At 45.0% G+C, this 226,961-nt stretch overlaps 1 protein-coding gene across 1 annotated transcript; it reads left to right on the top strand.

The window, feature by feature from the left end:
• Positions 1 to 30,046: 30,046 nt before the first annotated feature.
• On the top strand, positions 30,047 to 182,709 carry tmtc1 (transmembrane O-mannosyltransferase targeting cadherins 1). The gene is made up of 19 exons (XM_067999888.1): positions 30,047 to 30,499; positions 46,900 to 47,077; positions 55,292 to 55,365; positions 57,268 to 57,444; positions 93,079 to 93,160; positions 99,034 to 99,137; positions 100,667 to 100,856; positions 116,693 to 116,814; positions 126,755 to 126,922; positions 129,691 to 129,804; positions 130,679 to 130,822; positions 149,789 to 149,897; positions 156,869 to 156,971; positions 160,164 to 160,299; positions 165,314 to 165,458; positions 170,720 to 170,857; positions 176,570 to 176,692; positions 179,013 to 179,090; positions 179,792 to 182,709. The coding sequence occupies exons 1-19, from the start codon at positions 30,207 to 30,209 to the stop codon at positions 179,951 to 179,953; spliced, it is 2,640 nt and encodes an 879-aa protein (XP_067855989.1). The 5' UTR covers positions 30,047 to 30,206; the 3' UTR covers positions 179,954 to 182,709.
• Positions 182,710 to 226,961: the final 44,252 nt, after the last annotated feature.

Here is a 226,961-nt window from a genome sequence, read left to right as displayed (position 1 = left end):
AACTACAGACACTAATTTTAATGTGTAGCATTTAATGCTGTCTTATGAGACTTTCATTGACTGATATACTTCCTTAAACATTCAAAATCTGTGGCTCCCAAAGACCTTGTTTTACGCGTGAGGTGTGTATGTAGTTGTGAATGTTTCGTCAAATGTGCTGATCTGGAATTCGCCATTCTTGATTCGTGATACTTACCCATATGTGTTTTTTTTAAATGAGTAGCCTGGTCTTTGAAGGTCCAAGCACAACTGACCTTTTTATTTGGCTGTTCAACTGTGTGAATCTTCCCATTTCTTCCATTAAAAGGAGCTACTTTTTGGCATTGCTGCGTGCGAGAGGAGAAAAAAATCAGTCCTGCTGCACATATTGTGACTAATTCTGGTCAAGAATTCTACAGTCTCGTTGAGAAGTTGGTAGCCTCACTCAACCCACCCACCCAGTGATGGAGAAAAACTCGACTTAGGCAAGGATCTGGAAAGGGGAAATAAAAATGTTGGCTGAATAATAAATTCTGGATGTTCACCCAAGGTACCATCACTGCTTTACTGTCCTACTTCATAGAATGAAATGCAGAGGGAAGTTGAAGCATCATTTTTGTTTACTGGGCTGCAAGTGAGTGCTGAAGGAACTGACTTGCTGGGGTATGATTGCACAGATGCAAGGGAAATATGGGTTTCTCACCCAAGCATCCATTCTTCATGACTGTTGGCTGGATGTTTGACTATGGGAGGCTTCACACCCAATCCCATCCTCACATCTACACTTGCACACTGGATCGTGATCAGGAGTGGGAATCTTGGCTGATTTTCTCCAACCCCGCTTCCCCTTCCTAGCTCAGGAAACTCAGACCAATTGCCACCCCACCTAAGATCATCTAATTGCGCACACTAAAAATGAGGCCTGGGATCTTCTGGTCTGAATAACTCAGCTACAGGCTACCATTACCATCCACATCATCAGAGAGAAAGGAACTTAATATCTGTCAGATTCAGTAGCTAGTTAGCATGCATCCTGTTGTTTTACTTCATCGCTTCTGTCCACATGGCTTAGGGACTGTTTGGCAGGAAGCAATTAATCCTAGAGGATTTCTCTGGAGTCACTGGTACTGAATGAACCCTGCCAGCGTTGCATTGTAACCTGATATTTGGGAGTTTGTCAGCCTATTTTTCTTTTCAAAAGGACAGAGCGAGCAATATTGGCCCCGTGCGAGGACTGATGCAGTGATTAAGCCAGCCGACCAACACCAGTCTGGGTTTATTAGCTTAAAGGTGTAGAAGAAAGATTGTTTTTTTAAAAATCCGTTTTTAGATGTTTAGACATAGTACAAATAAAGTTCTTTTGAAGATGATTACGGCTTTTGATTTTAAATGTCATTGTTTAAACATGACAAGAAACCAAAATTCTAGTATGTTTTGGGCATTGACTATGATCTTAGTGCTGTGACATACATTGTGTTTTGGGCATTGATTATGATCTTAGTGCTGTGACATACATCGTGTTTTGGGCATTGACTGTGATCTTAGTGCTGTTACATACATTGTGTTTTGGGCATTGATTATGATCTTAGTGCTGTGACATACATCGTGTTGTGGGCATTGACTGTGATCTTAGTGCTGTGACATACATTGTGTTGTGGGCATTGACTGTGATCTTAGTGCTGTGACATACATTGTGTTGTGGGCATTGACTGTGATCTTAGTGCTGTGACATACATCGTGTTGTGGGCATTGACTATGATCTTAGTGCTGTTACATACATCGTGTTGTTTCATGATCATTCTCCTTCATTGATCTTCCACCAATCATGTGAATAAGACTTGGCTTGATTGGTCCAGGGGAAATCACTTGCCTGGCACACATGTAAAAGTTTTTTCATGATGCAGCAACTAGGCAAGTGGTGTTCGACTCCTGCATTTAAAAGAAACCTCAGGACCTGCACCATTATGCCACATGGTTTATCCCTAGCTCGAAAGCAGGTGTTCTCGCTTCTTGCTTAGGAAAAGCCTCAGCAGTAGTTTTGATTAGGTAGGCTGTGTGCACAAGTTTATTGTTTCAACCAGTCTGTATTTTTCGACTTCTTCAGGCTTTGTTTCCCCCTCCCAGGTCTGCATCAATATGGCCAGTGAATACCAATAGAAATGGTGCTGTACTCATCAAGATGTGCATACATATAAAAGAAGAATGTAAAACGCAAAGCAAAATAAGTTTGTACAGACATATTCCACAGAGTAGGTTAGTCCTAACTCCTGTCCTTTACATTCTGGAATAACCATCAGCATTTGTGAGAAGTTGGTTTAAAATCCTGTTCTATCTTTCACGACCCACTCATTAGGAGAGCATCTGTTGGAATCCCGTTTTGTGGCAAACTTTGGAAATTGTGCCAAGTTAGTCCTTCACTGGTTCTGAATCAGGACATGAATTTAATTCGTGAGTTAATATACCCAGTGTCCAATTCTGTTGGATCGTACGATCTTAAATTTCCTGCAAGGAGAACTACACTGTTGTTTGGCCTTAATTTCAGCTTGCAGAGCTAATAAACTACAAGTCCCTAATTGTAGATCAGTTTTATTTGGCATTCTCTCACCCTGATTTCCTACCCAGATTGCATCCTGGTAGAATTCTGGGCTGAGAAATGATTCTATCATACACTAATCAGAAGTGGAACACTGGGGGCAATTTTAACACTCCCCGCCCAATGGAAACTCAGACTTCCAGATGGGCAGATATGTTGCCCGCCTAAAGCCGGCGGGGTCCTTCTTTATATATGCAGATCAGGGTTCGATGATGTCGTCGGGCCCTGGCTGCAATTTTAGCTGCAGCCTGAGTGGGGAAGGTGCTGTGGCTTTCCTGCCAGGTGAAGGCCAGTCAGGATTTGCCAGGAAGAAGAGGCCATAAAAGGTAAGTTTTTATGCTTTCCTTTGTGGGGCCAGGAAGTGCAGGAGTTCTCCTGTGGACCCCACAAAGAAAGTTTACGCCTACCCTGGCCCGGACTCCTCCCACCCCAATGGCCCTCTTCCCCTACCACGAGACCTCATGCGTCCCCCTTTTCCCCACACTTACCCAAGTGCGAGGGCTGCCTGATTTTCCAGAGGCCAGCAGCTGCTTCCCGCCCGGTACAACGGCATGCTAATGAAGTCTTGGAGTTAAAATGTCCTGTTTAACTCACCCGTCCAGAATTCAAATCAGGGCCATTACCTTTTTTTTTTATTCGTTCACGGGATGTGGGCGTCGCTGGCAAGGCCGGCATTTATTGCCCATCCCTAATTGCCCTTGAGAAGGTGGTGGTGAGCCGCCTTCTTGAACCGCTGCAGTCCGTGTGGTGACTGTTCTCCCACAGTGCTGTTAGGAAGGGAGTTCCAGGATTTTGACCCAGCGACAATGAAGGAACGGCGATATATTTCCAAGTCGGGATGGTGTGTGACTTGGAGGGGAACGTGCAGGTGGTGTTGTTCCCATGCGCCTGCTGCCCTTGTCCTTCTAGGTGGTAGAGGTCGTGGGTTTGGGAGGTGCTGTCGAAGAAGCCTTGGCAAGTTGCTGCAGTGCATCCTGTGGATGGTGCACACTGCAGCCACAGTGCGCCGGTGGTGAAGGGAGTGAATGTTTAGGGTGGTGGATGGGGTGCCAATCAAGCGGGCTGCTTTATCTTGGATGGTGTCGAGCTTCTTGAGTGTTGTTGGAGCTGCACTCATCCAGGCAAGTGGAGAGTATTCCATCACACTCCTGACTTGTGCCTTGTAGATGGTGGAAAGGCTTTGGGGAGTCAGGAGGTGAGTCACTCGCCGCAGAATACCCAGCCTCTGACCTACTCTCGTAGCCACAGTATTTATATGGCTGGTCCAGTTAAGTTTCTGGTCAATGGTGACCCCCAGGATGTTGATGATGGGGGATTCGGCCGTTGAATGTCAAGGGGAGGTGGTTAGACTCTCTCTTGTTGGAGATGGTCATTGCCTGGCACTTATCTGGCGCGAATGTTACTTGCCACCTATCAGCCCAAGCCTGGATGTTGTCCAGGTCTTGCTGCATGCGGGCTCGGACTGCTTCATTATCTGAGGGGTTGCGAATGGAACTGAACACTGTGCAGTCATCAGCGAACATCCCCATTTCTGACCTTATGATGGAGGGAAGGTCATTGATGAAGCAGCTGAAGATGGTTGGGCCTAGGCCACTGCCCTGAGGAACTCCTGCAGCAATGCCCTGGGGCTGAGATGCTTGGCCTCCAACAACCACTACCGTCTTCCTTTGTGCTAGGTATGACTCCAGCCACATAGAGGCACAGATCCCTCAGTTACTAGGGTTAGAGTTCAGAAGCTTCAACAGTTACTCATTTCCTGTGATGCAATGACTAAAGGCAAAGCAATGACCAAGCATTGGTTAGCTACGTGGAAGATTGAGTGCATCTGCATTGTAATTATTATGCAAGAAAGGCACAAGAGACAGGTTAGAGGTCATTCTATCAATTACATAGCCTATTTCTGTGCTGTAAATTCTATTTGGCCCAACTGATTTATCATAGAATCATAGGTTACAGCACGGAAGGAGGCCATTCGGCCCATCGAGTCTGTGCCGGTTCTATGCAAGAGTAATCCAGTTGGTCCCACTCAGCTGTGCTATCCCTGTAGCCCTGCAAATTTTTTTACTTTCAAGTTCCCTTTTGAAGGCTAGAATGGAATCTGCCACCACCTTCTCTGGCAGTGCATTCCAGATCCTAATCACTCACTGTGTTTTTAAAAAAAAGAGAAGTTTTTCTTCATGTCCCCTTTGGTTCTTTTGCCAATCATCTTAAATCTATGTCCTCTGGTTTGTGACCCTTCTGCCAATTGGAACAGTTTCTCTCTTATCTATTCTGTCTGGACCCTTCATGATTTTGAATATCTCTATCAAATCTCCTCTCAACCTTCTCTGTTCCAAGGAGAACAACCCCAGCTTCTCCAGTCTATCCACGTAACTAAAGTCCCTCATCCCTGGAATCATTCTAGTAAATCTCTTCTGCACCCTATCTAAGGCCTTCACATCTTTCCTAAAGTGCAGTGCCCAGAACTGGATGCAATACTCCAGTTGTGATCGAACCAGTGTTTTATAAAGGTTCCTCGTGATTTCCTTGCTTTTGTACTCTATGCCTCTATTTATAGACTCCAGGATCCCATATGCTTTTTTAACTGCTTTCTCAACCTGCCCAACCACCTTCAACAATTTGTGCACATATACCCCCAAATCTCTCTGTTCCTGTACCCCTTTTAGGATTGTGCCCTCTAGTTTATATTGCCTCTCCTCATTCTTCCTATCAAAATGTATCCCCTCGAATTTTTCTGCGTTAAATTTCATCTGCCACATGTCCGCCCCTTTCACCAGCCTGTCTATATCCCCTTGAAGTCTATCACTGTCCTCCTCACTGTTCACTACACTTCCAAGTTTTGTGTCATCTGCAAATTTTAAAATTGTGCCTAAGTTCAAGTCATTAATATATATCAAGAAAAGCAGTGGTCCTAGTACCGACCCCTGGGGAACACCATGGTACACCTCCCTCCAGTCGGAAAAACAACCGTTCACCGCTACTCCCTGTTTCCTGTTTCCTGTTTCAGAGCCAATTCTGCATCCATGCTGCTACTGCCCCTTTTATTCTATGGGCTTCAATCTTGATGCCGAACCTATTACACTGCACTTTATCAAAGGCCTTTTGAAAGTCCATGTACACCACATCAACTGTATTGCCCTCATCTACCCTCTTTGTTACCTCATCAAAAAATTTTATCAAGTTAGTTAAACACGATTTGCCTTTAACAAATCTGTGCTGGCTTTCCCTAATCAATTCACGCTTGTCCAAGTGCCTGCTAATTCTGTCCCGGATTATCGTTTCTAAAAGTTTCCCCACCACCGAGGTTAAACTGACTGGCCTATAGTTGCTGGGATAATCGTTACACCCTTTTTTGAACAAGGGTGTAACATTTGCAATTCTCCAGTCCTCTGGCATCACCATCTAAGGATGTTCAGAAGATTATGGCCAGAACCTCCGCAATTTCCCTCCGCAACCTAGGATGCATCCCATCCGGACCGGGTAACTTATGTACTTTAAGTACAGCTAGCCTTTCTTGTATCTCCTTTTTATCAATTTTTAGCCCATCCAGTATCTCAACTACATCTTCCTTTACTGAGACTCTGGCAGCATCTTCTTCCTTGGTAAAGACAGATGCAAGGTTACTCATTTAGTACCTCGGCCATGCCCTCAGCCTCCATGAGTAGATTTCCTTTTTGGTCCCTAATCAGTCCCACCCCTTCTCTTACTACCCGTTTACTGTTTACGTTCCTATAGCTAACTTTTGGATTCCCTTTTATGTTGGACGCCAGTCTATTCTCATACTCTTTCTTTGCCCCTCTTATTTCCTTTTTCATTTCCACTTCCCCTCTGAGCTTTCTATATGGTTCTCACGTGTGTTATCAACCTGACATCTGTGATATGCCCCTTTTTTCTCCTTCATCTTGCTCTCTATCTCTTTTGTCATCCAGGGAGCTCCAGCTTTAGTTGCCCTTTCTCCCTCGTGGGAATGTACCCAGACTTTACCTGAACCATCTCCTCCTTTAAGGCTGCCCTTTGTTCAATTACAGTTTTGCCTGCCAATCTTTGATTCCAATTTACCCGGGTCAGATGTGTTCTCATCCCACTGAAATTGGCCCTCCTCCAGTTGAGTATTTTTACTTTAGAGTGGTCCATGTCCTTTTCCATAGCTATTCTTAACTTTGTGATACTATGATCGCTGTTCCCTAAATGCTCCCCCACTGACACTTGCTCCACTTGGCCCGCCTCATTCCCCAGAACCAAGTCCAGCAATGCCTCCTTCCTCGTTGAGCTGGAAACGTACTAGTCAAGAACATTCTCCTGAACACACTTCAAAAATTCCTCCCCCTCGGCCCCTTATATTACTATCCTAGTCTATATTAGGGTAGTTAAAGTCCCCCGTTATCACTACTCTATGGCTTTTGCACCTCTGTAATTTCCCTGCAAATTTGCTCCTCTATATCCTTCCAACGAGTTTGTCTGTGTTTATGCTCCACACGAGCCTCCTCCCATCCTATTTATGACCCCTAGTTTTGGATTCCCCCACAAGTGGAAACACATTCTCTACGTCTACCCTATCAAACCCCTTCATAATTTTAAAGACCTCTTAGGTCAAACCTCAGCCTTCTCTTTTCTAGAGAAAAGATCCCCAGCCTGTTCAGTCTTTCCTGATAGTTATAATCTCTCAGTTCTGGTATCATTTTTGTAAATCTTTTTTGCAGCTTCTCCAGTGCCTCTATATCCTTTTTGTAATATCGATTCCACAACTGCATCCTGGGCCACTTTCAGTTATGTAAAAATGCCACACATTTACCCAGCATTCCTGCTTCAGATTGGTCTGCTGAACGCAATAATGTCTTTGGATTTGTCCTAGCAGCCGGTGTTCCAATTCCTTATCAAGGGATCCTGTGTGCTCCTACATTGTGTGGAGGATGCTTAATGAAGGAAAAAAGATGGATTATACTTGCCTTCGAATGGTCTGCATTCTCTACACACGACAGTCCCAAACCACCCTTTCATTTCCTTAGGCGATGTAGGGGCATTTTTAGCTTAGCTTCTGATCGAAATGAACTGATGCACGTCCTAGGACGTTATGCAATATGCAAGTGGAAAACCAAGAGTGGCACCGCCTATTTATGATTACATGACATTCTGAGGCAGGTGGTTTCCTAAATCAGTTAAGCTGGGCTTTATTCAGTGTGTGGACGATGCAGACTACGTGAAGAACGATGAAGACCCTATAATATAGGTCGTCTATCTTGTTTTGCTCAGTGTGCACAGTGCAGACTGAGCAGAACAAGATAGATGGCCTAAATTATAGGGTCGTCTTTGTTCTACTTTGCTGGGTACATATAACTACTTTATTGTCACCTCTAGACACATTCTCCAATGTCCTCCACCCTCCTAACTCCTGTATCCTGCCCCACACTAAATCCTAGTTCTCTACTCTTTTCTGAGCTGTGTAGTTTTGGAGGGTAAATTTCCCTTCTTTGGGAGGTGTTAAACCGAGGCCCCGTCTGCCCTCCAGGTCGATGCAAAATGTCCCATGACAATTTCGAAGAGGAATAGCACCAGTGACTTGGCCAATATTTATCCCTCAAGCAACACCACTTTAAAAAATAGATTTATCTCATTGCTGTTTGTGAAATTTTGCTGTGCGCAAATTAACTGCTGTGTTTCCTACATTACAACAGTGACTACACTTCAAAAATACTTTGTCGTTGTAAAGTGCTTTGGAACGTCCTGAGGTCATGAAAAACACTATATATGTGCAAGTCTTTGTTTCTTCTTTCATCCAGGTTGGGTGAGTTGTAAGCTGCCGTGCCACTGCTAGCGTTACTCTTGGCCGAGAGGTGAGCAAGAGTAATGGTGTAAGTGCCAGTGCAAACCATACAGCTGCACTTTGGAAATTGTCAGCGTTCAGGATGACATACCGTACATTTGTAAAGACCTTTTTACAGATGGGGGGGGGGGGGTCACAGAGCAACAGTGAGTTCCGTGGCTCGATAGGGTTTGTAACCATCCACGCTGTCGCCAAAGGGCCTTTCACATGTCGCAGACAAGGACAGTGCAATCTCCACCACTGAGGAGCAGGTGAGGTAGAAAGAAATAAGGTACGGCAGTATGAATGCTACAATGAACCCGTACAAGAGCAGAACGCAGAGGAAGCCCATATACAGTGAAACCTGTACAAACGGACAGCGCCAAAAAACAGACACTTATTGACCGTCCCAAATAACTTGTTTTATTATTCGTTCATGGGATGTGGGCGTCGCTGGCAAGGCTAGCATTTATTGCCCATCCCTAATTGCCCTTGAGAAGGTGGTGGTGGTGAGCCGCCGCCTTGAACCGCTGCAGTCCGTGTGGTGAAGGTTCTCCCACAGTGCTGTTACGTAGGGAGTTCCAGGATATTGACCCAGCGACAATTAAGGAACGGCGATATATTTCCAAGTTGGGATGGTGTGTGACTTGGAGGGGAACTTGCAGGTGCTGTTGCTCCCATGTGCCTGATGCCCTTGTCCTTCTAGGTGGTAGAGGTTGTGGGTTTGGGAGGTGCTGTCGAAAAAGCCTTAGCGAGTTGCTGCAGTGCATCCTGTGGATGGTACACACTGCAGCCACTGTGCTCTGGTGGTGAAGAGAGTGAATGTTTAGGGTGGTGGATGGGGTGCCAATCAAGCGGGCTGCTTTGTCCTGGATGGTGTCGAGCTTCTTGAGTGTTGTTGGAGCTGTGCATTCATCCAGGCAAGTGGAGAGTATTCCATCACACTCCTGACTTGTGTCTTGTAGATGGTGGAAAGGCTTTGGAGAGTCAGGAGGTGAGTCACTCGCTGCAGAATACCCAGCCTCTGACCTGCTCATGTAGCCACAGTATTTATGTGGCTGGTCCAGTTAAGTTTCTGGTCAGTGGTGACCCCCAGGATGTTGATAGTGGGGGATTCGGCGATGGTAATGCCGTTGAATGTCAAGGGAGGTGGTTAGATTCTCTCTTTTTGGAGGTGGTCATTGCCTGGCACTTGTCTGGCGCGAATGTTACTTGCCACTTATGAGCCCAAGCCTGGATATTGTCCAGGTCTTGCTTCATGTGGGCATGGACTGCTTCATTATCTGAGGGGTTGCGAATGGAACTGAACACTGTGCAGTCATCAGCGAACATCCCCATTTCTGACCTTATGATGGAGGGAAGGTCATTGATGAAGCTGCTGAAGATGGTTGGGCCTAGGCCACTGCCCTGAGGAACTCCTGCAGCAATGTCCTGGGGCTGAGATGATTGGCCTCCAACAACCACACTGACTGCAGCAGTTCAAGAAGGCGGCTCACCACCACCTTCTCAAGGGCAATTAGGGATGGGCAATAAATGCCGGCCTCGCCAGTGCCGCCCACATCCCATGATCAAATAAAAAAAACATTACCATCTTCCTTTGTGCTCGATATGACTCCAGCCACTGGAGAGTTTTCCCCCTGATTCACATTGACTTCAATTTTACTAGGACTCCTTGGTGCCACACTCGGTCAAATGCTGCCTTGAAATCCAGGGCAGTCAATCTCACCTCACCTCTGGTATTCAGCTCTTTTGTCCATGTTTGGACCAAGGCTGTAATGAAGTCTGGAGCCGAGTGGTCCTGGCAGAACCCAAACTGAGCATCGGTGAGTAAGTGCCGCTTGATAGCACTGTCGACGACACCTTCCATCACTTTTTGCTGATGATTGAGAGTAGACTGATGGGGTGGTAATTGGCCGGATTGGATTTGTCCTGCTTTTTGTGGACAGGACAAACCTGGGCAATTTTCCACATTGTCGGGTAGATGCCAGTGTTGTAACTGTACTGGAACAGTTTGGCTAGAGGCCAAGGCTTCAGCACTACAGCCGGGCTGTTGTCGGGGCCCATAGCTTTTTTAGTATCCAGTACACTCAGCCGTTTCTTGATATCACGTGGAGTGAATCAAATTGGCTGAAGACTGGCTTCTGTGATGGTGGGGATATCGAGAGGAGGCCGATATGGATCATCCACTCGGCACTCCTGGCTGAAGATGGTTGCAAACGCTCCAGCCTTGTCTTTTGTACTCACGTACTGGACTCTGCCATCATTGATGATGGGGATGTTTACAGAGCCTCCTCCTCCCGACTTACATTGTAACAGATACAAACAGCACCTTGAAACCACAGAGACTGGCAAATTACGAACTACGGACAGCCTTCAATGCACCGTTTACAACTTGAAACACAGGACACACAGGTAAGTGCGAGGGGGCAGCAGGTGAAAGGAAACGGCTTTTGTGGAAGGGAGATCTCTACCCAGCATCCATAGCGGCAGAGAAACCGCTCGATGTCTGGGATTGAATGCTTGCATAGCTGTATTCCAGGGATATAGCTGTTTCTCTGTTGCTATGGATGCTGGGTAAAGAACTCCCCGTTCCACAAAAGCCAGGAACTGGAGGGGGGGGAGGGGTGCAGATATATATGTATCAGATGTCATGTGATCTGATGTCACATGGTTCAGATGTAGTCAAAACATCACACGATCAAACCTCCAGGAATGCCTCCAACCAGAGTTGGCAACCCTACTCCACCAGTACGTCAGGTACTGATGAGATGTTAACATCCCCCTACCCACCTCCCAGCACTTCAAACATTAGCAGCTGCAGCACACAGAGGGAGGGGTTCTGGACAGGGGTCTTCAGGACATTAATCCCCCCAGTTTGCGTGGGATCTCTCAGGCACTCTGCTTCTACAGTAGCCACCTCCCCCTGTCCAGGCTGCCAACGTAGCAAATCCCAGGATCACAACATCCCTCCCTCAATGGAAAAGGACCCCAGGATAACAATGAACTGGGAAACCCAATGAACAGAAAATTAACTGAAATCACATCCTGCTGGCAGGGTTCCAGAATTAGGCACAAACCCAGGTGTAGGTGAAAAAAAAGGAACGCTGCAGGAGATGTTCAATCATGGGATATTTGGCTTATCCGGTTTACTGTACATACAATGACTATTTTGAAAATAAGGACACCTGCAAATAAAGGACACCTGATGCAAGTCCTTTAGGTGTCTCTAATTTACAGGTTTCACTGTATGTGCCATACCTTTTACTTTTAAGTGTCTTGCAGCCATAAGCACAACCTAAATTAGGGGTGTTCTTGAAAGCAGTTCAAACAGCCAAATAAGTCATTTACAACCAGTAGTGTAGAACAGACCTCCCAAGAAGGCAGAGTAATGTCGGCAAACTCTAAAGCATACTGGATAGTTTTGTTTTTTTAGCAAAAGGAGAGATTAAGAGTAGGGAAGAGAGTATAGTGTGGCATTTTTCTGAACCTTGGCACCAGTCTGATGGAACACAGTGGTCTTTTCTGGTCCTGTATATTCCTTTATATGTGCAACTACTGTTTAAAGGGAGGAGGTAAGAGGGTTCTCCTAAGGGTTGAGGTGGCTCCAAGTTGAAATGCTAGGCAATTGAAGTTTGGAATCAAATCAATCCTCTGTATGGCTGATTTGGTGATCCGGCACCTGAACCAGGCCGGTCTCCTTTACCTGAGGCATTGTTGATGATTGACCAGACAGCCTGCTCTGTCTGGAATGGGGAGAGGTAGATCTGTCAATAGGGCTGGGATCCTGCCCATTCAATTCCAGGGAACGTTGCAAGGCAATGCCCTAAGGAGTAGGGTAGTGGCTAGCTGGACAAGCAGTGGGAAGGTTACCTGTGCTCTGTTCTGCTAACCATGTAGCTTGGCTCTCCTGTATACCGCATTGCATTCTATCTGCGCTTTACTGTGGGGGCTGTGGAGAGGCATCATGAGGCAACCTAGCATTATCTGGTCCTTGTCCCCTGGCGGGCATCCACTGAGCCTTTGGTGCCCTCAATTAGACATGAGATAGTAGACTGCTTCAGGTTATGGGAACTGCCAGGAATCCAGGTATTTAGATGCATCAATTCGACCATCTGATCATAGACCTTCTGTACAGTGAGTGAGTGAATGCTCTTCTGTTCACACACTGCATCGCACTCATGGAGGTTCCCTAATTGCTGTATGGTTGCTGTCTAACACCTGAGGGAATCACCTGATGCAGCTGGGCTGTAGAGAATCACATGATTGCACAGTGTTCAGTTCCATTCGCAACCCCTCAAATAATGAAGCAGTCCGAGCCCGCATGCAGCAAGACCTGGACAACACCCAGGCTTGGGCTCATAAGTGGCAAGTAACATTCGCGCCAGACAAGTGCCAGGCAATGACTATTCCAACAAGAGAGAGTCTAACAACCTCCCTTGACATTCAACGGCATTACCATCGCCGAATCCCCCACCATCAACAGCCTGGGCCTCACCATTGATCAGAAACATTCACTCCCTTCACAACCGGCGCACAGTGGCTGCAGTGTGTACCATCCACAGGATGCACTGCAGCAACTCGCCAAAGCTTCGACCTCTACCACCTAGAAGGACAAGAGCAGCAGGCACATGGGAACAACACCACCTGCACGTTCCCCTCCACGTCACACACCATCCCGACTTGGAAATATATCACCGTTCCTTCATCGTCGCTGGGTGAAAATCCTGGAACTCCCTTCCTAACAGCACTGTGGGAGAACCGTCACCACACGGACTGCAGCGGTTCAAGAAGGCGGCTCACCACCACCTTCTCAAGGGCAATTAGGGATGGGCAATAAATGCCGGCCTCGCCAGCGACGCCCACATCCCATGAACGAATAAAAAAAAATCAGTGGTCGTGATAGACATTCTGAAACACTGCCTCAGTCACCCACTGAATGGAGATCTGTCCTGAAAGAGGGCCCACTGCACTAAAGTTGCTAGTTCCCTGGAAGACATAAACATTCGGGTCAATTTTCTGCTGCAAGGAGACCAGTGCTCACTCTACAGATCAGCCTGGATGAGGTGGCAAAAGACAGTCAGTGCTTCCCAAGATGGTCTCGATCTTATTCTGCTTTGGTTCTCCATGTGCCCCATGTAATTTTTGGGGGGCTGTCTCATGATTTGTCTCCACTGTCTCCATTGTCTGCAGAAAACAGGTCCCTAGGTTAATAATTGAACTCTTTCCTAGGCCTTCGTTAGTGGCTGCAAACTTGTTTCTCCTTCACTTTATTTCCTAATTGCCCTATAAAACAATGCTTTCAGAAAGCAACCAGTACATTTTGTCCACTTTAGAAATATAGCATTTTTTTTAAAGATCTATATTTTTTTCCCTAAAGTGTTATAATTAAACATGTTAGAGGTGTAAAGCGCTCAAAAGCTTTGTGCGAAAACAAATACACCAATATTGCCAAATTTCTGAAATGATTTTGAATTATCTGGAATGCACTGTCTGAAAGGGTGGTGGAAGCTGATTCAATAGTAACTTTGAGAAAGGAATTGGATATATACTTAAAGGGGGAAAATTTGCAGGGCTTATGGGGAAAGATCAGGAGAGAGTGGGACTAATTGGACAGCTCTTTCAAAGAGCTGGCCCAGGCATGATGGACTGACTGGCCTTCTGTCCTGTATGATTCAATGATTGATTTCCGTTACGTCTTAGGTCAATTTTTGGAGTAGTTGATTTATGTCTCCCCCCACCCCCACATCTTAAAAGTTTTCATTTTCTTCTGAAAGGCTCTCTGTCCCTGCCCCTCCAAATGCCATGTGACAATTGCCCAGCAGAGAGAATGGGCCAAGCAACTTTCTTCGAAGCCCGTAACCGGCTGCTGGGAGGATGCATGAGCAGATTACGGTCGATCCTTACTCCATCCGCATGTCCAAGGGGAGGGATCTCGCATGTCCAAAGTGGGGATCGCAGGCGGTTCTGTTTTTCAGGCCGTTGCAGTGTCTTATTGTTCCATTACACTATTCAAAAATAAATTTAACCTAGCTTGTTTGTGCATTTTTAGCTTGAAGGAAACTCCACCCAGTCGATTATGGCAGATAAATGGAAAGGTCATTTTATGAGCATAATTGTAAGTGTCGAAAATTATAAATGGCTCACTCCAGGAACTGGTGGGGAATGCCCTGTTCTTCATAGTTGTGCCAAGGCCTTTCCTTTACACAATGAGGCAGGTCTACTGGTGCAATGTTGACACTGTCTGGAGGCATCATTTGTTGCTGCCACTCACGTCAGTGTTGTCTTTACCACGTAATTTGTTTATGACCAATGTCAATCACTGGTAAAGTGATTGACATTCACAGGATCGCAGCAAAACCAACTGGAGAAGTGGCAAACCAAGCTGCACGTATATCAAGTTGCTTCTCCTATTCAGGATTGATTTCAAGATCCTCTTTGCTGCCTTCAAAATTGTTGACCAAATCATTCTCCTTCACCTACAAGGCATTGCTCTTTTAATTTCATTCTCCTTGTTCCAATTCAGCCACAGTACCTCCTCAAATAACCTGTGCTCCAAAACCTGCTTGGTCATGTTCAATGTGCCTCAGAGCTCCATCCTATGAGTTCTAGCCCTCATCTCCATGCTGTCCCCTTGATGACATCTGCAGGCATGAGATCAAGCACTACATTTACGCCAAAGACATCCAACTCTATGTCTCCATCACCACCTTTGATTCCAGGGCTTGTTTCAGTACAATACAACTGGCTGCCTCACATAAAGCCCTCGATGAGGTCAAAACTTCCAATTTTTCAACTCTGGTAAAAATCTGTAGTCATTGGTTGAATGTGCCCAAATTATTGTTGCTTTCTTGCCTTAACCATGTCAACCATAGACATTTCCATATTGATATCTGATGTCCCTAATCGGCCCTTGCAGTCTGTTTATACCCAATACTTTCTGCCAGAACATCATTTCTGAACCGAGTGTCTTTCATTTACGTTCCACCTCCAATGCCCATGCCTCAGTACCACAAACGATGACTAGGATAAAGAGAAATTGACAAAGCCATGAATTCAGTTTCATAGTCATCATTGGGCACTGAGACGTTGACAAAGCACAGTTATCCTTTCAAGGTTTTATCAATGTCTTGCTGTCTCGAAGGGTGCATCTGACAAAGAGAAGTTGTTGTGATTCATAAGTTTTTTAATGTGATTATGAATTCCTTGCAGTAAGCTGAAATGGCAGGCAGATGGGCACCTTTCTCCCAATCCTGTGCCAGTGCCATACTTGGTAGGACAGTTGTGTAACATGCATAGGTTACCAGAAATATCTCTCTTGCACACGTGCACTCTGTGTCTTTCTCTCTTGTGTGTGCGTGTGTGTGTCTCACTTTTTTTGGTGGCTCATCTAAATTATGCCACCCTGTCACTCTTTGATGGGAGTACCTGGCCTCTCTGTATGGCACCTCTTTAGTGGCCCATCTGAGAAGGGCAAGCAAATACTGTTCCACCACTGCCTAACAGAGCATATCAGCACATTTTCTCAAAGAGTTAATGCAAACAATGCAGTTTTTTTATGCATTCATGGGATATGGGCGTCACTGGCAAGGCCAGCATTTATTGCCCACCCCTAATTGCCCCTGAGAAGGTGGTGGTGAGCCGCCGCTGCCTTGACCCGCTGCAGTCCGGACTGCACATGAACGAATTTTTTAAAAAAGCCCTTGTGGTGAAGGTGCTGTTAGGAAGGGAGTTCCAGGATTTTGACCCAGCGACGATGAAGGAACGGTGATATATTGCCAAGTCGGGATGGTGTGTGACTTGGAGGGGAATGTGCAGGTGGTGTTGTTCCCATGTGCCCACTGCCCTTGTCCTTCTAGGTGGTAGAGGTCTTGGGTTTGGGAGGTGTTGCTGAAGAAGCCTTGGCAAGTTGGTATGCAGCTGGTATGAGACTTGGTGTATCACCGTTAAACCTGAGTTTACTGATTGCACTGGATACAGCTGACAACATCCCGACTATAGTGCTGAAGACATGTGCTCCAGAACTAGCCATTCCTCTAGGCAAGCTGTTCTAGTGCAGCTACAATACTGGCAAAGTGGAAAATTGCCCAGGTACGTCCTGTCCACAAAAAGTAGGACAAATCAAATCCGGTCAATTATTACCTCATCAGTCTACTCTCAATCATTAGCAAAGTGATGGAAGGTGTCGTCAACAGTGCTACCAAGTGGCACTTACTCAATAATAACCTGCTCACCGATGCTCAATTTGGGTTCCGCCAGGACCACTCGGCTCCAGATCTCATTGTAGCCTTGGTCCAAACGTGGACGAAAGAGCTGAATTCCAGAGGTGAGGTGAGAGTGACTGCCCTTGACATCAAGGCAGCATTTGACCGAGTGTAGCATCAAGGAGCCCTAGTAAAATTGAAGTCAATGGGAATCAGGGGGAAAACTCTCCAGTGGCTGGAGTCATACCTAGCACAAAGGAAGATGGTAGCCCATATGCAGCAAGACCTGGACAACATCCAGGCTTGGGCTGATAAATGGCAAGTAACATTTGCGCTAGAGAAGTGCCAGACGATGACCATCTCCAATAAGAAAGAGTCTAGCCACCTCCCCTTGACATTTAACGGCATTACCATCGCTGAATCCCCCACCATCAACATCCTGGGGGTCTCCATCGACCAGAAGCTTAACTGGACCAGCCACATAAATACTGTGGCTACAAGAGCAGGTCAGAGGCTGGGTATTCTGCGGCGAATGATTCACCTCCTGACTCCCCAAAGCCTTTCCACCATCTACAAGGCACAAGTCAGGAGTGTGATGTAATATTCTCCACTTGCCTGGATGAGTGCAGCTCCAACAACACTCAAGAAGCTGGACACCATGCAGGACAAAGCAGCCTGCTTGATTGGCACCCCATCCACCAACCTAAACATTCACTCCCTCCACCACCGGCGCACCGTGGTTGCAGTGTGTACCATCCACAGGATGCACTGCAGCAACTCGCCAAGGCTTCTTTGACAGCACCTCCCAAATCAGTAATCTCAACCACCTAGAAGGACGAGGGCAGCAGGCACATGGGAACAACACCACCTGCACGTTCCCCTCCAAGTCACACACCACCCCGACTTGGAAATATATCGCCATTCCTTCATCGTCGCTGGGTCAAAATCCTGGAACTCCCTTCCTAACAGCACTGTGGGAGTACCTTCACCACATAGACTGCAGCGGTTCAAGGCGGCTCACCACCAACTCAAGAGCAATTAGGGATGGGCAATAAATGCTGGCCTTGCCAACGACGCCCACATGCCATGAATGAATTAAAAAAAACCTCAATTAATTTCTGATCAGGTCCAACAAAAATCAAAATGGATGTAAATAAGCATTACATCACTGCACACAGTGCTATCCCAGATACTAAAATTATTACTTGATCTATTTTTCAGATTATCGACTGAGGGTAATATTAAATTGTACCATTTAAAAGAAATTTCTGAATGCATTGTTCTTCCTGAGGTTTGAACTGTTCCAGAAGTAAATTAGAAGGGAACAGTTGACAAATTTTGTGTGTTAGCCATGGCTCAGTGGTAGCACTCTCTACTCTGAGTCAGAAGGTTGTAAATTCAAATCCCACACCACGGACTTGAGCACAAAATCCAGGCTGACACGCCCAGTGCAGTACTGAGGGCATTGCTGTGCAAAATTAAGGTGAATAGCCAACACCAAGGTTACAAAGAGTATGATCAGAAATAGTGGCTTTGTGATGCCACACCTGGATTCTAAGAGTCTTTAGCTTGTCGGGCAAAGGGAATTCTATGGAAGGAAAAACATTCCACAGTTTTCAGCTTGGAAAGAATGAGTTAGCGTAGGATACAGTGCAATGAGTCCTAAATACAGCACGGTGAGGATCGGGAAGTCTGTATAGGATAGTGCATTTGGAGTTTAGGGAGAAAAAAAGAGGAAAGCTTAGAAGACTATGATCAAAGAGAGAGATGAGGAGGTTCTATAAAACATGTGCAATTGCTTTTACGTTTGTGGAAAGACTAAATGCTATCCCTTTGTGGGTTGTGGAGAGTGTGATTATTGACATATCTTCAGTTCCACTTCAGTCTGGTTCTCCTCAACTGGCCCGTCACACTTTCACTGTTCTGCTAGTGCAAGGCACACTTTTAGCTGGATGAGATAGACAATCTCCTTTTTTTTTTACCTCCTCTCTTCCCAGATAGAATTTTCTACTTTTCAATAGACTCCCAATTGAGACTCGTGCCCAGGGTGAGCATCAATAGCATATGATTGTAAAAGATCCCATGGACGTAAAAGATCCCATGGTACTATTCAAAGAAGAGCATGGGAGTTCTCCCTGGTGTCCTGGCCAATATTTATCCATCAACCAACATCTAAAAACAGATGATTTTGTCATTATCACATTGTTATTTGTAGGACCTCACTGTGCACAAATTGGCTGCCGTGTTTCCTACATTACAATAGTGACTACACTTCAAAAGTACTTCATTGGCTGTAAAGCGCGTTGGGACGTCCTGAGGTCATCAAAGATGATGTATAAATGCAAGTCTTTTTATTGGGAAGTTGGTGCTGCTGCTATTAAGTGGCCAGGACATGTTCTGGAGATGCTGATAATTTAGCTGCCCAGATGGTCTCGTCGAGTGAAACATCTGCCATCAAGTCTCATAGGACACTGTATTTCTGTGAAATGTGTATTTGCGCCATCACATTAAGTGATGTCATGTAAGCAAAGATTTATTGAAATAAGGTATCCTACAAGACACCACAACAGCTGCTTCGTAGCACCATTTGAAAGACTCTGCGCCTCTGTGACCCACTTTAAATATAACTCCAGAAAGTGGGAATGAAAGCCTCAGCTCTCTGATGGTTAATGAAAGATCTTGTGTCATCCTAATCAGCTGCTTTGGATGACTGTGCAACATCTTAAACAGTTTGCAGCAATTCCACTGTGCAGTCGATGCCAAACTGACTTTGCAAGTGCTTTCAGAGATCAGAAATGAAAGCAATTCTTAGTCCTAATCAAGAGTGGATGTGTTTTATTCAAACTGCATGTTAACTTTAATCCTTATCCTTCTATTTAATTATTTGGGGGAAGGAGGAGGGTTATTTTTGTATTTCCAAGATGTAAAAAAAAAGGCACCCATGTGTAGACAAATGGAAAGCAAGCAAAGCTGAAAATTGCTGCAATGCAGTTCCAGGAATGTTGGAATCTGGAGGAAATCATTAAAGAGGAAATGAAATCCATTCATGCCTTGCAAGTGATTTGTCAAAACTCAAGACATTTGTTCCTCTCGACTTTATTTATGGTGAGACGTGTAACCAAGAATGAAAGCAGCTGAGGTGACAAAAGATTGGCGCAGTGAGCGGGAGGGAATCGGTGAAGAGCACTGTCAGGGGATAACTATATCAGGGCAGCTGAGGCACATTATTAAAGGGGCAATCCAAACATATTTACTGAAAGCAAATCTGGAGATGAATATACCCTAGTGTACCAGAAAAGGGGCATTATATGTTACATAGAATTTACAGCACAAATCAGGCCATTTGGCCCAACAGGCCATACGAGCCTCTTCTTACCTTCGTCTCACCCTAACATATCCTTCTATTTCTTTCTCCCTCATGTACTTATCTAGTTTCCTCTTAAATGCATTTGGACCATCATACCTGTGCCAGCTCTTTGAAAGAGGTATCCAATTAGTCCCACTCCCCTGCTTTCTCCCCATATCCCTGCAAATTTTTCCTTTTTAAGCATTTATCCAATTCCCTTTTGGAAGTTACTATTAAATCTGCTTCCACCTCCCTTTCAGGCAGTGCTTTCCAGATCATAAACATCTGCTGTGCAAAAGAAATTCTCATCTCCACTCTGGTTCTTTTGCCAATTATCTTAAATCCCTGTCCTCTGGTTACCAACCCTCCCACCAGTGGAAACAGTTTCTCCCTATTTACTCTATCACAATCCTTCATGACTTTGAACCCCTTTATTAAATCTCCCCGTCTCTGCTTTAAGGAGAACAGTTCCAGCTTCTCTAGTCTCTCCACGTAACTGAAGTCCCTCATCCCTTTAATTGGTGTTGTTGGTGACTGCTGCTAACCATCTGCCAGTTGTTTTATAAAAAAACATTTTCTAAAATGTTTGTTTTAAAAGTTAAATTCAGCTGTTAGCTGGGATGGCAGTAAGGTCACTAGCAAATGGCCTCAGTGCCCCCGGGTTAGGGAGAGGAAAATTGGCCTGGTTTCCTGCTCCTGATTCCAATCCATCCTCTCTGCTCAAAGTGCATGTGTATAATTCCTGGGTGAAGACTTGGGTTCTAAAATCAACGAATTGACAACCCCACGTGTTAAAGGCAAAGTTTTTAAAAAATCATTACTAATATATGTAATATCTTTTGTCGAATCACTTGGTATCCATGGAGTAACAGGACACCAGGACATTGTGCTTTGGAAAATTCAATTGGTGAATACAGAAGGGTAATGTCATGAAATATATTACTGCAGTGTTGAGTTGTATCTAATGACTGCTGGGGGCGAGGGATGATAAATAACCTTATAATGCTCCACAGTTATGTGTCCTGCATTGAAAACAGTGTCAGCTTTTCACTTCTCAAATCCTGAATTGATATTTCATTTTTTTTCTTTCTTTGCAGATTCGATTTCCAATACTCTGCATTGACAGAGAATGATGGAAGGACTTGCAGCAAAGTGATGATGGAGGAACATCCTGACGTGATAACGCTGGACATATTTGTTTGCCTTGCCATATACTTAATCATAGGAACTGTTAATGGAAACAGAAGGGATCCCTTGCGTGTTAATGAAGAGTCAAAGCGCAAAGCAGGACAGCGGGTGATGAATCCGTACACATAGAGCACTAGATAATAATTGGAACAGCCTTTCTGAAGTGAATGGGGTGGATCTTGGACTTTGTGTGATAGTGTAAAATGGGTGATAGCTATCACCCGTTTTACACTATCGCACAAAGTCAAAATCTACTCCAATCTCTCCTCACAGAGCCATCCATAAAAAGCACAAACTGCTGGGACAAATACACACAGCTGTCATGAGGATTTCATTAAATCTAAAAGTGGGCACTTGATCAGTTTCGTGCCGCACCCAGTTCAACTGTAGAAAAACAGCCAGGAGTAGGATTCTAAATTTTGCCCTTCTAAACTTGGGTTGTGTTTGGAGGAAGCACTTTGAGCTGCAGGAGACTAGGATCAAGTACTGGTGGCTGCAGGTCTGTCACTGGTAGCAGTGGGAGCAACCTGAGGTGATGAGCATTACGCAATGTTGAAGAGTTGACTTCAGTGTAGTTTTTGTAAAGTCTTTCCTAGGTGCTGATTTGGGGGAGAAGGGGGAATATTAGGGTGCAATACCCCCCAATCTAAAACAAGGGGGAGCAGTGTTAATATTGGGGTGCAATACCCAACAATCTAAAACAAGGGGCAGCAGTGTTAATATTAGGGTGCAATATCCCCAATCCAAAATGAGGGGCAGCAGTGTTAATATTAGGGTGCAATACCCCCCAATCCAAAATGAGGGGCAGAAGTGTTAATATTGGGGTACAATACCCCCCAATCCAAAATGAGGGGCAGCAGTGTTAATATTAGGGTGCAATACCCCCCAATCCAAAATGAGGGGCAGCAGTGTTAATATTGGGGTACAATACCCCCCAATCCAAAATGATTGTCGTTATCCCGGTCAGGACTGGCTCACTGAACTTCCCAGTGGGTGCTGTACTTGTCTTTTATATCCAGTTAACTCAGTCTATTCAAATTTCCTTCACTATACAGAGCCAGCCCATTAGTCGCGGGAAATTCAAGTGGACTGATGGTTGCAAAGGACAAGTTGCAGGTCATGGTCTGGGATGTTCAGACAGCGAGACTTGACCAAGGCAAAGAATATGATTAATCTGATCATTGGGCAAGTAGAGGGAGGGGAGAGAGGGGCAAAACATCATCCCAAGTGTCAGCCGTGGCTCATTAGCAGCACTCTTGCTTCTGAGTCAGAAGATCATGGTTTAAAGTCCCCCTCCAGAGACTTGAGCACAAAACCCAGGCTGACACTCCAGTGCAGTATTGAGGGAGCGCTGCACTGTCAGAGGTGCTGTCTTTCAGATGAAATGTTAAACCGAGGCCCTGCCTGCCCTCTCAGGTGGACATGAATGATCCCATTGCACTATTCGAAGAAGGGCGGGGGAATTCTCCCCGGTGTCCTGGCCAATATTTATCCCTCAACCAACATCACAAAAACAGATTATCTGGTTGTTATCTCATTGCTGTTTGTGGGATCTTGCTGTGCGCACATTGGCTGCCGTGTTTCCTGCATTACAACAGTGACTACACGTCAAAAAGTACTTCATTGGCTGTGAAGTGCTTTGGGGCATCGTAAGGTTGTGTAAGGCCTTATATAAATCAAGTATATAAATCAAGTCCTTTCCTTTCTTTTTCTTTTAACATCAGGCAGCTGGCAGAGTGAAGGGGAAGGCACAGCATCAAAGAATGAGTAGTCAGGGAGACAAGAATATGAAGTGGAGTCTGTTTCTCTCTCCCAAGTTAATGCTTATATGCAGTGTATTGTACCAATATGCTAAATATGCCTCGTGGCAACATTGAGCACACGTGTCTCAACTGCTCCAGGCTCTGAAAGAAACTGTGCGAGCTGAAGGATGTGTGTGTGTTCTCAAGGCCAAATCTTTAGGAGATTATGGCCACATTGTCAGTAGCAACTACAGGGAGAAGAATCAAAGGCTTTTTCAATATCGTGCTAACAAAGGTTCCATCTAAAGCATTAATATGTCCTTTCTTGTTACAGATGGTGATGGTCCCTGTTGTGCAATTCCAGCATTTTTGCTTTTATATCAAATCTGCATTATTCACAGTTTGTTTTTTTCCTTTTTATCACCCTAAAGGATGGCCCTGAATTTTTTCTGTCTTCAGTATCTCTGGTGGAACCCACTGGGAAACAACAGGGAGCCGGTTGCCTTTTCCTGGAGCTCGGAGAATCACTACGCCCTGTCGGGACTGGCCTAGTAACGGAGGCTGATATGCTGAGTTGGATGACGTGTACCTGCCTCCAGGTGGGTGGAAGTGGGCACCACAAGGGGATCGTGGAGTGGGCGGGTAGGGCTGCAAACTCTCCAGGATTGTCCTGGAGTCTCCAGAAATTAAAGATTAATCTTCTGGACACTGCTGCGAGCAAACCCAGGAGAAAAATCATAGGGGCATTAAACAAAATTGTGTGTTTCTTTCATTTTCATTGAACACTTTCATTTATTAGTTATAAAATATTAGCGATGCGGGGGTGGGGGAAGGCTGTTTGACTGACAGTCAAGAATTGTCCAATCAGGTAACAAAAGAGTCTGTTTGCTTTCCAATTGGTGTGGGAAGGCGGTGCACCGTGAGGATGGACGTATCGGGTAACCAATGGTGGGAGCGTGGGGGCGGGGCGGCTGGAGGTCATGTGATGAACCCTCGAGGAATACGTCCAGCCCGAGTTGGCGACCCTACATGGGGGGTGGAGTGGGGCGGCAGGCCATGGAAGTGGATAAAAATTACTCGATCAAACTTTGTTCAGGTACCAACAGGGATACAGATCATCATTACAGTATGTGCTGTCCTGCCTGTGTGCTTCGGATGCAGCTATCCAGCAAAGTGAATCTGGTGCTCCAACGGGTACCACACTAAACCCATCCGGGACACATGAAGCAGCTCCTTCAGGCGTTTGGGAAAGCTGTCAATATATCCACTCCGTTCATAGCGTTGGAACGAGAAGTCAAAATGGCTTCCAAAGGTCAAGGGGTTATTAAAGAAGGCAGGGTACAATAGTGCAGTGGTTATGTTACTGGACGACTAATCCAGGGCACGTGAGTGCAAAATCCCACCATGGCATTTTGAGAATATGAATTCAGTTTAAACAATTTCGAAATAAAAAGCTGGTATCAGTAAAAGTGACCATGAAGCTGTCGGATTGTCGAAAAACCCAACTGGTTCATTAATGTCCTTTAGGGAAAGAAACCTGCCGTCCTTACCCGGTCTAGCCCATATGTGACTCCAGTCCCACACCAAAGTAGTTGACTTAATTGTCCTTTGAAGTGGCCTAGCAAGTCACTCAGTTGTATCAAATCGCTATCGAGGGCAATTAGGGAATGGGCAATAAGTGCCGACCTTGCCAATGACGCACACATCCTGAGAATGAATTTTTTAAAATGTGCCCCATGTGATTTGTGACACCTTTATCAGGCCATTCAATCTGAGGAAATTGTTCTGATTGTGAAGATTCAAACCTTGAAGGAGTGAGATATGGCTAAAGTTGCTGCAGTTTCGGAGGGGCTGCCTCCAGCTGTCACAAGCCTTTCATTTATTCTGTTTGATAGAAAGTGTACAAGGAATGAGATAAGTTTATGTATATTAAAAAAATAGAGGTGATTGCTCAGAGATAATATTGTGGCCCTTGTAATGAAAGTGAATAGGGAAGCCTGCTGTAATTTCACTTCCCTGTTTACTCTGAGAGGCTGCTTTCACTTCCTGTTACCATGAGCACGAGGCTCAATAAAAATGAATTATTTGTTTCTCATTACTGCTCACCTCCTCTTGGGACATCGTCCCTTTACACATTCTACGCAATGTGTTTGACTTCTAAACACCAGCTCTACTGGATTTCTATCTTTAAAAAAGTAACAAAAAGTTTTCTATTAATGTTCTATCACCTTGAAAATGAAGCTGTAAAAATGAAACGAATCCTCCCTCATTGATTGTTGGTGTCAATTTAGCCATCGGTCATGATCTGCGGTTCTGGTTTATTGATGGGTTTGGCCGAAAGCCAATGGGCACTAACTGCAAGTGTCTCCGTTGCCTTTCTCTGGGTCTCACAATACCTCCCTTATTTATATCATAAAAGTGGCCTGAAAGTTGTTGAACTTGGTGGGTCAAGAGGCCATCTTGAATCACCCCAGTGTACCGCAGCAACCTGGTTCATCTGTGAAGAACCTAGCACCTGAGAGATTAATATTGTTGAATTACTTTTACAAATCGGATTTGTCCTTCATGAGACATTAAACCAAGGTCCTATCTGACAGTTGCGATGGTTAACTGGATTCTCTCTTACCTCCAGGCTCAAATTCTCCTCGCTGGCCTCCTTAGCTCCACCTTTGTAAAACTCCAATTCAACCAAAACTCCGTTGCTTGGCTCCTGAACTGTACTATGTCCTGTTAACCGATCACCCTATCCTCACTGACCTCCATTGGCTCCTTATCCCCTACTGCATTGTGATCACAAAGTTCCCATTCATCTCTACAAATCCCTACATGGCCTTGCACCTCCCTTCCCCCTGTAACCTGAGCTGCACCCTCCACTCATCCAACTCTAGTCCACTGTGTTCTGCACCCCACCCCCAACCCTTCACCATGTTTTGCCATTGGTGCCAAGCCTTCAGTGATCATGTCCCCGATTCTGAAATGCTTTTCTTAATCTCCTTTGCCTTGCTTCATCTCCCCCCACCTTCTAAAGTCTCCTCAAAACCTATCTTGTCAACCATGCCTTCAGTAAGCTCCCCTAACTCTTGCTTGATCTTTGTCCCGCTGTCCCCTCTCCCACCCTGGTAAGGCTGTTTGGGACATTTTACTATGTTTAAAAGTGCATGTTATTGATGAACCCAAGACACTTTGAAGAAGAGCACGGACATGTCCGCGGTCAATGTTTATCCCTCAACCGTTGACTGGCTATTTATCTTGCTGTTTTTGGTGAGCTGTTGCTAACACAATATGGCTGTTGTCTGTCCCCACATATCAGCGGCCACTGCACCTCATTGTGTGTGAAATGTTGTGAGACATTTCATCGCGATAAATAAGGTGCTACGTAAAGGCAAGTATTATTTATTAAACCTTAATCTGTTTGTCCAACTGATGCAAATTGTATTCGCTGGACATCTACACAAGCCACAAAGCAGAGGGATGAGCCCACTGCCATTATCATTTCTTACTGCATAACAACAACAATGTGCATTTATATTGCGCCTTTAATGGGAATCAGACAAAAAATTGCCACCTAGCCAAAGAAGGAGACGTTAGGACAGGTGACCAAACACTTAGTCAAAGAGGTAGGTTTTAAGCAGAGTCTTAAAGGTAGAGAGGTTTGGGGAAGGAATTCTAGAGCTTAGGACCTAGACAGCTGAAATCATGGCCGCCAAGAGTTGGAGGAACATAGAGATCTCGGGGGGTTGTAGGGCTGGAGGAGGTTACAGAGATAGGGAGGAGCGAGGCCGTGGAGGGATTTGAACATGATAATGAGAAGTTTAAAATCAAGGCATTGGTGGACCGGGAGCCAATGTAGGTCAGCGAGCACACGGGTATTGGATGAACGGGACTTGTTGCAAGTTAGGATACAGGCAGCATAAGCTCCTCATTTTCATCAGTGAACTTGCTGGCAGAAGCCAAGTGCTGTAGGAGCTGCAGCTATTTCTGGCATTCAGGAGGACTCTTCTCCAGCACTTTGCTGCGCTACGTCGAGCGTGACTGACTTCGCTGGAAGATGTACATTCCTGTTATTATGATGTAGGTGCAGTTTGAATGTTCTATAATGACCTACTTGCACAATCCCTGCAACTGGGTCAGACTCCTACTGTGGTGTAATATTGTAGTCATACACTCAGCAATACATTACCTTCGTGCTGGGGTGCAGTTACTGCTGCTGGGGGCTCCATGCCATGGACACAGAGCCAAGATAAAGGTGGCCAAATAGGACAGAAGTTGAGAAATTACTGAACTTGAGTGCATCGCTTGCCAGTCAGGCAGAGGGCAGACGACCAGCTCATCTGTGCACACTAGTCTTCTGTGTGCTAAATATGTCCTTGTGTGAGGAAAGAAAAGTGCGCTCACTTTTGATGCAAGAAAACTAGGCCTCAGAATCTTTCTGCAGTCGTACTACACAATGTTCAACCACTCCATTCAAGCTTTGAGGCAAGTTTAAAGTAACCCTGTATTTTTTCCTCCACTATTCCTATGTAACCTTGCTGTTCTTTTTTTATTCCTTTGCCGTAGAACTGCGTTCCTTGCACTCGTTACCTCATGGATGTAGAAAACTCCCATCCCTTAAAAGTGCTGACTCTCCCTTAGCAACAGTCCCTTGGGCACCAGCAGCCCTCCACAACTCTTCATGTGCAGATCTAGACGATGACAAAGACTGTTGGCCGTCTATTCAACTGTAGGAGGCCACACAGCCAAGTCCAATCATGGTGCCCACGTGTGGTGCAGTGAGGCTCACTGGATAGTTTCCTTTCTCCAGCCCAACTGTGTTGAAACCAATTGTTGTGCACCTATTATTACCTCAGCTGAGACAGAATGGAAGACTAGATCTCCTTTAAAAAATTGAAGAAGAAAAATCATACACGAGTTCATGTTACAGAAGTACATTTCTTTTGCTCATTTACAGGGTGGCTCATTGTCAACTTTGTAGTGAAAGAACTAATGACTTGCATTTATATAGTGTCTTTCATAATCTCAGGACGTCCCAACGCACTTTACAGCCAATGATGTACTTTTGAGGTGTAGTCCCTGTAATGTAGGAAACACAGCAGCCAATTTGTGCACAGCAAGGTCCCACAAATAGCAATGAAATAAATGACCAGACCATTACATGGAATTACATAGAATGTACAGCACAGAAACAGGCCATTCGGTCCAACTGGTTCATGCTAGTGTTTATGCTCCACACGAGCCTCCTCCCACCCTTCTTCATCTAACCCCATCAGCAAAACCTTCTATTCCTTTCTCCCTCGTGTGCATCTAGCTTCCCTTATAAGCAGACCATCGGTTTTAGGTGTTGGTTGAGGGTTAAATGTTGGCCAGGACACTGGGAGAACTCCCCTGTTCTTCCTGGAAATAGTGCCATGGGATCTTTTACACCCACCTGAAAGGGTAGACGGGGCCTCGGATAACGTCTCATCCGAAAGACAGTGCAGCACTCCCTCAGTGGGATGAATCAGGGTTACTACTGGAAGTGCTTTGCCCATAGACCATTAAAACTTTGCTCTCTGTGGCCATACTGATGTATAGATGTAGGAAAAATCCCATTCCTTTTCGTGGGAGACGTTTGTACTGCAAAAAGGACTGAGTATATTACTCCAAACTAGGCAGACTTGCTCCTGTAGAGCTAGTGGATCTCAGTCCTGTCAGGAATCAGCATCCTTATTGCAACTCTGAATTTTCCATCATCATCACCACAGTTAGAGACTAGTTAGCAAGTTGACATGACCAAAACACACAAAGTTATCAGTGGATAGTGGAAAATAAACTGCCTTGTAATCCTGTGCACATCACCCATTCTCGTCTGCACTGCTTGTAACTGATGCAGTCTGGATACAACTGGATGGTTTCTTTTCAATAATCAGTGTATCCCTATTGTTTATTCTGTGTCACTAGTGACGCACGCTGTTGTTGAAACTCTGGCTGAGAGAACAAGTATTGACCAGCATCTGGCTTGGCTGCAGTGATGGGGGGGGGGAGGGGGGTTGGTACAATGCAATGGCTGTGGTTGTCCACCAGAGGGCTCTATCATGACTGACACTGATAACTTCCTCCTTCCCCTGGCTCAGGAGAGATTATCTGGTCATTTATCTCATTGCTGTTTGTGGGATCTTGCTGTGTGCAAATTGGCTGCCACGTTTCTTACATTACAACAGCGACTATACTTCAAAAGTACTTCATTGGCTGTAAAATGCTTTGTGATGTCCTGAGGTTGTGAAAAGTGCAATATAAATGCAAGTCTTTTTACTTTTTAGTGAAATGGTTATGTTACTGGACTACTAATCCATAGGCCTAGACTAATAATGCAGGAATGTGAGTTCAAATCGCACCATGACAGTTTGAGAATTCAAATTCAGTTTATAAAAATCTGGAAATAAAAAGATGGTATCAGTAAAAGTGACCATGAAGCTGTCAGATTATCATAAAATCCCAACTGGTTCACTAATGTCGTTTAGGGAAGGAAACTTGCCGTCCTTACACAGTCCGGCCGAAATGTGACTCCAGTCCCACCCCAACGTGGTTGACTCAAGCCTAGCAAGCCACTTGGGATGGCCAATAAATGACACCCACATCCCTGTTCCATGTGCCCCCTCTGGCTGTGTGCCCAGTGCACCCTCCCTCCTTCCTTCTCCCTGTTCCCAGTGCCCCCTCCCTCCTTCCTTCTCCCTGTGCCCAGTGCACCCTCCCTCCTTCTCCCTGTTCCCAGTGCCCCCTCTGGCTGTGTGCCCAGTGCCCCCTCCCTCCTTCCTTCTCCCTGTTCCCAGTGCCTCCTCTCCCTGTGTTCCCAGTGCCACCCTCTGGCTGTGTTCCCTGTGCCCCCTCTCCCTGTGTTCCCAGTGCCACCCTCTGGCTGTGTTCCCTGTGTTCCCAGTGCCCCCTCTCCCTGTGTTCCCAGTGCCGCCCTCTGGCTGTGTTCCCTGTGTTCCCAGTGCCGCCCTCTGGCTGTGTTCCCTGTGCCTCCTCTGGCTGTGTTCCCTGTGTTCCCAGTGCCGCCCTCTGGCTGTGTTCCCTGTGTTCCCAGTGCCGCCCTCTGGCTGTGTTCCCTGTGCCTCCTCTGGCTGTGTTCCCTGTGTTCCCAGTGCCGCCCTCTCCCTGTGTTCCCAGTGCCGCGGCATGAGTCGCTGCTCCTCTGGCCCCGTCTCTCTGCTCGGTGGGTTACGGTAACCTGTGCCGAGCTTGGCCCCGCCCGGAACGCCTGCGTTGGTGGGCGGCCACCGTTCTCCGGCTGGCCGGCGAGTCGCAGTGTGGACCGGCTGCCTCTCTCCCTCTCTCTCTCTCTCCCTCGGGCTGCCAAGGATGCGATACCCGGCGAGACATGAGAGTGCGAGCGGAGGACAGGGAGCCCCCGGCCGGGGCTGCGAGCGCTCGCCCCTCGCCGCCTCCCCTTAGCCTGTATCACGGGCTGTGCGCGGCTCTTTGCACCGCCGCTTACTGCAACGGGCTGACCGGAGAGCTGGTGCACGACGACGTGTGGGCGATCGTCAATAACCCGGACCTGCGAGCCTCCGCCCCGCTCCCGGGCATCTTCCACAACGACTTCTGGGGCAAGAGCATGAGGGACAACAGCAGCCACAAGTCCTACCGACCCCTCTGTATCCTCACCTTCAAGTAAGTGTCTCTTTCTCTCCCCCCCCCTAGTCGATTGCTTAGTGTTGCCTCTCACTCTTTCTCTCCCCCTACTCTATCACTTGGGATTGTCCTGTAGTCTCCAATAACTTGCATTTATGTAAACAATTTTACAACACCAAGTTATAGTCCAGCAATTTTATTTTAAATTCACAAGCTTTCGGAGGCTTCCCCCTTCGTCAGGTGAACGATGTGAAAGGGAGACGAAGGGGGAAGCCTCCGAAAGCTTGTGAATTTAAAATAAAATTGCTGGACTATAACTTGGTGTTGTAAAATTGTTTACAATTGTCAACCCCAGTCCATCACCGGCATCTCCACATCATGACTTGCATTTATGTAGCACATTTAACGTAAAAAACATCCCATGGCATTTCACAGGAGCATAATCACTCAAAATTTGACACTGAGCCACATTAGCAGCTATTAGGGCAGATGATCAAAAACTGGGTCAAAGAGGTAGGTTTTAAGGAGGGTATTAAAGGAGAGAGAGAGAGGCAGAGAAGGAATTCCAGAGCTTAGGATCTGGACAGTGGAAGGCAATGGTGGGGCGATGAAAATCGGGGATGCGCAAGAGGCCAGAGTTGGAGGAACGCAGAGATCTGGGAGGGTTGTCGGGCTGGAGGAGGTTACAGAGACGTGGAGGGATTCGAACACAAGGATGAGAACTTTAAATTTGAGGCGTTGCTGGACCAGGAGCTAACGTAGGTCAATGAGCACAGGAATTAAAGATTACTCACCTGGACACTGGCTGCAACCAACACCTGGGAGAAAAGTCAGAGTTATTAAAAAAAAAGTGTTAAATTTTTTCTTGAATGCTTTTGTTTATTAGTTCTAAAAATATTTGAGATGTGGGGGAAAAAAAGGCTGTGTGACTGGTAAGGGTGGTTGGAGGTCTTTTGATGATACAACCAGACTTGGCAATCCTCGACTCCTTCTATCACTGAGCAGACCCTCAGAAGCTGAGCTGGGACTCAAGGGTCAGAACAGAAGAGCAAACAGTTTAAAACATTTATTGGAGAGTAAGTGAAGTTTTTTCTCTCCCCCCCCCCCCCCCCCCCCGAGTTTTATTTGTTTTAAATTTTAAAAAACACAACAGATTCAAAGTCAAATTCATGTTTTTTTTGCAATATTTCATACAGTGTAACTAGATTTAAATTAAAATCATTATTTCTTAAGCCCCCAATGGGTTTTAAAAAAAAAATCTCTCCAGTTTGCCACAATGGTTTATTGTTGCCAAGTGTGAATATTGTGGTTTTTTAAATCGTGCCTCCCTGTTCTTTTACGAGTGAGGGATTATTTTGGAGAATCCTCCACTTGCTTATATAGAGAGCAGGCTTCCCTTGCGGTGCTTGGAAGGGAGCTGAAGAAATGTAACATGTTAAGCAGCAATCGGACAGTTTGATTATATTAATCGTCTTGTTAATTATTTTCTAACTGCTTAATGGCAGCTGTGTAAGTCTAGGTTGGCAGTTAAAAGCAGATGTTTTAACCCATGCTGGTAGGAATTAGTTTGCCGTACAATTGTTTAGGTGTTTATATAAATGTGTACATATATTCTAGTAAATCTCCAGTGAATTGTCTTAGAAAAATACATTTGTTAATGCTGCAAATCGTATGTCAGTTAGAATATTCCCTAGTGTCTCTAGTAAGTGAGACCCTTAGAATTCTCAGTGGGCCAGCTGTTAAAGGCAGTGTGAGCTGGATAACAGTTCGGGGAGCGACAACAAGCCTTGCCAATCCTAACGAGGGGTCACTTCGGCCAAGGTTTCCACCCCCTGTGTGGGCCACAACATCATTTGAGCGCACAGTCAGGCTTGGCTGTGAGGCATCACACGGTTGAATACCCCACAGACACTCACTCTCCTGGCCCACATTTGAAGAGTAAAAATAGCCACTTCTGTATAAGGCACCTGAGAGCGTTTGGTGCCTGTGGAACTGCACACCAAGATCAGTCAATGCATAATGCATTTTAAATAGAGGAGGAAGGGAGGGAAAAAGATTGTCAAATGGGGAAATTGTGGGGACATTCTGCCTTTATATCATGGGGCTGGTCCTGCCTTTATAACGTGGGGCTGGTCCTGCCTTTATAACGTGGGGCTGGCTCTGGCCAGAAACAAAGCACGATACATTTCTCCTGGCCAGGCAGTTTTTTGCCTGATATGCTGAGTGTAACTGTGACTATTTTCTGCACTGTACACGTTCACGAGAATGTTTGATGCAGAGCGTGTGACCGTAATGGAATGTCGCAACATTTGTAAAGCTGGTGGTTGAAGCAATATTTGTGCTTCTGAGGGACAAAGTAATTTTGGTTGCAATTACAATTTTTATTTTTTTATTTTATTATCAATGTAAAGCACTCAAGTCTGAAACTCTGAGCTCTTGATCTTTGAGTATCAAATATAGGGAATGCTTCAGCCAGCATACAGCACAAGATGAAAAGAAAAAAAACTATAAACATCGGAAGTCTGAAATTAAAGACCCTGTGTTAGAAATGTATGGCACCTAAAGATAGAAAATAGATTGTTTAAATCATCAGATTTTAAACTGCAGCCACTTCCCTTATATTTTACATAGTCATCGGAACTCCTCAGAGATTACTGTCTTATAATTACCCCTGAGTGTTCCTTATTCTCTGTAATTAATGGTCAGATATCCAGTATTTTGTATCATGTACTTCTAAAGATATGACATTCCTGCAGTTGATTTTGGGTGGCACAGTAAATTGGTGATGCTGTCCACACCAGGTGATGGGAAGTGGACCTGTACCTGCCACGCCCAGGTATTGGTAAATTGCCCATACTGTTGAGGGGAGAGCAGTCTTAGCAGAGACTAAGTGCATCCCTACAGAACAGGGGGAAATAATAAGTGGATAGAGGGAGGGAAAGTCACTCGGCTTCTCAGGAGTGACACAGTGAAAGTGTGTCAGTATTGCTTAAAGGGTTAAATTATGAGGCCAGGCTGCATAAACATGGTTTGTATTCACTTGTTTAGAAGATTGGGGGGTGATCTAATCGAGGCCTTCAAAATTATAAAATGATTTGATAGGGTAGATACAGAGAAGCTATTTCCTCTGGTGGGGGTATCAAGAACAAGGAGGCACAATCTTAAAATTGGAGCTAGGCTGTGCAGGAATGAAATCAGGAAGCACTTCTTCATCGAAAGAGTAGTAAAAATCTGGAACTCTCTCCCTCAATTGGCTGTGGATGCTGGGTCAACTGAAACTTTCAAGACTGAGATCAATAGTTGGGTAAGAGTATCAAGAGATATGGAGCAATGGTGGGTAAATGGAGTTGAGGTACAGATCTGCCGTGATCTAATTGAATGGCGGAACAGGCTCGAGGGGCTGAATGGCCTACTCTTCCTATGTTCCTATTATTGGCTTGGGGTTGATATGAGCCTCGGCAAAATCGAATACGTAGTAATATGGAGAGAGAAAACAGGGGCAGAGAATCTTCCTGTCTTGGATATAAAGCACCACAGCAAACTTCAAACAGATTGCTTTTCCACACAACATCAAAGAAGATTCCTAATACAGTACAGATGATGGTGATGGATCTGACGGGGGTGAGGGGGGGGAATAGGAATAGAAAATGAGTTCAGGGATCCTGTGAGTGTGCTCCAGCCTGTTTCTCTCTGTCCTAATTGGTGCTGTGCATACACATCAGGTATAGAGGGGTATGATGGTGTTTCAGAAACCAATGAGGTAGCTCATGTAATCAGCAGGGAACTATACCGAGTCAGTACCAGGAATATTACTGCATATTGTGGAGTCCATCAGTTACATGATTGTAATGATCTAGAAAAGAGAAGGCTCAGGGGATGACCTAATAGAGGTCTTTTAAAATTAGAAGGGGTTTGATAGGGTAGTTGTAGATGTTTCTTTCCACTTGTGGGGGAATCCAAAACTAGAGGGCCATAAATATAAGATAGTCACTAATAAATCCAATAAGGAATTCAGGAGAAACTTCTTTACCCAGAAAGTGGTTAGAATGTGGAATTTGCTACCACAAGGAATAGTTGAGGTGAATAGCATTAATGCATTTAAGGGGAAGCTAGATAAGAACATGAGGGAGAAAGGAATAGAAGGATATGCTGATCAGGTTAGATGACGTACACACCACGGTGAAATAGTCTGCTGTCCAGGCTCACACATGAAGAATGGCTACTTAAATTGGACTTACAACGAAATTACCAGATTTTTAAAAATCTTATAGCACAGAAGGAAGCTATTCGGCCCACCTTGCCTGTACCTGCTCTTTGAAAGAGTTATCCAATTAGTGCCACTCCCCATCGCCCCCCCCATGCTCTTTCCCCATAGCCCTGCAATTTTTTTCTTTTCAAGTATATGTCCAATTTGTGGGCTAGCACCAGAACAATTACCAATGAAAGTTGCTGGATTGTAATAAAAACCCAACTGGTTCTTCAGGGAAGGGAACCTGTCTGGCCTACATGTGACTCCAGTTCCCAGTATGTGGTTGACTCTTAATGCCCTCAAGGCAACTAGGGACGGGCAATAAATACTGCCTTGTCAATGTTGCCTACATCCCAAGAACAAATGAAACAAAATAGCCTGGGAGGGAACTACCCTTTTTCAGAGGTTGTGCTTTTGGTGTCTTACTATCGCTGTGTTGCCCACAATCTGTCACATTCTGGTGTGTAAATGCTGCGATTCTCAGAGGATGTTTTTCACACATGAAATTGTGAATTACAAGCGTTAAAAAAAAAAAAAAAATTCTTCGAGGATGGAAGATGAGGCACAAGTGTTGGCAAGACTGATGTCACATTAAAAATAGTTTGTTTTCAAAAAATATTTAACAAACAATGGATATAACAGTGCCCTATTAAAGCAGAAATCTTTTTAAGGGACAGCAAGTCTATTTAATCACCCTGTTCCTATGGTCAACTGTTTGGAACATTGCAGAGCGGTCAAGGGTGGACCCTGGTCACAGTCACAGAGGCTGCCATTTGTGCCTTGGGGTGGGGCCATTTCAGTGCTGAGAAGGGTGGAAACCCGATTGGAGGGATTCAGACCCGGAGTTGTGGGAGAAGTGGGTACGGATCTGGGAGGTGACAACATGTTGAAGGACCTTGGAGAGGAAAGGGCGGTTAGAGATGGGATAGTAATTAGTGAGGATGGAGGGCTCAAGTGTAGCTTTTTTTCTGAGGAGGGGGGATGAAAGGGAGGAGGGCAGTGCCTGGAAAGAGGGAACCATTTACCATATTGGCTAAAATGGTGGGGCTAGTTGGTGTGAATAGAAGAATGAAGGGTTGGCTTATTTGAGGAAGGGATGGTAACAGCAGTTTTGAAAGAGGGAGAAAGCGAGATGGTGCCTGCAGGGAGGGGACCATTAACAAAGCCAGCTCGCGTTGGGAGGTTTTAATGAACACAGTGCCGATGTTCATCTTCACTTAAAATCCCTGGTGGACAACAATTCAGCACAGCAAGTCTGATGTCTAATTAAATGTCACATTGTGCCGAGGAAGATAACAGAAGTCTGAAGTTTGTCATTACTGAAATTAGCTTCAGAACACCACTTGTCTGCACAACTTGTCCCATCTGTAGTTAATTTGAATAAACAGTAATTAGTCAAATTAGAGAAGGATGGTTTGCATTATAGGTTTAGCTGGAGGTTTTGGTGCCTAAGAACCTATTTGTATTACAGAAGTGGTTCTGTAATCGTGCAGATTCCCATTGTTGCCGACTAGTCCTGCTTATACTGCAGTAGGTGGGGGGAGAAGGAAGGGGGAAGGGATAAGAAAGCTTTGGTTAAAGGGAAAATTGATTTTTAAAACTTCATTCTCTGGACGTGAGCTTCACTGGCAAGGCCGGCATTTATTGCCCGTCCCTAATTGCTCTTGAGAAGGTGGTGGTGAGCCGTCGCCTTGAACCGCTGCTGTCCGTGTGGTGAAGGTGCTCCCACAATGCTGTTAGGTAGGGTGTTCCAGGATCTTGACCCAGCGACGACGAAGGAATGATGGAGATATCTGTCCAAGTCAGGATGGTGTGTGACTTGGAGGTGATGGTGTTCCCATGCATCTGCTGCCTTTGTCCTTCTAGGAGGTGAAGGTTGCAGGTTTGGGAGGTGCTGTCGAAGAAGCCTAGGCAAGTTGCTGCAGTACACACTGCGGTCATGGTACGCCGGTGGTGAAGGGAGTGGATGTTTAAGGTGGTGAATAGGCTGCCGATCGAGCGGACTGCTTTGTCCTTTCTAGTGAGTACAAAGTAATATAAACAATATTGGGGCAGGCTCATATAGGCAGCAATGGTGAAAGTGCACTGCTGGGGCCTGTACAGGCAGCCAAGGGAAGCCTATGTGTGGCCACATTTGGCACAACGACCATGTGGTGCACAGGGGTTGCTTCTCTTGGAAATCTCGCCGACAGATGACCTGCTGCCAGGCTTCACTCAATACAGCTTTCTAACCATCTCTGGGATGTGGGTTGAAGCTGTTAACTTTATTTTGGTGCCTTGCCCGAACAGAACTTGATGTCAAAAAGTATAATCTTGGGAGGTATTGGTGGCGTTAGCTATTGGCAGTGTAAACGTGGAAGTGGACTCAAAGCTTGCAGATGTTCCTGGAAGCATGTACCCGATGAAGAATAAGAGGGGACTAAGGTTAGAGTCCTGAAGCAAACCAGAGAATACCATGCAAGTGCAGGTGAAGGAACCGTTTGAGGAGCTGTGGTTGTGTTGGGCCAGATGTGGAATCGCACAGTGGTGCCATGGAGACGGGCTGTGGAGGAACGGTCGAAGACAGGAGAAGGGACAGTGAACCAGGATGCCAGTTGCACTGGATTTGGGTGACTTTGACCAGGGTGTGTTAGTGATGTAGGCCTGTCAGAAGGTAGACTGCGGGAATTGGAACAGGAAGTGATGAAAGAGGTGAGTGTGTAGTTTTAATGTACATTGGACAGAAACTTTGGTAAAACCATCCTTTTTGAACCCTGCTAACGTCTGTATGTCTCTAACCCCAGTCTCTCTGGCTTGACTGCTCTGGCTAACCCAGGTGCTGTGCAACATCTATGCTCAGTCTGACCTTATTCCACATTCGATGGCTCACCAAGACTATACTCTCACACTTCCGGAGCATTTATAGCTTGCCTGTACCATTCCTCCTTTGCTGCTGAAACCCTAATCCTCATCTTCTTCACCCCAAGGACTAACTTGTCAAATGTTCCTCTCACTGACCTCCCCTCCTCCAGACGTCACAATCTTCAGTTAACTCTGTGGCCCGACACAAATTTTCACCTTTTGTCCTTGCCAGTCACCAGTGTGTCAACTTCAAGATCATCATCATCTCTTTCAAATCCTTCTTTGGTATTCCTCAGGTAGCTGAGTGAGCTTCAGTCTGCACCCTCTGTTCCCCCAGCTCTGGATTTACTACTCATCCCTTGTTCCACCATCGGTCAGCCATTCAGTCACTACGCCCTGGCTCTTTGAAACTCTATTCCTCTCAAAACCTATCTCCGACCTTGTTTCCGGTTCTCCTCTTGTTTAAGATGATTAAAAGATTTGATAGGGTAGATAGAGAGTAACTGTTTCCTCTGGTGGGGGAGTCCAGAACACGGGGGCACAGCCTTAAAGTTAGAGCTAGATCGTTCAGGGGTGAAGGGTAGTGGAAATCTGGAACTCTATCCCCCAAAAAGCTGTTGAGGCTAGGGGTCAGTTGAACTTTTCCAAATTGAGATAGATAGATTTTCGTTAGGTAAGGGTTTGAAGGGATATGGAGTTGAGACACTGATCAGCCATGATCTAATTGAATGGCGGAACAGGCTCGAGGGGCTGAATAACCTTCTCCTATGTTCTTCCCTCCCATTGTCCTTTCATGTGATTTGCTCGGTGTGATCTTCTTCCCTTTGTAAACCACCCTGTGACATCCCTTTACATGATGGATGCGGTCACTTTCAGTGTCTGTGCTATGTATCCGTGGAGACCGTGTGCACACACTGTCGTCTCCAGTAATCTCTCCTTCATCCGCTTCCCTCCTCACAAGTTTTGATGAACCTTTGGATTGGTTTTCTGTCTAGTTCTTTAAACTACCGCGATGTCTATCATTCAGTTATTCCTTCGATTAAATTGAGCAGTGATAGTGGTCTGCAGCACCGACAAATAAATGTTCAGCTCCAGGTTTGGAGCCTGTCAGGAGATTGAGCAAAGATGGCTGCTGCTATTGATGTGATTGGTTTTCAATGAGTTTTTAAAAAAAACTGCACATGAGATGAGTGTAATGGAAAGCAGATTATCTGTCTGGGTTGTAATTAGTTGGAGGAAAATGGTTTATAACGTCTAAACCCTAATCTCTGGAAATCCTTCCCTAAATCTCTCCTCCTCTCCACCACTCTTCCCTCCTTTAAGACGTTCCTTAAAACCTGCCTGTTTGACCAAGCTTTTGGTCTCCTGTCCTAAAGTCATCTCCAGTGGCTCGGTGTCAAATTTTATCTGATAATCGCTCCTGTTGAAGCACCTTGGGATGTTTTACTACGTTAAAAGTGCTAAAAGTTGTTGTTGGTAAACTTCACTGTCACTGGGTCAAAATCCTAGAACTCCCTACCTAACAGCAATTTGGGAGTAACTTCACCACACGGACTGCAATGGTTCAAGAATAAGGCCCACCACCACCTTCTCAATGGCGACTAGGGGTGGGCTATAAATGCTGGCCTTGCCAATGATGTTGGGGAGGGGAGGGGTTGCTCTGACTGCTTGCTTCTCTTCCGTGTCATGTCTGCGCCCGAGTGGCTTGGGAGAGGGATCACGGGATGCCCGCCGGCATGCTTGAAGCCTACCACTGCCGGTGGGCACCGCAGGGTGTTAACCACACGCAGCGAACTGGATTATGATCTTATCCACATATCAGTTTGGGTGGACCATTTGAGTATTAGCACATTAGTGGTGACCTCCTAGTGGGTACATGTAGTGATGTTTATCTCTTGGTGGCACTGCGTGAAGCCCAGTGTCACTCTACTGGTCTACTCCAAAATAGGCTTGAGACCTGCGCAAGTCCAATCCTTCAGTCTCTGTTTACCTCTGTATGTACACATCTATAATTGAGATTAATAATTTGATATCTCACTATTCTGCTCCTGACTTCTCTCCATTCCCTCCGCCTCCCTCCCTCTGAGGGCACTGACTCCTTGCTGGGGTAAGGTGGTACAGGCTCGAGTTACCTTCCAATACTTTGACCAACTGTCCTTCCTTCACGTGGGAGTCCAGATACAGAGTTTCACCAGGTTACAGCCAAACTCTCTCCTCCCTTGACTTTGGTGCATGCTTACTTCTACCAGGAGGCTGCTGCACTGCAGTCAGGAGCAGGAACCCTGACAGACTTCTTGGTTTCCCTTCATTACAATTCCTGAAGTGCTCCCGAAGGCCTCCCCAATTGAGATAAGCTACCTCATCACAGATTGTGAATCCTGGGACCTTCCTGGTTTGTAAAGTTGAGCTGTTAGGTAAGGGTATCAAGGGATATGGAACCAAGATGGGTATATGGAGTTGAGGTACAGATTAGCCATGATCTAATTAAATGAAGGAGCAGGCTCGAGGGGCTGAATGGCTGACTCCTGTTCCTATGTTGCTGTGATCCAGTCTTTCCTAGCTGAGTTGTCAAGGAAGTGTCTCTCACCTGGTTAGGTATGAGTTGGAAAAGGCAGGGTTCAGGTTTCAGATAAATCTGACTGGTGATTGCTTTAAAACAGATGTGACAACTGAGAATATTCAAAGAGGAAGCCTCGAACTTGGCCAAAGTCAATAGCACCACACAATGGAACATTCTAACCCCCAAAAAAGTCAGTTCACACCATTGCTGCCCATCCTGAGGGTAAGCGGCTGCTAATGCTTGTCCAGCTATGCACGCCTCGTATTGTACTGGTGCTAGTGGGCTTCTAGAACGGACCAGCTTAAGTTAGAACTGAGCTGGGTTCAGTGTCATGCACCTATGTGCCAGCAATTGAGCCTGATTTTTCAATGAAGCTTTAGTTGCATCCTCCTCTATTAGATACAGGACAGGCTTTTGAATTATGTGGAGCAGTGCTAGGTGTTCGGAAGGGCCTAACCAAGGTAAAGGTACATATTTCAGATTGCGATAGATGAAAGGTTTACAGACAGTAAGGAAGCTCCATGTAGGGTTTCAGTCCACACAGACGATTGCAGGCTCTTTTCACAACCTCGTTCAGATGACACCTCAGCTCATTTTGCTGGTAAAAGTCAACCTGGGTAACTGCAGCTCCCCATCGTCATGAACAGTGATGAAAGATTGGGCCCAAGGGTCAGTTGATTTGGTAAGTTTCATTTATATTTGTTCTTGAGGTGTGGGTGATGCTGACAAGGCAGCATTTACTGCCCATCCCTAGTTGTCCTGAGGGCATTAAGAGCCAACCACATTGTGTGTGGCTAGAGTCACGTGTAGGCCAGACCAGGTAGGGGTGGCAGGTTCCCTTCCATGAAGGATATTAGTGACCCAGTCGGGTTTTTGCAACAATCCGACAACTTTCATTGTTGATTTTTTTTTTCTGGTACAAATGACCAGATTTGTTGAACTCAGTTTTACGTCTTTCTATGGTGGGATTTGAACTCATGATTCCTGGAGGGGTGAGGTGGAGGGCAGCTGCTTCTTGTATTTGATAAAAAACAGAAGCGCTCACTGAGAGGAACGGAATTGATCTAGGGCAGTCAGGAACTTTATAGCAAACAGGCTAAGAGTGCCATCTGTGTGCGCACACATTCGGTTTTGGAATGACGCCAGTTGCTGCGGCGACTCAGAGAACCAGGGGAACAGCAAAATCCCTGGATGGTCGCTGGACACGTTTGCTCCCGTGTGCAGCAAATGGCCTCAGGCGGTCTCCTGAATCAGATGGGAGTTCTGATTGCCCGTCTGAGGTTTCTGCATCGCGCTCTGGATTGCCATCAATTCCAAGTGCGTGCAGCTAAACACAGCTGATGCATTTGCACAGATTCAAAAAGCAGAATGGATGGATATTTGTTGACATCAGGGAACCAGATTTTATTTATCTCGCCACGACTGACTTTGTTATTGGCCTGACATTTCCCTGTGTATCATTTGAGAAGCCTGCTTTTCTTGAAAAACATCCACATTTCAACAACTTGCATTTATATAGCGCCTTTAACGTAGTAAAATGTCCCAACGTCTTTTACAGGAGCGATTATCAGACAAAATGTGACACCGAGCCACATAAGGAGAAATTAGGACAGGTGACCAAAAGCTTGGTCAGAGAGGTAGGCTTTAAGGAGCGTCTTAAAGGGGGAGAGAGAGGTTTATGGAGGGAATTCCAGAGCTTAGGGCCTAGGCAGCTGAAGGCATGGTTGCCAACGGTGAAACGATGAAAATCGAGGATGCGCAAAAGGCAAGAATTGGAGGAACGCCGAGATCTTGGGTGCTAAACCGTTTTGCAACTTATTAGGAAGAATTCTTTTCATTAGATGATTTCCGCAAAGATAATTCCCTGTTTTTTTTCTCCCCTCCCCCGCCCACCACTTAGATTTCTAACCCGACTCCCTTGATGTTCTTCACTCTTGCTGAAGTAAGGTTTCCATTATCTCAGCAGCACGTCAGTACCTCACCCCTGTGACCTTGCTTCTAGTGCGAGTTCAGATGGTGGGCTATTCGACCGCTTGGGGCATCATGGTCTAGTATGTGCATTCTCCAGCAGCAGTCAGATGATGGCAGTTACGGCCGGCTGACGCTGGCTCGTTTCCCCTTTCCCTGGCACAAGGGCATTTGAGGGCAGTTGTAATGCTCAGCCTACCTGCCCGGGGGGGGGGGGGGCGCGATTGGGTTATTTAGACAAAGACGGGGGATGGAACCCTGATCGGGTCTGCGCTGAGCTTAACAGATACAAAACATATGAAAATGACGGGCAGCAAACGACCAGCTGGTCCATCAAGCCTGTCCCAAACTCATGATGGCTGAAGCATCGTGACTGGACACTTCCTATCCTCCCGCAGCCATGCAATCTCCTGGGGGATGGGGGGGGGGGGGAAAAATCAGAGGTAAAACCCTGGAACCCGTGGGGATTATTTAATGGCTAAGTGGAGAAGTGCCTTCAGGAGGGAGAAACATTAAGGACCAAAATGCAATGTTCAACTGGCGAGTCCAATCTCTTGCCCTCATCACCCAGACGACCCTCCACACTGGCCCTAATCCCAAACGTTTTATCGAAAGAAAATGTCAACGTGTCGAAGAACAGCAGAAAGAAAAAACACTCGGCTAATGCACGTTATCATCGCAACAAATAGCGGTGTTACACAGGGGAGCAAGGCGTGCTCGTATACACACTGTCTGAAAGAGATGAAATTTGCTTTCTCTTTTGTTGCAAGGAGCCTCTTAATTCTTATTATCTGCTGACATGTAGCACAACACCATCTGGTGCACAGACGGGGTGGGGGGGATTAGAGGTTTGGAAAATGAATTCATTTCTGACGGACTTGTACTTGTATCAGGTTCCGGCCATAAAATAAGTCAAAGATCATTGGTGTCTCCATGTGGGTCTGTTTCCTATAATGAACACTCCCGAGCAGATCAGCGAGGAGCCACACATTCCTAAACTGAGGCACTTGCTGGGCCGAATATTAAAGGCTGTTTTTTGCCAAAGGGTGCTGAGTGATGTGGGCACTTTGGTCAGTAACGCGCCAGTTTCCGTAGTTTTTATTGGAGCGTGTTCGGTGAGGGTATTGGTAACGCTACATTTGAAGATGCAGTCCAGTCTGCTGGCCAAGGGACTTTGTGTCCCTAAGAGCATGGATAGACCCCACCTCCTCTTCCCAATAAACCACTAGCATGGATAGACTACCCCTCCTCTCCCCTAATAGACCACCAGCATGGATCGATCCCACCTCCTCTCCTCAATAGACCACCAGCATGGATCGATCCCACCCCCTCTCCCCAATAGACCACCAGCATGGATAGACCACCCCTCCTCTCCCCAATAGACCACCAGCATGGATAGACCCTCCATCCTCTCCCCAATAGACCACCAGCATGGATAGACCCCCTTCCTCTCCCCTAATAGACCACCAGCATGGATAGACCCCCTTCCTCTCCCCTAATAGACCACCAGCATGGATAGACCCCCTTCCTCTCCCCTAATAGACCACCAGCATGGATAGACTCCCCTCCTCTCCCCTAAGAGTCCACCAGCCGAGTCTTTTCTTTACATGTTTATTCATTGCACGCTCTTGAATATTTTACTGCTGGAATAAGATAATTACGATGATAGAGTGATGGAATTGCTGGGAAGACTGTGGATGCTGGGACAATTGGGGATTTCAAGACAGATCAATAGATTTTTGTTGGGTAAGGGTATCAAGAGATAGGGAGAAAAGACAGGTAAATAGAGTTAGGTATAGATCAGCTATAGTCTAATTGAATGGCGGAGCAAGCTCGAGGGGCTGAATGGCCTACACCTTTTCCTGTGGAAGATAAGAATAAGAGAGGTCAGGCAGAATAAGTTCCCAGTAAGTTCTTTACCCAGAGAGTGGTTAGAATATGGAACTTGCTACCACATTGAGTAGTTGAGGCAAATAGCATAGATGAGTGCATGAGAAAGAAAGAAATAGAAGGATATGGTGATAGGGTTAGATGAAGTAGGATGGGAGGAGGCTCAAGTGTAGCATAAATACGGGTATGGACCAGTTGGGCCGAATGGCCTGTTTCTGCGATGTAAATTCTATGTAAGTGAATAACACAAATGAGTTTGAGGAGAGAGTGGAGGATGTGGGGAGAAGGCTCATAGGTGGAGCTGATCGTTGAAGAATAGGCTCGTTGGGTTTAATTTTCTGAAAAATTCTCACTAATTGCAACTGATTGTGTCCCTTAAGTTGTGTTGGTGTGAATGTAATGTAATGAATGTACCAAGTTTCATTACGTTATTATCAATAATTGCTACAAGAGCAATCTCCATAGCAACTGTTGTTATTAATAGCTGATACATAGACCACACAAATAACATGTTTTAGATTTTTTGTTTCAATTTTTCTCCCAGATTCTGATCGACACTTGAGGCTTGTATCAAAAAGAAAATGAAGACTGTTATTTATACGGTGCCCTGTTACGTCCCCAAGTAATTAACATCATAATGAATTACCTTGAGTAATAGTGACTGCTGTTATGCAGGCAAATGAGGCAGCCATTTTGTGCCCAGCAAGTTCCCACAAACAGCAATGAGATGAGTGACCAGTTAATCTGTTAATGGTATTGGTTGAGGGAGGAATGTTGGCCAGGACACTGGGACAATGCCCAACTCCTCTTCCAATAGTACCTTGTTCAGGTACATCCACCTGATCAGGCAGGCTGGGCTTCAGTTTGACATCTTGTGATGGTTGGAGGAGTGCCAGCTCGGTGACAAGGTTACCTTCAGTGCAGATCAAACCAGCAATATTATCAAAGTGTGCAGGGAGCCCATGGCACTGTTTTGAAGAGCTGGGGAGTTCTCCTTGGTGTCCTGACCAATATTTATCCCTCAACCAACATCACTAAAATAGATTATCTGGCTGTTATCTCATTGCTGTTTGTGCTAGGAGGTCCACTACTTTTTTTGATATATATTAATGACTTGGACTTGGGTGCACATGGCACAGTTTCAAAATTTGCAGATGACACAAAACTTGGAAGTGCAGTAAACAGTGAGGAGGATAGTGATAGACTTCAAGAGGACACAGACAGGCTGGTGGAATGGGCGGACACGTGACAGATGAAATTTAACACAGAGAAGTGCAAAGTGATACATTTTGGCAGGAAGAATGAGGAGAGACAATATAAACTAAATGGTACAATTCTAAAGGGGGTGCAGGAACAGAGAGATCTGGGGGTAACTGTGCACAAATATTTGAAGGTGGCAGGACAGGTGGAGAAAGCGGTTAAAAAAGCATACAGGATCCTGGGCTTTATAAATAGACGCATAGAATACAAAAGCAAGGAAGTCATGATGAACCTTTATAAAACACTGGTTCGGCCACAACTGGAGTATTGTGTCGAATTCTGCGCACCGCACTTTAGGAAGGATTTGAAGGCCTGAGGGCGCAGAAAAGATTTACTAGATGGTTCCAGGGATGAGGGACTTCAGTTACGTGGATAGATTGGAGAAGCTGGGGTTGTTCTCCTTAGAGCAGAGAAGGTTAAGAGGAGATTTGATAGAAGTGTTAAAATCATGAAGGGTTTAGATAAAGTAAATAAAGAGATACTGTTCCCATTGGCGGAAGGGTCGAGAACCAGAGGACACAGATTTAAGATGATTGGCAAAAGAACCAAAGGTGACACGAGGAAAGACTTTTTAACGCAGCGAGTGGCTATGATCTGGAATGTGTTGCCTGAAAGGGTGGTGGAAGCAGATTCAATCGTGGCTTTCAAAAAGGAATTGGATAAATACTTGAAGGGAAAAAATTTGCAGGGCTACGGGGAAAGAGCGGGGGAATGGGACTAACTGGATTGCTCTTACAAAGAGCCGGCACGGGCTCGATGGGCCACATGGCCTCCTTCTGTGCTGTAACCATTCTATGATTCTGTGCTGTTTGTGGGATCTTGCTGTGCGCGTTTCCTACATTACTATAGTGACTACACTTCAAAAAAAGTACCTAATTGGCTGTAAAGCACTTTGGAAAGTCCTGAGCTTGTGAAATGCGCAATATAAATGCGAGTTCTTTCTTTTTCTTTGAGCGAGGCACCAGAGGGTTACTGGAGACCATGGAATCATACCTCAGCGAGGAGTCAATGCCTTCAGGGGAAAATTGGTGGGGAGAAAAGATAACTAAAAGCTGACCCACACAGTATAAACGTTCTTTGGAAAGGTTCAGAATCAGCTGCTGCTGGTCCAAATGATCTTATGAAACATTATAAACTTCATCCCTGCCTCTGCCCATGGTGTCATTTCTGGCTCTTCGGTGATGAATAACTGAACAGGCTGGGGCTGTTTTCTCTAGAAAGGAGAAGAGTCAGGGGTGACCTAATAGAGGTCTTTAACATTATGAAAGGGTTTGATAGAGTAGACGTAGAGAAGATGTTTCCACTTGTGGGGTAGTCCAAAACTAGGGGCCATAAATATAAGGTAGTCACTAATAAATCCAATAGGGAATTCAGGAGAAAATTCTTTATCCAGAGAGTGGTGGAAATGTGGAACTCGGCACCACAAGGAATGGTTGAGGCGATATCATAGATGCATTCAAGGGGAAGCTAGGTAAGTATATGAGGGAGAAAGGAATAGAAGGATATACTGATAGGGTGAGATGAAGTAAGGTGGGAGGAGGCTCGTGTGGAGCATAATCACCGGCATAGACGCATTGGGCCAAATGGTCAGTTCCCGTGCTGTACAAATCCATGCAAATTCTAGGTCATAATTACATGTATTTCATTTCCTTTGCATGCATTGTCTTCCAGGTTGAATATCCTGCTGGGTGGCATGACTCCCTTGTACTTCCACGCGGTCAATGTGTGCCTGCACTGCGCTGTGACGTCACTGTTGCTCTACACGTGTGACAAGGCTGTGTTCCGGGACAGGCGCCTTGCATTCTCAGCTGCTCTTCTCTTTGCCGTGCACCCTGTCCACACAGAAGCTGTAAGTAGCTGTCTGAACCTTTGGGAGTAACATCGTAATGTGGGTTTAGTACAAACATTCTGCTTATTGCTGTCTTATAGGTCCATAAAAGTTTACGGCACAGAAGGGTCATTCCTGTGCCAGCTCCTCCTGTGCTAGAGCAATCCAAAGCTAATCATAGAAAGTTACAGCACAGAAGGAGGCCATTTGGCCCATCGTGACCGTGCTGGCCAAAAAAGAGCTATCCCGCTTAATCCCACTTTCCAGCACTTGGTCCGTAGCCCTGTAGGTCACGGCACTTCAAGTGCACATCCAAGTACTTTTTAAATGAGTTGAAGGTTTCTGCCTCTACCACCCTCTCAGGTAGTGAGTTCCAGACCCCCACCACCCTCTGGGTGAAAAAAATTCTCCTCAGCTCACCTCTAATCCTTCTACCAATTACTTTAAATCTGTGCCCCTGGTCACTGACCCCTCTGCTAAGGGACTAGGTCCTTCCTATCCACTCTATCTAGTCCTGTCATAATTTTATACACCTCAATTAAATCTCCCCTCAGCCTCCTTTGTTCCAAAGAGAACAACCCCAGCCTATCCAATCTTTTCTCATAGCTAAAACTCCCCAGCCCTGACAACATCCTCGTAAATCTCCTTTGTACCCTCTCTAGTGCAATCACATCTTTCCTGTAATTTGGTGACCAGAACTGTATGCTGTACTCAAGCTGTGGCCTAACCAATGTTTTTTTACAGTTCTAGCATAACCTCCTGCTCTTATATTCTATGCCTCAGCTAATAAAGGAAAGTATCCCATATGCCTTCTTAACCACCTTATCTACCTGTTCTGCTACCTTCAGGGATCTGTGGACATGCACTCCAAGGTCCCTTTGATCCTTTACACTTCCCATTTATTGTGTATTCCCTTGCCTTGTTTGCTCTCCCCAAATGCATTACCTCACTCTCCTCTGGATTGAATTCCATTTGCCACTTTTCTGCCCACCTGACCAGTCCACTAATCCCACTGCCCTGCTCTCTCCCCATAGCCCTGCATTATCCTCTGCTTCAAACATTGATCCAATTTATTCAGTAGCCGCTAATAAATCCAAGAAGGAATTCAGGGAAAAATTCTCTTCTCAGAGATTGGTGAGAATGTGGAACCTGCTACCATATGGAATAGTTAAGGCGAATAGCATAGATGCATTTAAGGGGAAGCTAGATAAGTACATGAGGGAGAAAATAATAGAACGGTATGCAGATAGGGTGAGATGAAGTAAATAGTGTGGGAGGAGGCTTGTGTGGAGCATAAACACTGACATAGACTGGTTGGGCCGAATGGCCTGTTCCTGTGCTGTAAGTTCTATGTGACTCTATATAATTTTTCCTTAAAAATGCAATGGTCTCAACCAGTTCCAAATGGCAAAGCATTCTATGCTCCAATGACCCTCTACGTAAAGAAATTTCTCCTGACTCTCTTAGTTATATTTTTTTAATTGATGACCCCTCGTTCACTGACTCCTCAAGCAAAGGAAATAGTCTGTCCCTATTCACCCTATTGAAACCTTTCATAATTTAAAAAATCTCTATTAAATCTCCTCTTAGCCTTCTCTGCTCCAGTGGGAATAGTTTCAGTATCTCAAGTCTCTCCTCATAGCAAGTCTCCCAACCTCAACATCCCGATGAAACTACGCTGAACATTCTCTACGGCTTTAATGGGGTGCCCAAAACTGCACATACTACTCTAACTGTGGCCTAACTAATGCCTGTACAACTTTGTCATTTCTATCTTACTGTTGCACTATATGTCCCTATATAGAAAACCCATTGTCCTTTCTTAAATTGCTTTATCTACCTGCACTCACACTTTCAGGGAATTATGTATTTGAATCTTTAGGTCTTTCTGTTCATCCACACCCTTCAGTGTCTTTCTGTTCAGTGAATAGGCCCACTCCTTGTTCAAAATGTATTAACTCACGATTGTCCACATGAAATTGCTTCTTTCACCTGCCTGTCCATTCTGCTAAGAATATTTTTTTTAAGTTGTACTCATCAAGGTGAGGTACATTAGTGTCGGAAAATAGAGCACCATCCCATTTCAGGTCCCCAGCTTACATATCGAACATTCCCAGAACTGGTTAAATTTGGAGTGAAACCTGGCGATGTGCCTCAACCACAACCTCAAAAGAGCACCCTCTACTGTTCCAGTATGGTGCTGTGAGCCCACACCCAGTTGGAACTAGATCGAGACAGCCCAAACTTGTTTGATGTCAAGACCTTTATGGCCATAGACAGAGGAGACTCCTATTCCCTTAGCCTGGCCTGGATTGAAACACAGGACCCAGAGGTGAAAGGTCAGTGCTGACCCACAGACGGTGCCAGTGCCCTTTACGCCAGATAGTGGTAGATTCATCTTTGATCTTTGATCTTTGATCTTTGATCTTTGATCTTTGATCTTTGAAGTTGTAGGTTTCAGAATGAATTATTAACCATTAGAATTGAAGTTGCCTTTGTTTTCAGTTTTTTTAAAAAAAAGCCTCATTAAAAAATACATCTCCCACTTTTGCCGCTCACACCATCTTCTGGCTGAGTAGATGGCCCAATACCAAGTTTTAGCCTATATCATACTATAACCACACGAGGGTAGGAGAGGATATGGGCATAGGAAAATGAAGGCTAGGAAAACACCAGCTGGTTCATGGAACCTCCAATATACTGTCATGGTGTGACTCTACACACTGTCACCCCGATCCACCCATCCCCTCCCCCACCCAGCCACCACCCATGTAATCTCCTGGGAGAGGCAAAAACCAGAAGCCAATTTGGGAAAAAACTCTCAGAAATTCTTCTCTGACCCTCCAAAGGCAATCAAACAAGTCCCAGGAGACCAATGTGACCAGGAGCCACCTTCCCACTATCCGCCTACCTTCTCTTGTGAGCTGATGTTGGCCACACTCAGGAGCTTGTCCAACTCTCTCTTGAATGCTTGTGGTTGATCCACACTCACAGCCCGTGCTTGTTCCAGACTAGGTGTGACTTCTCCCTCGCTTCATCCCACCAGTGTGTAGTTCAAGTTCTCAATGTAGAAGGTGACCAATACTCATTAAAGATAACAAAATATTAACTGGTATCGAGTTTTACTGCAGATTAAGTCAAGGATGTAAAACTAGAGGACATAAATTTTAATCAGTGGAAAGTAACATTGAAGTAGCTACATTAAGAAGGATGTGTAGACCCCGAGCGATAAATGTTTGGAATAAGCTGCCAGGCAAAACCACAAGGGATGTTCCAAGTGCATTCCATGATGGGGAGGTATGATGGGCAGAATAGCCTTTTCTCTTCCTTAGGCTCGCTTGTGTTCACGATTGCTGTGGGGTTGGAAGAGGACATTACACAATAAAATGGCCAGGTTTTCCATGGTGGCCTGTTGGGAAATTGAAAATTCAGTTGACGATGAGATGCAGTTGTGAAACAACGTAAGAAAGAAAGAATGTGCATTAATATAGCGCCTTTCTCAACCAAAGCGCTTTACAGCCGATCAGGTACTTTGGAAGTGTAGCCATTCCTTTTTTTTAGGCAAACGTGGCAGCAAGTTTGTGCACAGCAAGATCCCATAAACAGTAGTGAAATTAGGTCATCTCTTTTTGGGGTGTTGGTTGATGAATAAATGTTGGTCAGAACATTGGGGAGAACTCCCCCGCTCTTCTTCGAATAGTGCTGTGGGATCTTTTATGTCTACCTGGGAGGGCAGGCGGGGCCTCGGTTTAACATCTCATCCGAAAGATGCACCTCCGACAGTGCAGCATTTCCTCAGTAACTGCACTGGATTCTCGGCCTGGATTATGTGCTCGAGTCTCTGGAGTGGGGCTTGAACCCATGACTGTCTTGATTCAGAGTTGAGCATGCTACCCACTGAGCCACGGCTGACACATGCTTATGATGAGAAACGTGCTTTAAAAAAAATCCTTGAATCCTAATGTGTAATTTAATTGCAATTCTTGTGACAAACAGATCTCCTGACCTTTTCCTTGCTTCCCCCCATCCTCCGATGTTTTGATTGAGCTTGCAGATGATTGGTCGGAATGAGTTTCGAAACCCGCAGGAATGCTGGTGTTGAATTAAATATTTGTTGTTTTGCCGGAAATACCGAGTCTCGTTTAGAAGGCAGAGATCTAAAATGTGTTTTGATGAGCTTTGAAGATTTAGGCGAACTGAGATTGGCGCCTGCAACAGTAGAGATGGAGCTCTACGAAAGAGCTGATCAAGCAAGGCCTTCAGGAGTTAAAGCCTGGAACTTCAAATTGCTTGCTGAGTGAATCGCAGTGTGAAGTTTGTGTCTGGAAAGGATTCACCTCAAGACGGCCAATATATAAAAGAAAAATAAGTCCCTGTACAAGATCCCTGGGGAGGTGTGACTGGAAGAGGCAAATAGGAAGAAATGAGCTGTGGTAGAGACCTGGAAGGACAATGAAGAAGGGAAATTTTTCACGAGTGCGTTTTCAACCTTGTTATAAAAATTGAGATCAGTGCTAGTTCTGAAATAAACTGCAGCGTACAGAGCTATTTTCCCCAGGGAGGTTATGTTCCAGCTCAGACTAGGAACAGCATGCTCCTGGCTGGATTTTGCAGTAGAATTGGCACATTAATTTATATCTCTACATAATAGCACTTTTAAAATGCCTGTCCGATTTCTTTCATACGAGCCCGAGAGGTCCTGCCATCTGCTCTTCCGCCCCTCCCCCCACCCCCACTGCCATTTTCTTTTTCTCCGTCAAACTTCTCTCCGTCACAATTCGAGCCGCCCCATGGAAAAGGTCTGCTCCACGGACAAACGGACAATCCCTGTGACCTGAAACATGACCTTGCGTGCAGTGTCATCAGGGATAAGCAGGTCGCAGTTATGCCCCTCTTTTCACTAGAAATCCACACTAAGACAAAGATCAGAAAGGCATCCTTCACAACTAAGTAAGGCTGATCACAAATAGGTTAGAACTCGTTCCCATCCGTCCCCCCCAAAGGCTGTGGATGTTAGGTCAATTAGAGCTTCCAAGATTGAGATCAATCAGATTTTTATAGGTAAGGGTATCAAGGGATAGGGAGCAAAGGCGAGAAAATGGAGTTGAGGTACAGATCAGCCATGATCTAATTGAATGGCAGAACAGGCTCGAGGGCTGAATGGCCTACTCCTGTTCCTTTGTTTCTGTTATGTTATAGAGGCCCAAGTTCTTTTGTTCTTATTACAAAGGCACAGAAGCTGCCTGACAGATTTCACCCAAACAATCTATACCTCTTCAGGCACATAGCCAAACAGCGAGAGCCTTGATTGCAGGACCCTGTCATGGGACAATCCAAAAAGGTCATGGACAAATGTATAAGTGGTTGATGGCCTAGTGATCAATCCCAATTGTTCCTAGCACCTGGGTGTACACATATGTCTGGTAGTAATCTTGTCCAGTTATCTTGTCCTGCCGGTTTTGTTGTGTATTCTCACCTTCGCCAAGTAGCCACTGTTCCTGTGTGAGTTTGGATGGAGCGTTAGCAGTCTATGGAACCCCGGAGGCTATCCCAGCTCATCCTTTCCTCACCGATCCCAGCTCATCCTTTCCTCACCGATCCCAGCTCATCCTTTCCTCACCGATCCCAGCTCATCCTTTCCTCACCGATCCCAGCTCATCCTTTCCTCGCCCGATGTCTTCACCCCGTTCACTTTTCAGGAAGAGTCACTGAGGAGTGTGAGCACCTGACTGATTTTCCTCTCTGTGCTGAGCCTAGCATTAGTGTCTCAAATGCTGTCCCAGCTGATCTACGTGAATTCAGTATAGGGTGAAGGTGAAGCCTGGTGCCTTCTGGTCCATATTGGCTTTGAATGATACTATTGGACGGTGTGTTTACCCAAACACCATCAGGAAAACTATGACCACCATTTTCAATATGAATGGCATGAAAGCACCAGCAATAAGGAGGGACCGAGCTCGTTCGCTGGGCAGCCCGGTTTTGTTGGAGCTAAATTTTGAAGTTGTGGAGCAAAATAATACACTTTTTATGTTTCACGCTCACCAAGGTGAGCGATGATAATGCTGGGGAATGGGACTCTTCCGATTTCAGCCATCAAGCATTCCCAGGTCAGGTATTAGCAAAGGCAGGTTCAGAGTAAAGCTCCTAGTAATCTGTCTCCAACAACCTGCCTCAGCTCTAACCTCAGTAGAGCACCTCCTACTGCACCAGCAGGGCAGTTGTTCTACATTTCCTACACCAGCCATCCTGCGGCCTCTCTGAGTGAGACTGCCAATTAGGGACATGCTCGCTGGGGACTGGATTGAGGCTGCACTAAGTTACTTCACAAAGGGCCCTTGCAGCCAGCAGCGAGGAGACTTTCACTGTGGGCTGGTTTTGGTCCCGGGTGCCAGAGGTGAAAGGTCAATGTCTAATCCACGGAGTCCCCCATACTGTCTTTGCTGAGGCCTCACTCAAATGGCATGTCTAATTATATCAACAAGCTTTTAATTTTTATTGAATATCATATTTTAAATTCTCCCCCCCCCAATAAAAACATGCTTAGGAGGCTCAGAGTAAAGAGAAACAAATGACGGTTTGTGATACTAAGAGTTAAATTGATTTGCTTCAGTCTTACACAAAAGCATCTACTATAACTGGTAGTATGTTGCTTTCAATGCTGAACCTAAGTAAGTTAAATTCAATTTTCTAAAAAACTGATCTGTAGTTTACTAACTTTCATCTTGTGCCTCATCATTCGGTCATTTTTATTCTGGTGCAGGTCTGGGCATTCGCTTCTTTCCAGTAGTTTAGTGCATCAGCAGTTTTACTTCTTAGTTCTGGCTCACTTTCCCAGACCGTAGACATCTGAAATCTAAATTGTTCCCAGCAAAATGCAATACCCGAGCAAGTTCAGAGATCTCCACCCAGAAAAGAACAATGCTTTTTACATTGCAGGGTCAGCGATTGTAATTGATTGATTAGTCCATTGAATAGCAGGGATCGATCAAGTTTTTACTGTAGCACTTCATGTGACTACTTTACAATGCATGAACGGAATTGAACTGGATGAAAAGACTGAGCTAAATTTATCCCGAATGCATTTTAACATCCATTTATGCGAATTATTCTGTTTCAATTTAGCATCTATTTTATGCAAATTATTTCCCATTTCAATTGAACATCGATTTATGCAAATTATTCCCCACGCATTTTAACATCCATTTTCTGCAACTTTCTTGCACGTTTTTTTGACCAGGAAAGGCGTGTGGGATAAGGAAGTGAGAAGAAATGGGGAGGCAAAAAAAACATTGAAGTGGTAAAGTTATAACTCCTTTGAGTTCTTTAATAATTGCCCCCTCTCCAGCTGTGCTTCTACTGGCGTAGTAAGGTAACGTCCAGCAAGGTATGGCACTGAGTCTTACTTTACACTTGATTTCAATCCCTAAGTCTGTGCTCATTGAGCCAGTCCTGGGGCACTACCATTAAAAAGGGAAAAGAAAAACTTGCATTTATATAGCACCTTTCACAACCTCAGGATGTCCCAAAGCGCTTTACAGCCAATAAAGTACTTTTGAAGTGTAGTCACTGTTGTAATTTAGGAAACACGGCAGCCAATTTGTGCATAACAAGATCCCACAAACAGCAGTGAGCTAAATAACCAAATAATCTGATTAAGTGATATTGCCTGAGGGTTAAATATTGGCCAGGATTCTGGGCAGAACTCCCCTGCTCTTCTTCGAATAGTGCCATGGGATCTTTTACATCCACCTGAGAGGGCAGACAGTGTCTCAGTTTAACTTTTCATCCGAAAGATGGCACCTCCGACAGTGAGTGTTGGCCTAGGTTTTGTCCTCAAGTCTTTGGAGTGGGACTTGAACCCATGAATCAGAGGCGAGAGCACTACCACTGAACCAAGGCTGACACCTAAAGCCATAGGCTGGAGGTGGGGAGGGGGCGAAAAGGAAGGAATGAAACCGCCAAGGTTCCCTATCCTATCCTGATCACTTTTTGTGGACACAGAGTGGGACAGAACAAACGTTTGTGACAGGCCTTGTGCTTGGATAGCCTTGCTAACACTCTCCAGGGTTTGTTGGTGAAGAGGCTCTTAAAGCCTGCCGCTGATTGTGGAACCGTTCCCAGTCTGCAGCTGGCAGAAGGGATATGGGAGGGAAAGCAAGTCCTTCTTCTCTGCCGCCAGTGTTTTGACTTTCTGCGTGGATGTGCTCCTCAAGTCTGTGGTTGTTGTTTTTCCAGGTGACGGGGATCGTGGGCCGAGCAGACGTGTTAGCCTGCGTCCTCTTCCTATTGGCTTTTCTCTCCTATCTTAGGTGCGTACAGCTGCGTCATTTCTCCATTAAACTAATGAACTGCATGCAGAACTGTCTTTTAATGTAAAATGACCTTTTTTTCTTGTTTCTGAACATTGCATTTAAGTGTTTTGTTACTCTTTGTCCTAGAAAGGGATTGGTAGTTTAAGCTATAAGATATTTTTGATACAAAATCAGATTCAATATTCTAAACAACAACAACAATTTGCATTTATATAGCCCCTTTAACGTAGCGTTTCACAGGAGCGTTATCAAACAAAATTTGACACCGAGCCACATAAGGAGATATTAGGACAGGTGACCAAAAGCTTGGTCGAAGATGTAGGTTTTAAGAAGGGTCTTAAAGAAAGAAAGAGAGAGTTAGAGAGGCGGAGAGATATAGGGAGGGAATTCCAGAGCTTAGGGCCGATGAAAATCGGGGATGCACAAAAGGCCGGAATTGGAGGAGCGCAGCGACCTTGGAGGGTTGTAGGGTTGGAGGAGGTTACAGAGATAAGGAGGAGTGAGGCCATGGAAACAAGGATGAAAATTTCAATTCATTAAAGATTGATTCCCAAAGTCCACCTGGAGTCACTGGAACACCACTGGCCCCCATATGGGTGAGCCATTAAAACTAATATCAATATCCGTTTGATTCAGTGGAGGTCTTTTAACACATTTGAACATTTTCTAATGATATTTACCCATGTCAGAACAGCTTCATTCATTGGAGCTCAGTCGGGGTTAGTTGCCAGGGAAGTACACACCTAAGAGGCTGGCAGTCAGTTTGAATGGCAGCTCAACTGGCCAGTCCCTGGGCGCAGAGAGTTGGGGGTGGACCAGAGGTCAAGCCTTTGACTCCGATCCGGCTAAGAAAGAAAAGCACTTGTTGAGAGACCGTAAGAGCTGGTAATGACTTCAGGCCCAGAGAGAGAAGCTCTCCTTACATATAGTGCTGACTTGACTCGGAGGGCGCTGGTCTGGAATTAAACTGATAATAAGGTAGTGTGGCTTGTGTCGTTATTTTTCTATATTACGAGGAGCGGTATGAAATAAGTTGACCCTCGCTATAATTGTCAATCTGTTAGTTCACATATTACATGAAAAATGAATTGGCTTGTTTATGTAGAATTGGTCTGATCTTACTAGAGTGTCCATCAATTTGTCCTGCAGAGTGGGGAGAACCACACATCGGGGTAATTGTGAGATTACAGTATCCAATTCCTTGCTATGACACCCCACACTCCGTCCCACAATCGTGTAACTAGACATTGGGCAGTATAGGTAAACTCCCGGTCGTAGGGGACACAGAGTGCACTTACAGGAGAGACCGCTGACGCTGAAATTAAGAGAATGTTAGGGTTTAGCCCAAACCCAAAATTTGTACCCGTTACCTTCCATTTTTTTGTGTCGTCACCGGAACTTGTAATTAACGTGAATTTGACCATCAGTAAGGCAAGAGATTTGGTTCTGTGTGTCATCAATATGAAATCCCACCAATTTCTCCATCGCTCGCATGCAGTTAGACCTGCTGCTCGAGTATTGCGAATTCTGCAAAGTCCTGCAGGAAGTGAACGTGTTTCTGAGCAGAGTCAGATCACCTGTCCTAAAAAAAATCATTACGTGAATATTAAAATCTTTTAAAAAAAAATCTTGTCAATGGGTCAAAATACTATAATAAAAACCGAAAGTAGATTGCGGATTACAGCATCTGTAAAGAGACAGGTTAATAGTTTTGGTTGTGACCAAGGGGTTGTTTGTCTAACAGTTCTGCTGGGCGTTTCCATCCTTTTCTGTTTTTATTTCCAGCATCTGCAGTATTTTTTTGGTTATGACTTCGGTACAATACTGTATATGGTAAAGTAGCCGTGAATAAATTGAACTGTTGCACCAGGTATTTGAAAATCTTTCTCTTCTCTGCAGGAGTGTGAACTGCAACTATATTGGGGAATATTTTCCTCCCACCAGCTCTCCGTTCTATCTGTTGCTAAGTCTGTTCCTGGGGACCTGTGCGATGCTGGTCAAGGAGACGGGAATCACTGTCTTTGGAGTGTGTCTCATCTATGACCTCCTCGTTCTGTGCTCTAAAAGTCTTCTGATGTAAGTTCTAATGAGTTTCTTATTACACATCTAGCAGGTACTTTTTTTTTTAAAGAGATGATTGTTTATTCACAAAATTGAATTTGCAATTGACTTAGGTACTGCACTAAAGTCGCCAATTTTTACTAAGCCCAAGACCAATCTGGGGTCTGGATAGGATGGGACAAGGGATGTGATCATGTCATTATTGATGATGAAAATTCATGGTAACTCGTAGTAACCTTGTATTATTGCTGAAACATGCCACACTTGTCAGGAATCAAATCATTTCTTTCTAGCTCCAGTATCAAGTAAGAACATAGGAATTGTTAGACAAAAAAAACTAAGATTGATCTGGTTTGCCTTCTACCATCCTGATAGTCACACGGTACAACGATAATGGAGTTGTTGACTATCCGTGGCAATCAATTTCTATCAATTAGTCTACAACAGACCCAGATATGAGGTGAGGTAATCTCCAGTGGTGGAGAGCTTTGGGAACCACAGGTCCAAAGTCACCCGTTCCTCCTGAGCATGCTACACTTAACACATGTCATGCATTATTCAGACATCTGCTTCAGATATTGTGGTGATGTCTGGAATGTTGATGTATTGTTTTGAATAATTTACTAGCAGTGAATCAGAGGACAAAGCTCATCCTCGTTCTCTTGCCGCAGCCATACAACTATCCCTGTTTACTGTGTCCATGGACAGGAACTGATGATGAAACCTGTGATCCCAAATGTGAGTGTGTTTAACAGCATTTACCCGCTGTGCACTAGAGATTGAACAAACACCTACGCTAAGATTCCAGATCCTTATTTCCTTCAAATATCCATAATTCCAAGTACACCATGGAAAATGGCAATTCAAAGCAGATGGGGATGGAAAGAGATCTTGCTGCTTTTGAGCAACTTAATCTTCAGCAGAATCTCTTCCGGCGCTTGGATTACTTTTGATCTTATGCTGACACTTTTGTGGTGAGATTACCATAAATGCAGTTTCTGTTGGGAAGTTCTTGGGTCTATGCGGCTTACAGACCCTGGATTTGGAAGCAAACGGCTGTCCAGGCCTCCTCCTCTTAAAGGACATTGGAACATAACTTTTGGGAACGGGCAAAGGCCATCGGGCCTAACATGCCTGGCCCTTTTTTCATAGATCAATCCCGCCGACCTGCATTCTCAAAATATCCCTGAGCCTCCTCTCTCTAGAACTACTTCTGCTTGACTTCCCTTCTTACTCACTCCTTTCTAATCTTTAGCTCAGGTTTTTGAGCTCCTTTTGCCACTGTCAACAGTTTGCCTGGATCAGTTTTGTAAGTTCCCTTCCTAATCCTGATAGTTTTCAACTTCGTCATCTCCCCTTTTCTAAAACAGGTGACAGCAGATGAATTTAGCCAGGGGCATGATAATTTAATTCCTTCATGTGAATTCCTGGCCACCTGAATGAATCCCTGAACGTAGCATCCATAAATTACACCACATGCACTGCCTGTTATTAATGTCGTCATGTTGCTCTTTGCAAGCTATTGCCAACCAGAGTCCAAAACACAGTCGTGAAACGGCTAAATGATCAGGATAGCATCCTTGGTTGAACTCGTCTGTTGTCACCTGCTGGGACTGAGTGCTGGATTGATTCTTAAACTGAGTGGGCCTTTTGAGAGTGACATATCCCAATTATATTACAGAACTGCTTCTGAGAATAGAGCTCTGTTTCCTTGCTGGCAGCAAACACATTCCTCGCGTGTAAAGCCGGGCTGAGAGGCCAGACTCAAGATGGCAGATCCAACACGCATGCCTGCAGTAATTGTTTGCTGTGGTGACAGTGGCACCTAGCTGCTGGAAGCACTCTGAGAAACCCTGTCGGTAAGAGGACTTTGATGGCTCTTTGGGGTATTGGATCCTGGGCTTGTTACTCTACAGGGTTGCTACTGTTGGGAGGAACAAGTGACTTTGGACTTCTGGTTCCCAAAGCTCTCCATCACTGCGGTTTTCCTCACCTCATGTCTGGGTCTGTTGTAGACTAATTGATGGAGATTGATTGCTATCCAACTCCAATATCGTGTATCCTGCGACTACCAGGATGGTAGAAGGTGAATTAGATGGACCTTGGTCTTTTTTCATTTAATAATTCCTATATGTTTGCTCATCAGAGACAGTCTACAAGCAATTAAGGCACTGGTAACCTACACAGTCCTACTGACCGTGCAATACTATACCCCACAGTGTTTGTGTAAATTGTTGCAATGCAAAAATGATGACAGCAGTGCCGTAGATTTAGTGAATCAGGTTTTCACGTTCTTGCGACTTTAAGCAGTGGTTTTATTTGAGGCCTCGGAGAAGAACGACATTTCTGTCTGAATTAGGACCCTGTGTTCCCTTTGCATTCGGCCCCCCCTCGGTCGCCGTAATTTTGGTGGAGGATTGGCAGAAACCTCGACCACGCGTGTACCTGTGTTGAAGTAACGGCGGCCAATTGGGAGATGCCCACCCGGAAATTCCCTGCAACTGTTTTTCCCCCCCCCCAAAAAAAAACTCAGAGATCTGCTTGTGAGTTTAAAAAAGAAAAGAAAGACTTGCATTTATATAGTGCTTTTCACGACCTCAGGACATCCCAAAGTGCTTTACAGCCAATGAAGTACTTTTGAAATGTAGTCACTGTTGTAATGGAGTTTAGTGCATTATCGAGGCCAAGGGTGATAGAAAATTATTAGATCCACAGAACGATTAAGGAGTCCAGTCCCCTCATTTCCAAAACGGACTAAAACTTTGTTCTAATGACTGACTAGTTACTTCAGAATGTTACTCTTAAAAAATAACGTTGCTTTCTTGTGATGCTTGAGGGTCAACTTTTTCTCTGTTTCCTTTTCTTTGACCTCTCCAAGTCTTTGACTGCAAGTGCAAAGGTCGGTGGGTGATGTACTATCAGGCTTTTATCAATGCAACATTGAACTAGCACTTCCTGGTCTCAGGTCTCCTGTTCTTCCATTGACCCCGGCCACACCATTGCTAAGTGTCTAGCCTCCTCGATATGGACGAGATTGGGAAGTCAGCAGCCTGTATCTTGTCACTGAGAGGTGCTGCTGAAACTATATGTATTTGCGCATGATGGATTCTTTAATGCAAATAAATAAAACTCAGATGGGTACATACTGCTGGTTGCAATCCTCTGGGTAATTACACCCAGTTGCCTTAATGTAATGTGTTGCAGTGGACAAAATAATTACCTGATTGGATGATTTGGGTAATCAAGTGAGAAAGATGGTGATCTTTTTATTTTTAATTTTCTCCACTTGCTGCCTTTTGCTGGGATGCGGTTCCAGAGGTGTGTACATGACACACACACGTATTAATCTTATTGCCTGAGGCTCAGTGGATTGTTGTTTTCGTATCTTCGCACTCTTCTCTTGGAGAATAGTGTGAGACAGGATTAGTGAACAGTCTGACAGGCCGTGACGTGAACGCGCCTTCCATGCCCACAACCATCTTTATACCAGTCGATAGAGTGGTTAGTTCTATACGGTGGGAGGGTTTAATGGGCTCCCACAACCCACATGATGAGGGGCGTCACCCACACCCACCAGACGCGAGTGTCTCGCTGGATATCAACCTAGAATTCAGAGCCGGAGCTCCGGTCTCCACCTACTGGGATTGTCTGGAGGGGGTTCGAGCTCTGAGGCGGGAATGCTACCTCTAAGCCAAGGGCTCCCTCCCAGCTCAGTGGGTAAAACCTGCTTCCCAGTCTCTGTTGGTGACCACCTTGAGCCACTAGCAGGCACACAGTAAGGATCCAATGACTGTTCTCTATCTGATTTTCACCTTCCCTCCATTTTCTCTCTCCTCCACAGCAGCACGGCCCTGATTGGGAATCCCAATGTAGTTGGGGTGGGGGGAGGGGCAGTAGAGTTGCCATCCCTGAGTCTCCAGGAATTAACTAATCTCCAGGACACTGCTGCGAACAATCCAGGAGAGAAATCTTAAGGGCAATAAAAAAAATCTGTTTCTTTAAATTTTCTTTTAACACTTTTTATTAGTAGTTATAAAAACATTGGACATGTGAAGAAAGGCTGTTTGACTGAAAGTCAAGAATCATTCATTCGGGTAATGAAGAGTCTGTTAATATCCCAATTGGTGTAGGAAGGCAATGCACTGCGAGTATGGACATGTTGGGTGACCAATGGTGGGAGTGTGGGGGCGGGGCAGTTGGGGACAGGTCATGTGATGAAACCTTCAGGAAAGTAACCAGAGTTGGCAACCCTAAGGGACAGTGAGAGAGAGAGAGAGAGAGAGAGAGAAAAAGAGACCCACTTCCTTTATTGAGGTTCCAAGGTGCCTTATGTTTGGGTTGTGAAGCTGAATCTGGTTCTGTTATAAAGGATGTGATAACAGGACACTTAGAAAATATCAATGGGATTAGACAAAGTCAACATGGATTTATGAAAGGGAAATCATGTTTGACAAACCTACTGGAATTTTTTGAGGATGTAACTGGTAGAATAGGTAAGTGATGTGGTTTATTTGGATTTTCAGAAGGCCTTTGATAAAGTCCCACATAAGAGGTTAGTGTGCAAAATTAAAGCACTTGGGATTGGTGGTAATAGACTGGCATGGATTGAAAATTGGTTAACAGACAGGAAACAGAGAGTAGGAATAAATGGGTCTTTTTTGGGGTGGCAGGCGGTGACTAGTGGGGTACCGCAGGGATCAGTGCTTGGGCCCCAGCTATTCACAATATATATCAGTGATTTGGATGAGGGAACCAAATATAATATTTCCAAGTTTGGTGACGACACTAAACTGGGTGGGATCGTGAGTTGTGAGGAGGATGCAAAAAGGCTTCAAGGCGATTTAGATAAGTTGAGTGAGTGGGCAAATACATGGCAGATGCAGTATAACGTGGATAAATGTGAATTTATTCACTTTGGAAGGAAAAACAGAAAGGTAGAGTATTATTTAAAAGGTGATAGATTGGGAAATGTTGATGTACAAAGGGACCTGGGTGTCCTTGTACACCAGTCACTGAAAGCAAACATGCAGGTGTGCAGCAAGCAGTTAGGAAGGCAAATGGTATGTTGGCCTTCATTGCAAGAGGATTTGAGTACAGGAGCAAGGATGTCTTACTGCAGTTATACAGGGCCTTGGTGAGACCACACCTGGAGTATTGTGTGCAGTTTTGGTCTTCTTACCTAAGAAAGGATATACTTGCCATAGAGGGAGTGCAGCGAAGGTTCACCAGACTGATTCCTGGGATGACAGGACTGTCATATGAGGAGAGATTGGGTCGACTAGGCCTGTATTCACTAGAGTTAGAAGAATGAGAGGGGATCTCATTGAATCATATAAAATTCTGACAGGGCTCGACAGATTGGATGCAGGGAGGATGTTTCCCCTGACTGGGGGGGTCCAGAACGAGGGGTCACAGTCTCAGGATACGGGGTAGGACATTTAGGACTGAGATGACGAGAAATTTCTTCACTGAGGGTGGTGAACCTGTGGAATTCTCTGCCCAGAAGGCTGTGGAGGCCAAGTCACTGAATATATTTAAGAAGGAGCTAGACAGATTTCTAGACACAAAAGGCATCAAGGGGTATGGGGAGAGAGCAGGAATATGGTATTGAGATAGAGGATCAGCCATGATCATATTGAATGACGGAGCAGGCTCGAAGGACCGAATGGCCTACTCCTGCTCCTATTTTCTATGTTTCTATGTTTCTGGTGCATGGGGCCTGTGGGAGGTTGGAACTGTTTGGTCTGTGTTGTGTGGAGCTGCTGTTAACAGCAGATGAAGGTTGCCCTGGTTGTTCTTGCCAGTTAGCATCATTTTGTGCATGATGTTTGCGTGTGAGTGAGATGAACATTGCCGCTTTCCTCATGGAGCTCAGGCATCAGCTTGGAGACAACCGAGCTGAAGGTTTAGCGAACAGTCTGAAGTCTATATCTCAGACTAAGAGGCTTCTGACAGTAGAGCTGTCGATCCATGTCAAAGAAAGAAAGAAAGAACTTGCATTTATATCAGGCCTTTCATGACCTCAGAACGTCCCAAAACGCTTTACAATCATTGAAGTACTTTTTGAAGTGTAGTCATTATTGTAATGTAGGAAACACTTTGGCCAATTTGTGCACAGCGAGGTCCCACAAATAGCAATGAGGTAATGACCAGATCATCTGTTTTTTCAGCGATGTTGGCTGAGGCATAATTATTGGCCAGGACACTGGGGAGAATTCCCCTACTCGTCTTCGAAATAGTGCAGCAGGATCTTTTACGCCCACTTCAGAGGGCAGATGGAACCTCAGTTTAACGCCTCATCTGAAAGGCGGCACCTCCGACAGTGCAGCACCCCCTCAGTGCTGTAATGGAGTGTCAGGCTAGATTATGTGCTCAAGTTTCTTGAGTGGAGCTTGAACCCACAACCTTCTGAATCAGGTGAGAGTGTTACCAACTGAACCACCGCTGACACCATGGAGCATCTTGAGCACAGAATCACTTGACAAGCAACGGTACACACCTAATGCAAGACTCCCAAATGTGAGCCCTCCACATGGTGACTGATTTGCGAATTTCAAGCCCCTGGCCTTGGTCCTGCAGAGAGAGCAAAGATTATTTTGATGGCTCATTTCAAACTTGCATATACTCAACATTTCAAAGCCAGGAGAAACCCCCCTGATGTAATTCATGTCACGACTTCCTTTTGCAAGTCTGGCAGGGCCTTAAAGCTCCCAGAAAATTGTGTATAATCCTGAATGGTATTTATGCATTTGCTTCAACCCTGGCCCCAGTGCTGAAGATTAGGTGCCCTTTTCTTTGTAAATTTGCAGTATATGCCTGCTAATAAAAAAAAATCAGGTGAAAGGTTTTAATGCAGAAATGTCATAACATGATACAGGACGGAACTCTGCTTCCGTCACAACGAAATCAGCTAACTCGGTGTAGACCAAAAACCAGACATGATTCTGATCTGTACTGCTTAATATGACATCAGGCAATAGCCTGTCCCTAATAGGAAAGCTGAAGTGATTATATTTGCATGCTGTATATTTGCATGATGAGCTGCTGTGAATCACTGATACTGTTAGTTGTTTGTGCTAGCAGAATAAGCTTTGATGGGTTGAATGGCCTTTACTTGTGCATGACTTTCCTTCGGTTAATATGTGTCACATATATTGGTTAAACTCGTCTTATTTGCCACTCTCCCATTGTTGAGCAACTAAGCCATTCAGACCAGGGAGGTCCCAGGTTTGGTCTCCTGCCTGTGTGTGAAGTAAAGGGGCAGCCGATTTGCATGAGCCGTTCCTGAGGCCAGGCTGGGAGCGCGTGTGGGCATCCAGTGAGGACAGGATTCGGCTTTGCGTTGGTGCACTCTGCAGTCGAATAGCCCACCAGCACTCACTGTGGAGGCTCACGGGTGGCCACTTGGGTGAGATGCCATTGAACTGCTGTTTCCTCTTGGATTCGTACCCAGCATGGCAACAACACCTTGGGGAGAGGTGGGGGGGGGAAGAAAATTACTGGAAAAGGGAGGAGAAAGAAAGAACAGCAGCGGCTAAAGGCGTGTGTACTGCATCAGCAGAATTCATGTCAAGTAATCCTAGTGAGTGCTAAATGTATATTAAATACCAAAGACTTGACATTTCATTATGATTCAATGATCGTTAATTGCCTCATTGAGAAGTCCTGTTGCCTTTGCCCTGCTGTGCACAGCCATGCTGAGTAGGAATGTGAAGGAAATACCAGAGATTGTTTCCCTGCAAAGGGAAAAGAAAAAGGTCAAACATTGGAGCCAGTGTTATGTTCTGTGCCGATTCTTGCAGTGAGGAAGGCCAAGGTTGGAAACATGCCCAGAGTTTCCGACAGACGAGTTCAATTTTTTTTGACTCCTAGCCCAGGGCCTAACTGAATCTCCTTATGTGAAGCTACTCGAGCTTTGGTTACTAGAATTCCACATACAACTGGCTCCAACAACTCGTCGCAATTTAAATCTATATACATTAGTGGCATAGTGTTGCTGGGCTTATTGTTATAGAACCTGCACCAGTTTAACTATTAGTTCATGTAAAAACTTCAGATCGCCATCTCCTCTTCTTCCTGCCCCCCGCCCCCCGCCCCCCCTCCAAGGTACTGGTGAACTTTTCCAGGGCTGCCTTTTAACTGTTGCAGATGTTCCATCAATTGCAGTTGAATCACTCACTGCTTTTGTCTGAAGCCTTTGCTGCTGGGTTTCACGAAGGGGAGCGAGAAATGGACTGCACAAAATACGGCGATTGATTCTTGGAGTGTGCTCAGACAGATTGACTGAGTCAGGCATGGCTCAGTGGTAGCACTCTCACCTCTTGAGTCAGAAGATCGTGGGTTCAAGTCCCATTCCAGTGACTTGAGTACATAATCCAGGCTGACACTCCAAGGCAATACTGAGGGAGTGCAGCACTGTCCGGAGGTGCCATCTTTCGGATAAGACGTTAAACCGAGGCCCCGTCTGCCCCCTCAGGTGGATGTAAAAGATCCCATGGCATTATTTGAAGCAGCCAGAGACAAGGTGGTAGGCCTGGAAAAAGATGCGGCTGGAGGTGAGTGGAACCATGTCAGAAATATTGAGATGACACCGGCAGTGGGGCCATTAACACTACCACAGCTCTCTCTCGTTGCTGGGGCAACCCCCTAAGATAAAGGGAGCATCACAGGAGGTGGGGAGTAAAATCTCATCATCATCGCGATCAGGAATTTTTTTTTCATTCTCAGGATGTGGGGATCGCTGGCAAGGCTGGCATTTATTGCCCATTTGATGCAACTGAGTGGCAGTTAAGAGTGAACCACGTTAGTGTGAGACTGGAGTCCCCATATAGGCCAGATCGGGTAAGGACGATAAATTTCCTTCCCTAGAGGAACCAGTTAGGTTTTTACAACAATCTTCATGGTCACTTTTACTGACTTTGTAACTGAATTCAAATTCTCAAACTGCCATGGTGGGATTTGAACTCACGGTCTCTGGATTACCAGTTCAGTAACATAACACTACACTAACTACCCTTTAATTCACCACTTATGGAAGCGAATACATAAACCAGAGCACTTTGGCTCTGCTGCAATGTACGTTAAGCCCCTTTACGTTGTACAGGCAAAGGTACAGCTCCTCTGCTAAGTATTCCAAACCCTGTGCTGCTGAACAGGGTGAAATGTAGCACCTTAATCTGGCGCCTGGAGGAGGTATTGCCCTGAATTTCCTCGGGCTTTCTGCCGCGTGCACCGCCGTACTTTGCTGGACATGCAGTGCGGTTTATGCCATGCTTCTGACAGAGTTACGCCAGTCCAGCGGCAGAAAGTCCGAGGAAATTCAGGGCTAAATTGCTGCTCTGTCATGCAGTGCATTTGGTATAATGTATGATGAAAGTGCGAGATACTCAGGCTGTAGTTTTTTCTTCCTTGGGCTCTCCGTGCATTTCACTTCACTTCACAAAAAAGTGCAGCTCATAGAAAGAACTTTTATTAAAATTGCATGCAGACATTGAATTTTAGATGTAAAATACAATTTAAGACGTTTTCTCTTTTTTAAAAAAGTTCTCCCATGCTCTGTTTGCTTTTCCCCTCGTCCTTTTCCTTGCTAAAAATATTCTTGCACTCGGCTTTTCTCTAATCCAGGTCCTGTTGAAGGGGAACTGTTTCTTGTCAAATTGATGGACTAGTATAACAAGAAACAGATTCCAGGTGGGAGGTATTGGTTGAAGCATTCAGCTGGCAAAGTGCTTGCTCCTTTATTGAGGTAATCAGGCAAGGTTTACCCTGTTACCCAGGTTAACTTATGTATTCTCCATCACCTGGAACTATTTTGCCCCCTCTCTTTTTCTCCTCTTCAACCACCGGCCTATCCTGTCATGCAGGCATTGATTTGTTGCTAGGTAACTGTTCCACAGCAACCCTCTGGGGCCTTGCCCAACTAGGCCACTCTTTGTATGTGTTTAAGGGCCTGGACAGTCGGTGTCTTTTTTTAAAAATATATAATTGATGCCTGATTACAGCAACCAAAGAGAAAGCTTGATATTTTTTCTGGTCACAAGAACTAATCTAGCAGCAAAAAAAAAGGCAAGCACAAAAGAGAGAACCAATCAGAACTGGTCAAAGAAGCGATGACAGTTCCTTTCACTTTGTGTCATCTCTTCTTTGTCCAGAAGGAAGAAATCCAATAGAAAGGAACCCATTGAGACATAATATCACTTTAAGTAGGGTTGAATTCTTCTTTAATGCTCAATGCCTCCTAGTAAAATAGTGCAGTTTAAAAAGTACTTCACCATGGTTTGGTACAGTGCCTCAGAATGGCTTCTTACTGTTCTCTTATTAACACATCATTTAAAAATCATTTTCTAATTTGAGCAAATATATTTTTCTCCCCCCTAGTCACAAAACATACAAGAGTATAACAAAACAAGGGGATTATACATTCTTATCTTGTGAAGCGTTGACTGCACCCACTGACATATGCACTGGTGTTTTGATTGAGAGCTCAGTAGTTGGTCCTGTTCAGAGTTTTTGGACAGGGCCTGGAGTTTCCTCCTTTTAGGGTAACCCGAAACTGAGCCCATTTTGCCGATGTCAAGTCACACCCGAGTATTCTCCCAATCTTATTAGAATATGTCTGAACTTAAAATGGGTGTAAATCATCGTAAATAATCAAGACCTAAGGAAAGGCCGCACCCACACCAGTATATTTCTTCTTCGGGTCTTAAAATGTAAGTTTCAACTCGTTTAACCATCATTCATTCACATCAAGCACAGCATGTTTAAGAACCTGCAATCAGGGAAGCTTTTCAATTTTTAATGTGACTTACGCTTCGCCATAAAAATGCATTAAAAGAAACAGAAAATACAGAGCAGGTCTCAGTGAGGATAAACTATTGAAAAGAAACCTCACAACATTGCAATTAAGAGACCAGAAGAATGATTCTTTCCTGCTGTGCTTGAAAATCCGGTTGCAATGTTGAGACCCCCTACGAGCAAGTGCAATTAGAGGATATTTGCATTTGAGCGTCAGGGGCATGGCCAGTTTTGTGGACGGAGATTAGTTCGGACGGAGGGTTTGATGGACGAGTGCAAATTGCATAATTGTGGAGACTTGGGCGTATTGTAGTTACGTGTGTAACTCACTTACGCCCAAAATTCTGCGATCTTTTAAGCCACGTGATTTGTTTGCACTTACGGGTGTATCTAGGCGCAAATGCTGTTAACTGTATCCATACGATTTATATCAGTTAGTGTTAATTGTATTCAGCTGGTGTGTATCAATTGGGGCTCTCTTGTATCCATATACATGAGAGCTTATCTAGGGTGTGGTGTGTGTAATGTGGAGCTCCATGAATAAAGGCTCGGAAGCAACTGAACTCCGGGCTCTAGTTTTCTATCCTTCACCACCGGGCTATCCAGTTTAGAACAAATGCGGCAAAAAGCCCAGGCCTACTGATTGCAGTCCCTCAGCAATCTGGTGAGAAAGGTCCCAGCAACGACCTCTCTCCTCTGCTGAATGAGTTGGATTCCATTGGATGAGAGGTCGATATTACAGTTGGCCTCCGCGTTTCTATGGAAACCAGTCCAGGTTCCTGTTCCTGATGGCTAGCCCGTGAGGCCTGCTGGAAAGTACATATGTGGGTGTTGACGGAGGACTGGATCGGGTATGTCTATGATGCTGCATGTTCCGATAGCCTGTTTGCTATTGTTCTAAATATTGTAAAATTGGTTTGAGCCACCATCTTGAATTTATTTTTCCAGTCAATATTTAAAACATAAACCCATTAAAAAATTAAATATTTCCTAATAAAATGCTCATGCTATACTTAGTTGCCTGTACGCTGTTATAAACTCCTGAAAAACATTTTATTGGAGAGGCCTATTCCTTTGTTGAGCGCCTGAGAATCAATTTGGAGTTCTTGGCTGGTGCATGAATTATTGGGTTGAGCTCCTTGACTTTTTAATCTGAAAATACCTTGGTTCCTCCCATTTGGTTGTTGGCAATTCAAATCACTTCAAGACCCTCCCTGCATTTTTACTCCAGCATGGCCCAAAAAAGTTATCAGATATTGGAGCAGGGGGTTATATGGCACACGTTTTTTCTGTACCTAGCCATTCACAGAGCATGCCAAGACTTGCTGTTTGTATGCTCTGCCCCCTCCCTCTGCTGCTTAGTGATGGAAATGCCTTGAAGCCTATGAGGTAACAATGTAAACCATAAACCTTTGGACTTTATCTGAGGTAAATGATACAAGAGGTTTGTTTATTTACCATCCCAGAGACAGAATCCTCTGCTCCTGACCATTTCTCAGGAATATTACTCTGGTTTGGTTTTTTACTCTGAATGTGCAAGGCTCAGGGTTTAGGAGAGAGGGAAACAGAAATGGCGGGAGAAAAAGAGAGACTGACTCTTTTTAAAGACTCATCCTTTCTCCTGGCTTCATTCGCTTCCTTGTCTTTCCTTAGTCCCACCCTTTCACAACCACACTGACAGCCATTCCCCATGACCATCCTCCTGTGCACCCTCGCCCTTAGATAAGGAAAGGGGAATAGATATTGGATACATCAGTAAAGCAACATGTGTGAAGGCCACACAGACATTGGAGACATAGAGCGGGGGCAGACAGTTGGAGAAACTTACAGAAAGAGTGAGAGGGGATAAAAGCTGTGAGGTTTGATTTGTGGGTGGCCAAGTTAGAAAAAGGTGAGATGCCACCACAGTGAGAAAACAACTGCCAAACAGAGAGAGAGAGAGAATAGTTTGGAAGACAGACAAAGAAGAAAGCAGAAAAAAAATTGGAGTGGGGGGGGAGAAAGTAGCATAACCTCTGACTCATTGTGAGCAACACCAAAGCAGATCCAGCATTGAATTATTTTGAATCTAAGGGACTGATTTTTGTAGCCTATTAGTCCCTGTGTATAAACCACCGGCCTACAAGGCAGCTACAATCACACTTTGAAGCCAGCTGGAGTTTGGCTTTGGAACTGAAGAATTTAAAAAAAAAAATACTGACCTGAAATTGCGAGTCCAGTACGATTCACAAGGAAAGCTATCTGAATTTCCACGGAGCAATATAAACTTGTCGTGGGAACCCGCTCTGGTTTGACTGCTCAGCTCCTACCGAAACCCAGCGCCTCACTTGTTCAGCTGGTGGAACCACGTCCCGTCTCTGACAGAATCTTACATAAGTTGTGATGATACATCACTACATTGACACTGTCGGTCCTAGTCCAGCCTCCATAGTAGGTGGTCAAGTTAGAATTGTTGTGCGACCTATGGATGCTCTGTGCAGTATCTGTGAGGTTGCTTTGTTCAACCTACCACACTTGGACTGGCCGGCTAAATGTCACAGGGTTAAAAGGGAGAGGCAAGGTGGTGTGCACCGTCACTTAGAGATGCTAACATACATAGCCTGTCTGTCTGAGGTGGAGGGGGAGTTGGCAAATGTTGTCTCATCTTGAGAGGCACAGAGAACACAGGAACATCTCTAAAAACAAAATCTGCAAAAGGAAGAATAAGCATAAGACGGGTTGGTGCAGAGAAGATCTTTTGGCTCATTTAGAAAGAAAGAACTTACATTCACACAGTCAATGAAGTACTTTTTTGAAGTGTAGTCACTGATCTCATTCTTTCAAAGTACCAACCTTCTTTCCATGGCAGCATCTAGCTATTTCTTATCTTCCTGGCAACCATTCATGCCGTTAATCACACTCTATTTGAAAAGGTAATTCTTGGTCTCTGGGCTCAACTTGCCCTTGGCAACTGGAACCTGTGCCCTCTCGTTTTGCTGCCTTGGGTATCTTAAAGTGTTGTTCCAGGTTTACTTTGGATACCCTGTTAAATATCTTGATCCCCTCTAAGGTTCTTTGAGATGCCTCTCTCTTGGAGGCTGCTAGTCCAATTGTTGATTGGCGACTGGAGCTGCACACAGTGGTCCAGGTGCGGCCTGCTCAGAACACTGTGCAGCTTCAGCGTAACTGCTGGGAATTTGAACTCCAATGATTTGGCAGTAGGAACAAGTTGCTTTGTTTATTGGCAGCTCACACTGTTTGGACGTGGATCCTTGGCAAGTTCGAGGCCACCTGTGGAGTCATTTGGATCTGAAATCATCATCTCCATGCTGGACAATGTTAAGTTTTTTTTAAACTAGGTTTTGTAATGTTTTTTGTTTTGTTGTAGAAAATAAAAACCAAGACATTTTCTTGTGGAATTTCTGTTGCCAGTCAAATTTCCATCTGCCTTTTGCTCCCCTGTCAATATTGGTTTTAATTAATTTTAATTAAAGATCTGGATGGTCAGTGAAGGGGAGTATTTTTTTTCCCGCATCCTGCATTAGCAATCCCAGATATCGCAGGGATTGGATGCAGAGCAAGCTACCCTCTAGTCTGCCAAGAGAAGCCTTGAATCTTTCACTCCCCCGCCCCTCCCAAACCAACCAACCAACTAACTAACTAACTAACCGACCAACCAACCATCCTTACACCCTATTTGAGTGTCACTGCCAATTAAATGCCACATTATGAGCAGTTTGGTGATATGCATTAGCAATGTCCTGGCAACTGGATTGAGATCCTTTCAACTAAGGAATCTTCGAGTCCTCAGCTGATACCTTTGTTCAGGTTGATCAACTGGATTTGGACCCAACTCCTGTTGATGAAGAGGCGAGTACGTGGATTGTTGCCTCATTCAGACAAGAAATAAACAGCCAGCTGCCGGGAGGGGCAGGGAACAGCAAATGGAATAATCTAACCAGATGTACAGCCATCCATAAAGAGACTAAACAAAAACTGAAGAGCGGTAGGAAGGCACCCTGTTGCATTTGGAGGCTTCACTGCCTGTTCTGGTGGTTCAGATGGACCTTAAGGATGCCATGGCACCATTTGAAGAGGAGCTGTGGGTTTTCTGGTGCCGTGGCCAACGTTCCGCCCTCAACCTCTACCAACACCGCCAGAACAGCAGATTAACTCATTTGTCCCACTGGTGTTTGTGGGATCTTGCTGTATGGAAAATGGATTGTGCATTAGGCTGCATAACAACGGACACTGCACTTCAAAGTATTTCATAGTAGGTGCAGCTCTTTCAGATCTATCTGAGAGACGTGATATAACTGTAAATCTTTTCTTTTTCTTTTAGTGCTCTTTTTAATTCAGGCTGAGGTGTTTTCGAAGTAAAACGTTTTTATTTGAAGATCAACGTTTAGTGTATAACCAGTAGAATCCAGGAATGGCATTCGATGATGTTCCCAGCATTATGGGTCACAGGAGGACCTAGGGTTGCCAACTCTGGTTGGCCATATTCCTGGTGGTGTCCTCACATGACCTCCTGCCTCCAACCCCCCACCCCCACACTCCTGCCATTGGTCGCCCAACTTGTCCGGGCACCCAGTGCATCACCTTCCCACACCAATTGGAAAGCGAATAGACCCATTACCTGAGTGGATGATTCTTGACTGTTAAGCAACCTTTTTGCCCCCATCTCCAATATTTTTATAATTTTATTAAAAGTGTTCAAAGAAAATTTAAAAAAACAACTTTTTAAATGCCCCTATGATTTTTCTCCAGGGTTGGTTGCCACAGTGTCCTGGAGATTAGTTTGATTCCTGTAGATTCCAGGGCAACCCTGGAGAGTTGGCGACCCTCAGAGGACCCCGGGAAAATTGGCTTCACAAGGCCTTTCTCACAGTTTATAATTAAACTCTGTGTTGGCCGACATTTCTGCTCTGTTCGGTGATTTGTTGCAACAGACTTTCCTCTGAAGTGTGACATCACTGAGATCACCTGAGCATCGCTGTGTCATGTTTACTGTTTGGTCGAACAATTTTCTTTTTTTGGCTTGCAGCCAAGAACTTTCCAATTCCTTCAAAAGACAGTTTATTTTATGACAAAAGAAAGCTTTTCTAGTTCATAATTCTATTTCATTATTTTTGCTACTTTGCGGTTTCTCATATCCAGTGATCTGTACCCCTCAGTTCTCCTCTTATACCACTATCCCCCCACGAGACCCCTCTTCTGCATCTGGAGAAGTGAGTGTTTTTCTAGTGTCGACTGTGACTCACTGGTAGCGGACTCGCCTCTGAGTCAGAAGGTTGTGGGTTCAAGCCCCAATCCAGAGACTTGAGCACAAAATCTCGGCTGACACTCCCAGTGCAGTACTGAGGGAGAGCTGTACTGTTAGAGATGCCGTCTTTCAGATGAGATGTTAAACCAAAACCCCGTCTGCCCTCTTGGGGACATAAAAGATCCCACGGCACTAATGGAAGAAGTTCTCCTCAGTGTCCTGGCCAATATTTATCCCTCAACCAACACCTAAAACACATTGTCTGGTGAATATCATATTGCTGTTTGTGGGACCTTGCTGTGCGCAAATTGGCAGCTGCTTTTCCTACATTACAACGGTGATTGCACTTCAAGAAGGACTTCATTGGTTGTAAAGTGCTTTGGGAGGTCCTGAGGTTGTGGGAGGTGCTATATAAATGCAAGTTATTTCTTTCTTTATATACTGAGACACTCGGTGTCTCCTGCCTCACAAGTTGCGTGGCCTTGCAGGTAAGAAAGTGACTCTCATTGAGTGGAGGGAGGTGTCACTCGATAGCCAGCCATTAGAAATGTTTTGTGACCTACCCTTTGATTTCCCCTCCTTTCTGGGGAAATGCTAAATGTTTTCCCCCAAAGGATTGGCTCAAGGAAGCAACTCACAGTCACTATCTTTCATTTAAAAAGAAACAGAAAGAACTTGCATTTATATAGCGCCTTTCACAACCTCAGGACACTCCAAAGTGCTTTTCAGCCAATGAAGTACTTTTGAAGTGTAGTCATTGTTGTTGAATAGGAAATGCGGCAGCCAATTTGTGCACAATAAGCTCCCACAAACACCAATGAGATAATGACCAAATAATCTGTTTTAGGTGTTGGTTTTGGGATTAAATATTGACCAGGACATTTAATGATGAGTTGATCACTAAGTTCATACTCATCCCCGCTAAGATCAGCAACCACTTTTTTTTTTCCAAAGGCTTCAATACAATTTAATTTAGAACACAAATCGATCAATACAATGTTTTGTGAACAACTTCAGAGCTTCATCTCTGGAGATTCGTCCAGACCTATCCAGTTGAGCTTGACTGCATCGGTAATCCTTGGATGCTGAGCACGTTTTTTATAACAAGTATTCAATATTTCAGTGAGCAAGTAGTCAATCTATAGAACGGACTCCCTAAGGAGATGGTGGAAGCAGTTAGTATCAATTCATTCAAACGCAAATTGGATAGATTTCTTTCAGAAAATAACATTTTGGGATACCTTTGAGACATGACATGTGGTAAGTGTAACATCCTTGAGATGAACAGGTGACTTTGAACCTATGGTTCCCAAAGCTCTCCACTACTGGGGTTTTCCTTGTCTCATGTCTGGGTCTGTTGTAGACTAACTGGTAGAGATTGATTGCTATGATTAGTCAACAAATCCATTATCGTTGTACTATGCGACTACCAGGATGGTAGAAGGCGAACTAGATGGACGATGGTCTTTTTTAGTCTATCAATTCCTAAAATGTTTTCATAATTCAATTTTTAAAAAATTCATGATCATGCTACACCTGCAGTGGATGCACTATAATATGCCTATAATATTACAGAAGTGTATAGATGGCATGCATTTCCTGCCTGTCGCATTTCTCTGACGCGTTTGAAGTGTAGCATGTAAATTTTTGTCATATCAAAATAAAAGTAAGAAAAATAAAAAAACTACTGCAGGAACACAAAATATCAGAGCCAGAATATCTGCAACCTCTTAATAGGTCCCCCCCAGTGCTCACCTAACAGAAAATGGACTTTATAGACTTAAAGTGTTGTCTTGTGTCCCTTTATCAGCAGAAGAATACATTGTCTTTTACAAGATGTAATGTTTCTGTGCTTGTAAAACATCCTGTGACTTATTTGAAGTGGTGCTATGGGAGCTTTGCAAGTAATATATTAAAAATGGCATCATTGTGTGCAAAAAGCACATTCCAGATGTCATTCTTTATTACAGATGCAAAACAATCTTAGGAAAAAGAAAGAAAAGCTCGTTACTTAATATGAGACTATTCCTGACCTGGAGCACAACACGATGAGCATTTTACAAATTGCAAAGTTCCCTGGCTGAGCAACCATTAAACTCTGAGTGACCTGAGCATGTGTTTACTTGATGATAATTGTTGCCTTAATGGGGCACAGATCCACCTTTACAGAACTGTTCACTGAGCCTTATGAAGCAGTATACCCTGGGACTTATCATGAGCAATGCCACGAGAGATCTACTGGCATGTCATGTAAAATAATGAACCATTGTAGATCATGGCATCAATACGAGCACTGTATCCCGAAAAAGATAATTGCTCCATTAGAAACAAATCTGGCACTAATATAGTATTCACTTGTTCCCGATTCGAAATCATAATGGCCCGGATTTTCCCCTGAGCGGCGAACGAATGGCGCCTGCCACGCATTAGACTTCAAGTTACCCATAAACTTTTCTTGGTTTATTTCACGGCAAGTTCCTCTCATGGGGCGCTGAATCCAAAACGGCACCCTCTCCCGGGCATCTGGGAGCTATGTGAACGGGGCAAGCAACTCTCTATCCCCTTAAACAATCAGATTAAAGCCTCTCATGAGCTTTTTTAAAAAAATGTCCAACAATTAAAATCTGAGGGAATGAGACTCCACACTTGTAAAAGCTAATTTTTACTGCCAGAGAGGTTGTCATTAAGACTTACCACGCCGTTAAAAGGTGAAATAGGTGGAAAAGTAAGTTGTGAGGAGGACACAAAGTGTCTGCAAAGGGATATAGATCGGTTAAGCGAGTGGGCAAAAAATTTGGCAGATGGAGTATAATGTGGGAAAATGTGGTAGGAACAATAAAAAAGCAAGATATATAGAATCATAGAAGTTTACAACATGGAAACAGGCCCTTCGGCCCAACATGTCCATGTCGCCCAGTTTATACCACTAAGCTAGTCCCAGTTGCCTGCACTTGGCCCATATCCCTCTATACCCATCTTACCCATGTAACTGTCCAAATGCTTTTTAAAAGACAAAATTGTACCCGCCTCTACTACTGCCTCTGGCAGCTCGTTCCAGACACTCACCACCCTTTGAGTGAAAAAATTGCCCCTCTGGACCCTTTTGTATCTCTCCCCTCTCACCTTAAATCTATGCCCCCTCGTTATAGACTCCCCTACCTTTGGGAAAAGATTTTGACTATCTACCTTATCTATGCCCCTCATTATTTTATAGACTTCTATAAGATCACCCCTTAACCTCCTACTCTCCAGGGAAAAAAGTCCCAGTCAATCCAACCTCTCCCTATAAGTCAAACCATTAAGTCCTGGTAGCATCCTAGTAAATCTTTTCTGCACTCTTTCTAGTTTAATAATATCCTTTCTATAATAGGGTGACCAAAACTGTCCACATTATTCCAAGTGTGGCCTTACTAATGTCTTGTACAACTTCAACAAGACATCCCAACTCCTGTATTCAGTGTTCTGACCAATGAAACCAAGCATGCTGAATGCCTTCTTCACCACCCTATCCACCTGTGACTCCACTTTCAAGGAGCTATGAACCTGTACTCCTAGATTTCTTTGTTCTATAACTCTCCCCAACGCCCTACCATTAACGGAGTAGGTCCTGGCCCGATTCGATCTACCAAAATGCATCACCTCACATTTATCTAAATTAAACTCCATCTGCCATTCATCGGCCCACTTGCCCAATTTATCAAGATCCCGTTGCAATCCTAGATAACCTTCTTCACTGTCCACAATGCCACCAATCTTGGTGTCATCTGCAAACTTACTAACCATGCCTCCTAAATTCTCACCCAAATCATTAATATAAATAACAAATAACAGCGGACCCAGCACCGATCCCTGAGGCACACCGCTGGTCACAGGCCTCTAGTTTGAAAAACAACCCTGTACAACCACCCTCTGTCTTCTGCCGTCAATCCAATTTTGTATCCAATTGGCTACCTCACCTTGGATCCTGTGAGATCTAACCTTATGTAACAACCTACCATGCGGTACCTTGTCAAAGGCTTTGCTAAAGTCCATGTAGACCACGTCTACTGCACAGCCCTCATCTATCTTCTTGGTTACCCCTTCAAAAAACTCAATCAAATTTGTGAGACATGATTTTCCTCTCACAAAACCATGCTGACTTCCTAATCAGTCCCTGCCTCTCCAAATGCCCGTAGATCCTGTCTCTCAGAATACCCTCTAACAACTTACCCACTACAGACGTCAGGCTCACCGGTCTGTAGTTCCCAGGCTTTTCCCTGCCACCCTTCTTAAACAAAGGCACAACATTTGCTACTCTCCAATCTTCAGGCACCTCACCTGTAGCTGTCGATGATTCAAATATCTCTGCTAGGGGACCCGCAATTTCCTCCCTAACCTCCCATAACGTCCTGGGATACATTTCATCAGGTCCCGGAGATTTATCTACCTTGATGCGCGTTAAGACTTCCAGCACCTCCCTCTCTGTAATATATACACTCCTCAAGACATCACTATTTATTTCCCCAAGTTCTCTAACATCCATGCCTTTCTCAACCGTAAATACCGATGTGAAATATTTAGGATCTCACCCATCTCTTGTGGTTTCGCACATAGATGACCTTGTTGATCCTTAAGAGGCCCTTTATGTATTTGCCTTATCTGCCAAAGAGCTTCTACAAAGATGAATCCAAAGCAATCTCATGTCCCCTTTTGCCCTCCTGATTTCTCTCTTAACTCTACTCCAGCAATCACTATACTCTTCAAGGGATCCACTTGATCCCAGCTGCCTATGCATGTCATATGCCTCCTTCTTCTTTCTGACTAGGGCCTCAATCTCCCGAGTCATCCAAGGTTCCCTACTTCTACCAGCCTTGCCCTTCACTTTATAAGGAATGTGCTTACCCTGAACCCTGGTTAACACACTTTTGAAAGCCTCCCACTTACCAGACATCCCTTTGCCTGCCAACAGACTCTCCCAATCAACTTCTGAAAGTTCCTGTCTAATACCATCAAAATTGGCCTTTTCCCCAATTTAGAATTTTAACTTTTGGGCCAGACCTATCATTCTCCATAGCTATCTTAAAACTAATGGAATTATGATCACTGGTCCCAAAGTGATCACTCACTAACACTTCTGTCACCTGCCCTTCCTTATTTCCCAAGAGGAGGTCAAGTTTTGCCCCCTCTCTAGTCGGGCCCTCTACATATTGAATGAGAAATTCCTCCTGAATACACTCAACAAATTTCTCTCCATCCAAGCCCCTAATGCTATGGCTGTCCCAGTCAATGTTGGGAAAGTTAAAGTCCCCTACTATTACCACCCTATTTTTCTTGCAGCTGTCTGTAATCTCCTTACATATTTGCTCCTCAATTTCCCGTTGACTATTTGGAGGTCTGTAGTACAATCCTATCAAAGTGATCTCTCCCTTCTTATTTTTCAGTTCCACCCATATAGACTCCGTAGGCGAACCCTCGGATATATCCCCTCTCACTACTGCCGTGATGTTCTCCCTAATCAAGAACGCAACTCCCCCTCCTCTCTTACCTCCTGCTCTATCTTTCCTATAGCTTCTGTACCCTGGAACATTGAGCTGCCAGTCCTGCCCCTCCCTTAGCCATGTTTCAGTAATAGCTATAACATCCCAGTCCCATGTACCCATCCATGCCCTGAGTTCATCTACCTTGCCCATCAGACTTCTTGCATTGAAATAAATGCAGTTTAATCTAGACTTCCCTTGGTCTTTGCCCTGCTTTCTCAGACCATCTGTCCGGTCATGTTTTGTACACTCTCCCTTACTGCCTTTTGTTTCTGTCACCACTTTACTTCCCACTGACTTCCTGCATCGGTTCCCATCCCCCTGCCACTTTAGTTTAAACCCTCCCCAACAGCACTAGCAAACACTCCCCCTAGGACATTGGTTCCAGTCCTGCCCAGATGCAGACCGTCCAATTTGTACTGGTCCCACCTCCCCCAGAATCGGTTCCAATGTCCCAGGAATTTGCATCCCTCCCTCTTGCACCATCTCTCAAGCCACATATTCATCCTAGCTATCCTGTCATTCCTACTCTGACTAGCCCGTGGCACTGGTAGCAATCCTGAGATTACTACCTTTGAGGTCCTACTTTTTAGTTTAACTCCTAACTCCCTAAATTCAGCTTATAGGACCTCATCCCGTTTTTTTACCTATATCGTTGGTACCTATATGCACCACGACAACTGGCTGTTCACCCTCCCCCTCCAGAATGTCCTGCAGAAAGACTACAGAATGCTGCGGTATAGAGGGATTTGGGTGTCCTCATACATGAAACACAAAAAGTTAGCATAAAGGTGCAGAAGGTAATTGGGAAGGCAAATGGAATATTGGCCTTTATTTTAAGGGGGATGGAGTATAAAAGCAGGGAAGTCTTGCTACAACTGTATGGTGTGCTGGTGAGACCACAGCTAGAGTACTGTGTACAGTTTTGGTCCCCTTATTTAAGGAAGGACATACTTGCAATGGAGGCGGTTCAGAGGAAATTCACTAGATTGATTCCGGGTATGGAAGGGTTTTCTTATGAGGAAAGATTGAGCAGGTTGGGCCTATACTCACTGGAGTTTAGAAAAATGAGAGGAGGTCTTATTGAAACATACAAGATTCTGAGGGGACTCGATAGGGTAAATGCTGAGAGGATGTTACCCCTCATAGGAACCTAGAACTAGGGGGCATCAGTATACTTTCAATCAGCAAAGTGATGGATGGTATCGTTGACCGTGCTATCAAGCGGCACTTAACCCGCTCACCGATGCTCAGTTTAGGTTCCGTCAGGACCACTCGGCTCCAGACCTCATTACAGCCTTGGTCCAAACATGGACAAAAGAGCTGAATTCCAGAGGTGAGGTGAGAGTGACTGCCCTTGATATCAAGGCAGTATTTGACTGAGTGTGGCACCAAGGAGCCCTAGTGAAATTGAAGTCAATGAGAATCAGGGGGAAAACTCTCCAGTGGCTGGAGTCATACCTAGCACAAAGGAAGATGGTAGCGGTTGTTGGAGGCCAATCATCTCAGCCCCAGGACATTGCTGCAGTTGTTCCTCAGAGCAGTGTCCTAGGCCCAACCATCTTCAGCTGCTTCATCAATGATCTTCCCTCCATCATAAGGTCAGAAATGGGGATGTTCACTGATGATTGCACAGTGTTCAGTTCCACTTGCAACCCCTCAGATAATGAAGCAGTCTGTGCCCGCATGCAGCAAGACCTGGACAACATCCAGGCTTGGGCTGATAAGTGGCAAGTAACATTCGTGCCAGGCAATAGCCATCTCCAACAAGAGAGAATCTAACCACCTCCCCATGACATTCAATGGCATTACCATTGCCGAATTCCCCACCATTAAGATCCTGGGGGTCGCCATTGACCAGAAACTTAACTGGACCAGCCACATAAATAATGTGACTACGAGAGCAGGTCAGAGGCTGGGTGTTCTGCGGCGAGTGACTCACCTCCTGACTCCCCAAAGCCTTTCCACCATCTACAAGGCACAAGTCAGGAGAGTGATAGAAAACTCTCCACTTGCCTGGATGAGTGCAGCTCCAACAACACTCAAGAAGCTCGACACCATCCAGGACAAAGCAGCCCGCTTGTTTGGCACCCCATCCACCACCATAAACATTCACTCCCTTTATCACTGGCGCACCGTGGCTGCAGTGAGTACCATCCACAGGATGCACTGCAGCAACTCACCAAGGCTTCTTCAACAGCACCTCCCAAACCCGCGACCTCTACCACCTAGAAGGACAAAGGCAGCAGGCACATGCGAACAACACCACCTGCACGTTCCCCCTCCAAGTCCACACCATCCCGACTTGGAAATATATCGCCGAACCTTCATCATACGGACTGCAGCGGCTCAAGAAGGCGGCTCACCACCACCTTCTCAAGGGCAATTGGGGATGGGCAATAAATACTGGCCTTGCTGGCAACGCCCACATCCCATGAATGAATAAAAAAAAAGTCTCAGAATAAGGGGTCGACCATTCAAGATGGAGATTAGGAGAAATTTCTTCTTTGAGGGTTGTGAACCTTTGGAATTCTTTGCCCCAAAGAGCGGTGGAGGCTGAGTCATTGAATATATTCAAGGCTGAGTTCGACAAATTTTTTGATCAGCAAGGGCGTCAAAGGATATGGGGAACAGGCGGGAAAGTGGAGTTGAGGCCAGAATCAGATTAGCCATGATCTCATTGAATGGCGGAGCAGGCTCGAAGGGCCAAATGGCCTACTCCTGCTCCTATCTCTTATGTTCTTATGACTTGACGTCCCTTTTTTTTGGCAAGATTAGTTCATATCCATCAGGTCAGTGCACCGTTCCATTCATTTGAGCGAGGAGTCAGCCGGCGAGACGCCGTTCTCGCGGAGTTTACGGAGGAGCCCGGCATCTGTTCGCCAGAAGTTGCTCTATCATTTGCGCTGAAATAACAGTGAGCCTGGTTAGCCTCGCCATTATTTTCACAGGAAAATCTGGCCCATTATCATCAGTCTTAAAATCAAGTCCCAGTGTTCAGCGTGTAATTCTGATGGAACCAGCCCTTAAAATCACGCAGCAGGATATTAGTAGGTTGTCGTGGCAGATGATTGAAAATGAACGGAGTTTCAGGAACAGTGGTGAAACGTGCAAGTAAAACAGAATCGATGAGGATGTTAATCACTCGAAGGGTGTTCAGTACTTGCTGAAAAGGAGCCAAGACTCCGGTTTCCAAAGTGTTTCAGCGGGTTGCTATATTACTTGGTTCATTAGCTTCCAAAAGTGCTGCAGGGGGTTTGACTGTTAAACATAAACAAATGGGGATCAGATGGCAATTTTAAATAGAACATACATCTCACATCCTCCACACACTGAGGAGAGGAGACCACGCACTGCTCTACTCATCTACAGTGTTACGACATTTTGATGAGTGTACTCACCATGAGACTTTCTCAGAATCTATTGAACTGGGCTATAATTAGAGCTCATATTTCTAAGTTACATAAATGAACTGGATGCTGATACCAATTGTTCGTTTGTTAAGAAATTTACATGAAACATAAGATAAATCTGTGGAGATGGATGATGAAAGGGACAGGTATGCATTGGAGAAGGTGTAGAGAAAAGCAAGAAGAATTATCTGAAGTTTAAAGGAAAGATTAGAGAAGCTGTTTCCTTGACCTTGACTGTTAGGTTCTTAAGTGGTCTCTCTCTGGCTAAGTTCCTATCCTGGGACTGGCCAGGAACTTTGTCATTGATGTTGTGTGCCAGTTACTTGTGCCAAAAAAAAGTCCTTAAAGGGGAGTGGGGAGGAAAAATGCACAATTAGCAGATTTGGCAAGTGCTTGGGTTGGCAGAGTAGTCTCACTGTTGCCTTTAATACAGCTCAAGAGACGCTGCCACGGTCCCTGCAGTTAGAATGAATGGACGTGCAAGTCGTGTTAGTTCTCCTCAACTTCAACATTCGAGGCTCTGTGCCAGTGGTATTGCTGGAACAAATGGGCCGTCTTTACGTCCCTGGGGCGAAACTCCAGTAAAGTTGGAGTATTACCATCAGATGGAGTTGACATCTCCAATCATTGCTATTGCAACATCAGGATCCGGGGGGTAGGGGTGGGGGTGGGAGGTGGGGGTAGTCTGCTTCTAAAAAATTTCCATTTAGTTTCCTGCCAAGCACATTGTCAGAATTCTGGAGTAGCCCTTGCAACAGAATGCCACAATACCCCTCTATCTAGCCGTAGCTCAGTGGTAGCACTCTCTCCTCTGAGTCAGAATGTCGTGAGTCCAAGTCCCACTCCAGAAATTTGAGCATAAAATCCAGGCTGACACTCCAGTGCAGTACTGAGGGAGTGCTGCACTGTCGGAGGTGCTGTCTTTCGGATGAGACGTTAAATTGAGACCCTGTCTGCCCTCTCGGATGGATGTAAAAGATCCCATTTTGAAGAAAAGCAGGGGAGTTCTCCCCGTTGTCCTGACCAATATTTATCCTTCAACCAACATCCCTAAAACAGATTATCTGGTCATTATCGTTTGTGGGAGTTTGCTGTGTGCAAATTGGCTGCCATGTTTGCCTACATTACAACAGTGACTGCACTTCAAAAGTACTTCATTGGCTGTAAAGCGCTGTGGGACATCCTGAGATCATGAAAGGCACTATAGAAATGCAAATCTTTCTTTATCTGGCATTAAAGCAACAGTTTATTGTGGGAAAGGACAGCGTTATGTAGGTTTCCAGAATGACTCAGCGTGTTTACCCAGTGAGCAGTCAGAGGCCGGGAAGGTCACGAGTTCAATTCCCAGTCTAGGCTCAGTTATGCTGATCTCGGCAAAGGCAGGGCTCGGGCCCTACATTTGGCCGCAGCACTGCTGGGTGAGGGAGGGAGAAACTGGTCACAGTTCCCATCATTAATCACTATCCACCGTCCGCTGCTGGAGGGAAGCACTGATGGGAATGGGTTCAGGCATGGTGTGATGCCCCCTCAGTAGTTGATCAGCCTCCCGACGCTCACTGACGGAGCTTGCCTGGGTAAGGTTTCCATGGTGACAACTAGGGCCCATGGAGCTCAGTCCAATTGAGGGACTTTTTGGAGGGAAGAAATTGGTGAGAGAAGGGACAAAGAAAAGTAAGAGTCCAGCGAACAGAATGCACAGAAACTCTTCATGATGTGTCGACACAGCAGCAATACAGTACAGTATAAGTGGTACAACAATATAATTATAAATAGTTTAATTTTTCCATCACAAAACCTCCATTAATTTTTGGCTCAATTGCATTCTATTACCTGACTGCATTTAGATTCCGTGCAATGTTATGTGTAATCTTCCAGTGCAAATAAACTGAGTGAGTTGCCACAGGCAAAAACATTTAGGAGCTAATGACTAAATCTTCAGGATAAGAAGTTTTAAACAGCGTTAATTAATTAAGCAGTCTGCCCCTGGGTGCACTGATGAACAGGTGGATGCGTTCACCTAACGCTGCTGGAATTTCAATCTCGAGATCGGTTGAGGATCTCCTGAAGGTACGGGCTCTTTGTTTGGGCGTATGGTCATACAGGTAGGTGGCAGATGCCCTTCAGTGTCTTGCCCAAGCGGCTATGCATCATGCTTGAGTTTTGACTGCGCGTGTCGGCGAGCTGTTCAACCACAGGGGGTATCGCAGTCCAGCCTGATCCTGACCTGACCCAGAATCCACACGGCAGCAGGGGCCACTGGATAGTGTTCAGGAATACCAGCTGGTTTTTAACGCCCTCCCTAACCCTGACGTCAATTGTAGCACTCCTACAAAGAAAGAGTTGTATTTGTGTAACGCCTTTCGTGTCCTCAGCACGTCCCAAAGCACTTCACAGTCACTGCTGTTATAGAGGCAAACTCGGCAGCCAATTTGCGCACGGTCCCACAAACAGCAAATGAAATAAATAACCACTTAATTGGTTTTGAGGGTGTTGGGTGAGGGAGGAATGTTGGCCAGGACACGGGAGAATTTTCTGCTGTTTGTAGGGTGCCTGGGAATCCATCGGAACCACTGGCACAGGTTCAGAGGAGCTGGTCACCCAGACATTTCCCCCCTTCATTTGCCCATTCTCTTGCGTTGTTTTATTATGCACTGTATGTGTGTGAAAATAATCATCCCTTCAACTTACTGCTGTTAGTCCTAGGTATAAATACCATGGTAAAGTTTGCTAAACAATTGATGGCTATTTGTGTCCTTCCCTGGTTCTGTTTTCTGATGCATCAAAGCTCAGGACTCCACTGCTCTGGAGACTACAGCTGCCCACGTCCCTTCACAATGTCCCAGACGCTATTTACCTTCTCCCGATTACCCTCTCCAGATGGCATTGCCTACTGTCATACAATTGGGTGCACTCACCCTGTTTCTCTACCTGATTCGGCTGCCGTTGATACTTGGGCAACTTGCAGTTATGGGTGAGACAGTGTTGCCCATTCCTTTTGTCAGTGCCTAGTCAAGTATCATATAAAGAAGATACAGTTACGCTATATAACTTGCATTTATATAGCGTGTTCACGACCTCAGGATGTCCCACAGTGCTTCACAGCCAATTAAGTACTTTTGAAGTGTAGTCACTGTTGTCATGTAGGGAAATTGCACACAGCAAGGTCCCACAAACAGCAATGAAACAAATGACCAAATCATCTGTTTTTTACTGATGTTAATTGAGAGATAAGTGTTGTCCAGGACACACACATTTGAAAAGGAAAGATTTAAAAGGGAAGGGCAATGGGACTAAGTGGATAGTTGTTGCAGAGAGCCAACACAGGCAAGGTGGGTCCAATATCCACTTTGCACAGTCCGTGATTGCAGTCCCAGTTTCTACATATCCATCTATGTGTCCTTGCACTATGCGGCAGATGGACTTGATGTACCTGCATGGCTTCAGCAGGTACCGTGGAAACCGGTTCATGCTACATGTGACAATGATTTAGCGGTGGCACACAGGAGATTTTTGCAGTACAGAACCGTGAGCTTTATACCGAAATATTAATGATAGCAGTGCACTCCATGCTAGACCGTAGATTGGTGCCCTAGGCTATGTTAAAACTGTCTGCTTTACGGGAGTTGATCTGAGATTTAAAAGTTTTTGTGTATAGGTTAAGTAGCGAGTCTGCTGTCACAGTGTTCCAGCAGTGCTTGCAATTTCTTACATTACCAAGTAATTGTGTTGTGCTGGGGAACTGAAAAGCACTTTTCTATAGACTAGCTACTCTATTGTTGCTCGGGGTTTAGACTCTTAATCTGCCCGCATGCTGCTTGTGGCTGAATTTCTTTATGCAATTCCAAAGGTTACTGGCCAGACCATAGTCTCAGAACATCCCATTGCATGCCAACTATGCAAGAAGTCTAATTAAATCATTTGCTTCATCCAGGTGTGAGCTTGGCTTAATTACTGAAATCCTTTGAGGACCGAGAATTGTATCTGGTGGTTTTTAAATTGCAGTGTAAAATGATGACTGTCAGATGGGTCGGACACAACATAAGACTATTGAATGCTTTTCACAAGACTTTGAATATTTCTCTTGCTTTTTGGGGGGAGGGGTGGAGTATGAATTTGTCAAACAGATTTGCCTCGTCTTGTTCGTTTAATGGATTTCTGCCACTCAACTTCAACTGGAAAGGTGGAACGCAAAATATTTCTGTGTTCTCATTGTTCCCAGAATGGCTTCCCACAAGGCTAGACCGGCCTCGCTTCCATTCCTGGACTGGCACCTGGTCCCCAGACTGGCACTGTCCATCCCCAGACTGGCACTGTCCATCCCCAGACTGGCACTGTCCATCCCCAGACTGGCACGCCCGCTGAGATGCCACAATTGCACAGGGTTCTGCAGCAGCAATCGTTGCGCTTGTTAATAATTGTTAATATTGTTATCTTGTAACTTAGTTTACTGTTCGTGGTAAGTCACAGGATTTGCTGTTCTATGAGGTCGAGAACATCGTGCAGTGTAGCTGGGTGTCCTTTTAAGGTTGTAAAGTCTGATTGCCGTTAAGTAAGTGCTGCGTGAGTTCCTTCAGATATCACGTGAGTGACTGCAGACAATCTGGCTCTGGTATTTTGTGTTTCTAGACAGCATCTTTGTTTCTACTTTTCTCTGAAGTGTGTTAGTCAGGAAACGTACGCTAGTTGTACCATTTAATAACATACACAGATATAGATGAATAGTTCTGTCAGTTTTTTGAAAATGTAACATCTCAAGTGCAACAAACTCAAACCCTTCTTTTACATACGAGCAGATCTCTATGGCGTTGCTCACCATGAGACAGTATTTCCGGGCGGGGGTGGAGGTGGGGGGAGGGTGTGGTGGCGGTGGTGGAGATATTGGGCTTTGGCAGCACTGGGGAGGGGGGAGGTCTCAGAGTCGGCAGCAGCGCAGGGGAGGGAGATGTTAGGAATTTGAGTGCTTCGTAGGAGACTACCCTAGGATTTGGCAGCATTGGTGGGAGGGGGGGGAGAGTCACAGGGTTTGGTAGGGCTGAGGAAGGAGCAAATGTTGGGGTTTCCCATGTGACAGGACAGAAAAGAAAAGAAAGACTTGTATTTATGTAGTGCCTTTCACTGGACGTCCAAAAGCGCTTCACGGCCAATGATGTAATTTTGAAGTGTGGTCACTGTTGTAATGTAGGGAAACGCAGCAGCCAATTTGTGCACAGCAAGCTCCCACAAACAGCAATGAAATAAATGACCAGATAGCCTGTTTTTTAGTGATGTTGGTTGAGGGATAAATGTTGGCCAGCAGCAGGGAGAACTCTCCTGTTCTTCTTCGAATGGTGCCGTGGGATCTTTTACGCCCACCTGAGAGCGCAGACGGGGCCTCGGTTTACCGTCTCATCCAAAAGACGGCACCTCCAACAGTGCTGCACTCCCTCAGTACCGCACTAAAGTGTCAGCCTAGATTATGTGCTCACGTCTCTGGACTTGAATCCACAATCTTCTGACTCAGAGGAGAGAGTGCTACCAACTGAGCAAAGTCTGACACGCCTCAGTAAAAGTGGTTTGCAAACTGCGGTGGACTGTCTGCTGTGTGTGGCTTTAGCGCACTGGTGACATCTCGACGTAGTCAACATGGAGCAGGAACCATTCCTGCTATCCTTATTATGTGAGAGAGAGAGAGACACATTCATTTATCGACCATCTATTACCACATCCCTCCAAAAACAGGTTGAGGTGCTTCGTATACATCTGTGGGAAGAGGTGGCACCTATTGTGCACCAGGTTAATCTGTGTTTAATAGTCTTGATTGAGGGAAGAAAGTGGGCCAGAACTTCGGGATAACTTTTGCTCTTGAAGTAGTGCAATGGGATCTTTAATGTCCATGGTAACAACTAGAACAGATAGATGGGGCCTCAATCTAACATCCCATCTGACAAGCCAGCGCTCCCTCAGTACCACACAATTAATTGGTAATGTAAGAGTGCAGGCAGGTTTATACAGTGCAAATGGAATGAAATTACTGATGGAATGCTCTGCGACGATAATTCAGATAAGAGCACCGTATTTCCGACTGGAGTGAGTGGAAGGCAGAGCATCAGTATCAGATTCCCAGAGGTATTCCAGGCAGTGGGAGTTACTTCCTCAATTACCAGAGCGTGCTTCTCTTTAATAGTGTTGGTGGCACGTTCTGCTAAGAATAGCTTTGATGGTCCACACCTTGTTCCTGTCTACCAGAGTTTAATGATCGGAAAGCAGTCTCGCAGCTTTTGTCGCTCTATGTCTTTTAAAGGAGGGCGACTGTTAATGGCAGATGCTTTTGGTAAGCTGGTATTCATTAGTTGTAATGAATGGCAGTAGCACAGTCACGATCGTCTCTCAAATTTTCTTGAATTTTGACCTGTAGAGCCTTTCCCAGTTGCCCCAATAGCCCAGTTGGTACGTTTGCCGATACATACCGGAGGGTCCCAGTTTCTAAGGTCCCAAGTGTACCTTAATGATTGTTGCTATGTTACTCCCTGTTGCTTCTGCTTTTGGGTCACTCTTCTCCCTTCCTGACATATTGGCATCTATGTTTTAGAACATAAGAACATAAGAACATAAGAAATAGGAGCAGGAGTAGGCCAATCGGCCCCTCGAGCCTGCTCCGCCATTCAATAAGATCATGGCTGATCTGATCCCAACCACAAATCTAAAGAAGCTGGAGGAGTCGGATATGCTGAATCCCCATTTCTCTTTCTATATTTTTTGTTCACAATGTCAGGGGAAGGTTTGTAGAAGGCAGCAGTGGCCAAAGCATATTGCCAGTTTGTACAGATAAGTAAGTCAGCCCACTGCACCCTGATTGGAGTTGGCGTTCTTGATAACGTCACCAATGGGAGCCATTTAACACCAATGTCACTTTCTATTGGCCATTTAGCTTTCGTGCCACTTTCTATTGGTTATTTAACACTGCTATCACTTACTATTGGTCATTTAACTCTGCTGCCACTTTCTATTGGTCATTTAACACTGCTATCACTTACTATTGGTCATTTAACTCTGCTGTCATTTTCTATTGGTCATTTAACACTGCTATCACTTACTATTGGTCATTTAACACTATCACTTACTATTGGTCATTTAACTCTGCTGCCACTTTCTATTGGTTATTTAACACTGCTATCACTTACTATTGGTCATTTAACTCTGCTGTCATTTTCTATTGGTCATTTAACACTGCTATCACTTTCTATTGGTCATTTAACACTATCACTTAATATTGGTCATTTAACTCTGCTGTCACTTTCTATCGGTCATTTCACTCTGCTGTTATTTTCTATTGGCTATTTAACTCTGCTGTCACTTACTATTGGTCATTTAACTCTGCTGTCATTTTCTATTGGCCATTTAACTCTCATGTCACTTTCTATTTGTCATTTAACTCAGTTGTCACTTTCTATTGGTTGTTTAGCTTTCGTCTCACTTTCTATTAGCCATTTAGCTCTGGTGTCCCTCTATTAGAGGCACCCAATGAATCTCTTCCTTGTGGGGGCTTCTAGTGTCTTTGGTGCTGATGACACTGGAGCAGGATTGTCACTGGTAATGTCCTTGCCTTTGGAGGCAGCCCTGTAGTATAAAAAGGACATGATTATAATTCAGTCAGAAAGGTTTGTTTATATTGTTTGGTTCTGACACTGAAACTCAGGCAATATGTGAATGCTGGCAGCGTCTTGAGATCGAATCGGAGCCTTAAACTCATTGGTACCTGTAGTGCATAATGAGCTTTTCCTGTGCCACTGAAGTCTGGGTGAACCCCAATTCCCATGGCATCAGTCTGATTCCCTAGCAAGGTAGAGAAGGAAACTAAACAGCGGCAAGGAAAAAAAGAACAGAGAACTTCCATTTATATAACACCTTTCACAACCTCAGGATGTCCCAAAGTGCTATGCATCCAATTAAGTGCTTTTGCAGTGTAGTCACTGTTGTAATGTAGGAAACATGGTGACCAATTTGTGCACAGCAAGGTCCCTCAAACAGCAATGTGATAATGACCAGATAATCTGTTTTTTAGTGATGTTGGCTAAGGGATAAATGTTGCCAGGACACAGTAGAACTCCCCTGCTCTTCATCGAAATAGTACCTTGGGATCTTTTACGTCCACCTGAGAGGGCAGACGGGGCCTCGGTTTAACATCTCATCCGAAAGATGGCACCTCGAATGGTGCAGCACTGAGGGAGGGTCAGCCTAGATTTTGTGCTCAAGTTTCTGGAGGGGAACCACAGCTAACACCGATGAGATAAGGCATGGTGAGGGAATGGGAGAGTACAGTGAAAGACATGGGAGGTCATGTGACTTGGCCATAGATCTGAGACCAAACAAGAGAGCAGAGGTGATGACTGATTCTTGGAATCGGCCTGTGGTCTTTGAAAACAAAAGTAGTCATCCAGACCTGGATCACGACATGTTTAAATAGTGATTGCTGATGATGTCATTGTCATGGCAACGGCTTTGGAGGATGATTGAGCTCGACAAACTGAGGTAGATAAATTAACAAAGAAACAGATGAAATGGTGTAACAGTGGAAGCATTCTAGATAAATAACTGAATTGAGTAGCGTTGATTCAGCCCAGTTACACTGTTTAAACCAAAATTGCCAGAAAAGATTATATATATTTTACCATAAAAATCCGCATGAGGTTAAGCTCCCTAATGGCTATGTTGGTAAAGGCAGTTGAACCAAGTCTGTGTTGAATTAGCTGATTGCCGCTTGGGTTGCAGAAAGAGTGCTACTGTTGACCTCAGAGCTGCTGGGTAAGGGAGGGAAAATGGACTTGCTGCTTTCCACTGAGCCCTGCTGGAGAGTGTGCTCAGGTAGCCGTCGAACAGGATCGGGCTTGACTGTGATTCCTCCTGCAGTTGAGCAGCCTGTTGACACTCCCCGTCTCGGCATCAGCACGACAAATGGACAGTTTGGCAACGTGCCAGAGGGAAACTGGCTGCACGCCAGCAAAAGCCAGCATCTTCAGGAGAGGAGAGGGGAAAACTGACTGAATCCCAATCTGATGCGGTAACTTCGGTGCACGCTATGTTATTATATCTTTTTCAAATTCCAGTTTACATGTTTTGCAACAATATAATCTGATGCTGAAACCCTTTGGTTGAAGGAAATGATTCATTGTGATGGGAACGCTGTCAAGATACCTTTGATGTGGGTTTCCCCAAGGCGCTGTCTATTTTAAAAATTTAACTGAATTCATCTTGCAGAGCTCCAGAAATTGTTTTTCTTGGGAAACTTTTTTCCCATTTCTTTTCTCCCCCCACTCCTCTTCTGAAAACATTTGAGTCTTGCTGGAGTGCAAATCCATCACCATCTAATACTCTCCTGTTAGGTACAGGTCAACCAGCACAGGTTCAGGGGTGCCCATCACTGTCTGATTGTTTAATGCTAGGGTAGTCATGGGGTGCCCATCACTGTCTGATACTCTCCTGCTAGGGTATGGGTCCACAGGGTACAAGTCCATGGAGGCCCATCACTATCCGATACTGTACTGTTAGGGTACAGGTCCATAGAGGCCCATCACTGTCCGATATCTCCTGTTAGGGTACAGGTCCATAGAGGCCCATCACTGTCTGATATCTCCTGTTAGGGTACAGGTCCATAGAGGCCCATCACTGTCCGATATCTCCTGTTAGGGTACAGGTCCATAGAGGCCCATCACTGTCTGATATCTCCTGTTAGGGTACAGGTCCATAGAGGCCCATCACTGTCTGATATCTCCTGTTAGGGTACAGGTCCATAGAGGCCCATCACTGTCTGATATCTCCTGTTAGGGTACAGGTCCATAGAGGCCCATCACTGTCTGATATCTCCTGTTAGGGTACAGGTCCATGGAGATCCATCACTGTCTGATATCTCCTGTTAGGGTACAGGTCCATAGAGGCTTATCACTGTCTGATATCTCCTGTTAGGCTACAGGTCCATGGAGACCCATCACTGGCTGATATCTCCTGTTAGGGTACAGGTCCACAGAGGCCTATCACTGTCTGATATCTTCTGTTAGGGTACAGGTCCATGGAGACCCATCACTGTCTGATATCTCCTGTTAGGGTACAGGTCCATGGAGGCCCATCACTGTCTGATATCTCCTGTTAGGGTACAGGTCCATGGAGGCCCATCACTGTCTGATATCTCCTGTTAGGGTACAGGTCCATAGAGGCCCCTCGCTGTCTAATATCTCCTGTTAGGGTACAGGTCCACGGGATCTCATTGTCCTCCGATACCTCACCCATTTTCCATTTGTAAACCTAGGCAGTGTCAACAGGCTATTCTACATAGAGGGGCATCAAAGCCTGGACTTGTCCTTAGCTGTGGGCAGCAGAGTGGGGCTAGATAGCAATCAGGAACCGGAACCCTGGCTGACTTTCCCCTCCCGAACCCGGGGCCACCCAGCTGAGGCAGGCCTCTGAGTGTGGTCCAGGTTGAAATCAGCTGACTGAGCACCGACCAGGAACCAAACCTGGGGCTGTCTGATCTGTAGCGCTCAGTTACACGCAAATTGGTTTGGAAAGATGCCTCATGCGGAGCCCTGGAATCCAGGTTTAACTCCTGTCAAAAGAGATTCCTGACTTAAGTGACTGAATGTCTCTGTTTTGTCAACCTTTCCCCCTCAGACTGGTTTTTATTAAAAGCTTTCTTGTTTCCCCATTTCAGAAACCTATCTGCTGACAGGATTAAAGGACTCCTAAAAATCGCAGCGCCATACCTGAAGAGGGCTGTTTTTGTAACTGTGTATGTAAGTATTAGAGAAAATACAGCATGGACTAAATACATGACAGCAAATTAAATTAGACAAACCTTTGACCTCTTCACCTCATGAGGATTTTTTTTGCGTGTGTTTATTTAAACTGAAATAATAACAGTTTAAATTTGAAACGGGAAAGGGAAGGAGAATTAATGGGCAAATTTCCCAGGAGAAATTTGGTTTTGGTTATGATTTCTGTGGAATGACAGAAATTTTCTTTTTGAAAGAGGCTAATCAGCTCTTCGCATCTGTACTGGCTCCACACTGGAGCTACCTGCCCTTAACCTGACCTGCTCATATAGTCCTAGTTTTCTAAGTCTCTCTTAACTATGGCCTCTCATCCCTCGTATCATCCTAGTGAATCTGCATTGCATCTTTTACATGACATAAAAATAGGAGTAGGCCATTCAGCCCCTCGAGCCTGTTCCCCCCCCATTCAGTTAGATCACGGCTGATCTGTACCTCAACTCCATTTACCCGCCTTTGCTCCATATCCCTTAATGCCCTTACCCAACAAAAATCTATCCATCTCAGTCTTGAAAATTTCAATTGATCCTAATATCCTTTCTACAATGGGGTGCCCATTGTAGAACTTGTACACTCAAGGTGGCGTATATATGTTCATCTTGCAAATAAAACACTGTTGCCCTCTTGCTCCTCTCTCCAATTTATAATGGCAGGTCATTAAAATCACAAACAATCCCTTCTGATACTTTCGATGTCCATAAAGTCGCAGCACATTTACACTGAACTAAATCTTCCTTCTACTATCAAGAAGTAAATTGCTTGTCAAAGGCATTTTGTAATGCTTGTACCCATTCCATCTACCCAAGGATTTCCCTGTGCCACGTTCTATCAGGCTCCTGTCAGCACCTCTCTATCACAGCACAGATGAAACTTGCTCCCTGCTGAATCATGGACATGGAGCTGTATCCAGTGTGCCGCTGTACCACTATCCACTCCTGGTCGTTCTTGACTCGGGCCTAAATCCACCAAAGCTGGCTCTCTTACTTTTCTAATTTCCCCCCTCATTTTGCCTCGTTTCCCACTTCTGTGCATCAGGAAGGTGGGATGATGTTGGCTGCACCATTCAATTCCTTACCAAGTGGCCACTTCTCATATGTCAGCCCACAGAACGTCTGCAAGCTGTTTCATCTTGGGGGCTTCAGGTCCGGGCCTCATACCCGACCTCTATTTCAAGTTAGGGGTCTTTCAGTAGTGAATGAACATTGGCACCTTGCTGATCTCCCTGTCCCCCTCCCACTTCCATTCCCCATTCAAGGCACCAAGGCCATTTTTAGTGCCTGTAACTCAGCACAGACCATGGATGGAACCTGGTCTATATGGCTGAGCTCCTCACTGCCTTTACCAACTCAGCCATCGGGAGGATTGGAAGCAAGCACACGTCCTATCAGTGATTGTTTTCTGTCTCCTCTTTTCCTCCCTTCCCGAAAAGTGGAATACTCCATCACCATGAAGCACCACATTCCTACTTCCTTACTAGTGCCATGATGGAATCAACGGAAAATGGCACACTGGTAAACCACCGCGTGAAGGCTAAATTACTGTCCGAATTTATTTACAAACAAAATAATATGGAAACAGAGGGACACAGGCAAGATGCTGTGCCACACAAGAATTAAACTTGCTACAGAACAAATTGGAGCAAACTGTTTAAGGAGGCCGCATCCTCGTTCTTACAGCTCCTCACAGCCTAGACAGTGAGCATCATTGGGACACTTAACCACGGGGGTATAAATTCAGGGGGTAATTTCTAATAGAACGAAGATAGGGTGGGTTTTATAAAGGGCGGACATTCCCAGGCATTGAAGTTAATTAACCCCCTCCCCCCCCCGTGGCTTAGACAGCGAGCTACTTTAATCATGGGGGCATAATGGCCAAGCCCACCCAACTCTAACCTCGCCCAATGTCCACCTGTGCAAACCTTCAACAGGCGCGTCACTGTAAAGCGATGAAGATGATTTTCCCCTTCCTAACTCAGGGCACTGAGGCCAATTATCATGCCCCTAACTGCTGCCAGGTGAGACTCACCAGCTCGACATAAGCCCAGGATTGAATCTGTGACCGTCCTTTCTTCTTGATGTAATTAAAGCTTCCAGTGGCACACGAATGATTGAGCAGACAGCAGGTGAATCTGTGAGAGCTCTTCTTCAGCCTGCACGTGGAATTCATCATTTCTGCTCAATGGATTCAGTTTCATCTCAGTCTGCCAGGAATCCATGCAGAAATGTAAACCATGAGCCTTCTTCTGTGTCCTTAGTCAAATGTAATCTTCATCGAAGCACAGCAGATCTTTTGAGAAACGTGGCAGACCAGAATGAAAGAAAGACTTGTATTTATTTAGCAAGTTTCACAATCTCAGAACATCCCAAAGCGCTTTTCAGCCAATTAAGTACAGCCACTGTTGTAATGTAGGAAACGTGGCAGCCAATTTGGGCACAGCAAGGTCCCATAAACAGTAATGAAATAAATGACCAGATCATCTGTTTTAGTGATATTGGTTGAGGATTGAATATTGGCCAGGACACCGGGGAGAACTCCCCTGCTCTTCTTAGAATAGTGCCATGAGATCTTTTACGTCCACTGACGAGGGCAGATGGGACCTCGGTTTAATGTTTCATCCGAAAGACGTCACCTCTGACAATGCAGCACTCGTTCAGTACTGCATTGAAATTTCAGCCTAAATAATGTGCTGAAGTCTCTGGAGCGGGACTATGAACCCACGATCTTATGACTCAGAGGCGAGAGTGCTACCGCTGAGCCACTGCTAGATGGAGAGCTATTGTGCATTCTGGTGAGTATCCAAGAGCTAAGATTTTGCAGTAATGTTTGTACAAGGGCCAAATTCCCAATGGTGCATCTGAGAGCCGTCCCGTATGTTCAGCGCACATGTCTCACGGAATCATCTCTGTGCTCCCGATTCTGCCATTGGTAAATTTTGGAGGCCCACACTCAGGGTGTGTGCAGGTTTCATTAGATCCCCGAATATGATGCTAATGAACTTTAATTGGGTCCTGCAAAAAATTCCCTTTGTTTCCTCTGCTCCTCACTTGGTGCACAGCTTGCCGGTTCAAAACAGGCACCTCTTAGCTCCCATGCTGTTCAGTAACCAGCTTCCATTCTTAAACAGAAGGCAGACGCGAGTTAGATTTTGCTGTATCGTTTGGGTTTAGTTATACAGATTTTATCTTTTTTTTTGATTTCACTCAAAGTAAAACAGTATAAAATCATTGAAGCTCATAAAAAATTATCGGGGTGAGCGATTGTTTTGTCATTCTGTTCTGTTTTACTTCAATTTCTTTTTTAAAAAAAGGTCAAGGGGTTTGGTCAAAGCCCATGTGACCTCTGCAGCACCAGATCTCAATTAGATGAGGGACCACTGTTAAGAGGTAACCTGGACATAGATGACAATCAACTGTAGCCACGACACCAAGAGGTTGAGGACATGAGGAGAGCGTGGAGAGATTAGGCCGAATGGAGAGAGTCACTGTGGAATCTGAATGAGGAGACAGGAACCTGTTGGTCACCCAGACAGTGGAGAGATGGCGAGGTTACATTCCCTGCCCACCCACTGCCATCTGGCAAAGCCAGCACCCTGCTCTGCCAGCGCTGGGGCACCGACCTTAGGGCCACCTTCCCCCAATATTGTGGTATCGGTCCTAGAGTACCGTCCTCGTAGTGTTATTTTACAAAGTACCAAAATGATAGTGGGGAAAAGTCAATCATACCAAATGACATAGACCCTTTAAGGAGTGTTAGCACGATTGTGTTAAATTCCTGCCTGCATTGTTTTATTAATCTGTTGAGTGTAGGTGAATTAAAATAGAATTAATCCCCTAAATGATCAAAAAGAAGAAAGGTTTGCATATATATAGGAACATAGGAACAGGAGTAGGCCATTCAGCCCCTCGTGCCTGCTCCGCCATTTGATAAGATCATGGCTGATCTGTGATCTAGCTCCATATACTGCCTTTGGCCCATATCCCTTAATACTTTTGGTTGCCAAAAAGCTATCTATCTCACATTTAAATTTAGCAATTGAGCTAGTATCAATTGCCGTTTGCGGAAGAGAGTTCCAAACTTCTACCACCCTTTGTGTGTAGAAATGTTTTCTAATCTCACTCCTGAAAGGTCTGGCTCTAATTTGTAGACTGTGCCCCCTAGTCCTAGAATCCCCAACCAGCGGAAATAGTTTCTCTCTATCCACCCTATCCGTTCCCCTTAATATCTTATAAACTTCGATCAGATCACCCCTTAACCTTCGAAACTCCAGAGAATACAACCCCAATTTGTGTAATCTCTCCTCGTAACTTAATCCTTGAAGTCTGGGTATCATTCTAGTAAACCTACACTGTACTCCCTCCAAGGTCAATATGTCCTTCCGAAGGTGCGGTGCCCAGAACTGCTCACAGTACTCCAGGTGCGGTCTAACCAGGGTTTTGTATAGCTGCAGCAAAACTTCTGCCCCCTTGTACTCCAGTCCTCATGATATAAAGGCCAGCATTCCATTAGCCTTATTGATTATTTTCTGCACCTGTTCATGACACTTCAATGATCTATGTACCTGAACCCCTAAGTCCCTTTGGACATCCACTGTTTTTAACTTTTTACATACTGCTGTAGCAAACTATCCCGGACACACTCAAGAAATTCACTACCTTTCTGACAGTTGCTAGTCTGCTTTCCCCAATCTATGTGAAGGTTAAAGTCCCCCATTAAGACCACTATGCCTTTGTTACACGCATGTCTAATCTCTGCATTTATACAATTCTAGCACTTCAGAGCTGCTGCCAGGGGTCCTATACACAACTCCCACTATAGTCTTAGATCCTTTCCTATTTCTCAATTCAACCCATAAGGTCTCTGTTGGCTGCTTACCTCTCGTTATATCCTCCTTTATCATTGAATTGATTTCATCTCTAATCACTAAGGCTACTCCTCCCCCTCTTCCATATCTCTCCTGTAGACCTTATAACCCGGTATATTTAGTTCCCAATCCTGACCATCCTGCAGCCAAGTCTCAGTAATAGCTATCATGTCATACCCTCCAATTTGAATTTGAACCTGTAGTTCATTTAATTTATTCCTTATACTCTGTGCATTTGTATATAGAACTCTTAGTTGGGCCACACACCCTAGCCTGACCTTCAGCTTTGATGCTGGGTTAATCGCCTTACGCCTTCTAGTTATCTGTAGTGTCTAAAGTACACTTTCTTTCTGCTGCTCTATGCTTTTCCCTTTCACTTGTTCTTGAACAACTGTTTGTACTATTTGTATTGTAAATTTCCCCTGCGTCTTCCCCTCTCTTGCTGCTCTTAACTTTACTCCCTTCTGACTCCCCGCTAAGGTTCCCATCCCCCTTTCACAACCTCAGGATATCCCAAAGTGCTTTACAGCCAATTAAGTATTTTTGAAGTGTAGTTACTGTTGTAATGTAGGAAACGCAGCAGCTAATTTTCACCAGCAAAGTCCCACGAACAGCAATGTGATAATGACGAGATAATCTGTTTTTAGGTGTTAGTTGAGGGACAAATATTGGCCAGGACACCAGGGAAAATTCCCCTGCTCTTCTTTGAGATAGTGCCATGGGATCTTTTACTCCCTCAGTACTGCACTCAAGTGTCAGCCTAGATTTTGTTGCTTAGGTCCCCGGACTGGGACTTGAACCCATGACCTTCTGGTTCGTAGGCGAGAATGTTACTACTGAGCTACGACTGACAGTTACATTACTTTGCCGACCTTTCTAAAGTATGATGCATGCTGTTTCTGTTGTGCTTGTTGACAGTGTGTCGCTCAGTGTGATATGTGCTGGCACCATCCATCAGTTCTGTCTCTCCTTCTAGGTGATGCTCATCCTGTTCTTCCGAGTGTGGATAATGGCGGGCTCCATGCCTAACTTCTCAGAGCAGGACAACCCGGCTTCATTCTCCCCTTACCTCCTCACCAGGTAAGATGCTGTCGGAAGTCCCGCCACATACAAGGCCTCAGCTTTTCTTAAAACAACGCTTAAAAGTACAAGGTTCTTTTCCTTCTCCCTCTTGCGTCAGCTTTACACAATTCAAATTAAACCAGAGAACTATTTGGTGTAGCGAGTTGTCCTTTCATCACCGGGCTCTGAGTTCAAATCCAGCCCTAGGCTGTTGGGTTGGAAGTCTTTGCCTGTGAGGTTCCCACCGCCAACCTTTAGGTCCCCATCTGCTGCCCTAACTGAGATCGGCTATCTCCGCACAAGAGTGGGAGTTCAACTCGGGACCTCTGACCTTCTGTGTTCTCGTGCTATAACACGTGGTGGATTTACCCACTAGGCCGTTGGGTAATCTTATTTTTGAAGATGGAAGGGTGTTTTCACAGGTGTGAGATATTCCTCGCCCAGCTTTCCTATCTGCGTTCTGCATCAGCGATGCTTAACGCCCCAGAAGGTAAAGACAAAAATCTACCACAAAATGTCAATTTATTCTTATTTTTTGCAAATGTTCCCACAGCCCCCCTCCATTCTCTTTCCACCCATTTTCTCCCCCCCCACTCCTCTTCCTCTCCTCAAGATGGTGACTTGCTGGTGACGCTTCCAACGGGCTCTAATGCTCCAGTCCCTCACCCTAGAGGACTATCTTTGTGCGTGAGCCTAGTTGGCGAGTCCCAGCAGGCGGTTTGATTGCGGGGACATTGCAGTCACGTTTCTTCCTCCCTCCCCCCCCCCCCGCCCCCCCCATCCGACGTTCACGCTTATGCACTTACGGCAGGGATCACTGGATAGTGCTCACAAACTTGGACCGATCTTCCTCTTCCCTAACCTAAGGCCAGCTGTAGTGTCCCTACCGCTGCCTTGGGCGAGATCGGCTAGCGATCAAGCCTTGGAGCTTTCAGGTCTGCACAGTCACTCACTGAGCTGCTGAGGAGCCTTCAATTTATTCTTTGGTGGCCCCGCTTTAAGCAGTTAGTTTTGCTTCTCCTGCTGTTGTATAAAGTCCCAAGTTTGCAGGGTTGAAATTACGCACGCTCCAATGGTGTTGCTGAAATCTAGTTGATGCGTCTCTGAGTCAGACGGTTGTGGGTTCGAGCCCCAATCCAGACCCTTGACCACGTAATCCAGGCTGACACTCCAGTGCAGTACTGAGGGAGTGCTGCACTTTCAGAGGTGCTGTCTTTTGAATGAGACCGTAAATCGAGGCCCCGTCTGCCCTCTCAGGTGGACGTAAAAGATCCCACAGCACTAATCCGAAGAAGAGCAGGGGAGTTCTCCCCAGTGTCCTGGCCAATATTTATTCCTCAGTTAATGTCACTAAAACGGATTATCTAGTCATTATCACATTGGTGTTTGTGGGAGCTTGCTGTGTGCAAATTGGCTGCTGCGTTTCCTACATTACAACAGTGACTACACTTCAAAAGTATTTCAGGCTGTAAAGTACTTTGGGTCATCCTGAGGTCGTGGAAGGCGCTATATAAATGCAAGTTCTTTCTCTTCTGTTTGTGCTGCAGGTTTCTCACGTACTCCTACCTGCTGACCTTCAATGGCTGGCTACTGTTGGCACCAATGACTCTCTGCTACGACTGGCAAGTGGGGAGTATTCCGCTGGTGGAGTCTTTGTGGGATGGGCGGAATATGGCAACTGCGGTGTTTGGCCTGGGCATGGTCCTCTTGACTTGGAACTGCCTACTGTCTGTACAGGTAAGTGTGAAATGGCCCGAGGGTTCAGTTCAAGTTGTCTTGACGCCCCTTTTAATCCTGGATCTGTCGCAGGGAGTAACTGTTTTCACTGGAGGATAAATGTACTATTCCATCACTATCATGCATTTGGTTATGTCGCGTGGCTTGTAATGTGTTCTGGTTGACATCACTCCATTAATGACCTGAGTCAGCTTTTACAGCTTTTACAAATAAGGGTTGTACATGTTGCATTAAACAAAAACACACAAGGGTAAAGCTCCCCTGATGGTTCAGTTGGTAAAGTCGGGTGTAACTGAGCCATTCAGACCACAAGGACACAAGTTTGATTCCAGGTCTGTGCTGAGTTGGTTGATCTCAGCCAAGTTGATAGCAGGGATGCTACCTGTGTTTCAGTATCCTTGGTCTGGGAATGGGAAAATAAAAGGAAAGCAGCTGTTAGTGTGAATTACTTGGCAGAGAGCAAAAAAAATCCCAACATCAACAGATTGCCTAAGTCTGAACAATCTAATTTACCATATGTATGTGTATCTGTTTCTTGTTTGCTTTCCTTTTTTCTCACTTCCTGTATCTCCATCTTTGTCTGCTCTCACTCTCTGCGTCTATGTGTCTATCTCTCTCTCTGTCTCTTTCTGTGCATATGTGTCTGTCTGTCTCTCGCTGTGTATCTCTCTTTCTATGTGTCTCTTTCTGTGTTTGTGCCTCTTTGTCTCGCTCAGTCTCTCTGTGTGTCTCTGTCTTTCCGTGTATATCTCTCTCTCTCTCTCTCTTTTATTTATATATATATATATGTGTGTGTCTGTGTGTCTTGTTTGCTCCCTTATTCTCCCTCCCTGTATCTCCATGTCTATCTCTCTTTACTGTGTGTTTGTGTGTTTCCCTCTGTGTTTGTGTCTCTCGCTCTCTCCCTTTTTGTGTGTCTCTCTTTGTATCTGTGTCTCTTTGTCGCAGTGCAATTGGGAGCCTGATTTAAATTCAACGGCTGCGGGCTGGATTTCCCAGGGCTCAGGAAACCCAGCAGCAAAATGGAGATGGAAGCAGCCGGATCAAGCAGTTAAGTGCTTTTTATAGCACTGCTTGTGACCAGGAGGAGCAGGAGTGCTTCCCCTGGCCCCTCAAAAAAATCGAGTGCCATGATCGGCTGAACACCCCCCTACCCCATCAAACCCACCATCTCTCCCAGTCTCCCCTCCCTCAAATCTCCAACAATTTACTACCTGAAAGAATGAGACTCCACACTTTTAATTGTTCACTTTCTGGACAAAAGAGATTGATTGGCAGTTATTAATAATTGCCACGTCATTAAAGGGTACTTACGCTGTTAGTTACCAGACTTAACTTTCTGAGGTGAGTTTAATGGGCAATTAATGTGCAAATGCAGCAACTTCTTGAAACTCATGGGGAGATTAAGGGCAAGATGTCATTTCATGATTCACGGGGTACCTCTTCCTCACCACAAGTTGCTGGCTGATTTGCACCTTAATAACGGCGTGCGTCGTTCATGAGTGTTATTTTTTCAGTAGATGATGGCCCAATATAGCCGTAGTTGTTTCCCAGATTCCCTTTCTCAGCTATTCAGTGGGTGAGCTGTGCTCACAGGAGGACATGAATGTTTAGCCACTGAGGAAGGTGCCAGTGATGGGGTGAGGTGGTAGGTTAGAGAGGGCAAGTTTGAGGGCAGCTGGTACATGGTCAGAGATATCTACGGGCTCAGTGTTGCAATATTGGGTGAAATCCTTTTCTTTGGGCTATGTGACTTGCTATAACTCTGTCAGGCTTAGGTCAGGATATCGCTGTTTGATTTTTAAAAAATTCATTCCCAGGGATGTGGACATCGATGGCAAGGCCTGCATTTATTACCCATCCCTAGTTGCCCTTGAGAAGGTGGTGTAGTGGGCCTTCAGAGGGCAATTAAGAGTCAATCACATTGGTTTGGAACTGGAGTCACATATAGGCTGGATCAAGTAAGGGTGGCAAGTTTCCTTTCCTACAAGAAGGACAGTAGTGAACCAGTTGGAGTTTTTAGGACAATCTGACAGCTTCACGGTCACTTTTACTGATACCAGCTTTTTATCTCCAGGTTATTTTTAAACTGAATTCAAATTCTCAAACTGCTATGATGGGATCTGAATTTGTGTTCTCTGGATCATTAGTCCAGGCCTCTGGATTCCTAGTCCAGTAACATAACCACTGGACTACTGTATCACTGAGTACCCAAACTTCAGCTAACTCGGCACAGATCTCAGCACGCTGCATGTGCCTTTACTCACAAGGCTATTAGGTGAGGCATTTTTGACATCATTACTAACTTCTCTTTGAAGTTTTTGAACTTCCGTCTGATCGTACTTTACTGGTCACACTGAGGTCACTGTGTGAATAGTGTAAGTTGACTTGGAAAAATAGACAAATTTCACTGCACTGAGAATAAATCTTGCAGATGCATTTAAAAGCTCGGCTCACACGTTCCTTGTAGCTCACCTGCAATCACCATCTCTTATGCAGTTGTTGCTTTGGGCAATATAGAACGAAAGCATCTCAGTTTTTTGACAGTTCTGCTGTCTCAGTTTAATTATTAGTGGAAAATGCAAGTGGAAAATGATATAGGAAATACATTTTGGCTAGGAAATCGGAAAAGGAAAAGTAATTTAATCTTAAAAGAGGAAGGGAAATGTTTTTTCTGAAATAATTCCAGTAATTGCTTTCCAACTATGAAGTAAAACCAGACAACTGAGTCACACAGGCATCTTTAAAATTTATAATCCAATTTCCTGAGTTTGCTTCATGATTGCACTGTGTTTAGCTGGAGGTGGCATTTCTGATGTATAAAACATAACTTTTTTAATTATTTTTTTTTAAAGCTGCATGTGTACCATAGAGATTTATGGGCACTCAATTGTATAGGGTTCTTTATCCAGACTTCTTTATGCAAACTTCATTTCATCCAAAACTCCGCTGCCCGTATCCTCTTCCGCATCAGGTCCCGCTCACCTAATCGCTTATGTTCTCATTGACCTACATTGGGTTCTGGTGTCCCTTTCCCTCCCCCCCCCCCCCCACCCACCTCACAATGTCTCCAATTTAAAATGTTCATCCTTGTGTTTAAATCCCTCCATGGCCTCACCCCTCCCTATCTCTGTAACCTCCTCCAACATTTCAAACCTCCTCCAAGAACTCTCCTGCTGACATCACCTTCTAGGCAGCCCCATCAAGAAAGATCACGTGTACAAGGTACCATGTGCCTATTCCAATACTCTCCTGGCTGGCCTCCCTTCTTTCAACTTCCATAAACTTGAGCTCATCCAAATCTGCTGCCCATAACCGCATTTCCTAACTCGCACCAAGTCCCTTTCACCCATCACCCCCTGCGCTCGCCGACCTACATTGACACCTGGTCCGGCAATGACTTGATTATAAAATTCTCATCCTCAAGTTGAAATCCCTCCAAGGCCTCAGCACTTCCTATCTCTATAACCTCCTCCAACACTTTAACCCCCCCCCCCCCCCCCACCACCCACTCCAAGAATTCTCCATTGCTCTCTGACTCTGGCCTTTTGTACGTCCCCACTCCCTTCGCCCAACCTTTGGCGGCCATGCCTTCAGCTGCCAACACCCATGCTCTGGAATTCCATCTCAAAACCTTTTGCCTCTCTACCTCTCTCTCCTCTTTTAAGACCCTCCTTAAAACCCATCTCTTTGACCAAACTTTGGGTCACCCGTCCTAATATGCCCTTCTTCGGCTTGGCATCCATTTTTATCTATTAAGTCTCTGTGAAGTGCCTTGGGAAGTTTTTCTATGTTAAAGGCAGTATATAAATGCAAGTTGTTGTTGATAACACGTAAGAGATTGAAGTTCAAGTAGGCAGTGCCATTTGACTGCGTGCTGTGGTATTTATTTTGAAATAATTGATACAGGGAAGGGAATTGCAGACTCATCTTTGTGCCAAATTTCTCTTCATAAACACCCCATCTGAAGGTGTTGGCTCCTGTTGGTTTTGACTGCAGGGTTCCCACCAGCGCCTTGCTCAATTAGTTGTTTCTTCAAGTAGGATCTTAAACAGAGTGTCGGCTGAACATTTCAAGAAAGAAAGAAAGAACTTGTATTTCTATAGTGCCTTTCACAACCTCAGGACGTCCCAAAATGCTTTACAACCAATGAAGTACTTTTGCAGTGTAGGCACTGTTGTAATGTAGGAAACGCGGCAGCCGATTTGTGCACAGTAAGGTTCCACAAACAGCAATGAAATAAATGACCAGATAACCCTAACTGGGTTAGAGCATTGGCCTATTCATCAAGGCATTCAAAGGTTGAGTTTGATGCCTACTAGGGTCGAATTATTGAGGGTTTGAAGCTGAACGATGAATGCCCGTGGTTAAAAACCCGATTTCTCCAGTGATCCATGTGACGTGGCTGTGAGGCCCCCCATGACAGAATAATCTGATGCTCACTATCGACACTTAGATGAAGAATGCCCATTTGGGTGAGGTACTGGAAGGGTGCCAGTGCCTGTGGAACTGTACCCCAGTGAGGGCCAGTGCCTGTGGAACTGTACCCCAGTGAGGGCCAGTGCCTGTGGAACTGTACCCCAGTGAGGGCCAGTGCCTGTGGAACTGTACCCCAGTGAGGGCCAGTGCCTGTGGAACTGTACCCCAGTGAGGGCCAGCGCCTGTGGAACTGCACCCCAACGAGGGCCAGCGCCTGTGGAACTGCACCCCAACGAGGGCCAGCGCCTGTGGAACTGCACCCCAACGAGGGCCAGCGCCTGTGGAACTGCACCCCAACGAGGGCCAGCGCCTGTGGAACTGCACCCCAACGAGGGCCAGCGCCTGTGGAACTGCACCCCAGTGAGGGCCAGCGCCTGTGGAACTGTACCCCAGTGAGGGCCAGTGCCTGTGGAACTGTACCCCAGTGAGGGCCAGTGCCTGTGGAACTGTACCCCAGTGAGGGCCAGCGCCTGTGGAACTGCACCCCAACGAGGGCCTGCGCCTGTGGAACTGCACCCCAACGAGGGCCAGCGCCTGTGGAACTGCACCCCAACGAGGGCCAGTGCCTGTGGAACTGCACCCCAACGAGGGCCAGCGCCTGTGGAACTGCACCCCAATGGAAATAAAAATGGGGAGAGATGTAAATGGGCTGCCGACTCGTGATCACCCGTTTTACACTAATCACAAAAGTCAAGATCTGCAGATCTACCTCCAGCTATAATTTAGAAAATTTACCAATTATGTTAGAATATCTGCTAAATAGTGAAGTCTTGAGAGTCTGTCTTGGCTGCACTGATTTAGCATTTACAGTGTGCTTAGAGGGGACAAATTCTCGCTCCCGTGCCCCCTCCCCTCCTCCCTTCCTCCATTAAATCAGCACCAAACCCAATGTTTCAAATGTGACTGGTCTGTACAATAGGCTGGGTGGCTCATTTTTGGCTGGCACGGGCACGATGGGCCGAATGGCCTCCTTCTGTGCCATAAATTTTCTATGATTTCTATAATCTGTTTTAGTGATGTTGGTTGAGGGCTAAGTATTGGCCAGGACACGGGAGAATTCCCCTGCTCTTCTTCGAATAGTGCCATGGGATCTTTTACGTCCACCTGAGAGAGCAGACGGAGACTCGGTTTAACGTCTCATCTGAAAGACGGCTCCTCCGACAGTGCAGCACTCCCTCAGTATTGCACTGGGAATGTCACCTAGATTTTGTGCTCAAGTCTCTGGAGTGGGATTTGAACCTACAATCTTTTGACTCAGAGGTGAGAGTGCTACCACTGGCAGCCAGGCAGGCCTGAACCTGATCTCACCCAGTGTCTGCAACACCTTTAGTTTACAGTAGGAGTCACTAGGTAGCAGGAACCCTGGTTGATTTCTTACCCCATACCCCACTCCCCACAGCTCCCCGCACCCCCCCCCTTTCGCCCAAGAGCACTGAGACCAATTGCTGTGCTCAAACTGCTGTCCTAGCTGAGATCATGCAACTCAGAACAACAACAACTTACATTTATATAACGTCTTTAACGTAGTAAAAAGTCCCAAGGCTCTTGACAGGAGCGCAATCAGACAAAATTTGACACCGAGCCACATAAGGAGATATTAGGACAGGTGACCAAAAGCTTAGTCAAAGAGGCAAGTTTTAAGGAGCGTCTTAAAGGAGGAGACAGAGGTGGAGAGGTTTAGGGAGGGAATTCCAGAGCTTAGGGCCTGGGCAGCTGAAGGCACGGCCACTAATGGTGTGGTGAAGGAAGTGGGGCATGCACAAGATGCCAGAGTTGGAAGAACGCAGAGTTCTCGGAGGGTTGTAGGGCTGAAGGAGATAGAACAAGCCAAGGATCAAAACTTCTTGTCTGTAATGATCAGCTACACACTGCCTTTACCAACAGAAGTAAGATGATGTTGTTTTAATGTAGTAATGAGTATCTGTTGGCACCAAATGTGTGATATAATGCACATAAATGTCATGTTGGAAACCACTAGCTGTGTTATTGATGGTGCATTGTTAATAGCTTATTCCTTTACTGCCTTCATACAAGAGTGCATTCCTTCACCACTCCTCATATTTCAATCCATATAAAAGAAAAACCTTGTCAAACTTGTTGGGACATTCTTCGATAGTGGCTAAACAATTGACTAAGGACAAAGTGAGAAGCATTTAAAAAGGAGTCAGAGATGGGCGTGCGTGAGAAATGTAATTTGGTAAAGAACATCTCTTGTTAATTGGGTAAGGAAACAATGATTGGGAATGGATAGCCTGCAGCTTTCTATTGCTGTTCTTGGTGTACAATTACTGTCTTTCTTATTAGAAGCATGTACACAATGTAAATGTGCAGCTTTAGTAGGCAACTTGAGTTAATGAATCTCCATATTCAATATGTTGAGGATTATAGCAAGTTGCAAATGCTGCTTGCTTATCGGAAGATAGAGGATGATATTGTCTGCAGTCCTGAATGGTGAGGAATTTCAATTGAAGAACAGATTTCCCCCCTTTTACTCCCAGTATCTTCCCCACCTCTCTTGAAGGCGCTGACTCCTTTCCCGGAGCTTGTCCAAGTGGTCGTTATTCACATGTGAGGCTGAACCAGACTATTCGCAACATCACGTCCTATTTGACCCTGAGCTGAGCTTCCGACTCCATATCCTCTCCATTACCTACTTCCACCTCTGTAATATACGAGCATACAAACATACGAATTAAGAGGAGGAGTAGGCCATTCGGCCCCTCGAGCCTGCTCTGCCATTTGATAAGATCATGGCTGATCTGATTGCGACCTCAACCTTACATTAACCAATTGTAAACAATTTTACAACACCAAGTTATAGTCCAGCAATTTTATTTTAAATTCACAAGCTTTCGGAGGCTACCTCCTTCCTCAGGTGAACGATGTTCCACATCGTTCACCTGAGGAAGGAGGTAGCCTCCGAAAGCTTGTGAATTTAAAATAAAATTGCTGGACTATAACTTGGTGTTGTAAAATTGTTTACAATTGTCAACCCCAGTCCATCACCGACATCTCCACATCATTACATTAACCAATGTAAGGAATCTTACAACACCAGGTTATAGTCCAACTGTTTTATTGAGTGTGACTCGCTCACCTGACGAAGGAGAAAGCCTCCGAAAGCTTGTGATTTTTAAATAAAACAGTTGGACTATAACCTGGTGTTGTAAGATTCCTTACATTTGTCAACCCCAGTCCATCACTGGCATCTCTACATCATTACATTAACCAAGCATTAACTCAACCCTACTGTAACCTTTGACTCCCTTGTTGATCAGGAATCTATCTAACTCAGCCTTAAAAATATTCAATGACCCTGCCTCCACCGCTCTCTGGGGAAGGGAGTTCCACAGACTCATCACCCCCTGAGAGAAAAAATTTCTCCTCATCTCAGTCTGAAATGGGAGACACCTTATTTTTAAACTGTGGTCCATGGTTCTAGTCTCTCCCACAAGGGGAATCATCCCCTCAGGATCTTATATGTTTCAATAAATCACCTCTCATTTTTCTAAACTCCAGTGTATACAAGCCCAACTTATCCAACCTTTCCTCATAAGATAAGATAACCCCCTCATCCCAGGAATCAGTCGAGTGAACCTTCTCTGAATCGCCTCCGAAGCAATTATGTCCTTTCTTAAATAAGGAGATCAAAACTGCACACAGTATTCTAGATGTGGTCTCACCAATGCCCTGTACAACTGTAGCAAAATATCTCTACTTTTATATTCCATTCCCCTTGCAATAAATGACAACATTCCATTTGCCTTCCTAATCACTTGCTGTACCTGCATACTAACTTTTTGTGATTCATGTACTAGGACACTCAGATCCCTCTGTACCTCAGAGTTCTGCAATCTCTTGCCATTTAAATAATAGACTGCTTTTCTATTCCTCCTGCCAAAGTAGACAAGTTCACATTTTCCCACATTTTCCATCTGCCATATTTTTGCCCAATCACTTAATCTATCTATATCCCTTTGCAGACTCCTTATGTCCTCTTCACAACTTACTTTTCTACCTACTTTTGTGTCATCAGCAAATTTAGTAACCATACATTCAGTCCCTTCATCAAAGTCATTGATATAGATTGTAAATAGTTGAGGCCTAAGCACTGATCCCTGTGGCACTCCACTTGTTACATCTTGCCAACCTGAAAATGACTCATTTATGCCTACTCTCTGTTTCCTGTTAGCTAACCAGTGCTTTATCCATGCTGATATGTTACCCCCTACACCATGAGCTCTTATTTTGTACAGTAGCCTTTGATGTGGCGCCTTGTCAAAAGCCTTCTGGAAATCCAAGTACACCACATCCACAGGATCCCCTTTATCCACGTTGCTTGTTACTTCCTCAAAGAACTTTAATAAATTAGTCAAACACGATTTTCCTTTCACAAAGCAGTGTTGAATCTGCCTGATTGCATTGAGATTTTCTAAGTGCCCTGCTATAACCTCCTTAATAATAGATTCTAGCATTTTCCCTGTGACAGATGTTAAGCTAACTGGCCTGTAGTTTCCTGCTTTCTGTCTCCCTCCTTTCTTGAATAGAGGAGTAACATTCACTATTTTCCAATCTGATGGGACCCTTCCAGAATCTAGGGAATTTTGGAAAATTAATACCAATGCATCTACTATCTCAGCAGCCACTTCTTTTAAGACCCTAGGATGAAGTCAGTCAGGACCTGGGGACTTGTCAGCTTTTAGTTCTAATATTTTTTTCAGAACCCTTTTCCTGGTGATTGTAAATGTTTTAAGTTCCTCCCTCCCTTTCACCTCTTGATTCACAATTATTTCTGGCAAGTTATTTTTATCCTCTACAGTGAAGACGGACATAAAATATCTGTTCAATTCACCTGCCATTTCCTTATTCTCCATTATTAATTCCCCAGACTCACTCTCTAGAGACCAACGCTCACTTTACTTACTCTTTTCCTTTTTAAATACTTGTAGAAACTCTTACTATCTGTTTTTATATTTCTAGCTAGCTTTCTCTCGTACTCTAATTTCTCCCTCCTTATTATTCTTTTAGTCATTCTTAGCTGTTTTTTATATTCTGTCCAGTCTTCTGACCTGCCACTAATCTTCACGGAATTGTATGCTTTTTCTTTCAATTTAATACTATCTTTAACTTCCTTAGTTAGCCACGGACGGTACGTCCTTCCCCTAGAGTCTTTCTTTCTCACTGGAATGTATCTTTGCTGAGTGTTATGAAATATCTCATTAAATGTCTGCCACTGCATCTCTACTGACCTATCCCTTAACCTAATTTCCCAGTTCACTTCAGCCAGCTCTGTCTTCATGCCCTCATAATTGCCCTTATTTAAGTTTAAAACACTAGTCTTAGACTTATTCTTCTCTCCCTCAAACTGAATGCGAAATTCAATCATATTGTGATCACTGCTACCTAGATGCTCCTTTATAATGAGGTCATTAATTAATCCTGTCTCATTACACATTACCAGATGTAGAATAGCGTGCTCTCTTGTTAGCTCTAGAACGTGCTGCTCTAAGAAACTGTCCTAAAAGCACTCTATGAACTCATCTTCCAGGCTACCTTTGCCAATCAGATTCTTCCAATCTATATGTTGATTAAAATCACCCATGATCACCGTTGTTCCTTTCTCACAACCCCCCATTATTTCTTCCTGTATACCCTATCCGGTTACTGTTAGGGGGCCTATAAACTACTCCCACAAGTGTCTTCTTGCCTTTACTATTTCTTATCTTTACCCAAACTGATTCTACATCTAGATCTTTAGAACTAAGGTCATTTCTCTCTATTATACTCATGTCATCCTTAATTAACTGAGCTACCCCTCCACCTTTTTCTAGCCTCCTGTCCTTCCAAAATGTCAAGTACCCTTGAATATTCAGGCTTCAGCCTTTGTCATCTTGCAGCCATGTCTCTGTAATGGCTATCAGATCGGATATATTTATTTCTATTTGAGCCGTCAATTCAATATCGCCCGTCTCCGCCCCGCCTCAGCCCATCTGCTGCTGCAACTCTCGTCCATGCTTTTGTTTCCCCAGACTTGACTATTCCAATGTTCTTCTGGCCTGCTTCCCATCTTCCACCCTCCGTAAACTTAAGCTCATCCAAAACTCTGCTGCCCGTATCCCAATTCGCACCAAGTCCTGCTCACCGTCACCTCTGTGCTCGTTAACCCACGTTGGCTGGCAATGCCCCGATTTTAAAATTTTATATGAGGTGCTATATAAATGCAAGTTGTCGTTCTTGTTGTGAGCCTTGATGTTGAGAGTTAGGCAATGTAACTGCAACCGAGCTCAATCCTGTAACTGCAACCGAGCTCAATCCTATCCTTATGTAACATTGATTGATAGCAAACCGAAGTCCTGGCTGATTTTCACCTCCCTAATCCAACAGTTCTGATGTCAATTGTAGCAACCATTACCGAGATCAGTGAACTCACCACAGACCGGGGAGCGAACGTGGGACCCCCCTGGTCTGAGTGGTTCGAACTATTCATATATTGGCTTGACCAACTGAGTCATTGGCAGAGATATATCTGGGCAACAAGTAATCATGTACTATGGGACCAGTAAAACCTCTCAAAGTAGTGCAGTAAGAACTTTCCTCCTTCCTCTCCAGCTCTCCCTCCTTTCACCCATGTCCTGAAACATCACCATCCCCAACTGACGAGATGGGCAGGCAACCAGCTCTCCAGCCTCTAGCTCAAAGCCAGGCACTAGGAGGTAGGTTGAAGTTGGCACGGGGTGATATCTCTTCCCTCCTCCCCTGGGAGAAAGTGCCTTGTCATTGGTTTGTGCATCTTCCTCCCAGTAGGACTGAAATCAGGAAGAGTCCACGTGTGGGGGTAAACCTGGGTCCTTCCATTCCTTCAAACAAAAGATCATTTAAATGGCAGAAACAACATAGATTCTGAGGTTTTCACAACCACAATCTTTGACAGGTTGGTGCTGTAATCTGTGAACAGTCAGTTGCAATTTCTTTTCCCTCTCTCTCTCTCTCTTTGTATTTGTGCCTCTGTGTATGTCTATCTCTCTTTCTGTGTGTGTCTCCTTGTATTTCTCTCTCATTCTCTTCTCCCTCTCTTTCTCACTCTCTCTCTCTCTCTCCCACTCTCTTTCTTTCCCTTTCTCCCTCGCCCCTTCTCTCTCTCCCTCACTCTCTTTCTCTGCAGCATATATCTTTCCCGACTTCAAAAGGACGCAGCTTCTGTTAGGTTGAGTAAATAACAACCGCGTACTTTTAAGGCGCCTTGCACATAACCAGACCTTCTTGGGGGCTTTACAGGACGATCAGAAAGACCTGAGCGGGAAAGGTGGGGGAGGTTGGTGAGGTGAGAGGTGTCTGAAAGCCCAATCAGAGAGGTACGTTTTGAGGAGGCTTTTGAAGGTGGGTAGAGAGATGGTGGGGAGGGGGGTTTGGAAATAATATTCCAGAGTGGAAGGGCATGAAACAACCAGTGGTGGGTGGGTGCGTGGTGCGGACGCGAAACAGACCAGAGAGTATAGACCAGACCAGTATAAGCAGGACAAACTTATCATTATTCAGAGGCAGACAGAACTGTTCTGTAGTAAATGCGGCACATATTTGAAATATGGCTTTGCGGTGAAGGCTCAACCAAAACGTCTCTGCATAATACAGTATCTGTCCTTAAAACAAACGGTGACCTGCTCCCAGATGACTGCAATCCCCAAAAGGCAGCTATAATTCTGTCGGTTTAATGGGTTGTGGACGAACACCTCTGATGGACTGTGTCAGGGTACGTCTTAAATCCTCAAGATCTAGCCCGAAAGAGTCAATAAAAGATCTGCAGAGTCTCTCGAGCTGAAATCCAATCTTTAAGCATCAAGGCCAGCACCTCACCAAGAGGCTTCGCATTGCTCCTGTAAAAAGAGCTGAAGTTACCAGTCCTGTACTTGCTGAAATGACCACAAACAATACATGATCTCTAGCAATAGCTAAGCAAACTATCAAAAGTCTGGTTTAACTGAACCCTAGGATTTTAAAGCCAAGCAGACTGCCAAATAAAAATGACTGATGGAAGCTGACGCTGAGTCCAGTCTGCCATGGCCAGCTGGTTACTGTTCTGGGAAAGGGCAAAACGTGAAAAATAGATATTCAGCAAAAATAAATACCTTCAACCTTGAGACATTTACTGCTGCTGCTCAATGAAACAGAGCTCAGAGATGATGAATTCTTATTGCACCAGTTTGGAATGTGTACACAGTGCAACTGGATATGTACATAGAATCATTAAAGTTTTATGGCACAGAAGGTGGCTGTTCAGGTTATTTTGCCTGTGCTGGCTCTCCGAGAGGGCAATCCGCTCAATCTCACTCCCCACTCCCCATGCCTGTCTACATTTTTCTTTTCAAATGTTTCTCCATTCCCCTGTTATGGATTCTGCTTCTGCCACTATTTCTGGTAGGACATTCCAAATTCGAACAACCCTCTGCAAAAGGCAAAAAAAAAGTTCTCTGAACCTCTCCCTGTGTTCTGTTTGTGATCATCTTAAATTTATGTCCACCAGTTCTCGACATATATGAAACTCTATAGAGGTGAAGAAGAAAAGATTTCCCCTCATAACGTCACAATTTCGCCATTTCCTTTGTCGCATCTTTAACAGCCAATTAAGGGAGAGACCAAAAATCCTGCGGCTGGAGCTGGTCATGATCCGAAGGTTCTTTTAAAAACAGCAAAGTTTTTTTGTTAGTTCATTATCGGGACGTGGACATTGTTGGCAAGGCCAGCATTTATTGTCCATCCCTAGCTGCCTTGCGAAGGTGGTGGTGGGCCGCCTTCTTGAACTGCTGTTTGATACAACTGAGTGCCTTGCTAAGCCATTTCAGAGGGCAGTTAAGAGTCAACCACGTTTGTGTAGGACTGGAGTCACATATAGGCCAGACAGCGTAAGGATGGCAGGTTTCCTTTCCTAAAGGACATTAGTGAACCAGTTAGGTTTTTATGACAATCTCGACATCATGGTCACTTTTTTTAATTGATAAAAAATTTAAGTTCTCCAACTGCCATGGTGGGATTTGAACTCACGTTCTCTGGATTACTAGTCCAGTACCATAACCACTACACTACCATACCTTACTTGCAGTTCTTGAGCTGTCAGCTACAATTTGAAACATTACCTCCTGTCTGGCTTACCTTGTTCTGGATTCCTGCGTTCTCGGAGGACTTGCAAGCTGCTGCCAACTGAAGAAGCTGCAGCTCGAGTTTCGACCTGACCTGATTATTTTTTTTGGCAGTGGTGGCGGGGAGTGGGGCGGGAGGAAATTGGTGTGGAAGATGCGGCTTGCATTTCGATGCCGTGTCATTAGCAATCACGGCTGCAGTTCAGAAAATAATTCAGCTTCCTGACTGTGCGCACTCCAGCGGCATAATCTCCGCACTAACTGAATGCTCTTAACCCCTTGGCCTCACCAGAAGAAAGCTTCAATTAAAGTTAATGCTTTTTCTGGGTGAGGGCAAAGGCCTCAATGACGGGTGTGCACAGTATTGAAACGGGTACGGTAGTATAGTGGTTATGCTACTGGACTAGTAATCAAGATGATCTGCCCTAGTGTTAATGTTTAATTCAATAAAACCAGGTATCCACCCTCCGCCCCCCAGTTCTTTTCTCTTTTGGAGATGTTGACTTCTTGCTAAGCTATTGTTCATTCTCCAGTACTTTGTCCAAAGTGCCATGATTCATATTTGATTTCTGTTTCTTATTCAAGATAAAGAATACATGGATGTTGTAAAGTCACTGTACAGTTTACGCAGTACTTACAGGAGAATACATTGGTACACTGGGGTTGTTGGTATAGTTAAGCTGGGTAACAAACATTTGGAGGCCATGGTATTTTGGTGGCTTTGCTGAGGGTTGTCTGGGTCAGGAAGATACTGAGGATGTGACAGTTTTGTCATTACCCAATGTGGGTCTTTAAGAAGCCCAATCAAGCAGAAGCAAAGCCTTGTTAGCCTCGTCAACCTTGGCTCAGTGGTAGCACTGAGTCAGACGGCCAAAGGTTCAAGCCCCATTCCAGAGATTTGAGCACATAATTTAGGCTGACACTCCAGTGCAATACTAAGGGGGTGCTGCATTGTCAGAGCTGCCGTTATTCAGACGAGATGTTTAACCGAGGCCCCAACCTTGTTCTGGATTCCCGCACCAGAGGAAATAGTTTCTCTATATCTACCCTATCGAATCCTTCTTATCATTTTAAATACCTCGGCGTGGAGTTTCCGCATGATTTACATCCAGATATCAGCGGAATCTTGGCGGAATCGAATGAAATTGCGTTAAAGATCGCGGAATTTTAAACGTGAGTGAGTTGCGCAAATAACCACTTTATGCTGAAGTATTCGCGACCTTTTACCCTGGTTCAAAAGTCCATTCATCCAAAGCAGTCCCCGCCCACAAAACTGGCAACACCCACAAAACCAGCCACCCCCCCCCCCCCCCCCCCCCCGGATCGGAATGGCGAGTTTCCGCCGATTGCACCCATTCGGGGGTGTTCATCACATTACACCCAGATACTCGGGCGCGTAGGCACCCGTGCTCACATGAATCCAGTGTTAATCACCAGTACCTGCAGTGACCAGCAGTCAACTGAAGCCTGACCCAGGACTGTTTCTCCTGCTGCTGCAATTACTTTAAATTCAGTTTAAATTAGTCTAAATTCAGTCAGACACACCTATGGGGCTCCAATTGATTGCTGGTCATAGGTCTTACGTACCAAACGCGGATCAAAGCAGTCAATTGAAGCCAATTAAAAAGTAAGACCAAGACCGAGAGTTGAAGAATGGCTCATTTCCTGGCAATCCCACTCCTCTTTGGAGAATGCCCTGTTCCGGTCACGAATCGATTACGCTGCACGAGGTGCTGATTCAAGGTACGATTTTGCTTTCGGGCTTATGCTAATGAGTTTGCACAGAACCTTGAGCGTAAAATTATCTGGGCAAAACTGGCTGCAGTGTCCAGTGCATTTCGCTGATTGCCCCTCCAGCAGAAACTCCATGCCCTCAATTAAATCACCCCTCAACCGTCTAAACTCAAGGGAATATAAGCCTAGTTTATGCAACCTGTCCTCATAATTTCACCCTTTTAGCCCTGCATCGGGGGCATCAACAATGGCAGTGCCCGTCCTGCCAACATGGTGTGCCTATACTACGTTAATCATCCCGTCTGGACAGCATCTGTCGTTTTGAAAAAATAATCATATTTCATTGTGGTGAGGTGAATCCTTTACAAAGAAGACTGTATTTGATTCAGTGTTTGTGAATAAAGTAAGGTGCTACATTTTCTTTTACACTGGTTGTTAAATTTATAAATTAATTGACGTTTTTTTCCTCTCTTCCCCACCCTCCCTCTGTAGAAACTGGAGCACAGAGAGGTTTTAGTGGGCTTGCTGTTCCTGGTCTTCCCATTCATTCCTGCCAGCAACCTCTTTTTCAGAGTGGGATTCGTGGTGGCGGAGCGGGTGCTGTACATGCCCAGGTAAGGACCACCAGATGAGGGCTTTATGTAATGGGCCATAATGGAGCAGACCGTTGGTTACCCAGCACCTTTTGTGAGTAACTTGTGCGTCTCTGGGTGGGGAGGATTACCCAAACCATACCATCTTATTCCCACACTAGACAACGCAGTGGCAGGAGTGTTTGGTGAGAGATTCACAGTAGCTGCAGGGGTGGGGGTGGGGGTGGGGGTGGTGGGGGAAGGAGTGTCTAGGGGGGGTTTCAGAGGAACTGCAGGATTTGGTTTTATGATGACATTGTCGTCTGTCCAATTTGCAAGCCCCATGATGAATTGTGCTGATTACTGAATGTCAGTGTGGCCGCATGGAATTGGTAGAAGGTGATGAGCAGGGTATATTATAAAGGAAGTAAATTCCACGACTCTGATGGTGCCCTGCACTCAACTCCAAATGAGGTCTGACCAAGACTCTATACAACTGAAGTATCACTTCCTCCCCTTTGTATTCCAGCCCCCTTGAGATAAAGGCAGTTCAAGAAGGCGGCTCACCACCACCTTCTCAAGGGCAATTAGGGATGGGCAATAAATGCTGGCCTTGCCAGCGACGCCCACATCCCATGAACGAATAAAAAAATTCTATTAAACTTTTGATTGCTTTTCGCACCTGTGCACCAGCGTTTAGTGATTTGGAAGCATAGGCTTCTTCGTAGTGGTCAGTTGCCCGTTGGAACAGCAGTGACCTCTTGATCAGTTCAGAACCTGGGGTGTTGGGATGGTGTCTCTCCTCTGATGAGCTCTTGTTTGGGTCATAAGTCCAAAACATGGGGCTGTGAGCACATTGATGCAGTCTGATTGGCCGTACATCTTGATCGTTCCTCTGCCCTTTCCTCCTTCAACACAATGCCACTCCGTGTGTCTGCCTCGGTGAATTTCACTGCCAGACTGTCTGCTCCTGTAATTCCACATTAGGAACATTGGAACAGGAGTAGGCCATTTAGGCCAGGAGTAGGCCATTCAGTGAGTTCATGGCTGATCTATGATCTGACTCCATATATCCGCCCTAGCCCCATATCCTGAAATACCTTTAGTTAACAAAAATCTATCAATCTTAGATTTAAAGTTAACAATTGAGCTAGCATCAACTGCCGTTTGTGGAAGAGAGTTCCAAACTTCTACCAGTCTTTGTGTATAGAAGTGTTTTCTAACTTCACTCCTATGGTGCGCTGCCCAGAACTGAACACATCCAGGGCTTTGTATAGCTATAGCATAACTTCTACTCTCTTCTGTTCTAGTCCTCTACATATAAAGGCCAGCATTCCATTAGCCTTTTTGATTATTTTGTGTACCTGTCCATGAAATTTTAATGATCTATGTACATGGACCCCAAGTATCTTTGGATTTCCACTGTTTCGAGCTTTTCACCGTTTAGAAAGTACTCTGATCTATCCTTTTTAGGTCCGAAGTGGATGACCTCAAACATGCCTACATTGAAATCCACTTGCCGCAGTTTTGCCCATTCACTTAATCTATTAATATCTCTCTGTATGTTATGCTTCCACACTGCTTACAATGCTGCCTATCTTTGTGTCAACGGCAAACTTGGATATGTGGCTCTCTGTTCCGTCATCCAAGTTGTTAATAAATACAGTGAATAGTTGAGGTCACAATACAGATCCCTGTGTGACACCACAAGTCACAAAATGTCAATTTGAGTACCTGCCATTATCCCTAGTCTCTGTCTCCTGCCGCTCAGCCAATTTTCTAACCAGGTCAATAATTTGCCCTCGATTCTATGAGCTTCAACTTTAGCTAACAGTCTCTTATGAGGGACTTTATCGAAAGCCTTCTGGAAGTCTATATAAAGAACACCCATAGGCATTCCCCTATCCACTACTTTAGTCACCTCTTCAAAAAATTCAATCGGGTTCTACCCTTTACAAATCCATGCTGGCTCTCTGATCAGCTGAAAATGTTCAAGGTGTTCAGTCGCTCTCTCCTTAATCATAGACTCTAGTAATTTCACAACAACAGATGTTAGGCTATCTGGTCTATAATTCCCTGGTGTCCCCCCTCTCACCTTTCTTAAATAGCGGAGTGACGTGCAATTTTCCAATCTAAAGGAACAGCTCCTGAATCGAGAGAACTTTTTAAGATTATAGTTAGGGCTTCTGCAATGTTCTCACCTACTTCCTTTAAAACCCTGGGATGGAAACCATCTGGGGATTTGTCACTCTTCAGTGCTATTATTTTCTTCATTACTGTTAATTTGCTTACATTAATTATGGTGCGTCCCCCTCCCTGATTCAAAATTAGTTTCCTTGGGATGTCCGGCATGCTATCCTCTTCCTCTACTGTAAATACTGATAAATGTAAGGAATCTTACAACACCAGGTTATAGTCCAACAGTTTTATTTGAAAATCACAAGCTTTCGGAGATTATCTCCTTCGTCAGGTGAGTGAGTGAAAGGTTCTCAAATCGCATATCTTGTATTAGGCTGGGACACGATCACACCAATCAAAGATGTCGTTGGTGTTCAGACAGGTTAGCCACGGAAAACAGTACATCCCAGTATACTGAATACACAATGGGTCAGATTATAAAGCCAGAGAGAGAAAGAGACCTGAAAGGCAGAGAGAGAGAATGTCCAGTTGCATTAAAAACAGATAACTTTTTTTTCCCTGCTGGTGGGGTTACGTGTAGTGTGACATGAACCCGTGATCCCGGTTGAGGCCGTCCTCATGGGTGCGGAACTTGACTATCAATTTCTGCTCGACGATTTTGCGTTGTCGTGTGTCTCGAAGGCCGCCTTGGAGAACGCTTACCCGAAGATTGGTGGCTGAATGTCCTTGACTGCTAAAGTGTTCCCCGACTGGGAGGGAACCCTCCTGTCTGGCGACTGTTGCGCGGTGTCCGTTCATCCGTTGTCGCAGTGTCTGCATGGTCTCACCAATGTACCATGCTTCGGGGCATCCTTTCCTGCAACGTATGAGGTAGACAACATTGGCCAAGTCACAGGAGTATGAGCCCTGTACCTGGTGGGTGGTGTCCTCTCGTGTGATGGTGGTATCTGTGTCGATGATCTGGCATGTCTTGCAGAGGTTGCCGTGGCAGGGTTGTGTGGTGTCGTGGACGCTGTTCTCCTGAAAGCTGGGTAATTTGCTGCGAACGATGGTCTGTTTGAGGTTGGGTGGCTGTTTGAAGGTGAGTAGTGGAGGCGTGGGGATGGCCTTAGGGAGGTGTTCGTCGTCATTGATGACATGTTGAAGGCTGCGGAGAACATGGCGTAGTTTCTCCGCTCCGGGGAAGTACTGGACGACGAAGGGTACTCTGTTGGTTGCGTCCCGTGTTTGTCTTCTGAGCAGGTCTATGTGATTCTTTGCTGTGGCCCGTCGGAACTGTCGATCGACAAGTCGAGCGTCATATCCCGTTCTTACGAGGTGTCCATCATGTTCCTCCTCGTCTGAGCAGATCCTGTGTATTCGCAGGGCCTGTCCATAGAGGATGGCCTCTTTGACGTGGTTAGGGTGGAAGCTGGAAAAGTGGAGCATCGTGAGGTTGTCCGTGGGCTTGCGGTAGAGTGAGGTGCTGAGGTGCCCGTCTTTGATGGAGATTCGTGTGTCCAAGAAAGAAACCGATTCTGAGGAGTAGTCCATAGTGAGTTTGATGGTGGGATGGAACTTGTTGATGTTATCGTGTAGTGTCTTCAGTGATTCTTCGCCGTGGGTCCATAGGATCTGCTCAGACGAGGAGGAACGCGATGGACACCTACAGACGCTGAAAGACGCCCTCGTAAGAACGGGTCTCTTTCTTTCTCTGGCTTTGTAATCTGACCCATTGTGTATTCAGAATACTGGGATGTACTGTTTTCTGTGGCTAACCTGTCTGAACACCAACGACACCTTTGATTGGTGTGAGCGTGTCCCAGCCTAATATAAGATATGCGATTTGAGAACCTTTCACTCACTCACCTGACGAAGGAGATAATCTCCGAAAGCTTGTGATTTTCAAATAAAACTGTTGGACTATAACCTGGTGTTGTAAGATTCCTTACATTTGTCCACCCCAGTCCATCACCGGCATCTCCACATCATGGTAAATACTGATAAAGTAATTATTTAACATGTCCACCATTTCCTTATTTTCACATGCTTTATCATGTTAAATTCTTTTTTGAACACCTCCCACTGATCTTCTGTCATTTTACCCATTAACAGATTTGCCCAGTTTACTGTGGACAGTCTCTGTCTCATCCTGTTGAAATTGGCCTTACCTAAATTTAGAAAATAATGGCATTGAAGAGTGACAAATTTGATCCCACAGTTCTCTAGTTTTCCTTTCATTATATTTCTTATAATGCTGGAAGTGTCCCTCATAGAATTATGTTGAATTTACAGCACAGAAACAGGCCATTTGGCCTAACCGGTGTTTATACTCCACATGAGCCTCCTCCTACCCTACTTCATCTCACCCGATCAGTATATCCTTCTATTACTTTCTCCTTCATGTACTTATCTAGCTTCCCCTTAAATGCATCAATGCTATTCGCCTTAGTTACTCCATGTAGTAGCGAGTTCCATATTCTAACTACTCTCTGAGTAAAGAAGCTTCTACTGAATTCCTTATTGGATATATTAGTGACTATCTTATATTTATCTCCCATAATTTTGGACTCCCCCACAAGTGGACACATCTTCTCTATGTCTACCCTATCAAACCCCTTCATAATGTTAAAGACCTCTATCAGGTCTCCACTCAGTTTTCTCTTCTCTAGAGAAAAGAGCCCCAGCCTGTTCACTCTTTCTTGACAGTTAGAATCATAGAAAGGTTACAGCACGGAAGGAGGCCATTCAGCCCATCAAGTCCATGCAAGAGCAATCCACTTAGTCCCACTCTCCCGCCCTCTCCCCGTAGCCCTGCCAATTTTTTTCCTTTCAAGTACTTATCCAGTTCCCTTTTGAAAGCCATAATTGAATCTGTCTCCACCACCTCCTCAGGCAGTGCATTCCAGATCCTAACCACTCGCTGTGTAAAAACGTTTTTCCTTATGTCACCTTTGATTCTTTTGTCTGTCACCTTAAATCCATGTCCTCTAGTTCTTGACCCTTCTGCCAATGGGAACAGTTTCTCTCTATCTATTCTGTCTAGACCCTTCATGATTTTAAATACCTCTATCAAATCTCCTCTCAACCTTCTCTGTTCCAAGGAGAACAATCCCAGCTTTTCCAGTCTATCCACGTAACTAAAGTCCCTCATCCCTGGAATAATTCTAGTAAATCTTTTCTGCACCCTCTCTAAGGCCTTCACATCTTTCCTAAAGTGCGGTGCCCAGAACTGGACGCAATACTCCAGTTGTGGTTGAACCAGTGTTTTATAAAGGTTCAATCTGACTTCCTTGCTTTTGTACTCTATGCCTCTATTTATAAAGCCCAGGATCCCATATACTTTTTTAACCGCATTCTCAACCTGCTCTGCCACTTTCAATGATTTGTGCAGTTCTCTGTTCCTGTACCCCTTTTAGAATTGTGACCTCTAGTTTAAATTGCCTCTCCTTGTTCTTCCTACTGAAATGTATCACTTTGCATTTTTCTGTGTTAAATTTCATCTGCCAAGTGTCTGCCCATTTCACCAGTCTGTCTGTGACCTCCTGAAGTTTATCACTATCCTCCTTACTGTTCACTGCACTTCCAAGTTTTGTGTCATCTGCAGATTTTGAAATTGTGCCCTGTACACCCAAGTCCGAGTCATTAATATATATCAAGAAAAGCAGTGGTCCTAGTACCGACCCCTGGGGAACACCACTGTATACTTCCCTCCAGTCCGAAAAACAACCGTTCACCACTACTCTCTGCTTCCTGTTACTTAGCCAATTTTGTATCCATACTGCTACTGCCCCCTTTATTCCACGGGCTTCAATCTTGATAACAAGCCTATTATGTGGCACTTTATCAAAGGCCTTTTGAAAGCCCATATACATCACATCAACCGCATTGCCCTCATCTACCCTCTCTGTTACCACATCAAAAACTCTACCAAGTTAGTCAAACATGATTTGCCTTTAACAAATCCATGCTGGCTTTCCCTAATTAATCCACACTTGTCCAAGTGACTCTTAATTCTGTCCCAGATTATCGTTTCTAAAAGTTTCCCCACCACTGAGGTTAAACTGACTGGCCTGTAGTTGCTGGGTTCATCCTTGCACCCTTTTTTGAACAAGGGTGTAACATTCGTAATTCTCCAGTCCTCTGGCAGCACCCTCGTATCTAAGGATGTTTGGAAGATTATGGCCAGCACCTCTGCAATTTCCACCCTTACTTCCCTCAGCAACCTAGGATGCATCCCCTCCGGACCGGGTGACTTATGAGAACGCCTGCCCTTTTACAGCTTGAGCAAGCGGTCATCCAACCTCCTTAAGAAGGTCTTGGCTAAACTCTATTAGCCATGCAACGGAGATCAGCCGCACAGGTCCAGTAAGAGGGAGGACATCACTCTGAGGTCACAGTTCTCCATCTGAGCATCACTAGTGCCTTCAGTTAAGATTGTTTCAAGACCATTGCCTGGCCTAATGGCCATAGAATCACAGACTAATACTGCAAAGAAGGAGGCCATTTGGCCCATCATGCATGTGCGGCTCTTATTGGAGCTATTCAATTAGTCTCACCCTCCTACTCTTTCCCCATAGGCTTGCAAATTTTTCCTTTTCAAGTATATGGTCAATTCCCTTTTAAAAGTTACTATTGAATCTGTTTCCACCACCCTTTCAGGCAGCGCATTCCAAATCATAACAACTCGTTGCGTAAAAAAAAAAATCTCTTCATCTTCCCTCTGGTCCTTTTGCCAATTATCTTAAATCTTTGTCCTCTGGTTACCGACCTACCCACCAGTGGAAACAGTTTCTCCCTATCTACTCTATCAAAACCCTCCATAATTTTGAACACCTCTATTAAATCCCTCTTAACCTTCTCTGCTCTAAGGAGAACAATCCCAGCTTCTCTCGTCTCTCCACATAACTGCAGTATCTCATCCATGGTACAATTCTAGTAAATCTCCTCTGCACGCTCTCCGAGGCCTTGACATCCCAAAGTGTGGTACCCAGAATTGGACACAATGCTCCAGCTGAGGGCTAACCTGAGATTTATAAATCTTTGACTTTGCTGTTTCACTGATGTTTTCTGCTTTTAGTGTTGAATGTTGTTTGAGCACCTGGCAGAATGTCCCTTCCTGTCTCCCCTGACTTCTTTTTACCCATACCCAGGAGAAGGCCACTTTTGATCGTTCAAACTTTTTTGAAAACTTGCCCCTCACCCCCACCCTGGTACAGGTTTTGATGGCTGGTCCACCTTCTCCCCTGCAGCCGAGAGGGTGGATGGGCAAATGCTTGACATTCTGAAGTCCTTCATCCCTGGTACCTTTCTAGTAAATCTCCTCTGCACCCTCTCCAAGGCCTTGACATCCTACTGCTAGAAGGCAGCACTCTAAACTTAAGTCTGCGAATCCGCACTGTTGCTATGGTTATGGCTGGCCTTCTTTGGACTGCGACACTATGTGCGCTTACTCCATTATCCCCAAACAACTGGTGACCATTGGTGTTAATTGTATGATTTATAGCAATAAGTGTTAATTGTATTCAGGTGGTGGGTATCAATTGGGACTCTCTTGTATCCTTTTTATAGGCGAGCTAATCTAGGGTGGGTGGGGGTGTGTGTGTGTAAGTGGAAACTCTGTGAATAAAGGCTTGGAAACAGCTAAAGACCAGGCTCCAGTATTCTATCCCTCGCCATGGCGATCCAATTTTAACAATTAGACTGGTTTGCCCATATTCCTCCTGGTTGTAGGCTCTGTCAGAAGCTGTGGTATAATGTTAAAGCTCAGGCACCACCTGTCAGATATTGAATTATTGGTCAGTAGAAGGTTTGAATAGCAATTTAATTGCAGGACGTAGCAATCCAATAGGCAGCTGGGCTTTCACCTTTGACCATTATTGTTGTACTTCACATGTTCCCAGGCTTTGGGTACTATTATGTACACAGTTTTCAGTGGGAAATGCTTCTACTTAGATAACACAATGCTGTACTTGAAATGTTAGAGGCTACTTTTCCAGTACTAGTTTTTGGACAACCAAAGTAACACTTGAAGTTTTTTGTGAAAAGAATTACTGTGTCGGGGAGAAGCTGACAGAAGTTGGGAGCTCCTTGAAAGAACATTACCTCAAGAATTGAAAGTTTCACTGGTACTTGATGTTCCCACAGTCAACCCTTAATGGAAGGCTGGCTGGTGGATTCTGTCCATTCCAAGGCCCAATTGAATGCAGCTCCTATGGGCAGGGACGGTCATTTGTGCTGAACTCCTGTTAAATTCCCAGCTTGTTGGTGCTGATTTAGCAGCTGGATATATTGGTCTTCATTTAAGAGAAAGGGGGAAGATAGTGGCACAAGGCAATTACTTGTTTTGGTACAGGACTGAATTTGAACCAGAGACCAACTGGTGAAAGTTTAACTGCTGTAACGCGAAGCACGCAGGAAAACTCCTGCACACACCGAGGTGTCCTTGATGCCCACAAGCAGCTAAAGTAATTTTTTTGTTGTTTTAGAAAATGTAATATTAAAAAACCTTCACGGTAACACATGAAAGCTTTTAGATGCTCATCTGGGTTTGTGGAGTACCATGGACTGGTATGAGGTTAGCATGGCACTGGACATCACTGACTATGGGCTCTGCAGTGCATCACAGAAGGGAACTGCTATTGGCTAGACAATTTCAGACACTGGAGAATCTGGATGACCTGACGTGACCCTGAGGAGTGAACCTCTTCCTGTTGTACGATCTGCTGCCATATTTTTGCATGTTGGTGCATGGAGCACACTTACACCCATTTTGAACCTTTGTATATGGCCCAGTGCAACAACAACTTGCATTTACATGGCGCCTTTAACATGTCCCAAGGTGCTTCATAGGGGCGTAATCAGACAAAAATTGACACCGAGCCAAAGGAGTTATTAGATCAGGTGACCATAAGCTGGGTCAAAAAGGTAGGTTTTAAGGAGCATCATAAAGGAGGAGGGAGAGGGGGAGAGGTTTAGGGAGGGAATTCCAGAGTTTAGGACGTAGATGGCTAAAGGCATGGCCGCCAATGGTGGGGCAAAGGAATTGGTGGATGCACAAGAGGCCAGAGTTGGAGGAATGGAGAGTTCGCGGAGGATTGTAGGACTGGAGGAGGTTGCAGAGATAGGAAGGGGCGAGGCTATAACCTAGGCTCACTTCACTGCTGTACTGAGGGCATGCCATATTTTGGATGAGACATTAAACCAATACCTCATCTGTCTGATCAGGCAGACTTAAAAGATTTCGTGGCACTATTCGAAGACGAGCAGGGGAGTTCTTCCGGTGTCTGGACCAACATTCCTCCCTCAATCAACCCCCTCTAAACAAATTAATTAGTCAGTTATTTCATTGCTGTTTGCAGGCCCTTTGTGTGCAAATTGGTTGCTATTTTTGCCTACATAACAACAGTGACTGCACTTCAAAAGCCTTGCCCCACCCTATCCCTGTAACCAGCCCTACAACCCTCTCTAACTCTGGCCTCTTGTGTGTCACCCATTCCCTTCGCCCCACCATTGGCGGCCATGCCTTCAGTCGCCTAGACTTTAAGCTCTGGAACTCCCTCTCTAAACCCCTCCGCCTCTCCACCTTCCCCTCTTCCTTTAAAACCCTCCTTATAGCCCACTTCTTTGGCCAAGTTTTTAGTTACCCTTCCTACTATCTCCTTCTTTGGTTCGGCTTCCATTTTAATTTGAGTATAATTGTGTGAAGCACCTTGAGCTGTTTTTCTACGTTAACGACTATTTAATGCAAGTTGTTGTTGTCGGCCAAGCCACATAAAATGTAAATATTATTAGAAGTGTCGACATATGGAGGGGCCTAATTTTCCAGTATTTTCATTGGTCTTTGTCCCCCTTTTAACTTCAGTATGGGATACTGCATCCTTGTCGTCCATGGCTTGAACCGATTGTGTGGAGTTCTCAATAAATGGGGAGCCAGCGTTGTCACTGTATCCACCTTGCTTGTACTGGGCCTGTTCTTCTGGAAGACCCTGAGACAGAACGAGGTGTGGCTCTCCAGGGAATCTCTGTTCAGGTAAGAGTGGGCCGATGAGGCCTGGCACTCAGATACTGTTAAACAGCCAGTCGTGTACTGCATGTGGCCTGGACTTCTCCGTGAGGGAGAAGAGCACAGGGACATATGGCCTATTTGAACAGGTGTGCTTTTAAATAGGGTGCACACTAATCGAGATGTGTTTTAAGCAGAGATTTTTGAAAACAGGGGAAAGGTAAGAGTGAGATTTACGATCAAAAAGAGTGCACCTGCCCACAGACCCATTTAAACACCCGGGCCTTGATTGTTCTCCATACCAAGACTCCCACTGGAAGTGTATCTCGGGCACAACCTCCATCTGATGGGGTGCCCCCGCTTTGACCCCAGCAGATCTTCCGGAGTTGGGATAACTTGACTATTAGTAAGAGGGTCCTGATGTCATTTCTGTGGCTTCCCTGTCACCTGTTTGGGGGACATGGCCACAGCATAGCAAATAAGAACATTTTGTTTCCTGCGGTTGGAACACCTATCCCCCTCCCCCACCCCCCTCGTTTCCTCCTAATGCATCGGTGTTCCAGATGGGAAGCGTGTTGGATGATCTTTTCCCCATCGCGAACCCCAACTTGGTATTCAGATTTCGCAGTCACCTATGGCAGACAGTTCCAGAAGTGGCAGCAGATGCCAGGGAGACGGAAGAACGACTGCCTGCACAATCGCCATTCCTGTCTGGTCCGAAAGTGTCCCGATACGGGCGCCAAAAACGAAAACTCAGACTGTGGAGTTGTGCTTATTTCTCGGAATGAGATACGACCAAAAAAAAAAGGGGGTATTTGTAAACCCAAAAGGTGGGAGCCCAAATGGGTAAGAGGTGATGGACTGTCACTTAACCGAGTCAGTGATGTGAAAGTTACGGCTCAGGACATGAGTCCTTTCCTCCTGACATTGACTTATTTTGATGTCCACAACAGTAAGTAATTAAATAAGTAAATGGGGCAGTTAAGATGGAGGATCTGGAGGCAGTGACCTTCACACATGTCCTGCCGCAGAGCAAAAATTGGCAGGGAGGAAGGAGTTTAAGGTAATTTCCAGGTTCGACGTGAAGGTTAGGGAGGGACCGGAGGAAGATTGTGAAAGGTGATGATCGGGTAATCAGTTGATGAGCTGTTTCCACTGGTCGGTGAAGCACTGACAGGGTGGTGTGCGATTAAGATAATCACAAGAAGAATTACAAGGGAGCTTAGGGGGAAAAATACACCTTTTACACAGAGGGTTGTTAGAAGGTGGAATTCTCTGCCTTGTTGAAGCAAAATCCATAAATTCTTTTAAAAGGGAATGAGACAGCTGCTTGAAAAAGAGGAGCGTTAAAGGATGTGGGGAGTGAGCAGCAGAGTGGAATTAGACTGGGTGGGTCGTGTGGAGAAAATCAGTGGCCGGATTTATTGGGCCTTGCAGCCTGTTTCTGTGCTGGAACATTCTAGATTCAAGTAATGTTTTTCATTGAAAGCAAAGTCATTTTCAGTAATGCACATTTGAGTACAGCCTACAATGTGCTGCCTTTCTCACCTCTTCTGAAAGGCATTGACTCCCTCGCTTCTTCATTTGAGCCTTGACAGAGTCAGCAGACTGTACGAGGCATCAGAGCCGATCCCAACCCTATCCTTGCCTGGTGTTCACACACATACACACACACACACACACGTGCACTCCCAGCAGGAACAGAAGCGTTGTGAACAGGAACGGGATCCTTGGCCATTTTTGTCCTCCTTAACCCAGAGGAGCAGCGGCCAATTGCTGCATCCCAACCATAGCCCCAACTGAGATCAGCGGACTCCGCACAATCTGGGGATTGATCCCTGGGACTTTCACGGTCTGTATGATTTGGGGACGAAGATTTTGGCCCTGATATTTACGGGGAGGGAGCCAGGGAGCCGAATTTGACGGCATGTCCTCATTAGCATTGTTTAATTTAGTTTCCCGCCCAGCAGCGGGCCAGATTGACAGGCTGGCCGGCTGCCAGGCGTGAAAGCCAGCGGTACAAGGCCGCAGCTGGGGACTGTTGGGGCCAATCTCCGGCAATCAGGAAAGATCAGGGCTTGGTGAGGGAGGGGTTGGAGCCCAGCAATCAGAAGGGAGGCAAAGATTGGGGGTTGGTGGGGGGAGTGGTGGGGGTCGGAGCCCGGCAATCAGAGGGAAGGCAAAGATTGGGGGTTGGTGGGGGGAGTGGTGGGGGTCGGAGCCCGGCAATCAGAGGGAAGGCAAAGATCGGGGGTTGGTGGTGGGGGAGCCGGCAGTGAGGAGATGCCACAATCAACAGAGGATTTGCTTGAGGGGCCGGGGAGAGCACTCTGCTCCTCCTGGTCACAAGCAGTGCTGTAAAAAGCACTTACCGGCTTGATCCGGCTGCTCCCGTCTCCACTTCGCTGCCGGGTTTCCCGAGCCCTGGGAAACCCGGCCAGCAACTGTTAAATTTAAATCAGACTCCCAAATGCACTTTGGCAGCCTGATTTAAATATTATAACGAAGTGTCCCAACTCTCCAATACGGGACACAGACACGCCTCGCAGCGGAGGGGGAGAATAGTGAGTGTGTCAAAGATGTTATCTTCAAACCTTAAGAAATATCTTAATTTGTTTGCAAATTACTTAGAGATGTTACCGTATTATTGTAGGTTGAATGGTTTGGAATAGCTATTGATGTTATTGAATGTAATGAGGATAATAAATGTACTGTTTCTCTTGGCTGCAGGAATGTATTTCCACTAAAACTCATGCTGAGACTGTAATTGTGGCTGTTTTTCCCTAACTCTTCAGATCTGGAGTTCAGACATTGCCCCTTAATGCCAAGGTGCACTACAACTATGCCAACTTTCTGAAAGACCACGGTCGCCATGACGAAGCAGTTTATCATTACAAAACGGCTCTGAGGTAAGCAGCGAGTTCCATGTTTTCCTTGCTCTATTTGCTTAACCTTCGGTCTTCAGACCTGAAACATTTCCTGGAACAAAAGGGCAATCTCCTGCTGAAGAGGTTTGGCTTCATGTTCAAAGTCTGTCATGTAAAGTGACTGCCTGGCCACAATCCAACTCCTTTGTGCTTCCCGATGAAGGGTAGTATAAAAGTTACCATAGCTACACCTTTTTCTATTTATGAATGAGGTGGCCTGGTGCCGTTTAGCAGATGCAGAGTAGAGTATTACTTACTCTGCCTTGTTTGCTGCTTTGTGTCCTGTTATCAAAAGAAGGTTGTTTTTTGGTCTAGCATATGTAGCATGCCAGACAAACACTTAGTGTAACACAGGCCTGATCTTGGGTAAGAAGGAGAAAGAGAAGGATTGGAGAAAAGATAGAGATCAAAATCGAGGAACTTAAAACTAGAATTTATTTAGCATCGTCCTCAGGATGTCCAAAAGCATTTGACAACCAATGAATTATTTTTGAATATTGTTATGTAGGCTAAACGCTGCAGCCATTTTGCACACAGTACAGTCCTGCAAACAGCAATGGAGATGATTTTCCAGTTAATCTGCCCTTGGTGGTATGGAGAACAGGAGTGCTCTTCTTTGAATAGTGCCACAGGATCTTACTTTCTTACAGAAGGAATCATTTAGTTTACATAGTGTCAGGTGCAGTACCCACTAAAACTGCTGTAATGATACAGATTAAGCATACTTACGATGCCTAGACAACATGCCATTAATCATACCTTTCCCATGACGCTGTTGGGTTGCGACTGGCAGTGGATTTACAGGACTAATATTTCTTCTTTTCCCTGTTGGGTTCTTCAATCTGTTTTCTGACAGGTTGTACCCACGTCATGCCAGTGCACTGAACAATCTTGGTACGTTGACCAAGGACGTGTCTGAAGCAGAAGTCCATTACAGACAGGCCTTGAAATTGAACCCTCAGCACAACCGCGCACTCTTCAATCTGGGGAACCTGCTGAAGTAAGTGCAAAGATTTGACACATGCTCCTCAAGAGTTTTTGGAATGTTGCTGTGACAAATTTCACATCTACACTAATCTTTCAGCATCATGTGGGGTAAGTGGACCTCACGTCCCTCACTAACTGGCGAGTAGCTTTACTGTCCAATTTCTAATTTATATGATAACGTAACCTTAAAGGTGTTACATTAGGACCCTTCACTGCGTGTACTAAATATAGTGATACTGAATGTGCTATCATGCATCTTTTAGAAGGCGGACTGAGACCAGGCCAATTGTAAACCAAATAACTGATTTATTTTACATGAAGTATAGGAATGAACATAATGGGCCAGAATTTACTGTAGCTGGCAAACGAACAGTGCCCACTGTTAGTTAGACTTGCCCTTGCCTGTGTAATCTCCATGAGCTTTTGCACAGCAAGTTGCTGTAAGTGGGATATTGAAACAGCGCAGCACCCCTTACAGGGCATCTGGGACCTGTGTGAACAGGGCAAGCAACTGGGTATCTCCTTAACCAGTCAGATGGAAGAATTGTTAATGAGCAGCGCAGAATCTGAACCAGGAAGTGTAAGTTCGAATAGTGAATTCAATGTCAAATCAGGTACAGAAGGTGAAATAAAGAGAGGGAAAGAAAGATTGGATTAAGAGACAGAGATAAAAGAGAAGAAAGAAAATGTTTTTAAAAAATTGAATTTAAATTTTAAAAAAAGTCTCCAACAACAATTAAAAGCTGAAGGAATGAGAGTCCACACTTGCAAAAGTTAATTTTCAGTGCCAGAGAGGTTGTTTGACAGTCATTAAGACTTATCAAGCCATTAAAAAGGGTACTTAGACTGAAATGGACAAGCCTTAACTTTGTGTGGTGAGTTTAATTCATAACTACCGTGCAAATACAGTAACTTCACACCGTTCAATGAGTTTCAGTGGGGAGTCAGACAGCGAGATGCCGCTTTAGGGAAGTTAATAGCATCTCGAACAGCGACTTCTGGATTTCCGTGTTTAACCGCGCATCTGCCCCTCGCCTGAAGTTGCTGTGAGATTTGCGCATAAATAACGGAGAGCGCCGTTAGCCTCATCGTCATCTTGACAGTAAATTCTGGCCCAAAAAAGTTTTCAGTGAGATTCAGTAAATTTCCTATCGCTCCTCATACAATCAAAATAATACAAATTCGCAACTTTGCCCTTTGATACAGTTCAGACTCACTTTGCAAGTCTGTAGGGATAGAGCAGGGAGAATGCAACTAATTGGATAGCACTTTCAAAGAGCCGGCACAGGCACGATGGGATGAATGGCCTCCTTCTTTGTTGCATGATCCTGTGCTGTGAGATTTTCACAGTGTGCTTCAAGGCATACGCACCCAAGCATTGAGCAGTAGTTGTAATTGGAAAATCAGGCTGGATTTGTTAGCACAGATGTTGCTGTTGTCGTGCCTGTCGGTGTTGCTAGTTGAATAACTACTTTATGTCGTGTAATTTAGATCTCACTAGCGTGCAGTATATACTGGCACGAAGATGTGTTTCTGCCTCCTCACTTCAATTCCCATCGTACTTGTGTTTGTTTTTTCTTGTTGACTGAATACAAATTGCCTCATCTTATCAGCCTTCAAAGTGCAGTAGCCATGACAGAGGACATTTTGGAGCCTTTCTGTCAAATTCCATTGCTGGAGAGGGGGGGGAAGGGAAAATTGAGTTTCTTCCACGGATACAGGGGAAAAATGTGAATGGGGAAGGTCTGTTCAAGCTGCTCTCTCCATAGGTACACTGACAAAAGCCTCCATTAAGCACAAGGCGGGTGAATGGTGTTGAGTTACAGATCAGCCACGATCTAATAGAGTGGCAGAACAGGCTCGAGGGGCTGAATGGCCTACACCTGTTCCCATGTGAATGCAGGCTGAGTTTAAACCTACTGCCTCAGCAAAGAAAATTGGGTGCCACAAACTGTTTGGGGAAATAATTTGACGTGCAAAGTGCAGCTTAAAAAAATAAGCAGAGATGGAATTGAGGGAGAGGTTGCAAGTCGGCCGGAAGGAGATTGCAAAATAGAAGGGAAATGGTGAGGCGGGAAAGAGGTGATTTATAAAGGGAGACTACTTAGAAAAGGACCGAGGAATAATAGACCTGTCGCTTTCAATGTGGACGCCATGCGATAAAGCAATTTTAAAAGCAAACAGGATATTGAGATACATAGCCAGGACAGTCAAGTACAAGGGCACATTTTCCAACTCCAAGGTCCTGGCTGTGCATTTGGAGACAGATGACAGACTTATGGGCCTAGAAATTCAATGGTGCCGTGCCCGTTTTTCAGGCGCAAAACGGGTGCCGAAGCATCCAATATTACGTGCTGGAAGTGCGCGGGCCGCCATATTGGATCGGGCTGCTCCGTAGGTGTCCAGGGTACACGCCAGAACTATTCAAATCGCTGATTAAAATGTTCGAATTACGCTTGTTGTCAGACTCTTTTGCGATACAAGACTGTCCCAGCACCTGATTCGCCATGTTATAATCTTGCCCGGCAACTCATGGCATTAGCAGGTAGGATGGACCCTTCAACAGCGCTATTTATAGGGCTCATCCACTACACACAGGTTAATTGCTGGTTTGTCCTTTTAGGGTGCTGGTTAACTTTTAGGTGTTTTTTGGCCTGTTTTCTGACTCTGAAAACTTAATTCTGATTTCTGAGAAGAAGGTTTTGCTGCTGCTGTATTGTTTTATGCAGCCTTCCAAACAGTTTTACTGCAGTCATGGGTGGTCTGCTAGGCCTGCCTTTGGGGCTGGTGGATGAAGGGGGAGCAGCAAGGAAGAAGGGAGAGAGCAGGGGCAGCTGGGAGAAGAGGGAGCAGGAGGGCACTAGGCAGGAGGCCATACCCACAGCGGGTCCTCAGAGAGCACGTCTCCTACCTCAACTTCACTGAAGAGCAATGCCTCAGGCGTCTTCGCTTCACAAAGGAGGCTGTCACCGAGCCGTGTCGCCTGCCAGTTTTCACCCCTCCTCTCCTCACTCAAGCTGGGTACGGTTCCTTAGACGCCAACAGCCCTCCAGCCATTCTGCCGTGTGTTAGCCTTTTTTGGTGAGCATTGATGGGTAACTTGGCTGAGCCCATTCCTCTCCTCACCCAACGTGCCCCCGGGGTCACTGAACAGCGACTCGGAGCCAGAAACCATGGCTGATTTTTTTTTTAGCTCTCCAACAGTGATGTCGCAACTGGAACCAATCAGCAAACTCAGTACAAGATTGAACCTATGTGACTCATTGTTATGCCGGGCAGTGCTAGGCCATCAGGGAAACTACTTTTCTTTTTACATGGAGTTGATGGCTGAGATATCGACTGGTAAATAAAACCCAACCCCTTAAGCTCTAAATCCCATTTCTAAGTGAGATATTTGCTACGGTACACAGGTACCGCCCACATATTTGGTCCCGATGTTAAGGATCAGTAAGTTCCTTCCTCCTATCTCTCTGAACAAAAAAGCAGCACTATTAGTATCTCTATAGCCCTCAAACCTCTTCTCAGCAGATAGCAATCCAGCTCCTTACTAAAGGTAGCAATTAACTGTGAATCCACAATCTCCCCTGGGAGTCTGTTGTATTTCTCTGCTGTCCTGGAGAAAGAAATGGTTTTCTATCTAGGAATGAGGCCCGCCTGGGGACTGCTTCTAGTTTTGTTGTGTTAGGCTTCTGCTGGGTATTGGGCCTGTGTAGAAAATCATTATCAGCCCCCGAGGAAACTGGGCATTAAGGCAGTTTTACCTTCGAGGAATGGCCTCTGCTACAGACGTGTGGTCCTCACACTCGTCTTTTGGATGAGACATTAAACCGAAGCTCTGTCTGCCCTCTCAGGTGGACGTAAAAGATCTCGAAGAAAGAGCAGGGGAGTTCTCCTTCTGCCTGAGGCATTGCTCTTCAGTGAAGTTGAGGTAGGAGACGTGCTCTCTGAGGACCCGCTGTGGGTATGGCCTCCTGCCTAGTGTCCTCCTCCTCCCTCTTCTCCCAGAGTATCACACTGCTGTTTGTGGGACCTTGCTGTGTGCAATTTGGCTTCTGCGTTTCCTACATTACAACAATGACTACACTGTACTTCATTGGCTGTAAAGCACTTTGGGATGTCCTGAGGTCATGAAAGGCACTACATAAATGCAAGTTATTTCCTTCCTTCTTTCTTTCTTTCTTTCTTTCTTGGATGGGATGTAAAGAATTCAATCTCTGGAGTTTTGACAATGTGCTATCGGATTAAACGCCTCCTCTCCCTGCCCACTAATGTGTGGAGCTAGTTCTGTAGGTCTTCACACTTGACAGAATCCAGCGAGAATTGTCCACATCGGGCTTGAAGGATGTTCACAGAGCGTGTCACCAGACATCCAATATAAATCGGGGGTCAGAGGTGCCTGGGGGCTTTTATAGGGCTGCTAGATTGAGACCAGATACCGATGGATGTGTAAGGTATAAGAACTTTTACAGAGGTTGTGTTTGTCTTTTTTGGTCTATCCATTTGCAGCATCCGCTAATTAAATGTCTGCCTTTACATTCACCCTCCTGAAAGGAGAAACTGTATGCATTTTGCTGATAGTGTCGTTTCATTTCTACAGTGTGACTGTTTTTCTACAGGGTCACTCATTCCTATATGAACTGAGTTTGAGCAGCGTGTCAACCCAGTGATTGTGAGGCACAAAAATCCCTGATATGGGAAGTGAAGAATTGTCTGTGGCGGATGCTGTTGCGAGATTGGAGCTGAGCAGAGTGGAGACAAATTTGGAAAAAAAAAATGAAACCTGACCCGGCCATGTAGGAACACAGGAACAGGAGGAGGCCATTCAGCCCCTCGAGCCTGTTCTGCCATTCAATTAGGTTATGGCTGATCTGTTTCTTAACTCCACTACCTACCTTGGCTCCGTAACCCTTAATACCCTTACCGTACAAAAATCTATCAATTTCAGTTTTGAAATTTTTAATTGACCCCCCCCCCCAGCCTCAATAGCTTTTTGTTTTTTGAGAGTGTTCCAGATTTCCACTACCCTTTGTGTGAAGAAATGCTTCCTGACATCACCCCTGAACGGCCTAGCTCTAATTTTAAGGTTAAACTCCCTTGTTATGGACTCCCCCACCAGAGGAAATAGTTTCTCTCTATCTACACATGTAAATGAACGTGATCATTATTTTTTCATCGTACGTTTACTGATATATTAGCGGAATAATAGCTGGTCTCTGTTCCGTTTGGCCTTTTATTAAATAATGTGGCTTTTACAGTAGTTACCAACTGATCCAAACCCTAACCTCAATCTGAGCCCCTGAACTAATCTCTGGCAAGTTCCTCGGGCCTGCCCATTGGTTTCCATGACACCGCACGATGTAACCACTACGCCAGAGTTTACGGTACTGACCTACGTCAGAGTTTACGGTACTGACTGTCGGTTGACCTTTACTGTGAGGTGGCTGGGGAATCTGAACGGAAATAGCGCATAGCGACTGAAAGGATGAGAAATGTTGGCTCATGAGACGCAAAGATAAGGGAAAGCCGAAGTTTATTCCAGATCAGGAATGTGTTGGAGGCCAGAGACATTGTGTTAAACTTGTGCCTAATTTATAGATTGCCTGAGAAATACTCGCCTTAGCTTGAGGATGTCCAAAACACTGCTGTCAACAGAATTCCTTCCATCTTTACAGCTTTTTAAGGAGATGTTTGACTCTGGCATTCAAACCAACAAACGATGACGGACAGGAAAAGAGCCTCTGGTCCATCCAGCCTGTCCCACACAACTGCAATGCCCTATACATCTCAATATATACACTCCCCACCCCTCCCGAAAGCCATGTGATATCCTGGGAGAGGCGAAAAACCAGTCAAAAACTCAGGCCAATTGTGGGGGGAGCAAATCTGGAAAATTCGTCTCCAATCCCCTTACGTGATCAAAACTAATCCAGGAAATCGCTCTGGCCCTGATTAATGTCAGACAGTACCTATCTTTTGTACGAGGTGATCTCTGCCCCAGCCAGAAACAGGTCAGTTTTAATTTTAATTTTAGAGTTGAACCTCTAAATTTTGAGAAAAGTTGGAAGAAAGTCACCTTTTCCCCATGGTCTAAATACAAATATAGATATTTTTTTTGAATTGTAATATTCCAACACATGGTTAGGCTGTCAAAAAAATCATATCTCTTCCTTCAGGACCTTGCTTCCAGCACTGAAGATAGAAGAGAGAGGGGTCTTCAAAAGCCCAACCAGCATGAGAGAAAACCCGTCTCTATTTAAATTATTAGTTACCGCTTTAGGTCAATGACATTTCATCAGAACTGGAAGATGCTGTTCGTCTCTAGCATCTTTCAGTTCTGAGGAAAGGTCATCGATCTGAAATGTGAACTCTGTTTCTCTCCGTCGATGCTGCCTGACCTGCTGACTGTTTCCAGCATTTTCTGTTTTAAGAACATGGTAATAGTGTAAAGGGAAAAGAGGGGGAGGAATTTCTGAAGTGTATTCAGGAGATCTTTCTTGATCCGTATGTTACCGGCCCAACGAGGAAGGGGGCATTGCTGGGTCTAGTTCTGGGGAATGAGGTGGGCCAAGTGGAGCAAGTGTCAGTGGGGGAACATTTAGGGAACAGTGATCATAGTATCATAACGTTTCGATTAGTTATGGAAAAGGACAAGGAGCAATCTAGAGTAAAAATACTCAATTGGAGGAGGGCCAATTTCAGTGGGTTGAGAATGGATCTGGCCCGGTAAACTGGAAACAAAGATTAGCAGGCAAAACTGTAATCGAGCAATGGGCGGCCTTTAAAGAGGAGATGGTTCAGGTACAGTCTCGTTGCATTCCCATGAGAGGAAAAGGTAGAGCAACCAAAGCCAGAGCTCCCTGGATGACGAAAGAGATAGAGAGTAAGATGGAGCAGAAAAAGGGGACGTATGACAGATGTCAGGTTGATAATATAAGTGAGAAACAGGCTGAATAAAGAAAGTACAGAGGAGAAGTGAAAAAGGAAACAAGAGAGGCAAAGAGAGAGTATGAGAATAGACTGGCAACTAACATAAAAGGGAATCTAAAAGTCTTCTATAGGCATATAAACAGTAAACGGGTAGTAAGAGGAGGGGTGGGACAGATTAGGGACCACAAAGGAGATCTACGCATGGAGGCAGAGGGCATGCCTGAAGTATTAAATGAGTACTCTGCATTTGTCTTTACCAAGGAAGAAGATGTTGCCAAAGTCACAGTAAAAGAGGAGATAGTTAAGATACTGGATGGGCTAAAAATTGATGAAGAAGAGGTACTAGAAAGGCTGGCTGTACATAAAGTAGGTAAGTCACCCAGTCCAGATGGGATGCATCTGAGGTTGCTGAGGGAAGTAAGGGTGGAAATTGCAGAAGTGCTGGCTATAATCATCCAATCATCCTTAGATACGGGAGTAGTGCCAGAGGACTGGAGAATTGCAAATGTTACACCCTTGTTCCAAAAAAGGGTGTAAGGATAAACCCATCAACTACAGGCCAGTCAGTTTAACCTCGGTGGTGGGGAAGCTTTTAGAAACAACAATCCGGAACAAAATTAATAGTCACTTGGACAAGTGTAGATTAATAAAGGAAAGCCAGCACGGATTTGTTAAAGGCAAATCATGTTTAACTAACTTGATTGAGTTATTTGATGAGGTAACAGAGAGGGTTGATGTGGGCAATGCAGTTGGTGTTGTGTATATGGACTTTCAAAAGGCATTTGATAAAGTGCCACATTACTAGGCTTGTCAGCAAAATTGAAGCCCATGGAATAAAAGGGGCAGTGGCAGCATGGATACAAAATTGGCTAAGTGACAGGAAAAAGTAGTGGTGAACAGTTGTTTTTTGGACTGGAGGAAGGTATACAGTGGTGTTCCCCAGGGGTTTGGTGCAAGGACCACTGCTTTTTTTTGATATATATTAATGACTTGAACCTGGGTGTACAGGGCACAATTTCAACATTTGCAGATGACACAAAACATGGAAGTATAATGAACAGTGAGGAGGATAGTGATAGACTTCAAGAGGACATAGACAGGCTGGTGGAATGGGCGGAAACATGGCAGATGAAATTTAACGCAGAGAAGTGATACATTTTGGCAGGAAGAATGAGAAGAGGCAATATAAACTAAATGGTACAATTCTAAAGGGAGTGCAGGAACAGAGAGACCTGGGGGTATATGTGCACAAATCTTTGAAGCTGGCAAGACAGGTTGAGAAAGTGGTTAAAAAAGCATCCGGGATCCTGGGCTTTAAAAATAGAGGCATAGAGTACAAAAGCAAGGAAGTTATGTTGAATCTTTATAAAACACTGGTTTGGCCACAGCTGGAGTATTGTATCCAATTCTGGGCACCGCACTTTAGGAAGGATGTGAAAGCCTTCGAGAGGGTGCAGAAAAGATTTACTGGAATGGTTCCAGGGATGAGGGACTTCAGTTACATGGATAGATTGGAGAAGCTGGGGTTGTTCTCCTTAGAGCAGAGAAGGTTAAGAGGAGATTTGATAGAAGTGTTCAAAATCATGAAGGGTTTGGATAAAGTAAACAAAGAGAAATTATTCCCGTGGGAGAAGGGTCGAGAACCAGAGGACACAGATTTAAGGTGATTGGCAAAAGAATCAAAGGCGACATGAGGAAAAACTTTTTAATGCAACGAGTAGTTATGATCTGGAATGTGTTGCCTGAAAGGGTGGAAGCAGATTCAATCGTGGCTTTTAAAAAGGAATTGGATAAATACTTGAAGGGAAAAAAATTGCTTGGTGACGGGGAAAGAGCGGGGGAATGGGACTAACTGGATTGCTCTTACAAAGAGCCAGCACAGGCTCGAAGGGCCAAATGACCTCCTTCTGCGCATTCTATTGTTCTAGAAAAACAGTCTCGAATGCATTCTATGAACTTGTCCTCTGAACTGCTTTTGCCAACTTGGTTTGCCCAATCTATATGAAGATTAAAGTCCCCACAATTATTACATTAATCTTGTTACATTCCTCTAATTTCCTGATTTATTGTCTGTCCAACACTATAACTACTGTTGGGGGGCCTATAAATTACTCCCACCAGTGTTTTCTGCCCCTTGTTATTTTTTAGCTCCACCCATACCGAATCGACATCTTGATTTTCTAAGATCCTTTCTCACTACTTTTATTTCAGATTTTCAGCATCAGCAATATTTCGCTTTATTTTAATTATTAATGACTCACTGAGAATAATTGAAATTTCCTCTTAATTATCTTCAGTTTATAAGAATGGGACGAGCTTTCCATAGTCTGGTAATTCTACTTGAATTAAATCATTAAAATAGCTTTTTGTTTTTCTTTTAGGCTTTTCTCTTGCATAGTGAATGACTTTACCACTCCCTTTATACACACACAGCCAGATCCCATCTGGAATAAATATAGCTGTGAGTTTACTTAGGATAAGCAATGAACTAGATTCTGAGAGATCCCGATCAAGAGAGGGACAGAACAAAAATAGAGCTGAATTCCCAGCAATGAATCAGCAATTAAGCATCTGCTGGAGCTTCACAGAACAGGACGATCCCTGGTCCGATGCTGGGGCTGTGCTGAGTTAACGGATCTCAGTCGTAGCAGCAGGGAGCTACAATTGGCCTCAGTGCCCTCTCGGACAGGGCGAGGAAAAATCGGCACGGTTCCTGCCTCTGATCACCTCCCCACTGGTCCCTGCCAGTGCATGCATGGCCGCTGGGTGCGGTCTGAATGGGGCGATGCCTTCCGTGGCCGAATTGCCAGTTCAACATTTACCGTCAAGACTCACCTGAATAGGACCCTCTTGGGCACTGAGGCACCGGGCACCTCTTGAGTTGTATCTCCGAGGAGGAGCAGGATGGGCAAAGTTGGCGAGCGAAGGAACAAACCTGAAAGAAGATAAAAGTCGATGTTCTCACTCATTTATTTAGTGGAGACTCACGACTGGCGTTTTATTCTCAGCTTCCACTTATTTTTTGAACAGGGCCCGCAGTAGGTTTTATTGATCACAGTTTTGCTTGTACAGCTGCTTGAATTGATTCCAGCAGACACCAGTGCGGATCATTGAAAGCACACAGCACACGAAGCCAACTTGTCACCATGGCTATTTACATATCTTCCTCACAGAAGGACTGCAGATGTTGCAGACACAGCATTGAAATCACATTTTTATTGGTGTTTATCTGCAGCGTGCTGTGCTAACAAAGCATGTACTTGAATCGTCCATTCCACGGATGGTTTTACCTACCCACCCCCACGGGTGTCAGCCGTGGCTCAGTTGGTGGCACTCCTGCCTCTGAGTCAGAAGGTCAGGGGTTCAAGCTCCACTCCAGAGGGTGGAGCTCAAAAATCTAGGCTGACACTCCAGTGCAGAACTGAGGGAGTGCTGCACCGTCGGAGGTGTCGTCTTTTGGATGAGACTTTAAACCGAGGCCCTGTCTCGGGGCACTATTCGAAGAAGAACAGGGGAGTTCTCCCTGGTGCCACGGCCAATATTTATCCCTCAACAACATCACTAAAAACCGAAGATCCAGTCATTTATTTAATTGCTGTTTGTGGGATCGTGCTGTGTGCAAATTGGCTATCATGTTTCCTACATTACAACAGTGACTATACTTCAAGACATCCTGAGGTCTTGAAAGAGGCTATATAAATGCAAGTCTTCCTTCCTTCTTCATTTTATTTCTAGTTGCTGAGCCGTGTAGAGCAGGAGTGTCCAGTGTTCGATCCCTGGTCTGCGCCAAGTTGGCTGATCAGCAGTACAATTGGCCTCAGCACCCTCTGCGTTGGGGAGGGGGAAATCAACCCAGGTTTACGCTCCTGAGGTTTGCCCACTCACCCCTACTAGAAGGGCAGGGCAGGATCAGGCTTTCCTTGGGTCCCTCCATGGTTGAACTGACACTCACTGTCTGCACACCTGGGCAAATAAGGGAGTGTTAAAGCAAAGTAATTTACACTAACGACTTGGATTCAGAAGCTCACAGAAAGTGGTCAAATTCACTGACGGCCCAAAGCGGGAAGGAGAGTGGATTCTGAGGAAGCAGCTCAGCAACTAAAAATGACTTTGACAAAATGCGTAAGTTTTTGTCAGCTGTGGCTCAGTGGTACTCAGGAGGTTGTGGGTTTAAGTCCCACTCCAAAGACTTGAGCACATAATCTAGGCTGGTACTTCAGTGCAGTACTTGAGGGAATGCTGCACTGTCGGAGGTGCCATCCTTCAGATGAGACGTTAAACCGATGCCCCGTCTGCCCTCTCAGATGGACGTAAAAGATCTCAGGGCACTATTCAAAGAAGAGCAGGAGAGTTCTCCCTGGTGTCCTGGCCAATATTTATCCCTCAACCACCATCACTAAGACACAGATTATCTGGTCATTATCACGTTGCTGTTTGTGGGACCTTGCTGTGGTAAATTGGCTGCGTTTCCTACATTACAACAGTGACTACACTTCAAATGTACTTAATTCGCTGAAAAGCATTTTGGGATGTGCTGAGGTTGTGAAAGACGCTATAGAAATACAAGTCTTTCTTTAAGTTGGCAGATCAGTTACAGATGAAATGAGATCAGTGTAAAATAGGAAAAGAAATGGGCAACACAAGAACTCCATGAATAATGCCGAAATAACTAAGGGATGAAAGAGAACTGGGGGCTTTAGTAGACGTGACACTGAACATGTCCAGTCTCTGTGGAGCATCAATCAACAAGGCAACTAGAATGCTGATCTATAGGGGCAAAACAGTCGAGTACACATTAGAGGACGCAATGCTTAAACTATACAGTTCTCTGGTTAGACCATACCTTGAGTACTGTGTCCAATCTGGACACTCAGGTACATTCAGGCCCTGTAGGTGGTTCAAAGAAGAGCCACAGATCAATCTTTTCCTGTCAAACACTTTTCACCCTCACTTTTTTCTTCTCCCCGCCTGTCTTGCTGTTGGATTTAAAAGCATTTTCTCTTGCTTTCTTGCATCGCAGACATCTATGGAGGTAGGCCCATCCCAGCATCCATTGCAGTGATGAAAGCCCTGTATCAAAACTACAGGGCTTAGTATGAGATGGTGACCCTCAATTGGGACAATGGAATACATTCCCCCCCCCCCCTCCCTCACTCCCATCCCCGAAATGCCAGAGTATTGGAAGATCTGGAGCAGATTAAAACTGAACGTGAGTTTTCATTTGCTTTGTTGAGCCTGATATTCTGAAGATGCTTCATTTGAAATGAAGTCAGATGTAGCTGGCACAGACTGGGACTGAATAAATAACAGTGGAGCTCTGTCAATGGTTGTACTGATTAGGTCTCTTGGGGCCAGTGTTCTGCATCCTGTTTACAGCCAGAGTTTCATCCTTGTCAAAATTAAGAGCAAACATTGTGTTTTTTTGACAATATTCTCTCCTCTCTGCCTCTCCCCTCCTGTAGGCAGTGATATTTTGCTGGCATGTGGCTTCACAAGGGTTGGTTACCCCCGCCACCTCACCCAAGTGGCTGCTATTCGTGTGTGAGCTTTGACGGTGAGCGGTGAACCATGGGGGGCATCGCGACTGCGCCCAGTCCTGTTCACACTCACTCAACACACGCACACTCTTCCAGCAGGGATTACGGGGTAGCGGTCAGCAGCAGGAACCCTGGCTGATTTTCCCTCCCCTAACCCAGGGGGAACTAAGGCCAACTGTAGTGTTGAATTATGAGAAGCATAGACTAGGCTTGTATTCCCTTGAGTACAGAAGATTAATGGGTGATCTAATTGAGGTGTTTAAGATGATTAAAGGAGTTGACAGGGTCGATAGAGAGAAATAATTTCCTCTGGCGGGGAGCTAGGCCATTGAGAGGTGAAATCAGGAAGCACTTTTTCACACAATGGGTAGTGGAAATTGGGTAGCCAAAAGGATGTGGATGCTGGGGGTCAATTGAAATTTCAAGTCTGAGATTGATAGATTTTTGTTAGGTAAATGTATCAAGGGATATGGAGCAATGGCGAGTAAATGGAGTTGAGGTACAAATCAGCCATGATCTAATAGAATGGTGGAAGAGGCTCGAGGGGCTGAATGGCCTACTCCTGTTCCTATGGCTTTTGGCCACTGGTGGGCTGAGCAACTGAAACCTGCCCTGTACTGACCACTGAAGTGTTTGTTGCTCTCATTGGCCGATGCAGCCCTTCCCCAGCCCGATGAATTAGTGGCCGGTGGCACCTTTTTGCATCTGTGTCAGCGGATGCCCGTTCAGTTGTGTGTCAGCGGATGCCCGTTCAGTTGTGTGTCAGTGGATGCAGCTGCTGTCAGATCTGGCCCACAATATAAGCGGGTGGTTTCTGCAGCTACAGGAGCAGCAGCCGTGATTGTGACCTGCCCGAGGGATTCCGCGTGCAGTTCCTTTTGACTTGTTAGCCGTGGCTCAGTTGGTAGTGTACTCAAACTGAGTCAGAAGGTTGTGGGTTCAAGTCCCACTCCAGAGACGTGAGCACATAGTTCAAACCGACACTCCAGTGCAGCCCCGTCTGCGCTATCAGGTGGATGTAAAAGATCCCATCGTGCTGCTTTGAAGAAGAACAGTGGAGTTCTCCCCATTGTCCTGGTCAACATTTAGCCCTCAACCAACATCACTGAAGCAGATTATCGGGTCCTTATCACATGCCGTTTATGGGACCTTGCAGTGCCCCATATCCTCTCCATCACAAATACTGCCCACCTTCGTCTCTACTTCAGCCCATCTGCTCTTTTTCACCTTTAGATTCGGCTATTCCAATACTTCCCGGGCCAGCCTCCCATCCTTCACTCTCCGAACTTAAGCTCATTAAAAACGTTGCTGCCCGTATCCTATCCTGCATCAAGTCCCGCTCACCTGTCACCCCTGTCCTCACTGACCTACATTGGCTTCCAGTCCCCCAATGTCTCAAGTTTAAAATTTTCATGCTCATGTTTAAATCCCTTCATGACTTTGCCTCTCCCCGTCTCTGTACCGTCCTCCAGCCCCACAACCTTCCCCTGCCCTCTCAAACTCTCCGGCCTTTTCTGCACCCCCCCTCTTCCTTTGCCCCACCATTCGTTTTTTGAATTAATCCTCTGTGAAACGCCTTTGGGACTTTTTTCTACATTAATGGAGCTTATATAAATGCAAGGTGCCGCACTCATAAATACAGCTGAATCAGAGGAAATACCCTATTCCTCCTCCTGCTGCTATTAATTGATGTGGAGATGCTGGTGATGGACTGGGGTTGACAATTGTAAACAATTTTACAACACCAAGCATGCGAAGGATTCGAAAAAGTCATTTTCATACCGTTCACCTGACGAAGGAGGAAGCCTCCGAAAGCTTGTGGAATTTAAAATGAATTTGTTGGACTATAACTTGGTGTTGTAAAATTGTTTACAGCTATTAATTGAGGTTAAAAGGGTGTAAGACTCCTACGCGAAATGAGCTTGAGCGAACTCGGCCTAGCTCACTCTGGGCAAGGACCTAAATTGGAAAGCTCACTCGAGAGGCCTTGGGATGGAAGAGTGGTGCACTGGAGTTAGGGCACCCTTAGGGGGCAGAGTTGGAGGAAGCTTCTCTCCTGCTGGCTGTGCTCTGGAACCTGGGAGTGCTTGATGCTGACACTACAGGACTAAAATAGAGAAGTGTTTCACTCCCTCGCACTAACATCCCTTGGAAATAAAAAACAAAGATAAAGATTCTGTCTCACATCTGTCGGATTTCATTAGATTCTTATGCTTTCTTGATATAAAAGTATAACATCCTTAAAAGCCCATCCTTAAAAGCCTGCAGTACTGCCCTGATTGCTTTATGTTTGCAGAGTTTGTCATCAGTTCAAGCATTTAACCTGCCAGGTCAATTGGTTGCTGGGATACACAAACAATCAGTGGCAAGCCTTGCCTTGGGAAGTCTGAACTTGTGAAAAACAGATGTATTGTAAACCATTAATATACCATAGGCGTTGCCTACAAGACTCCACAGACAATTGTTTTAAACTGGGAAACAAGGGCCTTATTATCACTTAGTTCAAATAGAAGTACAGTCAAAGTTGGGGGTGGGGGTGTATCATTTTTGTTCAAAATATGACCCCTACTGGGAGTCGGTGTTTGGGTGTAGAGACCCGGTGAGGGCAGGGACGGTCTTGGCTATGATCTCTCACTGGAAAGGTGAGGTCCTGGCACATACGGACTGCTGCCTCAGCACGGATTCAACAGCTTTATGTAAGGTTGCCAACTCTGGTTGGACGTATTCCTGGAGGTTTCAACACATGACCTGCCGCCTCCCCCACCCCCCCCCCCCCCTCCATTGGTCGCCGGACACGTCCATCCTCTTGGTGCCCCACCTTCCCACACCAATTGGGAAGTGAACAGACTCTTCGTTACCCAATTGAATGATTCTCGACTGTCAGTCAAACAACCTTTTTTCCCTCATCTCCAACGTTTTTATAATTAATAAATGAAAGTGTTCGAAGAAAACTTTTTAAATCATAATTTTGTTTTTAATGCCCTGGTGATTTTTCTCCTGGTTTGCTCGCCGGAGTGACCTGGAGATTAATCTTCCATTCCTGGAGACTCCAGGACAATCCTGGAGCGTTGGCAACCCTAGCTTCATGAGAGGTGATGGAAGGTCAGCTCCCTTAAATGGGAATGGAGTGGGAAAGCTGAAATAAAAATAGAAAATGTTGGAAATGCAGGTCAGCCAAACTATTCTGCCACAAGGTCCCACCAGATGTGTTCATCTCCATCTTTCAGATACTTGCTGTGCATTTCCAGGATTTTCTGATGATCTCCCCTGTAATGTGTAACGTGCTCCACAGGAGTGGGTGAAGGACCCCCTCCCCACACACTTTAATAATCTATTAATGCAGCTTAAAAGTGCCATGGGGAGGGGGACAATAATGATGCCTTTGCAACACCGAACGAGTCAAGAGTTCAGCAGGTCCATGGAACTCGAAGTCCAGATCGCAATGAGTCCGATTGTTGAATCAGAGTCTGCAGGTGCAAACCTGGCTCCTTTTGATCAGGTGTGGCTGCGCTCGGAATTCCCCAACTCCCCTCCCCCTCTCCCGACAAATAGAAACCTGCCTTTTTCAACATAAAACAATCTACACTGAGATGGATTACAGCCTTTTCCAGTTTTAGCCTGCTGTGTTTGGCAGGAGGGCAGGTAATACACTATCTGGAAATTAAAAAAAGCTAGTATCATAAAGACCTGACTGGTTCACATGTCCTTTAGGGAAGGAAACCTGCCGTCCTTACCCGGTCTGGCCTACATGTGACTCCAGTCCCACACTAGTGTGGTTGACTCTTAACTGCCCTCTGACATGACCTTGTAATCCATTACAAAGAATAACAAGGCCTGCAGCGGTTCAATAAGCAGGCCCGCCTCCACCTTCTCAGGGCATCTAGGGTTGGGCAATTAATGCCGGCCTTGCCAGTGATGCCCATATCCCAAGAACGAATTTTTAAAAATATAGAAGGCATACTTACCGGACTGGGAGTGTTTCAACATTACCCTCTTGTTGATATTACTCCAAATGCAGACAAAGCAATGTAAACTTCCCTGCTTCTTCTCAAACTATTAATGCCAGCTTAAAAGTGCCCTGGGGAGGGGGGCAATAATGATATCTTCGCAACACAGGACAAGTCAAGTGTGCTTGCCTTGAGTTGCAATTGTGCCAGTAGAGCCACAAGTACTACTTAAGAGAAAAATTTGCCCTTTGAAATGAGGAACTCCAACTGTCAAGTCTAAAATGATGGGATGCCACTTACAGTATTCTTTTCCCAGTGAACTGAGATCACCGAGCTGAATGTCAAGGCTGCGAGAAGTGAGGAGGGTGGAAGGATTAATTTAATGTAGCATCTTGTGTATAACTTGCACTGTTGCATAAATTGGCCTCTATTTCACAGTTGTTGAGTCAAAAATTGCTCTAGTTTGTAAGTTCCATCCCTATTTTCTTTCCAAGGAAACAAGGATTCCAATAATGACTTAAACTGAGTTGGCCCTTTGTAAAGTTGCCAAATATCCCATGGTGCTTCATAATGGAGAGGGCTGGGGAGGGAATCGGTCACTGACCGGGAGTTAGGGCAGGTTGCCAAAGGTGTTCCAAAGAGGTGGGGACGGAGCTAAGGTTTTAGGGTGAGAATGGGAGAGCACAGGGCTCTGATGGATAAAGGGCTCTACAACCAATGGTGGAATGGTGGGGGGAAGGGGGCACAGTAGAGTTGGAAAAGTAGGACTAAAGGCCACTGCCAAAGCTTTATAATGTATACATAACAACGGTGTGGGTCATACTGTGGATGTTGTTTTGAAACAAAGGTTTGTGTGGTCTCGTCTAACATCACCTCTTTTTCAAATTTGTATTTTGTGATTTTTTTTTTTCTTTCTTTGTCAAGAAAGGAGATGTCACTGCTGGGGTAAATAGACGTTTCCACTTTTGTCAAGTACTCCTTGGAGTTAGATGCAGGGTGAAGCCTCCTCTGGTCATTCCTCAGTATCATCCCCTTAGTTTCAGTCTCCAAATAACCTCTCCTACTGCCCCAATATGAATTTTACATGGCTGGTACCACCAGTTTTTAAGGCCTCTCTGAATGATTGCGCCAATTTATGTCGAATTCTGGGTAGTTTTATGTTATCGACCCAGGAGCTGGGATTGAGGTGGCCCAAGTCCATTTCGCACCTGTAGCCAGAATGAAGGAGACTTTCATCCCTTCAGTCTGCCTGGATTCAAACCCAGGGTGTGGATTTCAAAAGACAGCACCCATAACCCACTTCACCCCTCAGTCCTCCTCTCAGCTTATGTCGAGCAGTTTGATGTAGACGGAGAACTAGTAAGAGATGTTTAGAATACCACATACGCTTTGTCATCACCTCACTCTGTAGTTTACTTCAAATTCCAAGTAGATTTTCTGCTTCATAATTCTGAAGCTGCATCAATGCATCTTGGAGCTGTGTTGCAACTTAGTAGCCCTCTAGCTCGCATGGAGGGTAAGGGCTGACATGGACCGGTTGGGCTGAATGGCCTGTTTCCGTAAGTATTTTAATAAAAATGATTTTTACTTGAAACTTGTGCTGAACATAAAAGCGAAGCTCCTTGTCCCCAGGCAAATTGACTTCAGGATCCTCGGTCTTGTATTTATATCCCCCCATGGTCTCGCCTCACCCTACCTCACTGATCTGTTCAGCCACATGTCGTCATTCACCCCATCTGCTCCTGTAACACCAGATTATTCCTAACTCCCTCCACTTCACAATCGGTAGCTGTTCTCTCAGTCACCATGCCCCTGACCATTGGAACTCCCCACTGTTGGGATTTTTGGGCTTTGAACTTTGATATTTTCCTTGTGGTCCATGCTGAAGTGTGCCATTACCTACTCAATATCTCGGTCATTGTAACGAGCCCAGGGGTCACACTTGGTGCTATATCAAGCTTATTAAACATACCTTGTGTTCTTTTTCATTCCCTTGACTGCGGTAAGCGACAGAATAAACACTCCACAGCAGACCCTGATTTAGGCTATAAATTACCAAACAAATTTATTAACAGTAAATAGTAGCAAAGTCAAACGTCGGATTTAATGTAATATTCAGAACTTAACTATTCCCCCTTGGAAGGTAGAAAACAACAATCATGACTCCTGTGCTAAAATTTGGTGTAAAATGGGAAGAGGGTCTGATGTGGAGTTCACTGTTTACTGCTACTGTTTACCCTCCTACTTCATCCTTCCTCCCTCTCTTCCCCTCATTCTCTCCCTCTCTCACTCCCACTATCTCTCTCTTACAGTCTTCCTCTCTCTCTCTCTCTCCCTCCCTCATGACTTTGGAACTGAAAACCTGTTCTTAAGTGTATGAAGAGGGCTGCAGGAATGTAAGTGGTTTAGTATCTGTCAAGAGTTGGATGTACAGTGCCTACTTTAAACCCAGTCCCATCGACTGGCATTAACCTGAACCATGGTGCAGCTGCTTGCCATAAAAAGACAAATACTCCTTGTGATACTCCATGAAGGCAAACCTCTTACAAAGCATTTCATATCTTGCAGATCCCAGAAGAAACTGGCCGAGGCTGAACAGTTGCTGTGTGACTCTGTTAAGTTTGGTCCCCAGTTTGCAGACGCCTACTCCAGCCTTGCAGCTCTGCTGGCCGAACAGGTGAGTCACAGTGCGATGAGAGCAGTAGGTTTATTGATTACCTTCTTTCTGATTTATTTATTTGGGTTGGGAACCTATCACATGCCCATGAGTCTCCAAACTAAGCTACTGAGACTTTGTATGTACGGGAGATCTTGCTGCTTTTTTTCCCGACAGCATTCTGTTCCCCTCCTCCACTGGGTGCGGTGCCACCCATACTGTCAACCCTCTGGGTGCGGTGCCACCCATACTGTCAACCCACTGGGTGCGGTGCCACCCATACTGTCAACCCTCTGGGTGCGGTGCCACCCATACTGTCAACCCACTGGGTGCGGTGCCACCCATACTGTCAACCCTCTGGGTGCGGTGCCACCCATACTGTCAACCCACTGGGTGCGGTGCCACCCATACTGTCAACCCATTGGGTGCGATGCCACCCATACTGTCAACTTGCCTTGATACTCTGGCTATGGTCGATATTCAAAGTTTATTACAGTGCGTGTGTGTGTTTAGTGTGGTTCTGTTTTGATGGAATTGTGGTGGATGAGCATTTACGTTCTCAATGGACTGATGATCTGATACAGCTGCACTGAACAGTAAAATGATTTTTAATGTTGGTGCAGCCACATGCAACATCTAAGCTCGGAAAGTCTGGGTCTCGTTACCTTTGGAAATCCGCTTCGACTTGCACTTAGATTGGCTGTTTTGTGCTCTGAATCTCGAGGGCCTGCAGGTTTGGAAAGGGCTGTTTTTAGCACTGGTGCCTCATTACAACAACAACTTGCATTTATATAGCTCCTTTAACATGGTAAAACTTCCCAAGGCGCTTCACAGGAGCGTAATCAAACACAGTTTGACACCAAGCCACGTAATGAGATATTAAGACAGGTGACCAAAAGTTTAGTCAAAGAGGTAGGTTTTAGGGAGCATTTTAAAGGAGGAGAGAGGCAGAGAGGTTTAGGGAGGGAATTCCAAAGCTTAGGACAGGCACCGCCATCAATGGTGGAGCAAAGGAAGTGGGGGATTGACAAGAGGCCAGAGTTGGAGGAATCCAGAGTATTCAGAGGGTTATAGGGCTGGAGGAGGTTACAGAGATAGGGAGGGGTGACACAGCTCAGAAGGCCCCGGATAACATTCCTGGTCTGTGCTGATCTCAGCCAAGGTGAAGGAAGGGCACCATAACTGGCCTTTATGCCCCCAAGCTCGCTATTTGGTGACACCCCCCACTCTCCTCTCCTCTCCCCCGCACCCCCCCCCCCCCCACTTAGAAACTGTAGGGCTGATTTTAACTTTCAGTGGCGGTGGAAAAAGAGGCGGTCGGGGATCAGCCGCCCGTTATACGCCCCGCCCAAGGAAAGCGGGTGGTGTGTACAACGGGCGGGCAACCCACTACCAATGGGTGTGCCCAAGTGCGTGGGCAAATGCTGGATATCAGCACCTGCTCAGCTGTGATTTCCCCGCCCCTCTCCCAAGTCAGACATTAAACTCACTCCGCCCGAGATAAAGCCTCTGTCACCTTGATTTTTAATATTCAGTTTGAGAATGGGCTGCGACTGCTTTGACCCCAAGACATTGAATCATTCACGTGTGTAAGGACACTGGCTCACATAGTGCCCATGGGAATGCACCCATCGTGAGTCAGTACCATTGGGAGAGGAGGGGAATTTTTTTAATGCATTACAAATAATGAATATTATTATAGTACACTGATCTGAGTTGTGTTTATAAAGGCCACAATGGCAGTTCGGATGTAAATTCATCTACTGGAGTGGGCCAGTTTTTAGTAGGCAGTACCGAGATTGGTCCTGAGCAAGCTTGCATCTCCTCTGATTATGTCGATTCTCTCTGTAATTCTCACGCAAACTCTAATGCCCATTTTACATGAACAGTAGCGTTGATTCAGCAACACGAGCAATAGTGCACGAGCAAGATTTTCGGGGGCATTGCTTTAGAGGAAGGAAGCCTGCCCGTCCTTACCCGGTCGGGCCTAGATGTAACTCCAGTCCCACACCAACGTGGTTGACTTTTAACTTCCCTCTGGAGCCACCAAGTTGTGCAGGGCAACTGGGGATGGGGCTATAAATGCCGGCCTTGCCCATGACACCCACAAACTGGGAACTAATTCTTGTTCATTCCTGCTTGGAAGTCCTGGTCAGAGGCTGCCGTCTCGGCAGTGGCTCGCCACGGTTTCAGGAAAAGATCTGTGCAGAACGGTGCTGGGAAGAGCGCGGTGCTGGAGGCAGGCAGAGAAGTTGGTTAACCCAGTGCTTATGTCTTAACTGTCTGTCCTCGTCCCTGCCATTGCCAATGGAGGCAATAATGTACTGGTTATTCAGTAAACTAAGAACCAGGTTCGGGCTGGCTGTAATGATCCTAGCACTACTTTATTACACAGCTATCCTTTTAGAATCATAGAAAGGTTACAGCACAGAAGGAGGCCATTTGGCCCATCGAATCCGTGCCGGCTCTATGCAAGAGCAATCCAGCTAGTCCCACTCTCCCACCCTATCCCCGTAGCCCTGAAAATTTTTTTCTTTCAATGACTCATCCAGTTCCCTTTTGAAGGCCATGATTGAATCTGACTCCACCACCCACCCCTGCCAGTACATTCCAGATCCTAACCACTTGCTGCGTAAAAACGTTTTTCCTCATATCACTTTTGGTTCTTTTGCCAATCACCTTAAATCTATGTCCTCTGGTTTTTGACCCTTCCACCAATGGGAACAGTTTCTCTCTATCTATTCTGTTTAGACCCTTCATGATTTTGAATACCTCTATCAAATCTCCTCTCAACCTTCTCTGTTCTCAGGAGAATAACTGAAGTCCTTCATCCCTGGAATCATTCTAGTAAATTTTTTCTGCACTCTCTCTAAGGCCTTGTCATCTTTCCTAAAGTGCGGTGCCTAGAACTGGACACAGTACTCCAGTTGTGGTCGAACCAGTGTTTTATAAAGATTTATCATGACTTCCTTGCTTTTGTACTCTATGCCTCTATTTATAAAGCCCAGGATCCCGTATGCTTTTTTAACCGCTTTCTCAACCTGCCCTGCCACCTTCATTGATTTGTGCACATATACCCCCAGATCTCTCGGTTCCTGTACCCCTTTTAGAATTAAGTCCTCTAGTTTATATTGCCTCTCCTCGTTCTTCCTATTGAAATGTATCACTTTTTCTGCGTTAAATTTCATCTGCCACGTGTCCGCCCATTTCACCAGCCTGTTTATATCCTCTTGAAGTCTATCACTATCCTCCTCACTGTTCACTCCCTTCCAGGTTTTGTGTCATCTGCAAATTTTGAAATTGCGCCCTGTACACCCAAGTCCAAGTCATTAATATATATCAAGAAAAGCAGTGGTCCCAGCACTGACCCCTGGGGAACATCACTATATACCTCCCTCCAGTCTGAAAAACAACTGTTCACTACTACTCTCTGTTTCCTGTCACTTAGCAAATTCTGAATCCATGCTGATACTGCCCCCTTGATTCCATGGATTTCAATCTTGATGACAAGCCTATTATGCGGCACTTTATCAAACGCCTTTTGGAAGTCCATATACACCACATCAACTGCATTGCCCTCATCTATCCTCTCTGTTACCTCATCAAAAAACTCTATCGAGTTAGTTAGTTGTAATGAACACTGTGTGGGCACTAAGTCCTTTTAATGGGACTTCTACTCAATAACAACAACAATTTGTATTTATATAGCGCCTTTAATGTAGTAAAATGTCCCAAGACGCTTCACAGGAGCGTTATCAAACAAAATTTGACACCGAGCCACATAAGGAGATATTAGGACACATAACCAAATGCTTAGTCAAAGAGGTAGGTCTTAAGGAGCGTCTTAAAGAAGCAGAGAGAGGCTGAGAGGTTTATGGAGTAAGTACCAGAGCTTAGGACCTAGCTAGCTGAAGGCATGGCCACCAATGATGAAGTGATGAAAAGCGGGGATAAGCAAGAGGCCAGAATTGGAAGAGCGCAGAGATCTTGGAGGGTTGTGGCCTGGAACAGGTTACAGATATAGGGAGGCCATGGAGGGATTTGAAAACAAGGATGAGAATTTTAAAATTGAGGCCGTGCTGGACCAGGAGCCAGTGTAGGTCAGTGAGCACAGGGGTGAAGAGTGAGTGGGATTTGGTGCGAGTTTGGATACAGGCAGCAGAATTGTGGGAGGCTGGCCAAAAGAGCATTGGAATAATCGAACCTGGAGGTAACAAAGGCGTGGATGAGGGTTTCTCCTTAAGAGCTCAGTAAGTATCACCTAAGGTAAAAAATTGTGATTCATGAACCATCGTGGATCATTGAATAAATGCAGACTGTAGGCTGTATAAAAAATTCAATTATGGAAACTCTAAGCCAAAAAGATTTATTTATAAAATGATTGAAGTGTCAACATAATGGGCTTCTGAGCTAAGGTTAAACATGAAGTCAGGCAATACTGTCTCAGGGCTGTGTAGAATCCCTGCTATATCTGCTCACGATCCACTGAGAATCAGAGTTTACAATGGCAACCTCCTGCAGTGCCTTCTCCTTCCTAGTCCACCACTGCAGAACCCTTAACTACCCCTACTGCTCCTGGTCTACACGCTCCTTTTTGGCAACATCACATGCAAGCACAGGACATGCTCCTGACATGGCGTAACTCCACCTCAACCACTATCCTTTGCCCAGCATCCTTCTGCTACGCTATTTGACTGCTGAGTCGGCATCAAGTTATGGATGAGCCGGAACTTTCCCAAGTTCAACGTCAGAAAGACAGAAGAGTTCCTTTTCAACCCCCATCAGAAACATCGCACCTTAGCTCCCCGAATAAATCCCCCTCCCCGGTCACTCGCGTAGGCTGAACCCAATGGTGTGTAACTTCTGTGGGCGGTTTGACCCTGAGGGCAGCTTCATCCTCACATCCGGTCATCACTAAAGTCGCCTTTCTCCATTTCTGGCCCCATCACTGCCAAAACCCTCGTCCACACCTTTGTCACTTCCATGCTCAAATTCTTTAATGCTGTTCTCATCAGCCTCTCCCACAGCACCAGACACAAGCTCGAACTCATCCAGATCTCCTCCACCATATCTTGCACTATGTCTTGCTTGGCACTCCCGCTTCTGCATTGGAAGGTTGTGTGATTGACCCCTCCGTAGCCGGGTTTGAGCGCATCATCCAGTCTAATGCTGTTGGGCAGTATAGAGGGAGTACTGCATTGGCGGAGGTGCCGTCCTTCAGATGAGGCATTAAATGAGGTGGCGCCTGCTTGTTCAAGATACCGTGGCACTATTTAAATAGCAAGAGTTCTCCCAGTGGCCAACAATTCTCCCTCAATCAATACGTCCAAAAAAACAAATTAACCGATCATTCATCTCATCGCTGTGTGTGGGGTGTTGCTGGTACAGGATGGATACTGCGTTTGCCTGCAAAGCATTTGCTGCACACCAAAAATAATTAATTGTACATGAAGTGCTATGAGACGTTTCAACATGATACGGCTATACAATTGAAAGTATTCCATTATATAAGTGAAAGAAAGAAAGACTTGCATTTATATAGCGCATTAGGACGTCCCAAAGTGCTTCACAGCCAATGAAGTACTTTCTTTGAAGTGTAATTGCTGTTGTAATGTAGGAAACGTAGCAGTCAATTTGTGCACAGCAAGCAATGTGATAATGACCAGAAAATCTGTTTTTCAATGATGTTGGTTGAGGGATAAATATTGGCCAGGACACCGGGGAGAACTCTCCTGCTGTTCTTCAAATAGTGCCATGGGATCTTTTACATCCACCTGAGAAGGCAGATTGGGACTCAGTTTAACATCATATCCGAAGGACAGCATCTCTGTGCAGCACTCCCTCAGTACTGCACTGGAGTGTCAGGCTAGATTATATCCTCAAGTCTCTGGAATGGGGCTTGAACCCACAACTTTCTGATTTAGAAGCGAGAGAGCTACCACTGAGCCACAGCTTACATCTGTGAGTTCTACCCTTTGTGTTACAAACCATTGTACTCAAGAAGCTCATTACTTTCACTGTGATTAACCTGCAGCCATTGAAGCAAATAAGTTCCTCTTTTAGGAAAAGCCAGAACAATAGTTGGACACTGGCTGTTAGTTTCTGGGATCTGGGTTCAAATCCAGCCTGATACAAGGGATGAATGTGTCAGAGAGGTGGTTGTAATAGGGTTACCAACCTTTCAGAATTTCCCTGGAGTCTCCAGAAATTAAAGATTAATCTCCAGGACAATGCTGCGAGCAACCCAGGAGAGAAATCCTGTGTTTTTCATTTTTGAATATTTTTCTTTTTGTTTTCAAAATATTGGAGTTGGGAATAAACGCTGTTTGACTGACCAGTCAAGAATCATCCAATCAGGTAATGAACAGTCTGTATGCTTTGCAATCGGAGTGGGATGGCCGTGCGTCGCAATGATCGACGTGTCGGGCAACCAATGACGGGATTGTGGGGGCGGGTCGGCTGTAGGTGGAGGGTCATGTGATGAAACCTTCTGGAATACGTCCAACCAGAGTTGGCGACCCTAGGATGTAAGGATCTCGTGCGAAGTGAGCTTGACTAGTTTCCTAAACTTAATCTATTACTAAATTTGGCAATTTCTCTCAGACGGCAAGAACATGGAAAGTGCTGGGAGAACTGGTGCCCTTTTGAGGCTGCGGCCTAATGGAACTATTTTACCATGAGGATGATCACAGTCAAGCCCAGTCTTGTCCTCATGAGACCTCCACGTGCACTTTCCATCAGGGTCACTAAATAGCGACCGGGAGTGAGAATTTCCCCTCCCTACCATGGGAGCCCAATTGTAATACTCCTACTACTCCACCTGAGATGGGGCTTACTGAGCACAGACTAAGTATCGAGCCTGCACCCTTCCCAGGCTTGTCATCGTCTTAACCAACTGATCAGTCGGGAAAGATGGAAGCTTTTAATTTATTTACCATGTAAAGTGTTGTGATAAATTAATCCTGAAACACTTTCGCCCCATCTTTTGAAAGGAGCGATTCGGAGAGGCTGATGATATATATCTGAGAGGCATCGAAAACTCTCCCGAGAATTCAGACCTACACAATAACTATGGAGTCTTCTTAGTTGACAGAGGTAAGCAATCGAATCATTATTATCTGACACGTACTGACCGGGGCTATCAACAGGTGGGACTTGTCTTCCCTCCTTGTCTGAAGATGCCAAATCCTGGGCTGTTGTTCCACAGACCTACTCCAGTACCTCGGCCAAGGGGCCATTCTACATGTACAAAGCTAGAGAGTGTGTCAGCAGCACCCTCGAAAGCTCTCTCTCCTCCACCAACACTACTTCAGTCCCAACTTCTGGAGAACACTCCATACTGCACCAGTGTGAAGTTCTTCTGATTCCCACGAGTGGTCCCATGAGTGAGGTTGTCCATTTGGTGCCAGTTAGAGGCAGTTTTGGGCAGTGGGCCCATGCCAACTTGAAGCTGGATTGACATTGGCCAAAAACATTTCTCATCGGGCTCTTGCAGCCAGAAGTCAGAGGAGACTTTTATCGCATCAGCCTGGGCTGGATTCTGAACCAGGATCCAAGAGATAAAAGACTAACATCTAATATAAGTGTTGACTTTTATTTTTAAAGTACTTCCCCTCCCACATTTCTGACGAACCCCTCCTTTTTTTTTAATCATGCTAAGACCTGTACCTGAGGGGACGGTGGAAACCTGCTACCACACCCCTCTACAAATGCTGCTGTTTTGAACAAATCACTTTGAGGTGTGTGTGCCCTGAGGTTACTTGGCATGCTGTTAAAAGAAGCAAGGGAGGAAATAGCGGAGGCCCTGAACATCATTTTCCAATCCTCACTGGATACAGGTGTGGTGCCGGAGGATTGGCAGCCTGCTAACATTGTACCATTGTTTAAAAAGGGAGTGAGAGATAGACCGAGTAATTACAGGCCAGTCTAACCTTGGTGGTGGGCAAATTATTGGAATCAATTCTGAGGGACAGGATAAACCGTCACTTAGAAAGGCACGGAGTAATCAAGGACAGTCAGCATGGATTTGTTAAGGGAAGGTCGTGTCTGACTAACTTGATTGAATTTTTTGAGGAGGTAACAGGGAGGGTCGATGAGGGTAGCGCATTTGATGTAGTCTACATCAATTTTAGCAAGGCTTTTGACAAGGTCCCACATGGCAGAATGCACCTCCGCGACCTCTATCACCTAGAAGGACAAGGGCAGCAGGCACATGGGAACAACACCACCCGCACGTTCCCCTCCAAGTCACACACCATCCCGATTTGGAAATATATCACCATTCCTTCAGCATCTCTGGGTCAAAATCCTGAAACTCCCTACCTAACAGCACTGTGGGAGAACCTTCACTACATGGACTGGAGCGGTTCAAGAAGGCGGCTCACCACCACCTTCTCAAGGGCAATTTGGGATGGGCAATAAATGCTGGCTTTTCCAGCGACGCCCACATCCCAAGAACGAATAGAAAAAAAAGGTCAGAAAAGTAAAAGCCCATGGGATCTGAGGGAAAGTGGCAAGTTGGATCCAAAATTGGCTCAGTGGCAGGAAGCAAAGGGTAATGGGCAACAGGTGTTTTTGTGACTGGAGGGCTGTTTCCAGTGAGGTTCTGCAGGGCTCAGTACTAGGTCCCTTGCTTTTCTGTGTTATATATCAATGAATTAGACTTAAATGTAGGGGGCATGATTAAGAAGTTTACAGATGATACAAAAATTGGCCGTGTGGTTGATACTGAGGAAGAATGCTGTAGACTGCAGGAAGATATCAATGGACTGGTGGGCAGAAAAGTGGCAAATGGAATTTAATCTGGAGAAGTGTGAGGTAATGCATTTGGGGAGAGCAAACAAGGCAAGGGAATACACAATAAATGGTAGGAAACTGAGAAGTATAGAGGAACAGAGGGACCTTAGAATACATGTGCACAGATCCCTGAAAGAAAGTAGCAGGACAGGTAGATAAGGTGGTTAAGAAGGCATATGGGATACTTTCCTTTATTAGCCAAGGCATAGACTATAAGAGCAGAGAGGTTATGCTACAACTGTATAAAACACTAGTTAGGCCTCAGCTAGATTACTGCATGCAGTTTTGGTCACCACATTACAGGAAAAATTCAATTGCACTAGAGAGGGTACAGAGGAGATTTACGAGGATGTTGTCAGGACTGGAGAATTTTAGCTATGAGGAAAGATTGGATAGGCTGGCGTTGTTTTCTTTGAAACAGAGGAAAGTGAGGGGAGATTTAATTGACGTGCACAAAATTATGAGGGGCCTAGATAGAGTGAATAGGAAGGACCTATTTCCCTTAGTAGAGAGGTCAATAACCAGGGGGCATAGATTTAAAGTAATTGGTAGAAGGATTAGAGGGGAGTTGAAGAGAAATTTTTTCACAGAGGGTGGTGGGGGTCTGGAACTTACTGCCTGAAAGGGTGGTAGAGGCAGAAACCCTCATCGCATTTAAGAAGTATTTGGATGTGCACTTGAAGTGCCGTAACCTACAAGGCTATGGATCAAGAGCTGAAAAGTGGGATTAGACTGGATAGCTCTTTTTCAACTGGCACAGACACGGTGGGCCAAATGGCTGCCTTCTGTGCCGTAAATTTCTGTGATTCTATGAAAACTGCACCCAAAATCAGAATGATGACTAGTTGGCAATAACATCTCAGCTGCATTTTAATCTTCTCAAGTACCTTTGGTTCCCTCTTTCCTTCCCTCTCAATATTGATGTTGATCGAGATCATGGGAGGATTCAGCCCACAGACATCTCCATAGATGCTGCCAATGGTGTTGATTGTCTGAGGCACCAGAAGACAGAGCAATGTGGGAAGAGAATCCTTCTCCTAGAAGCAAAAGCAAAATACTGCAGATGCTGGAAATCTGAAATAAAAACAGGACATGCTGCAAACACTCAGCAGGTCAGGCAGCATCTGTGGAGAGAGAAACAGAGTTAACGTTTCAGGTCAGTGGTAGTTCCGATGAAAGGGCATCGTCCTGAAATGTTAACCCTTTTCCTAGAAGACTTGGCTAAGCCACGTCAATGGTGTATTATAGAATCTTACAGCACGGAAGGAGGCCATTCAGCCCATCGTGCCTGTGCCGGCTCTTTGAAAGAGCTATCCAATTAGTCCCACTCCCCTGTCTTTCCCCATAGCCCTGCAAATTTTTCCTTTTCAAGTATATATAGCCAATTCCCTTTTGAAAGTTACTATTGAATCTGTTTCCACCCTTTCAGGCATTGCATTCCAGAAAGTCTGTACCTGTCTACTGATTGTTAGAATTTATTGCATTTTACAGGAGATGGGAATGGAGCATCAGGTCATTACTTGCACGCCATTCAGCTAAATCCCAAACATTACGTTGCCATGGTGAACCTCGGTCGACTGCTCCGTTCGGCTAACAAGAACGAGGAGGCTGAAACCTGGTACAAACGGTAAGCTTGGCCACAAGCAGCAGTCCCGATGATGTCGGTGAAGCTTTGGCAGAAACTCGGGGGAGAGTCACTTCTATCCATTTGGTCTTGTGAATCAGCTTTTAGTTGGCGATTCGGTTCGTGTGGTTGGTTGACTTCATCTGCTTAGAATCAGAGGATGGGGTGAAAGTTTCCTCTTGTCTGCTGGGTATAAGGGTCGGGTATGATATTTGAGCAGCCTTAATTCTAATCTGAGTAGGCAAGAGCCCACAGCACAAAACTGCCCCTTATTTGGTATTAAATTGTCAACCAGAGGAACAAGAGGGTGGTTGTGGAAAATTGAAATGGTGCACGAGGTTGCACTATCTAATGGATAAGGTGAGTGAGGCGTTAAACCGAGGCCCCATCTCCCCTCTCAGGTGGACATAAAAGATCCCATGGCACGATTCGAAGCAGAGCAGGGGAATTCTCCTCGTGTCCTGGCCAATATTAATCCCTCATCCAACGTCACTAAGAACAGATTACCTGGTCATTTATCTCATTACTGTTTGTGGCACCTTGCTGTGCGCAAATTGGCTGGGGTGTTTGCTACACTATGACGGTGACTACACTTCAAAAGTATGTCATTGGCTGTAAAGGGCTTTTTTGACGTCCTGAGGTTGTGAAAGTCGCTATATAAATGCAAGTCTTTCTTCCTTCCTATGGGCCTGATGGTCTCCTTGCTTCGTTGATTTCATACACAAATGCCACGTTGGTGCAGCAAAGGGTTCTGTTCTGAGTTTGGGGGGGGCTACGGTGCGTTATCAGAGCAGAGGAAGCTTGACTCTGCATCTAACCGTGCTATACCCTGACCTGGAGTGTCTGATGCTGATATTGGGGGCCTGAAGTGGTGTTCCACTAACTTCCCTCACCTAGACGAGCACCAAAAATTCACGGTTTTAAAAATAAAATTTTTAGAAGGAAAAATGTGAGGAAGGCAGGATTAATGCACGTTTGGTAACTCAAACAGCTAATCCAAAGTTAAAAGTACGGCAAAATCTTGTGGGGTTTGCTTAGAACCAGCGTTGTACCAGGAGTCCAAGTGGGAAAATGTTCAGAAACTGCGGTGATATGATAGCGTCCCTTTGATATGTAAAGCAAAAGGCAGAAATACACATCAGGTCATTCAGCATCTGATACCAGAACTGAGAAGGTACAACTATCAGGAAAGACTGAACAGAATAGGATTTTTTTCTCTAGAAAAGAGAAAGCTGAGGGGGGACCTGATAGAGGTCTTCAAAATTATGAAAGGTTCAATAGGGTAGACGTAGAGGAGATGTTTCCACGTGTGGGGGCATCCAAAATTAGGGACCATAAATATAAGATAGTCACTAATAAATTAGCAATTAGGAATTCAGGAGAAACTACTTTACCCAGAAAGTGGAAAGAACGTGGAACTCGCTACCACGAGGAGTAGTCGAGGCAAATAGCATAGATGCATTTAAGGGGAAGCAAGATAAGCACATCAGGGAGAAAGGAATAGAAGGATATCCTGATAGGGTTAGATGAAGAGGGGTGGGAGGAAGCTTGTGTGGAGCATAAACACCGGCATACACCAGTTGGGCCGACTGGCCTGTTCCTTTGCTGTAAATTCTATGTAAAAGAGAAAGTACAGCTGAATGTTTCGGGTATTTTGACTTTTGACTATTAGTTTGATGTGTGTTTTTTGCAAAACGTTATAATTTGAGATGAAAATATAGAAATTGTAGGCTACGGTAGCCTAGTAGTTATGGTGCAGGACTAGCAACCCAGCATTCATGAGGTTGTGAAATTGAATTCAATAAATCTGGTAATTTACTGGCTAGCACCAGAAAAAAGACCATGGGAACTGCTGAACGGTCTTAAAAACCCAATTGGTTCAATTATGTCCTTCACGGGAGGGAGTCTGTCACCACTACTTGGCCTGGGCCTATATGTGACTCCAGTAGTGAAGGGACAGTGTCCTATGATTTGTAAAACAAGAACAGGAAATACACAAGTCAGTAAGCATCTGTAAAGACAGGTTAATGTGACTCCTCTGAAGTGGCCCAACAAGTCTCTCAGTTGTTAATAACAATCACTATGAAGCAAGAAGGCCCAGCACCATCTCCTCAGGGCAAGTGGGGATGGGCAATAAATATGGCCTTGCCAGTGACGCCCACATGCCGAGTACAAAATATTAAAATATTAAAGAGTGGCTGATTTATAGTCCGATGTGAATGCAAGAGATTTTCAGGTTTTTTTTGTAGTAAGTCGTTAGAAGGTTGGGCAAGGACAGGGGCAGTCTCCGCCGTGATGCTCCCTGAAGTCGATTAGCCAGTTGTCTCCCGCTATCTGACCTCGCATGGGAAGAGTGGCCTTTTGGACAGGTTGCCCGAAGGGGATCGTGCCCTAGTGAGAAGCTGGCCCTGTTCAGATCAGCCAACTAGGTATAGAACAAGAATTGAACCTGGGACCTCCTCATTTACTGACAGAGCCATCACTTTCAGACATTTTCAGTCTGTGCAGCTGTGGTAAACAGACATTGTGAAAGAGCCCTGGATAAGACACTTCAAACACAAAGTAGGAATATGAAACACTAGCTACAGAGACTCGTAATTGTTAACAAAAAAAAGAAAATCTGACAGAATTTTGGGTCTCTTCCAGGCATGGGGCTGAAACATAACCATTATGTTCCTGTTAAATTCTTCAGCCCATATTATGACATAAATAAAGCAAGCATTTAAGTAGCTGCTGTCTTTGAACAGAAGTGTTTGGCAAATCTTTATATTTTTGTGTTGCCAAATACGGTGACACAATTCTACTTTCCCACCTTTGCCGACTTCAGTAACACAAGTCATTCACTCGATCCAACCCAGTTAATCTCCGGTAACAAAATTCCACAGAGTTCCTTCCCATCCCCAACAGTAGTAAAGAACCCCATAGTACTCAACTAACCGCACTTACATTTTGGGACTAGTCTTGGCCTGATGTCTCACTGCTCCTATCAGATGGACCACCGTGTTCCACACACACACAATTCGACTGTCTCCATCTATGCTGTGACTTCAATCCCATTCCTAAATACATTTCTATCCCACTCTTTCTGAAAGGAGTTAATTGGAAGTGTTATCCATTCCAGTTGGGAGTTTCTTCCATGATTCCATTGCTCTTTGGAGGAATTCCCTGGTGACGAGTTCCCTGTTGGTGTCCACAACATTTGGTGCTTCCAAAATTTTAAAAAAATTAAACACCAGGCTCCCTGCCCCCTGCCCCCTGCCCCCTGCCCCCCCACATCTCTGACCCAAACAGGCCTGGAAGGTACCAGCTTTAGTCCCTGAGCTGCGCTGAGCTCACGAATCTCAGCCAGGGAATTGATTGGGATGCTACAAATAACTTCAGTGTCCTGATACAGAGTGGAGAAAATTAGCCAGGGTTCCGACTAGAGTAGGCATGTGGACAGGATCAGCTCAGCCTCACTGTCAAGGCCCATAAAGGATATCCACTTGGCCAAGTTACTGGAGCATGGCCACTAGGGACAAGGAAGGAGAGAAAGGAAGAAACTGGGAGAGATTAAAAATAAACACAGCAACAGATAAAAACTAAAAGGTTAACAATTTTTGAAAGGTGTGCTGATTCATTAAACTCCCTCAAGGTTTATAATAACTAATGGAAGCCAAGCTGTTGAAGAAAAATAAGCAGGAAAACAAAAAAGCAAAACGCTGCAGATGCTGGAAATCTGAAACAGAAATGGAAAATGCTGGAAACACTCAGCAGATCAGGCAGTGTCTGTGGAGAGAATGGAGGAGTTAACAGTTCAGGTGGGCATTCCTCAGAATGGGAAGAAATTACAGGTGAACAGCATTAAAAAGGAACAGAACAAAGGGAAGGGGGAGGCGCGCACATGCACAACACGCATGCACACAGGGCACACACACCACACCAACGGCGCACCACACATGCACACATGTCTCACACACAGCGCACCACACATGCACACACGTCTCACACATGGCGCACCACACACGTCTCACACATGGCGCACCACACATGTCTCACACATGGCGCACCACACATGTCTCACACAAGCGCACACAGACAAGTAAAGTGCTTAAGTGGAGAACAGGAGATAGTTAAATGACAAAAGTGAAATTAGCATAAGGCAATATGAGACATAATGAGAGAAATCAAAGAAATCAAAGTTTCCTGTTCTGCGTACCTATTCCCATCTTTTTAAGATGTCTGCTCACGTGCTGTGTCTCGTCTGTGTATTTGTTTTCCGGTGTGCGTGCATGTTTGTTGCTCTCTATTCCCAGCTTCTGTTCCCTTTTTAAATGCTGTAATTTCTTCCAGTTGGGATGATGGGTCTGTATCCCAAATGTTAACTTGTCTGTTCTCTCCACAGATGCTGCCTGACCTGCTGAAAGTTTCTGGTTTTGATTTGACTCCAGTTTTCCTCGAGAAACGTTGTCAATTAAGAACATTCGGAATAAATTAAAACCACTGTTCAGGTGGGCTGTGTTTGTTCCATATGTGGAGCTCTTGACCAAGGATGGTGGGCCCAACGTTCAAATTTGCAACAATTAAAGTGGCTATTCCCAGCCTGCTGCCCTCACAGTTGTTACAAATTGGATAGCCCGGTGGTGAAGGGTAAAATACTAGAGTCTGGTCTTCAGTTGCTTCCAAGTCTTTATTCACAGAGATCAACACATTCCACACCCTAGATAAGCTCTCACATAAATGGATACAAGAGAGTCCCCAATTGATATGCACCACCTGAATACAATTCACACTAATTGGTATAAATCACATGGATACAATTAACAACAATGACTTTCATAATAAGTCCCTTTTGAACTGCTTGATTCTTGAACTGGGGCAGGACTGGACGCAGGCAAACAGGCAGTTTGCTATGCTTTCCTTCCCCTCCTTGCTGACGACCAGACTGCAGTCCGGAAATGGGTGCCTCAGATATTGATATAAATGATGTATCGGAGAGCTTGTCTGCATGTTGAAGGTGTTCTGTTATTGATTGCAGAGCGCTGGAGGTAACCAGGACTGTGGATGTTCTGTCTCCACTGGGGGCTCTGTACTACAACACAGGGAGGTACGAAGAGGCCCTGCGGATTTACAAAGAGGCCATCACGATGCAGCCTGCAAACAGTGAGCTTCGACTGGCAGCGGTACGTACAGTGATGAAGGAAATGTGAACGTGAAACATGCCCTGATTGTATCTATAAAATGTATTTGACCCTTTGCGTTGCGTCATTAATATTTTTAATTTAAGGCATGAGCCTTTTCTCAAAAGCCTTCCCTCGAAGTTGATATTTCGCACAGAGCTATCACTTTGATGTAAACGGCACAGTTTGAACATGTGCAGAAATTCCCATGATGTATCAGTGAGTGCTAGGCTGAGTCACAGAAGATGTAAAAGAGATGGGGGATGAAACTGGTTTTGGATCGCACAAAACCTCAGACCAATTTACACAACCTGCCCAATTTTCTTCTCTATTGATTTCTGCTTGTACTACTGCCCAAGACTAGTTTCACCCCAATTATAAGTTCCTCTCTCAGTTTTTTTCCCAATCATTTGAAAATGAGCACTTGAATGAATTGTTTTCCCAAGTAAAGTTTCATATTATCAAGTGTTACATTTTTAGCTCAGAGACAGCTAGCCAGCCAGACGGGTGGAAATTGTCTTTTCTTGTCATAACTGAATTTTGAAAAGTTCTCCAGTTTCAAAGGTTTTGATCAACGTGACCTGTGCTTTTTGATGGTTAGAAAATGTAAAGATTATACTTAATTGCAGCTGTACCATATGTACTTATGCATAGTGCTTGAGCAGAAATGTTACACTTCCCTCATTCTCCAGCACCCACTACCCCTTAATGCCATTGCCCAGCTCTGAACAATTCAATCCTCTTAAGTGCCCCTGCCTACCTTTCACACTGCTCACTCACCCCCTCAACTGCCCAATTCCCATTACCCACCCTTCAACTACTCATTACTCCAAACCCATTACCCCGCTCCTAAATACTAATTAACCACTTCCCAGTAACTCACTATTCCCAAATGTTCACTTTCCCCAGTCACAATCTTAATTCTCATTCCACCCCATGTACTCACCACTCTAATTCCCCAAGTCCTCTCACCCCAATACTCTCTATCTCCCTTGACTCTTCTCCTGCCTGTACCCCAAGTACTCACTACTTTCCTCCCTCAATTGCTCACTGTGCTCTCCCGAAACTATTTACTACCCCAACAACTGCTCAGCTCCCATAACTGCTTCCACACCCCTTCCATATCCAGAATTCCTCTTCCAAACAGCAAATGCTCCCACGAACTATGAGCAACACCACAGAAGATCCACTCCATTACAAAACGCTGCGTCCTCTGACTGCCCGTGACCAATGCTGTGGGACAACCACATAATATAAAATGGTGCCATTTATAAAATGGTGGCATATAAAATGGCCACACTTCAGCCATTGTACTTTTTGATTGGCTCCCACTTGAGCACTGCACCCTTTGATTTGCTCACAGTTCATATGCATAATACAGCAACAAATCAGAACTCAGCAGCAAGGGTGTCTCAAAGGAACAAATCAAGTGTGAGCCGATTTGAAACCAAACAATCAAACATGACTAGCAACTTCTACCAAAGCTGAACAGGATAAGCTACAGGAGGATTTGAATACACTTAGGAATTGGACAGACAGGTGGCAGATGCAATTCTGTGTAGAGAAATGCAAAGTGCTTCACGTGGGGACAAAAAAATCCCAGACGGGACGATTATCTTAATGGAAAGAAAATAATGTGTATGGAAAATGAAAGAGATCTGGGCGCCCTGATGCTCAGTGGTAGTGAGTAAAGCAGATCAGATGTTGGGATCTTTTTAAAAAGGTCAATATTGAGCCAAAATAGTGAGGTAATCCTTCTACTTTATAAATCATTGGTGCACTTAGAATACTGTGTACAGTTCTGCTTGCTGCCGTACAAAAAGGATATTCCAGTTATTAAAAGGATACAGAAGAGAGCAAATAGAATGACTGAGGGGCTGGAGAGATTAGATTATGCGCAGCAATTATGTAAATTCTTACTGGAAAAGATAAGGCCGAGAGGTGACAGATTGCAGTTTATAGGATTCTAAAGGGATGAGATAATGTAGACCATGACAAGCTGTTTCATTATGTCCAGAACAGTAGAGCAAAAGGATACGATCCACGGTTGAAGGGGGGAAAATTCAAAACTAATCTGCAGAAACATTATTTCAGTGAGTGAGTGGTCAATCTATGGAACAGGTTCCCTCGGGAGATGGTGGAAGCAGAAAATGTTGATTCATTCATCGAGTTACATCTATATCTTTTCTATAATATGGAGACCAGAACTGTGCACAGTATTCCCAAATGTGGTCAAGCCAAGGTTCTATACAAGTTTAACATAACTTCTCTGCTTTTCAATATTATCCCTCAAGAAATGATCCCCACTGCTTGATTTGCCTTTTTTATGGCCTTATTAACCTGCGTCGCTACTTTTGGTGATTTGTGTATCTGTACCCCTAGATCCCTTTGCTCCTCTATCCCATTTAGACTCTTATTGTCCAAGTAGTATGTGGCCTCCTTATTCTTGCTACCAAAATGCATCATCTCACACTTATCAATATTGAAATTCATTTGCCAATTACACGCCCATTCTGCAAGTTTATTAATGTCTTCTTGCATCTTGATACATTGTTCCTTTGTATTAAGTACACCCCCAATTCAGATGCGAATTGGATAGATTTCTTTCAGAAAATAAAGATTTGCGTAACAGTACACAAGTAATTTGAGACATGACATGTGGTAAGTGTAACATGCTTGGGATGAACAGGTGACTTTGGACCTGTGGTTCCCAAAGCTCTCCACTACTGGGGTTTTCCTCACCCCATACCTGGGTCTGTTGTAGACTAGTTGATAGAGATTGATTGCTGTGATTAGTCAAGAACTCCATTATCATTGTATCATGCGCCTATCAGGATGATAGAAGGGGAACTAGATGGACCTTGGTCTTTTTTCATCCAGCAATTCCTATGTTCCTGTGTACCAATAAAACCAGAAACTGAACCTATCAAGTCATGAAAATCAATTCTGAATCCTCTCAGTTGTAATAAGACAGAACTCTGTAGGTACAAGAAGGGATGAAAATCTCCCAATTAAGTTAATCAAGATGTTTATTTCAAAAATCTTGGAGCCATTTTTCTTTTCTCAAATTCAAAAATCCAAGATACAAGATATGGTCCTAAGTCCTAAGCTCTGGAATTCCCCCCCCCACCCAAACCTCTCTACCTCTCAACCTCTCTCTCCTCCTTTAAGATGCTCCTTAAAACCTACCTCTTTGACCAAGTCACCTGTCCTAATATCTCATTATGTGCCTCGGTGTTAAATTTTGTCTGATAATGCTCCTGTGAAGCGCCTTGGGACGATTTACTCGGTAAAGGGGCTATATAAGTGCAAGTTGTTGTTGAAGTCGTGAAAGGTGCTTTTTACCGAAAGTAAACGTTGGTCCCTTAGAGGCAGAGACCAGAGAAATTATAATGGGGAATAAGGAAATGGCAGAGACGTTAAACAAATATTTTGTATCTGACTTCACAGTAGAAGACACAAAAAACATACCGGAAATAACGGGGAACCTAGGGTCTAATGAGAGTGAGGAACTTAAAGTAATTACAATTAGTAAAGAAAAAGTACTGCAGAAATTAATAGGACTGAAAGCCAACAAATCCCCTGGATCTGATGGCCTACGTCCCAGGGTTTTAAAAGAGGTGGCTGCAGAGATAGTGGATGCACTGGTTTCGATCTTCGAGAATTCCCCAGATTCCAGAACAGTGGATTAGAAGGTAGAAAATGTAACCCCACTATTCAAGAAAGGAGGGAGAGAGAAAACAGGGAACTATAGTTCAGTTAGCCTGACATCAGTCGTTGGGAAAATGCTAGAATCCATTATTAAGGACGTAGTAACAGGGCACTTAGAAAATCATAATATGATTAGGCAGAGACAACACGGTTTTATGAAAGGAAAATCGAGTTTGACAAATATATTAGAATTTTTTGAGGGTGTAACTAGCAGGGTAGATAAGGGGGAACCGGTGGATGTAGTATATTTGGATTTTCAAAAGGCATTCGATAAGATGCCACACAAGAAGTTGTTAAACAAGATTAGGGCTCATGGGATTGGGGGTAATATATTACCATGGATTGAGGATCGGTTAACGGACAGAAAACAGAGAGTAAAAATAAACGGGTTATTTTCGGGTTGGCAGGTTGTAACTAGTGGGGTGCCACAAGGATCAATGCTTGGGCCTCAGCTGTTTACAATATATATCAATGACTTAGATAAGGGGACCGAGTGTAATTTATCCAAGTTTGCTGACGATACAAAGCCAAGTGGGAAAGTAAGCTGTGAGGAGGACACAAAGAGGCTGCAAAGGAATATAGAAGGTTAAGTGAATGGGCGAGAAGGTGACAGATGGAGTATAATGTGGGGAAATGTGAAATTATCCACTTTGGTAGGAAGAATAGAAAAGCAGAACATTTTTTAAAAGTTGAGAGATGAAGAAATGTAGGTAGTCAGAGGGATTTGGATGTCCTTATACACAAATTACAGAAAGTTAACATGCAGGTACAGCAAGCAATTAGGAAGGCAAATGGCACGTTAATCTTTATTGCAAGGGGGTTGGTAAGGAGGTCTTGGTGCAATTATAGAGGGCTCTGGTAAGACCACACCTGGAGTACTGTGTACAGTTTTAGTCTCCTTACCTAAGGAAGGATATACTTGCCTTAGAGGGGGTGCAACGAAGGTTCATTAGATTGATTCCTGAGGTGAAGGGGTTGTCCTATGAGGAGAGGTTGAGTAGAATGGTGCTATATTCTCTGGAGTTTAGAAGAATGAGAGGTGATCTCATTGAAACGTATAAAACCCTTAGAGGTGCTTGACAGGGTAGATGCTGTGAGGTTGTTTCCCCTGGCTGGAGAGTCTAGAACTAAAGGTCATAGTCTCAGGATTAGGGGTCAGATATTTAGGACCGAGATGACGAAAAGTTTCTTCACTCGGGTTGTGAATCTTTGGAATTCTCTACCCCAGAGGGCTGTGGATGCTCAGTCGTTGAGTATATTCAAGACTGAGATTGATCGATTTTTGGACACCAAGGGAATCAAGGGATTTGGGGATAGGGCGGGAAAGTGGAGTTGAGGTAGAAGATCAGCCATGATCTTATTGAATGGCGGAGCAGGCTCGAGGGGCCGTATGTTCCTATTTCTTATGGCTTATGCTTATTCCTTTTTGCCTGAGGAGTCAGCGCCTGAGTTCGCCAAGGGCTCTGGCTTGTTGCCAATGCTCTTTCACTGCTCTCTGTCTTCAAGTCAAGAATGTTGCATAGTGACTCTTGTCTCCTTAACTTGCTTGTTAGGCCCAGGTTCTGTCTATGGCTGGCAGAGCCGGAGAAGCTGAGAGACTCATCAACCAAGTAGCGATTGAAAGGAGTGACTGCCTGGAGTGTCAGCGCCTCTTGTCCGTAATCTACAGCAAAAGGGGCAACTTGAAAGAGGTAAGGATTATCCTTGTTAAAACGACCCAAGGATATCGTAACAAACACTCACTTACCAGCTTATGGAACAAAGTGAATAGCCAGTGTAACTTTTTTAACAGTTTTACAAAAATGGAATGAGATCCTTTTACTTTACATAGAATGTACAGCACAGAAACAGTCCCTTTGGCCCAACTGGTCTATGCCGGTGTTTATGCTCCATACGAGCCTCCTCCCATCCTACTTCATCTAACTCTATCAACATGTCCTTCTATTCCTTTCTCCCTCAAATACTAATCTACCTTCCCCTTAAATGCATCTATACTATTCACCTCAACTATTCTATGTGGTAGACAGTTCTACATTCTCACCACTTTCAGTGAAGAAATTTCTCCTGAATGGATTTATTAGTGACTCTTAAATTTGTGGCCCCTAGTTTTGGTCTCCCGCACAAGTAGGAGATGTTGATTGTAATATTCTGCTATCATTTTCGTCAGTCGGAACGATAGCTATGGTGCTAGACTTGGCCTCAGCCTCAGTTCCAAGGTTAGGGGGTAGAAATTCACCCAGTGTTCCTGCTATTGATTGCTATGCAGTGACCCCCTTCTGAAAGTGCACAAGTCTGGATATTTAGTGGAGGACAGGATCGGGCTCGGCTGTGGGGGTCTCTCCTTCCACTGTAGAATAGCCTGCTGATACCCGCTGTAGATCCTCGTGCGAATAAAGGCCACTTGAGCAAAGTCCAGGGACCCCAATGCTTTTAGAAGTCATAGTGCCATCCAAAGAGGAGGGTGAACATGGGCAGGAAAAGGAGAAAAAAATACAACCATGACAGTCTGTAGTGTGTCGAGCAACATCCTATGTTATCCATAAGAACATAAGAAATAGCAGCAGAAGTAGGTCATACAACCCTTCAAGCCTGCTCCGCCATTCAATAAGATCATGGCTTCGACCTCAACTCCACTTTCCTGCCCTATCCCCATATCCCTTGATTCCTTAAATCTATCGATCTCAATCTGGAAAATGCTCAATGACTGAGCAACCACAGCCCTCTGGAGTAGAGAATTCCAAAGATTCACAACCCTCTGAGTGAAGAAATCTTTCCTCACCTCAGTCCTAAATCGCCAACCACTTATCCTGAGACTATGACCCCTAGTTCTAGACTCTCCAGCCAGGGGAAATAACCTCTCAGCATCTACCCTACCAAGCCCTCTAAGAATTTTGTACGTTTCAATGAGATCACCTGTCATTCACCTCTCATTCTTCTAAACTCCAGAGTACAGGCCCATTTTACTCAATCTCTCCTCATAGAACAACCCTCTCATCCCAGGAATCAATCCAGTGAACCTTCCTTGCACCCCCGCTAAGGCAAGTATATTTCCCTCCTTAGGTAAGGAGACCAAAATTGTACGCAGTACTCCAGGCGTGGTCTCACCAGATAATTGCAGCAAGACTTCCATACTCTTATACTCCAACCCCCTTGCAATAAAGGCTAACATACCATTTGTCTTCCTAATTGCTTGCTGTACCTGCATGTTAACTTACTGTGATTTGTGTACAAGGACACCCTAATCCCTCTGAATACCAACATTTCTTAGTCTCTCACCTTTTAAAAAATATTCTGCTTTTCTATTTTTCCTACCGAAGTGGATAATTTCACATTTCCCCACATTATACTCCATCTGCCACCTTCTCGCCATTCACTTAACCTGTCGATATCCCTTTGCAGCCTCTTTGCATTCTCCTCACAGCTTACCTTCCCACCTATCTTTGTATCGTCAGCAAACTTGGATAAGTTACACTCTGTCATCTAAGTCATTGATATAGATGTAAACAGCTGAGGCCCAGGCACTGATCCCTGCGGCACCCCACTAGTTACAACCTGCCAACCCGAAAATAACCCGTTTATTCCTACTCTCTGTTTTCTGTCCGTTAACCAATCCTCAATCCGTAGTAATATATTACCCCCAATCCCATGTGTCCTAATCTTGTGTAACAACCTCTTGTGTGTGGCACCTTATCGAATGCCTTTTGAAAATCCAAATATACCACATCCACTGGTTCCCCCTTATCCATCCTGCTAGTTACATCCTCAAAAAACTCTAATAGATTTGTCAAACACGATTTCCCTTCATAAAACCATGTTGACTCTGCATAATCATATTATGATTTTCCAAGTGCCCTGTTACTACGTCCTTAATAATGGATTCTATTATTTTCCCTATAACTGATGTCAGGCTAACTGGCCTATTGTTCTCTGCCTTCTCTCTCCCTCCTTTCTTTTTACATTTGCTACCTTTCAATCCAAATAGAAATAAATGGTTGTCTTTGTAATGTTCGATGTTCATCAGTTCACAATTATTCTTGTCCTGTGTGCGTCTATGTGCGTGTACATCTGCATGTCTGAACGCATCTATGTGCATGTGTGTGTACATGTGTCAGTGTGTGTATCTGAGCAAGTGTGTGTCTGTGCATGTATTTGAGCAAGTGTGTCTGTGTAAGTGTTTGTATTTGAGTAAGTATGTGTCTGTGTGTATTTGAATAAGTGTGTGCCTGTGTGTTTATCTGAGTAAGTGTGCATCAGTGTGCATGTATATCTGAATAAGTGTGTGTATTTGAGTGTGTGTCTGTGTGCGTGTGTGTATTTAAGTAAGTGTGTGCGTGTATCTGTGTGTATGTGCGTGTATCTGAGTGCGTGTGTATATCTGAGTCAGTGTGTGCATGTGTGTATCTGAGTAAGTGAGTGTCTGTGCGTGTGTGTGAGTCAGTGTATGTCTGTGCGTGTGTGTGAGTCAGTGTGTGTCTGTGTGCGTGTGTGAGTCAGTGTGTGTCTGTGTGCGTGTGTGTGAGTCAGTGTGTGTCTGTGTGCGTGTGTGAGTCAGTGTGTGTCTGTGTGCGTGTGTGAGTCAGTGTGTGTCTGTGTGCGTGTGTGTGAGTCAGTGTGTGTCTGTGTGCGTGTGTGTGTGTGTGAGTCAGTGTGTGTCTGTGTGCGTGTGTGTGTGTGAGTCAGTGTGTGTCTGTGTGCGTGTGAGTCAGTGTGTGTCTGTGTGCGTGTGAGTCAGTGTGTGTCTGTGTGCGTGTGAGTCAGTGTGTGTGCGCGTGTGTGTCTGTGTGCGTGTGTGTCTGTGTGCGTGTGAGTCAGTGTGTGTCTGTGTGCGTGTGAGTCAGTGTGTGTCTGTGTGCGTGTGAGTCAGTGTGTGTCTGTGTGCGTGTGAGTCAGTGTGTGTCTGTGTGCGTGTGTGTGTGTGAGTCAGTGTGTGTCTGTGTGCGTGTGTGTGTGAGTCAGTGTGTGTCTGTGTGCGTGTGTGTGTGTGAGTCTGTGCGTGTGTGTGTGCGTGTGTATCCGAGTCAGTGTGTGTCTGTGTGCGTGTGTGTGTGAGTCAGTGTGTGTCTGTGTGCGTGTGTGTGTGTGAGTCTGTGCGTGTGTGTGTGCGTGTGTATCCGAGTCAGTGTGTGTCTGTGTGCGTGTGTGTGTGAGTCAGTGTGTGTCTGTGTGCGTGTGCGTGTGTATCCGAGTCAGTGTGTGTCTGTGTGCGTGTGTATCCAAGTGTGTGCATATTTGAGTAAGTGTGCCTGTGTGTATTTGACTGTGTGTGTGTTTCTGTGCGCGTATGTGTATGAGTAAGTGTTTCTGTGCGTGTGTGTGTATCTGAGTAACTGTGTGTGTGTATCTGAGTAACTGTGTGTCTGTGTGCATGTGTGTAGCTGAGTGTGTGTGTGTGTGTGTGTGTGTGTTTCTGAGTATCACAACCAACGGATCAGATCAAAGCTCTGCAGTCCTGCCACATCCAGTCGTGAATGGTGGTGGACAATTAAACAACTAACGGGAGGAGGAGGCTCTGCAAACATCCCCACCCTCAACGATGGCGGAGTCCAGCACGTGAGTGCAAAAGACAAGGCTGAAGCGTTTGCAACCATCTTCAGCCAGAAGTGCCGAGTGGTTGATCCATCTCTGCCTCCTCCCGATATCCCCACCATCACAGAAGCCAGTCTTCAGCCAATTCGATTCACTCCACGTGATATCAAGAAACGGCTGAGTGCACTGGATACAGCAAAGGCTATGGGCCCCGACAACATCCCAGCTGTAGTGCTGAAGACTTGTGCTCCAGAACTAGCTGCGCCTCTAGCCAAGCTGTTCCAGTACAGCTACAACACTGGCATCTATCCGACAATGTGGAAAATTGCCCAGGTATGCCCTGTCCACAAAAAGCAGGACAAATCCAATCCGGCCAATTACCGCCCCATCAGTCTACTCTCAATCATCAGCAAAGTGATGGAAGGTGTCGTCGACAGTGCTATCAAGCGGCACTTACTCACCAATAACCTGCTCACCGATGCTCAGTTTGGGTTCCGCCAGGACCACTCGGCTCCAGACCTCATTACAGCCTTGGTCCAAACATGGACAAAAGAGCTGAATTCCAGAGGTGAGGTGAGAGTGACTGCCCTTGACATCAAGGCAGCATTTGACCAAGTGTGGCACCAAGGAGCCCTAGTAAAATTGAAGTCAATGAGAATCAGGGGGAAAACTCTTCCAGTGGCTGGAGTCATACCTAGCACAAAAGAAGATGGTAGTGGTTGTTGGAGGCCAATCATCTCAGCCCCAGAACATTGCTGCAGGAGTTCCTCAGGGCAGTGTCCTAGGCCCAACCATCATAAGGTCAGAAATGGGGATGTTTGCTGATGATTGCACAGTGTTCAGTTCCATTCGCAACCCCTCAAATAATGAAGCAGTCCGAGCCCGCATGCAGCAAGACATGGACAACATCCAGACTTGGGCTCATAAGTGGCAAGTAACATTCGCGCCAGACAAGTGCCAGGCAATGACCATCTCCAACAAGAGAGAGTCTAACCACCTCCCCTTGACATTCAACAGCATTACCATCACTGAATCCCCCACTATCAACATCCTGGGGGTCACTATTGACCAGAAACTTAACTGGACCAGCCATATAAATACTGTGGCTGCAAGAGCAGGTCAGAGGCTGGGTATTCTGCGGTGAGTGACTCACCTCCTGACTCCCCAAAGCCTTTCCACCATCTACAAGGCACAAGTCAGGATTGTGATGGAATACTCTCCCCTTTCCTGGATGAGTGCAGCTCCAACAACACTCAAGAAGCTTGACCCCATCCAGGACAAAGCAGCCCGCTTGATTGGCATTCCATCCACCACCCTAAACATTCACTCCCTTCACCACCGGCGCACCGTGGCTGCAGTGTGCACCATCCACAGGATGCACTGCAGCAACTCGCCAAGGCTTCTTCGAAAGCACCTCCCAAACCCACGACCTCTACCACCTGGAAGGACAAGGGCAGCAGGCACATGGGAACAACATGTTCCCCTCCAAGTCACACACCATCCCGACTTGGAAATATATCGCTGTTCCTTCATCGTCGCTGGGTCAAAATCCTGGAACTCCCTTCCTAACAGCATTGTGGGAGAACCTTCACCACACGGACTGCAGCGGTTCAAGAAGGCGGCTCACCACCATCTTCTCAAGGGCAATTAGGGATGGGCAATAAATGCTGGCCTTGCCAGCGACGCCCACATCCCATGAATGAATAAAAAAAAAGTGTGCATCTGTGTGCGTGTGTGTATCTGAGTAATCGTGTGTCTGCTTGTGTTTAGAATTTGGATTCTTTATCGTACAATTGGTTTTGTATTTTCTCAATTAACAAAAGACAATAAATGGTAACAGGATGAGTGCTCATGATCTCTTGCTCTTTCACACCCAGGCACTTGACGCTGTAAAAAGGGCCGTCCAAATGAAGCCCAAAGACCCAAAAATCCTTGCGGAACTTTATTTTTCTGAAGGAAATCTTTTGAGAGAGCTGAATCGGCTGGATGTGGCATTTGAGGTGCACAGTTTATCTAACTCTGAAATGCTGCTCGCTGTCTTTTAAGTTTAAAGAAGCTTACACTCTCAACATTTGGATCTCATAGATATATAATATATAAAATGTATTAAAACTGTTACTTCCTTACTTTAACTTCTGTGTTTTTTTAAACTATTCTTTTTCCTGGTTTCATCCTCCTCTCCTGTCCTGAAGTTGTTGACTCAAAAAGTGTTGGCAGCTATTGAACCATGGGGTTCCAAGATGTTGGAAGGCTATTTCACCATGGAGGGCACTACAGCTGAGCCTGCTCCTGTCCTCACTCATCGTTCACAGCTGCACACCTTCCAGTAGGTGTCAGTGTAGAGCGTCAGCAGATCTTGCTCCAATGCGGGTTTGCAGAAGGTACTTGGCCACCCCTACTGCCTCGTCCCCACACCTCGCTAAAGTCCGCTAACTGGGACTTGAGCCTGGGGCCTCCTTGTCTGTGGGGGGGGGGGTTCATTTACACTTTGCAGCTAAGCAGCCATTTTGAATCTTTGCAGATGCAGCAGACACAATGGCCCTGATAATTACTCGGGGCCGTGAAAAGAGCGGAGGGGGAAGACTTACGGACAGGGTTTCCTGGACGTCCTGACGATTTTGATGTCAGGACGTTTCTAAAATTTTTTCAGCAGGTTCCCGCCTTACAGGCAGCCTGTTTGGTCGGGAAAGCAGCCAGGGAGGGGATGCCCGGTAAATGGAACGTCGTAGTGGGGGGGGGTGGAAATTGGGGCCGGACATCGAGGTTGGGGGGCGGTCATTAAGGAGGGGGAGTCAGTCATCGGGGGGGGGATTGCAGATCGTTGCGGGGTCGGACATATTGGTGGGTGGGGATCGGCCGCTTGCGTGTGTGGGATTGCAGCAGGTAAGCTTGTTGGGCCTGCAGGAAACACTTCTGCTCCTTCGGGCCAACAGGCAGTGCAATAAAGGCACTTACCTGTTGATCCGGGCCTTCTCGCCTCCTCTTATGTGGTGTGAAGCAGAAAGCCCGGGAATCCCGGCCCCCAGGAGTTAAAAATAAAAAAAACTATTAAAATGGAGGCCCGCAGCCTCCTTAAAAGATTTCACTGACCGACAGGCCTCCTGAGAGCGTTTGGTCGCTCGCCCCTCGACCCGCCTCTCTTAAAACCGGAAGTGGGCGGGTTGGAGGTGGGGTGGGGTTTTACATTTTTACCTTCCCACCCGCCCCCAACCCACCCGTCTTTGGGGGTTAAAATTACCCCTGATGAAACAGCCTTGGGAATGAAATTTTAAGCGCAGGCAGTTGTTACTAAAAGAAAGAACTTGCATTTATATAGCGCCTTTCACAACCTCAGGACGTTGCAAAGTGCTTTACAACAAATGAAGTACTTTTTGAAATGTTGTCACTGTTGTATTGTAGGAGACATGGCAGCCAATTTGTGCACAGCAAGGTCCCACAAACAGCAATATGTTAATAACCAGATAATTTGTTTTAGTGATAAATATTGGCCAGGACACCGGGGAGAACTCCCCTGCTCATCTTTGAAATAATGCCGTGGGATCTTTTATGTCCATTTGAGAGGGCAGACGGGGCCTCGGTTTAACTTCTCATCTGAAAGACGGCACCTCCGACAGTGCAGCACTCCCTCAGTACTGTAGTGAAGTGTCCTAGATTATGTGCTCAAGCCTCTGGAGTGGGGCTTGAAACCACGACCTTCTGACTCAGAGGTGAGAGAGCTACCACTGAGCCACGGCTGACACTTTACTAAAGGATAATTGCTTGGTGACTCAAGAAAAACCTTTTCCAAGTTGGCCGTCTAGATGGGGACAATTGGCCTGACTGCACCCCTGGGGTAGAGAGGGAAGATTTAGCCAGGCCTGGTCACTGTCCAGTCATCACTGCTGGAACACGAGTGTGGGGAGAAGTTGGGTGAGGAAGGGGTTGGGCCCAGTTATGACGAGCAGCCCTTTCTAAACTCGCGCATGAAGTGGGCATGTGGGTGAGGTTGCAGAGGCAGTGCCCCAATATGAGCTGGCAGAGAAGGAGGGAAGAAAATTAACAAAAAGAAAAAGATCAGCACCCCCAATTACCAACCAAAAGTTTAAACCTTTTCGCCCAGCACACCATTTTGCAGGTAAATTTGTAAATATTTTTAAAAAATGACAACTGCCACACTGTTGGTGTTTGTTACGCACAGAAAAGGCGCAGCAAGTTTCACGGTTTTGCCGTTCTCGCATGTCTGTGAGCAGGGAAGGTTTTCAGAACACGTCCTCATGTTGAACTTTTTGCTGTTTTTCTGAAATGTTTGTTTTTGTATTTTTTCTTTTTTAAAACGCTCAGAGTTACAAGCAGGCTGTGGAACTGAGCCCAGATCTGTCACAGGCTTGGATGAACATGGGCGGGATCAGGCACATAAAGGTCAGCATAAAAAGGCATCCTTTACCTCAACTTGGCAATGCTGCCAAATCGGCAGAATAAAGCTGCATCAAATGTACTTGTTTTGTAAGCTGCCAGTGCTCCATCGGTCATTCTCTTTTCTCAGGCTTGGTGAATAGGCGTCAAACGTAGATTTTCTTTGCATGGTTTACTTTGTGTAGGTGTGTGTATGAATATTGATACTCATCAAGGTGAGGGGAGGTTGGGTACAGCTTGGCCAAACGCTGAGGCGAGCTGCCACTCTGGCCCAATAATGTGTTTCAGTCTTAACCTCAGGAGAGCACCCCCTGCTGCACCAGTGTGGTATTTTCTGCACCGGGCACCCTGCGGCCTCTCTGGGTGAGATTTTATTAGGAGGCGGTTTTAGTAGACCATGTCGAACGTACAACGCAACTGTTTGTGCTGCTTTGTGTGCAGTAGTTTAAATGTGTGAGAACCTTGGTAAGTTGTGTGAGAACCCTGGCTGAACATCAAATGTAGGCTTTTATATTCAGGACTGGTGATATTGTGTAAAAGCTTGAGATTTGAAGTAAAGCTGACCACCCACTGTGGATATTGTCTGCTCACATCGGGCCTACATGTTCCCTATGATACGTGCTTGAGTACAATTTCCCCTTGTGTGGGTGCTTGGTTTCTAATCTGTGAACTCATTTAATGCTCGTGTCGTTGTCTCAATCCCACAGGGTGACTACACAGCAGCGCGAGGGTACTACGAGAAAGCCTTAGAGCTCGTACCGAATAGCAAGATTCTGCGGGAAAACCTCAGCAAACTGGACCGTTTGGAGAAGCGATTGCAAGGAGGGAGAAGGGATGACCAAAGACCTCATGACCCAAGCACGAGGTGACAGAGGGAAGGCTTGCACTCGACTTTCACTTGACATAGAAAGACGGGGAAAGCACTTTCGTTCTCGTAGACTCTCGGATGGCTGAAGTGACAAAGGAATTTTTCTACTGTGAAGAAAACCAAGAAGTGCTGATTGTGAAGTGCGGTGTTACAGTCAAAAGATGGTGAGACTGATCCACACTCCAAAACTTGCATTGCAATTGGCAATTGCAGCTTCTCCAGCATCTTAGGTTTATTTATTCAACTCCTTCCTTTTTTGGGTGCTGTCCAAAATGACTTAAAGCAGCCACCATTGATCCTAAGGGGTTAAATCCCCCCGCCCCACACACACACACTTTAACCATTGTCGCAGTGGTTCTTGTGTTTTGCGTGTGGCGAATTCTGATGAAACTATTTATTAGTCCCGATGTTTACTGCACTTTTAAAAAATTATTTATCAAACAATATCGAATAGTCAGAAATTAGTTAAAATAAAGAATTCCACGGCAGCTCCTGTTCTGCATCAAAGCAAACTGATCAACAAGAGTCTGAGGCTTTCTACCCCTTTGTGTAGGCCAACCTTACCGGGCCTTTGTGGGCATATAAAAACAAGTAGCATGCAGCAGTGAAGCTCGTCAGGAGCACAACATTAATTACAAGACATCGGATATAAATTGCAGTGTATATCATGTCCGTGTTCATCCTCTGAAAATCAAGATAGTTTCTTATCAGGGAAAGTCGAAAGGGGAAATGTTAGGAGTGAGGTTCATGGCCAAACTCAGTGAGGCAGATCACAAACCCATTTAAGCAGAAAAGGGCATGTTTCATTTTAAGAGCAAGATATGTTAAAATAGTGAGACTCGAAGGGGCTGCTTCCTGTGCAGGCCTTGTGAAGGTGTTACCCATGGGTTGGAGTGTGTTTGCCTGATTCCCTGAAGTTTGGCCCTCCGTGGGTCATTGGTTTAATGTCAGCACTAAGACGGATGGCAGTGCAAGTCACAGAACTCTCTGAGCTCATCTCTCTAACACAGGATGAGATCAATTTAGGGTCGATGGCAGGAACAACAAAGAGTGTTGTACTTCCAGGTAGGGCACTGGAGGAGAAAACCCTGGAATGGTTGAAGAAACAATTGGATGATGTGATGGGGGAACTGTAGGATCCTTCTGGATGCATGAGCAACGAGGAGCCCAATGGCCTTCCCTGATCTGTATATCTTGTGATTAAAGGGAACATGATCCTTGTAGAGGTGGCACTGTTACTGGTATAAGCAATATTATTGATTTTCCCAACATTAAGCTGCCATTTTGAGTTCTCTGTAATGGAACACATACAAAGAAATATTAACTACTATTTAACTAAAAAAAAATTTGACAACATTCTCATCAATGGGTTAAGCTGCCCTCAAGGTACTTCCTTGAAATTAAATGATAAAAGTATTTCTGTTCGGGGCAGAGACAAGGTCATTGTCTGGAGCTTCAGCAGCCTTGGACTGGATGGCAAACAGCCAGCTTTTCCATTCCTGATTGCTCTCTGGCGACCCCACCTGGAAGTGCGTGCATGGAGAGTGGGCGGCCTGGGGAGGGGGGGGGGGGGGACGGGGGGAGGGGTGGAATAGGATCGGGGTTGGCCGTGATGCCCCTGGTGGATCGAATAGCCAGCAGTTGCTCACTCTTCAATAAATGCCCATTGGCCAAGGTTCGTGGAAGACACCTGGTGCCCGTGGGCTGTGCCCTGGCAAGTGGTCGACAGCTTCAAGAGGGGAGTGAAGAAAATTGGCAAAGCTTTTAAAAAAAAAAGAGGGGGAAGGTCAATGCTAATGGATTTCTTTTAGATAATGGGATGTCAGGAACATCCCATAGTTAACAAGAGTTTGTTTCCACATCTCTTTAAAGTGCTGGTGATATATAAATGAGGATCTGACATGCCATGACTTCATTTCCATGGTAACGATCCTCAGTCTGTACTCGCTGATCATCATAACTAAACTTGCTGGCACAGCTTGGTCATGGCACTGTGACACTGCAGAAGTCATTCCCTGATTAAACAATGCCTGAGGTGGACCTCCTGGAGCCTGCCAGCTGCTGACCGTACGAACTTTCGCCTCCGGCCTCCCTCCCTCCCTCGATCGGCCGAGCCAGCCCACCAGCCTTTTCTCCACACAGACCCTCACCGCGCTCATTTGGTCCCACAGAACGCCCCCCCCCCCCGATCTGTAATACAAATCCACGCGAGTCTTTCAGGAGTCAAATCGGGCATTTGTACAAAAGCACAACTCGAAATCTTGACATGGTGATAACGTCAAAGTGGCAACGATTGAAAAATTAATCACTTGGCAGGCGAACAAATGACTAGAGTGGGGTCATGCAGGGTTTAGATTTCTTATTTAATCTAAAAGTTATGACATTTGATTCCTGCCATCCAAACGCCAGACTCCAGTTCTACTGCAAACACATTTTTAAGTATCTCTATTTTTACATAAAATCTATAATTTATTTATGAATAATAAGTATTAAAGTTATAATATATTTCATTATTGCTATATGTATAGACAAGATAATGAAGTGTTGGTGTACATTATATACATTATATGCATTGAGCCTGTTGACTTTAAATGCAAACATTTTATAAAACGGAAATGAGAAGTGTCACGTGGTAAGGAGCTTTAACTGAGTATTGTGTGAGCACCCTCTTGAATTGAATTATCTTTAAAAAGCCTATTTTAATTTATCTTGCAATGGAATGTTTAATAAAGTAATGTTTTCTTGCAGTAACAAAAACTAAGCCTAGCATCCAGGCCTACTCATCAAAATGAGAGTTGTTGGTGCTGGGAAATGGAAGATTTTGAATTACGAGCACCCGGTGTCAACATTAAGCACCCCCAAGTAGATATATGACAGCTAGATTCCAATTAAAGCTCAGCTCCAGTTCCCCGTCTGCACCAGTGTGACATATTTCCACTTGCCAAAGCAGCCATCTTGTGCGCTCTCTCTCTGCATGAAATCTTCAAGTTAGTTCCAATTACTGTCAAATACAGGGCCGTCTTGTGTTGTGCCTGGAGACCCTCTAGGAATTGGATTGGAATTACGCAGACTCATTTCACATGAGGCCCCTATGGGTGCAAACAAAGGAGGCTTTTCATCACATCAGTCTGGACAGGACTAGAACCCAATTCGTAGAGGTGAAAGGCTAGTGTCTAATTGACTGCACTCCCCTGTCACCATTCTTCTAGGAATTTGACTGTTTCTGTTCATCAGTTGGGAGTCTGTTGCACTTCAGTACACCACAGAGCTTGTATTTAAGCCTGTGATAAATCCATTAAGTGCAAGATATTTAGAAAATACATTTATTAAGATAATACAATGCTCATTGTGACACCACATTGAATTTACCTGATGTGGTAAACTGTATATCATAAATCATTAATGTTCTGTGCAGATATCTCATTTATCTTGTATTCCAAAATAGAGTGTTTCTTAATTTGTGTAAAAACAAATCAAACTGCTTTGCCTGCACTGATTCAAATCAAACATCCCCTAACTTTTTCTTGTCGGTAAAAATATATTTTTATTACTATACGGTATAATTTGGCAACTTATTATTTTCATTGATATTTGATCTTTGAAAGTAGACTGGATCAACCTCTGGACTCTATCCCACTATTCAATCTCTGGACCCCATCCCACTGTTCAATCTCTGGACCCTATCCCACTGTTCAATCTCTGGACCCCATCCCACTGTTCAATCTCTGGACCCTATCCCACTGTTCAATCTCTGGACCCTATCCCAATATTCAATCTCTGGACCCTATCTCACTGTTCAATCTCTGGACCCCATCCCACTGTTCAATCTCTGGACCCTATCCCACTGTTCAATCTCTGGACCCTATCTCACTGTTCAATCTCTGGACCCCATCCCACTGTTCAATCTCTGGACCCCATCCCACTGTTCAATCTCTGGACCCTATCCCACTGTTCAATCTCTGGACCCTATCCCACTGTTCAATCTCTGGACCCTATCCCACTGTTCAATCTCTGGACCCTATCCCACTGTTCAATCTCTGGACCCTATCCCACTGTTCAATCTCTGGACCCTATCTCACTGTTCAATCTCTGGACCCCATCCCACTGTTCAATCTCTGGACACTATCCCACTGTTCAATCTCTGGACCCTATCCCACTGTTCAATCTCTGGACCCTATCCCACTGTTCAATCTCTGGACCCTATCCCACTATTCAATCTCTGGACCCTATCCCACTATTCAATCTCTGGACCCTATCCCACTGTTCAATCTCTGGACCCTATCCCAATGTTCAATCTCTGGACCCTATCCCAATGTTCAATCTCTGGACCCTATCCCACTGTTCAATCTCTGGACCCTATCCCACTGTTCAATCTCTGGACCCTATCTCACTGTTCAATCTCTGGACCCCATCTCACTGTTCAATCTCTGGACCCCATCCCACTGTTCAATCTCTGGACCCTATCCCACTGTTCAATCTCTGGACCCTATCCCACTGTTCAATCTCTGGACCCTATCCCACTGTTCAATCTCTGGACCCTATCCCACTGTTCAATCTCTGGACCCTATCCCACTGTTCAATCTCTGGACCCTATCCCACTGTTCAATCTCTGGACCCTATCCCACTGTTCAATCTCTGGACCCTATCCCACTGTTCAATCTCTGGACCCTATCCCACTGTTCAATCTCTGGACCCTATCCCACTGTTCAATCTCTGGACCCTATCCCACTGTTCAATCTCTGGACCCTATCCCACTGTTCAATCTCTGGACCCTATCCCACTGTTCAATCTCTGGACCCTATCCCACTGTTCAATCTCTGGACCCTATCCCACTGTTCAATCTCTGGACCCTATCCCACTGTTCAATCTCTGGACCCTATCCCACTGTTCAATCTCTGGACCCTATCCCACTGTTCAATCTCTGGACCCTATCCCACTGTTCAATCTCTGGACCCTATCCCACTGTTCAATCTCTGGACCCTATCCCACTGTTCAATCTCTGGACCCTATCCCACTGTTCAATCTCTGGACCCTATCCCACTGTTCAATCTCTGGACCCTATCCCACTGTTCAATCTCTGGACCCTATCCCACTGTTCAATCTCTGGACCCTATCTCACTGTTCAATCTCTGGACCCTATCCCATTGTTCAATCTCTGGACCCTATCCCACTGTTCAATCTCTGGACCCTATCCCACTGTTCAATCTCTGGACCCTATCTCACTGTTCAATCTCTGGACCCCATCCCACTGTTCAATCTCTGGACCCTATCTCACTGTTCAATCTCTGGACCCTATCCCATTGTTCAATCTCTGGACCCTATCCCACTGTTCAATCTCTGGACCCTATCCCACTGTTCAATCTCTGGACCCTATCCCACTGTTCAATCTCTGGATCCTATCTCACTGTTCAATCTCTGGACGCTATCTCACTGTTCAATCTCTGGACCCTATCTCACTGTTCAATCTCTGGACCCTATCTCACTGTTCAATCTCTGGAACCAGATTCACTGTTCAATCATTGAACTCAATCCCACTGTTGAACCACTGGACCCTATCTCACTGTTCAACCACTGGACTCTATCTCACTGTTCAACCTCTGGATCCTATCCCACTGTCCAATCACTGGATCCTATCTTACTGTTCAATCACTGGGCCTGACTCACTGTTCAATCTCTGGACCCCATCCCACTGTTCAATCTCTGGACCCTATCCCACTGTTCAATCTCTGGACCCTATCCCAATGTTCAATCTCTGGACCCTATCCCACGGTTCGATCACTTTACCTATCCTACCGTTCAATTACTGGGCCATACCCTACTGTTAAATCACAGGACTGTATCTCACTGTTCAATCACTGAACCCTACTGGTGTGAGCTGTAGCTCAATGGGTAGCACTGCCGTTTTTAGTCCATGGACCTGAGCACATAATCTAGGCTAACACTTCAGTGCAGTACTGAGGGAATGCTGCATTATCGGATGTGCCGTCCTTCGGATGAGATGTTAAACTGAGGTCCCGTCTGCCCTCTTAGATGGATATAAAAAATCCAATGGCACTATTTTGAAGAAAAGCAAGGGAATGCTCCCTGGTGTCCCTCAACCAGCATCACTTAGAAAACAACTTATTTGGTCATTATCATATTGCTGTTTGTGGGAGCTTGCTGAGTGCAAATTGGCTGCCGCGTTTCCTACATTGCAACAGTGACAGCACTTCAAAAAGTACTTCAGTGGCCCTAAAAAGTTTTGGTACATCCTAAGGTCGTGAAAGGGGCTATATAAATTCAAGTCTTTCTTCTTTTTCTATCTCATTGTTCAATCACTGGACCCTGACACATTGAACACTGTGTCAGGGTCTAGTGATTGAACACTGTCAGGGTCCAGTGATTGAACACTGTGTCAGGGTCCAGTGATTGAACACTGTGTCAGGGTCCAGTGATTGAACACTGTGTCAGGGTCCAGTGATTGAACACTGTGTCAGGGTCCAGTGATTGAACACTGTCAGGGTCCAGTGATTGAACACTGTGTCAGGGTCTAGTGATTGAACACTGTGTCAGGGTCCAGTGATTGAACACTGTGTCAGGGTCCAGTGATTGAACACTGTGTCAGGGTCCAGTGATTGAACACTGTGTCAGGGTCCAGTGATTGAACACTGTGTCAGGGTCCAGTGATTGAACACTGTCAGGGTCCAGTGATTGAACACTGTGTCAGGGTCCAGTGATTGAACACTGTGTCAGGGTCCAGTGATTGAACACTGTGTCAGGGTCCAGTGATTGAACACTGTGTCAGGGTCCAGTGATTGAACAATCACTGGTCCCTATCTCACTGTTCAATCATTGGACCCAGATTCACTGTTCCATCACTGGACTGTATCTCACTGTTCAACCTCTCAACCCTATCTCACTGTTCAATCACTGGATCCTATCTCACTGTTCAATCACTGGATCCTATCTCACTGTTCAATCACTGGATCCTATCTCACTGTTCAATCACTGGACCTGAATCAATGTACAATCACTGGACCTATCCCACTTCTCGATCAGTGGACCCAGATTCACTGTTAAATCTCTGGACCCTATCCCAATGTTCGATCTCTGGACCCTATCGCACTGTTCAATTACTGGACCTGAGTTACTGTACAATCACTGGACCCTATCCCACTGTTCGACCCCGAGACCCTATCTCACTGTTCAATCACTGGACCCAGATTCACGGTTCAATCGTTGGACCCTATCCCACTGTTTAATCACTGGATCCTGTCCCACTCTACTATCACTAGACCCTATCCCACTGTTCGATCTCTGGACCCTATATCACTGTTCGATCTCTGGACCCTATATCACTGTTCATTCTCTGGACCCTGCCTCACAGTTCAATCACTGGACCCTGTCTCACACTTCAATCTCTGGACCCTGTCTCACAGTTCAATCTCTGGACCCTGTCTCACAGTTCAATCTCTGGACCCTGTCTCACACTTCAATCACTGGACCCTGTCTCACAGTTCAATCACTGGACCCTGCCTCACACTTCAATCACTGGACCCTGTCTCACACTTCAATCACTGGACCCTGTCTCACAGTTCAATCTCTGGACCCTGTCTCACACTTCAATCACTGGACCCTGTCTCTCACAGTTCAATCTCTGGACCCTGTCTCACACTTCAATCACTGGACCCTGTCTCACAGTTCAATCTCTGGACCCTGTCTCACACTTCAATCACTGGACCCTGTCTCTCACAGTTCAATCTCTGGACCCTGTCTCACACTTCAATCTCTGGACCCTGTCTCACACTTCAATCTCTGGACCCTGTCTCACACTTCAATCTCTGGACCCTGTCTCACACTTCAATCTCTGGACCCTGTCTCACACTTCAATCTCTGGACCCTGTCTCACAGTTCAATCACTGGACCCTGTCTCACACTTCAATCTCTGGACCCTGTCTCACAGTTCAATCACTGGACCCTGTCTCACACTTCAATCTCTGGACCCTGTCTCACAGTTCAATCACTGGACCCTGTCTCACACTTCAATCTCTGGACCCTGTCTCACAGTTCAATCTCTGGACCCTGTCTCACACTTCAATCTCTGGACCCTGTCTCACAGTTCAATCACTGGACCCTGTCTCACACTTCAATCTCTGGACCCTGTCTCACACTTCAATCTCTGGACCCTGTCTCTCACAGTTCAATCACTGGACCCTGTCTCACAGTTCAATCTCTCGACCCTGTCTCACAGTTCAATCACTGGACCCTGTCTCACACTTCAATCTCTGGACCCTGTCTCACACTTCAATCTCTGGACCCTGTCTCACAGTTCAATCTCTGGACCCTGTCTCACAGTTCAATCTCTGGACCCTGTCTCACACTTCAATCACTGGACCCTGTCTCACACCTCAATCTCTGGACCCTGTCTCACACCTCAATCTCTGGACCCTGTCTCACACCTCAATCTCTGGACCCTGTCTCACACTTCAATCTCTGGACCCTGTCTCACACTTCAATCACTGGACCCTGTCTCACACTTCAATCACTGGACCCTGACTAACTGTTGAATCACTGGACCCTATTCCACTGTTCAATCACTGGACACCTCCCACTATTCAATCACTGGACAGTATCCCACTGATGAATCACTTGTCCCAGATTCACTGTTCAATCAATGGACCCTATCCCGTTGTTCAATCACAGGACATTATCTCGCTGTTCAATCGCAGATCCCTATCCCACGGTTCGGTCTCTGGACCCTATCCCACTGTATAATCACCGGACTATATCCCACTGTCCAATCACTGGACCCTGATTCGCTGTTCAATCACTGGACCCTATCGCAACGTTCAATCACTGGATCCTGACTCACTATTAAATAACTGGACCCAATCCCACTGTTCAATCTCTGGACCCTGACTCACTGTTCAACAACTGGACCCTATCCCACTGTTCAATCACCAGACCCAGATTAACTGTTCAATCACTGGACCCTGGCTCTGTTGAATCACTGGATCCTATCCCACTGTTCAATTACAGAAAAGTATCTCACTTTTCAATCACAGGACACTATCTCGCTGTTCGATCTCTGAACCCTATCCCACTGTATAATCATGGGACTATATCCCACTGTTCAATCACTGGACCCAGATTCACTGTTCAATCACTGGACCCAGATTCACTGTTCAATCACTGGACCCAGATTCACTGTTCAATCACTGGACCCAGATTCACTGTTCAATCATTGGACCCTGTCCCACTGTTCGATCATTGGACACTATTCCACTCCTCAATCACTTGTCCCCAACTCTCTGTTCCTTCACTCGACCTTATTCCACTGTTCAATCACTGGACATTCTCCCACCGTTAAATCACTGGACCATATCACAACGTTCAATCACTGGATCCTGACTCACGGTTCAACTACTGGACCCTATCCCACTGTTCGATCACCAGACCCAGATTAACTGCTCAATCACTGGACCCAGATGCACTGTTCAATCACTGGACCCTATCCCACTGTTCGATCACTGGACCCTATCCCACTGTTCAATCACTGGACCCTATCCCACTGTTCGATCAATGGACCCTATCCCACTATTCAATCACTGGTCCCAGATTTACTGTTCAATCAACGGACCCTATCTCGCTGTTCAATCACAGATCCCTATCCCACTGTTCAATCTCTCGATCCTTTCCCACTGTATAATCACGGGACTATATCCCACTGTTCAATCACTGGAACCAGATTCACTGTTCAATCACTGGACCCTGACCCACTGTTCGATCTTTCGACATTATTCCACTATTCAATCACTTGTCCTGACTCACTGTTCTTCACTAGACCCTATTCCACTGTTCAATCACTGGACCCTGATTCACTGTTCAAGCATTGGTCATTCTCCCACTGTTAAATCACTGGACCATATCGCAATGTTCAATCACTGGATCCTGACTCACTGTTAAATAACTCGACCCAATCACACTGTTCGATCATGGACCCTATCCCACTGTTCGATCTCTGGACCCTGACTCACTGTTCAAATAAGACCATAAGACCATAAGAGATAGGAGCAGGAGTAGGCCATTCGGCCCCTCGAGCCTGCTGCGCAATTTAATGAGATCATGGCTGATCTGATTTTTACCTTAACTCCACTTTCCCGCCTTTTCCCCATATCCTTTGACTCCCTTGCTGATCAAAAATTTGTCTAACTCAGCCTTGAATGTATTTAATGACTCAGCCTCCACAGCTCCTTGGGGTAAAGAATTCCAAAGATTCACGACCCTCTGGGAGAAGAAATTCCTCCTCATATCCGTCTTAAACAGGCGACCCCTTATTCTGAGACTATGCCCCCTTGTTTTAGATTCCCCCATGAGGGGTAACATCCTCTCAGCATCTACCCTATCGAGTCCCCTCAGAATCTTGTATGTTTCAATAAGATCTCCTCTCATTCTTCTAAACTCCAATGAGTATAGACCCAACCTGTTCAATCTTTCCTCATAAGAGAACCCTTCCATACCCAGAATCAACCTCGTGAACCTTCTCTGAACTGCCTCCAATGCAAGTATGTCCTTCCTTAAATAAGGGCACCAGAACTGTACACAGTACTCCAGGTGTGGTGTCACCAGCACCCTGTACAGTTGTAGCATAACTTCTCTGCTTTTATACTCCATCCCCCTAGAAATAAAGGCCAATATTCCGTTTGCCTTCTGGTTTACCTGCTGCACCTGTGTGTTGACTTTTTGTGTTTCATGTACGAGGACACCCAGATCCCTCTGTACTGTAGCATTTTGCAGTATTTCTCCATTCAAATAATATTTTGCTTTTTTATTTTTCCTCCCAAAGTGGATGACTTCACATTTTCCCACATTATATTCCATTCTGCCAAAATGTTGCCCATTCGCTTAACCTGTCAATATCCCTTTGCAGACACTTTGTGTCCTCATCGCAACTTGCTTTTCCACCTATCTTTGTATCAGCAGCAAATTTGGCCACAAGACACTCTGTTCCTTCATCCAAGTCATTGATATACATTGTAAATTGTTGAGGCCCCAGCACTGACCCCTGTGGCGCCCCACTAGTTACAGATTGCCATTTTGAAAATGACCCTTTTATCCCGACTCTTTGTTTTCTGTTAGTTAGCCAATCCTTTATGCCAGTATATTACCCCCAACACCATGAGCTCTTATCTTGTGCAGTAATCTTTTATGTGGTACCTAATGCCTTTTGGAAATCCAAATATACTGCATCCATTGGTTCCTCTTTATCCATCCTGCCCGTTACTTCCTCAAAGAACTCTAATAAATTTGTCAGACATGATTTCCCCTTCATAAAACCATGTTGACTCTCCTTGATTGCATTATTAGTCTCCAAATGTCCTGCTACTACTTCCTTCATAATGGATTCTAGCATTTTCCCAATGAGGGATGTTAGGCTAACTGGTCTATAGTTACCTGCTTTCTGTCTCACTCCCTTCTTGAATAGGGGTGTTACATTTGTGGTTTTCCAATCCGCTGGGACCTTTCCAGAATCTAGTGAATTCTGGAAGATTAAAACCAATGCATCCACTATCTCTGGAGCCACTTCGCTTATGATCCTCGGATGCAAGCCATCAGGTCCAGGGCACTTGTCAGCCTTTCAACCCATTAGTTTACCTAGTACTTTTTCTCTAGTGATAGTGATTGTTTTTAGTTCCTCCCTCCCCTTTGCCCCTTAATTTTCTACTATTATTGGTATGTTTTTAGCGTCTTCTATTGTGAAGACAGATACAAAATATCTGTTCAATTCCTCTGCCATTTCCTTGTTTTCCATTATTATTTCCCCAGTCTCATCCTCTAAGGGACCAATGTTTACTTTAATTACCCTCTTCCTTTTTATATACTTGTAGAAGCTTTTACTGTCAATTTTTATATTTCTTGCAAGTTTACTCTCATAATTTATTTTCTCCCTCTTTATTATTCTTTCAGTCATCCTTTGCTGGTTTTTAAAGTTTTCCCATTCTTTGGGTTTACCAGTAATCTTTGCCATGTTGTTTGCTTTTTCTTTTAACCTGATACCATCCTTGACTTCCTTAGTTAGCCATGGTTGGTTCACCCTTTTTGAGTCTTTCCTCCTCACAGGGATATATTTTTGTTGCGAGTCATAAAATATCTTTTAAATGTTTGCCACTGCTTATCCACCATCATACCATCTAATCTGTTTACCCAGTCCACTTTAGCCAATTCCACCCTCATTCCTTTATAATTGCCCTTATTTAAGTTTAATACAGTAGTTTCAGACCCAAGATCCTCGCTCTCAAACTGGATGTGAAATTCTTTTTTTTTATTCGTTCATGGGATGTGGGCGTCACTGGCGAGGCCGGCATTTATTGCCCATCCCAAATTGCCCTTGAGAAGGTGATGGTGAGCCGCCTTCTTGAACCGCTGCAGTCCGTGTGGTGAAGGTTCTCCCACAGTGCTGTTAGGAAGGGAGTTCCAGGATTTTGACCCAGCGATGATGAAGGAACGGCGATATATTTCCAAGTCGGGATGGTGTGTGATTTGGAGGGGAACGTGCAGGTGGTGTTGTTCCCATGGGCCTGCTGCTCTTGTCCTTCTAGGTGGTAGAGGTCGCGGGTTTGGGAGGTGCTGTCGAAGAAGCCTTGGCGAGTTGCTGCAGTGCATCCTGTGGATGGTACACACTGCAGCCACTGTGCACCGGTGGTGAAGGGAGTGAATGTTTAGGGTGGTGGAAGGGGTACCAATCAAGCAGGCTGCTTTGTCCTGGATGATGTCGAACTTCTTGAGTGTTGTTGGAACCGCACTCATCCAGGCAAGTGGAGAGTATTCCATCACACTCCTGACTTGTGCCTTGTAGATGGTGGAAAGGCTTTGGGGAGTCAGGAGGTGAGTCACTCGCTGCAGAATACCCAGCCTCTGACCTGCTCTTGTAGCCACAGTATTTATATGGCTGGTCCAGTTAAGTTTCTGGTCAATGGTGACCCCCAGGATGTTGTTGGTGGGGGATTCGGCGATGGTAATGCCGTTGAATGTCAAGGGGAGGTGGTTAGACTCTCTCTTGTTGGAGATGGTCATTGCCTGGCACTTGTCTGGAGGGAATGTTACTTGCCACTTATGAGCCCAAGCCTGGATGCTGCCCAGGTCTTGCTGCATGCGGGCTCGGACTGCTTCATTATTTGAGGGGTTGCGAATGCAACTGAACACTGTGCAATCATCAGCGAACATCCCCATTTCTGACCTTATGATGGAGGGAAGATCGTTGATGAAGCAGCTGAAGATGGTTGGGCCAAGGACATTGCCCTGAGGAACTCCTGCACCAATGCCCTGGGGTTGAGATGATTGGCCTCCAACAACCACTACCATCTTCCTTTGTGCTAGGTATGACTCCAGCCACTGGAGAGTTTTCCCCCTGATTCCCATTGATTTCAATTTTACTAGGGCTCCTTGGTGCCACACTCGGTCAAATGCTGCCTTGATGTCAAGTGCAGTCACTCTCACCTCACCTCTGGAATTCAGCTCTTTTGTCCATGTTTGGACCAAGGCTGTAATGAGGTCTGGCGCCGAGTGGTCCTGGTGGAACCCAAACTGAGCATCTGTGAGCAGGTTATTGGTGAGTAAGTGCCGCTTGATAGCACTGTCGACGACACCTTCCATCACTTTGCTGATGATTGAGAGTCGACTAATGGGGCGGTAATTGGCCGGATTGGATTTGTCCTGCTTTTTGTAGACAGGACATACCTGGGCAATTTTCCACATTGTCATGTTATGTAAAGGGATCCTTTACTTTGAGATCATTAATTAATCCTGTTTTGTTACCCATTACCAGATCCAAAATGGCCTGTTCCCTGGTTGTTCCCCCGATGTATTGGTCTAAGAAACAATCCCTAATACACTCTATGAACTCCTCCTCAGGGCTATTTTTGCCAATTTGATTTGTCCAATCTATGTGAAAGTTAAAATCACCCATGATTATTGCATTATCTTTTTTATAAGCCCCCCTTATTTCCTGATTTATATTTTGCCCTACAGTGTAGCTACTGTTAGGGGGCCTATATACTACTCCCACCAGTGATTTCTTCCCCTTGCAATTTCTTACCTCCACCCAAATTGATTCGACATCTTGATCTTCTGAACCAAGATCATTTGTCACTATTATACCAATTTCATCCTTTATTAACAGAGCTACCCCACCACCTTTACCTTTTTTCCTATCCTTCCGAAATTTTAAATAACCCTGAATATTTAGCTCCAACCTTGGTCACCTTGCAACCACGTCTCTGTAATGGCCACAAGATCATACCCATTTGTTTCTATTTGTGCCGTCAACTTATCTATCTTATGAATGCTGCGCGCATTCAGATAAAGAACCTTTAATTTTGTCTTTAAATATTGGACTCTATCCCACTATTTGATCACTGGACCCTATCTCACTGTTCAATCACTGGATCCTGACTCACTGTTCGATCTCTGGACCCTATCCCATTGTCCCATCTCTGGACCTTCGATCACTGGACCCTATCCCACTGTCCATTCAAAGTACCCTATCCCACTGTTCAATCACTGGAACCTGACACACTGTTCACTATATGCACCCTATCCCATTGTTCAATCACAGAACCCTATCTCACTGTTCAATCGCTGGACCCTATCCTACAATTCAATCAATGGTCCCTATCTCATTGTTCAACCACTGGACCCTATATGACTGTTCAATCACTGGATCTATCCCATTGTTAAATCTTTGGACCCTATCCCACTGTTCGATCTCTGGACTCTATTCCACTGTTCGTTCTCTGGACCCTGACCCGCTGGACCCTATCCCACAGTTCAATCACGACCCTATTCCACTGTTCAATCTCTCGACCCTGACTCACTATTCAACACAGGACCCCATCCGACTGTTGAATCACTGGACCCTATCCCAATGTTCGATCTCTGGACCTTCGATCACTGGAACCTGACACACTGTTCAATATATGGACCCTATCCTACAGTTCAATCACTGGTCCCTATCTCACTGTTCAACCACTGAACCCTATACGACTGTTCAATCACTAGACACTATCTCACTGTTCAATCACTGGACCTATCCCACTGTTTGATCTCTAGACCCAATCCCACTGTTGAATCATTGGACCTATCCCACTGTTAAATCACTGGACCCTGACTCACTGTTCGATCTCTGGACCCGATCCCACTATTGGATCTCTGGACACTGACTCACTGTTCAATCACTGAACCCTGACACACTGTTCGATCTCTGGACCCTGACACACTGTTTGATCTCTGGACCCTATCTCAAATGTTCAATCACTGGATACTATCCATATCCCACTGTTCAATCACAGATCCCTATCCCACTGTTCAATCACTGGACCCTGACTCACCGTTCAATCACTGGATCCTATCCCACTGTTCAGTCACTGGATTGTAACCCACAGTTTGATCTCTGGACCCTATCCCACTGTTCGATCTCTGGACCCTGACTCACTGCTCAATCACTGGACTATATCCCACTGTTCAATCACTGGACCCTGACTCACTGTTAATTCACTGGTCCTTATCCCACTGTTCAACCACTGGCCATACTCCACTGTTCAAACACAGGACCCAATCCCACTGGTCAATCGCTGGACCCTGACTCACTGTTAATTCACTGGTCCCTATCCCACTGTTCAACCACTGGCCATACTCCACTGTTCAAACACAGGACCCAATCCCACTGGTCAATCGCTGGACCCTGACTTGCTGTTGAATCACTGGACCCCATCTCACTGTTTAATCACTGGACCCCATCTCACTGTTCAATCACTGGACCCCATCTCACTGTTCAATCACTGGACCCCATCTCACTGTTCAATCACTGGACCCCATCTCACTGTTCAATCAGTGTACTCCATCCCACTATTCGATCACCGGACCCAGATTCACTGTTCAATCTCTGGACCCTGACTCATTGATCAATCATAGGCCCCTATCCCACTGTTCAATCACTGGACCTATCCCACAGTTCGATCTCTAGACCCTATCTCAGTGTTCAATCACAGGACCCTATCTCACTGTTCAAACACTAGACCCTGAGTCACTATTCAATCACTGGATCCGATAACACTGTTCAAACACTGGATCCTGACACATTGTTTGATCACTGGACCCTCACTCACTGGTCAATCACTGGATCCTATACCACTGTTCAATCATTGGATCCTTACTCACTGTTCGATCTCTGGACCCTATCCCACTGTTCAATCACTGGAACCTGACACGCTGTTCAATTTATGGACCCTATCTCACTGTTCGATCCCCGGACCCAGATTCACTGATCAATCACAGGCCCCTATCTCACCATTTAAACACTAAACCCCAACTCATTGCTCAATCACAGGACCCTATCCTACAGTCCAAACAGTGGACCCTATCCCAATGTTTAATCACTGGACCCTATCCCACGGTACAATCAATGGACTTTGACTCACTGTTTAGTCACTGGAGTCTATCCCATTGTTCAATCACAGAAGCCTCTCCCACTTTTCAAAGACTAGACCCTGAGTCACTGTTCAATCTCTGGACCCCGACTCGCTTTTCAATCACAGGATCCTAGCCCACTGTTCAACCTCTGGACCCTATCCCACTGTTCAATCTCTGGACCCTATCCCACTGTTCAATCTCTGGACCCTATCCCACTATTCAATCACAGGACCCTGACCCACGATTCAATCTCTGGACCCTATCCCACAGTTCAATCACTGGACCCTGACTCATAGTTCAATCACTGGACCCTATCCCACTGTTCGATCCCTGGACCCAGATACTTTATTCAATCAAAGGCCCCTATCTCACTTTTTAAACACTAAACCCCAATTTATTGTTCGATCACAGGACCTTATCCTACAGTTCAAACAATGGACTCTATCCCAATGTTTAATCACTGGAATTTATCCCAGCATTCGATCTTTGGACCCCTTCCCACTCTTCAATCTCTGGACCCTATCCCACTGTTCAATCATTGGACCCTATCCCACTGTTCAATCATTGGACCCTATTCCACTGTTCGATAACAGGACCCTCTCCCACTTTTCAAAGACTAGATACTGAGTCACTGTTCAATATCTGGACCCCAACTCGCTTTTCAATCACAGGACCCTATCCCACTGTTCAACCACTGGACCCTATCCCACTGTTCAACCACTGGACCCTATCCCACTGTTCAACCACTGGACCCTATCCCACTGTTCAACCACTGGACCCTATCCCACTGTTCAACCACTGGACCCTATCCCACTGTTCAACCACTGGACCCTATCCCACTGTTCAACCACTGGACCCTATCCCACTGTTCAACCACTGGACCCTATCCCACTGTTCAACCACTGGACCCTATCCCACTGTTCAACCAATGGACCCTATCCCACTGTTCAAACACTGGACCCTATCCCACTGTTCAACCATTGGACCCTATCCCACTGTTCAACCATTGGATCCTATCCCACTGTTCAACCATTGGACCCTATCCCACTGTTCAACCATTGGACCCTATCCCACTGTTCAATCATTGGACCCTATCCCACTGTTCAATCATTGGACCCTATCCCACTGTTCAACCATTGGATCCTATCCCACTGTTCAACCATTGGATCCTATCCCACTGTTCAACCATTGGATCCTATCCCACTGTTCAACCATTGGACCCTATCCCACTGTTCAACCATTGGACCCTATCCCACTGTTCAATCATTGGACCCTATCCCACTGTTCAATCATTGGACCCTATCCCACTGTTCAACCATTGGACCCTATCCCACTGTTCAACCATTGGATCCTATCCCACTGTTCAACCATTGGACCCTATCCCACTGTTCAATCCCCGGACCCAGATTCATTGTTCAATCAAAGGACCATATCTCACTGTTTAAACACTAAAACCCAACTCATTGTTCGATCACAGGACCCTATCCTACAGTTCAAACAGTGGACTCTATCCCACTGTTCAATCACTGGACCCTATCCCACTGTTCAATCACAGGACCCTCTCCCACTTTTCAAAGACTAGACACTGAGTCACTGTTCAATATCTGGACCCCAACTCGCTTTTCAATCACAGGACCCTATCCCACTGTTCAACCATTGGACCCTATCCCACTGTTCAATAATTGGACCCTATCCCACTGTTCAAACACTGGACCCTATCCCACTGTTCAATCATTGGACCCTATCCCACTGTTCAAACACTGGACCCTATCCCACTGTTCAAACACTGGACCCTATCCCACTGTTCAAACACTGGACCCTATCCCACTGTTCAAACACTGGACCCTATCCCACTGTTCAAACACTGGACCCTATCCCACTGTTCAAACACTGGACCCTATCCCACTGTTCAATCATTGGACCCTATCCCACTGTTCAATCATTGGATCCTATCCCACTGTTCAATCCCCGGACCCAGATTCATTGTTCAATCAAAGGACCATATCTCACTGTTTAAACACTAAAACCCAACTCATTGTTCGATCACAGGACCCTATCCTACAGTTCAAACAGTGGACCCTATCCCACCATTCGATCTTTGGACCCTTTCCCACTGTTCAATCACTGGACCCTATCCCACTGTACAATCAATAGACTCTGACTCACTGTTCGATCTCTGGACCCTACCCCTCTGTTCAATCTCTGGACCTAATTTCACTGTTCAATCTCTGTATCCTATCCCACTGTTCAATCGCCGGACCATATCCCACTTTTCAAACACTAGACCCTGAGTCTCTGTTCAATCACTGGGCCCCAACTGTCTTTTCAACCACAGGACCCTATTCCACTGTTCAAACACTAGACCCCGACTCAGTGTTCGATCACAGGACCCTATCCTACAGTTCAATCACAGGACCCTATCCTACAGTTCAATCACAGGACCCTATCCTACAGTTCAATCACAGGACCCTATCCCACCGTTCGATATCTGGACCCAATCCCACCGTTCGATATCTGGACCCAATCCCACCGTTCGATATCTGGACCCAATCCCACCGTTCGATAGCTGGACCCAATCCCACCGTTCGATAGCTGGACCCAATCCCACCATTCGATATCTGGACCCTATCCTACAGTTCAATCACTTGACCCTATCCCTCTATTCACTCTCTGCAGCCTATTCCACTGCTGATAATAATTTGGTGATGTTTATTGATTAACCGACCAGATTTAAAGGAGGCTGGAGATTGCATGGGATATTCCATAAGATCTGCCCTGGCATTGTTGAATTTTCCTACAAACCATGTTGATTCTGTTTCCTTAATTTACAAAGTGTTTGCATTTAATCTCATAAATGTACAATGTCCCTCAGATTGTGAAACTGTTCATTCGTTCACCCGTGTACTCTCTTTGTGTGTAGATTTGAATGATGTATAACTTCAGTACAACCTCTCATTTGATAGTCTATAAGGACTCGCTATCAGGCACCAATCTGTTCAATTGCTTTCCGTTTCTTTTGCTTTTAAAATGGTATGCAGAGTTACATTAGGGCTGTTTGTGTTTAAATTAATGCACATGGAATGTCTTTTATGATTAGCAATGTTCATACAACAAGACAACAAAACCCAATGCAGTGTCCTAATTAAGAGCTGAGCCTGGTGAATCCTTTAATTCAGCACTATGAATTGGTATGAATTCAGTTGCATGTGTAATTATTGAAGTTTCCTTTCTGATATCACACATGTACATGACTGCTGTTAACCCTGTTCTGTTGGTTTACAATAGTAAAATCGAAGTGAAACCCTTAATACATACTGCATACCAACGCAATTCTTTCAAAACAAAATCATTGTGTCATTTTGTACCAGTGCTGATCGTAATAGAAAGCAAAGAACTTGCATTTATATAGCCTATTTCACGACCTCAGGACGTCCCAAAATGCAAGAAATACTTTTGAGGTATAGCCACTGTTGTAATGTAGGGAAATGTGGCAGCCAATTTGCGCACATCTGGGTCTGTTGTAGACTAATTGGTAGGAATTGATTGCTATGATTAGTCAATAACTCCATTATCATTGTATCATGCGACTACCAGTAAGGTAAGAGGTGACCTAGATGGACCTTGGTCTTTTTTCATCTCGCAGTTCCTATGTTCCAAGTGATGAGGCATTAAACATTTTCAGACAATCACGTTGTGGTAATTCACATAAAGCTCCGAATTGCTTTGTTTCATGTTTACCAGTTCTTGGGCCTTTCATGACCTCAGAATGTCCCAAAATGCTTTGCAGCCAATGAAGTACCTTTCTGAATCGTAGTCACTGTTGTAATGCAGGAAACGTGGCAACAAATTTACACACAGCAAGATCCCACAAACAGCAATGAGATAAATGACCAGATAATTTGTTTTAGGTGATGGTTGAGCGATAAATATTGGCCAGAACACCGGAAAGAACTCCCCTGTTCTTCGAAATAGTGTCATGGGATATTTTACATCCACCTGAGAGAGCAGACAGGGCCTCGATTTAATGTCTCAACCAAAAGACAGCACCTCCGAAAGTGCAGCGTTCCCTCAGTACTGCACTGAAATGTCAGCCTAGATTATGTGCTCCAGTGTCTGGAGTGAGACGAACTCATAACCTTCTGATCCAGAGGCAAGAGTGCTACCACTAAGCCAAGGCTGACACATGATAAATGCGAGGGTACATGCGAGGACCTAACACTCCTATTCCTCAATTTGCATATCAAATGTGTATTAGAAGACACTGTGAGTAGAAGGGGAGAGCAGATTAGAGACTATTACCTCAGAAACCACCTTTATGCTTAGCTGCAGAGCCCACTCCTATAAGCCAGCCCTCGCTCCCTCTAAACTGGAGTGTAGCTCTGCACGCCCAATATCTGGGTCATTGTCGCGAGCCCGGGGGGGCCGATCAGAAACCCTTGCTATTGTAATCGTCTTATTGAGTACATCTCAAGTTCTTTTGTGATCTCTTTGACTTTGGAAAGCGATGGAACTCAGACCACGTCTTTGACTATAAATTACCAAACAGATTTATTAACGGTAAATAGACAAGTGGTAGTGAAGACCAATAGCAGATTTAAAGTAACAGACAGAACTTAACTATTTGTCCTCAGAATATAGAAAATAACAGTCACATCTCCTACGCATTGTAAAACTGGACTTGAAGCAAAACTCTTGAGCATTACATTACAACAACTTGCATTTATGTAGCGCCTTTAACATAGTAAAACGTCCCAAGGCGCTTCACAGGAACGTTATCAGACAAAAGCTGACTCCGAGCCACATAAGGAGATATTAAGACAAGTGACCAAAAGCTTGGTCAAAGAGGTAGGTTCGAAGGAGCATCTTAAAGGAGGAAAGAGAGGTGGAGAGGTTTAGGGAGGGAATACCAGAGCATAGGGCCTAGACAGCTAAAGGCACAGCCGGTAATGGTGAGGTGCAGGAAATCGGGGATGCACAAGAGGCCAGAATTGGAGGAATGCAGAGTTCTCTGAGAGTTGTAGGGGTGGAGGAGGTTAGAGAGATAGGGAGGGACGAGGCCATGATGGGATTTGAAAACTATGAGAATTTTAAAATCGAAGCATTGCCGGACTGGGAAGCACAGGGGTGATGGGTGAACGGGACATGTGATGAGTTAGGGTAGGGCAGCAGAGTTTTCGATGAGCCCAAGTCTATGAAGGGTTGAAGAATGGAGGCTGTCCAGGGTGAGGGTGAGGAAGTCACTGCTGAATTAGAGAGCCTTCTGCCCTTCTCTCTGATGGTTTCCTTAGGACCTCTGAATTGGGCAACTCAGTATGGAACGTACTTCCTAAAAAAGAAAATCAAATGCATACCTTGCATCAGGCTGTCAAACGACTTGAATTCATATAGCGTCTTCAACATAGTAAAACATCCCAACGTGCTTCATAGAAGTAATTATCAAACAAAATTTGACACCCAGCCACATAAGGAGATATTAGGACAGGTGACAAAAAGCTTGGTCAATGAGGTAGATTTTAAGGACAGTCTTAAAGGAGGAGAGAGGTGGAGAGGTTTAGGGAGGGAATTCCAGAGCTTAAAGCCTAGGCAGCTGAAGGCACGGCCACCAATGGTGAAATCGGGGGTGCGCAAGAGGCCGGAATTGGAGGAAAGCAGTGATGTTGGAGGGTTGTAGGACAGGTTGTTGTTGTTGTTGGAGGAGGTTGCAGAGATAGGGAGGGGCGAGACCATGGAGGGATTTGAAAGCAAGGATGAAAAAAAACCCACAGAATGTCACCGATAATGGCTGAGTTTCACACTCTCCAAGCTGATTAAAGGAAGATTCTGCCCAATTTAAGTCTCCAGGTTGCCAAAAACATATGCAAATATACCCAATCAAGCAGCCCATGATGGACTACCGTCTACCTAACAGTTCCTGGAACAATCCAACTATCACATATTTGTGACAGCCCCTTTAAAATGAACTAGTTAAACCAACAGGTAAACAAGAATGCAATTGAAGGTGTTTATATTTACATGTCTCTCTGCTTCCTGAGCTGTTGTGCCTCAAACAGACTGAGTTATTAAAGTGAATCGAGCTTTAACCCGGAAGATATCCTAACTAAAGAGGAAACAAACAAGTAAAACGCAAAACACTGCATTTTGTCACAACCTGTTACTTTTTAGCCGTGGTACCAACAATACAATACTGGTTTGTTTATTCCAACACACCCAGGTTAGAAGATACTTGTTTTCTATCAAGCACATAGAGGCGAAGGACAGTAAAGCTATTCAGTTACGATGCGTTCGTGTAAATTTTCTGCTTCTGGCAGATCCTCCAGGCATGCCTTCTTTCATGCAGTGCCACTGAAAGTGAAACATGTTATGACTAAGGTGCTAAAAACATCCAGGACAACAGAAACCAACAGGATGTTGAACTACACCAAAATGGCGGAATATGTCAAACAACAACTTTCATTTATATAGAGCCTTTAACATAGTAAAATGTCCCAAGATGCTTCACAGGAGCGTAATTGGACAAAAATTGATACCGAGCCAAAGAAGGAGACATTAGGACCATTGAGAGGTAAGTCTTAAGGAATGTCTTAATGGAGGATAGGGAGGCGGAGAGGTTTAGGGAGAGAATTCCAGCGCTTGGGGCATAGATGGCTGAAGGCACAGCTGCCACTGGTGAAGTGAAGGAAGTCAGGGACGCACAAGAGGCCAGAATTGGAGGAATGCAGAGTTCTCAGAGGGTTGTAGGGCTGGAGGAGGTTACAGAGATAGGGAGGGGCGAGGCCAAGAAAGGATTTCAACACAAGGATGAGAATTTTAAATTTGAGGTATTGGTGGACCAGGAGCCAAAGTAGGTCAGTGAGCACAGGGGTGATGGGTGAACCGGATTTGGTGTGCGGTAATTATCCAACTTTCGTCAAACCATGCATTGAACACTGCGTGCAGTGCTGGTCAGAGACCAGAGAGACATTCAAGCACTGGAGGCAGTTCAGGGAAGAGCCACAAGGCTGATCCCCAGTTTCAAAGCAGTTATGAGGAAACTCTCAGCCTGGAAAGAAGACGGCTAAGAGATGATCTTATAGAGCCATAGAATATTCCTCCTACCTAATTATCTTGGTTACAGAGGTCTTCTGGAGGACTCACTGGAACTGAAAGTCAACGGACGTGAGCAACAGCTGGGATCTCACGGACTGGGTAGAAAAGGAGGAGAAGTCAGAAGTCTTGTTATGATCTGGAATAATGTCTGGTAACCTATTGGCTTGGATAGGGACTTGGTTATGAGGTAGGAAACGGTGGGTATGAACTCAAATTGACAGGATGAACTAGCTTTTCACTATATTTATAAATGACTTAGATGAAGGAATAGAGTGCCGTATATCTAAGTTTGCTGATGACGCTAAGTTAGGTGGCACAGTAAATAGTGAGATGGGAGCAGAAAGTTGCAAAGGGACATTGAGAGATTAAGTGAATGGGCAAAACTGTGGCAGATGGAGTTCAGTGTGGGGAAGTGTGAGGTCATCCACTTTGGACCTAGGAAAGATAGATCAGAGCATTTTCTAAATGGTGAGAAGCTAGGAACTGTGGAGGAGCAGAGAGATTATGGGGTCCGAGTACAGAAATCACTAAAAGCTGGGGGACAGGTACAAAAAATAAAGACTAATGGAATGTTGGCCTTTATCTCAAGAGGGCTGGAACACAAAGGGGTGGAAGTTATGTTACAGCTGTACAGAGCTCTGGTTAGACCCCATCTGGAGTACTGCGTTCAGTTCTGGGCACCGCACCTCAGGAAGGCTATATTGGCCTTGGAGTAGGTGCAGCGCAGATTCACCAGAATGATACTGGGGCTAAAAGGGTTAAATTACAAGGACAGGTTGCATAGACAAGGCTTATATTCCCTTGAATCTAATTGAGGTGTTTAAGATGATTAAAGGATTTGATAGGGTAGCTAGAGAGAAAGTATTCCTCTGGTGGGGGAGTCCAGATAAAGGGGCCATTCATGGGTGACATCAGGAAGCACTTCATCACACAGATGGTAATGGAAATCTGGAACTCTCTGCCCCAAAAAACTGTCGAGACTAAGGGCTCAATTGAAAATGTCAAAATTGAGATTGACAGATTTTAGTTAGGCACAGGTATTAAGGGTTACAGAACCAAAGCGGATAGATGGAGTTAATATACAGATCAGTCAAGATCTAAATGAATGGTGGAACAGGCTCAAGAGGCCAAATGGCCTACTCCTGTTCTTATGTTCCTATGAATGCACTGACTGAAAGGGTGGTGGAAGCAGATTCAATAATAACTTTCAAAAGGGAATTGGATAAATACTTGAAGGGGAAAAATTTGCAGGGCTCTGGGGAAAGGGCAGGGGAGTGGGACTAATTGGATAGCTCATTCAAAGAGCCAGCACAAACACAATGGGCCGAATGGTCTCCTTCTGTGTTGTATCATTCTATGATTCTAAGTCAAGCTTCACATGGCAACCAATAATTTAGGAACAAAATAGAATGGAGGTCTTGCAATGGGAGATTGAGCAGTTAGATTGAAGAACAGGACTGCAAGTGTACTAATTTCAGGATTCCTCCCCACTGGGGAAAAGCAGTTTGGCCAACAACACGTGGCTTGAAAAACAGTGAAGTGGAGGGATCCAAAACAAGAGGACAAAATCTTAAAATTCAAGCCAAGCTGGTTAAAAGCAAATCCAGAATAAATTTCTTCACACACACGCACACAGGGTTGTGAGAATATGGTGGCTATAGATGCAGAATAAATTGATATGTTTAATATGGAGATTGATACTTGGGAAGCAAAGGTATTAAGGGATAGAAAGAAATGGTAGGGAATCAGGATTAAAAAGATGGAGAGCTGCCATGACTAATTAAATAGTGGAGCAGGTCCTGAGGGCCTCCTCCTGTTCCAATGTTCCTGCCCCTGACCATGAATCTTCTTCTAAAGCTCCAATCTTTCCCGTCTGTGTAAATCCTGCAACTTCTGTTTTTATTTCAGATTTTCAGCGGCCAGATTTTTTTGCTTTTTGTCTCTGTGAACCAACTAACTGCCTTATTAAACCCTCCCAAAGGGGACCCATCATTTTCTTTGGTGAAAAGATTTGCGGAAAAAGTCAGGTGACTGTGTGCAGAGTCCTGGGAACATGTTGCTGTATCTGCCAGGGATAGATCCAGAGAAAATAATTTGTTTAAATTAGACGGGAAATAACAGCTGTAAAGCACGGAGATAACATTAATAAAACAATTTTGCTCAAAGATAAAAGATTCTCAGAGACATATGTATTGAAACTGCTGCGGGGCTTCTAAAGAACATGTCGCCTAAATATTAAAATGCAAAATGGGCATCGTTTTTTTTCCTCTCCTATTGTAATTGATCAGAACGTTTCTGTTGCTTTCTTTTGGGTGCTGCCTGGGTGGTCCAATTCAGACACATACTAACAGGAGATCATGTCTGGGACAGCAACACAAGAGTTGCTGCTGCTTGGCCCAGGCCTCTGTGACCACACGAGGAATGCAACAGCAACCGCACTACAACATTCTGCGTCAACCCACCAGATCCACCAGATGAATAGCAGCGGTCGAAGCTTCACTTATCCCATCCCTTTCCCAGACACACGACCAACACCTAAAACAGATGATCTGGTCATTTACCTCGTGGTTGTTGTGGGAACTTGCTGTGCGCAAATTGGCTGCCGTGTTTTCTACATTACAACGGTGACTACACTTCAAAAAGTACTTAATTGACTGCAAAGTGCTTTGAGATGTCCTGAGGTCATGAAAGGCACTGTATAAATGCAAGTTCTTTCTTTTCTATCCCAGACAGTGGTGTAGTGGGAATTTCAGAGATGTACAACATGTAGGAGATTTATTTTCTGGTGTGTATACTGCTCCCCACCAATGGAGGAATATCCTCACTAAGTTCTTCCCAATCCCCTGCTAGATCTCTTCCCTACCTTCAAAAGCCTTTGCAAAACCTACCTCTGCAATATCACCTGACTTGTCTCCTTCCTCCTGCTTTGTGTCTGTTGCCCTTACCCCCTTACTCCTTTTTGAAGCAGCTTGGGATCTTTGCTACATTAAAAGCACTACATAAAACAGAGTTTGTGATTGGTTGGATCATTCCTGCCAGGGTAGTATGGGTGTGCAAGAGCTTGGAAAGTGGTTGGGCATCCATTTTGCCGGTTCCCTGCTCGACTCGCACAGTGTGTTACTTTCAGGTTGGTCTAAAGCGCTCTCGCACAAATTATTCGATGTGGAATTTGATGCAAACGACATGCTCTGGCTGTGAGACACCCCTTCAAACAGTGCTCATGTGTCAATATGCAACGTATCACGGTGCCTACCTGTGAATGACCCAAGAGAAGAAAAATAACAGGAAAGGGATGGTATTAACCCTGAGATGGGGACCGGCCTACAGCTTTACCCTTCCACACTGCCTCTACGTTATCAGTCCCTTTGATTTCCAGCATTGCCTCCTCGAAGGGACTCGGGGCTGAAAATAGTTATTATTTGTCCTGTGCGGGTTTTTCCCCTCCAGCTATATACTGCCTTCTCCAGAAAGTAGCTATGAGTTGTTGGAAGTTTGAAGGTCATGTAGCGTGACACCATGTGCCCATCCTTCACCTATTCCCATTGTGTGGCGTGCACGTGAGCTGGTGAAGATGCGTCGTGCACCTAGGCTTTCTAGGAAGGCTGCTTTCTGGTATTAGCTGTGGCTTAGTTGGTAACACTCTCAGTTAGAAGGTTGTGGGTTCAAATCCCACTCAAGAGACTTCAGCACAATAATCCAGGCTGACACTCCAGTGCTGTACTGAAGGCAGTGCTGCGCTGTTGGAGGTGCCGACTTTTGGATAAGACATTCAACCAATGCCTTGCCTGTCCTCTCAGATGAACGTAAAAGATTCCATGGCACTATTTGAAGAAGAGCAGTGGAGTTCTCCCAGTATGCAAATTGTCTGCCGCATTTCCTATATTACAACAGTGAGTACATTTCAAAAGTACTTAATTGGTTGCAAAGCACTTTGGAATGTCCTGGGGTTGTGAAAGGCGCTATATAAATGCAAGTCTTTCTTTGCTTCTTTCTGGGTACACCTTTGAAGATTTACATGTAGGAATAAATCCAGTTTTAAGTTGCAGTTGGACGGTGTACCCTGCTTCAGTATGGACAGTTATGTAAAACCATAAACAACTCATGAGATTGTCTGATGGCTTTGCATACAGCCACAATTGAGGTGTTACAGGTCGAGAGGAAACTCTTTGAGCATGGGTGCTTTACCCATCTACTTGGTATAGAGGAAAGTTGTGTGGCCTTACTTTGGCAGATTCTTTTCAGGATGGCACGTTCTTCTTCCTCATCTGTTCCCAGGTCCTCTGGGTGTTGGGGCACGATATTTGCTTTCCTCCCACGCAATCCGAATCACTGTGCTGTGGGCACGGTGACCTGGTGTGCCGATTGGGGCTAGCCTCCTTTTTCCAACTTCCCAAAGTAGCAGCTGCATCTGTGAAACGGGAGGTAGTCGTTCTGCTGCTGCTCCATAGATTCAGCAGAAAAGATCTCCAGGCTAAGGGGTGTGAAGTATCTTACAACTCTTGACCTGACGATAGATTACTAGTGGGCACTGTTGAGCACAAGAACCCAATTGCACTCTGACTTTACCACACCCTCAGGGTTGAACCACCTTATGGTCATCCCCTTTGGGGCACAAAATGCGTCAGACACGTTCCAGTGACTGATCGATTCCATCCCAACAGAAGCCTGGGATTATGTCCTGACTCATTTTACATCTGAACATCAATGCAGTTCAAAGGAATGTGGCTGATCTCATAACCCTATCTTAAAATTTGCCTTGCTTTTAATCTTAACATGTAGCAAGATTTTTAGACCTGAGATCTTACTGATAAGTTTTCTGGTTCTAGAGGTCTATATTGCTGACAATGGGTACAGATCCAAACAATGCTTGAATGCTTCCATCCTGCAACTTGTCAGAGAAATAGCCTTATTCAAGCCTAGACGCATATCCTAGGCTGCCCTCTGGTGTCCATGCTTAAGACGTTTTGACAGGAAGTAATGGCTTAGGAGGAATGAGTCAGGTCATAAAATTAAGGAATGGTGGAGACATTGGAGCTGATCTTGACTTTGTGCAATGGTGTAAAAACGGGCGATAGCGAATCGGCAGCCCGTGTTACACCATCGCACAAACTCAAGGTCTACCCCGTTTATTCATCAACGGCTTTCTCAGCAATTCAACCAATTTGCGTGTTTTCAAAAGAGGATATATTTTCAAGATTGGATACCTTTAGTCTTTAAAACAGTCGTAAACATGGGAAAAGGCAGCCCTTCGACTTTCTTTACGAAAACAGAAAATGCTGGAAAAACTCAGCAGATTGGGCAGCATCTATGGTGAAAGAAAAAGTGTTAAAGTTTCAGGTATCTCCCTTCATCAGAACAGGGTGATACGTGAAATTTATATGAATGGATATAGATAAACCACATCACTCCTGTCATCTGAAGAATGACCCTTCTCTCACCTCTTTGTCAGGTACTTAAAATTATGGAGTTCCTTTCAGTGACCCATCCTCCACAACACACAGGGTCTGAAATTCTTTGGGCTGAAGAGGGCAGGAGATCCCATTTCCACCTGTGGGGGGGGGGGGGGAGGAGGAGTGGGGGGGGGGGAGGGGGGAGGGGGGGTCAGGAATTTGACGTGGAACCTGTTTAAGGTGGGATCCCGTCCCATTTTTACTGGCCCTATTGCAAAGAGTTTTTGTATATGGATCTGTGGAAGAATCTAGTTTCATGACTTTATCTTGTATGTGTTTTGATATTCTTACATCACCTAAACAAGACTCCATTATCTTGAGCAGGGGCAGCCAATTCCAATGTGATTCTTCTGTGGCTGAAGTCCAATTTGAAGGCTTCTAATATCATGAGATGGTACAAGCTCTCCCATCTGTATCCTAGCCAGTTGGTCCAAGAAGGATTACAACCTCCAGTCACTCGAGTGAGAGCTGCTGAGTGTTTCAGTCACTCAGTTACTTTCTTCGAAGTGAGTATTGACACCACTGTGTCAGCCAATGAGGTGGAGGTGGGGCGGGACTTACAGCAAACAGAGTCTATTTACTCAGCAAATAGAGTCTATTTAAATAGAGTGGCTTCGAACTACAGCAAAGTCCCCTAATAAAAGCAGGATTATTTCACCAGCAAATTGCAGTGAGTGGAGGATAGTTACATAATACAAATTATGTGCATAAAATCAATCCCAGTCACTGACAGCTGTGCGGTCACCAGGCATGTTTGACGGGGAAATTACCCAAACATCTCCATTCTGGCTGGGACTTGTGGTATCACTATATGCAGCCTATTCTCTTTCTTCATCGTAGCTCCACAGCCTGTTCACTAAAGTCCTGTCCTACCCAATTGTTTTTGGTTTTAGTTTTGACAACAATGTCAAACCTATTAATACAACGATCACTGGATCCCAGATGCTGAAAAAAAACTGAACAAACCAGCTCTGGTAGATTGCTAAACAATGAAAGCAATATAGCCTCTGCTCTAACAGCCTGCCTCATGTGTGAATTCCAGGGCCTGTTGGTAGCAAGCTGTTCCCTGCATCTTATATTGATCTCAATTCCTAATGGTTCTTTTAAACATGTCCTTAAAACAACAGGGCTTCATTTGCCTTCTTTTAGCTAGGCATAACAACTATTGGGTACAGTGGTTATGTTACTAGACTAGTAATCTAGAGAACTTGAGTTCAAATCCCACCCTGGTAGTTTGAGAATTTGAATTCTGTTTTGAAAAAAAAATCTGGAAATAAAAAAGCTGGTATCAGTAAAAGTGACCATGAAGCTATCAAAGCAAATTAGGGAAGGAAACCTGCTGTCCTTGCCCAATCTGGCCTATATGTGACTCCAGTCCCATACCAATGTGGTTGACTCTTCACTGCCTTCTGAAGTGGACTAGCAAGTCACTCAGTCAAATCAACTAGGGATGGGCAAGAAATGTCAGCCTTGCTAGCGATGTCCACATCCCGTCAATGAATTGAAAAAAAAATAGTAGGCAGTCTTGGGGAGCCTGTCATCAGACATACTCAAAGTTGAACTTTGATTTAGTACAGCCTTGATTCCTGACAAGCCAGCATATGTCAGGACAGTGTTTGGAATCTTGCCTTGCCATCTGTTGTTCATGATTTTGTAGGTGGAACGATTCCAAGACTCTAATGCGACGTCTCACAGCAAGAGATGCCTGGATAACTGCCTTAAATACTGTTCTACAGAAAGCCAAAAGCTGTGCAGGCAGTCAGTGTTAGTTGAATGACTCTGTATCTGTCCTGAACTACATGTACACTCTTTCTTGGAGTCTGACTTGGCTTCTTTCAGCAGGTCAAACAAGGTCGGTGCCAGAACAAGCCGTTGTTTGAGTCTGGTGATGGAGAAAGCATCAGATACCATCCCATTAGCATTCTTTGGACATCATGTCTTGTAGCTGTTGAATCATTTTGATGAGTTTGTCGGGACAGCCAAACTTGGCGAGAAGCTTCCACAGTCCTGTCTGCTTACAGCACCAAAGGCCTTTGTCAAGGATGCGGAGCTACAGTTACAAAGCGAGACTTGAGAAGTTAGGGACTGTCAAATAGAGGCCTTCAAGATTATGCAGAGTTCCGAAAAGGTAAATAGTGACTGTGGCCAGTAAGACAGTAACAAGAGGGCACAAATTTAAGAATGAATGGGGGAGATTAGAAATAAAATGTAATTGCACAGATGGTGGTTAAGACATACAATTCTCTGCCACAAACTGTTGTTGAAACAGAGTCCACAAATTCTTTTTAAAAAGGAATTAGCTGTTTGAAAAGAGGAATATTAAGACTATGGGGATCGAGTGTAATTAGACTAAACGACTTGTGTGGTTAAAAACCACTAGTGCAGACATGATGAACCAAACGGCTTGTTTCTGTGCCATAACATTCTTTGCGGACAGTAAAGATTAACGTGGATTTTTCTCTTAAGTAGATAGCTTGAAATGTTTTTGAGGTGTTTGTACATCAATTTACTCCAAACCGATTGAAACAATAGTAATTAATAAACAAATTAGAGTTATTAAAAAGATATGTTTGTTGGGATAGTAGCTTTGATGAGATTGAGCACTGTGAACAAACAGAGAAGGGTTCATTTAGATTCTGAAAACGATCTCATAAATTGAATAGGCATATGGTGCGGCAATATTAAAATTAAAATCCCAGGTGCAGGAAGTGGGTACTCAAAGATCTTAGTCATTTAATCTTTGCAACAGTAATACATTTTTAACAACTGGGAGTTTAAAGCCGATCTTGGAGCAATAACTCACGCTGCTGCCAGGCCACTTAGAGCCTGTTGTTTTTAAGTCTAAGCTGCAGCAGTGGGAAAATTGGTTTCCATGCAGGAAAAGTGCCGCTAACCCTGTCGATTGGCCCGCTGCGACTTTCATAGGGGTTTATCACTGTGTCTGCTTGGTTCAGATGGTAGGCCCCTTTAAAGATGCAAATTAGGACTCCGATTGCCATTTTAGGATATAACTGGTCGGAGTGTGCACAGCACAGAAATCAGGAAATGGCAGACTTACTAAATAGCTACTTTGTATCTGTCTTCACAGTAGAGGATGAGGATAAAATACCAGAGATAGAAGGAAAACTAAAAATAAATCGAGGGCAGGTACTAACTAGATTCAATGCAAGTAAAATAAATGGTGATACAGAAACTAATGAGGTTAAAGATAGACAAATCTCCAGGACCTGATGGTTTCCACCCCAGGGAATTAAAAGAAGTAGGCGAGGAAATTGTTGATGTGTTAGTCATGATCTTCCAAAAACTCTCTCCAGTCAGGAATTGTGGCCTTGGATAGAAAATTGCCAAAGTCACTCCACTATTTAAGAAAGGTAAGAGAGATAAACTAGGAAGTTATAGGCCTATTAATCTATCATCAGTTGTGGGGAAGTTACTAGAATCTGTTATTAGGGACAGAGTGACTGAGCATTTGGACAAATATGAGCTGATCAGAGAAGGTAAAGGGTAAGTCATGTCTAATGAACCTAGTTGAAATTTTTAAGGAGGTAACTAACTTGTAGATAAATGAGTGACTATGGATGTTATTTATATGGACTTCCAGAAGGCAGTCGACAAGGTTCCACATAAAAGACTGTTAAAAATGAGAGCGCATAGAATTGGAGGCAACCTATTGGCTTGGATGGGGAATTGGTTAGAAAGTAGGAGACAGAGAGTAGGGATAATGGGTACTTACTCAAATTGGCAGGATGTGACTAGTGGTGTCCCCCAGGGATCAGTACTGGGGCCTCAGCTTTTCACTATATTTATAAATGACTTGGATGAAGAAATACAGAGCTGTATATCTAAGTTTGCTAATGGCACTAAGTTAGGTGGCACAATAAATAGTGTAGATGGGAGTAGAAAGTTGCAAAGGGACATTGAGAGATTAAGTGAGTGGGCAAAACTGTGGTAGATGGAGTTCAGTGTGGGGAAGTGTGAGTTCATCCACTTTGGACCTAGGAAAGATAGATCAGAGTATTTCCTAAATGGTGAGAAGCTAGGAACTGAGGATGAGCGGAGAGATTTTAGGGGTCCAAGTAGAGAAATCACTAAAAGCAAGTGGACAGGTACAAAAAATAATTTAAAAGGCTAATGGAAAGTTGGCCTTTATCTCAAAAGAGCTGGAATATAAAGGGATGGAAGTTATGTTACACCTGTATGGAGCTCTAGTGAGACCCCCACATTTTAATTTTTTAAAAATTAATTCATGGGATGTGGGCATCGTAGGCAAGGCCAGTATTTATTGCCCATCCCTAATTGCCCTTGAGAAGGTGGTGGTGAGCCGCTTTCTTCAACCGCTGCAGTCATGTGGTGACGGTTCTCCCACAGTGCTGTTAGGAAGGGAGTTCCAGGATTTTGACCCAGCGACGATGAAGGAACGGTGATATATTTCAAAGTCGGGATGGTGTGTGAGTTGGAGGGGAATGTGCAGGTGGTGGTGTTCCCATGTGCCTGCTGCCCTTGTCCTTCTAGGTGGTAGAGGTCTTGGGTTTGGGAGGTGCTGTCGAAGAAGCCTTGGCGAGTTGCTGCAGTGCATCTTGTGGATGGTACACACTGTAGCCACGGTGCGCCAGTGGTGAAGGGAGTGAATGTTTAGGGTGGTGGATGAGATGCCAATCAAGCAGGCTGCTTTATCCTGGATGGTGTTGAGCTTCTTGAGTGTTGTTGGAGCTCCACTCAGTCAAGTGGAGAGTATTCCATCACACTCCTGACTTGTGCCTTGTAGATGGTGGAAAGGCTTTGGGGAGTCACTCGCCGCAGAATACCCAGCCTCGGACCTGCTCTTGTAGCCACAGTATTTATATGGCTGTTCCAGTTAAGTTTCTGGTCAATGATGACCCCCAGGATGTTGATGGTGGGGGATTCAGCGATGGTAATGCCATTGAATGTCAACGGGAGCTGATTAAACTCTCTATTATTGGAGATGGTCATTGCCTGGCACTTGTCTGGCGCAAATGTTACTTGCCACTTATGAGCCCAAGCCTGGTTGTTGTCCAAGTCTTGCTGCATGCGGGCACGGACTGCTTCATTATCTGAGGGGTTGCGAATGGAACTGAACACTGTGCAGTAATCAGCGAATATTCCCATTTCTGACCTTAAGATGAAGGGAAGGTAATTGATGAAGCAGCTGAAGATGGTTGGGCCTAGGACACTGCCCTGAGGAACCCCTGCAGCAATGTCCTGAGGCTGAGATGATTGGCCTCCAACAACCACTACCATCTTCCTTTGTGCTAGGTATGACTCCAGCCACTGGAGAGTTTTCCCCCTGATTCCCATTGACTTCAATTTTACTAGGGCTCCTTGGTGCCACTCTCGGTCAAATGCTGCCTTGATGTCAAGGGCAATCACTCTCACCTCACCTCTGGAATTCAGCTCTTTTGTCCATGTTTGGACCAAGGCTGTAATGAGGTCTGGAGCCAAGTGGTCCTGGCGGAACCCAAACTGAGCATCGGTGAGCAGGTTATTGGTGAGTAAGTGCCGCATTCAGTTCTGGGCACCGCACCTCAGGGGGCGCAGCGCAGATTCAGCAGAATGATTCCAGGGCTAAAAGGGTTAAATTATGAGGACAGGTCACATAGACTAGGCTTGTATTCCCTTGAATATAGAAGATTAAGGGGTGATCTAACAGAGGTGTTTAAGATGATTAAGGGATTTGATAGTGTAGATAGAAACTATTTCCTCTGGTGGGGGAGTCCAGAACAAGGGGGCATAACCTTAAAATTAGAGCCAGGCCATTCAAGGGTGATGTCAGGAAGCACTTCTTCACACAAAGGGTAGTGGAAATCTGGAACTCTTGCCTCCAAAAAGCTGTTGAGCCTGGGGGTCAATTGAAAATTTCAAACTGAGATTGATTGATTTTTGTTAGGCAAGAATATTAAGGGTTATGGAACCTAGGCCAATAGATAGAGTTAAGATACAGATCAGCCATGGTCTAATTGAATGGCAGAACGGGCTCGAGGGGCTGAATGGCCTACTCCTGTTCCTATGTTCCTACAGTTCCACTGGTTCTTGGAACTAATGTTATGTGACATAGGAATTGCTGGATGAAAAAAGACCAAGGTCCATCTCGTTCGCCTTCTTTCATCCTAGTCACGTGATGCAAGGATAATGGAGTTGTTGACTGATCACAACAATCAATCTCCATCAACTAGTCTACAACAGATCAGATATGAGGTGAGGAAAAGCCCCAGTGGTGGAGAGCTTTGAGGACCATTGGTCCAAAGTCACCCTTTTCCTCCCAAGCACGTTACACTTGCCACACGTCATGTCCCAAATTACTCCTATACTGTATCCCAAAATGTTATTTTCTGAAAGAAATCTATCTAATTTGCATTTGAATAAATTAATATTAACTGCTTCCATTCACAGCACCACCTGCTGGCATAAATGGTACTGCGGTTACACATGGACACTTAAAATAGATTTTCCCATAGAGATCACCTGTCCGAGGAATCTTCAATGTATTTTGAAATGAAATGTTATGACCCTTCACAGCAATGCTAAAATATAATCAAGTTATCAGCTGGTTAATAGTGGTTGTCTTTATTAAATATGTGCCAATATGTGAGGCACATCTGTCTATATTTCTAAGGAAAGTGAAATTCAGGCTGTAAGGTACATTTAAAAAAAATCCTGCCACTGGTTTTGCATTCAAAATACAAAATAATCATCTTGCCAATTAAATGTAAACTACAATATCGAAAACTTGCTGCAGGTGCTGGAACAGAATGCATTAATAAATTGTTTTTATATAAAATCATTTTGCTTTTCAATTTCCATGCATCAGCCAAGAAGCAGTTCATGACTGTGCTTAAGACTCCCAATATATGACATCAAACAAAATTACTGGGAAGTCAGTTAAACTACGCAGGCCCCTTGCCTCTGTTCCTATTTAATTGGCTACCAGGAGACGTAACTCATGCCTCTATTTGTGAGGAGTACGCAAAGAGTCTGCAAAGGGATATAGACAGGTTAAGTGAGTGGGCAAGAAGGTGGCAGATGGAGTATAATGTGGGGAAATGTGAGGTTATTCACTTTGGTAGGAAAAATAGAAAAGTGGAATATTTTTTAAATGGTGAGAAACTATTAAATGTTGGTGTTCAGAGGGATTTGGGTGTCCTTGTACAAGAAGCACAGAAAGTTAAGACACAGTTACAGCAAGCAATTAGGAAGGCAAATAGTATGTTGGCCTTTATTACAAGGGGGTTGGAGTACAAGAGTAAGGAAGTCTTGCTGCAATTGCACAGCGCTTTGGTGAGACCTCACCTGGAGTACTGTGAGCAATTTTGGTCTCCTTACCTATGGAAGGATATACTTGCCTTTGAGGTGGTGCAACAAAGGTTCACTAGATTGATTCCGGGGATGAGAACGTTGTCCTATGAAAAGAGATTGAGTAGAATGGACCAATACTCTCTGGAGTTTAGAAGAATGAGAGGTGATCTCATTGTAACATATAAGATTCTAAGAAGGCTTGACAGGGTAAATGCTGAGTGGATGTTTCCCCTGGCTGAAGAGTCTAGAACTAGGGGGCATAGTCTCAGGATAAGCGGCTGGGCATTTAGGACCGAGATGGGGAGGAATTTCTTCACTCAGAGGATCGTGACTATTTGGGATTCTCTACCCCAGAGGCTGTGGAATATATTTAAGACTGAGAGTGATAGATTTTTGGATTCCAAGGGAATCAAGGGGGGGATCGGGCTGGAAAGTGGACTTGAGGTCGAAGATCAGCCATGGTCTTATTGAATGGCGGAGAAGGCTCGAGGAGCCGAATGGCCTACTCATGCTCCTATTTCTTATGTTTCTTATTTAGCCCTCTATCACACAGTGCAGTCGAACACCAACCCCGTGGTCACTACAGCTTTCAGTGTGCTCCATTAAGATGGCATGCTAAGGTGTGCAGCTTTATTTGATGTCAGTTGATGACCACATTTCCATACCAGTTACTTTTTTTTGAGCTGGTACAATGCCCAATTTTTAAAAAGAAAAGACATGCATTTCTTTGGCACCTTTCATGACCTCAGGACGTCCCAAAGTGCTCTACAGCCAATAAAGTACTTCTGAAGTGTACTCACTGTTGTAATGTAGGGAAATGCGGCAGACAATTTGCGTGCAGCAAGGTCCCACAAACATCAATGTGATAATGACCAGATAATCTATTTTAGTGATGTTGGTTGAGGGATAAATATTGGTCAGGACACCGGGGAGAACTGCCCTGCTCTTCTTCAAAATAGTGCCATGGGATCTTTTACGTTCATCTGAGAGGGCAGACAGGGCCTCAGTTTAATGTCTCATCTGAAAGACAGCGCCTCTGACAGTGCAGCACTCCCTCAGTGCTGCACTGGAGTGTCAGCTTAGATTATGTGCATAAGTCTCTGAAGTGGAACTTTGAACACACAACCTACTGCCCTCAGTAGGCAAGAGTGCTACCCACTGAGCCACAGCTGACAACTAAGTTAAGTTACACACCGGTGCTCACAATAAAACTGAAATAAACTGACAACTTATCTAATTCCTTTACACTAGAGAATGTCCTCTGGTTTTCCCATGGAAAGTGAGAACAAAGTAAATTTCCCTTCGAGTGTGTTAGTGCCGCTGTAGGTGTCGATATAAGGACCTGGGCTTAGGAAGCTCCATCTAATGGTAGAAGTGTGCAGCTGCAGGTGTGACTGTATGTTACAGAATGGCGATGCCCCAGTAATGAGTAATTGTCCCAATCAAATTGGCGGTGAGGACACAATTGCTCTTAATGTCCCTCAGCTGGGGGAGGGAGGGAAAGCAGGCTGGTGTCCTGTTCCTGATCCCTGCCCAGTGGCCTCTACTGGAAAGTGTCCGCGTGTCGACAGGATCGGGTTCGCCTATGATGCTCCCAGGGTCAAATAGCCTACCAGCTGGGTGTCAACCTACCTTTTTTCCTCCACCAGGCCGCTAGAGCCTGCTCAGCCTTGCCAGTTTTTCATGCTTCCTTCATGAGCTCTTCTCATACTCAGTGTCTCTATTTTGTCTTTTATCCCTGACTTCCTCTCATTATGCTTCAATTTTTCTCCTGCGAATATCATTTTGCCCTTTAACCATTTCCCGATCCCCATCTTGACACTATACAGATCATTCTCTGTCTTTTCCTGTGTCTGTGGTCATTGTCTTCTTTTTTCCATACCCTCTTTCCTTTGTTTTGTCCCTTTTTTAAAACGCTATTTATCTGTAATATCTTTCACTTCTGAGGAAGGGCTTAATACCTGAAACATCGGCGGATTTGTGCACTCTTGACAGATGTTGTCTGACCTGCTGAGCCTCTCCAGCATTCTTCTATTTCACTTTCAATCAAGAGTCGGTTCGTTTGAGTGGAATTCCCCAGTGATTTGGAAGCTCTATTTGCTGAAAGTATTAAGTGTAATTTCACAAAGGGAGGGATTGGTTGCATTTCATCAAAGGTTACCTCTTTCTAGAGAGCTCTTTGTGGTGAAACGAGCCCTAAACCTGATTTCTGCTGTTCTTTACAATGGTAGGTCACAAAGATTTTTTGTCATTTGTATGTGATGCACAGTTTTGGTTTGGTATCTTTTGTAGCCAGTCTGGGTGTGTTATGTGCTTCTACGCAGTTGAGTATAATGGTGCATAAAGAGAGCTTGACAGTGCCTTCTATCATTTGAGAGTGCAGAGTTGGAGATGTTTCACTGCACAATTGACTTGGAATTTTATTTAAATGGGGCAAAGCACAGGTGCTCATCACTGCCTTTATAGGGACCATATCATAGTATCAAACAGCACAGAAGGAGGCCATTTGGCGATTTGTGCCTGTGCCAGCTCTTTGAAAGAGCTATCCAATTAGTCCCACTCCCCCCTGACCTTTCCCCATAGACCTGCAAATGTTTCCTTTACAAGAATATATCTAATTCCCTCTTGAAAGTTACTATTGAATCTGCTTCCACCACCTATTCAGGCAGTGCATTCCAGATCATAATCACTCATTGCATCAAGAAAATTCTCCTCATCTCCCCTCTGTTGTTTTGCCAATTACCTTAAATCTGTGTCCTCTGGTTACCGACCCTCCTGCCACTGGAAACAGTTTCTCCTTATTTATTCCATCAAAACCCGTCATAATTTTGAACACCTCTATTAAACCTCCCCATAACCTTCTCTGCTCCAAGGAACTTCTCTACTTTCTAAATACAACCGAAGAATATCCTTTCTTAAATCACTATCATTGCCCAACGTCAATTTGCAGTTACTGAGATAAATTGGATAGTACGTCTGCCATGTATCAAATTTGAGAGCTGCGTTACAGGCTCCAAGAAATATTGAGATGACACTTCATGCTAGATCATCACAGGGCACCACAGGAGAGCGAGTTAACGGTGCCAAGAATAATATGGGTATGAGAAATTTAAGCAATGTGGTACTTTTGTAGTTTTCAAGTTAGTGACAGGAGACTGAAGATCTTGTGCTCCAAATGTCATTGAACTATCACTTTAAAGATCAGTAATAAGTTGAATAGCATTTGCTGAATACTGGAAAAAGAAAGACTTGCATTTTATACAGCGCCATTCATGACCTCAGGAACGTCCCAAAGCGCTTTACAGCTAATGAAGTACCTTTGAAGTTTAATCAATGTTGTAATGCAGGAAATGTTGAAATTCAGGACCATTCACGGCCAACTCAAGTTCACCATTTTAAAATTTACCACACACTTAAGTTTACTGGAGAGGGAAAGCGAGAGAAAGAAAAACCTCGCCAATCCTACTGTCGCCTGTGAAGCAAACAGACGAAGAAATAGTTAATGCCACATGGCTGAACCACTCCAGCCCAGCCAGCCACTTTCAATCCATATTTCTTGACACCTCCATGGTATACGGCTCACAACTGAAAATCACACCGAGCATTTGTCCAGTGTTGAGGGTCTTGATTTGCACCACCTTCAATCATGCTGGTGGATTATCACAGGATTTTAATAACAGAGCTGGGCAGTTGTGTAAAAGTGCACTGTAATGGCCAGAAATCAGACCTCGTTCCTATAATGCCAGTCGACACACACCAGACCCGATAACACAATTCTTATCCGTTGCCAGGCTTGGCATTCGTTGAAGGCTTCCATTCTTGTCAAAAGAAATCAGACCACCTCATACTTTGGGGAGAAAAGGAGCTTCCAATTGTCACATCTTAACAGAGCAACTACTCTAGTAAACGGCAAATTCAATCATCCTGTTTCCTGAGGCACTGTGAAGATTTGAAAGTGAATTCTTTTGGTCAAGAGCTTTCTTGTGAAGGTCAGGATAACCCTGAGGAATTTCTTGGCTTGCTATAAATGTTAAGTGCATGTTCAGTTAGTCAGGCTGAAGCTCAGCACTTCCTATAGCATTTACATAACTTAACTGCTTCAAGTTGAAGATACTGTAGGGCCCTTGATGCTGTGGGTTCTGTCCAGTGAACATTGCAGAGTATATTTCACAGCCAGTCCAAATAAAACTGCATCTATAAATTTAACACACGTGCAATTGTTCGAAGGTAATAACCTGCGGCTTTATTTCTGGCTGCTGGGCCTTCCCTAATGTGTGGGAAAGTTCCATTGGGTCCTGCAATTGTGGAAACGGCTTCACGGGTTTGTATGAGTGGCCATCCAAGGTCAAAATGAGCGGTGACAGCTGCTTGAGCCACCTAAGGCACCTATGAAAACATCATTATGTAGGCAGCAGCAGTATTTCATTTACCTTACAGTGCTGCTGACCCATGAAATTGGAGTGCCCTGGACATCAGAACTGCAGGGAAAGTACACCATTAGCCATGCCACTTGTGACTTTAGTTGTCAGGACATTTTGGGCAAAGCTCAGTCTTTATTGGAGAAAGCAACCGTACATCTAGTTACGTTTGTTTAGAAGCTCAAGTCTCAGCTACCTGTCATGTTGAGCATTAAATTTTTGACTTTCCAATGCACTAATTCTGTGCCTTTAATAGAAAAGGTTACAAGGCCTAGGGTATGGGCATTTAGGAATGTGTCTTCTGTTGAAGCAGTTGACTCCACCTCCAATTCAACAGTTGCTAATGATTGAACTTCCTTATTTTGGAATTGGACTTGATCAATTAGTAAGTCTAGGTCCCTTAGAGGATGAGACTGGGGAAATAATAATGCAAAACAAGGAAATGGCAGAGGCATTGAACAGATATTTTGTATCTGTCTTCATAGTAGAAGACACTAATAACATACCAATAATAGTAGATAATCAAGGGGCAAAGGGGAGAGAGGATCTAAAAACAATCACTATCACTAGAGAAAAAGTACTAGGTAAACTAATGGGTCTGCAGGCTGACAAGTCCCCTGGACCTGATGGCTTGCATCTGAGGGTCTTAAAAGAATGGTTACAGAGATAATGGATGCATTGGTTGTCATCTTCCAGAATTCACTAGATTCTGGAAAGGTCCCAGTGAATTGGAAAATCGTAAATATAACGCCCCTATTCAAGAAAGGAGGGAGACAGAAAGCAGGTAACTATAGGCCAATTAGCCTAACATCTGTCATTGGGAAAATGCTAGAATCGATTATTAAGGAAGTAGTAGCAGGACATTTTGAGACTCAAAAATAAAATCATGGAGAGTCAACATGGTTTTATGAAGGGGAAATCGTGTCTGACATATTTATTAGAGTTCTTTAAGGACGTATCAAGCAGGGTGGGTAAAGGGGAACCAGTAGATGTAGTGTATTTGGATTTCCAAAAGGCATTCGATAAGATGCCACATGAAAGGTTACTGCACAAGGTAGGAGCTCATGGTGTTGGGGGTAATATATTAGCATGGATAGAGGATTGGCTAACGAACAGAAAACAGAGAGTCGGGATAAAGGGGTCATTTTCAGGACAGCAATCTGTACCTAGTGGGGTGTCGCAGGGATCAGTGCTGGGGCCTCAACTATTTACAATCTATATCAATGACTTGGGTGAAGGAAGTGAGTGTACTGTGGCCAAATTTGCTGAAGATACAAAGATAGGTGGAAAAGTAAGTTGCGATGAGGACACAAAGTGTCTGCGAAGGGATATTGATAGGTTAAGTGAATGGGCAAAAATTTGGCAGATGTGGGAAAATGTGAAGTTATCCACTTTGGTAGAAAGAATAAAAAAGCAAAATATTATATAAATGGAGAAAGACTACAGAATGCTGCGGTACAAAGGGATTTGGGTGTCCTCATACATGAAACACAAAACATTAGCATAAAGGTGCAGCAGGTAATTGGGAAGGCAAATGGAATATTGGCCTTTATTTCAAGAGGGATGGAGTATAAAAGCAGGGAAGTCTTGCTACAACTGTACAGGGTGCTGGTGAGACCACACCTAGAGTACTGCGTACAGTTTTGGTCCCCTTATTTAAGCAAGGATACACTTGCATTGGAGGCAGTTCAGAGGAGATTCTCTCTCCCCTTTGCCCCTTATTTCGGGTTGATTTCAGGTATGGTAGGGTTTTCTTATGAGGAAAGATTGAGCAGGTTGAGCCTATTGTCACTAGAGTTTAGAAGAATGAGAGGAGGTCTTACTGAAACATATAAGATTCTGAGGGGGCTTGACAGGGTAAATGCTGAGAGGATGTTTCCCCTTATAGGGGAATCTAGAATTAGGGGACATAGTCTCAGAATAAGGGGTCGCCCATTTACGACAGAGATGAGGAGAAATTTCTTCTCTCAGACGGTTGTGAACCTTTGGAATTCTTTGCCCCAAAGAGCGGTGGAGGCTGAGTCATTTAATATATTCAAGGCCGAGTTAGACAAACTTTGATCAGCAAGGGAGTCAAAGGATATGGGGAACAGGCAGGAAAGTGGAGTTGAGGCCAGAATCAGATCAACCAAGAACTCATTGAATGGCAGAGCAGGCTCGAAGGACCAAATGGCCTACTCCTGCTCCTATCTCTTATGTTCATATCAGTAATCAGATTGCTAATTATTCATGCAGCGTATGACGTACGCATCTTTTACCGAGAGATGGTAGAACCTTCTGCTACAGTTCTTGATGGGGGTAACATGGCTGGGAAATTTCTTGGAGCTCCAGCCTCTTGGTGGTACTTCACCAGAGGTGTGATGAAATCCTTGTGGGGGTGGGTCGGGGTGGGGGTGAGGAATTTTAAACCACCCTGCCCCGCGGGAACGGGCCAGGTGCACAGTTAGAATAACTGCACAAAGGCTTGCTGCTCCATTCCCACTCGTCACCCCCATATCTGGGCCCTTTTTTTTTTTAAGACCGTCGAGGCGCTCAACTGACTTAGGCAGGAGTATTGATAATGCATGAAAATTGGGGTCCTATGATGTCATTAGCACGCCAATGGCATTTTAACTGGAGTGGAGGCCCTCTAAGGTAAATCCAAAACTTTCCTTTGTGGAGCTAGGAGGAGCAGGAAAGCTCCTCTGGGCCAACCACAAGGAAAATTTGGGCCTCCGCTGCCCCGGGCTCCCCCACTCCTCCCATTCGTGAAACGGGCCTAAATTCCTCCCCCCCCCACAACTTACCGGCGGTCACCTTCCAGGCTCAGGCGTTTTGACCTGCTCAAAGCTGGCCAGCTGCCTCTTCCTGCCCATTTTGGCAGTTAGCCGGCCAGATGCAAATGAGGCCCTGGAGTTAAAGTAACCCAAGGACTCAAGCTGATGACACGAGCAGATTTGACACTCACCATCCTCCCCCACCCCCACGCCGACCCAAAACCCACTCCCAGTTAAAAAATCTCTCGCCCTGATTACACGCGTAAATGGAGTTTTCATCACATTTCAGGCTTAGTTATGTCAGTGGAGTGGGTGCAGCTCAGAAGAATTTTCCGGCCTTTGTCTATTCACAAAAGTATTCCAATCCCACAGATAACCGGAATAGCAGGTCTTCAATCTTCAAACATGACTGTTACTAATCGACAAATGGCACTTAAAAGAAAAACCACCCATACTTCCCTCCTGAAGACATCGATTCCTGCAGTAGCAGAATTTCATTCACACCAGGACCTCTTAAGTACCTCAATCACCTGGACCTTATTCATGTATGAACTAGATCGTGAAGCCTACATTTTGCATTGTGCAGCCAGTTCAGACCCGAAAGACTAGTAGTAGATTTGAGACCAAACCCAATGGAAGTGTGCTGTTTGGACCCAATTATCTGAAGTTGGTTCATTTGCAATGCCTCAGGCTTAGGGACTAAACTAGTAATGGGAGTGGAGGAGTGCAAGTTGTGAAATTTAACGGGAAAGTGATCGTTAAAGTGGAGCGTCAGAATTTGGGGGACAAAAATTCTTGTAGAAAGGCTCAGCAGACATCTCAATCCGTTGGCAGACTTTGCCCGAGATGAAGGTGAGGGAGACAACAAAGCGACTGGCTACAATGAAGGGAAAGGAAGTATAAGGTGCAGTAAAGTGACAGAGCAGTCACTTATTTGATAGGAACAGAGGAACAGGAATAGGCCATTCAGCCCCTCGTGCCTGCTTCACCATTTGATAAGATCATGGCTGATCTGTGATCTAACTCCAGATACCCACCTTTGGCCCATATCCCTTAATACCTTTGATTGCCAAGAAGCTATCTATCTCAGATTTAAATTTAGCAATTGAGCTAGTATCAATTGCCGTTTGTGGAAGAGAGTTCCAAACTTCTACCACCCTTTGTGTGTAGAAATGTTTTCTAATCTCGCTCCTGAAAGGTCTGGCTCTAATTTTTAGACTGTGCCCCCTACTCCTAGAATCCCCAACCAGCGGAAATAGTTTCTCTCTATCCACCCTATCCGTTCCCCTTAATATCTTATAAACTTCGATTAGATCACCCCTTAACCTTCGAAACTCCAGAGAATACAACCCCAATTTGTGTAATCTCTCCTCGTAACTTAACCCTTGAAGTCGGGTATCATTCTAGTAAACCTACGCTGTACTCCCTCCAAGGCCAATATGTCCTTCCGAAGGTGCGGTGCCCAGAACTGCTCACAGTACTCCAGGTGCGGTCTAACCAGGGTTTTGTATAGCTGCAGCATAACTTCTGCCCCCTTGTACTCTAGTCCTCGAGATATAAAGGCCAGCATTCCATTAGCTGCTGAAGTAGAGGGGATGCATGAGGGTGTTGTGAGGAGAGTGGCCCTCTGTGCCACTTCACAGCACAATCCCATAGGCTGACATTGCAATACACCTACATGGAGATGGAGCTAATTTTCAGGCCACTTTTGACCACATACTGTCACTGGATAAAAGTGTCCTTGAAGCAGATGGCACAGCTCTGCATCTGGCCCTGGTGCTTTGTCCACCTAACCTGTGACCAGTGCTTCCATTGACCACTGCCCAGCAGATGTGCCATGGCCTGCGGATATGGGTGGTGGCATCTATGTGATTAAAGCCAGTTACCGTTGATCAACTTGGTATGTCTTCTTTGATGCAATGTCATGGTGAAGCATAACCTATTGTGATTGAGGTGCTCCTGAGGAAGCTTCCAAAGTTCTAGTTAGACAGGCATTCTCATATCCAAGTGATGCCTCGGATCTGTCCCGTTAGCTTCCCTTGGGAAGGGAGAACATTTTTTTTAAGTGCTGTTTCTGGATTAGTAACAGTCACTTAGATTGAAGGTTAAGGAGCTTCCCCCTTACATTAATTGTTTGCCAGTATGCGGTTTGGCACCACTATCGGCAGATGTGGGCATGAAGGTCTCAGCAGGTGGGCACCCAACACCACTTATGTACCTTGACCTGCCTGACATCCCTCTGTAGACCCTTCTCTTATTCCAAACACTTCAGATAGGGGGATTTTCATTAGGAAACCCATCAGGGCCAATAATGGTACTGCAGGCGAAGAAAGTCGAACAGTTGGCACAAAAATCCATGAGAAGCTGGAGAGCGAAACAAAGTTGGCAAAAAGTTTTTAAAAATTACCATCTGCAAAATTGCAGTGTTCTCACCTATAGCCTTTCAATCAGCTATCATCATATCCCATGGGCATCCTTTAGCCCTTTACATCAGTTACCACCGTTTCCCATTGGCATAAGCCCTGCGTACCCAAACGTCAGGACCTGATGTGTACCCCCCACCCCCACCGTGAATATTCAAGTGGATCATCCACCCGTTTGAAGTGGGGACTTCCAATGGCAGGGGGAGGGGCACCAGGATAAAGCATCAGAGAGGAGATACAAAGTGCACAGAAGACTGGAAGAGACAAGCAGCATTAGAATAAGGAGTAGTTCAGAAATAGGAGGAATCAGGCAGGGGAGAAATGCGAGGCAGTCTAAGATGGGTTTAGAGTGCATGTGCATAAATGCACGGAGCGTGGTAAATAAGGTTGGTGAGCTGCAGGCACAAGAAGCACATGGGATTATGATATAGTGGCAATAACGGAGACCTTGCTTAAACAAAGGGAGGATTAATATTCCTGGCTACAATGTATTCAGGAAAGATAGGGAAGGAAAAAAAGGAAGTGTGGGGGAAGGTGGCAGTATTGATCAAAGGGATGATGTAGTTGAGGGGGTCAAAGACGGAATCTAATTGGTTAGAATTAAGGAACAATAAAGGAGCTATTACGCTACTGGGTGTATACTACAGGCCACCAAATAGTGGGAAGGAGATAGAGGAGCAAATTTGCAGAAAAGTGCAAGGACATTAGAGTAGTGATAATGGGAGACTTCAATGATCCTAGTATAGACTGGGAAAATAACAGTGTAAAGGGCAAAGAGGGGGAGGAATTCCTGAAATGTGTACAGGAGAATTTTCTTGATCAGTGTGTTCTCAGCCCAACAAGGAAGGAAGCAGTGCTGGATCTAGTTCTGGGGAATGAAGTGGAGCATGAGGGGAGAACATTTGGAAAGCAGTGATCACAATATCATTAGGTTTAGAGTAATTATGGAAAAGTACAAGGATAAATCAAATGTGAGAATACACAACTGGAGGAGGGCTAATTTCAGAGAGTTGAAAAGAGATCTGGCCCAGGTGGATTGGAATCAAAGATTGACAGGTAAAACAGTAAATGAGCAAGGGGAGGCCTTCAAAGTGGAGATAGTTCAGGTACAGACTAGAC

This window comes from Heptranchias perlo, chromosome 18 (assembly GCF_035084215.1).
Source record: "Heptranchias perlo isolate sHepPer1 chromosome 18, sHepPer1.hap1, whole genome shotgun sequence".
Lineage (NCBI taxonomy): Eukaryota > Metazoa > Chordata > Chondrichthyes > Hexanchiformes > Hexanchidae > Heptranchias > Heptranchias perlo.
This window is presented reverse-complemented; position numbering and strand designations above follow the sequence as displayed.

Excerpts from the sequence above, each read along its gene's own strand:
- tmtc1 (XM_067999888.1), top strand. The coding sequence starts at position 30,207 with ATGAGAGTGCGAGCGGAGGACAGGGAGCCCCCGGCCGGGGCTGCGAGC. Across the intron at positions 149,898-156,868 it reads CAGCTCTGCTGGCCGAACAG|GAGCGATTCGGAGAGGCTGA; the intron begins GTGAGTCACAGT and ends ATCTTTTGAAAG. Across the intron at positions 179,091-179,791 it reads GCGGGATCAGGCACATAAAG|GGTGACTACACAGCAGCGCG; the intron begins GTCAGCATAAAA and ends TCAATCCCACAG.